At 50.4% G+C, this 288,358-nt stretch overlaps 1 protein-coding gene across 1 annotated transcript; it reads right to left on the bottom strand.

Annotated features, from left to right (window-relative positions):
- Positions 1 to 121,037: 121,037 nt before the first annotated feature.
- On the bottom strand, positions 121,038 to 228,753 carry LOC140386562 (urokinase plasminogen activator surface receptor-like). Its single transcript, XM_072468985.1, has 10 exons — positions 228,313 to 228,753; positions 200,750 to 200,866; positions 190,123 to 190,260; positions 179,490 to 179,633; positions 173,916 to 174,083; positions 171,392 to 171,454; positions 141,558 to 141,674; positions 133,344 to 133,481; positions 123,460 to 123,594; positions 121,038 to 123,339 (listed from the first exon to the last, which is right to left on the bottom strand). Exons 1-10 carry the CDS (start codon positions 228,359 to 228,361, stop codon positions 123,086 to 123,088), a joined length of 1,323 nt encoding a protein of 440 aa, XP_072325086.1. The 5' UTR covers positions 228,362 to 228,753; the 3' UTR covers positions 121,038 to 123,085.
- Positions 228,754 to 288,358: the final 59,605 nt, after the last annotated feature.

Here is a 288,358-nt window from a genome sequence, read left to right as displayed (position 1 = left end):
GGTAGGCATCTGGATGAAAATTACTCCATTGGGCAGACACAGCATGGGTTCATAAAGGGCAGGTCGTGCCTAACTAATTTAGTGGAATCTTTTGAGGACATTACCAGTGCGGTAGATAACGGGGTGCCAATGGATGTGGTATATCTGGATTTCCAGAAAGCCTTTGACAAGGTGCCACACAAAAGGTTTCTGCATAAGATAAAGATGCATGGCATTAAGGGTAAAGTAGTAGCATGGATAGAGGATTGGTTAATTAATAGAAAGCAAAGAGTGGGGATTAATGGGTGTTTCTCTGGTTGGCAATCAGTAGCTAGTAGTGTCCCTCAGGGATCAGTGTTGGGCCCACAATTGTTCACAATTTACATAGATGATTTGGAGTTGGGGACCAAGGGCAATGTGTCCAAGTTTGCAGACGACACTAAGATGAGTGGTAAAGCAAAAAGTGCAGAGGATACTGGAAGTCTGCAGAGGGATTTGGATAGGCTATGTGAATGGGCTAGGGTCTGGCAGATGGAATACAATGTTGACAAATGTGAGGTTATCCATTTTGGTAGGAATAACAGTAAAAGGAATTATTATTTAAATGATAAAATATTAAAACATGCTGCTGTGCGGAGAGACCTGGGAGTGCAAGTGCATGAGTCGCAAAAAGTTGGTTTCCAAGTGCAACAGGTGATTAAGAAGGTGAATGGAATTTTGTCCTTCATTGCTAGAGGGATGGAGTTGAAGACTAGGGAGGTTATGCTGCAATTGTATAAGGTGTTAGTGAGGTCACACCTGGAGTATTATGTTCAGTTTTGGTCTCCTTACTTGTGAAAGGACGTACTGGCACTGGAGGGTGTGCAGAGGAGATTCACTAGGTTAACCCCAGAGCTGAAGGGTTTGGATTATGAGGAGAGGTTGAGTAGACTGGGACTGTACTCGTTGGAATTTAGAAGGATGAGGGGGGATCTTATACAAACATATAAAATTATGAAGGGAATAGATAGGATAGATGCGGGCAGGTTGTTTCCACTGGTGGGTGAAAGCAGAACAAGGGGGCATAGCCTCAAAATAAGGGGAAGTAGATTTAGGACTGAGTTTAGGAGGAACTCCTTCACCCAAAGGGTTGTGAATGTGTGGAATTCCTTGCCCAGTGAAGCAGCAGAGGCTCCTTCATTAAATGTTTTTAAGATAAAGATAGATAGTTTTTTGAAGAATAAAGGGATTAAGGGTTATGGTGTTTGGGCCGGAAAGCGGAGCTGAGTCCACAAAAGATCAGCCATGATCTCATTGAATGGCGGAGCAGGCTCAAGGGGCCAGATGGCCTACTCCTGCCCCTAGTTCTTATGTTCTTAATACATGTGACAATAATAAATCAAATCAATATGCAGGTGGACTGGGAAAATCAGGTTGATAGTGGATCCCAAGAAATGGAATTGGAAACATTCTAAGGGCAGGACAAGGCATCCATGGCTGACAAGGGAAGTCAAGGACAGCATAAAAGCGAAAGAAAAAGCATACAAAGTGGTGAGGATTAGTGTGAAACCAGGGGACTGGGAAGCCTTTAAAAACAAGCAGAGGACAACTAAAAAAGCAATAAGGGGGGAGAAGATGAAGTATGAGTGCAAACTAGCTAGTAATATAAAGGAAGATAGGAAAATATTTTTTTCAATGTATAAAAGGTAAGAGAGAGGCAAAAATAGACATTGGACCACTAACATATGTGGCTGGAGAAGTAATAATAGGAAACAAAGAAATGGCAGACGAACTGAGTGATTACTTTGCATCAGTCCTCACAGTGGAAGACACCAGGGGGATGCCAGAGCTCCAGGAGAACCAGGGGGCAGAGGTGAGTGCAGTGACCATTACTAAGGAGAAGGTTCTGGGTAAACTGAAAGGTCTGAAGGTGGATAAGTCACGTGGACCGGATGGAATAGACCCCAGGGTCCGAAAAGAGATAGCTGAGGAGATTGTGGAGGCATTAGTGATGATCTTTCAGGGATCACTGGTGGCAGGAAGGGTCCCAGAGGACTGGAAGGTGGCTAATGTAACACCACTGTTTAAGAAGGGAGGGAGGCAGAAGATGGGAAATTATAGGCCGGTTAGCCTGACTTCGGTCATTGGTAAGATTTTAGAGCCTGTTATTAAAGATGAGATTGCGAAGCACTTGGAAGTGCATCGTAAATTAGGACTGAGTCAGCATGGCTTTGTCAAAGGGAGGTCATGTCTGACAAATCTGTTAGAGTTCTTTGAGGAGGTAACAAGGAAGTTAGACAAAGGAGAACCAGTGATTTATTTAGATTTCCAGAAGGCCTTTGACAAGCTGCCGCATAGGAGACTGTCAAATAAGTTGAGAGCTCATGGTGTTCAGGGTAAGATCCTGGCATGGATAGAGGATTGGCTGACTGGCAGAAGGCTGAGAGTGGGGATAAAGGGGTCATTTTCAGGATGGCAGCCAGTGACGTGTGGTGTGCCTCAGGGGTCTGTGCTGGGACCACAACTTTTCACAACATACAGTAATGATCTGGAAGAAGGAACTGAAAGCACTGTTGCTAAGTTTGCAGATGATACAAAGATCTGTAGAGTGACAGGTAGTATTGAGGAAGCAAGGGGGCTGCAGAATGACTTGGACAAGCTAGGAGAGTGGGCAATGAAGTAGCAAATGAAATACAATGTGGAAAAGTGTGAGGTTATGCACTTTTGAAGGAGGAATTTAGGCATAGACTATTTTCTAAATGAGGAAATGCTTCGGAAATCAGAAGCACAAAGGGACTTGGAAGTCCTTGTTCACAATTCTCTTAAGGCTAATGTGCAGGTTCAGGCGGCAGTTAAGAAGGCAAATGCAATGTGAGCATTCATGTCAAAAGGGCTAGAATGCAAGACCAGGGATGTACTTCTGAGGCTGTATAAGGCTCTGGTCAGACCCCGTTTGGAGTATTGTGAGCAGTTTTGGGCTCTGTATCTAAGGAAGGATGTGCTGGCTTTGGAAAGGGTCCAGAGGAGGTTCACAAGAATGATCCCTGGAATGAAGAACTTGTCGTATGAGGAGTCTGGGTCTGTACTCGTTGGAGTTTGGAAGGATGAGAGGGGCTCTTATTGAAACTTACAGGATGCTGCGAGGCCTGGATAGAATGGACATGGAGAGGATGTTTCCACTTGTAGGAAAAACTAGAACCCGAGGACACCATCTCAGACTAAAGGGACGATCCTTTCAAACAGAGATGAGGAGGAATTTCTTCAGCCAGATGGTGGTGAATCTGTGGAACTCTTTGCGCAGAAGTCTGTGGAGGCCAATTCACTGAGTGTCATAGATAGATAGGTTCTTGATTAATAAGGGGATCAGGGATTATGGGGAGAAGGCAGGAGAATGGGGATGAGAAAATATCAGCCATGATTGAATGCGGAGCAGACTCGATGGGCCAAGTGATCTAATTCTGCTCCTATGTCTTATGGTCTTATGGTCCAATTCCCCTTTGCACCCACCTGTCTCCAACCCACTGACTCATGAATGCTTGTGAGAGAAGATCACAAGGATATTAGACAAGCACAATGTGGTGCCAGAACAACATTATGCAAACTGGCTTCTCTGTATTCGTGGCCAAGCATGCCTCAAGCTTGTAAAACATACGTGGCAAAATGTGAGTCCTGCAACTTGACTCATACATCATTACTTACTCGACAGCCACTATTGGCTCCTGTGAAGCTAAAGGAACCAAGGCACAATATTATTTTGATTTCATTAGCCCGCTTCCCCCATCTGTGAGGTTTAAAAAATGTTCTCGTTTGTGTGGATGGATGCACTTCTTTCGGTTGGGTGGTCCCCATATAAAACCCTTTCGAAAAGTGCATGTGTCAACGCTATTACAGCCTTAATTCCTATAGCTGGTTCACCCAAAGTCCTGCGTTGTGATCAACATAGAGCCTTTGACTCCAGGGTCTTGAGGGACAACTGTGAACAGAGGGAGATTGTGTTGAGCACAGTACACCAGGCTATCCCTAATTGGGCGGCACAGTGACACAGTGGTTAGCACTATTGTCTCACGGGATGGGACGGTGGTAAAGTGCCACGCAGTGCCAGGGACCTGGGTTCAATTACGGCCTTGGGTGACTGTCTGTATGGAGTTTGAACTTTCTCCCCATGTCTGTGTGGGTTTCCTCTGGGTGCTTCTCTCCTCCCACAATCCAAAGATGTGGAGGTTAAGTGGATTGGCCATGCTAAATTGCCCCTTAGTGTCCAAAAGGTTGGGTGGGGTTACTGGGTTAAGGGGGATAGGGTAAGGACGTGGGTCTAGGTAGGGTGTTCCTTTAGAGGGTCGGTGCAGACTCGATGGGCTGAATGGCCTCCTTCTGCACTGTAGGGATTCTATGATTCTATGAAGTCATTGGGAAAACTATTGTCAATCAGGGGAAATAAGTTGTCAGCATCATTCTGGAAGTGCAGCTACGACTTAATATGTTCAGGTGCATCAGGAATAGTATATGCTCAAATTATATTTTTCAATGTATGGAATTGAGATGCATTTGCTCCATTCCCATGGTTCTTTTCTCACCTTTCCACATTCTGATTCCTAGACTTGATAGTGGGTTCAGGAATGGCTTAGGGCCAAAGTGGAGGAAACCTGTTCAAATGCATTCAGTTGTTCACGCACCGAACTGTGCAAATATTCACTAATCAGCCGGGTGGCAGGCAATCTCTTAAAACTGTTTCCATGGGTGATCTTAAAAACCAACCCCTTGACATAGCAATAGGGAAAGCACACCCGGGACAAGAACAAAACGCTCAAAAGAGGAAAAGGGAAGATGAGCCCCCGCAATGGTGAGGCTCATCCTCGGCCGATCCAAAAGTTGAAATGTTGTTGCATCGAACAAGTAGGAGGTCATTACTTCATTGACTGTGTCAATGTAGGCACGCTGACTGGGCCATCATTTGTTGCCCAATCCTAATTGCCATTTATTTCAGAGGGTATTTAAGAGAAAACCACATTGCTGTCGATCTGGAGTCACATGCAGACCAGACCAAGTAAGATTTCCTTTTCTAAAGTGCATTGGCGAATCAGGTGGTTTTTTACAATATCCACAGTAGTTTCATGGTCATCATTAGACTTGTAATTCCAGATTCGAACCAGGGGCGTCATTCTCCGACCCCCCGCCGGGTCGGAGAATGGCCGTTGGCCACCGTGAATCCCGCCCCCGCCCCCGCCGAAGTCTCCGAAGGGAGAAAAGTCGGCGGGGCGTTAATGGCGCCGCTGCCGCGGAGAATGTCACGGGTCTGCGCAAGGCAGCCGATTTTCGGCCTGCCGATATTCTCCCTTCCGAATGGGCCGAAGTCCCGTCGACGTGATGACCGTTCACGTCGACGTCAATCAAACCTCCTTTTCATCGGCGTGACCCGGTGCTCCAGGCTCACGCCGACCAGCGAGGAGGTGAGTGACGGCCTGGGGGGTTGGCTCTGGGCAGGAAATGGCGTGGCCGCAGACTGATTGCGTGAGGAGAGGTGTGTCTCGGCTTGTGTGTGTGTGTGTGCGGCGGGGGGGGAGGGGGGGAGGGGGGGCGTGGTTAGAGTAGGCCGGGAGGGGGTCCGTGCCTGGGTGGAGGTTGGGGGTTGGGGTCCGTGCCGGGGTGGAGGTTGGGGGTTGGGGGGGGTCCGTGCCGGGGTGGAGGTTGGGGGGAGGGTCCGTGCTGGGGTGGAGGTTGGGGGTTGGGGGGGGTCCGTGCCGGGGTGGAGGTTGGGGGTTGGGGTCCGTGCCGGGGTGGAGGTTGGGGGTTGGGGGGGGGTCCGTGCCGGGGTGGAGGTTGGGGGTTGGGGAGGGGGTCCGTGCCGGGGTGGAGGTTGGGGAGGGGGTCCGTGCCGGGGTGGAGGTTGGGGAGGGGGTCCGTGCCGGGGTGGAGGTTGGGGGTTGGGGGGGGGGTCCGTGCCGGGGTGGGTGATGGGAGGGCAAATGAGTTGGTCCACCTGGCCAGGTGCCAGCCTCCAACAGTTGGACCCATGCGGTCCATGCCACCTGGCTGGGGGGAGGAGGGGATATGGGCAATGATGACATGTCGTCGTTCCCCTCCCCCCCACCAGGCCGTCATGTTTTCAGACCATCCAGCGATGTTGGCCGCCGTGGTGGCAGCCGCTCATGTCTATGTTGCCCTGGATGAGGAGGAGGAGGAGGAGGAGCGTGCCAGAGAGGAGGCGCATGCTGCCGCAGAGGGGCAGGCGGAAGCCGCCCAGGCTGGAGGGACACCTGACCGACAGGACGAGGAGGGGGAGGAGGACGTCGCGGCCCCACGGCAACGGAGGCACCCGAGGGCGCCCCGTGTGTACCGGCCCCGGCAGTCATACCAGGACCTCACGGACCGGGAATGCAGGAGGAGACTCCGGATGAGCCGGGAAACCGTGGCACACATCTGCCACCTGCTGGCACACCTGTCACCGCGTGGCACTGGCGGGGGACACCCTCTCCCCGTGTCCGTCAAGGTTACGGTGGCCCTGAACTTTTATGCAACGGGGTCATTCCAGGCACCGAGTGGGGACCTGTCCGGCATATCGCAGACATCGGTGCATCCGGGCAGTGACAGATGCCCTTTATGCCATGGCGCACCGCTACATCTGCTTCCCCGTGGACCGGGCCAGCCAAGATGCCCGGGCCGTGGGCTTCTCTGCCGTTGCCGGGTTCCCCATGGTCCAGGGCGCGATCGATGGGATGCACGTCGCCGTGCGGCCACCTGCAGAGAACAGGGCCGTGTTCACTAATAGGAAGGGGACCTATTCAATGAACGTACAGGTGGTCTGCGACCACCGCATGATGATCCTGCACGTCTGCGCCCGTCACCCAGGCAGTGTACACGACTCATTCGTGTTGTCGCGGTCATCCATCCCCGGCATGTACGAGGGACGCCATCCCCGGCTGAGGGGCTGGTTGCTGGGCGACAGGGGCTACCCATTGCGATCGTGGCTGATGACGCCTATACGGAGGCCACGCAATGAGGCGGAGAACCGCTACAATGATGCCCATGTAGCGACAAGGGGAGTGATCGAGAGGTGCTTTGGCGTGCTGAAGATGCGTTTCAGGTGCCTGGACCTCTCTGGGGGCGCCCTCCAGTATCGGTCAGATAGGGTCGGCCGCATCATTGTGGTGTGCTGCGTCCTGCACAACATAGCCCAGCAGAGGGGCGATGTGCCGTAGGCAGAGGAGGGCGGAGTGGAGGAGCAGCAGGAAGAGGCCCAGTCCTCCCCAGATGAGGGGGATGGGGGCAATGGTCAGGGCAGACGGGGTAGACACAGGCAGGTGGCTATCCACCGTTACCGGCTGGCCCAGCGGGCACGGGACAGACTGATAGACGCCCGCTTCACTGACTAGATGGGCGTGGGAATCGGGTAGTATGGCCACAGACCGCACACCATGACAACAGCCGACCACCCACACCCCCCACCCATCCACCCACCCAGCACCCTCACCCCCCTCCCCAACCCCACACACCCCACCCGCATGCACACCACCCCCCCACCCCCAATTGCCGATCCACCGGCGGCACAACAGGCCGGGCTCACCCAGTCACGTCGCTGCTAGGCCATTTCGGGCTGGAGACTTCGCGACGATTTTTGCGAAGTGACGCAAGTCGGATTTGTGCTGTTTTTTGCGCCGATCGGCGGACTTTGCGCCGATAACGGAGAATTTCGCTCCACATTTGTGACCCCAAAGGGAACCCTTAGAAAGTGGTAGAGCCGCCCATCTGTTTCGCATGCAGTGTACTTGCGGTCGTCCGGGCGAATGGGGAGCTGGTGGTAGGCTGATTTAAGGTCTACTGTGGAGAAAAACTTGTATTGCGCTATCTAGTTGACCATTTCAGATATGGGGGGGAGAGGGTACGCGTCGAGCTGCGTATACCTGTCGATGGTCTGACTATAGTCTATGACCATCCTATGTTTCTCCCCGGTCTTTACAACCACCACTTGAGCTCTCCAGGGGCTGTTGCTGGCCTTGATAATGCCTTCCTTTAGTAACCGTTGGACTTCCGACCTAATGAAGGTCCGGTCCTGGGCGCTGTACCGTCTGCTCCTGGTGGCGACAGGTTTGCAATCGGGGGTAAGGTTTGCAAACAGGGAAGGCGGGTCGACCTTAAGGGTTGCGAGGCCGCAGACAGTGAGGCGGGTTATGGGGCCGCCGAATTTGAACGTTAAACTTTGCAGGTTACACTGGAAGTCCAGTCCCAGGAATGTGGCAGCGCAGAGATGGGGAGGACGTAGAGTCGGAAGTTATTGAACTCCACGCCCTGGACCGTGAGGTTGGTTATGCAGTACCCCCGGATCTGCACAGAGTGGGACCCAGAGGCCAGGGAGATCATGTGTTTAATCGGGTGTACAGTGAGGGAGCAGTGTCTTACCGTATTGGAATGGATGAAGCTCTCCGTGTTCCCAGAGTCGATCAAGCAGGATGTTCTGTGCCCATTGATGAGTACCTACGTCGTAGCAGTTGAAAGCGTTCGGGGCCGAGACTGGGCCAGTGTCACTGAGGCAAGTTGTGGCAGAAGCTGAGAGATCTCGTCGGGCGATACACGACCACCCGAGTCGGGGTCCTGAGACGTCATCCAAGATGGCTGCCCACATGAATCGCAAATGGCTGGCTGGGAGATCTCATCAGGCGATACATGGCCAGCCGAGTCGGGGTCCTGAGACATCATCCAAGATGGCTGCCCCCATGAATCGCACATGGCCTGTGAGGAGAGGAATGGCAGCGGGCCCGGTTCGCCTGTGGTGACAACGGCAGCCGACCAGGCCTGGCATACTCCCACAAGGTGCCCCTTCTTCCCGCAGCCCTTGCAGATTGTGGATCGGGCCGGGCAGTGTTGCCGGGGATGGTTTTTTTGCGCGCAAAAATAGCATTGCCCCCCCCCCGTGGTTTCCTGGCTTCCGCACTTCACAAGCTTGTGGGGAATTTAGGGGTGCTTTGGAATCGGCCGCGGGTGGGGTCCATCCTGTCCGTGCTGGTACCGCGCGGTCGGGAACGTAGGCCCGGGCGCGGCGGGAGGCTACATCTAGGGCGTGCGCAAGTTTCTGTGCCTCTTTAAGCCCTAGCGTGTTGTTTTCCAGCAGTCGCTGGCGAATTTTAGAGGACAGCATGCCCGCAACAAAAGTATACCGTATTAAGAGTTTGGTGTGGTCATTGGCCGAGACTTGTGGACAGTTACAGTTTCTACCTAACACTAACACTGTGCGGTAAAAATCGTCCAGTGATTCCCATGGGATCTGCCATCTGGTAGCTAAAAGATGCCGAGCGTATACCTGATTCACAGTGCGGACGTAGTGCTCTGTTAACAAAGTCATTGCGTCCTCGAAACCGTCCGCGTCTTCGATAAGCGTGTAGATTTCTGGGCTCACCCTTGAGTGGAGGACTTTCATTTTCGGTTCCTCCGTGGGGGTACTCGGGGCCGTCCTGATGTACCCGTTGAAACGTGCCAGCCAATGTTTAAAAGCTGCTGCTGCTGCATTTGCCGCCTGGGGGTTGATTTGTAGACACTCTGGCTTGATGCTGAAAGCAGCCATTCTTCAATTCTTGTTCATTAAATTGATGCACGATCAATCACTACTGAAGCGAGATTGTAGTCCAATTGAAGGCTTTAATGAACAAGTAGTTACCCCAGCAGCTCCGGTACAGAATGACTGCTGTGGGTGAAACACAGACTCGTATACTCCGCCTGCTGGGCGGAACCAGCAGGCAGGTTCTACCACTCATACTACAGTATAAGGTACATCCCACCTAGGTACTGCGATACCCCTAATATAGCCTACCACATGCACATAGACACTAAATCCCCTCACTTCATTGGTGGACACTCCAGCCTTTCTGTCTGCAATGGTGATGGTCACCCTGCGGGCCCAGCAGGTCCAGATTTGGGCGAGATTCTCGGTCAGTTGACACCGGAATCGGTAAATGCGATTGGGTGGAGAATCAGTTCCAACACCGACATCGCAGCGGGCACCGATTTCATGTCAAACCACAATTCTCTGTTGCTTCAACAGCGGCGTCAATATGTTCCAGAACGCACATACAGTAAACACCATTGGCATACCATTAGCGGGACTGAACCGGTATTCTCCGGGGCTTCTGCGATTCTCCGCCTCCAATGGGACGAAGTCCCGACTGCGAGGTTCACTCGTGCTTTTAAAAATCGTGAAACCGGCATCGTGACTGATGAGGGAGAGCGACAAGATAGGACACGGAGAGGGGCAACCTTGGGCTGCTGAGCCCGGCGCTGGTCAGGCTGGCTGGATGGGGAGGGGAGGTGTGGTGATTTGGGAATGGGCCGTGTGGGAGGGGTGAGCCCCCCATGGGACTGAGATTTTGCCAAGGCACGGACCGCCATTGCCGCAACCTGCAAGTCAGCCACCTTGCAGCGCACCACGTTAACACACACCTTGGCCCCTGGTTCTGCAGAGTCACACCGGCCGTCTGGCTCCCGCCACCCCAGCATCCCAGACTCCACCCTCCATCATACCACCCTCCCGCCCTGCCGGCTACCACCCACCAGCAGGGCATCACGTGACCCACTTAAGACAACGTCCACAGTAGCCCCTACAGGGGGTACCAGATGGGTGGCATGGAGTGCACCACTGGCAGGGCCAGCACCAGCCAACGGGACCCCTAGCAGCAGTTACAGGCGCCACGGTAACAAGCCCCCACGGTTCTGGCCACAGATAATGCCAAGGGTGCTGGGATGGGAGTGGGTGGGTGGAAACATGCGGAAGCTGGGTCCATAGTGCTTACCGAGGGCACCACAAAGCCCATTGGACCTGGTTGGGCACGGGGGTATGCACCATGCTAACATGTTGGCCTTTCACCCTTGCAGACAATAGATATTGGAATTCAACCAGTAATGGTGGCCTTCCTGCTGGTCGCCACAGCCCTGGGGGATGCCCTGCGGCTGAACGAGCTGGAGCTGCTCGAGCAGGAGGAGGAAGCTGGAGCAGTGGAGCGTGCAGCAGCAGAACGTACCCCTGAGGAACAGGAGGCAGCCACTCAGGGTGGAGAACTGCCTGCCCAACAGGCCGAGAAAGAGGAGGTGCAATGGCGGCAACACATAAGGCCTCTGGTGTACCAATAGTGTCTGCAATTCGAGGACCTGCCGGACTGGGCATGCCGTCGAAGACTCCGGCTGAGCAGGGAGACAGTGCAAAATGTCTGCCGTATCATGGTAAACCTGGCACCGCGAGCGTATGGGGGGTGGGACACCCACTCCCGGTGGCCGTCAAGGTGAAGGTCGCCCTGACCTTTCTCACCACTCTTCCAGGAACTGAATGGGGACCTATCTGGAATCTCACAGAGCTCGGCACACAGGTGCATCCACACCGACACGGAGGCCTCTATGCCCAGTTGCCACAATGCATTAATTTCAGTATGGACTGAGCCCACCAGGCTGCCCGGGGGCGGGGTTCGCCGCCATCGCCGACATGCCCCGGCCCCAGGGGGTGATCGACAGAATGTATGTCCACCTATGAGTACCTGCAGATGACAGGCTGATCTTCAGAAACCAAAAGGGCTCTGAACGTGCAGCTCACATGCAACCATCAGATGTACTCGATTCTGCAGGAGTGTGCACGACGCCTTCATCCTGGCACACTCGATGATTCCTGACATGTTTGAGATGCCTCCTCGGATGGGGGGTTTGTTCCTGTGCGACAGGGGTTATTCACCGCGGTCGTGGCTCATGCCTCTAATCCGGAGACCACAGATGGACGCCGAGACTTGCTAGAATGACGCCCATGCAACGACCAGGGTGTGATCGAACGGTGCTTTGGCATCCTGAGATGCGGTTCAGGTGCCTGGACCACTCTGGAGGGGACCTCCAGTATGACGCTGAGTGTCGCCCGCGTCATGGTGGCCTGCTGCGTCCTCCACAACATAGTGTAGTAGGGGGGCGATGTGCTGGAGGAGGAGGATGAAGGCCAGGTTTCTTTCAGAGAAGAGGGTGTGGGGGAGTGCGAGGATGGGCAGGACATGGAGCCCAGGCAAACACATCATATGTGCCAGGGCCAATGTGCATGGGATGCTCTGATCAGCTCCAGGTTCACCGACTGGGGGGGGAGAGGAACGGGCCATGGGCATGGACACCGCATCCTACCCCCCCCCCCCTCCCCGCCGGCCCCCGGTCACCACCACAATCTGCAAATCGCTCCGTGGCACATACGGAGGTATGGGCCCTGCGATGACAGTTGCAGTGGGTGTAGTCCGCGGGATGGATGATGACTAACCGCTCTGCGATGACCTCTGTTGCTCTGCATCTCTCATCAATGTCTGGCTCCTGCCCACGGTTGCACTTCCACTTCCCACCATCCACCTGAGTGATCCCTGCATGTTAGCTGGCCATTCCATCACAAGGTCCCATGGGGTGGCGGTGGTGGGGACAGTCAGGGTGTGGGGGAGGGTGGGGAGCCAGCCCACGCACAACGTCCACCCTTTCGCTCCACCCCACACCCCTCTCTGGCCAGCCCAGACCAGCCCACCCCTTACACCCATCTGACAGAGCACCGAGGCAGGTTGTAACATTGTGCACAGGTGTTTAATGTGCACAAATATATACATATACGTTCCCTGGCCCCTATAACTAAACTGTGCCCTGTACCCGTGCCAACTTAACTGGTGTCTAACTTTCTGGCCTTACGGGTCCGAACGCTACGTCTCGGTGTTTCCCCAGACGGTACAGCAGGAGTGGAGGCGACCTGCTGTGATTCCTGCCCTGCGACCTGGGTCCCCGTTGCCGGCCATCTTCTGGGGCAACTGGGCCTGGAGGGACCCAGATGCTGCTTGGGTGTCCCAGGTGGCATGGTGCCATTCTGTTCTGACTGCTACCCACCAGATGTGCCAAAGATAGGAGGCAGGGAGTCCGAGGTGCTGCGGTGTTCTAGCACAGCCCCTGCGGGAGTCACCGGCATGGGCTCCATCACCTACTCCTCCCTTGGACATGGAGGTGGTGTGGGAGTGAGGGTGGGGGTGGGTGTGAGGGTGGTGTGGGGGTGGGGTTGACACACCTGGCAAGGGGAACTGCAACTCTGCGGGGTCTCACTTCCTTGTCCGCGGCCGACCTCCACCCCGGCAACTTCCCTTTCCCCTGAGCCGCTGACCATGTCCAGGACTCTCTGCTCAGCCACGGTGAGGGGCCGCAGGTCATGCGCTGGCGGTTCTTCTCCAGTTTTCTCTCATTCCCAACAGATATGGGCAGCTTCTCCAGGGGGTAGAACAGTGTGATGCATACAGCCCAGATGATGGATAGCTGGTGACCTCAGTGGCCAGGGCACCCAGCGGCCGGTATGGGTACCGGCATGTGGTGCTGGGTGAGGATCGGCCACCCTCCTGGTGCAGGGGTGGTAGGGAAACGTGTGTGTGGGACGGGGATTGCTGCCTACTCACCTTGGCCGCCCTGAGGAAGTCGTTCAGTTTCTTCCTGCACTGCAGGCCGGTCCAGATGGTGTTGCTGGTGGTGCTGACCGCCTCTTCCACCTGGGCCCAGGAACAGCGGCGACTGGCAGCCTCCTTACTGGGATAGGTTACAGGGTGGCCTCTCTGTCTTCCACTGTGTCAAGGAGGGTCGTGAGCTCAGCATTTGTGAACCTTGGCATCGCACGTCATGCTGGGATGGTGTGTGTGGGGGGTGCAGTGTCGATAGGCGGCTGCAGCTTGTCAGCCTCCTGAGTATCAATTGCGAAACCGGCACCGTTTCTCATTGGAATTGATTGAATTCCTCGTGGCGCCGGTGCTAGCCCCTCAACAGCCATTTTATTGGTCCAGCTGCGGCGCCAGTTTTGCTGTCGTGGAAGTCCACGAATCCTGTCCCGCCATCAGCGGAGAATCCAGCCGCTTGTCTTTTGCTGGGATCAGCCGTCAGATGTCTAGACTCCCTCCTCTCAACCTTACTCTTTCCTGGGTGCTGTGGGCAGGTTCCTCCTGCGAACAGAAAGAGGGACACTGTTAATCTTTGCATGTGGCCCTTTTTCCAGTGACTGGCCTTCGAACCCCTGATGAGGGATCCCTAATACCTCCTCCGCCTGCCCGCTGACGGTGTGGGGTGAGCTCAGGCTGAAAGCTGCCTGTCCTTGGGAGACTGCTCTAGATCTGACAGGGCTTGTCGCTGCCTCAAACGTTTGCCTTTCACTTTGAGAACAATTTCCTGGTTATGGAATGCGCCCCTCCTGACTGGCCACATGCATATCCCAAAGAAGAGATGGATATGGAGGGGTGGCATGGTGTCACAGTGGTTAGCACTGCCGCCTAACAACGGCAGGGACCCAGATTCAATTCCGGCTTGGGTGAGTTTGTACTTTCTCTCCGTGTCTGTGTGGGTTTCCTCCGGGTGCTCCGGATTTCTCCCACCGTCCAAAGATGTTTAGGTTAGGTGGATTGGCCATGTCAAATTTCCCTTGGGGTCCAAAAGGTTAGGTGGGGTTACGGGGATGGGGTGGGGTCATGGGCTTAAGTAGGGTGCTCTTCCCAAGGTCGGTACAGACCCGATGAGCTGAATGACCTCCTTTTGCAATGTAGGGATTCTATGATTCCCCATGCTCGATCAGAGGACGTCATTGACTCTCACGCATCATTGGACCCACATTTTATAAACTGACTGCATCCCCCTCCCCTATGGTTGCTGACCTCTCCTGAGATCTCCGTCTGAGTCTTCTTGACCAGGTAAGGCAATCCCTTCCTGCCATTCCTTGGGATGAGGACCTCCTGCCTTTCCCTTGCTGTCTGCAGGAGAATCTATTGGGTGACCTTGCTCTACTTTGGGTATTACCCTGTGTTTCTCTGTGGACATGATCCCAACGCTGGGAGCAAGAGGGCGAGGGGATGAACAGGAGTCAGAGAGGTGGGGCAGATGGGGAGTGTCATGATATTCAGGTGAACATCATAGCACATACATACATACATAATGATGGACAGATCAACGGACCAATCAACACACACAACACGACAGCCAATCACAGACAAGAGCATACACAGTACAAAACAGGGAACACGACACTTCCTGAGCACTCGAGCAGGAGACGGCTCAGGGCACAGACCTCATTGCCAGCCACTCAGGCATTCACCATGTGGTGAGTACCAGAGTTTACTATGTTAATAGTTGATTGAAATAAAACTGCGTTGTACCATTCGCAACTGTGTTGGTTCGTCTGTGTATCAGAGTACCCAACACTTCATGATACCAGGAGTGATTTGATACCTACCCACAAATCTGCCATCCTGCGCCATGGACACCGTCAACACACCGCAGCCGTTGCAAGTCGCTGGGAACCTTGGCGTCAATTGGAAGCTGTTCAAACAGCGCTTCCAGCTCTTTCTGGAAGCCAACGAAAAAGAGAGCGCCTCGGACACCAGATAGATCGCCATCCTCCTCACCACGGCAGGTCAACACGCCATCCATATCTACAACTCCCTGGTGTTCGCGGAAGGCGAGGACAAATCCAAATACAAGACGGTCCTTCTCAAGCTCGACCAACACTTCAACGTCGAGGTCAACGAGAGCTTCGAGAGGTATCTCTTCCAGCAGCGCCTGCAGGGTAAGGATGAGCTCTTTCAGTCATTCCTTACGCATCTCCGCATCCTCGCGCAGTCCTGCGGTTACGACACCACCTCGGACTCCATGATTCGGGACCAGACCATTTTTGGGGTCGCCTCTGGCACCCTACGCCTGCAGCTTTTAAAAATAAAAGGCCTCACCTTAGCCTCCGCAATCGAAGCCTGGGTCCTGCACGAAAACCCGACAAGCCGCTATACCCAATTTCAGGCGACCGAATTGGTGCGGCGGGGGTCCTACGTGGCCGGATCGGCGAGCCAGGTGCCCCACGAAGCCGAACGGGTCCAGACGATCGAGTTCCTCCCGGCCCGCGGCCCGGACGAGGGCGGCCATTTTGCGCGCTTTTCGAGGCCTCCCGCGCTTGTGCGCGCCAAAACCTATGGCAACACTGAAGGACGTGATGCGCAGGCGCGCTCAACGCAAGACCGAACTACACATGCGCAGTGGCGCAACGAACGCCATGACGTCATGACGTGCGGAACTGTGGAGCTGCACATTTAAAGCGGCAATGTCCCGCAAGAACCCGACAATGCCTACATTGTGGCAAGGTGGGCCACCACGCTGCTTACTGTCGAGCAGCTCAACCTGTCAATCTTCCACAACTCCGACAACCTCGCAGGGACATGCGGACCATTCAGCCTCCCCATTACGAATCATGCCCAGACGACATCCAGACCGGTGACACAGATGACCGAGACGCCTTCCGTGTTGCGGTCATTGATGGGAACCGAGTTAACACGATCAATCCGGGTGATGAATGGTGTGCCACCCTGACGGTCAACCCGAATCCATCGCCCACCTACTAGACTGGACTTATGAGACTGTTTATACATTGAACTCATGCAACCACTGTGTTAATATGTTTATGTTCTTATCGTTACAGGAATTTGTTTTATCGTTCAACATTTCCCCGTTCTTTGTTTATGGTACAACCTCGTTATTATGTCACACCCGACATCGCCTCTTGTATATAGTTAAGCCCCATGTACATGCTGTAAATATTACACACACACACATTTAGCTACACTCAGTACACATCTCTATTTATAACCACGTAGGCACATAATCTTGTAAAAAAAAGGGGGGATGTCATGATATTCAGGTGGACATCATAGCACATACATACATACATAATGATGGACAGATCAACGGACCAATCAACACACACAACATGACAGCCAATCATAGACAAGAGCATACACAGCACAAAACAGGGAACACGACACTTCCTGGGCACTCGAGCAGGAGACGGCTCAGGGCACAGACCTCATTGCCAGCCACTCAGACATTCACCATTTGCTGAGTACCAGAGTTTACTATGTTAATAGTTGATTGAAATAAAACTGAGTTGTACCATTCGCAACCGTGTTGGTTTGTCTGTGTATCAGAGTACCCAACACACCAGGGAGGATGCAGGAACAACTGATGCAGCATAAGCCAGGGTGAGGGTGGAGGTGGTGGGGTGGTGGAGGTGTGTGGGGTGTACTGAGCAACAGCAGCGACAGGCTGGAAGTCCAGTCACACTCTAGTCCCCAGGAAGAGATAGCAAGCTTTAAAATATGGTGGCAATGCCTGTGTACCCATCAGCTAACAGAGTGATCGACACATTATTTCCTGCCTCCATCCTATGGCTCCACTCATTCACACTAATTGGCCAGCCACGTACTTCTGACATGGTGACCGCACCCATCTTATGGGACAAGAGATGGACTGATAAAAGTGAGCTCACTAAATTCAAGATAACTCCTTGATTTCTTTTTTTTAAATAAATTTAGATTACCCAATTATTTTTTCCAATTAAGGGGTAATTTAGCGTGGCCAATCCACCTCTGCACATTTTTGGTTGTGGGGGCGAAACCCACGCAGACACGGGGAGAATGTGCAAACTCCACACGGACAGTGACCCAGAGCCGGGATCGAACCTGGGACCTCGGCGCCGTGAGGCAGCTGTGCTAACGACTAGGCCACCGTGCTGCCCAACTCCTTGATTTCTTGTTGTACTTTGCGTAGTTTCTGTTCTCTCCAGGACCCTCAGTCTATCATCCTTCAACATGACAACCTCCATTGTACAAACGCACAGACCAAGGAATGATTGAGTGGAAGGGTCAGCTTATCTTTAAACCGGTTACTGCCAAGGGTTTGAGCATTTAATTAAAACAGTATCAGAGACTGTGCAAACATTAGAGATACGAGGTGAGGGCAGAGTTTTTGGCCAGAGCTTCAACTCCACAAGTTCACAGCACTGAAGGAGGCCTTGGTTGCAGCAATCCTCATTGGTCACACACACTCCCGATAGTCCACATCATCTTTCGGTTCATGTCGATGTTACATAGGTCAGGGAGGGGCAAAAATGAACTCTATTATTCTCTTGCCACTTGGCTGCAAGGAGAGGCGTTTTTGTTTTGGTTTAGCGATAGACTGTTGCTTTCATTTCAAAAGCCTTTGATTATGCAGTGTACTTTTTAAAATGTTTTGCAGCAAATTTTCTCAGGATTAATTTGGAAGCTTAGTTTATTCACACATTTAAACCTGGGTTCGGGGCACAATGATTGCAACTTCACATGCACACACATGCATACCCACACATCCACATAAACTCACAAACACACACACATATACACAGTAAAAGTATAGAAAAAGGTATCTTTCAACTATGTTTAACTTAACAGTAAATAAAACACAGAAATGGATATCAGTCCACGTGATTGAGAGTCCAGAAAGTTCAAATCCAGTGGGAATTCCTTAATGGAAAAATTCCAGTTCAGGCAGGCACCTGGATGAAAGCGGATGTTTTCATTAAAGATGATGGTGACAAAAATGAGGTCAGATTCAGGTTCCCTGACTTCCCATTCGAACATTTGACCGGTGGGAGGGAAGGGTTGGTGATGCACCTCCGTCAATCACAGCAGCCCCACAGCCATGTAATGCACCGAGGAGTGTTTATAGACTTGTTTTGGGAGGATACCCTGTTTCAGAAAGCTGCTAACCAGCATGCTTATCCAACAGCATGGGAGCCATGACAGCGGCAGTGCCAGCAGTGGCCTAGACAGAGGCCGCTAGCAGTCCCCAGATTCTAAATCCCGGAGTCAAGGACCAGGGAAGTGTGGGTGGCTGGGGGTTGTTGGGTGTCATACAGATGGGAGGAGTGGTGAGGGGTGGGGGGGGGGGGGGGTGGAGAGTGGGTTAACCCGTGGAGTTGTCCCCTGATGTGGGTAGGCGGAGACACCCCCACCCCACAACATGCCCAAGGCCCAAGCAGAGTGACCTGTCAGGCTTCCACCCTGATCCAAAAACCCTCCTCCTAACTTCAACATTGGCTGAACGAGAAGCAGCCATTAAGTAAGCAATAATTGATCAATTGATGGCCTCAGTTGGTATGGGGGAGAGACCCTTGGCCTCAAGTGACGTGTGGATGATGCCTTTGGCCGAAATTGGGTTGGGGAAGAGGCCCTATTCCTTAATTAGGATGGGGGAGAAGCCCTAGGCCTCAATTCTGGTTTGGATTGAAGCCCTATATCTTAAATGGGGGGTGAGGCCCTGAGCCGAAATTGGGTGGAAGAAAGGCCCACCGCCTCAATTAGAGTGGGGGAGAGGCCTTGGCCTGAATTGAGGTGGGGCTGGAGCCCTAAACATCATTTGGGATGGTGAGAAGCCCTAGGCCTCTATTGGGGTGGGGGGAGGTCCTAGACTTCAATTGCGGTGAGGTAGGCCTTAATTGGATGGGAAAGATGCCCTTAGCCTCAATTTGGGTGGGGGAAGAGGTCTTAAACCTCAACTGGGGATGGAGGTGAGGCCTAGGACTCAATTGGTGATGGGGGTGAGACCCTGGCCTCAGTTTGAGGTCACGCTGAGACTATAGGCCTCAATTTGGGTGGAACTGGTGCCTTCAGCCTCAATTGGGATGGAGAGAGATCCTGTGCCACAGTTAAGGTAGCGGTTGGGCTTCAATTGGATTGAGCCCAAGGCCTCAATTGGGGTGGCAGTTAGGCCTCAGTTGGGATGGGAGAGAGGCTCTGGGCCTCAATTGAGGGGGGGTGTTAAGCCATTGGCCTCAATTGAGGTGGAGCTGAGGCCATCAGCCTCAAGTAGGGTGGGTGGGGGAAGCCCTACCTCAATTGAGGGTGGGAGTGGATGTTGTAATGTTCTTTGATTGGGCTGATGTGGAATTTCAATATTGCTGTGTGAACAAAGAACATTAGACTTTGTTCTATAAACATAGTTATTTATTACAAACACTACACTAACGAATAACTAAAATGTCTAAGATGGAAATAAATGTCTAACACGTACTTACACTAAGATACTACAGAGCAACTCTAATATGCGACTGCTACAACTCCTCACAAAACCCCTTCTGCTGGAACACATGGTGCATCTGAGTCCCGGGACCCCGTACTCGCCCCACATGCTGGTAGGATGCTAGAACTACAACAATAAAAACATATAACTTATAATACACATATGATGATTACTCATATTGTATACAGATGATAGTCTACCTACTATCATATCCTCTTTACTTTCGAAATGATTTTGAATCATAATCACGTACATTCAAACTATACACATATACATTATGTTCGTCATGTAAAACTGCATGCGTGCAACGTGACTGTTCATCAGTTCGATTGATCAAGCTGTTGATGTTCATAGATTGAGTCTATCAGGTTGTCTTTGAATCCTGGTGGATCGTCGCAGTGCTTGAGGTGAAGACGAGGTAAGCTAACTTGCCTATTGGTTGCTTCAATGTTCGGTATTTCTACAGCCATGTGCGTAGTCTCAGGCGTGTGAGGAGGAGGAACTCCATCATCCAGTCTTGATTGTAGAGTAAACGGGTGATTCGCCTTGAGCTTCAACAAAGTTCTGCGATTGCGTCTCAATATTGAGCCTAGATCCATGAGAATGACAAAGGAGTCGGGACCTGCCTGTCTTATGACTTTGGCAGTCATGGACCATCCTTGTGGTGTACCAACCCTGATGGTGTCATCTGGTCCCAAACCGTCCAACATTCTGCTGGAGAGGTTGTAGTCAAGTGCTTGTTTCTACTTTTGAGCAGCGAAGTTTTGCACTATGGGTTTATTGTGGATTTTTTCAGGAATGCTGGGAAGTGTTGTCCGCAGCTTCCTACCCATTAGCAGTTGAGCTAGAGCTAATCCGTAGTGTGGTATGGTAGGCCAACAGGGCTGGATATGGGTCACTGTGTGAAACAATGGCCTCCTTTAGCAGAGTCTGAGTGACGTGGACCTCTTTTTCTGTTTGCCCATTGTATTGAGGGTAGTGCGGATTGGAGGTGATGTGTTTCAAATCATATCTCCGAGCGAAATCTTGTCACTCCCGACTGGGACCGTTATCGCTCATAACAATGTGCGGTATACCATGACGTGCAAAAACATCTTTTGCAACTCGGATCACGCTGGCATTGCTGGAATTTGGTAGTTTCAATACCTCCAGGTAGTTGGAGTAGTAACCAATTAGCAGCATGTATTCAGTGCCATCCAGGTAAAAAAGATCAACCCTGGCCTTCATCCATGGTTAGTTGACAAGCTCACTTTCAGTCATGGATTGCTTGCATTGATGGTTCTGATATAAGACCATAAGACCATGAGACATAGGAGCAGAAATAGGCCACTTGGCCCATTGAGTCTGCTCCACCATTCAATCATGGCTGATATTATTCTCTTCCCCATTCTCCTGTCTTCTCCCCTTAACTCTGATTCCATTATTAATCAAGAACCTATCTGTCTCTGTCTTAAAGGCACTCAGTGATTTGGCCTCCACAGCCTTCTGCGGCAAAGAGTTCCACATATTCACTACCCTCTGGCTGAAGAAATTCCTCCTCATTTCTGTTTTGAAGGGCCATCCCTTGAATTTGAGATTGTGTCCTCTGCGACGAGTTTTTCCGACAAGTGGAAACATCCTCTCCACATCCACTCTTTCCAGGCCTCGCAATATCATGTAAGTTTCAATATGATCCCCCCCTCACCCTTCTAAACTCCAACGAGTACGGACCCAGAGTCCTCAACTGTTCCTCATACGACAAGCTCTTTATTCCAGGGATCATTCTTGTAAACTTCCTCTGGATCCTTTCCAAGGCCAGCACATCCTTCCTTAGATACGGGGCCCAAATCTGCTCACAATACTCCAAATGGTGTCTGACCAGAAGCTTATACAACCTCAGAAGTACATTCCTGGTCTTATATTCTAGCCCTCTCGACATGAATGCTAACATTGCATTTGTCTTCCTAACTGCCGACTGAACCTGGACGTTAACCTTAAGAGAATCGTGAAGAAGAACCCCAAGTCCCTTTGTGCTTCTGATTTCCTGAGCATTTCCCCATTTAGAAGGTAACTTCCTTGTTACCACCTCAAAGAACCTGAACAGGTTTGTCAGACATGGCCTCCATTCCTCCTTCCAAAGTGAATAACCTCACATTTTTCCACATTGTATTCCATCTGCCACTTCTTTGCCCACTCTCCTAGCCTATCCAAGTCCTTCTACAGCATCCCTGCTTCCTCAATACTACCTGTCCCTCTACAGATCTTTGTATCATCTGCAAACTTAACAACAGTGCTTTCAGTTCCTTCCTCCAGATCATTAATGTATATTGTGAAAAGTTGTGGTCCCAGCACCGGCCACTGAGGCACACCACTTTGTAAGCTTTTGCTTTTGCTTTTATGCTGTCCTTGACTTCCCTTGTCAGCATGGATGCCTTGTCCTCCCCTTAGCATGTTTCCTCCTCCTTTGCATGGATTTCTGTTGTGCCTCCCGAATAACCCCAAAAAGCTCCATTGCTGTTCCACTGTCTTCCCTGCTGGACTCCTTTTCCAATCAACTCTGGCCAGCTCCTGCCTCGTGTCTTTGTAGTTAGCCTTATTTAATTGTAATACTGTTACATCTGATTGCAGCTTCTCCCTCTCAAACTGCAGGGTAAATTCTATCATATTGTGGTCCCTGCTCCCTCAGGGTTCCTTCACCTTAAGTTCCCAAATCAAGTCTGCCTCATTACACATCACCAAATCCAGAATTGCCTGTTCCCTAGTAGACTGTGTCACAAGTTGCTAAAAAAAAACATCTCTGAGACATTCCACAAATCCACTACCACTACCAACCTGATTTTCCCAGTCCACCTGCATATTGAAGTGCCCCATGATTATTGTAATATTGCCTTTTTTGCATGTCTTTTCCATCTGCTGATTTATTTTCTGCCCCACATTCTGACTACTGCTAGGGGGCCTGTACATAACTCCCCTCAGGGTCTTTTTACCTTTGCGATTCCTCAACTCTACCCAAAGAGATTCTATGCCTTCTGATCCTATATCAATGTTTGCTATTGATTTAACTTCATTCCGTACTAACAATGCAACCCCGCCCCCTTTGCCCATCTGCCTGTCCTTTCGATAGGACACATATCCTCGTACATTTAGATCTCAGCCCTGATCCCCTTGCAGCCACGTCTCTGTGATGCCCACAATATTGTACCGGCCAATTTCAACGTGCGCAACAAGCAACAACCTTGTTCCATACACTGCGCGTATTTAGGTCCAATACCCTCAGTCCTGCATTGACCATCTCACTTTTTACGCTTGTCATTTTTTTTGCTCTGCCTGAGGGTGATGTTGTTCTCTTATTTTTGTTCTCTATTTCCTCTTCATTTATGACAACTTCTAAGCTAACATTTTGGTTCCTACCCCCCTGCCATACTTGTTTAAATCCTCCCGAGTGACTCTAGCAAACATCCCAGTCAGGATATTGGTGCCCCTCCAGTTTAGGTGCAGCCCGTCCTTCTTGTACAGGTCCCACCTGCCCCGGAAGAGATCCCAATGGTCCATAAATCTGAAACCCTCCCTCCTACACCTCCTACACCACAGATTTAGTTATATGTTTGGCTGCACTATCGTCCTATTTCTAGCCTCACTGGCACGTGGCACAGGGAGTAATCCTGAGATTACAACACTAGAGGTCCTGCTTTTTAACTTACTGCCTAACTCCCTGAACTCCTTCTGCAGGACCTCATCACTCTTCCTGCCTATGTCATTAGTACCTATGTGCACTACGACCTCTGGCTGTTCACCCTCCCCCTTCAGGATGTCCTATGTTCGTTCAGAGACATCCTTGACCCTGGCATCAGGGAGGAAACATACAGGGCGGGATTCTCCGACCCTGCGTCGTCGGGGGGCGGGGGGGGTGGGGGGGGGGCGGCATGAATCCCGCCCCGCCGCTCCAACACCGGCTGCCGAATTCTCCCTCGCCGGTTTTCGGGTGGGGGCGGGGATCACGCCACGCCGGTCTGGGGCCGTTGGCAGCAGCCACCCTGGCAATACTCCAGGCCCCAATGGGCCGAGCGGCCACAGGCTTTTGGCCAGTCCCGCCGGCGTGAAATAGACATGGTCCATCCCGGCGAGACCTGGCTTGGAGGGCGGCTAACGGAGTCCTCGGGGGTGCGCGGAGGGATCCGGCCCTGAGGGGGGCCCCCACAGTGGCCTGGCCCGCGTTCGGGGCCCACCGATCTGTGGGTGGGCCTGTGCCATGGGGACACTCTTTCCCTCCGCGCCGGCCTCTTTAAGGCTCCGCCATGACCGGCGTGGAGAAGAGCCCCCCTACGTGTGCGCAGGCAACACGCCGGCGGTTCTGCACATGCGCCAGAACACGCCGGCGGTTCTAAGCATGCGCCAACTCGCGGCGGCCCACGGCGGCCCTTCGCCGCCGGTTGCCGCGGCATCAACCCCTCCGGCTCCGGCCTAGCCCCCGGAAGTGCGGAGGATTCTGCAACTTCCAGGTGGTCCGAGGGCGGAATGGTTTGCGCCGCTCTTGGCGCCGGCGTCGGGCCATCGCGCCTAGTGTGGGATAATCCCACCCACAATCCTGGAATCTCTTTCACTTCCACAGATACCTTTGGCATATTTTATTGTGTTTCACTCTTTGTTGAATGTCTTGATTGATCACTGGCCTATAAACCGATTCTCTGGCCCGTCTCTTGCACTTCTCGATCCCCAAGTGCCCTTCGTGAATCTGCATGAGGACCATGTGCCATAGTGATTGTGGAATAACTATTCTGTTTTTCCTGAGCACAAAGCCATTGAGGTCGCAGGCATCAGCCGATATCTTTGTGTTCTTTGCTGAGTCAAAGAACGCTAAAACCGGTGTGGTGGTCAATGCATTTTTCAGGTTCGACCACTCTTTCTCACGACTGTCAGTCCATTCAAAGGGAACAGCCTTCTTTATTAAATTCCTGAAGTGCACTGTTTTTGAGACTAAGTTGGGGATAGATTTTCCCACAAAATTCACCATTCTAAGCATACATAGTACCGCTTTCTTGTCATGCGGACGAGACATGCTGACAATAGCTTTTAGCTTCTCAGGATCCGGCTGAACTCCTTGGGCTGATAATCTGTCTCCTCTTTGACCCCAAACTCATACTTGACTTTGTTGAGCTTGAGCCCGTACTGCTCAATCCTGTGCATGACTTGTCGTAGTCTTTCGTTGTGCTCTGCCATGTTTGATGACCAGATGACGATGTCATCGACATAAATGTAAACTCCAGGAAGGTTTTCCATTATCTGTTCCATCGCTCTGTGGAAAATCTCTGCTGCAGAGATGCTGCCAAACGGCATTCTTGAAAAACAGTACCGCCCGAACGGTGTATTAAAGGTGCACAGACGTGTGCTGTCCTTGTCCAGTCTCAGCTGCCAGAATCCCCTGGAAGCATCCAGTTTGCTAAATACTGGAATTTTTCAACTCACAGGTAATCTCCTCTCTTTTGGGGATCTGGTAGTGTTCCCATTTAATATTTTCATTTAGATCCTTTGGATCTATGCAAATGCGCAACTCTCTGTTCTACTTCTTCACAAACACCATCAAGCTAACCCAGTCGGTTGGCTCTTCCACTTTCTCTTTGATGCCTAGCCTCTGCATCTTGTCAACCTCAGTCTTGAAGCATTCTCGCAGTGGCGCAGGCACTCTTCTAGGCGGTGAATTACTGGATGTGCATCATCCTTGAGCTGGATTTTGTATTGGAATGGCAACATTCCAATTCCTTGGAATATGTGGGTAAATCTCTTTATTATTTACTCAATGGTGGACAGTGTGGTTGTTGTACCATGCTGTAGACCCGCTTCACCAGTTGTAACTGCTCGCAGGCATCTGTGCCAAAAAACAATGTTCTTGATGATTGGACTATTCTGAACTTGATTAAATATTTCTTCCCCTTAACTATAAGCACCTAGACTCATGATATTTTTGCCATTATAGTCGCTCAGGACACAATCAGTGTTTTGGATATTCAACTTTGTTAATTAAGTTTGCATGAGCTCCGGTGTCTAACTTAACTTTTCCAATGGTCTCTTTTATTTTGAACGGTGTGGTCCACTCATCGCTGTTTTCACCATCTGAATTTTTAGTGCTTTTTGTCGTCCAGCATTTTAATTAATTATGTTCACAAAGACAGAACTTAAGAGCCAATTGGTTCATCACTTATTTCACGTTGCCTGTTCAAGGCTGCACTTTGTATAATTGATGAATCATTAGTTTTTGCAGCCATGGCTATTACGTTCACACTCTTTGGCTGCTGTCCTTTTCATTGAACAGGCATTGTTGCGCAAAATTATTTTTTTCTTCCACATCCGGCACAGGTTTTGTCAAATGCATTTTCTTGGACCATGTGTCTGCTGTACCTCCGGCACAAATTGGCGTGCTCCGAAACTGTTTTTAAATGGTCGCGGCCTGGGCCACGTTTCGATTTTGCTGAGACACAGCAAAGATGGTGCCAGTCGTATCCTCTTTTTTCCCGCCACTTTCTCGGGTCTGGCTCTCAGTGATCAAGTTTTGTGCTATCTCACTGGCCTTGCAGATTTTAATGGCATCTGCTAATTTTAAATCGCTTTGTTATGGGTCAGGGTTTAGAGAACCACAAAGTGGATCATGGAGTTCACCTGACCCACATCTTTTAATAGATTGTGGTATGGGGAGCACACGGCCCACTCTACAGGTATGGTATAGCAGAAAATGGACCAGTGGTTTTTAAAACAAAACAATGTTTATTCTATGAACTCAAGTTAACCTTTCTAAAACAAACAGTGAACATCTTCGCAACCAGTAAATCAAATACACCCCCCAAAGAATACAACACTAAGTAATCTGTATGCTGTTCTTTTAACATCCAAAAGACTCAACAAACCTCCAAACAGGAGCAGATGAGGGTTTACATTCAAGACTGAAAACATTTATACTTCTTCTGAATTCACCAAATCATCCAGAGATAGTTTTTAGATGGCAGAGATCAACAGCAGTGCAGCTCACAGACACACCCAAGCTTTCTCAAACTGAAACTAAAAAACAGAAGTGGAGCTCAGCTCCACCCATACTCTGACATCACTCCAGTAACATGAGCAGCTCCATTTCTTAAAGCTACATTTCTTAAACACTCATTTCTTAAAGGGTACTCTCACATGACACCTACCCCAAGAAAAAAAATAAACAATCAACTTCAAGATGGTTTCATTTTTCACCTTTGCACTATCCTTTAAGAAATGCACACAGTAAATATACTTGTTCGTTTAAAAAAAAACAACGCAAGCAAACAGGTATAATAATAAAGTCCATTTTTTCTGTTCTTCTTCCTCCAACTGAAATCCTGCATGATTGACAGACTCGTTGAACAGAAAGGTCTCTGGATGATCCGTCCAATTCTCTACGCCTCAGCATTTCTCTTTAAAGTCAGATACTTTAGTTCAATCTGATCATAGAGTCCCTTGTAATTCTCCAACACATGCACATTGGTTATCACAGCTTTCAGACAGTCAAATGCCTGTCAAAAGTCCGCTGTCCATTGAAATTTGTTACACTTCTTGAGCAAGTCCGTCAGTGGAGTGACCACACTGCTAAAATTGGGTGCAAATTTCCGGTAAAATCCACTCATACCAAGAAATCGCATTATTTCCCGTCGTGTCGAGGGCATCGGAAACTCCCCAATAACTTTCATTTTCACATCCCGTGGGACCATTCAACCCTGTCCGATTGTATGGCCAAGGAAAGTCACTTGGGCTTTTCCAAATTCACTTTTGGCTAGGTTTATCACCAAACCCGTCTCCTGAAGTCGATCGAATAACTCCATCAGATGTTTCAAATGTTCTGTCCATGTCTGGCTGAAAATTACCAGATCGTCGATGTATACCGCACAATTGGGTAATCCTGAAACAACTTTGTTAGTTAACCGTTGAAATGTGGCTGGGGCATTTTTCATGACAAATGGCATAACTTTGAATTGGTATATACCATCTGGAGTCACAAAATCTGAAATCTCCTTCACCCTTTCAGATAAAGGTACCTGCCAGTAACCTTTAAGTAAATCCAGTTTGGAAATAAAAGCAGACTGTCCCACTTTCTCAATGCAATCCTCCAAACGTGGGATAGGATAAGAGTCCGTTCTTGTAACTGCATTACCCTTTCTATAGTCCACACACAACCGTTGGGTACCATCCGGTTTTGATACCATCACTATGGGTGAGCTCCATTGGCTGCAACCCACTTCAATTATCCCATTTTTAAGCATAATCTCAATCTCTTCGTTAACCTGTGCCAATTTTAAATGGTTAAGTCTATATGGATGTTGTTTGATTTGAACAGCATTTCCCACCTCTACATCATGTATAGCCATTTGAGTACTTCCCAATTTATCTCCACAAACTTGCCCATGTGATATCAATAACTCTTTCAGGTCAGTTCATTTTTCCTCTGGAAGGTAACTCACCAATTTATCCCAATTTTTAAGAACATCCTCATTTTCCAATTTAATTTGAGGTATGTCAAATTCACAGTCATCTGGATTTGGTTCGTCACTTTGAGTTAAAATCAGTAAAACCTCCTCCTTTTTCTCTCCTTCCCTTTCAAAGTACCTTTTAAGCATATACACATGACACTCGGTGAGTCTTCCTACTATCTTGTGTCTTTACCACATAATTCACCTCACTTAATTTCCTTTCAATCTGATAAGGTCCACAAAACTTTGCTTTTAAAGATTCACCTACCACTGGTAACAACACTAAAACCTTATCCCCACTGGCAAAACTACGAACTTTTGATTTCTTGTCCGTGACCCGTTTCATCACATTTTGGGCAACTTTTAAATGTTGTCTAGCCAATTCACCTGCTCTATATAATCGTTCCCTAAAATTTGACACGTAATCCAATAATGTAAGTTCCGATTTCTCACTCACCAATTTTTCCTTAAACAATTAAAGTGGTCCTCTTACCTCATGACCAAAAATTAGTTCGAAAGGACTAAATTTGGTTGAGTAATTTGGTACATCCCTAATTGCAAACAGTACGAATGGAATTCCTTTATCCCAATCCTCTGGATAATCTTGACAATAAGTCCTCAACATTGTCTTTAATGTTTGATGCCACCTTTCTAACGCTCCCTGCGATTCTGGATAGTACGCAGTTGATTTAAATTGTTTTATTCCTAAGCTGTCCATAACTTCTTTGAATAACCTTGAGGTAAAATTTGATCCTTGATCCGATTATATTTCTGTGGGTAGTCCATATCTAGTAAAGAATTTAAGTGACTCCTCCACAATCCTTTTAGCTGTAATATTACGTACTGGAATGGCCTCTGGAAACCTAGTAGACACATCCATTATAGTCAAAAGATCTTGATTCCCACTTTTTGTTTCAGGAAACGGTCCTACGCAATCAATTAGGACCCTTGTAAAAGGCTCCTCCAATGCTGGAATGGGTATTAATGGCGTGGTTTCATCACTGCTTGAGGTTTCCCTATCAGTTGACATGTGTGACATGATTGACAAAATTTAATTACATCTTTATGTAGACCAGGCCAATAAAAATGTTTCTGCATTTTAGCTTGAATTTTCCTTATTCCCAAATGACCTCCCACTGGTACCTCATGTGCAACTTGCAACACCTCCTTTCTATACCCTACCGGTAATACTACTTGATGAACTTCTGCCCACTTTTCATCCGCCTGCATATGCAAAGGTCTCCATTTTCTCATCAAGACATCACTTTTATGGTAATGACACTCTGGTATACACTCAGATTTCTCTTCCGTGTATGCTTTCTGATACATACGTTTTATTTCTTTTCTTTATCTTTCTGTTGTAACTTTGCCAATTTTCCTGAATAAAAATATCCACCTCATCCTCCACCTGTTCTTGTTCTTTTTTTAGCCATCTGATCAAAAATTGTTTCTGATAATTGCACTTCAACTTCATCTTCACTCTTTGATTTCTCCTCTTGTCTTAACCTGTGACTTTGCGACCTTGTTACCACACAATCCGGAAAAATCCCAGGATGTTCGTCCTTGAACACTTCAGTTGTTTCTTTCCACTGGCTTATCAACCACAGTAGGCATCACTCCCACTTGCGATCCAGCTATATCATTACCCAAGATAAACTGTATTCCTGGACAAGATAGTTTTTCTATTACTGCTACTACCACTTCACCACTCTTACTGGACTTTCCAACATTACCTTATACAATGGAATGCTACTCCACTCACCCTGAATTCCACATATTACCACCTTTTCTGGCAACATTCTTCCCAAACTACATAATTCCTCATCTCTTACCATTAAACATTGACTAGCTCCCGTATCTCTTAAAGTTGTGACTTCTTTACCTGCTCCTCCTGATACACATGAGTAAACTTTACCCACACAAGTAAATTCTTGGTAGAGATCTGGCACCTTCTTATCGACCACCTCTTGATCAGGCTGTACAATCTTTTGCACTTCCTTCGCTTCACTTGGGCTTTCCTTTACCACTTTAACAAACCTCACTGTCTTACTCTGTTTTACCACATCTGCCTTCCCAGTGCTTTTCTTCAACCACCACAGTTCAGTAAGTTTTAAAGTACTGGTGGACAAGGATAAGAGTGGTCCGAGGATGAATGTGCTAAATTGGGGGAAGGCTAATTATAACAATATTAGGCGGGAACTGAAGAACATAGATTGGGGGCGGATGTTTGAGGGTAAATCAACATCTGACATGTGGGAGGCTTTCAAGTGGCAGTTGAAAGGAATACAGGACCGGCATGTTCCTGTGAGGAAGAAAGATAAATACGGCAATTTTCGGGAACCTTGGATGACGAGTTATATTGTAGGCCTCGTCAAAAAGAAAAAGGAGGCATTTGTCAGGGCTAAAAGGCTGGGAACAGACGAAGCCTGCGTGGAATATAAGGAAAGTAGGAAGGAACTGAAGCAAGGAGTCAGGAGGGCTAGAAGGGGTCACGAAAAGTCATTGGCAAATAGGGTTAAGGAACATCCCAAGGCTTTTTACACGTACATAAAAAGCAAGAGGGTAGCCAGGGAAAGGGTTGGCCCACTGAAGGATAGGCAAGGGAATCTATGTGTGGAGCCAGAGGAAATGGGCGAGGTACTAAATGAATACTTTGCATAAGTATTCACCAAAGAGAAGGAATTGGTAGATGTTGAGTCTGGAGAAGGGGGTGTAGATAGCCTGGGTCACATTGTGATCCAAAAAGACGAGGTGTTGGGTGTCTTAAAAAATATTAAGGTAGATAAGTCCCCAGGGCCTGATGGGATCTACCCCAGAATACTGAAGGAGGCTGGAGAGGAAATTGCTGAGGCCTTGACAGAAATCTTTGGATCCTCGGTGTCTTCAGGGGATGTCCCGGAGGACTGGAGAATAGCCAATGTTGTTCCTCTGTTTAAGAAGGGTAGCAAGGATAATCCCGGGAACTACAGGCCGGTGAGCCTTACTTCAGTGGTAGGGAAATTACTGGAGAGAATTCTTCGAGACAGGATCTACTCCCATTTGGAAGCAAATGGACGTATTAGTGAGAGGCAGCACGGTTTTGTGAAGGGGAGGTCGTGTCTCACTAACTTGATAGAGTTTTTCGAGGAGGTCACTAAGATGATTGATGCAGGTAGGGCAGTAGATGTTGTCTATATGGACTTCAGTAAGGCCTTTGACAAGGTCCCTCATGGTAGACTAGTACAAAAGGTGAAGTCACACGGGATCAAGGGTGAGCTGGCAAGGTGGATACAGAACTGGCTAGGCCATAGAAGGCAGAGAGTAGCAATGGAGGGATGCTTTTCTAATTGGAGGGCTGTGGCCAGTGGTGTTCCACAGGGATCAGTGCTGGGACCTTTGCTCTTTGCAGTATATATAAATGATTTGGAGGAAAATGTAACTGGTCTGATTAGTAAGTTTGCAGACGACACAAAGTTTGGTGGAATTGCGGATAGCGATGAAGACTGTCGGAGGATACAGCAGGATTTAGATTGTCTGGAGACTTGGGCGGAGAGCTGGCAGATGGAGTTTAATCCGGGCAAATGTGAGGTAATGCATTTTGGAAGGTCTAATGCAGGTAGGGAATATACAGTGAATGGTAGAACCCTCAAGAGTATTGAAAGTCAAAGAGATCTAGGAGTACAGGTCCACAGGTCATTGAAAGGGGCAACACAGGTGGAGAAGGTAGTCAAGAAGGCATACGGCATGCTTGCCTTCATTGGCTGGGGCATTGAGTATAAGAATTGGCAAGTCATGTTGCAGCTGTATAGAACCTGAGTTAGGCCACACTTGGAGTATAGTTTTCAATCCTGGTCGCCACACTACCAGAAGGATGTGGAGGCTTTAGAGAGGGTGCAGAAGAGATTTACCAGAATGTTGCCTGGTATGGAGGGCATTAGCTATGAGGAGCGATTGAATAAACTTGGTTTGTTCTCACTGGAACGAAGGAGGTTGAGGGGAGACCTGATAGAGGTATACAAAATTATGAGGGGCATAGAGAGAGTGGATAGTCAGAGGCTTTTCCCCAGGGTAGAGGGGTCAATTACTAGGGGGCATAGGTTTAAGGTGAGAGGGGCAAGGTTTAGAGTAGATGTACGAGGCAAGTTTTTTACGCAGAGGGTAGTGGGTGCCTGGAACTCGCTACCGGAGGAGGTAGTGGAAGCAGGGACGATAGGGACATTTAAGGGGCATCTTGACAAATATATGAATAGGATGGGAATAGAAGGATACGGACCCAGAAAGTGTAGAAGATTGTAGTTTAGTCGGGCAGCATGGTCGGCACGGGCTTGGAGGGCCGAAGGGCCTGTTCCTATGCTGTACATTTCTTTGTTCTTTGTTCTTTGTTCACCAGCACTGTGACTTTACATGGCCTAGTTTATTACAGTGAAAGCATTCAAAATTTTTCATTTCTTTTCCACCCTCCTGGATTTATTTTTTAATCTGAGATACACTCTGCTTATTATCTCCCATCAGATCACCTTTACCTTTACCACTTGAGTTTCTCATGTCCCCAGTTTCTATCCCTCACAGGCTGAAACTGATGTGACACAATCTGCCATTTTTGCTGCTAATCTTGCAGTTTTAACCCTCTGCTCTTCCACATGAGTTCTCACTACATCAGGAATTGAATTTTTAAACTCCTCCAAAATTACAATTTCTCTGAGAACTTTATATGTTTGGTCTATTTTCAAAGCCCTTATCCACCTATCAAAATTATTCTGTTTGAGCCTTTCAAACTCCATGTATGTTTGACCAAATTCTTTCCTTAAATTTCTAAACCTTTGTGTGTAGGCGTCAGGCACTAGTTCATATGCACCTAAGATGGATTTTTTCACCTCCTCATACTTTCCAGATACCTCCTCCGGTAGTGATGCAAACACTTCACAAGCTCTACCTACAAGCGTTGTTTGAATCAGTAATACCCACATGTCCTGTGGCCATTTCATTTATTTAGCTACCTTCTCAAATGAAATGAAAAAGGCTTCTACCTCCTTCTCTTCAAACCTTGGCAATGCTTGGACATATTTAAATAGATCCCCACCACGTCTTCGACTATGACGCTTTGTCTCATTATCCTCATCCATCTCCTCCAACTGTACATGTCCCTTTGCGTCTGCCAATTTTAACTGATTTTCATGTTTCAGAGCCATTTTCCAAAGTTCAAACTCTCTTTTTCCCTTTCCTCTCTATCTCTTTCTTTGTTTCTTTCTTCTCTCTCCTTTTCTTTTTCCTCTCTATCTCTATCTCTTTCTTTTTCTTTCATTGAACATTCAAGCCGCTTTAATTCTTTTTCATGTTAAAGTTGCTTTAATTCTTTTTCATGTTCAAATTGCTTAATCTGCAACTGGAGCTTTGCCATATCTAATGAGTCAGAATGTACCACAGGCAAACGTAAATGCGCAGGTACCGCGTTAAGTACCTCATCTTTTCGTATTTTGCTCGGCAGTGTTAACTGCAATGCTATTGCCAAACCTAACAGTCTGTTTTTACTCTCTGTCCATAAGGTATCACGTGTCATTGTCCACTCCCAAAAACTTCTGAGCCTCCGAAAGAGCCATTGTTCACAACACTCTCCCCACTTAAACTAAAATACCACACCAGAAAAGAAACAATCCTTCACTGTCTTTAAGTTCACAAAAGCCAATCCAATAGATAGACCTTTATCCCGGATGAGCCCCCAATTGTTATGGGAGAGGGATTTTCAGAACCCCAAAATGTATCATGGAGTTCAACCAACCTCCCCCTTTAATGGATTGCTGCTTTTGAAGCACAAGGCTTGTTCTCCAGGGATGGTATTACAATTATGGACACGTGGGTTTTTTAAACACAAAACATTGTTTATTCCATGAACTCGACTTCACCTTTTAAATAAACATTGGATCACTTAACACCCCTTACTTCAAAGATAACCCCGAAAATAATACAACACTAAATAATCCTTCAGCTATTCCTTTCAACATCCAAGAGACTTAACACCTTTAAACAGAAACACATCAGGTTAAAGGCATTACTATTATGAGTTTAAATCACCCAAATGATCCAGAGCTAGTCTTTCATGGCAGAGATCACAGCAGATCCAGCTCACTGCAAACACAGACACACCCAAGCTCTTTTCCTCAAAATTGGCTTTTTCCTTTCAAACATCTCACAGCAAACCAGCCGGGCACTTATCAGCTGCTCTCAGCAATACCAGCCAGGCACCTTTCAGCTGCTCTCAGCAAAACACACAGACACACCCAAGCTGCTCTCTCAAACTGAAACCAAAAGCAGAAGTGAGCTCAGCTCCCCCCAACCTCTGACATCATTTCAGTAATATGATCAGCTCCATTGCTTAAAGGTACATTGCTTAAACATCCATTTCTTAAAGGTACTCTCACATGACACCTTCAACTCCTATCTAATTAACCTGAGACTGCTCTTGCAATCTTTCAACTTTGGTGATACCACTGACTCCATGATCAGAAACCAAATCGCTTTTGGAGTCCACTCTGATCCTTTGCGAGAACAATTGTTGAAAATCAAGCAGATGACCCTGCCAGTCACGGTTGAAATGTGTACTGTGCATGAGCACTCGAAAAATCGCTATTCACAGTACAAAACGGCAGAAAGTGAAAAACAAGCCTCCCACGAGGTGGGGAGTGTTCAGGCCATCTCCCAGATGCAGCGCCTCCACATTGATGAAAGCGGCCATTTCGCGCGCTCTTCCCAGGGCCCAACGCATGCGATCGGGAACACGAAGCTGCCGAAAGCCACACTGTGCAGGTGCAGACATCCGAGAACCGCACCGTGCATGCGCAACGACGCACTGATCGTCATGACGCCGACGTCAGGACGTGTGCGAACTGCGGCACCACCCATTTTTTAAAAAACTGCCCTGCAAGAGGCAAACGCTGTTTAAACTGTGGGAAACCAAACCACTATGCAGCCCTGTGCAGATCTGCACCACCAGTCAGGAGCCAACGCTCCCAATTCCGACAGCGGGCATCAGAAGTGTGCAACACCGAATGCATGACTCTAATCCAGGCAGTGCGATGGATCCAGATGATGAATACCTGGACAACACTTACCGAGTGGGCTTTATTACGAAGTGCGAATACGCCACACCGGACACATCGAGTCCAATCAATCCTGGCCGTGGATTCCGAGGACGAATGGCATGCAGTGATGAAGGTCAACCACTGCCCCATCCAGTTCAAACTGGACACAGGTGCCTCAGCCAACCTGATTTCGCAGGTGGACTTCAAGAGAATCAAGAAGCCCCCCCAATCCTTCCAGCTGCCTGCAAACTCCTGGACTACAATGGAAACGCAATCAAGGCACTGGGGCCCTGCCATCTGCAGGTGTCCAGCCGACACACACAAGCAAGCTTACGCTTCGAGATTGTTAAACCAGACAGGGCGTCCCTGCTAGGTGCGCACGCCTGCAAACAACTGAACCTCATTCAAAGGGTCTACGCCACAACGCCGTCCCATTCGGATCTTCAGGTCAACGACATCCTAACCCAGTACCCAGTGGGATGGGCACGCTGCCGTATGAGTATAAGATTCTATTGCGGCCTGATGCCAAGCCAGTGGTCCACGCACCACGACGTGTCCCTGCTCCACTGAGAGAGCGCCTGAAGGCAGAGCTCACAAGTCTACAACAAAAAGGCATCACCTCCAAGGTCACTGAACCAACCGACTGGGTCAGCTCGATGATGTGCGTAAAGAAACCTTCGGGGGACCTACGCATCTGCATTGACCCCAAGGATCTAAACAAAAACATTAAGCGGGAACATTACTCCATCCCGAAGAGGGAAGAAATCATAAGTGAGGTGGTACACACGCGCTTCTTCACAAAATTGGATGCATCCCAAGGATTTTGGCAAATCCAACTTGAAGAATCCAGCAGAAGGCTCTGCACCTTCAACACTCCTTTTGGCAGATTCTGCTACAACCGAATGCCATTTGGCATCATCTCGGCATCAGAGATTTTCTATCGCATCATGGAACAGATGATGGAGGGAATAGAAGGGGTTCACGTCTACATTGGCGATATCATAATCTGGTCCACAACCCCAGAGGAACATGTGTTGTGACTCAAGAAAGTATTCCGACGCATACATGAACATGGCCTCAAGCTAAACATGTCCAAGTGCTGTTTTGGGACATCTACGCTGAAGTTCCTGGGCGCTTAGATTTTGCGACACGATGTGCGCCCGGACACAGACAAAATTAATGCCATCGAGGCAATGAAAGTCCCCGAGGACAAGAAGGCAGTACTGCGCTTCCTGGGAATGGTCAATTTCCTTGGCAAGTTCATCCCGAATTTGGCCACACACCACGGCCCGGCGCAACCTGGTGAAAAAATCAACCGCCTTTGGGTGGAAGGCGGAGCACCGAACAGAGTGGCTGGAGCTGAAAGCCAAGCTCACCACTGCACCCGTCCTTGCATTCTTTGACCCAGACCGAGAGACCAAGATATTCACAGATGCGAGTCACAATGGCATTGGGCGGTGTTGCTTCAAAGAGACAATGCGTCATCCTGGGTACCAGTAGCATACGCGTCACGCGCAATGACACCCACTGAGACCAGATATGCGCAGATTGAGAAGGAGTGTTTCGGTCTTCTCACCGGCATCCTCAAATTTCATGATTATGTGTACGGCTTGCCAACATTTACTGTTGAGATGGATCATAGGCCTCTGGTCCACATCATCCAAAAGGACCTGAACAACATGACGCCTCGTTTGCAGAGAATTCTGCTCAAACTCCGGAGGTATGATTTCAATTTGGTGTACACGCCTGGCAAGGAGCTCATCATCGCCGATGCATTGTCCCGCTCCGTCAACTTACCCAGTGAACCACTGGAGATCATCCAGCACATTGAATTGCAGGTACAACTGTGTGCAAGCACTCTCCCGGCAACAGATGAGAAGATCGTTCTCATCCGAGAAGAGACGGCCAAAGGCCCCCTGTTTTAGCGAGTCATCCACAACCTCAGCAATGGCTGGCAGAAAGGGCAATGCCCTCAATTCTACAACGTCAAGGACGACCTGACACTGATCGACGGCATCCTGCTCAAGCTGGACAGGATAGTCATCCCACTACGTCTCCAGAGCATGGTGCTGCAGCAGATTCATGAGGGACACCTGGACATAGAAAAGTGCAGACGCAGGGCCCGGCAAGCTGTCTACTGGCCCGGCATCAACCAGGACATCACGGACATGGTCCTGAACTGCGAAACCTGTCAGAGGTTCCAACCAGTGCAGAGCAAGGAGACGCTCCAACCACATGACCTAGAGACCTCTCCGTGGTCCAGGATTGGCATTGACCTATTCCACGCGAATGGTCGCGACTATATCTTAATCATGGATTACTTTTCGAACTATCCTGATGTTCTGAAGCTGCCAAACCTCACCTCACGGACCGTCATCAAAGCGTGTGAAGAGACATTCTCACGGCATGGCATCTCGACACCATCATAAGCAACAATGGCCCGTGCTTCCACAGCCGAGAATGGTCCACGTTTGCGAAGAGCTACAATTTCAGGCATGTCACCTCCAGTCCGCACTATCCGCAGTCCAATGGCAAAGTCGAAAAAGGGGTGCACATCGTTAAGCATCTCACCCGCAAGGCCACGGACTCCGCTTCCGACATACACCTTGCACTACTTGCATACCGGGCGACTCCCTTGTCCACTGGCATGTCGCCAACTCAACTGCTGATGAACAGGGACCTGCGGACCACGCTTCCAGCCATACACCTGCCCAACCTTGATCACCTCCCGGTGCTGCAGAAGATGCAGCAGCTTCGCGACAGCCAGAAGCAGGGCTACGATGCACAAGCCACCGATCTGGACGTGCTATCCCCGGCAGACACGGTCAGGATCAAGATACCGGATGGTGGGTGGTCTGCTCCGGCTGTCGTTGTTCGACAGGCCGCGCCCAGATCCTATGTCATACGTATGGCTGATGGCTCCATTGTGCAAAGGAATCGAAGGAAACTGTGAAAGGTTGCTTGCCAAAACCACTTTCCCCTCCATTTCCACATGTCGAATTGCCATCTCCAGACACCTCGAAACACGAGGCCACAAGTCGTGCCTCCCAAGTCTACATTAGTGAAACCAGAAATGAAGCCGCAAGCTCTACGTAAAGTCTGGCAGCACATTAAAAGCTGTTTGTAAGGGACTCTGTCGGTTTTGGCAGGAAAGGCCAGAGAATGGTGGAACTTGCAGCTTTCTCTGCAGTCAAAATTTTCCATTTGTTGAGAAATGTCAGTAGTGGGGAAAGAATCATCGGTTTAGGGGACACTTTGTCCTGGTGTGTCCCGGCTGGTGACACAGCCCACAGGATCAAGATATCGTCATCCCCTCCACCACCTCTCCGGCGGTCGACGAGGATCAGACGCAAGCCTCAGAGACTGGACTTGTGAGCATTTGTTTTGTTTGTTCTGTTCTGTATTCCTCAGTCAGTCACATTAGACAGACACGTTCACATGTGTATACATCTCCAAAAAAAAAGGGGAGATGTCATGATATGCAAACATGCAACCAATGAACACTCAGAATACGACACAACCAATGGGCAGTCAGGACACACAGAGGTGGCATCACCACAAGGGGGCATGACATAAACATTATAAAAGGGATGAGGCACTCACACCCTGCATCTTTCCACAGACAGACATCTAGAGAGTTAGACAGGGTTGATCAGCAGCATCACACCCCAGCACGTGGCTTTGAGCAAGCTGGTACAGTTAGACTGAGTTACTACAGTTAGATTAGCAGAGAGTCAAATTCATTTGAGAACTGTGTTAATAGTTCAATAAACACGTTGAACTCATTTCAGAGTCTGGAGCATCCTTTAGTTAAGACTGCATCAAATAGCAGCCTGTGTTATCCGAAGCAGCATAACACAACAGGAGCAGAACAAGGCATTCGGCTCTGTTAAACTGATTGGCAATAGAGCTCAGAAGTCCATTGTGTGTGCTTTTCTGCTATCGACATTATCAAGGCAGCAAGTAACAATTATGAAATAAAAACAAAAAATGCTCAAGAAACTCAGCAGGTCAGGTAGCATTTGTGGAGAGGGAAACAAAGTTAATGTTTTGGATCGGAATGATTCTGTCAGAGGGTCATTTGGATCCGACACATTAACTTTGTTTCCCTCTCCACAGATGCTGTCGGACCTGCTGAGTTTATGCAGCATTTTCTGCTTTTATTTCAGATTTCCAGCATTCGCAATATTTTGCTTTTATTTGGATAACAACTGTGGCCTGTCTTTGAAAGTCAATTATCTACACGAGATAAAGCCTCACTGGCTTCTGTCTCAGCAGTGTTGACACCATCAATTATGGATTGAAGGCTTGGAGGCTGTGAATCCAGTGCCTTCTTGAACCTCTGTGGTACACATGCTGTAGGTACATCCATAGTGCTGTTAGGGAGGGAGTTCCAGGATTTTGTTCCAGCGGGAGTGGAGGAACGGCGATATACTTCCAAGCCAGGATGGTGAGTGACTTGGAGGGGAACCCATAAGTGATGGGGTTCCCATGTATCTGCTGCCCTTGTCCTTCTAGATGATAGGGGTCATGGGTTTGGAGAGTGCTGCCGAAGGAGCGTTGGAGAGTTCCTGCAGTGCATCTTGTAGATGGTACACACGGCTGCCACTGTATGTTGGTAGTGGAGGGTTTGAATGTTTGTGGAAGGGGTGCCAATCAAGTGGCTGCTTTCTCCAGAATGGTGTTGTTGGAGCTGCACTCATCCAGGCAAGTGGAGAGTATTCCATTACACTCCTGACTTGTGCCTTGGAGATAGTGGACAGCCTTTGGGGAGTCAGGAGGTGAGTTACTTGCCGCAAGATTCCTGGCCTTTGGGAATTATATGGCTGGTTCAATTCAGTTTGTGATCAACGGTAACCCCCTGGACGTTGATGGTGGAGGATTCAGTGATGGTAATGCCATTGAATATAAAGGGGCAATGGTTAGATTATCTCTTGTTGGAGATGGTCATTGCCTGGCCCTTGTATGGGACCTGTGCTCGTCCAGTCATCTCCATACTGACAGCTGCACAGGAGGAGATGCTGGTGATAAGCAGGATCTCATCTTGCTTGGTCATTGGAGGCGGAGAGACAGGAATCTGTCATTCACTGGGTGACAGGATTAAATATCAGACAGCATCATAGCAGGCAGAAATCACTCATTGTTGATTTGAAGTCAGTGGGCAGTGAAGTTTGGTTCGGTGCACAATGGTTTTGCACATTTTCAGATTGAATTAACAGACATAATTTTCATCTCAGAGGTAGGAATCAGAGGGGTACTGGGCAGGACTAATCCCAGTTTTGTGATCCTGCCTCCGCCTTCCAGGAAGCAGCATTTCCCCAGCGGAAGATCAATTATGGTATAACACCCTGGGCGAGTGCGCGGTCAATTCCAGCCCCACTTGACCCGGAGTCACAACACAGTGAAATTAATAAATATTTCTTCGAAAATACCCGAAGTCTCTGGTCTCTGCCTGCCCAATAGTTACAGTCACAAGGTTGCAAATTTAAATGCAATTGATTTTTTAAAAAAATCTTTTTATTGTCACAAGTAGGCTTACATTAACACTGCAATGAAGTCACTGAGAAAAGCCCCTAGTCGCCACATCCCGGCGCCTGTTCGGGTACACGGAGGGAGAATTCAGATTCTCAGCTTGTACGGGAATTGAACCCGCGCTGCTGGCCTTGTTCGGCATCACAAACCAGTTGTCGCGCCCACTGAGCTAAACCATTAATACCAATAACTATAATCAAATTGTAGCAAATATAACTGGTTAACTATTATCTAGTTCCTAACCCCCACCCTCTACACACAAACAAGACAGACATACTGAGAAAAAGAGAGGTGTGAAGAAAAATAAAAAGGATAAAAGTCTCTGCTTCAGATAGATAGCTTCCAGTACACCCCTCTACAGTCCAGGCCTTCAGTTGGAGGTTTTTGCTTTCAGTCTCTAATGGTGTTCACTGTAGTCTCAAAAACACCTCTGCAGGTTCAGAAAACAGCAGTTAGGCAGTAGTTTTGGAGAAAGAGAGTAGCCGAGTGCACCATTTTGCAACTTTTGAGTGCTCGACTTAAAGGAATATGTTCATGAAATATCCACAGATCAAAATGATGACGTCAAAGTAAAAGGAAACGGAAATAAGGGAATCAACAGGAAGAGCCCTTACACACCTCAATCAGCAGACCCAGGCTGGGTGGAAAACGGCAACATGTCATCTGAAGGGTTTGCCTCAGCCTCCATTTTTAAATCCTGCATAACTTTCACAAGGTTTCCTGTCCTTCGGTTCTGCTCCAGTATGGGTCCCATCTCATCACTTGGCTGAGCAACAGAGGTTTTCTGAAGTCATTCTGTCCCTGGGCTCTTCGATTCAGTCTGTGTATCCCTCATCTGAGTCCCCGAGATTGTTAGATATCTCGACCATTAAGAAATGAAAGGAAGGTTGCGGGGTCCTCTGTCCTTGCAGAAGAGTAGACTCCGGTTGGTCAGCTGGCTTTTGTAGAGCTCCCTTTGAATTTGGCCTGCTCATCTCACAAGGGGTCGTTAGTGGCTCCCCAGAGATAACGATGTGTGAGTTTTCCCCAATATTGCCAGATAGTTTCTTTTGTTCAGGTTTCACAAATAGACGTAGCTTCAGCCATTTTAAAGGTCTTTGCCCGGTTTTAAACATTTTTGAAATGGCAAAGAGCATATCACTATATATTTTATAAAAATATATAGGGTGGGGCCTTAGTCTCTCACATTATGCTCTGCAGGTTCCTGGAAAATTGTGACTTTAAGTATATAGCATTGATATTAGACAATGAAAAGAAACAATATCACTTTCAATTGTTGTTCTTAAAGGCTGGATTAAATACATTAAAATACCAGACATAAAGGTACCCGAGACTAAACAGGTGACAGTGCAATTGAAAAACAAAACAGCCTGGGATAAAATCAGATGAATGTTAGTGACTCGCTGTTCAAGGGAAATGTTAAATCGAGGGATTGTCTCAGGGGAACAATGAATTGGAACATAAATTTATTGATCATTTAATGATTTTGTGCAAATGCTTTAATCCCTTCTTTTCAGATCTTCATGTAGTGATCTGCATATCTGTATGTATAGAAAAAGTTAATATACAGAAGTAACACTAGATAACCACTAGATGGCAGCATTAGAGGTGGGTATAAAAGATACAGAGATACATAGAAGATAGGAGCAGGAGGAGGCCCTTTGGCCCTTCGAGCCTGCTTCACCATTCATCACGATCATGGCTGATCATCCAACTCAATAGCCTAATCCTGCTTTCTCCCCATAGCTTTTGATCCCATTCGCCCTGTTGCTCTTATTAGCCTTAGTTTTATTAGCTCTAATTCTGTCACCTTTGCTCACGAGTCGCCAGTCATGAGGGTACAGATTGTGGTTGAGTACAATTCTGCTGATGCTGATGGCCCACATTGTCTCATGGATGACAAGTCTTGAGTTTCTATTACTGTTCGAAGTCTATCTCTTCTAGCATGGTGGTTGTGCCACACACCACAATGGAGGGTACCCTCAATGTGAATACAGAACTTAATCTCCACAAGGGATGTGCAGCGGTCACTCCTACCAATACTGCTGTGAACAGATGCATCTGCAGCAGGCAGATTGGTGATGATGAGGTCAAGAATGCTTTGCCCTCTTGTGAGTTCCCTTATTTCCTGCCACATTCCCAGTCTAGCAGCTATGTCCTATAGGACCCGGCCAGCTCAGTCAATAGTGGTGCTACCTAGCCACTCTTGCTGATGGACATTGAAGTTTCCCACCCAGAGTACAATCTGTGACCTTGTCACCCTCAGTGCTTCCTCCAAGTGGTGTTCAACATGGATGAATGAGTACTGATTCATCAGCTGAGGGGGGATGGTACGTGGTAATCAGCAGGAAGTTTCCTTGCACATGTTTCACCTGGTACCATGATACTTCAGGGTTCCTGAGTCGATGTTGAGGACTCGCAGGGCAACTCCCTCCTGATTGTATACCACTGTGCTGCTATCTCTGCTGGGTCTGTCCTGCTAGTGGGACAGGACATATCAGGAATGGTGATGATCGTGTCTGCGATATTATTTGTAAGGTGTGACTGTGAGTATGACTGTGTCAGGCTGTTGCTTGACTAGTTTGTGAGACAGCACTCCCAATTTTGGCACAAGCCCCAGATGTTAGTGTTACGATCCTAATTGGTATTATAACTGGACGAGAAGATCCCAGAATGGAGTCCTGGCTCAAAAGACCACAACCTTCACCTTTTTTTTGAAAACGCTATGGAACAGAGTCACAGAAACCACTAATTAGTTTGAACAAGGAGAAAAAAAATTTGTGAACCATGAAAAATGTTATTACGATACGATATTCCTTTACTACTCTCTTAATGTCACAAATATACACAGATGTTAAGGTGAACATGAGTTACAAAGTATATACTATATTATTTTATGCGATGTAGGCTTCGCTGGTTAGGCCAGCATTTAATGCCCATCCCTGTATTCCCTTCAGAAGCTGGTTGTGAGCTGCCCCCTTAAACCGCTGCAGTCCCTGAGGTGTAGGTACACCCACTGTGCTGTTAGGGAGGGAGTTCCAGCATTTTGACCCAGCGAGAGTGGAGGAATGGCGATACATTTATAAGTCGGGATGGTGAGTGACTTGGAGGGGAACCTCCAGGTGGTGGGGTTCCAGGTATCTGCTGGTTTTGTACTTCTAGATGGTAATGGTGGTGGGTTTGGAAGGTGCTGCCGAAGGAACTTTGGTGAGTTACTGTAGTGCATCTTGTAGATGGTGCACACAGCTGCTACTGTTCTTCAGTGGTGGAGGGATTGAATGCTTGTGGAAGGGGGAACAATCAAGCGGGCTGCTTTGTCCTGGATAGTGTCAAGCTTGTTGAGTGTTGTTGGAACTGCATTCATCCAGGCAAGTGGAGAGTATTCCATTACACTCCTGACTTTTAGATGGTGGACAAGCTTTGGTGGATCAGCATGTGAGTTACTCACTGTAGGATTCCTAGTCTTTGACCTGCCTGGTAGCCACAATATTAATATGGCTAGTCAAGTTCAGTTTCTGATGAATGGTAACTGCCAGGATGTGAATTGTGGGGGATTCAGTGATGGTAATGACATTGAATGACAAGGGGCGTGGTTGGATACTCTTTCATAGGAGATGGTCAATGCCTGGCACTTATGTAGCATCAATATAACTTGCCACTTGTCAACTCAAGGCTGGATATTGTTCAGGTCTCACTGCGTTTTAACATGGACTGTTTCATTATTTGAGGAGTGACGAATGATGCTGAACATTGTGCACTCATCTGCAAACAACCCACCTTCTGACCTTATGAAGGAAGGGAGGTCATTGATGAAGTAACTGACGATGGTTTGGCCTCAGACACTACAGCTCGTGCAGTGATATCCTGGAGCTGAGATGATTGACCTCCAACCACCACAACTATCTTCCTTTGTGCCAGTGGTAGTGATTACCATAAATTCATCACTCTCTGGGTGAAGAAATTTCTCCTCACCTCAGTCTTAAAAGGTTTACCCCTCATCCTCAAACTATGACCCCTTGTTCTGGACTCCACCACCATCGGGAACATTCTTTCTGAATCTACCCTGTCCAACCCTGTTAGAATTTTGTAAGTTTCTGTGAGATTCCCTCTCATTCTTCTAAACTCCAATGAATATAATCCTAACTGGCTTTTGTCTCTCCTCATTTCCCACCATCCCAGGAATCAGCCTGGTAAAACTTGCACTCCTTCCATAGCAAGAACATCCTTCCTCAGATAAGGACACCAAAACTGCACACAATACTCCAGATGTGGCCTCACTAATGCCTTATCTAATTTCAGTAAAACATCTCTATTCCTATATTCAAATCTCGCTATGAAGGCCAACATACCATTTGCCTTCTTTACTGCCTGCTGTACCTGCACGTTACTTTCAGCAACTGATACACAAGGACACCAAGGTCTCTCTGAGTATCCACCACTCTCAATTTACACCCATTCTAAAAATAATCTGCCTTTTTATTTTTGCAACCGAAGTGGATAATCTCACATTTATCCACATTATATTGCATCTGCCATACATATGCCCACTCACTCAGCCTGTCCAAATCCCACTGAAACATCTCTGTATCCTCCTCACAGCTCACACTCCCACCCAACTTTGTATCATCTGCAAATTTGGAGATAATGCATTTAGTTCCTTCGTCCAAACCATTCATATAGAATGTGAACAGTTGGGGTCCTAGCACGGATCCCTGCAGTACCCCACTAGTCACTGTCTGCCAATCAGACAAAGACCCAGTTACTACAACATTTTGCTTCCTGTTTGCTAACCAGCTTTCTATCCATCCCAAGACACTACCCGTAATCCATGCACTTTAACTTTACATTGTAATCTGCTATGTGATACCTTGTCGAAAGCCTTCTGAAAGTCTAAATAAACCACATCAACTGGTACTCCCTGGTCAGGTCTACTAGTTACATCTTCAAAGAATTCTTGTAGATTTGTCAAGCATGATTTTCCTTTCGTAGATCCATGCTGACTTTGTCTGACTACACCACTGCTTTCCAAATGCTGTGCTATTAAATCCTTTATAATGGACTCTAGCAACTTCCCGACAACCAACATTGGGCTCACAGGTCTATAGTTCCCTGTGTTCTTTCTACCTCCTTTTTTAATAGTGGGATTATATTAGCTACCCTTCAATTTTAGGAATCATTCCAGAGTCCAAAGAATTTGGGAAAATAACTACCAATGGATCAATTATTTCTCGGGCCACTTCCTACAGTACTCTGGGATGAAGATTATTAGGCCCTGGAGATTTGTCCGATTAATTTCCCCCAAACCATCTTTTTACTAATACTATTTTCCTTCAGCCCCTCACTAAAGCTTGTGTTTCTCAGAACTTCTGGTACGTTATTCATGCCTTCATTTGTGAAGACAAAAGCAAAGCATGAATTTAGTTCCTCAGCCATTTCTTTGTTGCCTGTTATGACTTCCCCCATTTCTGACTGTAAGGGGCCTGCATTCATTTTTATCAATCTTTTTCTCTTTACATACCTATGGAAATGTTTACAGTCCATTTTTATGTTCCCCGCTAGCTTACTGTAAAATTTTATTTCCCCTTCTTACTTGGTCTGCCTTCTCTGAATTTTAAACAGTTCCCAATCCCCAGCTCCATTGCTTTTGCTTGCTAATTTATATGCCTCTTCTTTGAATCTAATACTATCTCTAATTTCCCTTGTAAGCCATGGTTTGGCCACAGTTCCCTTTCTATGCTTGCACCAAATAGGAATAAACAACCTTTGGAGTTCACCAATCATTCCTTGAATGCCTGCTGTCCACTATCCACCCTCTAGTAACGTTTCCCAGTCCGTCATAGCCTGCTCGTGCCTCATACATAAGAACATAAGAACTAGGAACAGGAGTAGGCCATCTGGCCCCTCGAGCCTGCTCCGCCATTCAATGAGATCATGGCTGATCTTTGTGGAATCAGCTCCACTCTCCGGCCTGTACACCATATCCCCGAATCCCTTTATTCTTTAGAAAGGTATCTATCTTTTTCTTAAAAGCGTTTAAAGAAGGAGCCTCAACTGCTTCACTGGGCAAGGAATTCCAGAGATTCACAACCCTTTGGGTGAAGAAGTTCCTCCTAAACTCGGTCCTAAATCTACTTCCCCTTATTTTGAGGCTATGCCCCCTAGATCTGCTTTCCCCGACCAGTGGAAACAACCTGCCCGCATCTATCCTATCTATTCCCTTCATAATTTTATATGTTTCAATAAGATCCCCCCGCATCCTTCTAAACTCCAATGAGTACAGTCCCAGTCTACTCGACCTAGCATCATAATCTAATCCCCTCAACTCTGGGATCAACCTAGTGAATCTCCTCTGCACTCCCTCCAGTGCCAATATGTCCTTTCTCAGGAAAGGAAACCAAAACTGAACACAATACTCCAGATGTGGCCTCAACAACACCTTATACAATTGCAGCATAACCTCACTAGTCTTGAACTTCATCCCTCTAGCAATGAAAGACAAAACTCGATTAGCCATCTTAATCACCTGTAGCACCTGCACACCAACTTTTTGTGACTCGTGCACCAGCACACCCAGGTCCCTCTGCACAGCAGCATGTTTTAACATCTTACCGTTTAAATAATAATCCATTCTACTGTTATTCCTCCCAAAATGGATAGCCTCACACTTGGCAACATTGAATTCCATCTGCCAGACCCTAGCCCATTCACCTAACCTATCCAAATCCTTCTGCAGACTTCCGGTATCCTCTGCCCTTTTTGCTTTACCACTCATCTTAGTGTCATCTGCAAACTTTGCCACATTGCACTTGGTCCCCAACTCCAAATCATCTATGTAAATTGTGAACAACTGCAGGCCCAACACTGATCCTTGAGGGACCCCACTAGTTACAGGTTGCCAACCAGAGAAACACCCATTTATCCCCACTCTCTGCTTTCTGTTAGTTAACCAATCCTCTACCCATGCTACCACTTTACCCTCAATGCCATGCATCTTTAGTTTATGCAGCAACCTTTTGTGTGGCACCTTGTCAAAAGCTTTCTGGAAATCCACATCCATTGGCTCCCCGTTATCTACTGCACTGGTAACGTCCTCAAAAAATTCTACCAAATTAGTTAGACACGACCTACTCTTTATGAACCCATGCTGCGTCTGCCCAATGGGACAATTTCCCTCCAGGTGCCCCGCTATTTCCTCCTTAATGATAGATTCCAGCATTTTCCCTACAACCAAAGTTAAGCTTACCGGCCTATAATTACCCGCTTTCTGCCGACCTCCTTTTTTAAACAGTGGTGTCATGTTTGCTACTTTCCAATCCTCTGGGACCACCCCAGAGTCTAGTGAATTTTGATAAATTATAACTAGTGCGTTAACAATTTCTCTAGCCATCTCTTTTAACACTCTGGGATGCATCCCATCAGGGTCAGGAGACTTGTCTACCTTTAGCCCCATTAGCTTGCCCAATACTGCCTCCTTAGTGATTACAATCATCTCAAGGTCCTCACCTATCATATCTTTATTTCCATCAGTCACTGGCATGTTATTTGTGTCTTCCACTGTGAAGACTAACCCAAAAAACCTGTTCAGCTCCTCAGCCATTTCTCCGTCTCCTATTATTAAATCTCCCTTCTCATCTTCCAAATGACCAATATTTACCTTAGCCACTCTTTTTTGTCTTATATATTTGTAGAAGCTTTTACTATCTGCTTTTATGTTCTGAGCAAGTTTACTTTCATAGTCTACCTTACTCTTCTTTATAGCTTTTTTAGTAGCTTTCTGTTGTCCCCTAAAGACTCCCCAGTCCTCTAGTCTCCCACTAATTTTTGCCACTTTGTATGTTTTTTCCTTCAATTTGATACTCTCCCTCACCTCCTTAGATATGGTCGATTTTTCCCCTTTCTACCGTTTTTCGTTTTTGTCTGTATGAACCTTTCCTGAACACTGTGAAAGATCGCTTGGAAGGTTCTCCACTGTTCCTCAACTGCTTCACCATGAAGTCTTTGCTCCCAGTCTACCTTAGCTAGTTCTTCTCTCATCCCATTGTAATCGCCTTTGTTTAAGCACAAAACACTAGTGTTTGATTTTACCTTGTCATCCTCCAACTGTATTTTAAATTCCACCATATTGTGGTCGCTCCTTCCAAGAGGATCCCGAACTATGAGATCATTAATCAATCCTGCCTCATTACACAGGACCAGATCTAGGACCGCTTGTTCCCTTGTAGGTTCCATTACATAGTGTTCCAGGAAATTATCCCGGACACATTCTATAAACTCCTCCTCAAGGCTGCCTTTACCAACTTGGTTAAACCAATCGACATGCACATTAAAATCTCCCATGATAACCGCTGTACCATTTCTACATGCATCCGTTATTTCTTTGCTTATTGCCTGCCCTACCATCCTGTTACTATTTGGTGGCCTATAGACTACTCCTATCAGTGACCTTTTCGCCTTACTATTCCTGATTTCCACCCAAATTGATTCAACCTTGTCCTCCATAGCACCAATATCATCCCTTACTATTGCCCGGATGCCATCCTTAAACAACAAAGCTACACCACCGCCCTTACCGTCCATTCTATCCTTTTGTATAGTCTGATACCCTTGGATATTTAACTCCCAGTCGTGACCATCTTTTAACCATGTTTCAGTAATGGCCACTAAATAATAGTCATTCACGATAATTTGCGCCATCAACTCATTCACCTTATTTCGTATATTATGAGCATTCAGGTAAAGTACACTTATTCTGTTTTTTATGTCTTTGTTATGAATCCTAACACCTTGATCAGTAACTTTTCGCAAATTATTTTTCCTCTTACCCTTTCTTCTAATTTTCCTTGTCTTTGAACCCATATCTCTACATAATAACCTGTCATGTAACCTGCTGCCTTGCTCTCCATTAACCATTATACTGTCCATAGCTTTACCCTTCCCTTCCCCCCAGCTTGCTAGTGACCAACCTATTTATCCTATTCGCTAGAACACTGGTCCCAGAATGGTTCAGGTGAAGACCGTCCCAACGGTACAGGTCCCTCCTGCCCCAGTACTGATGCCAATGCCCCATGAAATGGAATCCCTCTTTCCCGCACCACTCCTTTAGCCACTTGTTAACTTCACTAATTTTCTCAACCCTATGCCAATTGGCACGTGGCTCGGGTAGTAATCCAGAGATTATAACCCTGGAGGACCTGTTCTTTAATTTAGTCCCTAGTGCTTGATAATCCCCAAACAGGTCCTCTTTCCTCGTCTTACCTATGTTGTTAGTCCCAACGTGGACCACAACAACTGGATCCTCCCCCTCCCTCTCCAAAATACTTTCAAGCCGATCAGAGATATCCCTCACTCTGGCACCGGGCAGGCAACATACCATGCGGGACTCACGAACTGGCTTACAAAGGATGCCATCAATCCCCCTAATTATAGAATCCCCTACAACTACCACTTGTCTTTTTGCTCCCCCCTCTTGAATGGCTTCCTGTACCACGGTGCAGTGGTCAGTCAACGCATCCTCCCTACAGCCCTCTTCCTCATCCACTATAGCCCTCTTCCTCATCCACACAGGGAGCAAGTACCTCATACCTGTTGGACAAGGTCAAGGGCTGAGACTCCTCAACTCCTAAACTCAGGATCCCCCTACCTGCCTCCCTTGCAGTCACACCACTCTGTCCCTGACCACTGACCGAATTAACAGTACTTATACCATCATAGTTACCTTTATTGAAGTTCAGGACCCTGGTCTCAGAATCAACTAACTCACTATCCACCTTGATAAAAAATTCCATCATATTATGGTCGCTGATCCTCAAGGATTCTCTCACAACTAGATTGACAACAAATCCTTTCACATTGCATAACATCAAGTCCAAGATGGTCTGTTCCCTTGTTTGTTCCTCAACATGGGCAGCACGGTAACACTGGCTTCACAGCGTCAGGGTCCCAGGTTTGATTCTCCTCTAGGTCACTGTCTGTGCAGAGTCTGCACGTTCTCCCCGTGTCTGCGTGCGTTTCCTCCGGGTGCTCTGGTTTCCTCCCACAGTCCAAAGGCATGCAGGTTACGTGGATTGGCCATGATAAAATTGCCCATTGTGACCAAAAAGGTTAGATGGGGTTATTGGGTTACAGGGATAGGGTGGAAGTGAGGGCTTACCTGGTCAGTGCAGACTCGATGGGCTGAATGGCCTCCTGCACTGTATGTTCTACGTTCTATGTTATATTGGTCCAGAAAACCATTCCATATACACTCCATAATTCCTCCTCTATTGTACTGTGACTCGTTTGATTTACCCAATCTATATGCAGATTAAAGTCATCCATAATCACAGATGTTCCTTTATCACCTGCATCTTTGATTTCCTGTCTAATGCTATTCCCAAGATTACCGCTGCAGTTTGTTGGTCTGTATACCAATCTCACAAATGTTTTTTGCCCTTTGATGTTTATTAACTCAACCCAGACAGATTCCACATCATCTGTAATTATATCTTTCTTGAATATTGCATCAATATTTCCTTTAATCAACAATGGAACTCCATCACCTTTTCCTTTCTGAGTCTCCTTCTAAAACCTGAATATCCCTCAATGTTTAGTTCCCATCCTTGGTCACCTTGGAGCCATGTCTCCGTAATCCCAACTATATCATATCCCTCTACATCTATCTGCGCAACTAATTCATCCATTTTATTTTGAATGCTCCACATGTTCAGCTACAAAACCTTAAGGCTCGTCCTTTTTACATTACTTGTCCTGTCCCTGCTATTTTCTACAGTGTTATTATGTGATACAGGCCCTTGATTTCTCTGCCTATCACTTTTCTTATTCTCCTTGCTGAATCCTTACGTAGGTTCCCATCCCCCTGTCATATTAGTTTAAACCCTCCCCAACCACTCTAGGAAGTATCCCCCCCCCCCCCCCCCCACCCACCCCCCCCAACCCGCAAGGACATCAGTCACAGTCCTGCCCAGGTGTAACCCATCCAGTTTGCACATATAATAATAATAATCGCTTATTGTCACAAGTAGGCTTCAATGAAGTTACGGTGAAAAGCCCCTAGTCGCCACATTCCGGCGCCTGTTCGGGGAGGCTGGTACGGGAATTGAATTCGCGCTGCTGGCCTTGTTCTGCATTCCAAGCCAGCTATTTAGCCCACTGTGCGAAACCATTGCTGAGTAAGTGCCGCTTGATAGCACTGTTGATGGCTCCTTCCATTACTTTGCTGATGATGGAGAGTAGACTGATAGGGTGGTAATTGGCTGGGTTGGATTTGTCCTGTTTCTTGTGTACAGGACAAACCTGGGTAATTTTCCACATTGCCGGGTAGATGCCAGTGTTGTACCTGTGCTGGAACAGGGGTACGGCAAGTTCTGGAGCACAAGTCTTCAGTACTATTAATAATAATAATCTTTATTAGTGTCACAAGTAGACTTACATTAACACCGCAATGAAGTTACTGTGAAAAGCCCTTAGTCGCCACACTCTGGCACCTGTTCGGGTACACAGAGGAAGAATTCAGAATGGCCAAATTACGTAGCAAGCACGTCTTTCAGGACTCGTGGGAGGAAACCGGAGCAGCCAGAGGAAACCCACGCAGACACGGGGGTGACCCAAGCCGGGAATCAAACCGGAATATTGTCAGGGCCCATAGCCTTTGCAGTCTACATTGCCTTCTGCCATTTCTTGATATCTTGTGGAGTGAATCGTATTGGCTGAAAACTGATATCTGTGATGTTGGGGACCTCCGGAGGAGATCGAGATGGATCATCACCTTCTGGTTAAAGATTGTTGCGAATGCTTCAGCCTTGTCTTTTGCACATATATGCTGGGCTTCTCCATTACTGAAGATGGGGATATTTGTGGAGCCTCCTCCTCCAGGGAGCTGTTGAATATTCACCACCATTCACGGCTGGATGTGGTAGGACTGCAGAGCCTAGATCTGATGCATTGTGGAATCGCTTGGCTCTGTCTATTACTTGCTGCTTATGCTGTCCGGCACACAATAATCCCGTGCTGTAGCTTCGCCAGGTTGACCCCTCATTATTTTAAGGATAGCCTATTGTTGCTCATGCCATCCTCTTCTGCACTCTTTATTGAACCAGGGTTGATCCCCTGGCTTGGTGGTAATGGTGAAGTGGGGGATATGCCGGGCCATGAGTTTGCCGATTGCAGTTGAATACAATTCTACTGCTGCTGATGGTCCACAGCGCCTCATGGAAGACCAGTCTTCAGTTGTTAGACCTGTTCGAAGTCTATCCTACTTAGCACCATGATATTGCAACACAACAAATGGAAGGCATCCTCCATATGAAGATGGGACTTTGCCTTCACAAGGACTGTGCAGTGGCCACTTCTACCGATACTGCCATGGACAGATGCAGATGCAGCAGGCAGGTTGGTGAGGATGAGGTCAAGTATGTTTTTCCCTCTTGTTAGTTCCCTCACCACTTGCTGCAGTCCCAATCTCGCAGCTGTGTCCTTTAGGACCTGGCCAGCTCAGTCTGTGGTGGTGCTACCCAGCCCCGCTTGGTGATGGAGTTTGAAGTCCCCCACCCAGAGCATATTCAGTACCCTTGTCACCCTCAGTCCTTCCTCTAAGTGATATTCAATATGGAGGGATACTGATTAATCAGCTGAAGGTGAATGGTTTCTTTGCCGGTGTTTAACCTGAAACCATGGGACTTCATGGGGTCCAGAGACGATGTTGAGGACTCCCTGGGTAACTCCCTCCCAACTTTATACCACTCTGCTGCCACCTCTGCTGGGTCTGTCCTGTCGATGAGACAGGACATACCCAGGAATGCTGATAGTGGTGCCCGGGACATTGTCTGTAAGGAACGCTTCTGTGAGTGTGACTGTGTCAGGTTGTTGCTTGACTCGTCAGTGAGACAGCTCTCCCAACTTTGGCACAAGCCCCTTGATGTTAGTAAGGAGGACTTTGTTGTTGACAGGGCTGGGTTTGCCATTGTCATTTCCGGTACCTGGGTTCACACCGGTTGGTCCGTCCGGTTTCACTCCTTTTTTATGTTTTTGTAGCGGTTGAATACAACTGAGTGGCTTGCTGGGCCATTTCAGAGGGTATTTAAAAGTTAACCACATTACTGTGGGTCTGGAGTCACATGTAGGCCAGACCAGGTACAGACAGCAGATTTCCTTCCCTAAAAGATATGAGTGAATGGGTTTTTACAACACTCGACAATAATTTCATAGTCATCATTAGACTTTTAATTCAAGGTATTGTATTGAATTAAAATTCCACCACCTGTCATGGTGGGATTCAAACCTGGGTCCCCAGATCATTACCCTGAGTCCCTGGGTTACCAATTCAGTGACAATACCACAAGCCTGGATTTAATGGTCAATAACACACAGTCCCTTTAAGCACACAGGCATGGTTGTGTTCAGTCACACTCCATTCTGAGCTCGTGTGAATTTCTGTGGATATATCCTCAAAATCTCTCCAGATGATTTTTATGCCATGAGCCGCTTTTTTTTACCAAACTCCAGCTTCCATAGAGAGATTTTAAATTCCGTTTTCACACTTTAAAATCTTCTTTTCAGCAAAACCCTCAACTGCTTCCATCAAGGTTCCACATCCAGATTTTACACCTCCCTGTTCAGGATTTTGTTGTCTTGTCTGTTCCACAAACTCTTCACAATTGCATTAACTATCGATTTCCAGACTGTATTAAGATGGCACCAAACTTTTGATTTACCTCTGAAGTCTGCGTTCTCACTTTAACTCTGGTTACAGCACCTGTCTATTTCATTTGCAACACTTTATCTGCTTTTCCCTTTGAATTCTCCTGAGCAGTACTTTGTTCAACTTCTTGGTGTCTCTTCCCTTAACTTCAGTCTTCCCAAGACACTTTTTCTAACCCAATTCCCTGGTTGTCTGGACTTTAACTGTTTTTTTGGTAAGTTAGCCTTTTGCAGCCCCCTTGTCCTGTCGAGCTTTGCTTCTGGCTGAGTTGAGATATGTTCACTCCCTGGTGTCTATCTCAAACTGCAAACAAATTCAGCCAAATTTAAATTCAAAAAGCCTTTCTACATGAAAAGGGCCACCGGTTGCGAAGTAAAAACTCCATGCTTCTCCAACCTCATATTTACTTTTACATTGTAATCCTCTCTAAGCACAACAAAAGCACAGTTGGAACTGAACCAACCCCTACAAACACCTTTGTCCCTCCTGAATTAAATTAAAGGTTTACCCTTCTTTACACAGGAACGGTAAATGAAACCCACTTAAAGGTATTCCTTATTTCTAATATTTACCATTACATATATAACTCCCTTAAGACCACTTTTGTTTCCCTAACAGTTGATGAGGAAGGCTTTTCAGGGTTGATAGGGCTGGGTTTGTCTTTTCTGGCGCCTAGGTCAATGCCGGGTGGCCGGTCCGTCCTGTTTCATTAATTTTTGTAAACTATGTCACAGTTTGATACAACTGAGTGGCTTGCTAGGCCATTTTTGAGGGCATTTGAGAGTCAACCTGACTCTGGACTTACATGTAAGCCAAGCCAGGCAAAGACGGCAGATATCCTTCCCTAAAGGAAGGACATTAGTGAACCAGATGGGTTTTTATTACAATGGCTTCATGGTCACCATTAGACTTTTAATTCCAGATGTTTTATCGAATTTAAATTCCACCATCTGCCATGGTGGGATTTGAACATTTGTCCTCTCAGAGCATTATCCTGGGATCGTGAATTACTAGTCCAGCGACAATACCTCTGTGCCACCACTTCATCCATCCCAGTCACTCCCACAATGAGAACCATCAGTAAATTTGGAGAGGCAGCTAAAATACCATTGACTTCTGGCAGGACTGGAAAATCCAGGTCAATGTTTTGGGGGGAGTGCATGGGAGAGATTCCCTGGAATGGTTCCAGGGGTGAGGGATTTCTGTCACGTACAAAGTCTGGCGACGCTTTGATTGTCATCTTTAATGCAGATGTTAGGATGAGATTTGGCGCGGCATTCTCCGGTTGCCCAGCCGTGTTGTTTCTTGGTGGCGCGCCGTTCGCTGGTAATGGGATTCTCTCTTTCCACTGTTTGTCAATGGGATTTCCCTTTGAAGCCACCCCACGCAGCAAGGTAACCTGCAGGTGGGGGCTGCGCAGCCAGCGGGGAAAGAGAATCCTGATGACTGGAGGATTCTGGCCTTGAGCGAGATGTTCATCGGGTTTCGATAATATGAATGAAGAGAAACGTTCCAATGACTGAAGGGGCGAGAACCAGGGAGTGCGGGTTCAAGGCGATTAGCAGAAGAACCAGACGTGCTGTGAGGAAAACACACTTTTTCTTCAATGTATGGTTCGGATTTGGAACCCACTGCCTGGTAGGATAGTGGGTACAGGTTCAAAAAGGTATTGGGAGAAATCATTGAAAGGAAAAAAATGCAGGGATTTGGGAACAGAACAGGGAGTGTGGTTGAACTGGCCTCCTCTTCAAAAGTGCTGGCACAGGCATGGTAGCCCAAATGGCCTTCTTATGTTCTGTTTCTATGACTGATTCATTTCCCAGATTCATTCGGCTTTGGAGCACCTGAGAGATGGAAGGACATTTAAACACAAACAACGATAGCCGGTAGCCGGTTGCAATACCTCCCTTCTCAAAGAAAGTAGTCAATACTTGTCAAATTATTTGGCAATCGTTTTCACTCACTTCTGTAATTAATTAGAAAAAAACGAAGCACTGGTCGTGTGTCCTTATACAGAGACTCGCTCAGCTGTTCCCGAGCGTTGCTGTGGCCGGGAGTCAGATGAAGGCCAGACCAGCTAAGTTGAAAAGACTATTTCCCTAAAGAGCATGAATAAACTCGGTAGGTTTTAATGATAATTTTGTAGTTTCATGGTCGCCATTATTGAGACACGCTTTATTTTGAAACAAAATTCCAATTAATGGGCAATTTAGCCTGGCCAATCCACCTACCCTGCACATGGGTTGTTGGGGTGAGACCCACGCAGACATGGGGACAGTGTGCAAACTCCACATGGACAGTGACCCGAGGCCAAGATTGAACCTTGGTCCTCAGCGCCGTGAGGCAGCAGTGCTAACCACTGTCACCGTGCCGCCCAGAGACTGGCTTTTTCATCCTGATTCATCACTCAACGCAATTTTAATTCCCCAGTGGGTGGGATTTGATCTCGTATCTCCAGATCACAGGCCTCTGCATTCCTGAACCAGTAACACAACCACTTTGTTACTGTACCACCCCCCAACACCCCCCTCCCCCACCCCACCCACCTAATAAACTAAGCAACTGCTCTCCTGGATAGAGAATTGTAAAGATTCGCAATGCCATTATCGAAGAAATTTCTCCTCGTCTCAGTTCAAAATGGCCGATCCTCTATCTTGTGACTGTGAGTGCGAGTTCTAGACTGAGAACAGCATCTATGCCACCAAGCTTTCAAAGAATTTTGACACGTTTCGATGAAATTACAGATCATCTTTCTAAATCCCAGAGACTACGTGCCCAGCCCGCACAGTCTCTTCTCCTCGGGCAACCCAGGAATGAGCCTGTTGAAACTCACGATGCCGAGTGGTGCGGTGAAGGCCAATTTATTTACGGTCACAAATGGTCTGTCTGCAGCATTGAATATATTTACTGAGTAAGTAAAGTTACCATAGTCCCAGATGACCATAGGTTGCTTTCCCCTTTGACAGGGAGAGATGACTGGTGGTGATTTATCTGTGAATCATCACAGCTCAGGTGAGGGGCAAGGTAGAGATAACCTCAGATGGTACAAGAATTAAACCCGTGTTGTTGTCTTCACTCTGCATCACGAACCAGCTATCCAAGCAACAAGCTAAACTGGCCACCATTACGGTTCCATTGGGGCAATCAACATGCTGGTCCCTGTCTGGGCCAGCCTTTATACTGAGTTCGTATGAGCCCCATCTGGGCAGGCCTCCGCCCATTGGGGAAGCTCATATTCCATGAGAAGATAAATCAAGGTATCCCCATGGGGGATTATAACAGGGCCCATTTCTAAGTTTGTATCCTCAGTGCTCGCAGGAGGAACAAAATGAGAACGATGAAGGAATGCGGATTCTGGCCGGAGGGTTTGCATAGGGAAATGAGTTATGAGCAAACAAAAGGTCATTCAAATTAGGGGTGGTAGTGGGTCATTTGAGACTGTTCTGCCATTTGATAAGATCACGGCCAATACGATTGCGACCTCAATCTCCTGCATTTATTTCTGCTGCCTACACTCTTTGATTTCCTTGTCGAGCAAGAATCAAGTTGATTCATGAAAGCCATTCACTTAAGGTCAAATTATGGCTTTGCTTCTCGATCATAAGAAGATAACCTGTAGAATATGCACAGATTGACCAAAAGGATCGAAGCATAGGATCCAAAAATAAAAGTTTATTAACACGTACATTAAAACTATTACACTACCCGAATGATTCACCCGCCCCGATCTTTACCAAGTCGAGGTTTTGATACTGCACAGGCTCCCCTGTTAAAGAGGAAGAACCACCCTGTTTTCAGAGAAGTCCGTACTCGGTACACGTCACGGGGATCCGAAAGGTCCATACCCCGTGAACTCCGTGGGGGTTGTAAGATTCTTCTCTCCGGAGTAGCGCCCATGTCGGCGGACTTGCGTTGAGGGCCCCTTCGCCCTCTTCGCCCGGAGTTGGTGTTCAGTGGTCGTTAGTGTGGAGTTGGAAGGCATATACCAGACAGGGGATTGAAGTTTTCGCGCGGTGTGCGGTAGTGGGGCCAGGGCGGCCGGCTCTGCGTCAGGCACTGGGTCGTCAGTCTCTGCTGGTGACTGTCTCCATCGTTGAGTCGGAGTCTGAAAGGCCCTCGTCCGCCATCTCGGGATCCTGGAATTCTGTGGCCAATGGGGCTGGGAGCAGCGGTGGCAGCAGATGAGGTGGAGCATGCTTGGTCAGGGCATCCGGGAGCATGTCCGGTAAATCAGGGACACGATTGCGGAAGAGGTCAATGTGTCAGTTTGACTCACGCCCTTCCGCTCACACCTTATACGATACCTGGGTGATCTGGGACAGTATCACACCCGAGACCCAAGTGGTTCTGTCGCTAAAGTTACGGATGTGCACTGAGTTGCCCGGCAAAAAGTTGTGCCGGGGAGTACGCTTGGCTGCGTCTGCCTCGGACCAGTCCTGGCCAATGTCCAGGAACACCAGACTCAACGGAGTAAGGTGTGCGGAGGCGGCACCCATGAGTAACTCGGATGGTCTGACCCCCGTCTTGACATGTGGCATGGCCCGGTAGCAAAAAAAGGAACCAGGGATCCTGTGGTCTGCCTCTTCAACCTCTGCTTGAGAGATTGGATTGCACGCCCGGCCAAACCATACGAAGCTGGGTGACATGGAGCAGTGCGCATGTGGATAATTTAATTTGAGTGCATGAACATGCCAAACTCTGCGCTGGTTTAAGCTAGCCCCTTATCGGAAACCAGCACTTCGGGGTTGCCATGTGTGCTGAACGTCGGGCAAAGCTGCTTTACTGTGGTCATTGTGGTTGTTGCCTGCATCTGGTGCACGTCCATCCATTTGAAGTGGACGGCAACTTTGATGAGGAACATGGAGCCTTGGAACGGTCCCGCAAAGTTAACGTGGAGTCGGGACCAGGGTCAACCCAGCCATTGCCACGGGTGGAGGGGCGCCGCTGGTGGCACCTTCTGGTCTTCCTGACAGTGCACGCACCGCTTGGCCAACCTCTCAATGTCATTGTCTATTCTGGGCCACCAGGCATATCTGCGGGCCAACACCTTCAGTTTGGAAACTCCCGGGTGCCCATTGTGGGGGTCCTGCAGAAGCAGGCCGCATCCTATATCTGGAACCACAACTCACATTTCCCAAAGGATAATGCCAGCCTTGATGCCCAGCTCTGGGAGTTTAGATGTGCAAGCCCTCAGGTCGTCCAGCTATGTTTGGTCCTGTACAATATGATGTACTGGATGTGGGTCACTGTGTCCAAGCCCGATTACGAGATCCTGTGACGGGTAAAGGGTCCATGAAATGTAAGGCAGCGATGACCTCACTGGCCGAAACAGGCATCGGTGGCCAGGTTGGAAGGGTGGAAATGGCTTAACACGTCTGCGAGGGGAAACGTTACCACAGAACCATGCTCCAATACATATTTGTAGGCGGCCAGCAGCGGAGACAGTGTTGGATCCCTGTGAATTGCCCTGTCCTCCTTAAATAGTCCCAGCAAAGGTAAGTGGTCCCTGAGCACCACGAATGCCATAAACGTACTGGTGAAATTCTTTCACCCTGAATACTACCGCCAGACTCTCTTTCTCGATTTGTGCGTAGTTAAGCTCTGCATCAGCGAGTGTTCTGGAGGTGAATGCTATGGGACATTCTGACCTGTCATCCATTCGGTGGGCTAGGATGGCCCGAACCCCGTAGGGTGAGGCATTGTACAACATCAAGAGTGGCTTGGCAGACTCAAAATGGGTAATATAACCATGATGACGATAACTGCTTTTTGACCTCGGAGCAAATCGCACGCTGTGGCTGAGCTCATTTCCATGGCTGGCCCTTTTTTTAATAACCGATGGAAGGGGTCCGCCAGGTTGGGGTGAATTTCCCAGAATAGTTCATGAGCCCCAAGAACGAACAAAGTCCCGTTGGCCGTTCTGGGATGGGGGCCTGCCGGAAGGCTCGTACCTTGTCCTTCATTGGTTGCAGGCCATGGCGGTCCACACAGTATCCCAAATATATTGGGCAGGAGATTCCGTTTCAGAGATGCCAGGACAGAATCGGTGGACTTCTACGACAGCAAAATTGCCGCCGCTTCAGGAGCAGATAGCAGCAAGGAAGAGGACACACACAGCAACGGGAGCCCTCGAACAGCAGCCCAGGAGCATCAGTTGTGGGACAGCACTGATGTACCAACAACAGCTGTCTTCAACACCTTCCACCATCCCAGAGACACACACCTCTGTTGGGCATGTTAGTGAAGAGGCTCCTGGGGCACTCTTGCACCACACATGCACTGTGGTACATCAGATGAAGGTAGGAGCCCACGAGGGGGCGGACAGTAGGATATCAGTCCGACTCCAGGGACAAGCTGCCAGCCAGACGTGATTCGGGCTTCTGGAAAGGGTGGTGCCGTCGATAGTGGAGATAGACTCACAGAGCCAGGGACTGCATGAGGGGGCTTCAGCAACCATCCAGTGCCTGCAGGGGCAGGAGGTGGCACCGAGCATGCTACTTACCCAGGTCAAAACTGCACATGTGGCGTCCACAGTGGAGGCCTTGGGGATGAAAGTATCAGCCATAGGTGAAGATATCTAAAGCCAGACAGCACGGTGGCGCAATGGTTAGCATTGCTGTCTCATGTCGCCGAGATCCCAGCTCTGGGTCACTGTCTGTGTGGAGTTTGCACATTCTCCCCATGTTTGTGTGAGTTTCGCCCCCACAACCCAAAGATGTGCAGGGTAGGTGGATTGGCCACGCTAAATTGCCTCTTAATTGGAAAAAATGAATTGGGTATTCTAAATTTATTTTTAAAAAGATATCCAAGACCTGGGGCGCTCTTACGGGCGGTGGCTGAGGCCCAGGGCGGGGCTGCCCTGTCACAGGCAACCATGTACCTGGGCCACAAGGACATTGCAGCGGCGGTCCAGAACTTGGCCCAGTCACAGCTGGTCATGGCTGTGAGCTTCGGTGGCATTGCCCAGACGCCGGCAGACCTGAGCCAGGCACAGAGTGAGGTGGCACAGTCACTGGCTGATGTGGTGCAGACCCCGAGGGAGGTGGCACAGTCACTGGCTGATGTGGCACAGACCCAGGGAGTGGTGGCACTAACACAGGATGATGCGCACAGTCCCAGAGGGAGTTGGTCCACTCCCTGTGCTCCATAGCGGTGAGCATCGAGACCCTGGCTGAGATGTGCCTCTAGGACTGGCAGCGGCAGGTGACGGGGGAGCTTCAGGGGTTAGCTCGGCCAGCATCCTGTGGTGGTATGTATTAGGGGTAGTACGGTACCTGTGAAGCCGAGAGGCTATTGGCAGACAGGCACCGGGTCCTGGTTGGATCTGCCGCCTGCTGGCTCCGCCCAGCAAGGCGGAGTATAAGAGCCCAGGTTCTCCCAGCAGCCGCATTCTGTAACTGAGCTGCTGGGGAACAAGGCTTGCTTAATAAAGCCTCGATTGACTTCATCACTTCTCGACTTGTGAGTAATTGTTGCGCTACACATCCCCATCCCAAGAATTGTCCAGGGAGCCATCGGGCACTCCGAGGCCCGCGCCAATGACTCCCGAACATCACAGCGCCTCAAATTCCCCGCTTCCTGTCCCTGGTGCAGCTGATTGACAGCGTGAAGAACAGGGCGGCACCATGCCACCTGGGACAGATGGGTCCAGTTCTCCAGAGGACAGTCGCCAAAGGGGCGGGAATCACAGCAGGCCTCCTTCACTCCTGATGTATTGCCTGGGGACCCACCTAGGCACAGGGTTAGGTAGACATCACTTAGGTTAGCATGGGGGCCAGGGCACAAACCTGTGTGTATATGTTCACTTGTTCACATTTCAACCTGCCTCGGTGCTCTGTCAGATGGGTGTGAGGGATGGGCCGGGCTGGCTGCAGAGGGGGCATTGGGGATGGTGGTGGGAGATAGGCGGACGGTAGGGGTGGGCTCGGGCAAGGGAACCCAGTTCAGCCAGCGCTCACCGCTCTGATGCCCCACTCCCATCCCTCTGGACACCATAACCCCCTGCCTCCCCTCACCGCCTCCCCTCACCCATATCATCCCTACCTCTGTCACCCCAAGAGTTTGGTGGGACCGTTGATGGAATGTGCAGCTCGCATGCAGGGATCACCCAGGTGGATGGTGGAAAGTGCAACCTTGGGCAGGAGTCAAATATTGTCAAACGGTGCGAAGCATCAGAAATCATCACAGAGTGAGTCGTTATCATCCTCCATCCCATGGACCAGACCTGCTGTTACTGTCAACCCAGGGTCCACACCACGTAGTGAGGCAGGGAGGAACCATGGAGGGGGTTGCAAGGTCGAAGGGGGGCAGTGAGGGTGTTCATGGGAGGGGGTGGTCGCCGGAGTAGGGGTGGGGTAGGGTGCACCTGGCCAGGCCCTTCGTCAGTGAACCTTGAGGGGATTAAAGCGTTCCATGCATGTTGGTCCTGGCAGAGATGTTGTGCAGCCTCCTGTGCCCATCCAGGCCTCATGTCCTCTCCATTCTCGCTCTCCCCTGCATCCTCCTCATCCGACAAGGCCTGCCATACATCCTCCTCCAGCATGTCGCTCCTCTGCTGCGCAAAGTTGTGGAGAGCGCAGCAGGTCACCACATTGTGGGAGACCCTCCAAGGCTATGCTGGAGGGCACCTCCAGAGCGGTCTACGCAGCTTCACCACATTGAATTGATGTGTACCGAGGTTCTGCGTACAGTCCAAACAGATCGTCCATATATGAAAAAACATAGGACATACATAAATACATAGGCATCGGGTGAAGCATACGGAGTGTAGTACCACTCAGTAGAGAAGATGTGTGACGAGATAAGTTCAGTCCATATGAGGGTCATTCAGGAGTCTGGTAACAGCAGGGAAGAAATTGTTTTTGGACCTGTTAGTGCATGTTCTCAGACTTTAGTATCTGCTGCTGCTGAGCAGTTGCCAAACCAGGCTCTGATGCAGCCAGGTGGGATTCTTTCTATGGTGCATCTGTAAAAATTGGTAAGAGTCAATGTGGACATGCCAAATTCATTAGTTTCCTGAGAAAGTATAGGTGCTGCAGTACTTTCTTGGTTGTAGCGTCGATGTAGGTGGACCAGGACAGATTGTTGGGGATGTGCACCCCTAGGAATTTGCTTCCTGAAGTCAATGACCAGCTCTTCAGTTTTTCTGACGTTGAGGGAGAGATTGTTGTTGTTATACCACGCCACTAGGTTCTCTAGCTCCCTCCTGTACTCTGACTCATCGTCGTTCGAGATCCAACCCACTATGGTTGTGTCCAAGGAGATGGCATCCGCAGTGGTCCGGTTGTGGCGGTATGTGAATATCCTCAGAATTCCGAAGCACCGTTTGATCGCACCCCTGGTCGCGGCATGCGTGCCGTTGTAGCGGGTCTCCGTGTCAGCCTCGGGTCTTCGGTTAGGTGTCATCAGAGACAACCGCACCGGATAACTCCTGTTGCACAGGAGCCAACTCCTCAGCCGTGGGTGCACCTCGAAGAGGTCAGGAACTGTTGAGTGTGTCACGATGAAGGCATCTTGCACATGCCTGGGTATCGGGCACAGTCATGAATGATGTGCAGCTGATGTTTACTCACCATGGCCCGTCATGGACCGGTGCTCGTAGGCCGACATGTATCCCATCGATTACCCCCTGGACGGGACATCACAGCGATGGAGGGAAACCCCTCTGCCCGGGCATCCTGGTGGGCTCTGTCAACATTGAAATTGATGTACTCTGCCAACGCGGATGCGCCTGTGCACCAAGGTCTATGTGATTCTGGACAGGTCTGAACTCGGCACCTGGAAAGACCCCGTGATGTAAAAGATCAGGGCGACCGTCTCCAGGGAACGAGTGACCTCCCCCATATCCCCACGGTGCCAAGTGCACCATGATCTGGCAGATACGTTGCACGGTCCCCTGCTCAACTGCTGTCTTCTGTGGCATGCCCGGTCCGACAGGTGCTCAAATTTCCTTAGTTTCCTGAGAAAGTACAGGTGCTGTTGTGGAATGGACGGTGAGAGCTGGGGTGCAGCAATGGTGGGGTGGGGCACCCATATGGTCTGTGGGGTGCGCAACAAGATGGCTGCCTTGCAGGCTGCGGTAATGGTCGTCCATGCATGGACAGCTCAGTCCCATGGGGGGTCACCCCACATCCCATCCGCTGGTCATCCCCCCCCCCGTCACTCCCGTTGGCCCCCTGGGCCAGACAGAGGCTCCTCCCACCCGGTCACCAGCCACTTCCAATGGCAGGACCGGCAGCCCATGGTCATACCTCTGCAGGTCCTACCTCCTCTCTCTCCCTCATCAGCCATGACACCTGTTTCCCGATTTTTGAAACCATGGGCGAAATTCTCCGTTATCGGTGGAAAGTCCGCCGATCGGCGCAAAAAACGGCGCAAATCCCACTTGCGTCACGTCAGAAAAATGGGTCGATAGTCTCCGGCCCGAAATGGGCTAGCAGCGACGTAACGGGATCCGCGCTTGCGCAGTGGTTCACGCCGTGCAGTGTCATACGCGCTGCACGGCGTGACGGCTCATAAGGCCGCGCTGCTCCCCCCCACCCGACCGGAACACCCGACCGCAACACCCGACTGGATGGCTGGCCGTTGCTCAGCCCCGAGGTTCGAGTCACGCGATGTGGAGGCGCTCCTGGACGCGGTGGAGCAGAGGAGGGATGCCCTGTATCCCGGGCACGGCCGCAGAGTTGCCCCACGCCACAGCCGGCGTCAGTGGAGGGAAGTGGCAGAGACCGTCACCGCTGTGGCCCTGACACCACGGACAGGCACCCAGTGCCACAAGAAGGTGAACGGCCTCGTCAGAGCAGGCAGGGTGAGCCTCCCCATATCCCCCCTCCCCATATCCCCCCCTCCCCCATATCCCCCATCCCCCATAACCCCCCCTCCCCCATATCCCCCCTCCCCCATATCCCCCCCTACCCCATATCCCCCCTCCCCATATCACCCCTCCCCCATATCCCCCATATCCCCCCTCCCCATATCCCCCCTCCCCCATATCCCCCCTCCCCCATACCCCCCTCCCCCATATCCCCCATATCCCCCCTCCCCCATATCCCCCCTCCCCCATATCCCCCTCCCCCATATCCCCCCTCCCCCATATCCCCCCTCCCCCATATCCCCCTCCCCCATATCCCCCATATCCCCCTTTCCCCCATATCCCCCCTCCCCCATATCCCCCCTCCCCCATATCCCCCCTCCCCCATATCCCCCCTCCCCATATCCCCCCCTCCCCCATATCCCCCATATCCCCCTCCCCATATCCCCCCTCCCCCATATCCCCATATCCCCCCTCCCCCATATCCCCCCTCCCCCATATCCCATCTCCCCCATATCCCCCATACCCCCCTCCCCCATATCCCCCCTCCACCATATCCCCCATATCCCTCCCTCCCCCATATCCCCCCTCCCCCATATCCCCCATATCCCCAAGTGAATCCAGCCCTAACCTTAACCTCTGCAATGCACGCGCAACCGATGGCGTGCATTCATATACCTGCCTAACACTGTTGCCTTTTACCCCTGCCACCCCCCCCCCCCCCAACAGGAGAAGCGTGCACTCAACAATAGGGAGCATGTGAGGACTGGAGGAGGGCCCGCTGATGAGAGGCCACTGAAAGGGCCCTGGAACTGGCTAGCGGACCTGAGGACCGGGAGGTTGCTGATGCAGAGGTCGGGGGCCCACCAGCAAGTGAGCCACCGACAGCCCGTCCCCATATTCCCCCTCCCCTATATCCCCCTCCCCGTATCACCTGATCACTGCCTGATGTCTAACCATGCATGCTTCATTGTGTATCGCAGGACCAAACGTCCAGGCACCCATCCCCGCAGATGCACACCGCCCGCAGGATGCCCCTCGGAGACCACAGGAGACGGAGAGACCCGCACCCTCCAGCATGCGACGCCCGCAGGATGCCCCTCGGAGACCACGGAAGACGGAGAGACCCGGACCCTCCAGCATGCGACGCCCGCAGGATGCCCCTCGGAGACCACGGGAGACGGAGAGACCCGGACCCTCCAGCATGCGACGCCCGCAAGATGCCCCTCGGAGACCACGGGAGACGGAGATACCCGGACCCTCCAGCATGCGACGCCCGCAGGATGCCCCTCACACACCACGGGAGACGGAGAGACCCGGACCCTCCAGCATGCGACGCCCGCAGGATGCCACTCGCACACCATGGGAGACGGAGAGACCTGGAGCAACAGGGAGACAACACCCCCGTCACGTGCGGGAGCGACCACCCAGCGATGAGGGGGGCAGCCACAGGCCCCCGTCACATCCGAGCCAGGACACCACTACCCAGGACACCACTACCCAGGACACCACTACCCAGGACACCACTACCCAGGACACCCCTACCCGGGACACCCCTACCCGGGACAGCACTACCCGGGACAGCACTACCCAGGAAGACGAAATACCGGACAGTGACTCAGAGTGGATGGGTGGAGACGAACCCCCACCCCAAAGTGCCATGGACTCAGAGTGGGTCGAGGAGCACGACACAACGCCACTGCTGTCACCAACACCCTCCACCATCGCAGAAACACTCACCACGGTTGGGCACTTTAGTGATGAGGCGTCTGGTACACTCACTGGTGCGCACAACACAGCCGTCCCGGTACAGCAGGTGGAGGTAGGAGCAGCAGAGGGACCGGGCGGTCGGAGGGCAGCCCAGGCCAAGCGAACATCTGCCGCCCAGATGGATCCCGGGTTCCTGCAGTTACCACACCCACACATAGATCCGATGCAACCACCGACCCGGAGACGAGCGAAGAGGGTGACGGGCAGCTTGCGGCGGCTGCGGTCGCAGGTGGAGGAGTCCACCCGCGTCCAGGAGCTGGGAGTGGTCCCGGTCATGCGTGCCACCCAGGCTAACACCGCACGGGTGGCGTCCGCGGTGGAGGCAATGGTTGCGACGGTGTCAGACATGGGGAACGGTTTGCGAGGCCTGGGGCCTTCCGTGCAGGCGGCGTCTGTGGGCCAGGAAATGGCTGCCCTCTCACAGGAGGCCATGAGCCAGTGCCAGCGCCAGATGGCAGAGGCGCTCAACGCCATAGCCCAGTCTCTGCAGGCCATGGCCCACTCTCAGCAGGCCATGGCCCAGTCTCAGCAGGCCATGGCCCAGTCTCTGCAGGCCATGGCCCAGTCACAGCAGGCCATCGCTGAGGGCATCGGCGCCAGTGGCCATGTGCGAGCCAGGGTCGCACTGTCACAGACAGGGTTTGCCAACCCCCTGGGCTCCATGGCTGCAAACCTGCAGACCCCTGTCGATACCAGCACGGGCCTCCAGGACTGGCAGCGCCAGATGTCGGGGGGGCGTCGGATGGCCAGTCCGTTCGCATCCCCCACCCATGTAGAGGCCTGGGGGCCATCGGGCACCCCGAGGGAGGAGGAGGTGGTGTGGTCCGTCCCGGCTCCCTCTGTAGGGGAGGTCCCGGTACACCGCGACACCTCGGACTCCCCCCCTTCCGTCCCAGGTGCATCGGGTGGGCAACGGCAGGACAGGCTGGCAGCTCGCCATCCCAGTCGCCCGGGCCGCAGCCTGGCCCATCTAGGCCAGGACGCTCCAGGAAACGGCCGCCAAAGGGATCCAGTGTCAGAGGGCAGGAATCACAGGAGTCCACCTCCAGTTCTGCTGTACCGTCTGGGGAACCACGTAGACGTAGTCAAAGGGCCCGTAAGGCCAAACAATTAGACACTGAGTAAGTTGGCACGGGTGCAGGGCACAGATGAATTTTAGGGGCTAGGGCACGTGCATGAACTCCTTTGGTTATTAAAGTCAATGTTACACCTACCGAAGCTGCCTTTGTGCTCTGTCCAAAGTGTGCGGGCGTGTCATGTACGTTGAGCGCAAGTGTGTGTGTGAGGGGTGGTCTTACCTCAGCCCCAGGTGAGTCTGCCCCCTTCCCCCTGGGCCGCCATCAACATCCCCCGGGCAGAGGACGGGACCGTGCGCTGCAGTGTCACAGCCGCATGCAGGGATGGTCCGGGTGGATGGTGGTACTGTGGCCATGGGTCAGACATAGTCCAACGATGTAGAGCCAGGAGCTCATCGCAGGGCGGGTTGTCATCATCCTCCATGGCCTGCGATAGACACGCGTCCACCCGCAACTGTGTGAGCCCGGCCCGTTGTGCCGCCGGTGGATCGGCAATGGGGGGGGGGGGGGGGTAGTGTGCATGCGGGTGGGGTGAGTGCGGTTGGGGAGGGGGGTGAGGGTGCTGGGTGGGTGGATGGGTGGGGGGTGTGGGTGGTCGGCTGTTGCCATGGTGTGTGGTCTGTGGCCATACTACCCGATTCCCACGCCCATCTAGTCAGTGAAGCGGGCGTCTATCAGTCTGTCCCGTGCCCGCTGGGCCAGCCGGTAACGGTGGACAGCCACCCGCCTGTGTCTACCCCGTCTGCCCTGACCATTGCCCCCATCCCCCTCATCTGGGGAGGACTGGGCCTCTTCCTGCTGCTCCTCCACTCCGCCCTCCTCTGCCTGCGGCACATCGCCCCTCTGCTGGGCTGTGTTGTGCAGGACGCAGCACACCACAATGATGCGGCCGACCCTATCTGACCGATACTGGAGGGCGCCCCCAGAGAGGTCCAGGCACCTGAAACGCATCTTCAGCACGCCAAAGCACCTCTCGATCACTCCCCTTGTCGCTACATGGGCATCATTGTAGCGGTTCTCCGCCTCATTGCGTGGCCTCCGTATAGGCGTCATCAGCCACGATCGCAATGGGTAGCCCCTGTCGCCCAGCAACCAGCCCCTCAGCCGGGGATGGCGTCCCTCGTACATGCCGGGGATGGATGACCGCGACAACACGAATGAGTCGTGTACACTGCCTGGGTGACGGGCGCAGACGTGCAGGATCATCATGCGGTGGTCGCTGACCACCTGTACGTTCATCGAATAGGTCCCCTTCCTATTAGTGAACACGGCGCTGTTATCTGCAGGTGGCCGCACGGCGACGTGCATCCCATCGATCGCGCCCTGGACCATGGGGAACCCGGCCACGGCAGAGAAGCCCACGGCCCGGGCATCTTGGCTGGCCCGGTCCACGGGGAAGCGGATGTAGCGGTGCGCCATGGCATAAAGGGCATCTGTCACTGCCCGGATGCACCGGTGCACCGATGTCTGAGATATGCCGGCCAGGTCCCCACTCGGTGCCTGGAATGACCCTGTTGCATAAAAGTTCTGGGCCACCGTAACCTTGACGGACACGGGGAGAGGGTGTCCCCCGCCAGTGCCATGCGGTGACAGGTGTGCCAGCAGGTGGCAGATGTGTGCCACGGTTTCCCGGCTCATCCGGAGTCTCCTCCTGCATTCCCGGTCCGTGAGGTACTGGTATGACTGCCGGGGCCGGTACACACGGGGCGCCCTCGGGTGCCTCCGTTGCCGTGGGGCCGCGACGTCCTCCTCCCCCTCCTCGTCCTGCCGGTCAGGTGTCCCTCCAGCCTGGGCGGCTGCCGCCTGTCCCTCTGCGGCAGCCTGCGCCGCCTCTCTGGCACGCTCCTCCTCCTCCTCCTCCTCCTCATCCAGGGCAACATAGACATGAGCGGCTGCCACCACGGCAGCCAACATCGCTGGATGATCTGAAAACATGACGGCCTGGTGGGGGGGAGGGGAACGACGACATGTCATCATTGCCCATATCCCCTCCTCCCCCCAGCCAGGTGGCATGGACCGCATGGGTCCAACTGTTGGAGGCTGGCACCTGGCCAGGTGGACCAACTCACTTGCCCTCCCATCACCCTCCTCGGCACGGACCCCCCCCCAACCTCCACCCCGGCACGGACACCCCCCCAACCTCCACCCCAGCACGGAACCCCCCAACCCCCAACCTCCACCCCAGCACGGACCCCCTCCCCAACCTCCACCCCGGCACGGACCCCCTCCCCAACCTCCACCCCAGCACGGACCCCTCCAACCCCCAACCTCCACCCCAGCACGGACCCCCCAACCCCCAACCTCCACCCCAGCACGGACCCCCCCCAACCCCCAACCTCCACACCAGCATGGACCCCCCCAACCCCCAACCTCCACCCCAGCACGGACCCCCCCCCCAACCCCCAACCTCCACCCCGGCACGGACCCCCCCCCCAACCTCCACCCCGGCACGGACCTCCCCCCATACCTCCACCCCAGCACGGACCCCCCCCAACCCCCAACCTCCACACCAGCACGGACCCCCCCCAACCCCCAACCTCCAGCCCGGCACGGACCCCCTCCCCAACCTCCACCCCGGCACAGACCGCCTCCCCAACCTCCACCCCGGCACGGACCCCCTCCCCAACCTCCACCCCAGCACGGGCCCCCCCAACCCCCAACCTCCACCCCAGCACGGACCCCCCCCAACCCCCAACCTCCACCCTAGCACGGACCCCCCCCCCCAACCCCCAACCTCCACCCCAGCACGGACCCCCCAACCCCCAACCTCCACCCCGGCACGGACCCCCCCCCCAACCTCCAGCCCGGCACGGACCCCCCCCCCAACCTCCACCCCAGCACGGACCCCCCCAACCCCCAACCTCCACCCCAGCACGGACCCCCCCAACCCCCAACCTCCACCCCGGCACGGACCCCCTCCCCAACCTCCACCCCGGCACAGACCCCCTCCCCATACCTCCACCCCGGCACGGACCCCCTCCCCAACCTCCACCCCAGCACGGACCCCCCCCAACCCCCAACCTCCACCCCAGCACGGACCCCCCCCAACCCCCAACCTCCACCCCAGCACGGACCCCCCCCCAACCCCCAACCTCCACCCCAGCACGGACCCCCCAAACCCCCAACCTCCACCCCGGCACGGACCCCCCCCCAACCTCCAGCCCGGCACGGACCCCCCCCCCCAACCTCCACCCCAGCACGGACCCCCCCCAACCCCCAACCTCCACCCCAGCACGGACCCCCCCAACCCCCAACCTCCACCCCGGCACGGACCCCTTCCCCAACCTCCACCCCGGCACGGACCCCCTCCCCAACCTCCACCCCGGCACGGACCCCCTCCCCAACCTCCACCCCAGCACGGACCCCCCCAACCCCCAACCTTCACCCCAGCACGGACCCCCCCCAACCCCCAACCTCCACCCCAGCACGGACCCCCCCCAACCCCCAACCTCCACCCCGGCACGGACCCCCCCCCCCCCCCCAACCTCCACCCCGGCACGGATCCCCTCCCGGCACTCCCCCGGAGCCCAGCCTACTCTAACCACCACCCCCACCCCCCGCCGCACACACACACACACAAGCCGAGACACACCTCTCCTCACGCAATCAGTCTGCGGCCACGCCATTTCCTGGCCAGAGCCAACCCCCCAGGCTGTCACTCACCTCCACGCTGGTCGGCGTGAGCCTGGAGCACCGGGTCACGCCGATGAAAAGGAGGTTTGATTCACGTCGACGTGAACGGTCATCACGTCGACGGGACTTCGGCCCATCCGGAAGGGAGAATATCGGCAGGCCGAAAATCGGCTGCCTTGCGTAGACCCGTGACATTCTCCGCGGCAGCGGCGCCATTAACGCCCCGCCGACTTTTCTCCCTTCGGAGACTTCGGCGGGGGCGGGGGCGGGATTCACAGCGGCCAACGGGCATTCTCCGACCCTCTGGGGGGTCGGAGAATGACGCCCCATAAGTGAAGCATGGTAATTCCTTTCGGTGGAGGATGTATGCAGTGTGCTGGTATGGGCCTGCTTCCTCATCTAAATGATATGTCCGGTCGAGGAGGGGCATCGTGCCTGGCTGGGTGGTGGTGGTACTGCTCTTCATGCGGCCCTCTATCGCCCTGGTCTCACACGGCATCTTGCTGGCCCGTATCTGCGGTCCGGGTCTTACCAGTTGGGGGAGACTGTTTGATTGCTCTCTGGGCCCCTTTGGTGATGGTCTGCCCACTGCGGTGGCAGCCCCAAGGTCGGGGCTTGTTTCTTCAGGCCTTGGAAAGTCTGTGTGGTACCCACCTGGTCATCCCAAGTCCAGGACCTCCATCCCTTGGAGCTGCTGGACCCTATGCCCTGTACTTCCGTAGAAGATAGCAATCTCAATGCCTTTCTGCGAATCCAAATGGGTTTTTGTTAGGAGCTTCCGTTGGGTCGCTGTGTCGTGGATCCCACAAACCAAACGATCTCTCAAGGTTCAGTTCAACGTCATTTCGAACTTGCAGAACTCAGTGCATTTCCATCGATGGGCCAAAATGTCAGTGATGAATTCCCTCTGACTCTGACTGGCTGTGTGAAAACTAAAACAGCGAACAATCATCGCTGGATTGGGGTCAAAATGTTCCCTGACTAAAGCCACTAAGGAGGCGAAAGACTGGGTACCTGGTGCATCGGGGTAGGTAAGGCTTTTAATTATACTGCACATGGCACCTCCACAAGCCGTGGGGCGCAGGATGACCGCCTGCCAGTCATCCCACCGAGTATGGCATTTGTTCCAAAGAAGTGTTGCATCTGCTCAACGTACTGCTCCCAATCATCAGTACCTGCATCAAATTGCTCCAATTTTCCTGAAGAGTGGCCGCTTGAGGCCTATGAGAGGTTGTCCGAGTTCACAGCACTTGGCGCTGACAGCAGGTCCACTTGTACCTGGTAGCTAGTGTAGAATCCGCGCAGAGTGAAGACAGGGACCGCAGGTTAGGATACAAAAATAAAGGTTTATTAACACTTACATTAAACTACTCCACTCCCCAACCTTCACCCGACCGGGGTTTTTATACTGCACTGCTTGCCTCATTACCGGGAAGCTTGTACTCGGGGATCACACCCCATGATCTCTGTGGGGGTTGTAACATAAACAAACTTAAAAGTGCTGTTGAAAATAACCAGGGGTTTTGATGGGGTAAATAAGGAAAAAATGCTTTCAGTCAAAATGTTGGGTAACCAGAGGACACAAATTGAAACGAATCCGTAAAAGACCTAGTTGAAGGAAAAATCTTTTACAGGATATGGGGAGAGAGCATAAGTAGGGTTCAACAAGTTTCTTTCGGAAGTACCTTCCAAATCGACTGCCGCTACCATGTGGGGGGACAAGGGCAGCAGATACCTGGGAACCCCACCACCTGGAGGTTCCCCTCCCAAGTTACTCACCATCCTGACTTGGAAATACATCGCTGTTCCTTCACTGTCACTGGGTCAGAGTCCTGGAACTCCCTCCCTAACAGCACTGTGGGTGTACTTACACCTCAAGGACTGCAGCTGTTGCGGAAGGCAGCTCACCACCACCTTCTGAAGGGCACCTCAAAGAGAAGCGATGACATAGCGGTATTGTCACTGGACTAGTAATCCAGAGGCCCAGGCTAATGTTCTGGGGAACCAGGGTGGGAATCCCACCATGGCCAATATTGAAATTTGAATTCAATTTTTTAAAAATGCAGTTAATAATCTCATGTTGACTGTTGTCGATTATCTTAAAAACCCATTTTGTTCACTAAAGTCCCTTTAAGGAAGGAAATTTGCCTTCTTTACCAGGCCTGGTCGACACGTGACTCCAGACCCACAGCAATGTGGTTGACTTTTAAATGACCTCGCAAACCACTCAGTCCAAAGGCAATTAGGGGTGTATAAGCAAAGCTGGTCCAGTGAGCAATGCCCACATCCCCTGAATGAATAAATAAATGTAGTAAATAATTTTTGAAAAATTTGATTCCCTGAAAAAAGACACAGCACAGGAATGATGGCAAAATCCCCCCCAACCCCTCAGTGGTGGTGAAGTGGTCTTGTCACTAAACTAATAATCCAGGGACTCTGGAAACTGTGGTTCGAGTCCCATCATAGCAGATGGTGGAATTTTAATTCAATACAAATCTGGGGCTAAAAACAAAACAATGACCCTTGGTCACTTGTGGTAAAAAGGCATCGGTTTCGGAAAGGAAATCTGCCATTCTTATCTGGTCTGGTCTACACATGCTGAATATTGCCCTTGCCGTAACAAGGTGGGTCTATTTTGAAATCATGGGCGAAATTCTCCAGTATCGGCGCGATGTCCGCCGACCGGAGCTAATCAGTCCGGTATCGCGCCGCCCAAAGGTGCGGAATTCTCCGCACCTTGGGGGGCCAAGCCCTAGCCTTGAGGTGCTAGGCCTGCGCCGGACTGATTTCCGCCCCGCCAGCTGGCGGAAAAGGCCTTTGGTGCCCCGCCAGCTGGCGCGGAAATGACATTGCCGGGTGGCGTATGTGCGGGAGCGTTAGCGGCCGCTCACGGCATCCCCGCACATGCGCTGTGGAGGGAGTCTCTTCCGCCTCCGCCATGGTGGAGACCGTGGCGAAGGCGGAAGGAAAAGAGTGCCCCCACGGCACAGGCCCGCCCGCGGATCGGTAGGCCCCGATCGCGGGCCAGGCCACCGTGGGGGCACCCCCCGGGGCCAGATCGCCCCACGCCTCTCCCAGGACCCCAGAGCCCGCCCGCACCGCCTTGTCCCGCCGGTAAGAGAGGTGGTTTAATCCACGCCGGCAGGACAGGCATTCGAGCAGCGGGACTTCGGCCCATCCGGGCCGGAGAACCACAGGGGGGGGGGGGGGCGCCAACCGGCGCGGCGCGATTCCTGCCCCCGCCGAATCTCCGGTGCCGGAGAATTCGGCAACCGGCGGGGGCGGGGTTCACGCCAGCCCCCGGTGATTCTCCGACCCGGCGGGGGGTCGGAGAATCTCGCCCCATGTGTGTAAACAAATGCAAATTCAACAACATAGTAATAAACGGCCCAGAAATATTTCACATGATGGGGACATCCAGGAAGTGCACCACCGACAAAAGAAAACGTTTGGGTTTAAAAAGCCTCCAGTTCTTCCCATTTGATGAAATAGATTGGACAATAAGTCCCAAAGAAAATAAAGCAATTCCTCCTTGGGAGATTTTTCTGATGGTTTTTAATGTAAGTGATGACCTTGCGAGCAATGGACTGCCAGGGCTGTTCATCGCAGCTGACCTCTTCACACCATCTCAAGGCAGGGCCAGTCTAGGAGTGTACCTTGCAGCAGCAGGGAGGTGTGAGGTGTGGGGAGGGGTGGAGGGGTGTTTGAGTGAACTGACAGCACGACAACTATTCATTGACATTAAATTGAAAGAGAGACCACAGCGAGAAACAAGACAAGGAAACAGGAGATCTGTTTCCGGCTACACGCACTGATGAATATAGCTGTTGACTGATAGGACACCATCCACAGAATACTGAGGAGAGGTTTGAGTCACTGGTCTGCACGAGGAACATCAAAGCTCAAAGCAAGATGAAGTTGTTCCCTGGTATTTTCATCATTTGAGCTGTCGGTATCGGTAAGATCTTTTATTAAATGGGTCACTTTTATGAAATCTGTTTTAGGGTGGGCATTTTAGTGGAAATGTTAAATAGTTGCACCATTTCATTTGCACAAGTAAAATTTAATTCTCATGTGGGGAGTTTGTTCAAGCAATGAGCTTATACTCGTGGGATGCATATGTTTTTCCAACTTTTTCTTATGAAATGGCAGTTGCTGATAAGCCTGGCATTTATTGGCCGTCCTTAATTGCTCCTTGCGAAGGTGCTGGTGAGCTGGCTTCTTGAACCGCTGCAGATCCTGTGGTGTAGGTACATAGTACATAGTACATAGAAAATACAGCACAGAACAGGCCCTTCGGCCCACGATGTTGTGCCGAACCTTTGTCCTAGATTAATCATAGATTATCATTGAATTTACAGTGCAGAAGGAGGCCATTCGGCCCTTTGAGTCTGCACCGGCTCTTGGAAAGAGCACCCTACCCAAACTCAACACCTCCACCCAACACCAAGGGCAATTTGGACATTAAGGGCAATTTATCATTGGCCAATTCACCTAACCCGCACATCTTTGGACTGTGGGAGGAAACCGGAGCACCCGGAGGAAACCCACGCAGACACGGGGAGGACGTGCAGACTCCGCACAGACAGTGACCCAAGCCGGATTATCCACAATGCTGTTAGGGAGCATCTTCCAGGATTTCCAGCGACAGTGAAGGAACGGCTGATATATTTTCAAGTCCGTTTACAATTCCAAAGATAATTGAAGTGCCTCATATTCACAGACCATAGGGCCGGGACAGATTCCAGGTATGTGCTGATAATTGGCAAGGATCACTCATACCACACAAAGGTCGGTATTTTAAACAATCACGTCCTTTAGCATTCAGTGAAAATATGGCCACTCCACTGAATCCCTATCCATCACCAGAGCCATCCTTGAACAGAGACCTCCTTGGACACCCCTTCGGGATGCTGTGGTTTCGAGAGCTGATTGGAGACTGAGCATTCCGTGACGAGTGGCTCACCTCCTGACACTCCAAAGACTTTTCATTACTTACATATATGTATGTACATACCAATCATCTCTCAACGGTGGCAGTCACTAGTGTAATATAGGGACAGTCAATTGATGTAAGATGACATAAATGTCCAAGTAAAAAATATTATTGAGGGATAAATGTTTGTCCAGGATTCTAGGGAAAGCTCAATTGCTTTTTGAAATAGTGCGAGGATCTTTTAAATCTTTCTTAGAGAGCAGGCACCCTGGGTTTAGTGCATCATGCAGAGCATGATAGCTGTGACAGTGCACTGGGAGTGTCACCCTGGGTTAGTTGCCCAGTCACCTGGACAGGGCTTTTGAAAACACAACCTTTTACTACTGCTGTGCCATGGCTGCCAGCATTAACATCATCGGGAACCACAATTGGTAAGGACCACAACTGGACCAACCAAATAAATATTGTGGCTACAAGAGCAGGTCAGAGGCTGGGAATCCTGCAGCGAGTAACTCATCTCCTGATTCCCTAAAGCCATCCACAAGGAACGAGTGAGCAGTGTGATGGAATATTCTCCACTTGCCCAGATGAGTGCGGCTCCAGCGGCACTCAATAAACTTGATGCCATGCTGGGCAAAGCAGGCCCCTTGACTGCCACCCATTCCAGCACCTTAAGCATTCACTGCCTCCATCACCAGCCACAGCAGCGGCTGTGTGTACCATCTACAAGACGCACTGCAGCAACTCATCTAGTTCCTCCAATAGCACCTTCCAAACCCAAGACCTCTACCATCTAGAAGAAGTGGACAGCGGATACATGGTGAACACCCATCACCTCCAAGCCAATCACCTCCCTGAGTTGGAAATACATCGTCGCTGGGTCAAAATCCTGGAACTCCATCCCTAACAGCACTGTGGGTGGACTTACACCTCAGGGACTGCAGGAGCTCAAGATGTCAGTTCTCCACCATCTTCTCAAGGGCAATTAGGGATGGTAATAAATGCTGGCCTAGCCAGCCAAATTCACATGCTTTGATGAATAAAATAAACATGCAAAAAGCCAGGAGATCAAATCGGGGCGAGGGCAGAGAATGAAGGTGGGGAGGAAATCAACAACATCCTTAACCTCCATTAATATAGATGCCAAAACATTGTAATTTTTCAAAGAGCTTCACATTGACGAGACTTACCAAGCAAAATCTGAAGCACAGCCAAGTAAGGGGATATTAGGCCTATACTCACTGGATTGAGAAGAAGAGCAGAGACCTTGAGGGATATAAGATGCTTTTTTTCAATTTAGAGTACCTATTGTTTTTTTCTCCAATTAAGGGGCAATTTCGCATGGCCTGCACATATTTGGTGTTATATAAGATGTGAAAGGGGATTAACAGGGTAGACGTAGAGCAGATGTTTTCCCTTGTTGGACATTCTAGAACGAGCGGCCATAGTTTTAGGCTAAGGGTTGGCAGGTTTTAAACAGAAATGGGGAGGAAATATTTCACTCCAAGGGTCGTGAATCTATGGAATTATCTACTCAAGATTGCTTTGGATGACGGGACACTAAACACATTTACGGAGAAGATAGATAGGTTTTAAATTAATAGTGGGATGAAGAATTATAAGGAGTGAGCATGAAGGTGGAGATGGGATCGATATTAGATCAGTCATTATCATACTGAATGGCGAAGCGGGCTCGAAGGACTGAATTGCCCACTCCTGCTCCTCGTTGTTATGTTCTTATATTAGGATAGATGGCCACAGTCTTGGTGAAGCTGCGAGGTATTCAAGCATGTTGAAAATGAAGAGTGAGGAGGGAGTGAATTCCAGAGCATAGGGAACAGGCAACTAAAGGCAGTGCAGCCAATGTTTGAGCGATGGAAATCAGAGGGAGGTGTGAAGGCTGGAATAGGAGGGGCACAGAGGCTTGTAGAAGATGGAGGGGATGACAGTGAAAGGAAGGGTTGTCGAGGCTGGAGGACATTACAGAGGTAGGGATGGTTGTGGTGGCTGGAGGTGGTTACAGATATAGGGAGGGTTGTAGATGCAACAGGAGGCTACAGAGATAGGTATCTTGTAGGGGCTGTGGAGGAGGTTTTAGAGATTGGGAGGGTTGTAGGGGCTGTGGATGAAGCTACAGTGATGAGGAGGGTGTAGGGGCTGGAGGAGGTTACAGAGATAAGGAACATTTTAGGGGCTGCAGGAGGCTACAGAGATAGGTATGGTTGTCGGGGCTGGCACAGTTACAGAAGTAGTGAAGGTTGTTGGTGGTTACAGAGATAAGGAGGGTGTAGGGACTGGAGGAGGTTACACCGATAGGGAAGGTTGTAGGAGCTGGAGGAGGTTACAGTGACTGGGAGGGTTGTAGGGTCTGGGGGAGGTTACAGAGATAGGGAGGGTTGTCAAGGTTGGCGGAGGTTGCAGAGAAAAGGAGCGGAAAATACCATGGATGATTTTAAAGCAGTGATGAGGATTATAAAATGATCAAATGACAGAGCTGTACAATCGTGCTGGAGTGGGTTCGAGGTGTTGAATAGCCTCCTTTCCCTGCTCTGTGATTGGCTGATTCTAATGGTGGCCAAGGGTACAGAACAACAGTGCCACTCATGGAAACAATCAGTAACTGCAGCATGATGTCAATCTGGAGAATGAATTGTTCTTATCACACAGTACTTGCAGTGGTACTAAGTGCTAAGAAGGCGTGAAAATAAAATTATCGAAAGTGACTTTGGAAGGATAGAGAATGTGTCCATCCACCAGGGACGTATTCTTCACTCAAGGTGATGTGGGATAGAAGGAAGTTAATCTGAAACAGCAACCTACCATGGGCTGAATGACCTGTTTCTATCAGTTCTGTGTTAGCCATGAAGGCCATCAACATGGGTGAGGTACTTTTGGGCTGCTCTTAACCATGGGAGCAAAATGTCGCCTGAACCAACTACCTTCAGGAGGATAGGGGCAGGAACCAGTCAACATGGTCCTCACAGTCTGTGTCAAAACTTTAACTCAATAAAATTCACGGTTCTATCTCCACAGCTGGACTCCCACAAAAGGTTCCCACAACCTGTGCCAAGCCTGTATTGCTAATCAATCCATGATTAATAGTACACTTTACTTGTTCACGTCCAAGGAATGTTGCTCACCTGCCTTCTGCAAACAAACAGTCACAGGTATGTGCACAGGAAGGTTGAACATTTTATGCAGGGTCGGTGCAGACTCAATGGGCCGAATGGCCTCCTTTTGCACAGTAGGAATTCTATGAACTGTGTCGAATTCTGAGGACCACACATCAGGAAGGATGCAAAGGCATTAGGGAGAAGGTGCAGAAAAGATTAATGGGAATGGTTCCAGGGATGAGGAACGTTAGCGACAAACATAGTTCAGAGAAACTGGGACTGCTCTCCTTGGAGAAGAGAAGGTGGAGAGGAGATTCGATCGAGGTGTTCAAAACCTGGAGGGGGAGGCTGGACAGAGTTGATAAAGAGAAACTGTTCCCATTGATCCCCAAAAGTCAGGGACCAGAGGGGACAGATTTAAGGTAATTGGCAGAAGAAGCAATGGCGAAGCAAGGAAAAATATTTTGGCGCAGCGAGTGGTTGGGATCTGGAACGCACTGCTTGTTGAGGGGTGGCGGGGCAGCAGGGGTGGTGGGGAGGGACCAGGTTCAATCCAGGCTTTCGAAAAGGTAATTGAGTCGTTATCTGAAGAGAAAAGATTTGCAAGGCGAGGGAGGAAAAGGCGATACATGGGTATCAGAGAATTCTTCTTGCAGAGGGCCAGACATGACAGGCGCAAAGGCCTTCTGCTGTACTGCAAACATTCCATGATTCTATCCATCAGCAGAAACGTCACAGAAATTAATACCAAATCAGGTAAGGGGGCATGAGGAGTGGTGATCAAACGTTTGGTCATGTTAGTAACTTTTAAATAGGCTTTTATGAAGGAGAAGGAGGCAGGGAGGAATAGGGAAGGAATTCTATTATCTGGGGCCCTAAAGACATGGCCACCAATGGTAGAATGAAAGATATCAGGGAGGTGCAAGATGCTAAAATTGTAGGAAACCCATGTCTTGGGAGTGCTGGAGGTGGTTCCGGAGATAGGGTGTAGCGGCTGGAGGAGGTTACAGAGATAGGGAGGGTTGTAGAGGCTGGAGGGGGTTACCAAGGTAGCGAGAGTTGTAGGGGCTGGAGGAGGTTACAGAGATAGGGACGGGTGTGAGGGACTGGAGGAGGTTACAGAGATAGGGAGGGTTGTAGGGGCTGGAGGAGGTTACAGAGATAAGGAAGGTTGTAGGGGCTGGAGGGGGTTACATAGATAGGGAGGGTTATCAGTGCTGGAGGGGGTTACAGAGATCGGGAGGATTGTAGGGGCTGGAGGAGGTTACAGAGATATTGAGGGTTGTATGGGCTGGAGGAGGTGACAGAGACAGAGAGGGTTGTCAGTGCTGGAGGAGGTTACAGAGATAGGGGAGGCAGTAGTGGCTGGAGGGGGTTAAAGAGATAGGGAGATAGGGAGGGTTATAGGGGCTGGAGGAGGTTATAGACAGACGGAAGGCTGTGGCAAGTGTTATGGGCGAGGCGTTTTCAGAACCCCAAAATGTATCATGGAGTTCAACCAACCGCTCCCTTTAATGTAATATAGCCATTTTAGTACTTCCCAATTTATCTCTACAAGCTTGCCCATGTGATATCAATAACTCTTTCAGGTCAGTTTGTTTTCCCTCTGGAAGGTAACTTAACAATTCATCCCAATTTTTAAGAACATCCTCATTTTCCAATTTAATTTGAGGAATGTCAAATTCACAGTCATCTGGATTTGGTTCTTCACTTTGAATTAGAATCATTAAAACCTCCTTTTTCTCTCCTTCCCTTTCAAAGTACCTTTTAAGCATATTCACATGACACACTCGGTGAGTCTTCCTTCTATCTAGTGTTTTTACCACATAATTCATCTCACTTAATTTCCTTTCAATCTGATACGGTCCACAAAACCTAGCTTTTAAAGGCTCCCCTACCACTGGTAACAACACTAAAACTTTATCCCCACTGGCAAAACTACGAACTTTGGATTTCTTGTCCGCTACCCGTTTCATCACATTTTGTGCAACTTTCAAATGTTGTCTCACCAATTCACCTGCTCTATTTAATTGTTCCCTAAAATTTGACATGTAATCCAATAGTGTAATTTCCGATTTCTCACCCACCAATTTTTCCTTAATCAATTTAAGTGGTCCTCTTACCTCATGACCAAAAATTAGTTCAAAAGGACTAAATTTGGTAGACTCATTAGGTGCATCCCTAATTGCAAGCAATATGAATGGGATTTCTTTATCTCAATCCTCTGGATAATCTTGACAATACGCCCTCAACATTGTCTTTAATGTCTGATTCCACCTTTCTAATGTTACCTGCGATTCTGGATGGTACGCAGTTGATTTAAATTGTTTTATTCCTAAGCTATCCATAACTTCTTTGAATAACTTTGAACTAAAATTCGTTCCTTGATCCGATTAAATTTCTGTGGGTAGTCCATATCTAATAAAGAATTTAAGTAACTCCTGCACAATCCTTTTAGTTGTAATATTACGTACTGGAATGGCCTCTGAAAACCTAGTAGACACATCCATTACAGTCAAAAGATATTGATTCCCACTTTTTGTTTTAGGAAGCGGTCCTACACAATCGATTAGGACCCTTGTAAAAGGTTCCTCAAATGCTGGAATGGGTATTAAGGGCGCTGGTTTTATCACTGCTAGAGGTTCCCCTATCATTTGACATGTGTGACACGACTGACAAAATTTAACTACATCTTTATGTAGACCAGGCCAATAAAAATGTTTCTGGATTTTAGCTTGAGTATTCCTTATTCCCAAATGACCTCCCACTGGTACCTCATGTGAAACTCGCAACACCTCCTTTCTATACCCTACCGGCAAGACTACTTGATGAACTTCTGCCCACTTTTCATCTGCCTCCATATGTACAGGGCTCCATTTTCTCATCAAGGCATCATTTTTACGGTAATAACACTCTGGTATACTCTCAGATTCCTCTTCCGTATATGCTTTCTGATATATCCTTTTTATTTCTACATCTCTCTGTTGTAACTCCGCCAATTTTCCTGAACTAAAAATATCCACCTCATCCTCCACCTGTTCTTGTTCTTTTTCAACCATCTGATCAAAAATCGTTTCTGATAATTGCACTTCAACTTCATCTTCACTCTTTGATTCCTCCTCTTGCCTTAACCTGTGACTTTGCGACCTTGTTACTACACAATCCGGAAAAATCCCAGGATATTCGTCCTTCAACACTTCTGTTGACTGATTTTCCACTGGCTTATCAACCACAGTAGGCATCACTCTCAACTGCGATCCAGCTATATCATTACCCAAGATAAACTGTATTCCTGGACAAGATCGTTTATCTATTACTCCTACTACCACTTCACCACTCTTCACTGGACTTTCCAACCTTACCTTATATAATGGAACGCTACTCCTCTCACTCTGAATTCCACATATCACCACCTTTTCTGGCAACATTCTTCCCAAACTACATAATTCCTCATCTCTTTGCATTAAAGATTGACTAGCACCTGTATCTCTTAAAATTGTGACTTCTTTACCTGCTCCTCCTGATACACATGAGTAAACTTTACCCGCACAAGTAAATTCTTTAAAGACATCTGGCACCTTCTTAACAATTACTTCTTGAACAGGCTGTACAATCTTTTGCACCTCCTTCGCTTCTCTTGGGCTTTCCTTTACCACTCTAACAAACCCCACTGTCTTATCTTGTTTTACCACATCAGCCTTCCCAGTGCTTTTCTTCAACCACCAACACTGTGACTTTACATGACCTAGTTTATTACAGTGAAAACATCTGAAACTTTTCATTTCTTTTCCACCTTCCTGGATTTCTCTTTTAATCTGAGGTACACTCTCTTTATTGTCTCCCATCAGATCACCTTTATCTTTTCCACTTGAGTATTTCTCATGTCCCCAGTTTCTATCCCTCACCGGCTGAAACTGATGTCGGAAACCAATCTTTGATTTATCAACTAATTCATAATCATCTGCGATTTCCGCTGCTAATCTCACAGTTTTAACCCTCTGTTCTTCCACATGAGTTCTCACTACATCAGGAATTGAATTTTTAAACTCCTCCAAAAGTATAATTTCTCTGAGAGCCTCATACGTTTGGTCTATTTTCAAAGCCCTTATCCACCCATCAAAATTACTCTGTTTGAGCCTTTCAAACTCCATGTATGCTTGACCAAATTATTTCCTTAAATTTCTAAACATTTGTCTGTAAGCTTCAGGCACTAGCTCACATGCACTTAAGCTGGATTTCTTCACCTCCTCATACGTTCCAGATACCTCCTCCGGTAGTGATGCAAACACTTTACTAGCTCTACCTACCAGCTTTGTTTGAATCAGTAACAACTACATGTCCTGTGGCCATTTCATTTGTTTCTCAAATGAAATGAAAAAGGCTTCCACTTCCTTTTCGTCAAACCTTGGCAATGCTTGGACATATTTAAATTGATTCCCACCAAGCCTTCGACTATGACGCTCTTTCTCACTATCCTCATCACCATCATTCAACTGCACGTTTCCCTTTACGTCTGCCAATTTTAACTGATTGCCATGTTTCATGGCCATTTTCTGAACTTCAAACTCACTCTCTTTATCTTTTTCCCTGATCTATATCTCCCTTTCTTTTTCTTTTTGTTCTGCTAGGGCTATTCTTTCTTTTCTCCTTTCTTCTCCTTTTCTTTTTCCTCTCTCTCTCTCTCTTTCTTTTTCCTCTCCCTCTCTTTCTCTTTCTTTTTCCTCTCTTTCTCTTTCTCTTTCTTTTTCCTCTCTCTCACTCTCGTATTCAAGCCGCTTTAATTCTCTCTCATGTTCCATTTGTTTAATTTTACAACTGAATTTTTGCCATTTTCAATGCGTCAAACTCTATCTCAGGCAACTTTAAATGCTTAACCACCGCCATAATTATCTCATCTTTTTGCATTTTGTCAGGTAATGTTAACTGCAATGTTCTTGCCAAATCTAACAGTCTGCTTTTTGTTTCTGTCCGTAAAGTACTACGTGTGACATTCTCCACCCCCAAAAACATCTGAGCCTCTGAAAGAGCCATTGTTCACAACCTTCTCCCCACTTAAACTAAAATACCACACCGGAAAAGCAACAATCCTTCACTGTCTTTCAGTTCACAAAAGCCAATCCAATAGATAGACTTTTATCCCCCTCTAGCCCCCAATTGTTATGGGTGAGGCATTTTCCGAACCCCAAAATGTATCACGGAGTTCAACCAACCTCCCCCCCCTTTAATGTATTTGTTGCTTTTCCTAGCACACGGCTTGTTCCCTAGGTGTGGGATTACAATTATGGACACGTGGGTTTTTAAACACAAAACAATATTTATTCCCTGAACTCAACATAACATCTTAAAAAAATATTGGATCTCTTAACACCCCTTACTTCAAAGATAACTCAGAAAATATTGCAACAGTCAATAATTCCTAAAAATGTTCCTTCAAACTTCCAAGAGACTTAACAGCTTTAAACAGAATCACATCAGGTTAAAGGCGTTACTATTATGAGTTTAAATCACCCAAATGATCCAGAGATAGTCTTTTATGGCAGAGGTCCAGCTCACTGCAAACACAGACACTCTCCAAGCTCTTTTTCTCCAAACTGCAGCTCTCTGGAAACACACAGACACACACAAGCTGCTTTTTAAAACTGCAGCTCTCTGGAAACACCCAGACACACACAAGCTGCTTTTTAAAACTACAGCTCTCTGGAAACACCCAGACACACACAAGCTCATTTTCAAACTGCAAAACTGCAAAATGGCTGATCTAAAGCCCAGCTCCACCCACTCTCTGACATCACTGTTTTCTTAAAGGTACATTGCTTAAACATCCATGTCTTAAAGGTACTCTCACATGACACAAGGATAGCGACACGTGCGAGCTGTGATGAAAGGAATAGAGCCTCAGATCCTCTCAGCCTTTCACCCACATGATCTTGTGCCTCACAATGTATCACGTCTGCCACTGACATCTTCTTATTTGTTGGTCAGAGATGGCCAATGGCCTCATGTGTTACGGATGCACCCCGGATTTGAGCATGAGATCGGAAAAGTCCACGAGAATGTTTGAATGTGTTGGACAGCAGAATTCGTGCTTCCACAGCTCAAGCGGAAGTAAGTTTCGAGATTTGACTCCATCATTGATTTTGTTTATCTAACATGAACGTAACACCGATGTTACTGTTTGCTTTCAGGCAACAGAACGTGGAACGGAACCATTAAAGGCTGCGCTTCCGAGAACCTCTGCAAAAACCACAGCCAGCTGGAAAACTATAGTTTCCAACTAATGGGGGATTTCTACTGCTGCAAAGGAAATGGTTGCAATCGCGGGAATTCAACGAACAGCGCCACACAAACTAACAATGCGCATCTGTCCTTTTTTGTCCTGCCGTTAGTTGCCCTCACTCTGTGTATGGATTAACCAGGCCTCTGAGAGAGAAATATATCTTGAGCTTTATTAGATGTTCAATCTGTCGCAAGAGAGAGATGGGGAGGGCTTTTCTTCACTATTTGAGAGTATTTCTGGTCTTCCATCCCTTCGATTAGAATCCCCTTGGTAATGTTGCATTTTTTCCAACCTGTCACCTCTACAAAACCTGCACAGCCACCCATAGATTTTAAGTCAAAAGCAAATGATTGGGGATCTTGGAATCTGAAACAAAGGCAGAAAATAGTGAACAATCTTAGCAGGGCTGATGGCATCTAAGGAGAGAGAAGGGAGCTAGCGTTCCGAGTCTGGATGACTCTTTGTCAAAGTTGGAGAGAACTGAAAATAGGATCAGGTTTATACTGTCGGTGGGACAGGGTGGGGGAAGGGGAGGGGGGCGGAGGGAGGAGATGTGGAGCGGTGAGGCTGGATAGGCCAGCCATAGGTGGAGATTGACAAAGGTGTTGTGGACAGAAAGTCAAAGGGAATGTAAATTGACAACTGCTCTAAGTCACTGTAATGGCCATGGGTTATTTAGTTTAATGTTCTCATTCTCTTGACCACCCACATCTCCCTCTCCCCCTTAATTCCCAACACTGCTCCTCCTCCCCTGAACCTCCAGCCCTACTCTTTCCCTGAACCCACAATCTCTCTGCTCCTGAGCCCAAATTATTCTGCCTCCTCCTGAAATCACCAATTTGCAGCCTTCTCTGCTCCTCCAAAACCCGACTTTACCCATCCCTGAAACTCCAACTCTCCTCAACTGCGCAACCCCGAGTTTTCCTCTCGCTCTCAAACCCCCAAAACTCCTCCTCTCCCCTGAACCTAAACCACCCAATCTTCCAACTCTCTCCTCGCCCACCTGAAGCCCCAGCTCACTTCCTCCACCTTGGACCCTGAAGCCCTCCCTCGTCCCCTGCGTCCCTGCTCCCTCTTCTGAAGCCCTACTTTTGCAACGCTCTTGGGATCTCTCTCTCTGCCTGTGTATGTTTTACACTCACTGACACCTTAAACTGGACCATTGTTGGAGACATCTTAATGCCTCACGCTGGACATTGAACCAGATGATCAAGAAGTGACATGTGTCTCCTTTCACTTAATGTGAATACTAATAACTCAAAGAAACCTCACCCCTTTAGGGAGGTTCTGTTCTGACCAGTTGTCGCGGGGGGTGATATCTGTGAGGGGAGGGGTGGCGAGAGGGGAGCAGCAGATCCACTGCACAAAACAAACTGCATCAAGTTGCCAGTTTCAGTCTGTGATGATTAACTAAAATCTCTGAGAGGGTTCGGTATTTTCTCTAGAACAGAGCCGTGGTAGAAATGGGTTGCGGTGAGAATATTTGTCTTCACAGCAAAAGCCGGGGCGGGGGCACGTTCTTTGGGATTTTGCTGTGCACACATTGACCACCATGTCACCTGCAGTACACCTGTGTTGATGCTTCAAATAAATGTACCCTCTGGCTGTCAGTTGTCATAAATACTTGTAAATGAATACCTGTACTCACATTAAATAGAGAAAGTTCATATAGGGTTACAATTGACACAGACACAAATTGACAAATGCTGAATCTTCAGGGGGGTTCTTGCTGGCATACTGGGTTAGCATCCTTGCCTCTGAGCTTCTGGGTTCAAGTTCCATTACACGGCTTAATGGCCAACGAAGGTGCATTTGTAACATGGCCAAACATGCTGAGTGTCAACCTGCAGAATCCTTTCAAACACGACAATGGCTGGCAGTAAGAGCGGGAAGAGTCCGTGCTCAGCCACGCTTGATTTGGGGCGGCACCCTTCAAGTGATAAGCCCCTGGCAACAGACTAAATGACTTGATCTGGGCATTACTAGCTATGGAGACAGATAGATGCCTGCCTCAGCGCTCCACGAGGTGTGGGAAGAGAATGGAATTCATCTGGAACCTTTGAACGAAATGATTAGTATCATCAGTAAACAAGAATCAACAATCACTGAGCTTAGCACACAAATAGGTGTTGTTCCATACTTGTCAGGTTTAATTGAATTTTTTGTATCATAGATTTTGAAAGTGTGCTATGCTTTACGTGCCTCACCGAGATAATTGTAGTTTAATCAATAGGTAACCTGCAAAAGGATTGGCAAGTTAAGAATGCTGAGCTAAACTAAGTACACTGTAAGTAGTCATCATGTTGTGCCCACCAATTTTGACCAAAAGATCACAGAATTCTTACAGTGTAGAAGGAAGCCATTCAGCCCATTGAGTCTGCACTGACGCTACCAAGGCCCACTCACTCACCCTATCCCTGCAACCCCACCAAACCTGTACATCTTTGGACACTAAGCGGCATTTAGCATGGCCAATCCACCTAAGCTGCACATCTTTGAACTGTGGGAGGAAACCGGAGCACCCGGAGGAAACCCACACAGACACAGGGAGAACGTGCAAACTTCACACAGTCACCCGAGGCTCGATTGAACCCAGCTCTCTGGCACCATGAGGCAGCAGTGCTAACCACTGTGCCACCCTGCCGCCTATATGCCATGCCTCAAGTGTGTTCACTTAGAAACCTGTGCCTACACCAACAAGCTGAGCATTCTGATAGTGTGGGTGGCAAGAGGAGATAATCCACTGTAAAAGAGGATGGTATGACTTGTGCATGGCCCACCACAGATCAAGCAGGAATACTCTTAGATAAGGAACTGATAGGGAACACGGCTTCTCAACCAGCCAGTGAAGAGTTACATTATAACCAAATGTAATGGAGAACTATCTGAGTTATGGATGTAGAAGACAGATCACCTTGATTTAAAGTACATAAAGCATCGACAGAGGAATGGTGATGAGAACAAACCTATGACAAGGTCACCTGTGCCCGGCAACCTTGGAGACCAAAGACCAAACATTGCTGACTAACCAACTGCCTGTTGCTAAGTAGTGTTTTGTTTACGTAACAATTTGATTTAAAAAATGCTAATTGCCTGTCCTATGATGTAAAGTCGAGACAGAAAACTGGACAAAGCCCTCACCGAGAAGTAGAGAGATGGAGGGATAACAAACCAAAGAGATTTTGAAGAGACCATCCCACAGTTGGCAGGAGTTAGAGGTCAAATGTTCTACCAAGACCCTGCCTCTCTATTCAGGGGCTAGCACGGTGGCACAATGGTTTGCACTGTTACCTCACAGTGCCAGGAACCCTCGATTCAATTCGGGCTTTGGTGACTGTCTGTGTGGGTTTCTTTTGGGTTTCTTTTCCTCCCACAGTTCAAAGATGTGCAGGTTAATTGGATTGGCCATGATCAATGCTGAAGGTTACGGGATAGGGTGGGAGAGTGGGAAAAGATAGGGTACTCTTTCAGAAGGTCGGTGCAGACCCAATGGGCTGAATGGGCTTCCTTATGCACTGTAGGGATTCTATGGATAGCAACAGGAGGGGGACATTTGCTCCCTCGATCCTGTTCCACCATTCAATGAGCTCTTAATTAACCTGCCACCTATCTTAACACATTTGATTTTTAAAAATCTATCATTCTCTGATTTACAATTAACAAATTGATCTAGTATCAGTTGGTATTTAGCCAGTAAGAACATGTTGGAAGCTGGGAACACTGCACTGAGTAGCTCACCTCCCGACTCCCCAAAGCCTGTCCACTATCGACAAAGCACAGGTCCAGGAGTGTGATAGAACACTCTCCAGTTGTCTGGGTGAGTGCAACCCCAACATCACTCTCTCGATCACCCTCTCCCCATCTCCATTCCTCTCTCCATGCAGACAGTGGTTGCTGACAAGGCGAGGTCTATCGAGAATTAGGCAGGTTGGGAACTAAAACGTATAACAGTGAGATACACAGGACAGAGACATATATATCAGAGATACATAAAGTGCCAGGATATCCTGAGACACTTTAGAAGCAGAGGATAGGAGCAATGACACTGAGACACGGCCACAGAGACAAACAGCCCCAAACACACACATACACACTCATATATACTCACACACAGTCGCACACTTACACACACATTTACACACACATGCGCATACACACACTTACATAGTTCCTCACACAGACACACACACCCATGCTTTAACATATACACATTCACACACAGTAACACAGTTACATGCACGCACACACTTCTACATATACACTCAGAAACACACACTCACACTTTACACACACACCCACACACACATTCACTCACACACAAATGCACACATACACACTCTCACACCCACAAACACTCACATTCACACTCACACTCGTGCATACATACACACAGCTGCTCACACTTGTTCACACACACTCACATACACACCACACACATGCACACACAGACATTCACACACACATACTCACACACTCACAAACTCACATGGACATACACAGACACATACAGATATATACTCACTCACTCATACATAAACAGACAAACACGCACATATACAGGCAAATACACACATGCTCATGCACTGACAAACACACACACACAGACAAAAACGCATGCGCACAAACAAGCACAAACACTGACAAACAAACAGAAACAAAGACTACTCACACACACACAGACAAACACAGACACTGTCGGAGGTTCAGTACTGAGGGAGTGCTGCACTGTCAGAGGGTCAGTGCTGAGGGAGTGTTGCACTGTCAGAGGGTCAGTACTGAGGGAGTGCTGCACTGTCAGAGTGTCAGTGCTGAGGGAGTGTTGCACTGTCAGTGCTGAGGGAGAGCTGCACTGTCAGAGTGTCAGTACTGAGGGACTGTTACACTGTCAGAGGGTCAGTGCTGAGGAAGAGCTGCACTGTCAGAGGGTCAGTGCTGAGGGAGTACTGCACTGTCAGATGGTCAGTACTGAGGGAGAGCTGCACTGTCAGAGTGTCAGTACTGAGGGACTGTTGCACTGTCAGAGGGTCAGTGCTGAGGAAGAGCTGCACTGTCAGAGGGTCAGTACTGAGGGACTGTTGCACTGTCAGAGAGAGGGTCAGTTCTGAGGGAGTGCTGCACTGTCAGAGGGTCAGTGCTGAGGGACTGCTGCACTGTCACAGGGTCAGTGCTGAGGGAGTGCTGCACTGTCAGAGGGTCAGTACTGAGGGAGTGCTGCACTGTCAGAGGGTCAGTACTGAGGGAGTGCTGCACTGTCAGAGGGTCAGTGCTAAGGGAGTGCTGCACTGTCAGTGGGTCAGTACTGAGGGAGTGCTGCACTGTCAGAGGGTCAGTACTAAGGGAGTGCTGCACTGTCAGAGGGTCAGTACTGAGGGAGTGCTGCACTGTCAGAGGGTCAGTACTGAGGGAGTGCTGCACTGTCAGAGGGTCAGTGCTGAGGGAGTGCTGCTCTGTCAGTGGGTCAGTACTGAGGGAGTGCTGCACTGTCAGAGGGTCAATGCTGAGGGAGTGCTGCACTGTCGGAGGGTCAGTGTTGAGGGTGTGCTGCACTGTCAGAGGGTCAGTGCTGTGTGAATGCCGCGCTGCGTGGCACACGATCGATTCCAATGAAAACGGTGTCAGATTCGCCAGGATTGGGATTGGCACTCGAGACAAGTTGCAGGCGCATATTAGCACTCCAATCCCCACACACACTAATCCCAGGCAACATTCACCCAGCTAACAAGAAGGCACTGGTTGCACCGGAGTGCATCTATCCCGTTGATTGGTCGGTTGGGTCAGAGGATACTTCGGGGGTGGCCTGGGCGGGTCACCCCTATGACCTATTCACAGTGGGCAGTCAGTGGTATGGCTGCCTTGCAGGTTGTGGTGATGTGTTCCATGCCCGTCCACCCCGACCCCACGGCCCTCCTCCTGGCCAACCCCCGCGATTCCCCTCAGCCCTGGCAGAAGCCCCCTGTCAGCAGCAGAACTGTCAGCACACGAGAGCAATGTTGGACACTTTCTGTACCCCCTCTCCCTCAGCAGCCACAGCACCTGTTTGCCGATTTTTGAAACCACAAGTGAAACTCACCGTCGGTATTTCTTCCTGGTGGAGACGGAGCATCTAGGAGACCCCGGAGAATACCGGGTCAGGCCCGCTAATTATAGACTTATATACTCCACTGTACATGTGGAGTAGAATGCATTGACGCCGTTGTGGGGGCACTGGAGCACGGCATTCTGGCGGGCCCCCTCACACCGGCCATGATTTTGGCCTCACGACTGATTCTCCTCCGCCCAATTGCCATTCCCTATTTTATCATCAGCCAACAGAGAATCCAGCCCTTGATGTGGCAAAGGTTAATGGTAAGATAGAGGATTGGGAAAGCTTTAAAAACCTACAAAAGATGACCAAGACAAAGAGGGAGGAGATAAACAATGAGGGTTAACTTGCCAGTAATATAAAAATGGGCAGGAAGACCTTTAAATAAACAAAAAAAAAAAAGAGGCCAAAGTGAACATAGACCCCTTCGAGAATGACACTGAGGAAATAATAATGGTGAACCAGGAAACGGCAGAGGAGCTAAATAAATACTTTGTGTCAGTCTTTATGGTTGAAGGCATACCATTCCAAAGATACTAAATAATCAAGGTGCAAATGGTGAGGAAGAAAGGAGTATGATAACAATCACTGAAGAAAAATAACTAGGGGAACTAATAGGGCTAAAGGCCGATAAGTCCCCTGGGCCTGACGGATTGCATCCAAGAATATTAAATAAGTAGCTGCAGAGATGGCGGATGTACTGGTAGTAATCTTCCAAGAATCTTTATTGTCTGGAAAAGTCCCAGATGATTTAAAAACTGCCAATATAATATTTTTTTCAAAAAGGGAAGAAAATAAATTAGGTAACTATAGACCAGTTAGTTTGACATCTGTCATTGGCAAGATGTTCGAGTCCATTCTAAAGGATGTTAAAGCAGAGCATTTAGAAATACCAAATATAATCAAGCAGAGTCAGCATGGCTTCATGAAGGGGAAACCATGCCTGACAAATTTATTAGAGTTGGTAATGAATAGGAGAGGTAAAGGGCAATCAGCAGATGTATCACACATGGATTTTCAAAAAGTATTTCATAAGGCACTGCACAAAAGGCTACTTAAAAAGGTAAGAATCCATGGTGTTGGTGGAAGTATATTAGCATTGATAGAGGATTGGCCAAATAATAGAAGACAGAGCGATGGGATAAGAGGACCAGTTTCAAGATGGCAATCTGTAACTAGTGGAGTGCCATAGGGTCAGTGCTGAGAGCCACAATTATAGAATCATAGAATTTCCAGTGCAGAATTATGGTCATTTGGCTCATTGAGTATGCACCGGCTCTTAGAACATAGAACATTACAGCGCAGTATAGGCCCTTCGGCCCTCGATGTTGCGCCGACCTGTGAAACCACTCTAAAGCCCATCTACACTATTCCCTTATCGTCCATATGTCTATCCAATGACCATTTGAATGCCCTTAGTGTTGGCGAGTCCACTCCTGTTGCAGGCAGGGCATTCCACGCCCTTAGTACTCTCTGAGTGAAGAACCTACCTCTGACATTTGTCTTATATCTATCTCCCCTCAATTTAAAGCTATGTCCCTTCGTGCTAGACATCACCATCCGAGGAAGAAGGCTCTCACTGTCCACCCTATCCAATCCTCTGATCATCTTGTATGCCTCAATTAAGTCACCTCTTAACCTTCTTCTCTCTAATGAAAACAGCCTCAAGTCCCTCAGCCTTTCCTCATAAGATCTTCCCTCCATACCAGGCAACATTCTGGTAAATCTCCTCTGCACCCTTTCCAATGCTTCCACAACCTTCCTATAATGCGGCGACCAGAATTGCACACAATACTCCAAATGCGGCCGCACCAGAGTTTTGTACAGCTGCAACATGATCTCATGGCTCCGAAACTCAATCTCTCTACCAATAAAAGCTAACACACCGTACGCCGTCTTAACAACCCTCTCAAACTGGGTGGCAACTTTCAGGGATCTATGTACATGGACACCGAGATCTCTCTGCTCATCCACACTGCCAAGAATCTGACCATTAGCCCAGTACTCTGTCTTCCTGTTATTCCTTCCAAAATGAATCAACTCACACTTTTCTGCATTAAACTCCATTTGCCACCTCTCAGCCCAGCGTTGCAGCTTATCTATGTCCCTCTGTAACTTGTAACATCCGTCCGCACTGTCCACAACTCCACCGACTTTAGTGTCACTGCAAATTTACTCACCCATCCTTCTACGCCCTCCACCAGGTCATTTATAAAAATGACAAACAGCAGTGGCCCCAAAACAGATCCTTGTGGTACAGCACTAGTAACTGGACTCCAGTCTGAACATTTCCCATCAACCACCACCCTTTGTCTTCTTCCAGCTAGCCAATTTCTGATCCAAACTGCTAAATCACCCTGAATCCCATGCCTCCGTATTTTCTGCAGTAGCCTACCGTGGGGAACCTTATCAAACGCTTTACTAAAATCTATATACACCACATCAACTGTTTTACCCTCATCCACCTGTTTGGTCACCTTCTCAAAGAACTTAATAAGGTTTGTGAGGCATGAGCTACCCTTCACCAAACCGTGTTGACTATCTCTAATCAAATTATTCCTTTCCAGACGATTATACATCCTATCTCTTATAAACCTTTCCAAGATTTTACCCACAACAGAAGTAAGGCTCACTGGTCTATAGTTACCGGGGTTGTCTCTACTCCCCTTCTTGAACAAGGGGACAACATTTGCTATCCTCCAGTCTTCTGGCACTATTCCTGTAGACAAAGATGACTTAGAGGTCAAAGCCAAAGGCTCAGCAATCTCCTCCCTAGCTTCCCAGAGAATCCTAGGATAAATCCCATCCGGCCCAGGGGACTTATCTTTTTTCACACTTTCCAGAATTGCTAACACCTCCTCCTTATGAACTTCAAGCCCTTCTAGTCTAGTAGCCCAAATCTCAGTATTCTCCTCGACAACATTGTCTTTTTCCTGTGTGAATATTGATGAAAAATATTCATTTAGCACCTCTCCTATCTCCTCGGACTCCAAGCACAACTTCCCACTACTGTCTTTGACTGGCCCTACTCTTATCCAAGTCATATCCCCTCCTGGCTCTTCTTAGCTCTCTCTTTAGGTCCTTCCTAGCTATCTTGTAACTCTCGAGCGCCCTAACTGAACCTTCATGTCTCATCTTTACATAAGCCTTCTTCTTCCTCTTGACAAGTGTTTCGACTGCTTTAGTAAACCACTGTTCCCTTGCTCGACCACTTCCTCCCTGCCTGACAGGTACATACTTATCAAGGACACGCAGTAGCTGTTCCTTGAACAAGCTCCACATTTCCATTGTGCCCATCCCCTGCAGTTTTCCTCTCCATCCGATGCATCCTAAGTCTTGCCTCATCGCATCATAATTGCCTTTCCCCCAGATATAACTCTTGCCCTGCGGTATATACCTATCCCTTTCCATCACTCAAGTAAACGTAATCGAATTGTGGTCACTATCACCAAAGTGCTCACCTACCTCCAAATCTAACACCTGTCCTGGTTCATTACCCAGTACCAAATCCAATACGGCCTTGCCTCTCATTGGCCTATCTCCATACTGTGTCTTGGAAAGAGCACCCTTCTTAACTCCATGCCGCCACCCTATACCTGTAACCCAGTAACCCTACATAACCTTTTAGAATCTAAGGGGAAATTTAGCATGGCCAACCCACCTATCTTGCACATCTTTGGACTGTGGGAAGAAACCGGAGCACCCAGAGGAAACCCACGCAAACACGGGGAGAACGTGCAGACTCCGCACAGACAGTGACCCAAGCCGGGAATCGAACCTGGGATCCTGGAGCTGTGAAGCAACTGTGCTGACCACTGTGCTAGGATTATATTGGGATCAGACTTAGAAGAGCGAGTGGGGATCTCATAGAAACTCATAAAATTCTAACAGGAATTGACAGGATAGAGTCAGAAGGAATGTTCCCGATGGTGGGAGAGTCCAGAACTAAGGGTCATAGTTTTGAGGAAAGTAGTTGAGGCCAAAAAGGTTTTTCACGCGGCAGGAAGACTTTAAGACATGGGTCATCCAATGGGTTGTCTTTAATCAAAGATGCTCCACGGCCAGCAGCTCAGCCTTTCATTTGGAAATGTTTTATTTTCCAATGAGTCCAGCACGGTTGCCATGTGTTAAGCTGCTGACCGTGGAGCCATGCTGCACCTGTCCTCCAGCTGTGTGACGGTATGCTCATGCTGATCCTTATTGCAACTAATTTTAAAAGGAATTTTGCTGACCTAATTGTGATCTGGCTGGTCGCTCGACTCTGCATTCAATCAGGTCTGCATTCAGTGGAACCTTTTTGAGGCAACCTCAGTCTGTGTCGTCAATTTAACCACTTTTCACAGGTCAGACTGTAGTTCCTTTAATTTTTTCATGCTTTCGGATTTTGGGATCCTTTCCTTGTCTCCTCTCTGTTTTGGGTTCGTCCATCCAATAGTTAGGTGGATTCTAGAATCATAGAATTTAGAATGCAGAAGGAGGCCATTCGGCCCATCGAGTCTGCACTGGCCCTTGGAAAGAGCACCCTACTTAAGGGGTGCACCCTTAAGGAGGGTGGATCTACACCTCCACCCTATTCCCGTAACCCCACCTAACTTTTTGGACACAAAGGGCAATTTAGCATGGCCAATCTACCTAACCTGCACTTCTTTGGACAGTGGAAGGTAACCTGAGCATCCGGAGGAAACCCATGCAGACACGGGGAGAAAGTGCAAACTCCACACAGACAGTAACCCGAAGCTGGAATTGAACCTGGCACCCTGAAGCTGTGAGGCAGTAGTGCCAACCACTGTGCCATGTCTCACTGAGCGGTTTGAGGGCTTGTATACAAACTGCTTATTAACAACTCATAATGGTACACATGTCCATGATATTGGTGCTGTTTCCATGGGTGTTTCTCTGGTTGGCAAACTGTAACTAGTGGGGTCCCTCAAGGATCATTGTTGGGCCCGCAATTGTTCACAATTTACATAGATAAATTGGAGTTGGGGACCAAGTGCAATGTGGCAAAGTTTGCAGAAGACACTAAGATGAGTGGTAAAGCAAAAAGGGCAGAGGATACCGGAAGTCTGCAGAAGGATTTGGATAGGTTGGGTGAATGGGCTAGGGTCTGGCAGATGGAATTCATCCATCTGGGCTAGGGTCTGGCAGATGGAATTCACACTCAAGTGTGAGGCTATCCATTTTGGGAGGATTAACAGCAGAATGGATTATTATTTAAACGGTAAGATGTTAAAACATGCTGCTGTGCAGAGGGACCTGGGTGTGCTGGTACACGAGTCGCAAAAAGTTGGTGTGCAGGTGCAATAGGTGATTAAGAAGGCTAATCGAGTTTTGTCTTTCATTGCTAGAGGGATGGAGTTCAAGACTAGGGAGGTTATGCTGCAATTGCATAAGGTGTTGGTGAGGCCACTTCTGGAGTATTGTGTTCAGTTTTGGTCTCCTTACCTGAGAAAGGAAATATTGGCACTGGAGGGAGTGCAGAGGAGATTCACTAGGTTGATCCCAGAGTTGAGGGGATTAGATTATGATGAGAGGTTGAGTAGACTGGGACTGTACTCATTGGAGTTTAGAAGGATGCGGGGGGTTCTTATTGAAACATATAAAATTATGAATGGAATACATTGGATAGATGCGGGCAGGTTGTTTCTACTGGTCGGGGAAAGCAGAACTAGGGGGCATAGCCTCAAAATAAGGGGAAGTAGATTTAGGACCAAGCTTAGGAGGAACTTCTTCACCCAAAGGGTTGTGAATCTCTGGAATTCCTTGCCCAGTGAAGCAGTTGAGGCTCCTTCTTTAAACATTTTTAAGAAAAAGATAGATGCCTTTCTAAAGAATAAAGGGATTCGGGGATATGGTGTACGGGCCGGAAAGTGGAGCTGAGTCCACAAAGATCAGCTTGATCTCATTGAATGGCGGAGCAGGCTCGAGGGGCCAGATGGCCTACTCCTGTTCCTAGTTCTTTATGTTCTTATGACTGCTTCCAGAATCTTGTACACATGATCTACTATCACGTGAATCTCTCAATCACGATGTGGGCAGTCCCGCATGAACCCTTGTTCTGCATAGATAAGGGGGACAAATTAGGGTTGGTAGAGATAATCTATTTCTGCATGTTGCACAGTCTATGATGAGGGGGCATGGTCTTGACATTAGAACCAGACCTTTGAGGAGTACAATTCGGAAGCATTTCGCTAAACAAAGGCTGATTAAAAATTTAGAACTTGTTTCTGTAAATAGCAATTGATGTTCAATCTGTAGTATATTAAATCAGAGATTGATTTGGGGTACAATGGGTGAATCATTTGAGATCCCCAAATCAGGCTCCGCACTAGGCGCCGGGCTGATCGCGGGTCATCCGACTCGCTCTGACAGGGTGGGCGGGGACAGGACAATTTGTACACTGCCAACCTAGCACCCTGGCTTTGCCACGCTGGCACTGATCTGAGGTGGTGACCCTGACTGAAGTGTCTACTGACCCCTGGTGATGAGGCAGACTGAGTATCCTGCTGACCCCTGGTGGTGACCCTGGGCCTCGACTACCCTCTTGCTCCTTGTATATGTGTAAAAGACCTTGATATTTTCCTTGACCCTGCTTACCAATGACATTCCATGGCCGGTTTTAGCCCTTCTAACTCCCTGTTTGAGTTTAAACGTAAGAACATAAGAATTAGGAGCAGGCGTAGACCATCTGGCCCCTGGAGCCTGCTCTGCCATTCAATGAGATCAGGGCTGATCTTTTCTGGACTCAGCTCCACTTTCCCATCTGAACACCATAACCCTTTATTCCTTTATGCTTCAAAAAAGTATCTATTTTTATCTTGAAAACATTTAATGAAGGAGCCTGAACTGCTTGGCTGGGCAGGGAATTCCATAGTTTGTTCCTACTTTCCCTCCATTCTTCAAAACCTTTGTCTGTTTTTAGTGTTTTGTCTGTTTTTAGTGGCCTAGACCTTATGTGTGCTTCCTATTTCTTTTTGACTAGTCTCACAATTTCCCCTGTCATCCATGGTTCCCTAATCCTGCCATTTCTGTCCTTCATTTTTGCAGAAACGTGCCTGTCCTGCATTCCAATCAACCGGTCTTTGAAAGATTTCCATATATCAAATGTGGATTTACCCTTAAACAGCAATTGCCAATCCACATTCTCCAGCTATTGTTGAATTCTGTAGTAGTTGGCTTTCCCCCAATTTAGCACCCTAACTCGAGGATCACTCTTTTATTTATCCATGAGTATTCAAAAACATACGGAATTATAATCAATATTCCCAAAATGTCCCCCTACTGAAACCTTGGTCACCTGGCCAGGTTCATTTCTCAATACTGGGTCCAGTAAGGCCCCCTCCCTCGTTGAACTATCAACATACTGTTTCAAAAACCCTCTTGTACATAATGAATAAATTGCTCTCTATCCGAACCCCTGGCACTGAGGGAGTCCCAGTCAATATGGGAGAAATTAAAATCACCCATCACAACAACCCTGCTGTTTTCACATCTTTCCAGAATCTGAGTACCTTTCTGTTCCTCTGTATCCTGCTGGCTATTGGGAGGTCTACAGTACAACCCCAACATTGTGATTGCACCCTTTCCTATTTATGAGCTTGATGCGACCATCAACTCACGCGAGACAGAGAGTTGAAGTGAACAGTGGCTTTAATCGACTAGAACAGTGCCTGCCTGCGACTGCTCTGCTGGTGAGAACCGCCTATAGGTCAGCTGCTCTTTAAACCTCCCCTCAAGGGGGCGGAGCCCACAAGGGCACAAACATGATACATTCTGTGTAATATCGTACAATGGTTCATAGGTGGAGCCCACATGGGCAACAGCATGACACAGTGTAAAAATACAGTGGTGAATGATTAGTACAATATGTTCACCACATTCACCCCCTGTTAAAAAAAATGAAGTCCGACGGGGGTGAAGGGTTCACAGGTTCAGTCTGTCCGGTGCCCTGATCGTGCGCTGCGATCGCCGGAGCTCTGGTATCGCAGCTGGCCCGGGTGTCAAACTCATTGGTGCGGGCGTGGGTGGTGAACTCGCTGGTGTGGGCACAGACGTGGACTCCGGGAGCGTGTCTTCTGGAGCTTCATTCCTGTGGGTCGGTGAAGGGGGAAGGGAGTATAGGAGGGGGTGTGGTGGCCATGTAGGGGCAGGGGCGCTGGTCTGCGTAGGTTGGGGGGGGTAGTTTGGGGTGGCAGTGGTGGTGGAACCTGTGGGTGCCAGGTCCTGGAGGGAAACCGTACCTGTCGGCCATCGGGGTGTTCTACGTATGCGTACTGGGGTTGGTGTGAAGGAGCTGGACCCTCTCGACCAGGAGGTCGGACTTATGGCTCCTTACGTGTTTGCGGAGTAGGACGGGCCCCGGTGTCTTCAGCCAGGATGGAAGCGAGACCCCGGAGGTGGATTTCCTGGGGAAAACAAACAGGCGGTCATGAGGGGTCTCGTTCGTGGCCGTGCAAAGGAGGGACCTGATGGAGTGGAGCGCGTCGGGGAGGACCTCCTGCCAGTGGGGATCTGGGAGATTCCTAGACTGTAGGATGAGGAGGACGGCCTTCCAGACCGTCGCGTTCTCCCTCTCCACCTGTCGGTTTCCCCGGGGTTTGTAACTAGTAGTCCTGCTCGAGGCGATGCCCTTACCGAGCAGGTACTGACGCAGTTCGTCGCTCATGAACGAGGAGCCCCGATCACTGTGGACGTAAGTGGGGAAACCGAACAAGGTGAAGACACTCTGTAGGACCTTAATGACGGTGGCCGAGGTCATGTCGGGGCTGGCAATTGCGAAGGGGAAGCGGGAGAACTCGTCAACGACGTTTAGGAAATAGGTGTTGCGGTTGGTAGAGGGGAGGGGCCCTTTGAAGTCGATACTGAGGTGCTCAAAGGGCCGGGATGCCTTCACCAAGTGGGACTTATCCGGTCGATAGAAGTGCTGCTTACACTCCGCACTGATTTGGCAGTCCCTGGTCATGGCCCTGACCTCCTCGGTGGAGTAGAGCAGGTTGCGGGCCTTGATGTAGTTGAGAAGCCGGGAGAGCCCCGGGTGGCAGAGGTCATTGTGGATGGCCCGGAGTCGGTCATCTTGCACGCTGGCGCATGTGCCGCAGGACAGAGCATCTGGGGGCCCCCAGGGCGATACACTATATCGTAATTTTAGGTGGAGAGTTCGATCCTCCACCTCAAGATCTTATCGTTCTTGATCTTGCCCCGCTGTGTATTATCAAACATGAAGGCTACCGACCGTTGGTCAGTGACGAGGGTAAACCTCCTGCCGGCGAGCTAGTGTCTCCAGTGCCACACAGCTTCCACGGTGGCTTGGGCTTCTTTTTTGACTGAGGAGTGTCGAATCTCGGAAGCGTTGAAGTACGGGAAAAAAATGCTACTGGCCTGCCCGCCTGGTTAAGGATGGCGGCGAGAGCGACCTTGACGTGTCGCTCTCCACTTGGAAGGGACAGATTAGTCCACCGCGCGCATCGCGGCTGTGGAAATATCTGCCTTGATGCAGCTGAAGGCCTGGCGGGCCTCAGCCGCCAGTGGAAAGATGGTAGCTTTGATCAGTGGGCGAGCTTTGTCCGCATAGTGTACCCCCGGATCTGCACTGAGTGCGATCCAGAAGCGAGGGAGATTGTTTGAAGTGCGGGGAAGATTTGGAGCGAGCAGCGCCTTACCGTGTCTGGGTCAATGAAGCTCTCCGTGCTCCCGGAGTCAAACAGGCAAGGCGTTTCGTGTCCATTGACCCGTAATGCCTCACTGCAGGATCCCTCCAAGATGTCCTCCCTCATCACAGCTCTTCCACTTCCTCAGGGTCCCCTTCAGCATCACAAATGGGGTCTCCGTCTTTCAAATGGCGATGGACCAAATGGTGGACCAGTACGGTTTGCGGGCGACATTTCCGTACTTGGACAATGTCACCATCTGCGGCCATGACCAGCAGGACCATGATGCTAACCTCGAAAAGTTCCTCCAGACCGACCGAGCCCTTAACCTGACCTATTACGAGGAAAAATGTGTTTTCCACACCACCCGGCTAGCCATCCTCGGCTATGTCGTGGAAGACGGGGTCCTAGGTCCTGACACCGACTGCATGCGCCCCCTTAAGGAACTCCCTCTCCCCCGCAGCCTCAAGGCCCTCAAACGGTGCTTGGGGCTTTTCTCTTATTATGCCCAGTGGGTCCCCAACTATGCGGACAAAGCCCGCCCACTCATAAAGACCACCATTTTTCCCCTCTCGGCTGAGGCTCAATTGGCCTTCAACCGCATCAAGGCTGACAACATCAAGGCCGCAATGCACGCGGTGGACGAAACCATTCCTTTCCAGGTAGAGAGCGATGCATCAGACATCGCCCTGGCTGCTACCCTCAATCAGGCAGGCAGACCAGTAGCGTTCTTCTTCCGAACCCTCACCGCCTCCGAGATTCGACACTCTGCAGTCGAAAAGGAGGCACAAGCCATTGTGGAGGCTGTGCGGCGCTGGAGACACCACCTCGCCGGTAGGAGGTTTACCCTCGCCACCGACCAACGGTCAGTCGCCTATATGTTCGATAACACGCAACAGGGCAAAATAAAAAATGATAAAATTTTGAGGTGGAGGATCGAACTCTCCACCTACACGTACGATATCAAGCATTGTCCAGGGGAGCTCAACGAGCCCCCAGATGCCCTGTCCCGCGGCACATGTGCCAACACGCAGGACGACCGCCTGCAAGCCATCCACAATGACCTCTGCCACCCGGGGGTTACCCGGCTCGTCCATTTTATCAAGTCCCGCAACCTACCTTACTCAACCAAGGAGGTCAAGGCCATCCATGGTCAGGGCCTGCCAGATCTGTGCGGAGTGCAAACCGCACTTCTACTGGCCAGACAAGGTTCGGCTCGTGAAGGCCTCGGGTCCCTTTGAGCGACTGAGCGTGGACTTCAAGGGGCCTCAACTGTCAACCAATCGATATGCGTATTTCCTCACCGTTATCGATGAGTTCTCCCGTTTCCCATTCGCCAGTCCCTGCCCCGACATGACCTCAGCCACTGTGATTAAGGCACTGCACAGCATCTTCACTCTGTTCGGTTTCCCCGCTTATATCCACAGCGACCGGGGTACATCGTTCATGAGTGATGAACTGCGCCAGTATCTGCTCAGCAAAGGCATCGCCTCGAGCAGAACGACCAGTTATAACCCACGGGGAAACGGGCAAGTGGAGAGGGAGAACGCGACAGTGTGGAAGGCTATCCTTCTGGCCCTGCGGTCGAGAAGTCTCCCAACTACCCGCTGGCAGGAGGTCCTACCCGATGCCCTCCACTCCATTAGGTCACTCCTCTGCACGGCCACGAATGAGACCCCTCACAACCGATTGTTTGTCTTCCCCAGGAAGTCTACCTCTGGGGTCTCGCTTCCACCTTGGCTGATGGCTCCGGGACCTGTTCTTCTCCGGAGGCACATGAGGAGCCATAAAACGGACCCCCTGGTCGAGCAGGTCCGATTACTCCACACCAACCCCAGTTACGCCTACGTTGGGTACCCCGACGGCAGGCAAGATACGGATCCCCGCCAGGATCTGGCACCCGCTGGATCCCCCACTACAGATGGCCCTTCCCGCGCCGCTCCCCTGCAGGATCCGCCGCCCCCTACAACACACCCCCTTCCGGCCCTACCCCCCGTTGCTGAGCACCTACCGCGCCCCCCCTTTACACACCATGCCGGCGCCGGCACCGCTGCCCCCGGCCCTGCCTAGTCCCCCTGCCCCGACCCAGACCGAAGCTCCGACCTCTGTGCTTCCGGATGTACCCTCAACCGGGACGTTCGTGCCCGCCGCACCACCGCCCGAACTGAGGAGGTCGATGAGGACGATCCGGCCACCGAGACGGATGGACCTATGATGGCACTTCACCCCCGCCGGACTCTTTTTAAACAGGTGGTGAATGTGATGAACGGTTACTACCTTGTCATCCTGCAAGGTGATGTCCCCTTTAAGACCGGGCTTGGAACCCTGGGGACTCCGCCTCTGGCTCCGCCCATCTGTGAGTCATATATAAGGGGCTGCCTTGTGGGCTGTGCAGCAGCTAGCACACGTCTCAGCTCTAACATAGTTCTTCGTCTATTAAAGCCTTCTTTACCGTTTACACTCTAAGCATCATTATTGTGGGTACCACACAGGCACTGTTCTAGTTGATTAAGACCACAGTTTATTTCTACTCATGTCTCGAGTGAATTGATGGTCGCATCAATTTAATCAACTTAAACGCAACTATGGAATCGGCCCTCAAACCTGACCGACTGGAACCCGATCCGCAGGCCGCGGAGGCAAAATAAATTTTTTCGCACTGGCTCCGCTGTTTCAAGACCTATCTCGCCGCCTCCTCCACGCCTTCCATCACCGACGAACAGAAGCTGAGCCTCCTCCACGCACGGGTGAGCCATCGAATCTCTGTTCAACTCGACGAGGCCGCCTCCTACGCAGATGCCCTCGCGATGCTCGAACGCCTCTATGTACGACCATGAACGAGATATACGTGCGACACTTCCTCACCACTCGCCGCCAGAGTCCCGGGGAATCGCTAGAAGGCTACCTAAGAGACCTCAATATCCTCGCATGCAGCTGCAACTACCAGGCCGTTACGGCCACTCAACATACGGAACTCGCCGTCCGAGACGTCTACGTGGCGGGAGTCCGGTCCAACTACGTGAGACTGGGCCTACTCGAAAAAGGGACCTGGATCAGACGGTAAAATTAGCCTCCTCTCTGGAAGTAGCGTTCCAGAGCCTTAACACGTTCCCGGCTGACCATGCGACCCACTCGTGGACCCCCGACCAAAGACTACCCCAGGCCTGTGCCATGCGGCCGCCCGCCCACCATGGGGGACTGCCCTGCTATTTCTGCGGTCAGTCCCAACACTCTCGGCAGCACTGCCCGGCCCGTAACACAAACTGCAGCAGCTGCGGGAGAAAAGGGCATTTCGCCAAAGTTTGCCTGGCCAGGTCCAAGAACTCTAACTCACAGGTCCGATCCCCAGACTCACAGGCCCGCAGACCCCGCAGCGTGTCTGCCGACTCCGCTCCCTGCAGGCACGTCAGCAGCCGCGTGCTATCCGTGGGGGCAGCCATCTTCCAGCCCACACAGCACGTGCAACTCACGGGGCTGCCATCTTGGCCATCCTCCCCCACGCGGCCGGCCACGCGCGATCCATGGGGGCCGCCATCTCGGACGCCATCTTCCTCACCGCCCGACACGCACGACCAACGGGGGCCGCCATCTTGGCCGCCATCTGCTACGCCGCTCGACACGTGCAATCAACAAGGGCAGCCATCGTGGAACCGCCCCAGCACCTCCGACCACGCCGGCTACCCGCAACCCAGCGCGGTCACCCTGGGCCAGTCGCGACCCAAACACCTCCGGAGTTCCATGGTGACCGTCTGGGTAAATGGACACGAAACGCCTTGCCTCTTCGACTCCGGGAGCATAGAGAGCTTCATTCACACGGACATGGTGTGACGCTGCTCGCTCCCAATTTTCCCGCCGCACCAAACTATCTCCCTCGCCTCTGGGTCGCACTCGGTGCAAATCTGAGGGTGCACTACTGCAACCCTAGCAATACAGGGTGCCGAGTACGCCAATTTTAAATTATATGTGCTCCCAGACCTCTGCGATCCTCTCCTATTGGGACTAGATTTCCAGTGCAACCTCAGGAGCCTAACCCTGAAGTTCGGCGGGCCCCTACCCCCACTCACCGTATGTAGCCTCGCGATCCTAAAGGTCGACCCTCCCCCATTCTTCGCAAACCTCACCACCGACTGCAAACCAGTCGCCACCAGAAGCAAGCGGTATAGCACACAGGACAGGACTTTTATCAGGTCCGAGGTCCAGCGACTCTTGCGGGAGGGAGTCATCGAGGCCAGCAAAAGCCCCTGGAGAGCTCAGGTGGTGGTCGTCAAGACCGGGGAAAAGAACCGGATGGTTGTAGATTACAGCCTGTAGCACCGTCAATATGACGCGAGGCAGGTTGAGGTAATGTCAATTGAAAGCTTTATTAAGCAGAACTTTATCCCCAGCAGCGTGGTTACAGAATGCAGCTGCTGAGGGAAATGGAGGGAAAAACTGGGTTCTTATACCGGTATTTCTGGGTGGAGTCCAGTAGATGGCAGATCCTATCAGGACATGGCATCCCTCCACCAATAGCCTGTCGACACGTGGTGTACCGTATTACCCCTAATACATACCACCACACAGCCAAACTATAAACCGGTACACGTGACGAATGTGATATAAAATAGTTACTTTCGAGATATTAGTTACTGTAATGTAGAGATAGGCCAGTCTCATCCTGGTGAGTTCACAGACAAAGGATTTCAGACCGCATGGCAAAGCAAGGAGGAGGTGTGTCCAGCTACGGAGGGGAAAAGGATGCTGGGTAATAGGGGGCCAGAGGAAGGGATTGGAAGTGAGCCAATTAGGATGTATGGCCAGGTCAGGAGGGGTATAGGATGACCTATGGGAATCGTGTATGTGAAACTTGATGCCATTTGTGTTATTAGTAGAGATCCCTTTGTCCTACAGACTCACTTGATTCCGGAGGTGTACAAAGCAAGATGTGCTTTGTACCGCTGTGAATTGAGAAAGACTTGCAAGTCAAATAAAATAACTAATGCTGTACCTGCAAATCCATCTCGACTTTTATTGAGGCCAGACTGACGGGTAAAGAAATTTGGGATTTGTCATTTGGTGCCGGAAACCCGGGATTTCTCAAGACGGTTCTGACCAACTGCGAAATCAGAATTAGACTGATTATGAACAGGAGGATGGGAAAAAAGGGCCCACAATGTACAGCTGGAAAATGACCGCGCATTGATTTTTCCCCTCTTCTTATCGTCTGATTAGTCTGGTCACGCGCGGTTGGTACGGAAAGATCGTCTCGACGAAATCAAAGGTCAGTCTGGGGATTAGAAATTTAATTGATGGGATTTCATATTGTTGATTCGGCTTGGGTTAGGTTTTGGGTTGATGTAACATCTAAAACGATGATTCAATTCCATGTATAAGTGTTTTTTAAAAAACTGATGTGACTTCCGTAGATGAAGGTTCAGTTAAGTAAGTGTTTTAAAAAAAACTGATGTGACTTCAGCAGATGAAGGTTCAGTTAAGTGAGTGTTTTAAAAAACTGATGGTACTTCAGCAGATGAAGGTTCAGTTCAATGAGTGTTTTTAAATCTGATGATGATTCAATTCCATGTGTGAGTGTTTTAAATCTATAGTTGATTGAGCTAAAATTGTACCCTTGGACTGTGGTGGCGAAAAACGCAGTTCTGAGGACTAGTTGAGATTATGGGGAATTCCTTGGATAGCACAAATGATCTAGGCATGCCACTGCAAATATTATGTGATATGTATCCGGATAAAGCAAAAGATTTCAGGAAAATGTCAGCAACGTTAAGGAGCAAAATGGGTGATGAATGGCCACTTGGGGGCACCAAAGACCTAGAAATCATTAAGAAAATTCAGGGACACACCTGGAAAAAGAGTCAAAGTATGAAAGCAAAAGAATTAATTGGATTATGGAGACAATATTGTCAATAGGAAAGAGATAAGATCATGTTATCAAGTTGGCAGGACAATGTCCTTAAAATGGGAATTCCAATTAGTGAACAGGGTAACCAAAAAACATTACAGGTCTTGAAAAAGGAATGTGCATTCAAAAAACGCGCAAGAAAGACAGGAAAGGCTCGGGTCAAACAAAAGATGGGCTACGTAGTTCAATGGCTGGCCTTGAATTGACAGAAAATGACAAATTTGATGATTTGAAAATGTCAGCAAAGGTTCCGACTGCACCTGTAGCATTGTCTGCACTAATTCCAGGACCACCAGAGTATAATAATTTATATCCAGTCACTGCTCCCCAGATTCCAATCATGCCAGTCACTCCAGCCCTTTTGGTTGATAGCGTGGGTCCCGATTTACCATCTTCACGATCAGTAGGGGAAGAGGAGCTCTGTTCCACAAGCCCAGTTAGCTCTAGGACCTGATCTCGGACAGCGAGGGCTTGATCCTAACCAGAAACAATTAAGCATACCACCTAAATCCCTTCAGACCAAGGGGAAACCGCAAATTTTGAGAACAAAGGGAGATGCCAGGGATGATTCTGAAGAGAAAGAACTCCCTCTAGTGACAGGGAGGGACGTCGAAGTCTTGGAAGAACCAGAGGAAATAGCTAGAGTGCCCCCTGGTGAGACTCGGAGACAGTTGCCGATTAGGAAGATACCAAACCCTGACGCGGTGACCGCCGGGGCCCAGCCCACGATAGGCGTTTATTTCCCATGGACACCCAGTGAGATAATGGCTATTATGGCTACAATCCCAGATAGAAAAAAAATCTCCTGCTGCTTTCGTGGATTCCCTGAGAACTACCATCTCAATTTATCACACTGATTCTAGGGACCTCTGGGCCATAGTCCAGCAGGTTTTAACCCCAGCAGAGTACCGCAATTATCTTAATCACTTGAATTATGCTAGCCACGCCGCACTTCAGCAAACCCATGCGTTAGACGCCGATAGACGGACACAAATCCTGAATGCGTTGAATAGCACATTTCAAAAGCCCATAAATATTTCTGCTATCTTAGACCTAAAACCTAAGAAGATTGAAGAGCCAGAGGAATTTCTGGAACATTTTAATAAAATCTACCGTGGGCAGTCAGGCGACTTGCCACATCAAAATGGTCAGAATTCCCCTCAATATTGTGCTATGTTAATGCATTGCCTACTACCTTCCGTGGCTACTGCTGTGAAATGTAATAACATGAATTGGACAGAGAACGACCCTTCCCAGATGGCAAGGGCAGTCAGATTTTATTGGAAGGAGGGTGTAGGCCAGGAAGGAGGCTCAGTTACAAAGGTTAAGACTGAGTATATAATGAAAAAGGATGATCTGAGACCCCAACAAGCGGCAAAAATGGTAGCTTACCAGCTGGAGCCCCAATATTGTGACTTTGGGTGGGTGGATCAGCGAGGGGGAGGATATCAAACCCACCCAAAGGGACCCTCAGCTCCTTTTTATGGCCCACCGTATGCACCAGCAGCTTTACAACCGCCGCCCCCTCTGAGGGGCCATTGGTCTACTGGGAGAAGAGGACAGGGCTGAAATAGAGGGAGCAATGCATGTTTTAATTGCGGCCGTGCAGCTCACTGGCAACAGGAATGCCCCTTTAAAAGACAGGCAGCAGAAGGAGACTACCCGACCCAAAGGAGGGGGTACCCACCAAGGGGAGGACAGACGAGATACACTGACTTCTCCCAGGCAAACCCTTTCCCAACACAGGATTGACTAGCTAATTTAGTCATAAGGACTCTCCAATCGGACAGGGAACCTATTATCTCTCTGCAGATAGGAGATCAACATCACTCATTTGTAATCGACACTGGAGCAGCCATGTCTTCTGTGCAATCAGAACTTCGACTACCACTATCCGACCACACGCAGCAATTGTCGGGGTTCCAAGGACAGGTGTATGAGTATCATATTTCTGAACCTGTGACAGTCACTTACGAGAATAAGTCTGCAGATCATCAGTTTGTAGTGGCTACTGGATTGGACTGTAACTTGTTGGCCCGAGATTTACTATGTATCTTCCAGCTACAGCTAGAGTGCGGAGACGAGGGGGTAACGGTTAAATCATGGAGGATGAGACAACAGTGCTATATTTCTATCAGCCCCCAGTGGTGGACGTTAGACATTGAACATTCACTGCATCACGTTACCCTGGCCTATGACAGAACTGGACAAAACAGGGAGTTGGAGGACAAATACCAGCCATTAATTGGGACCGAATGGCCAGTCAAGGTTACAGCCACAGTCACGGGAAAAGAAGGTACAGCCGATTTTGTTACAATACCACCACATTTATGGCCACAGTCAGCTTCGGTAAACCCTCATATTACACGTCAGGTCCACGACCAGTACCATGCCAGGGATCTGGGGCCTATGGTAAGGAGGGCAGTGGATCATTCAGATCCAACAGAGTACGCACTTCAAGTCACGCCGGACGGCACTGCCATAAAATATTTTGAGGTCCCTGAAATGATTAACACTCGACTGCAGCATCACTGGGGACATGATGTTTTGGAATATGTCAATCCACAGGTCTGGGCGGAATACCCATCACAAGTGGGAAAGACAAATGTTACACCTATTAAGGTAATGATTAAGGACCATGTAAAGCTGCCTTCCATTCGGCAATACCCCCTGAAATCCCAAGCTGCTCCGTCTATAGACAAATTAATTCAAGAGCTGTTGCAACAGGGTATTTTGGTCCCTTGCCAATCAGAATGTAACACCCCCATACTTGCTGTGCCTAAACCAGCCAAACCAGACCAGTACCGATTGGTGCAGGATTTACGTTCAATCAATGCCATCATACAGCTGTTACATGCTCTCGTCCCTAACCCTGCCCACATACTGGCTCAAATTCCAGCTCAAGCCCGGGTCTTCGCCATAATTGACCTTCAGCATGCCTTCTTTGCCCTCCCACTTGCAACTGAAAGCCAATATTTGTTTGCCTTCACCTACAATGGACAGCAGTATACCTGGACCCGACTGCCACAGGGGTTCGTCAACTCACCTACACTCTTCTCCAGATGTCTGCAGACCCAACTCCAGGCCTTGACATTGGAGCATGGTTCCACTCTAGTGCAGTATGTAGATGACATATTGGTAGCAAGTCCTGACGAGCCCAGTAATAGGGATGATGTGATCCAGTTATTAAACCACCTATCCTCGTTGGGTTATGTTGTCTCACAATCAAAGGTCTTGGTGGCTCAGAGAAAGGTTAAGTTCTTAGGAGTTTTACTTACAGCCACAGAAAGAAGTCTCGAACGCAGTAGGATTGAACCAATATGCCAATTCCCCGCCCCTACAATGGCCAAGGAGGTCCGTCATTGGCTGGGTATGGTGAATTATTGTCGGCAGTGGATACCAAACATCGCTGTCTATACAAAGCTGCTGACGCCTTACACTAGTGAAGGGGGGAACTTTACTCTCACCACCGAGGCACTCGAGGCCTTCCGTTGCCTGAAGCAGGCCTTGTTACAAGCACCGGCCCTCGGGAGGCCCTTGTACGACCGATCATTCCAGATATACTGTACTGTTCTGGAAGGATGTTCAACAGCGGTACTCACCCAGCAACATGGGGACAAGCACCGGCCCGTAGCATATTACTCTTCAAAACTCGACCCAGTGGCATTGGGCCACCCTGTTTGCACCCAGATCTTGGCAGCGATATACAATAGTTTGCAAGCTGCTGCCAATATCACTCTCCAACAGGATATTACGGTATATAGCTCCCACTCAGTAATCGCACTATTGGGGCAACTGCAGACTCAGCATCTTACCGCAGCTCGTCAGAATAGGTATGAGATATACCTTTTGAACAATCCACGTCTGACATTTAAATACTGTACCACTATCAATCCAGACTGTTTTCTTAGCGGTCCCCCTGTCCATGAGGACGCGCCTGGTCACGACTGTTTAGCCTTGATTCAGGAAACTACCACAATAAGGGACGATCTGAGTGATATTCCATTAGAACAACCTGACATGATTATGTATGTTGATGGCAGTGCATTAGTAAGCCCCACTGGCCGGAGATTGTGCGGTTATGCATTTGTAGAACAGGATGGTCTGATTCTAGAAGTGGCAGCTTTCCAGACCCCTTATTCAGCCCAAAAAGCCGAACTTTTTGCCCTCACCCGTGCATGTATACTTGGGGTAGATCGTCGGGTAAATATTTATACTGACTCCCGATACGCTTTCGGGGTAGTTCATGACTTCGGACAACTCTGGAAGAATAGGGGATTCCTTACTTCGGCAGGCACGGAAATATCCTACCGGGGTTTAGTTAATGACCTACTGCAGGCCCTCCTTATGCCTGCGCAGATTTCCGTCATTAAATGCGCTGCCCACACAAATGGTAAGACCCCAGTTGACGTTGGTAATGAACAAGCAGATTGTGCAGCGCGGATTGCCGCGCAAATTCAGCAAGTGATGGTGCCTAAAATGTTAAGCCAGACTAAATGATCTACTATAAATATGTCTGCTTCTGACAAGTCAATGCCAACCATCCAAGACGTCATAAGGTTACAGAAGGACGCTCCTGAGAATGATAAACAAATGTGGAAACAGTTAGGTTGTACATATGATTCTGTTTCCTCTTTATGGACCACGCCAGCACATCAGACTTGTATGTCTGATGTACTGGCTTTATGGGTCATCGAATGTGTACACTTTGCAACTCATTGTGGGGCTCGGGGGACTAGTGATTTGTTGCTGGACACTTGGTGGCACCCTAAAATGCAGGGGTTGGCCCAGAGTATCAGTAATCGGTGTTTGATTTGTCAGCAATATAACACCGGCAAAGGTATCCCTTGTGGGATGGGGCAAACCCCGTTGCCCAGTGGTCCCTTTGAGACGCTCCAAATGGATTACATTGAGTTGGAAAGGTGTCAATGTTATAAATATGTTTTGGTCATTGTGGATGTGTTCTGCAGATGGGTCGAGGGGTATCCGACTATCGATAATAAAGCTGCTACTGTGGTTAAAGTTTTGATGCGGGAAATCATTCCCCGGTACGGTATACCAGCTCAGTTAAGTTCTGATAATGGGCCTCATTTTATTGGACAAATTAACAAAGAGTTTTGCTCCCAGTTGGGCATACGCCAGCAGTTACACTGTGCTTACAGACCGCAGGCGGCCGGGTTGGTTGAGAGACACAATCAGACCCTCAAAACAAAATTGGCTAAATTAAGAGCAGACACGGGACTGACATGGCTTAAGTTGCTCCCCGTTGCCCTCTTCCAGCTGTGGGTTACATCTGCGGGACCGGCCCGGCTCTCTCCTGCCGAGATTCTTTATGGCAGGCCTCTTAGAACTCCCTGGGGCCTGCATGCTTCCAGACTGGTTCAGTTTCACCATATGACTGAAGAGATGACCACCTATGTTCTAGCCCTCACGCAGGTGCTCAAGGAGCTCCATGGCCAGGTCCGCGCGGCTCACCAGTCATCGCCCCCAGTATCTAGCTCACTTTCAGTCCAGCCCGGCAGTTATGTCATGGTCAAAAATTGGACTAGGAAGGGGTCGGAGCCGCGATGGGACGGGCCCTTCCATGTTCTCCTTACCACCCCCACAGCAGTTAAAGTGGAGGGGCGGAGTGCAACCTGCCTCCCTTCTCCAGTGCTATTTTACAGATGTGGAATATGATGGGGTGGCTACACACCATCTGTGTGATCTACAGCCTCACCTCGCTTGGAGTGTTATTGGCGACGGACATAGAAAAGGGGAATATTATCTACATTTGTAACCCCAACCAAACTACAAGGACATTTCATTTATGCAAAGGTGATGTTCTTCGCTGCCCCCATATACGAGGACATGGTATCGACTCATGGAAGGTCATCAAAGTCAAGGACAATGCAGGAGTCATGAAGCAATTGCACCGGTCCCGGCGATGGGAAGGGAACATTATATGGACATTGCCTTGTTTTTGGAGTACATGTAAATTTGATTTTGGATGTGTGAAGATTGGTGCGATAAAGGTAACATCAGACCGTCAGGAGAGCGTAGGAAGTGGCTGTGAGAGAGAGAGAGGGGGACTAGAGAGAGGACGGGGCGTGTGAGAAGGGAAGTACAGCTAGAACGTGGGTTATCAGGAGATACACTTAATTTAGTTAAAGGCCAAACTGAGGAAAACCTGGGTAGTATGAATCTCTTCTACCAGATTTACCACCACTTGTATGGCCACCGACGGGTTGTCTGCTATCCGAACCCCGCAGCGGTGTCTAGGTTATTTTCTGTTTCACCGCTTTGGGGAACTCCCCAAACGGTGGTTCATTGTCAGCGTTCCGAGTCACCGCCCGAGCAAGTCACTCTTCCTTACGATCCGGGTTCAGCACCACCGGCTATTTGCCTTCCCCTTCCTCGGGATAATTCCCACTCACAGTATGATAGGCTGCAACGGTGGAGGGCGTATATACCTAGCCACTTCACTCCCAATAGGGACTCCCGGTCGTACGAGAATTGTTTCAGAAGTGAAGGATACGGCTGTTTGCTGGTAGAGGTGGAAACGAATATAACATGTCTGTTCCCCACCTGTACGGACAGGAGGTGTCATATCACCCAGGCGTCTGGCCAATGCGTTTGTTACAACACCACTTGCATTCCATTGAACGCCGGCCTCCAGCTCCTCTGTGGCTGGGCGAATGTCTCTCATATCACTGTTGGGACTAGGGCTTTCCGCATTGCTAGGCGGCCCGAATGGGCTTTTCGAAGCTGGATAAACTGGGCTACTGGGGGATCCCTACGCAACCGATATACTGATTGTGATGCTAGCCTGCACACGGAGCAAGGATACTACTTTTTATTTAATGGCACAGCAACCAATGTTTTGTCACCCCCATTTCCCCACCAAATTGCTATTGGGACTCTAGTCCCTACCACAGTCCCCTGCCCTTCGGTGTGGATGCTGTATAATCAGTTAGCACGCCGGGCAGTCTCTGCTGAATTTTGCGAGAACTGGAAAAAACCTCAGGTTCTCGCACCCAACCGGGGCCACTCAGCCGGGTGGGGGATTCTGAGCGTCTTGACACTGGGAGGTGTGGGGGTTCCTTAGCTGTCAGCGATAGGAATTATTTTATTTGTGGCCTTACCATCTTGGGAAATGAAACCTTGGGAGCCCTCGGGGCAATAACCAAGGAATTGTCTCAGCTGCGGTTGTTTGCAATGCAGAACCGGTATGCTCTTGACTATCTTCTGGCCCGTGAGGGTGGGGTATGCGCCATAGTACAGGGCAAGTGTATCATGGGAGTTCAGGACTTGACTGCTAACATCACTAAATTTATGGATCACATACGGGATCACCTGGACGGAATGCAGGATCCTGGCTCTTGGGGTAACTGGGGATTTGGAGGTTGGAAGGACTGGTTGATAAATATGGCCATGTATTTAGTGGTGGCTATCGGCTGCATCTTTGTGGGCCTAGCCATCCTTAAATGTGTGATGGGTAGAATGCGGGGTGCACTGGAACAGATCAACGCCCCTAAAATCTTGGCTGTCAAAATCCATGAGGGCGCAGCAGATGAAGGGGGGCTACGCCAGGAATTGGAAATGCAGCGACGGATCTTTTTAGATGAGGGACCGTAGCTATGGATTGGATAGTTCGGTTATCATGGAATGATAAAAGGAGGAAATGACGAATGTGATATAAAATAGTTACTTTAGAGATATTAGTTACTGTAATGTAGAGATAGGCCAGTCTCATCCTGGTGAGTTCACAGACAAAGGATTTCAGACCGCATGGCAAAGCAAGGAGGAGGTGTGTCCAGCTATGGAGGGGAAAAGGATGCTGGGTAATAGGGGGCCAGAGGAAGGGATTGGAAGTGAGCCAATTAGGATGTATGGCCAGGTCAGGAGGGGTATAGGATGACCTATGGGAATCGTGTATGTGAAACCTGATGCCATTTGTGTTATTAGTAGAGATCCCTTTGTCCTACAGACTCACTTGATTCCGGAGGTGTACAAAGCAAGATGTGCTTTGTACCGCTGTGAATTGAGAAAGACTTGCAAGTCAAATAAAATAACTAATGCTGTACCTGCAAATCCATCTCGACTTTTATTGAGGCCAGACTGACGGGTAAAGAAATTTGGGATTTGTCACACGCAATTCGATGCGTACCCCCTTCCCCGGATTGTAGACATGGTTAACCAGATCGCACACTAACGGGTGTTCTCCACGGTGGATCTGAAGTCTGCATACCACCAGCTCCCAATCCGCCCGGAGGACCGCCACTACACGGCTTTTGAGGCAGACGGCCGCCTTTTCCACTACCTCCGGGTCCCCTTTGGCGTCACGAACGGGGTCTCCGTGTTCCAAAGAACAATGGACTGAATGGTGGACCGGTACGGGCTGCGGGCCACATTTCCGTACGTGGACAATATCACCATCTGCAGCCATGATCAGCAGGACCACAATGTCAATCTCCACAGGTTTCTCCGAACCGCCCAAACCCTTAACCTTACGTACAACAAGGAAAAATGCCTTTTCCGCACAACCAGATTAGCCATTCTTGGCTACGTCGTGGAAAACGGAGTTCTAGGACCCAACCCCGACCGTATGCGCCCCCTCCTGCAACTCCCCCTCCCCCACTGCCCCAAGGCCCTGAAGAGGTGCCTCGGGTTCTTTTCATATTATGCCCAGTGGGTCCACAACTATGCAGACAAAGCCCGCCCACTAATCAAGGCTACCATCTTCCCACTGGGAACTGAGGCCCGCCAGGCCTTCGGCTGCATCAAGGAGGACATCGCCAAAGCCGCGATGCGCGCAGTGGACGAGTCCGTCCCCTTCCAGGTGGAGAGCGACGCATCAGAGGTCGCTCTCGCCGCTACCCTCAATCAAGCAGGCAGACCGGTAGCGTTTATTTCTTGCACCCTCACCACCTCCGAAATTCGGCACTCCTCAGTCGAAAAGGAGGCCCAAGCCATCGTAGAAGCCGTACAGCACTACTTGGCTGGTAGGAGGTTTACCCTCGTCACCGACCAACGATCGGTAGCCTTCATGTTCGATAATACACAGCGGGGCAAAATCAAGAACGATAAGATCTTGAGGTGGAGGATCGAACTCTCCACCTATAATTCCGATATAGTATATCGTCCTGGGAAGCTCAACGAGCGCCCAGATGCCCTGTCCTGTGGCACATGCGCCAGCGCGCAAGATGACCAACTACGGGCTATCCACGATGACCTCTGCCACCTAGGGGTCACCCGGCTTATCCACTACATCAAGGCCCGCAACCTGCCCTACTCCACCGAGGAGATCAGAGCTATGGCCAGGGACTGCCAGATCTGTGTGGAGTGTAAACCGCACTTCTATCGACCAGATAAGGCCCACCTGGTGAAGGCTTTCCGGCCCTTTGAGCGCCTCAGTATCGATTTCAAAGGGCCCCTCCCCTCCAATAACCGCAATACATATTTCCTCAACATTGTTGATGAGTTCTCCCGCTTCCCCTTTGCAATCCCTTGCCCCGACATGACCACGTCCACTGTCATTAAAGCCCTACATAATGTCTTCACCCTGTTTGGTTTCCCCAATTATGTCCACAGTGACCGGGACTCGTCGTTCATTAGCGACGAACTGCGTCAGTACCTGCTCAGTAAGGGCATCGCCTCGAGCAAGACTACCAATTATAACCCCAGGGGAAACGGGCAGGTGGAGAGGGAGAACTCGACGGTCTGGAAGACCGTCCTACTGACCCTGCGGTCCAGGAATCTCCCAGTTTCCTACTGGCAGGATGTCCTCCCCGATGCGCTCCACTCTAATGGAAGCTTATTTCTATGATGTTGGAAATTGGGCGCTTGGAATGCATGTCCATGTTAGATGAAGTGATGTTCTTGAAAGCTAGTTATTCTGAAATGGAATGTTCTTCACCCCCTTTTAACGGCCACAAACGAGACCCCTCATGACCGCCTATTTGTTTTCCCCAGGAGATCCACCTCAGGGGCCTCGCTTCCGGACTGGCTGAAGACACCGGGGCCCGTCCTACTCAGTAAACACGTCAGGAGCCATGGGCGAGATTCTCCGACCCCCAGCCCGGTCGGAGAATCACCGGGGGCGGGCTTGAATCCCACCCCCGCCGGTTGCCGAATTCTCCGCCACCGGATATTCGGCGGGGGCGGGAATCGCGCCACGCCGATTGGCGGGCCCCCCCAGCGATTCTCCGGCCCAGATGGGCCGAAGTCCCGCTGCTAGAATGCCTGTCTCGCTGGCGTGGATTAAATCACCTCTCTTACTGGCGGGATAAGGCGGCGCGGGCGGGCTCCGGGGTCATGGGGGGGGGGCGCGGGGCGATCTGGCCCCGGGGGGTGCCCCCACGGTGGCCTGGCCCGCGATCGGGGCCCACCGATCCGCGGGCGGGCCTGTGCCGTGGGGGCACTCTTTTCCTTCCGCCTTCGCCACGGTCTCCACCATGGCAGAGGCGGAAGAGACCCCCTCCACTGCGCATGCGCAGGGATGCCGTGAGCGGCCGCTGACGCTCCCGCGCATGCGTGCCTGGCAATGTCATTTCCGCGCCAGCTGGCGGGGCACCAAAGGCCTTTCCCGCCAGCTGGCGGGGCGGAAATCAGTCCGGCGCAGGCCTAGCCCCTCAAGGTTAGGACTCGGCCCATCAAGATGCGGAGGATTCCGCACCTTTGGGGCGGTGAGATGCCGGACTGATTCGCGCCGTTTTTGGCGCCGGTCGGCGGACATCGCGCCGATTGCGGAGAATTTCGCCCCATAAGTCCGACCCTCTGGTAAAGAGGGTCCAGCTCCTAGACTCCAATCCCCAGTATGCATATATCGAACACCCCGATGGCCGACAGGATACGGTCTCCCTCCGGGACCTGGCGCCCACCGATTCCACCACCACCACTCCACTCTATCCCGCCCAACCTACCATGATTAGTGCCTCCGCTCCCGTATGGTTCCCGCACTCCCTCCCGCCATCCCCCCTTCACCGATCCACATGAATGAAGCTCCAGAAAAGATGCTCCTGGAGTCCACACCTGTACCCGCACCGACGCCCTCACTACCGGTGCCAGCACGGACGAGTTCGACACCCAGGCCAGCAACAACGCCAGAGCTTCGGCGATCCGAGCGCACAATCCGTGCGCCGGACCGGCTGAACCTATGAACCCGTCACCCCCGCCAGACTTCATTTTTTTAACAGGGGGTGAATGTATTATATCAATAATCCACCATTGTATCTGTGCTGTGCTGTTGCCCTTGTGGGCTCCAGCTATGGGCCATTGTATGGCATTATCCATAAGGGAACATGTTGGGGCCTGTGTGGGCTCCGCCCATGGCTCCTCCCCTTGCAAGGAGGTATAAAGAGCAGTCAACCTGTAGGCGGTTCTCAGTGATAGATCAGTCGCAGGCAGGCACTGTTCTAGTTGATTAAAGCCACAGTTTATTTCTACTCTGTCTCGAGTGAATTGATGGTCGCATCAATTCCCCACATTAATCCAGGCTCTCAGTTCATCCGTTTTACCTGTTATGCTTCTTGCATTGAAGGAAACATATTCCCGACTTCCAGACCCGCTGAGTTCAGTGACCTCCCCCTGCCTGCTCTACCTAGTCTCAAGTTCTTCCCCAGTCTCTACACTTGCTGGCCTGCTGCTCCGTTTCCCATCCCCCTGCCAGACTAGTTTAAACCCTCCCGATATATACAGTGATCCTCGTTTGTTTGTGTTTTGTTTTTCTCACTCTTTGGTCGATCTCTCTTTTATAATTCTAATTTCACATTAGTTGCTTTTATTTGATACTATGCGTGGTTCTGACATTTGTAATTTAAGGAACAAACTGAAATGTGGAACAAAATAAAAACATTCATGAAAAATAATTACTACTGAGGCCAATTCTGCAGAAACGTTTCGAAATCCGAGAGATTTCATGAACCACCATTGGATTAAACCGAGAGAGTTTGTGTTGTGGGGCGGGGGGGGGGGAGTGCTTTCCTGCGGCTCGCTCTCTCCTTCCCTTCTCACATATCACCTCGGCTGACAATCCCTCACTCTCTCTCTCTGCGGTTGGAGAACAGCCTGTCAGCAGTGGGCAGAGTTTCTCAGAATTCCGAGTATTTGTTTGACATGAAAGGAGCCACACATCAGTTCTTGACAAACTGGTTTAATATTCCGCGCAAGCAAGGCATTAAGGTGTTTGAACAAGGATTGTGAACACGTAAATACAGGAAGAGAGGGAGAGAATCAGGAGACTGTAAGGCCTGGATAGAGTGGACGTAGAGAGGATGTTTCCACTTGTAGGGAAACTAGAACCAAAGCGCACAAACTCAGACTGAAGGGACGATCATTTAAAATAAGATGAGCAGGACTTTCTTCAACCTCTGGGTGAAAAACATTTTCCCTCATGTCCCCTTGAGTCCTTCTATCAATCACCTTCTATCAATCTGTGGAACTCTTTGCTGCAGCAGGCTGTGAAGGCTGTGAAGGCCAAATCACTGAGTGTCTTTAAGACAGAAATAGATAGGTTGTTGATTAATAAGGGAATCAGGGGTTATGGGGAGAAGGCAGGAGAATGGGGATAAGAAAAATATCAGCCATGATTGAATGGCGGAGCAGACTCGATGGGCCGAGTTGCCTAATTCTGCTCCTATGACTTATGGTTTTATCCGAGACTGGAGAGGTAAGGGGCGGAATTCTCAGACCCCCCGCCGGGTCGGAGAATGGACGGGGCGTGGCGTGAATCCCGCCCCCACCGGTCGCCGAATTCTCAGGCACCAAAAATTCGGCAGGGGCGGGAATCGTGCCGCGCCGGTCGGCGGACCCCCCCCCGGCGATTCTCCGGACCGCGATGGGCCGAAGTCCCGCTGCTGTCATGCCAGTCCCGTCGACGTGAATCAAGCCACCGACCTTACCGGCGGGACTGGCGACGCAGGTGGGCTCCGGGGTCCTGGGGGGGGCGCGGGGCGATCTGGCCCCTGGGGTGTGCCCCCACGTTGGCCTGGCCCGCGATCGGGGCCCACCGATCCGCAGGCGGGCCTGTGCCATGGGGGCACTCTTTTCGTTCCGCCTCGGCCATCGCCTCCGTGGTGGCCGATGCGGAAGTGACCCCCCCCCCCGTGCATGCGCATGCGCGGGGATGACGTCAGCAGCCACTGACGCTCCCGCACATGCGTGGACTTCCACCGGAGAGGCATTCCAGCAGCGGGACTTCGGCCCATCGCAGGCCGGAGAATCGCCGGGGGGGGGGGGGGGGGGGCGCCAACCAGCACGGTGTGATTCCCACCCCCGCCGAATATCCGGTGCTGACAGTGCAATGCTCCCTCAGTACAGACCCTCTCTGACAGTGCAATGCTCCCTCAGCACAGACTCTCTCTGACAGTGCAATGTTCCCTCAGCACAGACCCTCTCTGACAGTGCAATGCTCCTTCACTACAGACTCTCTCTGACAGTGCAATGCTCCTTCAGTGCAGACCCTCTCTGACAGTGCAATGCTCCCTCAGCACAGACTCTCTCTGACAGTGCAATGTTCCCTCAGCACAGACCCTCTCTGACAGTGCAATGCTCCTTCAGTACAGACTCTCTCTGACAGTGCAATGCTCCTTCAGTGCAGACCCTCGCTGACAGTGCAATGCTCCTTCAGTACAGACCCTCTCTGACAGTGCAATGCTTCTTCAGTACAGACCCTCTCTGACAGTGCAATGCTCCCTCAGCACAGACCCTCTCTGACAGTGCAATGCTCCATCAGTACAGACCGTCTCTGACAGTGCAATGCTCCTTCAGCACAGACCCTCTCTGACAGTGCAATGCTCCTTCAGTACAGACCCTCTCTGACAGTGCAATGCTCCTTCAGTACAGACCCTCTCTGACAGTGCAATGCTCCCTCAGCACAGACCCTCTCTGACAGTGCAATGCTCCTTCAGTACAGACCCTCTCTGACAGTGCAATGCTCCCTCAGTACAGACCCTCTCTGACAGTACAATGCTCCTTCAGTACAGACCCTATCTGTCAGTGCAATTCTCTCTCAGCACTGACCCACTCTGACAGTACAATGCTCCCTTCAGTACAGACCCTATCTGACAGTGCAATGCTCCCTCAGCATAGACCCGCTCTGACAGTGCAATGCTCCCTCAGCACAGACCCTATCTGACAGTGCAATGCTCCCTCAGCATAGACCCGCTCTGACAGTGCAATGCTCCTTCAGCACAGACCCTCTCTGACAATGCAATGCTCCCTCAGTACAGACCTTCTCTGACAGTGCAATGCTCCTTCAGTACAGACCTTCTCTGACAGTGCAATGCTCCCTCACTACTGAACCTGCTTCAGTACACCACTGGGAGTATTGTTCTCAAATCTCTGGAGTGGAACTCAACCACACAACCATTTGATTGAGGTGCAAGCTCTCCTACCTGAGCCAGTGCAAAAACAAGGGATTGTCTTATAAAAAAGTGGGAAAGTACAAGGCAAGTTCATCATAGAAGGAGTAAATACAATTTCATCAAAGGATGGCAAGATTATCTTGTGGAAAGAGATTGAGGAATTTGGATTGGTACTCCTTGGTTTTCGATGAATGAGGGGTGACGCAATTGAAACCTCCTCAATTGTGACAGGACAGGGTAGATGTACATACGATGTTTCCCTTGGCTGGTGAGCCTAAAATGGGGAGAGAGGCAGGTCATAATCACAGGATAAGGAGTCGGCCATTTAAGACTGAGATGAGGTGGAACTTCTTCACTCAGAGTGCGGTGAATCTTCGGAATTCTCTATCAGTCATTCAGCATGTTCAAGACAGAAATCAAAAGTTTTCTGGGGATTAATGACATTGAGGGATATGGAGATGGTGCAGGAAAGTGTCATTAAGGTAGATGATCAGCCTAATTGACAGAGCACGCTCGATGGGTTGAATGACTTACTCCTGTTCCTATGTTTCTGTGTGGAATCCAATCAACTGAATGGTGGACATCCAAAAATGTGATGGTATGTCACTCATCAAATCCTCTCAAATCAAAACATCTTTCGGTACACAGGAGAATATTCAGCCCATCTCCTCTGTGCCGGCCCTTTGAAAGAGCAATTAATTTAATCCCACAACTCCACTTCCCGTGGACCGTAAGGTTTTTAAATGTCAACGTATTTATCCAGTCCGCTATTTTGAATGATAATATTGAACTCGCTCCCACCGCCCATTCAGGCAGTGCATACCTGATCACAATAAATGGCTGCCTGAAGTAAAGTTTGTCTCATCTCACGTAGGACAGATTGAAAAGTCTAGCGTAGCACAGATTACATTTTGCATAGCCCTGGTTAAAACATACATGGTATCAGAGTAATTAATGGCAGGGCAATGAGAGAACGAACAGCAGGGCTATCATTGTACACAGTCACATTGTTGGTGAATATCGCTGTTTGTGCTGTGCTGCCTGGGCTACCATTACACCCACTCCGGTTGCAGCAGTCGATGTCTTGATTTAGTTGGATATTCGGAATTGTTATGGTGTTTGCATTTTTGCAGAAGCTCTCGGAAACACAGCCTTTAATGGTGTAGTTGCGTGACAGGTCTAAAAAAAAAGTAATGTTACTGTTACAATGGTGTTATATTGGGGTTATGTTGGAATTCTGCTGGAGCGATTGTGGTGTTACATTGGGAGATAACTGACAGAGTGAAAGCTAAGACTCACACATGACTGAGGAATGGAGACACCGTGTCTGCTTCCCGACACATTTCACCATTTCCTTGGCATCTTGACACATACCGCCCGAAAGTGTTGCACATGTATTGCACTCGAGACCGTTCAAGGTGGCGTTTGCCTCTTCTGACCGACACACAAAAGAAGAGAACATGTCAGATTGTTCTGTCAGCCCAACACATTTCAAACATCCTGGGGAGGAAATTGGCCACTGGAGTGTCCAGTAGCGAGAATTCTCTGGTCGGTGCAATTCACTTTTCCCGTCGGCAGCGCACCTACGTCTGCGAGGTTCAGGTGGTTAGATTGGGAAATCCCATTGACAAGAGGCAGGAAGATAGAATCTCGCCTCCAGCGTACTGTGCACCACCGAATAACAGGCAGCTGGGGAACTAAAGATTTCCGCCCTGTTTCACATGGTAGAACACCTCCGCACCCAGGAGCGAATTTACAATGAACACACCATGCTCTGACACAGAGCCCCAAAATGACTCTGGCGAGAGCCCAAAATGGATGAGTCTAAAAACATTCTCCCCTGTTAATTCTCGGAGCCAAACAGAAAGGGACGTGAGGGCTGGGATTCTTCAATCCAAGCTTGCCCCACCACTGCTACCAGCGAGGAGGGAGAATTTGGCGCTCAGCCGAAGCTTCATTAACTGCAGCGGGACCGGAGAATCCCGTCGGCAGGAACGGACGGAGAATTCCGACTGAACCGACATTCCAGGCTTTTCCCGTACCCTGACGACTGATTGCTTTGCCGCTTGAAAATGCAATGGAGCCATTCAGCCAATCACAAACTGGCTTTTTCCAGCATTTGCTGCTGATAGGCTCTCAAAGGAGGCACCAATCTACGATTGGCTGAATAGCTCCACTCACATTTACCTGGCTTGTTGGAAAGTGAAACAGCTCTCTCGTGGAAATTGTGGCGGAAATCACTGGGAGCAGTTTGGCGGGGATCATACTGAGCGAGTAGGTTTGAGAGAATCATATTCTGGAAACAAACCAAAGAAAAGGCACATCCTGAACTGTGTTGGTTAATTGCAAACAGTAAAAGCAAGTTCCAGATTTCTCACAATATTTTCCCTCTTTACCATCATTCAGACAAGAGGTAAGCTTGGATTTCAAAAAGGCAAGTCATTATTCACACAGCCAAGTTTTCAGAAGGGAAGAAGCACTGATCAGTTTATGAATTTTCTTGGCTTTGGCCTGAAGATTTTGCAGGGAATGGAGGCGATGGGCAGGATATAGAGATCATTTGAACTGGTTTATATTTATTTCTGTGGGTATTAGAAATAAGATATTGCTTTAAATAGGCTTTATGTTATGTTTCTGTGTTTGTATGTTAAGAAAGGGTGAATAACTCCAGTTCGATTCAGATCCCTGCACTGTAATGAGGGTTTTAACAATGGTAAAGCAAATAAAGTGTCCCGACTTTTGCTTAGCAACCAGGGGCCACACTGAAATGCCAAGAGCTTTTGGGTTAATTGTAAGTGAGGAGAAACTGGACACAGGAGAGGCAGCTTAAGAGAGCATATTTCCCCCAAAGAACAAAACAAAGTCCCAGAAAACAAGGGGTGGGGGAGAAAAAACTTCTCAGAAAGACTGTTAAGTCAAAGGAGCAAAGAACAGGAATTGAACAAGATCCTTTTCAGGGGGATTCATGTAAAGAGGTTTCCTCCGGGTGCTCCGGTTTCCTCCAACTTTCCCGAAAACATGCTTGTTAGGTGAATTGGTCATTCTGAATTCTCCCTCTGTGTACCTGAACAGGCGCCGGAATGTGGCGACTTGGGGATTTTCACTGTCACTTCATTACAGTGTTAATGTAAGCCTACTTGTGACAATAAAGATTATTATTATTATTAACGAGCAGAGGAAGTGCTCTAAATTAAAGTCAGCTGTATGAAGCAGATGAAAAGTTGATTCGGTGAGAAGCCAGATATCTGAAGTGATCAGAAGGTTGGTGAAGGGTTAAAGCAGCCCGTGAAGGAGCAGTTCTGTTGCTGTGACTGGGTGTCTGAGAGAGTCTGTGGAAGATGAAGCTTGAATGCACGTGGTGACCGTGAGGGCTACCGAAGGAGAGGTGGATCCTTGGTGAAGCCACCCGAGAGGAAGTATGGCAGAGGGATGATTCCAAAACATGTTCTTTGAGAGTGGAGTTTGGAAACCCTCATACAGAAGGCAGGGGGCTGGATTTTCCGCCCCACCACATTTCAGGTTCACCCCGCCGGCGGGATGCTCGGTTACTCCCGCCGGTCAATGGGATTTCCAATTGTGGGGCAGCCCCACGTCGTTGGTAAACCCCCGGGCTGCCGGCAAAATGGAGCATCCCGCCGGTTGAGAATCCAGCCCAGGGTTCCAGTGAGACCAGGTGGTTCGCTATGTGAGAGGCATCTGTGAGAGGGGCGGAGGGGGAATTGATGAGAAACCAACGGAAGATATGGGCCGAGATTCCCCGAAACCCCGGCCAAGTGTTGACGCCGGCGTAAACACCGGAGTGGTGCTCGCCGGCATCAACGGGCCTCCTGGCTCAGTAATTCACCGGTCTTTAGGGGGCTAGCATGGCGCCGGAGCGCTGCGCGCTGCTCCAGCGCCGAAAGGTGGGCCTGCACGGCTGGCGCAAGTCCGTGCATGCGCACAACGGCCGTCCCCATGCTAGTGCATGCGCGTGGTTGCCGTCTCCGTGCCGGCAGAGAGCAGCATGTCGGAGACCTTACAGCAGGCCGCGCGGAAGGAGGTAGGTCCCCTTCAGATCGCGGCCGCCCGCCGATCGGAAGCCCGCGGGCCTAGACCCCGTGGAGGCCACCCCCTGGAATCAGATCCCCCGTCCCCCACCAGGACGTTTACCGCGACTGCGGGTCCGAGTTCCCGCCGGGTGGTACCAGGTTGGAACCACGTCGGCGGGACTCGGCGGAACTTGGTGGGAATTCGGCCTTTCGTCCATGGAGAATCACCGTGGGGGCCTATTTCAGCGGCCCCCGACCGGCGCCGCGGCGACCGCACAGGCGCGATTGGTGCCGATTCTCAGGTCTCCGGAGAATCGCGTCCCGGCACCGGAGCAGCATGGCGGAAATTTCCCACGCCCCGGCGATTCTCCGACCCGGCGCGGGCTTGGAGAATCCCGCCCCATGGTAGGTGGCATCTGTCACTTGGTTTCAGAGTGGGGTGTGTTCTGACCATATTTCGCCAATTGGTTTACATGGATTGTGTGCTTCCTGAGAACATTAGATTTTGAGCTAGATTTTGTAACTTGTGTTATCCTTTTAAATCTGTAAATGTGTAGCTGAGGGCCGGTTTAGCTCAGTTGGCTGACAGCTGGGGCGTCATTCTCCGCCGGCGGGAGTCTCCGTTTTGCCGGCGCCCAGGGGTTTCCCGACGGCGTGGGGCTGCCCCACAATGGGAAACCCCATTGACCGGCCGGTGTTACGGAGACTCCCGCCGGCCGGTCGGGGCAGAAATGTGGCGGGGCGGGTAGGAGAATTTCGCCCCTGGTTTGTGATGCAGAGCAATGCCAACAGCGCGGATTATCCATGAAGGCTCTGCCTTCTCAAACCTGTCCCTTGCCTGAGGTGTGGTGATCCTCAGGTTAAATCACCACCAGTCAGCTCTCCCCCCTCAAATGGTAAAGCAGCCGATGGTCATCTGGGACTATGGTGACTCAAAATAGTTGGAGTGAAGAAGTAGTGTATTACAGTTCATGTTTTCTTGCTTAATAAATATTCTGTTCTTTTGTTGAAAGTTAATTGCAGACCTGTGAATCTGTTCATCCAGGAATCTAAACCAAAAGATATAAATAAGGATCTCTCAAGCCGGATTCCATCTGGGATATGACATGCCCAGTCGTAACATCAGCTGGGATCGTAACAAGTAGGGTGGGGCAAAGGTGAAGTTGAGCACAGGGCCCTCATAACAGTAAGATTGCCACTGCCCCCACCAGACATTCAGGCCCATTTTCCTCAATTGGGCTTGTTATTGCAGACTCCTACAAATCCCCATGAAGACTTGGCTCTTCAGCCTAATTGTTCTAGATTTTTAAATTTCATTCTTGCCCCTCCCATGTAGATTCAGGTTGGTGCAAAGTTTACATGGTTTGATGGGCAATGGACACAATTGTGTGGGCAATTCTGGATGGACAAGGGGCCATTTCCCACTTCAATACTGCCCCTTTGTGCTTTCTCCCACTCTGAGGCCCCATCCCTTCCTATCTCTGTGACCTCTTACAGTTCTGCCCTGCTGCAATTCTGGCCCCACCAGCACAGCTTCGGATTTCTGTGCCCCTGGCGCTTTGTCTTCCTCTGCCTGGGGCCCGATATTCTGAAACTCACTCCCTGAACCCCTCCACCCGTCTTTCCTTCTTAAAAGGCTCTTAAACCCAAACTCTTTGACTGAGGTTTTAGGTATCTCTCCTCCTGTCTCCTCACGTGATACGGTATCAATTTTAGTGAAGTCTCTTTTTTTGTTTATAGAATTTACAGTGCAGAAGGAGGCCATTCGGCCCATCGAGTCTGCACCGAATCTTGGAAAGAGCACCCTACCCAAGGTCAACACCGCCACCCTATCCCCATAACCCAATGACCCCACCCAACACTAAGGGCAATTTTGGACACTAAGGGCAATTTATCATGGCCAATCCACCTAACCTGCACATCTTTTGGATTGTGGGAGGAAACCGGAGCACCCGGAGGAAACCCACGCACACACGGGGAGGATGTGCAGACTCCGCACAGACAGTGACCCAAGCTGGAATCGAACCTGGGACTCTGGAGCTGTGAAGCAATTGTGCTATCCACAATGCTACCGTGCTGCCCTTAAAATCTTGTTATTGGCATTTCTCATATTTATAAACAGTTCTATATATACACATCACATTTTTCTCGCCTGCGCTAATTTCCTTTATTATTCAGAGGTTTAGCTTGTCCTTCGTTTAACTGACCCTACGTGCCTTTCGGCTGTGCTTTTCCCCGGGTTGCGCAGTCTTTTCCCTACGTGTCTTTCGGCTGTGCTTTTCCCCCGGGTTGCGCAGTCTTTTGGTAACTCATCTATCTTGGTGTTTTAAAAAAAAATTCTTATTAGGCTACTCCTCGTTGCTGACCTCGAACAGGATTTGGAACAGACCGACAAACTGCCCCCAAGTATCCAGGAAGCCTTCCTCTGACCCTCGGGTGGCGTACTTAATCTTCTTAAGGTGGAGAAATTCCGAGAGGTCAGCGAGCCAGTCTGCAGCTGTGGGTGGTGCTGCCGATCGCCAGCCGAGCAGGATTCTCCGGCGTGCGATTAGGGAAGCGAAAGCTAGGGCATTGGCCCCCCTCCTCATGTGTAACTCTGGCTGCTTCGATACCCTGAAGATTGCCACTCTCAGGCATGGCTTCACCGTCACCCCCACAACGTTGGACATTGCCTCGGAGAAGGCTGTCCAGAAACCAGCAAGTTTGGGACAAGCCCAAAACATGTGGGTGTGGTTGGCCGGGCCCCTCTGGATCCGCTCACATTTGTCCTCCACCTCCAGGAAGAACCAACTCATTCGGGTTCTGGTCAAGTGGGCTCTGTGCACCACTTTGAGCTGCATTAGGCTTAGCCTTGTGCAGGAGGAGGTGGAGTTAGCCCTGCTCAGTGCTTCGCTCCAGAGTCCCCATCCTACCTCTGTTCCCAGTTCGTCCTCCCATTTTTGTCTGACCTCGTCCAGTGGAGTCCGGGCTCTGTCCAGTAGCTGTCCATATATTTTCCCACATAGCCCCCCTTTCTCGTTGCTTGTGCCTATCAGGTCCTCTAGTGGTGTGCTTTTTGGGGCCCCGGGGTACCCCACTGTCTCTTTGCAGGTGTATTGGAGGTGTATCATTTCCTGTCCTTTTGCTAGCCTCCACTTCCTCGTCAGTTTGTCCAGTGTCGCCAGTCTGTGCCCTACGTAGAAGTCCCCAACCGTCATTGTGCCCCCGTCCTGCCTCCATCTTTTGAAGGTGGTATCTAGCATGGCTGGGGGGAATCTGTGATTGCCGCAGATGGGGGCCTTGTGGGACATTTTAGATATCCCAAAGTGTTGTCTGAGCTGGGTCCACGTTCTCAGCGTGGCCGCTACCACTGGGCTCATTGTGCATCTTGTTGAGGGGGATGGGAGTGCTGCTGTAGCTAGGGCCCGGAGGGTCGTTCCTTTACAGTATGCCTCCTCCATTTGTACCCAATCTGTGTCAGGTTCTTGTACCCATCCCCTCACTCTTTCTGCCGTTGCAGCCCAGTGGTAGTATTGTAGGTTCGGTAAAGCCAGGCCCCCTTTGATTTTCCTCCTTTGCAGTGTCTGTTTGGGGATTCCCACCCCCCGCCCACACACACACACACCATGATTAGACTGTCTACGTTTTGGAAAAAGGCCTTGGAGATAAAGATCGGAATGGATCTAAACAGGAAGAGGAACCTTGGCAGTACGTTCACCTTGATCGTCTGCTCTCTCCCCGCCAGGGAGAGTGGGGGTGAGCCTCATCTTTGAAGGTCTCTTCTTACTTCCTCCACCAGGCTGGTCAGGTTCCACTTGTGGATCTGTGTCCAGTCTCTGGCTATCTGGATCCCCAGGTAGCGGAATCTGTTCTGGGCTGTTTGAACGGGAGCCCCTCGAGCTCTCTCCCTCCCCCGTTTGGGTTCACTGGGAATGCCTCGCTTTTGCCCAGGTTAAGTTTGTAGCCCGAGAAGGTTCCAAACTCTTTCAGCATTTGCAGTATTGCCTTCAGTCCCTCCTCTGGCTTTCAGACATAGAGGAGCAGGTCGTCTGCATAGAGTGAGACTCTGTGCTCTCTGTCTCCTCTCCGGATTCCCTTCCAGCTTTTTGCGTCCCGCAGGGCTGTCGCCAGGGGTTCGATTGCTAGCACGAACAAGAGTGGGGACAGAGGGCAGCCCTATCTTGTTCCTCTCTGTAGCTGGAAGTATTTAGAGCTGCTGGTGTTAGTTTGGACGCTCGCTTTGGGAGCGTTGTACAAGAGCATCACCCAGGCTTGAACCCCGCTCCTAGCCCAAACCGTTCCAGTACCTTGAGGAGGTATTTCCATTTGACTCTGTCGAAGGCCTTTTCTGCATCCAGGGAGACGATCACCTCTGGTGTTCTCTCCCAGAGGGGGAGGGTGTCATTATTACGTTCAGCAGTCGCGTTATGTTCGCAGTGAGCTGCCTACCCTTGACAAAGCCGGTTTGGTCCTCTGTGACCACCTCTGGTACACAGCCCTCCAGCCTTTTGGCCAGGACCTTTGCGAGTATTTTCGCATCCACATTCAGCAGTGAAATGGGTCTGTATGATCCACATTCCGTCAGGTCTTTATCATTTTTGGGTATCAGTGAGATTGTGGCCTGCGCTAGCGTGGGGGCAGGGTGCCCCTTGCCAGTGAATCCGCGAACATGTCCCTTAGGTGTGGGGCCAGGACTGGTGCAAATTCTTTGTAGAAGTCCGCCGGGAACCCATCGGGTCCCGGTGCCTTCCCCACCTGCATGGAGCTGATGCTCTCCATGATTTCTCCCAGGTCTATTGGTGCTTCCAGCTCCGCCCATCTGTCTTCCCCCACAACTGGTAGTTCCAGTCCGTCTAGGAACAGTTCCATCCCCGCGTCCTTGTTGGGGGGCTCGGAGGTGTACAGTCCCCGGTAGAAGGTCTCAAATGCCCGATTGACCTCCTTTGGTTCTGTTACCAATCTGCCTCTGCTATCCTTTACCTGCGCTATTTCCCCTGTGGCTGCCTGCTTTCTCAGCTGGTGAGCCAATAGGCGGCCAGCCTTGTCTCCGTGTTCGTAGAAGGTCCCCCGAGTCTGACGGAGTTGGTACACTGCTTTCCTAGTGGATAGCAGGTTAAAGTCCATGTGCAGCTCTTTCCTCTCCGCCAGCAGCCCTACGGTCGGGGCCTCGGAGTATTTTCTGTCGACTTCCAGGATGGAGTCCACCAGTTGTTGCCTGGCCACCCTCTCTTCCCTATCTCTGCTTGCCTTGTAGGCTATGATCTCTCCTCTAATCATGGCCTTCAGTGCCTCCCAGAACGTGGAGGGTGAGACGTCCCCGTTTTGGTTGTTTCTCACGTAGTCGCCTATGGAATGCGATGTTTTCTGACAGAAGGCCTTGTCGGCCAGGAGGTCTGTGTCCAGCCTCCATGTGGGGCGCTGGGCACGGCCTGTCTCCAACCTCACATCCATATAGTGTGGAGCATGGTCAGAGATAACGATCGCGGAGTAGTCCGTTCCCGTGATCCCTGGAAGCACCGATTTCCCCACTGCAAAGAAGTCGATATGGGTGTATACCTTGTGTACTTGTGAGAAGTATGAAAATTCCTTCTCTACCGGGTGCAGGAACCTCCATGGGTCCACCGCCCCCATCTGCTCCATAAATGCTCCTAGTTCCCTAGCCATGCCAGTCTTTTTCCCTGCTCTGGGGTTTGATCGGTCAGTCAGTGGGTCCAGTACACAGTTGAAGTCGCCCCCCCATGATCAGTCGCTGTGTGTCAAGGTCGGGGATTTCTGCCATGGTCTTCTTTATGGATTCTGTGTCGTCCCAGTCGGGAGCATACACATTTACCAGTACGACCGGTGCCCCTTCCAGGACACCGCTGACCATGACGTACCATCCCCCTGCATGCGTAACTGTCTTGGTTTCCGTAAACCTCGTCCTCTTACTAATTAATATTGCTACTCCCCTAGCCCTCGTCCCATAGCATGAGTGGTATGTCTGTCCCACCCAGCCCTTCCTTACCAGCTGTCGGTCCTTCTCCCTCAGGTGTGTCTCTTGTAGGTAGCTTATGTCAGCTTTCAGGCTTCTTAGGTGGGTGAAGACTCTGGATCTTTTGACCGGGCCGTTGAGTCCCCTTACGTTCCAGGTAACAATCCTGGTGGGGGGGTTTTGCGCCCCCCCCCCCGGTCCTGCGGGGTCACCCATACTTACCTGGTGGATGCGCCCCTGCCCTCCGGGGTTTCCCTTCATTCGGGGCTGTACAAAATGGCCACGGTCACCGCTCTCACCATGAGGTCGGGCCCCAGGGCTCCGGGGTTTCCTTTTGTCCAGGGGGCACCCACCATGGCCGCCAGCTGTGTGTATGCCACGTGGCTGCGCCCCTGCACTCCAGGGTCTCCATTCATCCTGAAGCCCTCCCGAGTGGCTGTTTGTGGCACCATCTTGGTTCCTCGCCCTGCTCCATGCCTGCCGAGGCCTGTGTTCATGCTGCTTATCTACCTCACCCTTCCCTTTGCTTCTCTTTTGTTCTGCGCTCTCCCCCCGACTCCTCTCCCCCCCTTAGTCCCTGTTCCTCTGTCCCCCCCCCTGTGTTCTTCTCTCCCTTCTGCCCTGCCCCCCCCTTCTCTTTGTGCCAGGCGCTCCCTCTCCCCTGGGATGCGCGCCGCGGCCCTCCTTTCTTCCTGCCCTTCCGTGTTAGCCCTCCTCACTAGCACGGTGGCCCCCCTCCTAGCACTTGCCCTGCTCTGGTCCTGTTTTACCTTCCTTTTGCTAGCCCTTGTCTCGCCCTCCTGTCCGCCTTTTTCACCCTCATTCACCTTGCTTCACTCCCCTCCCCATTGCATTGAGAGATGGAACGAGCCTGGGAACGAGTCAGCACAGTCCCGCACAGTGCACCAAATACGTGTGTACAGTTCGTGATCGTATTGTCTCTGTTTGCGGTCTGCCCGCTGCGCTTTGTTCCGTTTCTTCCTTTCTTTTCAGTGAGGTCACTTGCGAAGTGTAACCTCTCTCCTTGGCCTCCAGGTTACTTGTCCATTCTTCCGCTACTTCCTCATAAAGACTCTAACGGCCATTTTGGGGTCCTTTAAGTGCCATAATGTTGTTATGACTACAACTATACACCTTGTTACATTTGCACTTTTCCTTTTGCATATCAAGTTGAAACTTCCCAAAAGTATAGGTTCGTGCCATACCTGTGATGGTTTGGTTGTTGCAGAGATCAGATTGGCAGCATCGCTCAGTCACAGCCGCTGACAATCTACCGCCATTAAAGGACAGATTTCCAGTACAGTTCCCGCACCCGTAAATGACACTTTCTTGTGATGTTCCAGCTGTGGAGATAGAACCGTGAATTTTATTGACTTAAAGTTCTCACACAGACTGTGAGGACCATTGCTGACAGATTCCTTAGATTTTAGATTTAGTTTAGATTTAGATTTATTTTCACGTGTACCGAGGAACTGTGAAAAGTATTGTTCTGTGTACCCTCCAGGCAGATCGTTCGATACATGAAAAACATAGGACATGAGGGGCGAGATTCTCCCCTACCTACCGGGTGGGGGGTTCCCAGCGGGATGGAGTGGCGGGAACCACTCCGGCGTCGGGTCGCCCCAAAGGTGCGGATTTCTCTGCACTTTTAGTGGCCAAGCCCTCACCTTGAGGGGCTAGCCCCGTGCCGGAGTGGTTGGCGCGCTGCCAGCTGGCAGGAAAGGCCTTTGGCGCCACGCCAGTCGGGGCTGAAAGGACTTCACCGGTCGTCAGAAGTCCACACATGCGCGGGAGTGTCAGCGGCTGCTGACATCATCCCCGTGCATGCGCCGGGGGGGGGGGTCACTTATGCGTCAGCCATCGCAGAGACCTACACAGCCGATGCGGAATAAAGAGTGCCCCCATGGCACAGGCCCGCCCGCGGATCGGTGGGCCTCGATCGCGGGCCAGGCCACTGTGGGAGCACCCCATGGGGCCAGATCGCCCTGGCCCCCCCCCAGGACCCCGGAGCCTGCACGCGCCGCCAGTCCCGCCGATAAGGTAGGTGGTTTGATTCACGTCAGCGGGACGGGCATGACAGCAGCGGGACTTCGGCCCATCATGGGCCGGAGAATTGCCGGGGGGGTGCCAGCCGACCGGCGTGCCGTGATTCCCGCCCCCGCCGAATTTTCGGTGCCGGAGAATTCGGCGGCCGGCGGGGGCGGGATTCACGCCGCTCCCCGGCGATTCTCCGACCCGGTGGGGGGTTGGAGAATCCCGCCCGTGATAAATACACAATGTAAATGTATAGACATAGACATTGGGTGAAGCATACAAAGTATAATGTTATGGGCCAGGGTTTAGAGAACCCCAAAGTGTATCATGGAGTTCACCTGACCCACAACTTTTACTAGATTGTGGTACGGGGAGCACACGGCCCACTCTTCAGGTGTGGTACAGCAGAAATGGAAAAGTATTTTTTAAAGCATAACAATGTTTATTCTATGAACTCAAGTTAACCTTTTTAAAACATACAGTGAACATCTTAGCAACCATTAATTCAAATACAAACCCCAAAGACTACAACACTAAGTAAACCTTTAAGCTTTCCTTTTTAACATCCATACGATTTAAAAACAAAACCTTTACCAGAAGCACATCAGGTTAAAGTCACTGCTGAAAACATTTATAATTCTGAATTCACCAAATGATCAAGAGATAGTCTTTTGATGGCAGAGAGAACAGCAGTCCACCTGCTTGGTCTGGCTTCAGCTCCAACACTGAAAACAAAACTAAAACACACCCTGCAGCCTGCTCAAAAACGAAAGTAAAAAGCTGTCAGACTTCCCAGCTCCACCCACTCTCTGACATCACTGCAGTGGTAAACACCCATTTCTTAAAGGTACTCTCACTACAGATATTTATATACACACCCATTTATAAACACCCATTTCTTAAAGGTACTCTCACATGACAATAGTGGTAACAACAGTAGAGAGGATGCTAGAGAGACCAGTTCAGTCCATAAGAGGATCATTCAGGAGTCTGGTAACAGCAGAGATGAAGCTTTTTAAATCTATTTGTGTGTGTTCTCAGGCTTTTGTATGTGCTGTCTGATAGAAGAGGTTGGAAGAGAGAATACCCCAGGTGGGAGAGGTCTTTGATTATGCTGCCCGCTTTCCCAAAGCAGCAGGAGGTGTAGACAGAGTCACTGGATGGGAGGCGGGTCTGTGTGATGGACTGGGCTGTGTTCACAACTCTCTGTAGTTTCTTACGGTCTTGGGCTGAGCAGTTGCCATACCAAGCTGTGATGCAGTCAGATAGGACTATGGTGCTGGTGCATGATCAATTACACTAAGATGAGAGTAGGATGTAATCGAGGCTTTACTACACTGAGATGTGGCCTCCTACAGCAGCTGACTAAATGGCTGCTGTACTGGGAGCACACATATTTATACTCCGCCTACTGGGTGGAACCAGCAGGCAGGGATCTACCCCCGTACCTGTAGTACAGGGGCCTTACCGTAAAGCACCTATATCAACATCCTATATATACAATATATACATCAGTGGTGACTACCACAGTCACCCCCTGTTAAAAAATGAGTCCGGCGGGGGTGGTGGAGAACTATATACAGAAAGTTGTGTTTTAAAAGTACAGATAATATTACAAATTCAGGCGGTCCGGTGCCTTGATCTGTCGTTGAGAGCGCCGCAGTGCTGGTGGTGACTCCGGCGGCGGCTTGGCCTTCGGTGACTCTGGGAGCGTGTCGAAATCCTCTTCATCCCCGGGTGTGAGCAAGGGGAGGACGGATTGTCCCGGAGCGGGGGCTGCGGTGGGGTGCGCCGGGGGAAGGGAGGGTGGCACCGGGGCAGGGGGGTGGGGGGGGGTGTGTGGAACCAGCTGGTGCCAGGTCCCTGAGGGAGACACTGACTTGGCGGCTGTCGGGGTACGCTACGTAGGTGTACTATGGGTTAGCATGAAGTAGCTGTACCCTCTCAACCAACGGGTCCGCCTTGTGGAGTCAGAGGTGTCTACGGAGGAGAGCGGGTCCTGGAGCTGCCAACCATGCCGGGAACAAAACCCCGGAGGTGGACTTTCTAGGGAAGGCAAAGAGACGTTCATGGGGCTTTCATTAGTCGCGGTGCACAGGAGCGATTGAATGGGGTGAAGTGCGTCGGGGAGGACCTCCTGCCAGCGGGAGGCCGGGAGATGTCTGGACCGTAGGGCCAGCTGGACGGACCTCCAGACCGTCCCATTCTCCCTCTCCACCTGCCCGTTTCCCCTGGGTTTGTAGCTGGTCGTCCTGCTCGAGGCAATGCCCCTGATGAGCAGGTACTGGCGCAGCTCCTCGCTCATGAATGAGGATCACCGGTCGCTGTGGACGTAGGCGGGGAAACCGAACAGAGCGAAGATGGTGTTGAGGGCTTTGATGACGGTGGCAGACGTCATGTCGGGGCATGGGACGGCAAAGGGGAATCGGGAATATTCATCGACCATGCTGAGAAAGTATGTGTTGCGGTCGGTGGAGGGGAGGGGCCCACGCTGAGGCGTTCAAATGGGCGGGAGGCCTTCACCAGGCGCGCACAGTCTGGCCGGTAGAAATGCGGTTTGCATCTGCGCAGACCGGGCAGTCTCTGGTGATAGCCCTGACTTCCTCGATAGAGTAGGGCAGATTGCGGGCCTTAATGAAGTGATAAAAGCGGGTGACTCCCGGGTGACAGAGATCGTTGTGTAGGGTCCGGAATCGGTCCACTTGTGCGCTGGCACATGTACCTCGGGATACGGCATCGGGGGGCTTGTTGAGCTTACCGGGGCGATACAAAATCTCGGAATTGTACGTGGAGAGCTCGATCCTCCACCTCAAGATTTTATAGCTTTTGATCTTGCCCCACTGTGTGTTCTTAAGCATGAAGGCAACCAACCATTGGTCAGTGAGGAGAGTGAATCTCCTGCCGGCCAAGTAATGCCTCCAATACCGCACAGCTTCAACGATGGCTTGGGCCTCTTTTTCGACTGAGGACTGTCGAATTTCAGAGGCATGAAGGGTGCGGGAAAAGAATTCCACAGGCCTGCCTGCCTGGTTGAGGGTGGCGGCCAGAGCGGCGTCTGATGCATCGCTCTCGACTTGGAAGGGAAGCGTCTCATCGACCGCATGCATCGCGGCCTTGGCGATGTCGGCCTTGATACGGTTAAAGGCCTGGTGAGCCTTGGCCGTCAGAGGAAAAACAGTGGATTGAATGAGTGGGCGGGCCTTGTCCGCATAGTTTGGTACCCACTGGGCGTAATACGAAAAGAACCCCAGGCAACGTTTGAGGGCCTTGGGGCAGTGGGGGAGGGGGAGTTCAATGAGGAGGCGCATGCGATCGGGGTCGGGCCCCAGAACTCCATTCTGGACCACATAGCCGAGGATGGCTAAGCGGTTCGTGCTGAACACGCACTTCTCTTTGTTATACGTGAGGTTGAGGAGAGTGGCGGTTTGGAGAAATTTGGCAAGGTTGGTGTCATGGTCCTGCTGATCGTGGCCGCAGATGGTGACATTGTCCAGGTACGAGAAAGTGGTCCGCAGCCCGTACCGGTCAACCATTCGGTCCATCTCCCGTTGGAAGACCAAGACCCCGTTGGTGACGCCGAAGGGAACCCTAAGAAAGTGGTAAAGGCGGCCGTCTGTCTCGAAGGCACTGTATGGGTGGTCCGCCTTATGGATGGGGAGCTGGTGGTAGGCAGATTTCAGGTCTACTGTCGAGAAGACCCGGTACTGTGCAATCTGATTGATCATATCAGATATGCGTGGGAGGGGGTACGCGTCGAGCTGCATGTACCTTATGATGGTCTGACTGTAGTCAACGACCAACCTGTTTTTCTACCCAGTTTTGACCACTACCACTTGGGCTCTCCAGGGGCTGTTGCTGGCCTCGATCATACCTTCCCGAAGCAGCTGCTGGACTTCAGACCTGATGAAGGTCCTGTCCTGGGCGCTGTACCGTCTGCTCCTGGTGGTGACAGGTTTGCAATCCGGGGTTAGGTTTGCAAAAAGGGAAGGCGGGTCGACCTTAAGGGTTGCGAGGCCACAAACAGTCAGGGGTGGTCGGGGCCCGCCGAATTTCAGGGTTAGGCTCTGGAGGTTGCATTGGAAGTCCAGGCCAAGTAGCAAGGCATCGCAGAGAGTGGGGAGGACGTAGAGGTGGAAGCCGCTGAACTCCACGCCCTGGACAGTGAGAGTGGCGATGCAGTACCCCCGGATCGCCACAGAGTGGGACCCGGAGGCCAGGGAGATTCTCTGGTTAGCGGGGTGTACCGCGAGGGAGCAGCGCCCTACCGTATCGGGGTGAATGAAGCTCTCAGTGCTCCCGGAGTCAGGAGATCTCATGCCCGTTGACCTTCACTTTAGTTGAAGCAGTCGCGAGGTTGTGTGGTCGAGACTGGACAATCGTGTCCGAGGCGAGGCGCGGCTGGTCGTTGGTTGCAGGCGATGAGCGGCCAGATGAGGTGCCCGACGGGCATGGGTCCTGAGTAGAGTATGATGGTGGCGCCAACGGGCCGCACGTGTCGTGGGGGAAGCAAGATGACGGCGCCCGTTGGTCCTGGGAGGAACAAGATGGCGGTGCCCACAGGCCGCACGGGTTGTGAGTTGGGCAAGATGGCGGCGTCCACTGGCCGCTCGTGGTCTCCATCTCTGTCACCTCCTCCAGCCCCTACAACCCTCGCTATCTCCGGGTAAGCGTTCTCCAAGGCGGCCTTCAGGACGCGCGACAACGCAGAATCGCCGAGCAGAAGCTTATAGCCAAGTTCCGCACACATGAACTCAACCGGGACCTGGGATTCATGTCGCATTACATTCATCCCCCACCATCTGGCCTGCAAAATCCTACCAACTGTCCTGGCTTGACACAATTCACACCTCTTTAACCTGGGGTTACCCCATCTCTGGATCTGTAAAGATTTAATCACCTGCTAATGGTCGCATTCCAAGCATTGTCTGGCATCTTTGAATTTGTCTCTAAATATGTTTCTGGAACATACCTCTTCATTCAACTGAGGAAGGAGCAGTGCTCCGAAAGCTAGTGACATCGAAACAAACCTGTTGGACTTTAACCTGGTGTTGTAAGACTTCGTACTGTACACAAAGGCAGTTAGTTGATGCGCCATTTGGCTCACACTGATAAAGGCAGCCTTTGAGAATCTTACCCAGCGTCCTGGTGCTCCACACGGTTCCCTTTTTACTTCACCCAACTGATGCACAGGCATATTTTCCATCCTTGAAAAGCCGCTTTGGTGATTGTGTTTTTGTGTTTGCGAAGCTGTCACACACCATTGAAAGGCAGCAATAAGAATTATTCTCTGCAGGAACAAGTCCCAATGACGCTGACTGTTTCCATTGGTGGCACTGTCACTCTCTTGTGCCTTGGACCACGATTGGAACCAGTTAATCACAGAGCTGGAAGAAGACCATTCAGCCCCTCATACCCATTCCACATCAATCATACAACTCTATCACGTGGTCATTTAAAAATTCTCATCATTGTATTAATATCCTCCATGGCCTTTTCCCCTCCTTCTCTCTATCACCTCCTCCAGCCCCTACAGCCTCCCTATCTCTGTAACGTCCTCCAGCCAATAGAACCGTCACTATGTCGGCTACCTCCTCCAGCCCCTATAACCCTCCATAATCTTTGCAACCTGCTCCATCCCCGATAACACTCCCTATCTCTACCAGCCCCTAGAACGCTCCCTATCTCTGTAACATCCTCCAACTCCTACAGCCCTCCCTATCTCTGTAACAATCTCCAGCCGCTGCAACCTTCCCTATCTCTGTAACTTCCTTGAGCTCATACAACCCTCCCTATCTCTGTAATCTTCTCCAGCCCCTATAACACTCCGTATCTCTGTAACCTCCTCCAGCACATGCAACCCTCCATATCTCTGTAAGCTCCTCCAGCCCATACAACCCTCCCTCTCTCTGTAACCTCTCCAGCCCCTACAAGCATCCATATCTCTGCAACCTCCTCCGTCCCCTACAACACCCCCTATCTCTGTAACGTCCTCCAGCTCCTACAACGCTTCCTACCTCTGTAACCTCCTCCAGTCTCTACAATCCTCCCTCGCTCTATGACCTCCTCCAGCCTTAAACCGTCCCTGTCTCTGTAACCTCCTTCAGTATCTACAATCCTCCCTATCCCGGCTTGGGTCACTGTCTGTGCGGAGTCTGCACCTTCTTCCCGTGTGTGCGTGGGTTTCCTCCGGGTGCTCCGGTTTCCTCCCACAGTCCAAAGATGTGCAGGTTAGGTGGATTGGTCATGATAAATTGCCCTTGGTGTTGGGTGGGATTACTGGGTTATGGGGATAGGGTGGAGGTGTGGGCTTGGGTAGGTTGCTCTTTCAAAGAGCTGGTGCAGACTCGATGGGCCGAATGGCCTCCTTCTGTACTGTAAATTCTATGGTCCTATCTGTGACCTCCTCTAATCCCTACAATCCTCCCCATCTCTGTGTTCTCCTCCAGCCCCTAGAATCCTCCCTGTCTCTGTAACCTCCCCCCAGCCTCCACAACCCTCCCTATCTCTGGAACATCCTCCAGTCCCTCCAACTCTCTCTATCTCTGTCACCTCCTCCAGCCGCTACAACCCTCCCTATCTCTGGAACTACCTCCAGCCCCTACAACCCTCTCGATCTATGTAACCTTCTCCAGCCTCTACAACCCTCCCTATTTCTGTAACCTCCTCCAGCCCATACAACCCACCCTATCTCTGGAACCTCCTCCAGCCCATGCAACCCTCCCTATCTCTGGAACCTCCTCCAGCCCATACAACCCTCCCTATCTCTGTAACGCTTTCCAGCCCCTCCACAATAAGCAACATTTTTATAGGAAATGAGAAGGAGTTGATTGTGCGGCCAGATAATCCTGTGCTACCATTCAAACAGATCATGGCTGATTAAGTTATGATCTGCACGAGCGCTTTTGCCTAAGCGCTTTTTAGAACTCGAGGCAACCCCCCTTTTTATTTATTCTTTCATGGGTTGTGGGTATCATCGGCAAAAGTCAGCACCTTGTTGCCCATCCCTAATTGCCCTTGAAATGAGTGGGTTGCTAGGCCATTTCAGAGGGCAGTTCAGAGTCAACTTTAATACGGTGGAAGTAGAGTCACGAGTCAGCCAAACCAGGTAAGGATGGCTGATTTCCTTCCCTAAAAGAACATTGGTGAACCAGATAGGTTTTTATGACAATCAATGATAGTTTCATCGTCAACATTAATACATTAGTGCAGATCTCCGCCAATTCCGGATTGAGAACACCAACAACTTTCAACTCTCAATCCATCCATAATTCATCCATCCATCTCCCTATCAGTCCCTTTATCTGCCTGCCCTTCTGTGTCTCCGTCTGTTCAGCATTATACATTTCAATCTTACAATGAATTGAAGTTATTTGGAGAATTCTCACCCACTGTCAGTGTGGCTAAGATAGTTCTGCAGTTCAGGTTCAGAGCCGGATCACATACTTCCTGCTGTGTACACTTTTCTGTTGGACGTTCACAACTGAAACACTTCAGAGGCGAGGCTGGAACAAAGCAAACAGGGAAAAACCGTCAGTCACCGTTTCAGTCATGTGGAACGAAGATAGTGTACAAATCTCATAATCGGGCACAATGTTCCTGAGCATTTCAAATACAATGTTGTCGGTCTGAGGTGGAGCCACTGTTGTGATAAATGGAAATCCAACTAACACACAGCAAGATCCCACTAAGATCACTGAGATAAATGACCAAATATGTGATATTCCTGAGAGATAACCATTGGCCAGGACACCAGGGAGAACTCACCTTCTCTTCTGGTGGCAGCACGATCTCTTATCTATAGAATCCTTAGAGTGCAGAAGGAGGTCATTCAGCCCATTGAGTTGTACTGAGCCTCTGAAAGAGCACCGTACCCAGGCCCACTCACCTGTCCTATTCCCATAACCCCACCTAACCTTTGGGCATCAAGGGCCAATTTAGCGTGACTAATCCACCTAACCTGCACATCTTTGGACTGTGGGAGGAAACCGGAGCACCCGGAGGAAACCCGCACAGACACGGGGAGAACGTGCAGACTCCGCACAGACAGTGACCCAAGGCGGGAATTTAACTCGGGTATCTGGCGCCGTGAGGCAGTGGTGCTAACCACTATGTCTCCATTCTGTCCCTGACGGAGCACACAGGACTTCAGTTTAACATCACATTCAACACATGGCACCTCCGACAGTGCTGCACATGCTTGGAGTGTCACCTCCGATTGTGTGCTCACTTGTCAGGGGAACTAAAGATGCGTCCTTCCGAATTGGAGGTGAGACAGTTGCAGGCTGTGAAGCAGTGGGAGGTGTAGACAGAATCAATGGGAGGGTGGCACGCTTATGGGGTGCGTTGGGCTGAGTTCACCACACTCTGCAGTTTTTTGCGATCTTAGGCCAAGCAGCTGCCATACCAAGCTGTGATGCAGCTGGATAGAATGCTCTCTATGGCACATCTGTATGTGAGAGTCGATGCAGACATGCCAAATTTCTATAGCTTCCATAGGAAGGAGAGATTTTTGCATCAACGTGAGTGGACCTGGTCAGACTGTTGGTGATGGTGACACCCAGGAACTTAAAGCTATCGACCATCTCCACTTCAGAGCCATTGATCTAGACACGGGTGTGTGTTGTGCTACGCTTCCTGAAGTCGATGATTAGTTCCTTGGTTTTGCTGACATTTAGAGAGGTTGTTTCCGGTACATCATGCAACCAAGTGATCTATCTCCCTTCTGTAGTCTTGCAGAGTTTGGTTATTAGTCTTGTCGGGACAATGGTGTTGAAGGTGGAGCTTTATTTGATGAACAGCAGTCTGACATAGGTGTCCTTGTTGTTGAGGTGTTCGAGTGTTGATTATAGAGTCAGGGAGATAGCATCTGCTGTGGACCAGTTGCGGTGATAGACAAACTGCAGTGGATCGAGACAGTCTGGGAGGCTGACGATTATCCATCTCATGACTAGCTGTTCGAATCATTTCATGATAACAGGTGTCAGGGCCACCGGTCGGTAGTCGTTGAGGCACGCTACCTTGTTCTTCATTGGTACTGGTATTATGGTGGTCTTCTTGAAGGAGGTGGGGACCTCGGAGCGGAGAAGTGAGGTGTTGAAGATGTCTGCGAATACACTCGCCAGCTGGTCTGCGCAGGATCTGAGTGCTCGCCCAGGGACTCCGTTCTTATCGGCAACTGTTCCAGAAGCACAGCAGCGGAGGGGAGGAATGGCACGTGGAGTAGGTGGGGTTGGGGGGGGGGGGGGGGGGGGGGCGGGGAGATTCCCATTTCAAGTATTTATCCAGTTCTCCTTTTGATCGGTAGAATCTGCTTCCATTCCTCTCAGGAGCAGGTTATAGCTTACAACAACTCACTTTGGAAAAACATTCTCTTAATTTCTCCCCGTGATCCCTTGGCAATGACCTTGTTGTCAACAATACTGACACCGTCCTCATCCTAGCACCTCTTGTAATTTGGGGGAAAGATTCTGGAATCTCCCTGCATGATGATTATCTCTGAAATTCACCCTCCACTCTGTACTTCTGCAAGAGAAATATAGTCCTCTGACCAAGTGACTGGTGAAAGAGAGAGAGAGGGAGAGATAGAGAGAGATATGTAGATATAGACAGAGAGAGAGAGAGAAATAGATTAAGAGAAAGAGAGATAGAGAGTGGCAGAGATAGAGATAGGGCGACAGAGAGGCAGAGCACCAACATTCATAGAACCATAGCATTCCTTTGGTACAGATGGAGGCCATTCAGCCCATTGAGCCTGCACTGACCCTCTGAAACAGCACACCACCCAGGTCCACTCCCCCCACCCTATCCCCGTAACCACGTTTAACCTGCAAATCTTTGGACACTAACGGGCAATTGATCATGGCCAATCCACCTAACCTGGAGGAAACTGGAGCACCTGATGGAAAACCAGTCAAACACGGGTAGAACGTGCCAACTCCACACAGACAGTCACCCGAAGCCAGAATCAAACTCGGATCCCTCGCGCTGTGAGGCAGAAGTGCGAACCATTGTGTCACGTGCCGACCCCAACTTGAACTGAAAGCGAGAAAAAGTAACCAAGTGATGGAGGCAGAGAGAGAGAGAAAGGGCCCGGGGATATGTATGTTGAGACAGATGAAAGAAAGAAATGAGAGAGACAGAGACAGACACATATAGAGAGCATGAGTGTGTATGAGAGAGCGACAGAGATAAATGGAGAGGGTATGAGCATGTGTGGTGGAGAGACAGAGAGAGAGAGAGAGAAAGATAATTATAGAGAGGCAAAAGGAAAGGGTTTGTGATTCAGAGTCACCGGGGAAAAGGATTGGCGCACCATTTTAGAAATTGTGGGAAATCTTCATGCCTCATTTACTTTGAACGGATTGATCAAGTAGTGGTGCTGACCTCCTTCCATTTAATACAGATAATCATATTTCCAAACATTTCCTGCCCTTGTGTGCAGACTGTGGTCTGAAGCGCATGGAGGAGGATTGCCAGCTGTCGGATTGGTGACTCTCACGTGGAAGAGAGAGAGAGAGATCGAACGAGGAAGCAAGACCTACCTACAGGACAAACTGCGTCACACGTTGTCAGGGGTAAGACTGAGGGACCTTACTGTGCCGGAATCGGTTGCTCTGTTCTCTACATCACAATGGTGCTAACGCTTCAAACCATGCACTTCATTGGCAGTGAAACACTCTGAAATGTCCTGAGGTCGTATAAGATGCCACATAAATACAATGACTACAATTCCTATTGGAGTAACAGGGAAAGTTGAAAGTAAGTAAACAACGGACTGATGAGCGCTGAGCTGTCCATTCTGCAAGGCTGAACACATGTCAGGATTCATTCTAGGCCACGACTTGCGGTCTCAGCAGTCAGCCCACCCTTTTGTGGTCTGTTGCACAGGAACAGGAGGCCATTCAGCCCTTCGAGCCTGTTACGTAGGAACAGGAGGAGGCCTGTTAAAGTATTGATTTGGTGATTGTCTTTAGGTACTGATTGAGCTAGAGAATGGAATTATTCAAATGGCCATGACTGAAAAGATAGCAATTGTTTCAGATAATGAATAAACTATTGAACTTGAGGGTCATGTCTGCAGAAATTCAGACATTTGTTTCAACTAATGTTTCATATAATGAATAGACCATTGTATTCCAGTGCATTTAGTGATAAGAATGTATCAAATAAGTAGTTGCAACAAGGTTGATGGCTAGCTGTGGCATGAGGGGCGGCATGGTGGCACAGTGGTTAGCACTGCTGCCTCACCGCTCCAGGGTCCCAGGTTCAATTCCAGCCTCGGGTGACTGCCTGTGTGGTGTTTGCACTTTCTCCCTGTGTCTGCGTGGGTTTCTTCCAGGTGCTCCGGTTTCCTCCCACAGTCCAAAGATGTGCAAGTTTGGTGGATTGGCCATGCTAAATTGCCCCTTAGTGTCCAAAAGGTTAGGTTGGGCTACTGGGTTATGGGGATAGAGTGGAAGCCTGGACTTAAGTAGGATGCTCTTTCCAAGGGCTGGTGCAGCCACAATGGGCTGAATGGCCACCATTTGCACTGTAAATTCTATGATTCTATGATTGTATGAGAATCCCATTCTCGTAAGGCGGCGCATGTGGACACTAAATTATTCCTGACAGAGACCAATCTTAAGTGAGCGCCAATCTTTAATTAATAAATTGCCCTCTAAGTAACAAACATCTATTTGAATGAACCAGGAGATCTCAGCTGAGAATTAGAAGCCAATTAGAGCAAAGGAGGGACTAGACCATAGATAAGGATTCCCTTAAAAGTAAGACCTCATGGTCATGATTCGTTCCTGAGTTCCTGCCTTCCTGTCTTCCCAAATTCTTGAATCATTCCATTTGTTTATTTTAATGTGATTTCTTTATGTTTTATGATTAATGAACACTTTGCCATGTACTTGAACATTTCATTTTAAGTTTTGATTTAGTCCTTATGTAAGTGTGTTGAAGTGAATAATTAGCAATAAAGTTCTATTTTGAACACCTCCAATCAACAATTGATTCTTATTAGAAGGTAGAATAAGAGATCCTACAATTTGGCGAGCCAGCCAGGAGGGCAACGGAGAAGAGACTGAACACCACACCGAGGCATCGGCAGGGGATCGGAAGAACCGAGGTAAGAGACCCTCACATCTTGGCCATGTAGAGTCGGGTGAATACTGCGGTCCCAGCGCTCGCAGTATTGACCCGCCGGCCTGGGCCCCGACCACCGCTGTCCCCGGCGAGGGAGCTCCGCGCGGTCCTAGCGCCAGCGGCCTGGGCGCTCGCAATGCAGGAACTCCGCGCGGTCCTAGCGCCCCCCAGACCCCCCTGCACACCATGTGCGACCCGCAGACGCCGCCATTTTGGGTCTCGACCACCACAAGGGGAGGAGGGGCCCCGCCATCTTGGACCACCCCCGACCTGTACGACGCATGGGGGGCGGCCATTTTGTCCACCCCCGAGACCATCTTGTGACTCCTCAGCCACGGGCGATGTATGGGGGTGGCCATTTTGTCCATCCCCGACGCCATCTTGGACGGCAACAACGGACCCCACCCCACTAATACAACCACGGCTCGCTTCGGTTACACTCGATCAGGCTCGACCCCGAACTCTCCAGACGACGACGACAACGGTCCTAATTAACGGCCACGAGACGCCATGCCTAGTCGACTCCGGGAGCACGGAAAGTTTTATACATCCCGACACGGTAAGACGCTGTTCCTTAACTACCTTCCCCAGCGCACAAAAGATTTGCCTAGCTGCAGGATCCCACTCCGTACAGATCCAGGGATTCTGCATAGTTACCCTAACGGTACAGGGGAGGGAATTCAAAAACGACAAACTTAACGTCCTTCCCCAACTCTGTGCCCCCACCTTGCTGGGCTTAGATTTTCAATGTAACCTACAGAGCCTTACGTTTAAATTCGGCGGCCCCATACCCCCACTCACTATCTGCGACCTCGCCACCCTCAAGGTGCAACCCCCGTCCTTGTTTGCGAACCTCACCCCGGATTGCAAACCCGTCGCCACTAGGAGCAGACGGTACAGCGCCCAGGAACGGACCTTCATTCGCTCCGAAGTCCAGCGGCTACTAAAGGAGGGCATAATCCAGGCCAGCAATAGTCCCTGGAGAGCACAGGTGGTAGTAGTGAAGACAGGGGAGAAACAAAGGATGGTCATTGACTATAGCCAGACCATCAACAGGTACACACAACTAGACGCGTACCCTCTCCCCCGCATATCCGACATGGTCAATCGGATTGCCCAGGTTAAAGTCTTCTCCACCGTGGACCTCAAGTCCGCCTACCATCAGCTCCCCATACGCCCAAGTGACCGCAAGTACACAGCCTTCGAGGCAGACGGGCGGTTATACCATTTCCTACGGGTCCCTTTTGGCGTCACAAACGGCGTCTCGGTCTTCCAACGGGAAATGGACCGAATGGTTGATCAACATGGGTTACGGGCCACGTTCCCGTACCTCGACAATGTAACCATCTGCGGCCACGATCAGCAGGACCACGACGCCAACCTCCAAAAATTCCTCCAGACTGCCAAAGCCTTGAACCTCACGTACAACGAGGACAAGTGCGTTTTTAGCACCGATCGGCTAGCCATTCTGGGCTACATAGTGCACAATGGGATAATAGGCCCCGACCCCGAACGTATGCGCGCACTCATGGAATTTCCCCTCCCGCACTGCCCAAAAGCCCTGAAACGCTGCCTGGGGTTCTTTTCATACTACGCCCAGTGGGTCCCCCAGTACGCAGACAAGGCCCGCCCCCTAATACAGACCACGACTTTCCCGCTGTCGACAGAGGCTTGCCAGGCTTTCAGCCGCATCAAAGCGGACATCGCAAAGGCCACGATGCGCGCCATCGACGAGTCCCTCCCCTTCCAGGTCGAGAGCGACGCCTCTGACGTAGCTCTAGCGGCTACCCTTAACCAAGCGGGCAGACCCGTGGCCTTCTTCTCCCGAACCCTCCACGCCTCAGAAATCCGCCACTCGTCAGTGGAAAAGGAAGCCCAAGCCATAGTGGAAGCTGTGCGACATTGGAGGCATTACCTAGCCGGCAGGAGATTCACTCTCCTCACTGACCAACGGTCGGTAGCCTTCATGTTCGATAATGCACAGCGGGGCAAGATCAAGAACGACAAGATCTTGCGGTGGAGGATCGAACTCTCCACCTTCATCTGTGAGATCTTGTACCGGCCCGGAAAGCTGAACGAGCCGTCCGATGCCCTCTCCCGCGGGACATGTGCCAACGCACAAATTGACCGCCTCCAAGCCCTCCACGAGGACCTCTGCCACCCGGGGGTCACTCGGTTTTACCACTTCATCAAGTCCCGCAATCTCCCATACTCCTTAGAGGAGGTCCGTACAGTCACAAGAGACTGCCACATCTGCGCAGAATGCAAACCGCATTTTTTCAGGCCAGGGAGCGCACCTGATTAAGGCTTCCCGCCCCTTTGAACGCCTCAGTCTCGATTTCAAAGGGCCCCTCCCCTCCACCGACCGCAACACGTATTTCCTTAATGTAGTGGACGAATACTCCCGCTTCCCTTTTGCCATCCCCTGCTCCGACATGACCGCGGCCACAGTCATTAAAGCCCTGAACAGCATCTTCACGCTGTTCGGTTACCCCGCATACGTCCACAGCGACAGGGGGTCCTCTTTCATGAGTGACAAGCTGCGCCAGTTCCTGCTCAGCAAGGGCATAGCTTCAAGCAGGACGACCAGCTACAACCCCCGGGGGAACGGGCAAGTAGAAAGGGAGAACAGCACGGTCTGGAAGGCCGTCCTACTGGCCCTACGGTCCAGGGATCTCCCAGTTTCACGGTGGCAGGAGGTCCTCCCGGACGCTCTCCATTCCATCCGGTCGTTATTATGTACGAGCACTAATCAAACGCCTCACGAGCGTCTCCTTGTCTTCCCTAGGAGGTCCTCCTCTGGAACGTCGCTGCCGACCTGGCTGGCGGCCCCAGGACCCATCCTGCTCCGAAAGCACGTGCGGGCACATAAGGCGGACCCGTTGGTCGAAAGGGTTCACCTCCTCCACGCAAACCCCCAGTACGCCTACGTGGAGTACCCCGACGGCCGACAGGACACGGTCTCCCTGCGGGATCTGGCGCCCGCCGGCACCACACACACACCCCCGACACCATCAACCCAACCGCCCCCCTTCCTGCCGCCGCCGCACCCCGCGACCGCCCCCTTCCCAGGAGGATCAGTCCCCCTCCCCTTTGCACCGACAGCTGAAACCGTGCGGCTCCCGGAGGCGACAACGCTGGTACAAGCACCACCACCACCGCCGGGGCCGAGGCGATCGACACGGACGACCAGACCGCCCGACCGACTCGTGGCGTCGATGTAAAACAAAGATGGACTGTCCAATGAACATGGTTTTCCTCTGTAAATAGTTGTAACAGGACGATACTGTCCAATACTGTACTACCATGTAACTGTTCTATCCTCCCAGGACCAGCCCTGTAAACCCTTACCACCATACGAAGCATCACCCCGCCGGGTTCATTTTTGACAAGGGGTGAATGTGGTAGTATGTATTGGGGGTCATGTGGGACTGGAAGCCCTAATGTCATTGGCTGACAGATCCCGGGTCCTGGTTGGCCGTTGACCTCATACTCCGCCCTGAAGGCGAAGTATAAGAAGCCGTGCCTTCCCCCGCAGGCCAGTTTACTATCGGGCTGCTGGGGAACAGACACGCTTAATAAAGCCTCATCGACTTCACTCTATTCGTCTCACGGAGTCTTTGTGCGCCACACAATGGCATATGGTTAGCCCCTTTAAAGTCAAAACAGAAGTCTGAGATGGTAAGAACAGTCTCTTCAGACAGGGATAGAAGAGATACTCGAGCCAAGTATGCCCAACGGTCGGTCCACGAACCAGCTGATCTGGAAAAAATTGAGAAATGGTTTAAAGAATTACCTAACCCCAAGAAGGGAGGAATGGGAAGATGGGAAGGGCACGAGAGATTACGACATATTTACAATCTCCACCCCTTGGATGGAGCTCAAGTTTTGCCGGTAGTAATTCCTAGACAAGAAAGCGAACAGCTATCGAGAGATATTAAAGAAGCACTAGGGGCCGACAAACAACAGCTAGAAGAGAGGTGGACTGTAATTATGCAATGGCTGTTAAAATATAACCCGCCAAAAACTGATTGGACAAAGATTACTGCTTGTATTCAGAAGAAGACAGAGGAAGTATCAAAACAGAAAGAAAGGTTTGGGAAAGTATGGAAGGAGCACTCAGAAATGGAATTGTCGGAGGGGCAGGAGCCTTGGGACACAAGTACTCTTGAGCTGTTGAAGGTTGCCTTTATTGCTGGTTTGAGATCAGGGGCGGGATTCTCCGAAAACTGACGCGATGTCCGGGACCCGGCGCCAAAAACGGCACGGATCACTCCGGCGTCGGGCACCCCCAAACAACGCAAATTCTCCGGCCCCGAATGGGCTACCAGCGGTGTGACGCCTTTTGCGATGGCGTTACCCAACGTGAACGGTGACGATGCATGGCGTGACAGCTCAAAAGACGCGCCCCCCCATCTTGTAAGACCCGACAAGATGGCCGCCCGCCACGCAGCCCCGAGGTTCCAGGACCGCGACATCGAGGCGCTCCTGGACACAGTGGAGGAGAGAAGGGAGTCCCTATACCCCGGACACGGCCGCAGGGTCGCCCCACGCCTCAGCCGGCGTCTGTAGAGGGAGGTGGCAGAGGCCGTCACGCTGTGGCTCTGACACCACGGCAGGCACCCAGTGCCACAAGAAGGTGCACGACCTTGGCAGGGCAGCCAGGGTGAGTCCCCCCCCTCCCTCCCTGCCCGATGTGCGGCACACCCCCAGGTGAAACCAACCCTAACCTCTGTGCTATAGGCGCAACCGATGGCGTGCATTCATATACCTGTCTAACACTGTTGCCCTTTACCCCTGCCACCCACCCGCCCCCCACAGGAGAAGCGCGCACACAACAATAGGGAGCATGTGAGGACTGGAGGGGGCCCAGCTGATGAGAGGCCACTCACCGTACATGAGGAAAGGGCCCTGGAACTGGCTGGCGGACCTGAGGACCGGGAGGTTGCCAATGCAGAGGTTGGGGGCCCACCAGCAACTGAGCCACCGACAGTCCGTCCCCATATCCCCCCTCCCCCATATTCCCCCTCCCCATATCCCCCTCCCCCATATCCCCCATATCCCCCCTCCCCCATATCATCTGATCACCGCCTGCATGTCTAACCATGCATGCTTCATTGTGTATCGCAGGAGCAAACGTCAAGGCACCCATCCCCGCAGATGCCAACCGCCCACAGGATGCCCCAGGGCGACCACGGGATACGGAGATACCCGGACCCTGTGGCACGCGACGCCCGCAAGATGCCCCAGGGCGACAACGGGATACGGAGAGACCCGGACCCTCTGGCACGCAACGCCCGCAGGATGCCCCAGGGCGACCACGTGATACGGAGAGACCCGGACCCTCTGGCACGCGACGCCCGCAGGATGCCCCAGGGCGACCACGGGATACGGAGAGACCCGAACCCTCTGGCACGCGACACCTGCAGGATGCCCCACGGCGACCATGGGAGACGGAGAGACCTGGAGCAATAGGGAGACGACGCCCCCATCTCGTGCGGGAGGGGCGACGCAGGCGTGTGCCACCCAGCGACGAGGGGGGCAGCCACAGGCCCCCGTCGCAGCCGAGCCACAAAACCACTACCCAGGACAGCCCTACCCAGGACACCCCTACCCAGGACACCCCTACCCAGGAGACCCCTACCCAGGAAACCAAAATACAGGACAGTGACACAGAGTGGATGGGTGGAGACGAACCGCCACCCCAAAGTGCCATGGACTCAGAGTCGGACGATGCGCACGACACAACGCCACTGCTGTCTCCAACCCCCTCCACCATCGCAGAGGCACTCACCTCGGTTGGGCACTTTAGTGATGAGGTGTCTGGTACACTCACTGGTGCGCACAACACAGCCGTCCCTGTACAGCAGGTGGAGGTAGGAGCAGCAGAGGGGCCGGGCGGTTGGAGGGCAGCCCAGCCCAAACGAACATCTGCCGCCCAGATGGATCCCGGGTTCCTGGAGTTACCACACCTGCCCATAGCCCCGATGCAACCACCGACCCGGAGACGAGCGAAGAGGGTGACGGCCGGCTTGCAGCGGCTGCAGTCGCAGGTGGAGGAGTCCACCTGCGTCCAGGAGCTGGGAGTGGTGCCGGTCATGCGTGCCACCCAGGCCGACACCGCACGGGTGGTGTCCGCCGTGGAGGCAATGGGTGCGATGGTGTCAGACAAGGGGAGCAGTATGCGAGGCCTGGGGCTTTCCGTGCAGGCGCCCTCTGTGGCCCAGGACATGGCTGCCCTCTCACAGGAGGCCATGAGCCAGTGCCAGCGGCAGATGGCAGAGGCGCTCAACAACGTGGTCCTGTCTCAGCAGGCCATCGCTGAGGGCATCGGCGCCATTGCCCATGTGCTAGCCAGCGTCGCACAGTCAGACAGGGATGGCCAACTCCCTGAGCTCCATGGCTGCAAACCTGCAGACCCTTGTCGATACCAGCACGGGCCTCCAGGACTGGCAGCGCCAGGTGTCGGAGGGGCGTCGGATGACCGGTCCGTTCGCACCACCGACCCATGTAGAGGCCTGGGGGCCATTGTGCACCCCGAGGGAGGAGGAGTTACTGGCGCCCGTCCCTGGTCCCCCTGTAGGGGAGGTCCAGGAACACTGCAGCACCTCGGACTCCCCCCCCCCCCCCTCCCCCTTCCGTCCCAGGTGCATCAGGTGGGCAACGGGCAGGACAGGCTGGCAACTTGCCATCCCAGTCGCCCGGGCCGCAGCCTGGCCCATCTCGGCCAGGACGCCCCAGGAAACGGCCGCCAAAGGGATCCCGAGTCAGAGAGCAGGAATCGCAGGAGTCCACCTCCAGTTCTGCTGTACCATCTGGGGAACCACCTCGGCATAGTCAAAGGGCCTGTAAGGCCAAACAATTAGACACTGAGTAAGTTGGCACGGGTGCAGGGCACAGATGGGTTTTAGGGGCTCGGGCACGTGTATGCACTGTTTGTTATTAAAATCACTTTAACACCTACAGAAGCTGCCTTTGTGCTCTGTCCGAAGCGTGCGGAGGTGTCATGTACGTTGAGCGCCAGTGTGTGTGTGAGGGGTGATCTTATGTCGGCCTCAGGTGAGTCTGCTCCCTTCCCTCTGGGCCGCCCTCACCATCCCCCCGGGCAGAGGACGGGACCGTGCGCTGCAGTGTCACAGCCGCATTCAGGGATGGTCCGGGTGGATGGTGGTACTGTGGCCATGGGTCAGACATCGTCCAACGATGTAGAGCCAGGAGCTCATTGCAGAGCGGGTTGTCATCATCCTCCATCGCCTGCAATAGACTCACTTCCACCGGTGCCCGTGAGAGCCCGACCGTCGTGCCGCAGGTGGATCTGCAATGGAGGGGTGGTGTGCATGCGGGTGGGGTGGGTGTGGTTGGGGGTGGGGGGTGGTGAGGGTGCTGAGTGTGTGGCTGGGTGGGGGGGTGAGGGTGTTGCAATGGTGTGTGGTCTGTGGCCATACTACCCGATTCCCACGCCCATCTAGTCAGTGAAGCGGGCGTCTATCAGTCTGTCCCGTGCCCGCTGGGCCAGCCGGTAACGGTGTACAGCCACCCGCCTGTGTCTACCCCGTCTGCCCTGACCATTGCCCCCATCCCCCTCATCTGGGGAGGACTGCGCCTCTTCCTGCTGCTCCTCCACTCCGCCCTCCTCTGCCTGCGGAACATCACCCCTCTGCTGGGCTATGTTGTGCAGGACGCAGTACACCACAATGATGCGGCCGACCCTATCTGACGGACTCTGGTAAACCACTGTGTTCCTGTATTAAGGGTTGTACGGTAGAACCTGCACTACAGGTTCACCTGGGTCCCTGCGTGCTAGCTCCGCCCAGGAGCCGGGTTATAAATATGCATGGCCTTCAACTCGCAGCCATTTCGTCAGCTGCTGTGGGAGGCCACACATCAGGTACTAATAAAGCCTCAGTTTGAATTCAACTTCGTCTCCAGCCAAATTGATCGTGCCTCAATTTATTAGTATCTGATTCAGAAGATGGACCTCCGGATTAAACCAGATCGACTGCAGTTGGATCCAAACGCAAGCGACGCCAGAAAGGACTTTCAGCACTGGCTAGCTTGTTTTGAAGCGTATATCAACGCGGCGCCGACCCCTGTTCCAGAGGCTCAGAAGATTCAAATCTTGTACTCGACTCAACTCTAAAATCTTCCCGCTGATCCAGGATGTGCCCAATTACGCTGACGCTATGACTCGACTCAAAGAGAGTTATGAGCAGAAGACGAACACGCTCTTCGCCAGACACGAGCTCGCAAAGCGTACTCAACTACCTGGTGAGTCAATCGAGGACTTCTGGAGGGCCCTGATCCCACTAGTTTGGGATTGTGACTGCCAGGACGTTACAGCTAAGGAGCACTCAGATCTCCTTATGAGGGACGCTTTTGTAACTGGGATTGGGTCCGATGTTATCAGGCAGCGGCTCCTAGAAGGGGCCACGCGCGACCTCGCAGAGAATAAAACTCTAGCGTTTTCCATGACGGTCGCCCTGCGCAATGTCCAGTCCTATGCCCCCAACCGCGCGGCCCACTCCTCCTACGCTTCATGGGCGCCACAGGCAGCCGCCCCAGCGGGGGCGCTACCCACCCAGTACGCCTGCGCTACGCGCCAGCCGCTGATCTCCGGGGGGGGTCCCGATGCTATTTTTGTGGCCAACAAAGACACCCCCGCCAACGCTGCCCGGCCCGCGCTGCCCTTTGTAAGGCCTGCGGGAAGAAGGGCCACTATGCAGCGGTGTGCCAGGCCCGCTCAGTGGCAGCGGTCGCCCCCCCCCCACCCCCCCCCCGGTCACGGACAATGGGCGCCGCCATCCTCCCCTCCTCCCCAGGCCACATGCGAGCATTGAGCGCCGCCATCTTCACGCTCGCTCCAGGCCCACTCAGCGACAGCGGTTGCCTTCACCCCCCCCGGCCACGGACAATGGGCGCCACTATCCTCCCCTCCTCCCAGGCCACGTGCGGGCAATGGGCGCCGCCATCTTCTCCCCCGCACAACACATGCGTTTCATGGGTGCCGCCATCTTGCTCCACCCTCGCAACGTGCGTTCCATGGGCGCCGCCATTTTGTGACCCCCAGGATCGAGGCACCGGCATCTTGTCCACCCCGCAGCACACGGAGACCAACGGCGTTTCAGGACCCCGATGCAGCGGCCACCTAACTACCCGACGATCAACCATGACTTGCATCCATGGTAATCAACCAGTCCAGACCACGCACTCTGACCAATGCATCCACCAGCGTGAAAGTCAACGGCCACGTGACCTCCTGCCTACTGGACCCCGGGAGCACCAAGAGCTTTGTACATCCAAATACGGGAAGGCGCTGCCCCCTTAAGGTACACCCTACCAATCAAAGTATCTCCCTGACCTCCGGATCCCATCGCGTAGCGATCCGGGGGTACTGCACGGTCACGCTCACAGTCCAAGGCGTAGAGTTCCACGGTTTTCGCCTCTATGTCCTCCCTAACCTCTGCGCTGCACTTATCCTTGGCCTGGATTTTCAGTGCAACCTCCAGAGCCTGGCCCTTAAATTCGGTAGACCCTTACCACCCCTCACTGTGTGCGGCCTCGCAACCCTAAAGGTCGATCCTCCTTCCCTCTTTGCCAATCTAACTCCAGATTGCAACCCCGTTGCCACCAGGAGCAGACGGTACAGCACCCAGGATAAGGCCTTCATCAGGTCCGAGGTCCAGTGGTTGCTTCAGGAGGGAGTCAACGAGGCCAGCAACAGGCCCTGGAGAGCTCAAGTGGTAGTGGATAAGTCTGGGTAGAAACATCGAATGGTCGTGGACTACAGCCAGACCATCAACAGGTACACGTAGCTCGACGCGTACCCCCTCCCACGCATATCTGACATGGTTAACCAGATTGCACAGTACCGGGTCTTCTCAACGATGGACCTGAAATCCACTTACCACCAGCTCCCCATCCGTAAATCGGACCTGCCATACACCGCCTTCGAGGCAGACGGCCGGCTATATCACTTCCTTAGGGTCCCCTTTGGCGTCACCAATGGGGTTTCGGTCTTCCAAAGGGAGATGGACCGAATGGTCGACCGGTACGGCTTGCGGTCCATGTTTCCATACCTAGACAATGTGACAATCTGCGGCCATGGTCAGCAGGACCACGACGCCAACCTCGCTAAATTTCTCCGCACCGCCACTCTCCTCAACCTCGCGTATAACAAGGAGAAGCATGTGTTCCGTACAAACCGCTTAGCCATCCTCGGCTACGTGGTCCAGAACGGAGTTCTGGGGCCCGATCCCGACCGCATGCGCCCCCTCATGGAGCTTCCCCTCCCCCACTGCCCCAAGGCCCTCAAACGCTGCCTGGGGCTCTTCTCGTATTACGCTCAGTGGGTCTCAAACTATGCGGACAAGGCGCACCCACTCATACAGTCCACTCATTTCCCCCTGACGGCCGAGGCCCAACAGGCTTTCGCCCAGATCAGAGCTGATATTGCCAAGGCCACAATGCACGCTGTAGACGAAACTCTTCCTTTCCAAGTAGAAAGCGATGCACCGGACGTCGCCCTTGCCGCCACCCTCAACCAGGCAGGCAGGCCCGTGGCATTCTTTTCCCGCACCCTCCATGTCTCCAAAATTCGGCACTCATCCATCGAAAAGGAGGCCCAGGCTATCGTTGAGGCTGTGTGACATTGGAGGCATTACCTGGCCGGCAGGAGATTCACTCTCTTCACTGACCAACGGTCGGTAGCCTTCATGTTCAACAACACACAGCAGGGCAAGATCAAAAATGACAAAATCTTGCGGTGGAAAATTGAGCTCTCCACCTATAACCACGAGATTAAATATCGCCCTGGCAAACTCATCGAGCCCCCAGATGCCCTATCCCGAGGTACATGTGCCAGCGCACAGGTAGACCGACTCCGGACCTGCACGACAGCCTTTGTCTCCCTGGGGTGACTCGGTTGTACCACTTCATTAAGGCACAAAATTTGCCCTAGTCCGTCGAGGAAGTGAGGACGATCACCAAGGACTGCCAGGTCTGTGCGGAGTGCAAACCGCACTTCTACCGGCCGGACCACGCGCATCTGGTGAAGGCCTCCCGCCCCATTGAACGCCTCAGCGTGGATTTCAAAGGCCCCCTCCCCTCCTCCGACCGACACACGTATTTCCTCAGTGTGATCGATGAATACTCCAGTTTTCCCTTCGCCATCCCAGACCCCGACATGACGTCTGCCACCGTCATTAAAGCCCTTAATTCTATTTTCACTCTGTTCGGCTTCCCCGCCTACATCCACAGTGACAGGGGATCCTCATTCATGAATGATGAGCTGCGTCAGTTCCTGCTCAGCAGGGGTAACGCCTCCAGCAGAACGATGAGCTACAACCCCCGGGGAAACGGACGGGTAGAAAGGGAGAATGGGACGGTATGGAGGGCCGTCCAGCTGGCCCTACGGTCCAGAAATCTCCCGGCACGCTGCTGGCAAGAGGTCCTCCCTGGTGCACTACATTCCATTCGCTCATTACTTTGCACTGCTACTAACAGTACACCGAATGAACGCCTTTTTGCCTTCCCCAGGAAGTCCACATCCAGGGTATCACTCCCAACTTGGCTCACAGCTCCGGGAACCGTGCTTCTCCGTAAACATGTGCGGCTCCACAAGGCGGACCCGTTGGTGGAAAGGGTGCACCTGCTCCACGCTAACCCACAGTATGCGTACGTGGCTTTCCCCGACGGCCGCCAGGATACCGTCTCCCTCCGGTCCCTGGCACCAGCAGGTTCCACCCCCGCAACGCCCCCGTGAAACCCTCCCCTCCCCCGCCGCCCCCATCACCCCCGCTAGGACTGTCCGTCCTCCCCCTGCCCACCCCCATTGATGAAGAGGATTTCGGCACGCTCCCAGAGTCAACTTCGACCACGACAGCACCAACATCGCCGACTCCACTTCGTCGATCCCAGAGGACGATCAAGGCGCCGGACCGGCTGAACCTCTGACCGGCCCACCGGATGACCAGAGACATTTTCTTTTTCACTGTTCTGTAAATATTAAAGATTGCGAATTGTATATAGTTCTCCACCACCCCCGCCGGACTCAATTTTAACAGGGGGCGAATGTGGTAACCACTGTGTTCCTATATTAAGGGTTGTACGGTAGAACCTGCACTACAGGTTCATCTGGGCCTCTGCATGCTAGCTCCGTTCAGGAGCCGGGTTATAAATATGCGTGGCCTTCAGCTCGCAGCCATTTTGTCAGCTGCTGTACAAGGCCACACATCAGATACTAATAAAGCCTCAGTTTGAATTCAACTTCGTCTCCAGCCAAATTGATCGTGCCTCACGGACACTGGAGGGCGCCCACAGAGAGGTCCAGACACCTGAAATGCATTTTGAGCACGCCAAAGCACCTCTCTATCACACCCCGTGTCGCTGCATGGGCATCATTGTAGCTGTTCTCCGCGTCATTCTGTGGCCTCCGTATAGGCGTCATCAGCCACGACCGCAACGGGTAGCCCCTGTCGCCCAGCAACCAGCCCCTCAGCCGGGAGTGCGTCCCTCGTACATGCTGGGGATGTAAGACCGCGACAACACGTATGAGTCATGTACACTTCCCGGGTACCGGGCGCAGACGTGCACGATAATCATGCGGTGATCGCAGGCCACCTGGATGTTCATGGAATAGGTCCCCTTCCTATTGGTGAACACGGCCCTGTTATCTGCAGCTTGCCGCACGGCGAAGTGCATCCCATCGATCACGCCCTGGACCATGGGAAACCCGGCCACGGCAGAGAAGCCCACGGCCCGGGCATCTTGGCTGGCCCAGTCCACAGGGAAGCGGATGTAGTGGTCCGCAATGGCATATAGGGCGTCTGTCACTGCCCGGATGCACCGGTGCACCGATGTCTGCGAGATGCTGGGCAGTTCCCCACCTGGCGTCTGGAATGACCCCGTGGCATAAAAGTTCAGGGCCACCGTTACCTTGACGGACATGGGGAGAGTGTCCCCCCCACCCCCCAGTGCCACGCGGTGCCAGGTGTGCCAACAGGTGGCAGATGTGTGCCACGGTTTCCCGGCTCATCCGGAGTCTCCTCCTGCATTCCCGGTCTGTGAGGTCCTGGTACGACAACCGGGGCCGGTACACACGGGGCCTCCTCAGGTGCCTCCGTTGCCGTGGCGCCGTGACATCCTCCTCCCCCTCCTCGTGTTCCTCCTCCACTACGTGCTCCCCCTGCTCCTCCACCTCGTCCTGTCGGGCGGGTGTCCCTCCAGCCTGGGCGGCTGCCGCCTGCCCCTCTGCGGCAGCCTGCGCCGCCTCTCTGGCATGCTCGTCCTCCTCCTCCTCCAGGGCAACATGGAGAATAGTGGCTGCCGCCACGGCGGCCAACATCGCTGGCTGATCAGAAAACATGACGGCCTGCGGGGAGGGAACGGCGACATTACATAATTGCCCGTACCCCCCCTCCCCCCAGCCAGGTGGCATGGGCTGCATGGGCGCGACTGTTGGAGGATGGCACCTGGCCAGGCGTACATATGGAACTGGCACCATTCACTGGTGTTGCCCCACCATGTCCCAAACAATTTCCCATCAACCTCCTCAATTGAAGGGATACTGCCTATAGTGAAGCAATTGCAGGGAAGGGGGTTTTGGTTAAAGCGCACTGCTCATTGAACAGCCCAGTTTGGCCTGTAAAAAAGCAAATGGTACATGACCATTGACTACAGGAAGACAAATTTGTGTATTGATAAGAAAGCCCCTTTAGTGACTGACCCTTGCACTATTTTAATGCCTTAACACCAGAACTTGAATGGTTTTCAGTTATACAATGGCCAATGGCTTTAGGTCGGTATCACTAGCACAGGAGGTACAACCATGGTTTGCTTTTGCTATTCAACAACAACAGTACAGCTGGACAAGACTACCACAGGGTTTTCATAATAACCCTACTGTGTTACAGAACCATTTCAGGGAATTGCCTGAGTTGCCCTTCAACATTATCCAGTATGTAGATGATAATCTGTTCGCCATCAATAAAGAAGAAGACCATGAGAAAGATTTATGTGTTCTTCTGGATCATTTCAGTCAGAGGGGACATAAAGCCAGCATGGCCAAAGCACAAATTGCTCAACATGAAGTTATCTACTTAGGTCAGAAGATTTCAAAGGGCAAAGAAGAACTTACCCAAGATAGAACAGAGACAATTTGGGCTGCCAAAGAGCCCACCATTGTCCAAAAACTTAGGTCTTTTTTGGGTTTGTGTAATTTTAATAGAAGTTGGATTGATTCATACTTACAGATGGCACAATTATTGAATTAGCTCTTAAAGGGAAATTGGAAATCAAAAGAGGAAATCATCCTTGCAACAGAACAGAAAAAGGCCTTTGTGAATATAAAACAGGTCTTGTGCTCAGCACCAGCTCTTAGGAATTTCAAATAGCGGGAAACCATTTACCCTATTTGTTCATGAGAAAGAAAGACAGATGACAACAATTCTAACCCAGGAACATGGAGATCAATTGGGTACTATCCAGGAAAACTGGACACTAGCCCTCGAATGATGAAGTTACCTGAGAGCCATGCAGCCCACGTGTCGGGCCGTAACGGCTACTGCAAGCATTGTCCTAGACCAAAAATTGACTATTAAATGCCCTCATACAGTTCATGCATTACTCTCAATGAATAGAGTCACACAAGTCACCACAGCCAGATTGACCAGGTCGGCAGCAGTTTTGGAAGCCCCTAACCTGCATTTCCAAAAGGCAAGCCTGGTAAACCCATCATTTATGCTCCCGCTTCCCAAGGAGCAAAAGGGAGGAGGAGGAGAATGACTGTGTTGAGATCACAGAGGAAATGGAGGAGGTGTGCCTGTCAGAAGAAGCTCCATTACAAAACTTAGACTTAGTTTTGTTTACAGACGAGTCCTCTTTTGTTGAAAATGGCATTCGGAAAGCAGAATGGGCACTCACAAGCCCGTACACCATTATGGCAAAGGGAAGTTTCCCCTCGGGTCAGCAGCCCAATCAGCTGAATAAAGGATCCTAGCCGAAGCATGTTGTGTGGCAAAAGACCAAACAGCTAATATCTATACAGACTCGAGGTGTGGAATATCTCATGACTTTGGTCAAGTATGGAAGAAAAGAAGATTCCTCACCCCACAGGAACATCTATTCAAAATGGCAACGAGGTACGCGATCTACTAGAATATTTAAAATTACCAAAAGAAGTGGCCATTCTGAAATGTTAGGCCCACGCTAAAGAGCACACCACAGAAGCACAAGGAAACACCTTTTTAGACCAGGCAGCGAAAGAAGCCATCTCACAATGCAATTCTCCAGAGGAACCGAAGCAATTCTATCGACTCAGAGCACGCAGGCTGCTACAAGGTCTACGTAAAATGCAGAGTGAGTTTTCATGAGAAGTAAAATGGACATGGATGGAAGCAGGTATAAAACTCTGTGAGGATGGCATTGGGAGACAAGTAGAGACCAACAGACCAGTGACACCACAGTCACTGATGCCCTATTTGGCCCAACAGATCCATTCTGTTGAGGGCAGCACGGTAGCATGGTGGTTAGCACAATTGCTTCACAGCTCCAGGGTCCCAGGTTCGATTCCCGGCTTGGTCCACTGTCTGCGCGGAGTCTGCACGTTCTCCCCATGTGTGCGTGGGTTTCCTCCGGGTGCTCCGGTTTCCTCCCACAGTCCAAAGATGTGCAGGTTAGATGGATTGGCCATGCTAAATTGCCCTTAAGTGTTCAAAATTGCCCTTAGTGTTGGGTGGGGTTACTGGGTTATGGGGATAGGGTGGAGGTGTGGGCTTGGGTAGGGTGCTCTTTCCAAGAGCCGGTGCAGACTCGATGGGCCGAATGGCCTCCTTCTGCACTGTAAATTCTATGATTCATGGAGGCACCTGGCCCCTCACAGATGTTGGCTCCATTCTAGACAAACTGGTGGGGTCAAGGATTCAAGAAACATGTCCAGGCAGTAGCAGATCATTGCATCACCTGTCAGAAGATCAATTCAGGACCTATACCATCCGTGCCTCAGTTTTGAGCTCCTGCCCTGCAGGACTATTCCAGCATTCACAGGTCGATTGCATTATCCTTCATCCATGTCAGGGATACACTGATATCTTGGTAATAGTGGACAGGTTTTCCAGATGAGTAGAGGGCATCCCGGCCAGAAGAGCGACAGCTAGCCACACAGATAAGGTTCTCTGCAAAGACCTGAATTCTCCATTCTGGAGACTAAGTGTTGACACCATCGTGAAAACGGTGGAGTTTCAAGACGGCGTGATCGGGTCCACAGCTGCAGCGATTCAACCGCTCCCAAGGGGCTAGCACGGGCGCATCGTGAAACTCAACACACTGGGTTTTTTAATATAAATTTCGAGTACCCAATTATTTTTCCAATTAAGGGGCAATTTAGTGTGGCCAATCCACCTAATCTGCACATTTTTGGGTTGTGGGGGCGAAACCCGCGTAGACGCGGGGAGAATGTGCAAACTCCACACGGCCAGTAAACGAGGGCCAGGATTTGAACCCGAGCCCTCACCGCCATAGTACCAGTGCTAACCATGTGCCACATGCCGCCCCTCTCAACACACTGTTAACGGACTGGTGGTTCTTTGATTGACCAGACCAAGCGGCTGCACATACTCCATTCTCCCCCTCCCACACACAAGCGTGCAGCCAACATGGCCCCAAGGAGTGCAGCGCCACACTTCCGGGACGCCGAACTGCGAACCCTCTGGTGCTGTACCCCGGGATGGGCTGGAAGTCATCAGGCGCCATTGTTCACCGTGCCTGGGTGGAGGCGGGAACCGACGTCAGCGACGTCAGGGGGGTGGCCCGGACTGGAGGCCAGTGCAGGAAGAAACTGCACGACCTCCTCAGGGTGCCCAGGGTGAGTACCCAGCGCTGTGCCCCTGGCACAAACCCCCCTAGCCCCTCACACACATTAGACCTGGACCCCCCCCCCCCCCCCCCCAAGTGGGATGTCCGGACCCTCACCCTGCCCCACATGGCTACACCCATGCCAGCTGCAATGGCCGGGTGCCCTGGCCACTGATGCCAACAGATACCCAACCCCTGGGCTGCAAGCGCAGGACCGTCCAACACTGTTGCTGTTTGCCCCCCACCTCCTGCAGGACAAGGCCGCGCATAACTGCTGGGAGCGGGAGAAGACCGGTGGGCGACCACCAAACCTGCGTCCCCTCACCGTGCCCGAGCAGAGGGCACTAGACACTGCTGGCGGACCGGAGGAGAGGGAGGACATCGACGCAGAGGTCGGAGGCGCGCCACGAAATGAGACCCCTGCCTGGTAGCGGATCCCCACAACAAATGTGTGCCCACCCCAACCCCCCTCATCCAGACTACAATCCCCCTCACCCCACACTCAAACCGCCTCACACCAGCCCTCACCACCTCACCCCCGTCCCGCTGTCGAACCATACATGCCGTCTTGTGTCTTACAGGACCAGCCGGGAATGGTCCCGGCTCACCCGGGGTCCCCCGCCCACAGCCAGTGGCAGAACCGGTGCCCCCAAGACAGCCGAGCACCGACGGGGAGAGCAGCCCAGGACACCACAGAGTTTGGGTCAGAGGAGGACACTGACTTTTCGTCACAGCTATCTCCAACACTATCCACCATCTCAGAGACTATCACCTCGGTTGGGCAAATAAGTGAAGATGCTCCTGGGATACTCACTGTTTGCACCACACAGTCGGTCCGGTACAGCAGATGGAGGTACTAGCAGCCGAGGGGTCGGACGGTCAGGGGGGCAGTCCGGCCCCAGCAACAGCTGTCGCCCAGACGGGTCGCAGGCTCCTGGAAGATCCAGTCCCACCCATAGTTCCGGTGCACTCAGAGACCCAGGGACAAGAGCAGGGATGCACCTGCAGGGGCAGGTGGAGGAATCCATCCACTTGCAGGAGCACGAAGTGGTGCCGGTTATGCGTGCCACCCAGGCTGAAACCGAACGGGTGGAGTCCGCAGTGGAGGTAATGGGGGCGACGGTTTTGGACATGGGTCAGCATGTGTAGGCAGGGGCTGTGGCCCAGGACAGCGCTGTCCTCTCACAGGCAACCAGCTGGAGATTGCAGCAGCGCTCCTCAAAGTGGCCGAGTCAAAGCTGGCCGAGTCAAAGCTGGCCATGGCTGAGAGCATTGGCGGCATTGCCCAGGCGTTGGACGGCATCGCACAGACACAAAGGGGGGTACCAGTTAGTTCAGACTCAGACAACAGGGGCGTCATTCTCCGACCCCCCGCCGGGTCGGAGAATCGCCGGGGGCTGGCGTGAATCCCGCCCCCGCCGGTTGCCGAAGTCTCCGGCACCGGATATTCGGCGGGGGCGGGAATCGGGCCGCGCCGGTTGGCGGGCCCCCCCGCTGGATTCTCCAGCCGGATGGGCCGAAGTCCCGCCAATAAATTGCCTGTCCCGCCGGCGTGGATTAAACCACCTTTTGAACGGCGGGACAAGGCGGCGTGGGCGGGCTCCGGGGTCCTGGGGGGGGGGTGCGGGGCGATCTGGCCCCGGGGGGTGCCCCCACGGTGGCCTGGCCCGCGATCGGGGCCCACAGATTCGCGGGCGGGCCTGTGCCGTGGGGGCACTCTTTCCCTTCCGCCTCCGCCACGGTCTCCACCATGGCGGAGGCGGAAGAGACTCCCTCCACTGCGCATGCGCGGGAAACTGTCAGCGGCCGCTGACGCTCCCGCGCATGTGCCGCCCGGAGATGTCATTTCCGCGCCAGCTGGCGGGGCAACAAAGGCCGTTTCCGCCAGCTGGCGGGGCGGAAATTCCTCTGGCGCCAGCCTAGCCCCTCAATGTTGAGGCTCCGCCCCCAAAAGATGCGGAGCATTCCGCACCTTTGGGACGGCGCGATGCCCGTCTGATTGGCGCCGTTTTGGGCGCCAGTCGGCGGACATCGCGCCTTTTCGGGAGAATTTCGCCCCAGAACCCACTTTACAGGCGCTATTTGCAGAGAAGTCTGTAGACTATTGAATATCCAGTGGGAATTATATTGCCCTTACCATCCTCAATCTTCAGGACAAGTGGAACGCACAAACCCGACCTTGAAAAAGCGATTATCAAACTATCAGCAAGGAGGAATGCCTGGCCTCAAGCCTTACCTTTGGTCTTGTGCAGTATCAGAGCAACACCAAACAGAACCACGGACTTGAGTCCATTTGAAGAAATTACAGGCAGGCCCATGTCCTTACCAGGGACTGTTGACTTACGAAAAGCTAATTGTCATTTGATGAGTGATGCATTACTCAAATATTGTCAGGATCTAACAAATGAGGCCTGTTCTGCTTCCTTAGAGGTATCGGCAGAGTGGGGTGACCCTCCTGAAGGTGGGCAAGACCTCATGCCAGAAGTTAAAGTCTACGTTAAGACATTTCAGAAGGGACATTGGGGTCCAGGTGGGAGGGACCCTATCAGGTGCAGCTCACAACCCCAGCGGGTGTGAAGGTCCAAGGAAAGAAGTCCTGGATCCATGCCTCACATGTTAAAGGCGCTCTTTATGATTAAGATTAATTCCTGTAAAATGTTTGCCACTTTTTTGAATTTTGGTCGTCTTTTTAGCTTAACAGACCACGGCCAACCCACAAAGGCTCACAAGGAGTTAAATGATAACACTTTTCTTTATATGTCCAAGGTGTATGCCAAAGATTTTAATGTTTCTAAATGTTGTGTAAGTATCATGATCCCCACCCACTCAGGGGAAGGTATTCCCTTTTTGTCTATTCCTTTTAAAACTTCGGAAACTGCAGAATGGTATATTTTTCAAAGTATTGCCAGTTCTTCCCAAGCTCATGAGGGAGCTAATACATGCAGGGGGATCAAAACTCGGGTTTACATGAGAAAGAGGGTTCAGTTATGGAGGTCTGCAGGTTACCAGCTCACCTTTTCAGGGTGGTGTCAACCCAATTACGACAGGGACTAGAATCCTCCCTATATAAACCTCTCAACAACCTTCATTCAGGAGGGATCAGTTTGTTTGACAAGTTATCACCCTAAGGGATTGGAAATGGGATATAGTAATTGCACCCACGGCTTTTTATTTTAACAAACATTTTTTGAGGTATTTTTGGTGTAAAAGCAACAGCAAAACAGACAATGTACATGAAACCATAAACAGTGCAAAAACCTTTTACCTTTCGTACAGGTCCCACCCTTATTACCCCCTGACTCTAACCTAAAGTGAACCTCTCAAGGCGAACTTAATTTTCTCCATACAGAGAAAGCTCGCCATGTCCGATAGTCAGGTCTCCGACTTCGGGGACTTTGGCTCCCTCCGTGCCAAAAGTATCCATCTCCGGGCTACCAGGGAAGCAAAGGCCAAAACATCTGCCTCTTTCTCCTCCTGGATTCCCGGATCTTCCGACACCCCAAAAATCGCCACCTCTGAACCCAGCGCAACTCTTGTTTTTAAAACCTTGGACATGACGTCCGCAAACCCCTGCCAAAATCCCCAAAGCTTTGGACATGTCCAAAACATGTGGACATGGGGCGGGATTCTTCAGAAACCGGCGGGGCGGGCAACTCCGGCGCGAAGGAGTGGCGTGAACCACTCCGGCGTCGGTCCGCCCCAAAGGTGCGGAATCCTCCGCACCTTCAGAGGCTATGCCAGCGCCGGACTGGCCAGCCGGCGCGGAACGGGCTTGGCTCCACGCCAACTGGTGCCAAAGGGCCTCCACCAGCGGCGCGAGTTGGCACATGCGTGGGAGCACCAGCGTGTGCTGGCGTCATCCCAGCGCATGCGCAGGGGGGTTCATCTCCGCGGCGGCCATCACAGACCGGTACACCAGCTGTTGCGGAGGAATAGAGTGTCCCCATGGCACAGGCCCGCCCGTGGATCGATGAACTCCGATCACGGGCCAGCTGGGCTCCGATCACGGGCCAGGCCACCATGGGGGCACCCCCTGGGGCCAAATCCCCCCGCGCCCCCCCCCCCCCCCCCCCCCCCCCCCGAGGACCCTCGAGGCCGCCCGCGGAGCCAGGTCCGACCGGTACATATCTGTCGTAACATAGGCTGGCGGGACCCGCCAAAACGGGCGGCCCCCATTCGCCAGCCAGTGGGAGCGGGATTCATGTTGCCCCCCGGCGATTCTCCGACCTGGTGGGGGGGGGGGGTCGGAGAATCCCGCCCATGGTTCGCTGGTCCTCCCGCGCATTTTGTGCACTTGTCCTCCACCCCAAAGAATCTGCTCATCCGGGCCACTGTCATGTGTGCCCGGTGCACTGCTATTTTAATATAAGCAGGGCTTATTAATGTACTCCCACATTAATGGAGGCCGCCCTCGGTTCCTCCCTATTGACAGGCCTGCACAATTGGTGGGAATTTTTCAGACCTTTAGTACCCAGAGGATGTTGCTCATTTCACCTTTTATCAGGGCATTTATTTTGTTTGTAACCACAGAGCCTACCCTTGGCTTCCACGTTTTTGGTCAGGACCATGTTAGAGTCATAGAATTTACACTGCAGAAGGAGGCCATTCAGCCCATCGACTCTACACCAGCCCTTGATAAAGCACCCTACTTAAGCCCACACCTTCACCCAATCCCCATATGCCCAACTAGCCTTTGGACACTAAGGGGCAATTTAGCATGGCCAATCCACCTAACCTGCACATTTTTGGACTGTGGGAAGAAACCGGAGGACCCGGAGGAAACCCACACAGACACGGGGAGAAAGTACAAACTCCACACAGACAGTCACCCGAGGCCAGAATTGAACCCGAGTCACTTGAGCTGTGAGGCTAGCTACTGTGTCACCATGCCACCTTTATCTGGAGTATGTGATACTCGCTATTCGTCATTTCCCTTCTCTGCCAGAGTTAACAGGGGTAAGAAGTAAACCTGCCATTACTGCACGAGATAGATTTCTTGCTCACTTCATTCCTTTGTTATTGGGATGCCAAGGTAGCCAGAGAGTTTAATAAGATGACAGTCATCATAGAAAAGGTAGCCAATGACACCTCCATAGCCCTGTTCAAGATTTCCGCTGAAGTGCTAGCTATCCATACTGTGGCCTTGCAAAATCGAATGGCTATTGCTTATATTCTTGTCGAGAAAGGTGGGACATGTGGTTGATTGGATCAGTATGTTGTACTAATATTCCAGATAACTCCAAATAGATTACTGATTTGGCAAAACACATTCAGAATGAGGTTGAAAAACTCAAGCAACCCGTGTCCAACTCCCTTTGGGGGTTGGGCTATTGGGTGACTAGGGTTCTTGCAAGCCTCAGTGGTGCAAGGTTTGATCATGTTCTTTGTAGTTATTTTTGCTATGTATGTTATCTTTTGTACAACTAAGTGTAGCTGAAAAAAAATGTCAAGAAGTCCTGAAACAGTACATATATGTTAATTTAGACAAATACCTTTGCAAGATATAGATGGTTCTTACTACTAGCTTACGACTAACATTAAATGCTTGTAGAATTGTCATTCCAGTGTTGAAGGCTGTTCCTAAACAAAGGGGCCATCAAAGACAACTGTGAATGTGTTTCTTTTAGCTTTTATTTCTTTATTGTATTTTCCTTTTCACTTTACTTTTCACTTTACTCTTTCCTCTATTTTAATTGATTTGTTCTATTGGGTTTAGAATAATCAAAAGGGGGGGAATAATAGGTTATTGATTTGTTGATTCATTGGTCTATTCATGTCTTTAGGTCCTGATTGAGTGCCATGACTGTGAAAATATAGTCATTGTTGCAGAAAATGAATAAACTATTGAACCAGGGTCATGTCAGTAGAAATTCAGACATGTGTTTCAACGAATGTTTCATACAATGAATAGACCATTGTATTCCAGTGCATTTAGTAATAAGAATGTATCAAATAAGTAGTTACAGCAAGCTTAATGGCTAGCCGCGGCATGAGAGTCCCATTCCCGTAAGGCGGCGCACATAGACACTGAATTATTTCTGACGGAGACCAGTCAATCTTAAGTAGTAGCCAATATGTAATTAATAAATTGCCCTCGAAGTAACAGACATCTATTTGAACGGACCAGGAGGTCTCAGCTGAGAATTAGAAACCAATGAGAGCAATGAGGACTAGACCATAAATGAGGATTCCCTTAAGAGTAAAACTTTGTGGTCAAAGTTCATTCCTGAGTTCCTGCCTTCCTGAATTCTTGAACCATTCCATTTGTTTATTTTAAAGTGATTTATTTATGTTTTATGATTAATGAACTCTTTGCCATGTATTTGACATTTTATTTTAAGTTTTGATTTAGTTCTTATGGAAGTGTGTTGAAGTGAATAATTAGCAATAAAGTAGTATTTTGGACAACTCCAATCAACCGGACAATCGACTCCTATTAGAAGATAGAATAAGAGATCCTACAAGGCCCATTTAACCCCTTGTGCCTGTTGTACAAGAACAGGAAGAGGCCCATTCAGCCCTTCGAGCCTAATGTACAGGAACAGGAGGAGGCCCATTCAGCTCCCTCGAGCTGTTACACAGGAACAGGAGGAAGCCCATTCAGCCCTCTCGAGCCTGTTACACAAGAACAGGAGGAAGCCTATTGATCCCTCTCAAGGCTGATACACAAGAACAGGAAGAGGCCCATAACCTCCCTTGGGCCTGTTACACAGAAACAGGAGCAAGCCCATTCAGCACCCTCAAGGCTGTTACACAGGAACAGGAGGAGGCCCATTCAGCGCCCTTGAGCCTGTTACACAGGAACAGGAGGAGGCCCATTCAGCCCCCTCAAGGCTGATGCACAGGAACAGGAGAAGGCTCATTCAACCCCTCAGGGCTGTTACACAGATACAGGAGGAGGCCCAAGGCTGTTACACAGAAACAGGAGCAGGCCCAGTCAGCCCCTCAAGTCTGTTACACAGGAAGAGGAGGAGCCCATTCAGCCCCCTCGAGTGTATTACACAGGAACAGGAGGAGGCTCATTTAGCCTCTTGTTTCTGTTGCACAGGAAGAGGCCCATTCATCCCCACAAGCCTCTTGCACAGGAAAAAGAGGCGGCTCATTCAAAGCCTCAAGTGTATTACAAAAGAACAGGAGGAGGGTCACTCAACCCCTCGACGCCTGTTACACAGGAGGCCATTAAACCCCTCAGGGCTGTTACAGTGGAAGAAGAAGAGATCCATTTAACCCCATGAAGCCTGTTACACAGGGACAGGGAGTGCGAATTCAACCTATTGAGCCTGCTACACAGGAACAGGAGGAGGCCCATTCAGCCCCCTCAAGCTAGTTACACAGGAACAGGAGAAGGCCAATTCAACCCCATCAAGCTAGTTACACAGGAACAGGATGAGGCCAATTCAACCCCATCAAGCTAGTTACACAGGAACAGGAAGAGGCCAATTCAACCCCACCAAGCTAGTTACACAGGAACAGGAAGAGGCCAATTCAACCCCACCAAGCTAGTTACACAGGAACAGGAAGAGGCCAATTCAACCCCACCAAGCTAGTTACACAGGAACAGGAAGAGGCCAATTCAACCCCATCAAGCTAGTTACACAGGAACAGGAGAAGGCCAATTCAACCCCACCAGGCGAGTTACACAGGAACAGGAGAAGGCCAATTCAACCCCACCAAGCTAGTTACACAGGAACAGGAGAAGGCCAATTCAACCCCACCAGGCGAGTTACACAGGAACAGGAGAAGGCCAATTCAACCCCACCAAGCTAGTTACACAGGAACAGGAAGAGGCCAATTCAACCCCATCAAGCTAGTTACACAGGAACAGGATGAGGCCAATTCAACCCCACCAAGCTAGTTACACAGGAACAGGAAGAGGCCAATTCAACCCCATCAAGCTAGTTACACAGGAACAGGAAGAGGCCAATTCAACCCCATCAAGCTAGTTACACAGGAACAGGAGAAGGCCACTCTGTCATTCGGGACGATTACACAGGGTGAAGTGGAGACCATTCAACCCCTCGGGACTATTACACAGGAAGAAGAGGAGGCCATTCAGCACCTCCCGACTGTTACACAGGGTGAAGGAGAGACCATTCAGCCCCTCCGGGCTGTTACCCAGGACGAAGAGGAGGCCATTCAGCCCCTCGGGACTGTTACGCAGGTTGATGAGAAGGTCTGTAACTTGGACAGTCCCTGTGAATTTTGAATTTTTATTCTTAGAGTAAGAGGTTATTCTTACCTTTGCTACTGGTCGTCCTTCTGCTGCTGGACTCTGATGTCACCGGGCTACTCATTGTGATTCCTTATCAACCAATCAAGGAAGGGGGAAGAAATAACATGCTCATTAAACATAAAATGAGAGGTTGATCACCCCAGATTCATTCTAAGACACATTGAATTGGATACAGGACGTATCCAATCACAGGATCAGGGTTTGTGAATCTATAGGTGCTGTTCGAATCAGAGAGGCTTACAGCACATAAGGAGGCCTATGTGAAGATGAGGTGTGAAGTTTCAGTTGGGGCGATGGATAGTTACAAGGTAGTGAGGAAGGATCTAAAGAGAGAGCTAAGACGAGCAAGGAGGGGACAGGAGAAGTATTTGGCAGGTAGGATCAAGGAGGAGAATGCTGAGACCCAGGCTATTAGAATAGATGGCATTGAGGTACGTAGGGAAGAGGTGTTGGCAATTCTGGACAGGCTGAAAATAGATAAGTCCCCGGGGCCTGATGGGATTTATCTGGACCTTTGGCTTTGATTTTTATGTCATCATTGGCTACGGGAATAGTGCCAGAGGACTGGAGGATAGCAAATGTGGTCCCTTTGTTCAAGAAGGGGAGCAGAGACAACCCCGGCAACTATAGACCGGTGAGCCTCACGTCTGTAGTGGACAAAGTCTTGGAGGGGATTATAAGAGACAGGATTTATAATCATCTAGATAGGAATAATATGATCAGGGATAGTCAGCATGGCTTTGTGAAGGGTAGGTCATGCCTCACAAACCTTATCGAGTTCTTTGAGAAGGTGACTGAACAGGTAGACGAGGGTAGAGCAGTTGATGTGGTGTATATGGATTTCAGTAAAGCGTTTGATAAGGTTCCCCACGGTAGGCTATTGCAGAAAATACGGAGGCTGGGTATTGAGGGTGATTTAGAGATGTGGATCAGGAATTGCCTCGCTGAAAGAAGACAGAGGGTGGTGGTTGATGGGAAATGTTCAGAATGGAGTTCAGTTACAAGTGGCGTACCACAAGGATCTGTTCTGGGGCCGTTGCTGTTTGTCATTTTTATCAATGACCTAGAGAAAGGCGCAGAAGGGTGGGCGAGTAAATTTGCAGACGACACTAAAGTCGGTGGTGTTGTCGACAGTGTGGAAGGATGTAGCAGGTTACAGAGGGATATAGATAAGCTGCAGAGCTGGGCTGAGAGGTGGCAAATGGAGTTTAATGTAAAGAAGTGTGAGGTGATTCACTTTGGCAGGAATAACAGGAATGCGGAATATTTGGCTAATGGTAAAGTTCTTGGAAGTGTGATGAGCAGAGGGATCTAGGTGTCCATGTACATAGATCCCTGAAAGTTGCCACCCAGGTTGATAGGGTTGTGAAGAAGGCCTATGGAGTGTTGGCCTTTATTGGTAGAGGGATTGAGTTCTGGAGTCAGGAGGTCATGTTGCAGCTGTACAAAACTCTGGTGCGGCCGCATTTGGAGTATTGCGTACAGTTCTGGTCACCGCATTATAGGAAGGACGTGGAGGCTTTGGAGCGGGTGCAGAGGAGATTTACCAGGATGTTGCCTGGTATGGAGAGAAAATCTTATGAGGAAAGGCTGATGGACGTGAGGTTGTTTTTGTTGGAGAGAAGAAGGTTAAGAGGAGACTTAATAGAGGCATACAAAATGATCAGGGGGTTAGATAGGGTGGACAGTGAGAGCCTTCTCCTGCGGATGGAAATGGCTGGCACGAGGGGACATAGCTTTAAACTGAGGGGTAATAGATATAGGACAGAGGTCAGAGGTAGGTTCTTTACGCAAAGAGTAGTGAGGCCGTGGAATGCCCTACCTGCAACAGTAGTGAACTCGCCAACATTTAAAAGTTTATTGGATAAACATATGGATGATAATGGCATATTGTAGGTTAGATGGCTTTTGTTTCGGTGCAACATCGTGGGCCGAAGGGCCTGTACTGCGCTGTATCGTTCTATGTTCTATGAGACAATTCTGTCCAACATCCCGGTGCTAGCACTTTGTGAGAGTTATCTTATTGATCCTCCTGCTACACCCAATATGCTACTGTTTCCCCATTGTCCTGCTAATTGTTCCACTTCAAATATTTGACAAGCTCTGCCTTTTGGAAAGTTCCTACCTGTTTCCACCGCCCTTTCAGGGAGCGCCTTCCAGATCACAACAACTTGCTGTGTAAAATAATCATCTCATCTCCTCCCCTCCGCTTCTTTTACCGGCTCTCTTCAATCTGTGTCCCCCTCTGGTTACCCACCCTCCTGCCAACTGGAAAGGGATGCGGTGCTGAGTTTAATTTTAAATGTGGTCAAAAAAAGCTTCCACTTTCCCTATTTGGAACTCTCAGTGTCATGTCCCTTTCACCCTGTTTCTGTCATTTATTCTTTTTGTCTTCCTCTCTTTCATGCTTCCCTTCCCTTTCTCTCTGGCTTTCTCTCTCATGCTCTCCCTTCCCCTTTCTCTCACTCTCGATCTTTCAAGTTATGGTGTTGATCAATTGCCCTCCACTCTGGGCCTGTGCCACAGTTACCTGGCTCCGGTGTGGAGGTGCGTCTCTCGGGGTCACCGTTGCAGAAGTCCCCCATGCAACATGTGGGAAGATCGTTAAACAGGATTCTGAATTCAATCATGCTGTCGACTGCCTGGCATATTTGCTCAGAGACACAGCCCTTGGCGAAAAAACGATTCTCTCCCGAAACTAGAAACAGACAGGGTGGAGGTTGGTTAAAAATAAAATACTGCAGATGCTGGAAATCTGAAATAAAACAGAAAATGCTGGATAAACTCAGCAGGTCTGGCAGCATCGGTGGGAAGAGAACACCACTGACCTTTCTACAGTACAGAAGAGTGGTATAAATGTGATTAATTACTTACTGGGGGGTGGGGGCGGGCACAGAATAGAACTTTCCCCTCCATCTTGACTCCCCCCTTTTGTTTCCTGTGTGTGGTAGTCACCACTAGTGGTATATTATATGTATTACGGCACTGCCCGTATATTAGAGGTACAAGGGTAAATCCCTGCCTGCTGGCTCCGGCCAGCAGGCGGCGTATAAATTTGTGTGCTTGCCTGCGCTGCAGTCATTCTGGTTCCAGCTATGGCCAGCAGCACGGTTCAGTTCCCGTAACAGCCTCCCCGAACAGGCGCCGGAATGTGGCGACTAGGGACTTTTCACAGTAACTTCATTTGAAGCCTACTTGTGACAATAAGCGATTTTCATTTCATTTCATTTCATACAGGAGGCACAACATCTCGTTCAATAAAGCCTCGATTGTTCCACCATTCTCGTCTTGTGGTAATTGATGGTGCGTCAATTTATTGAACTAATTTTTTTAAACAATGGATCTCTATAACAAGCCTGATCGCCTGCAGCTGAGCCCTCGAGCAGTCCACGCTACGTCCACATTTGACCACTGGCTAGCCTGCTTCGAAAGCTACCTCCGAACAGCCGCTGAAGAACCCTCGGATTCGCAGAAGATCCAAGTCCTCTATTCACGGATGAGCCCTGACATTTTTCCCCTCATTCGGGATGCGCCCACCTACTCCGAAGCGACGGCGCTCCTGAAGGGACATTACGTTCGACCGGTGAATCAAGTATACCCCAGGCACCTCTTGGACACGAGACAGCAACACCCCGGGGAGTCTCTGGATGATTTCTGGCGTGCCCTGCACATCCTATGTAGGAACTGTGACTGCCAGGCAGTTTCGGCTGTCCAGCACACCGAACTTTTAATTAGAGACGCTTATGTCACGGGCATGAAGTCTGCGTACGTCCGCCAGCGGCTACTGGAAGGGGGTACGCTCGGCCTTACGGGGACTAGGCAGCTCGCTAATTCGTTAGAAGTGGCCTCCCGTAACATTCAGTCCTATGCCCCCGACTGCACGTCACCCTTGTGGGCATCGTGGGCCCCACCAGCTGCCGACTCTAGCTCCCCACAAGCCTGCGCCGCGCGGCAGCCAGCCAACTCTGGGGAGCACAAGTGTTATTTTTGCAGACAAAACAAACGCCCCAGGCAGCTTTGCCCGGCACGGAGCGCGACCTGCAATGGGTGTGGGAAGAAAGGACACTTTGTTTCTGTTTGCCAGGCCAGGTCGGTCGCCGCTGTTTCCAGACCCGGCATTTCTACACCAACCACGTGCGACCCAGGGCGCCACCATCTTCCCAACCGCAAGCCGCTTGCGGCCTGTGGGCGCCGCCATCTTCGGCGCCATTTTGAACAGCGCCTCAGGACCTCTGCTCGTCTGGCCGTTCATCGCCTACCGCTACCTCCGCCACCGCTGAGCAGCCCGAGACCCCCCAGCATCTTCCGCAGCTCGCCTCGATCACCCTGGATCAGTCCCGGCCCTGCAACCTCGCGACCGCGACGACAAGTTAAATGAGCACGAGACGACCTGCCTTTTTGACTCCGGGAGCACAGAGAGCTTCATCCACCCTACTACGGTAAGGCGCTGCTCCCTCCTGGTACACCCCGTCACCCAGAAAATCTCCCTGGCAACCGGATCCCATTCCGTTGAAATCCAGGGGTACTGTATCGCGACCCTCACCATCCAGGGCGTAGAGTTCAGCAACTTCCGGCTCTACGTCCTCCCCCACCTCTGCACTGCCCTGTTACTCGGCCTGGATTTTCAGTGCCATCTCCAAAGCCTGACTTTAAAATTCTGCGGTCCTGCCGCCCATCACCGTCTGCAGCCTCACAACCCTTAAGATCGAACCACCTTCCCTGTTTGCAAACCTCACCCCGGATTGCAAACCCATCGCCACTAGGAGCAAACGGTACAGTGCCCAGGACAGGACCTTCATCAGGTCGGAGGTCCAACGGCTTCTGCGGGAGGGGGTCATTGAGGCCAGCAACAGCCCCTGGAGAGCTCAAGTAGTGGTAGTGAAGACTGGGGAGAAGCACAAGATGGTCATTGACTACAGTCAGACCATCAATCGGTACACGCAGCTCAACGTGTACCCACTCCCACGCATATCTGATATGGTCAATCAGATTGCGCAGTATCGAGTCTTTTCCACAGTAGACTTGAAGTCCGCCTTCCACCAGCTCCCTATCCGCCCGGAGGACCACCAATACATTGCGTTCGAAGCAGATGGCCGCCTCTATCACTTCCTTAGGGTTCCTTTCGGCGTCACCAATGGGGTCTCGGTCTTCCAGCGAGAGATAGACCGAATGGTTGACTGGTACGCACTGCTGGCCACCTTCCCGTACCTAGATAACGTCACCATCACCAGCCACGATCAGCAGGACCACGCTGCTAACCTCCAAAAATTCCTCCATCCCGCCATAATCCTTAACCTCACATACAACAAGGAGAAATGCGTGTTCCGCACCAACCGCTTAGCCATCCTTGGCTACGTCGTGCAAAATGGAGTCCTAGGGCCCGGCCCCAACCGCATGCGCCCCCTCATGGAACTCCCTCCCCCATACTGCCCCAAGGCCCTGAAACGATGCCTGAGGGTTTTCTCCTATTACGCCCAGTGGGTCCTTAATTATGCGGACAAGGCCCGCCCACTCATTCAGTCCACAGTTTTTCCCCTGATGGCTGAGGCCCCCCAGGCCTTCAACCACATCAAGGCAGACATCGCCAAGGCGACAATGCACGCGGTCGACGAGTCCCTCCCCTTTCAGGTGGAGAGCGATGCATTGGACGTAGCGCTGGCCGCCACCCTCAACTAGGGGGGCAGGCCCATGGCCATCTTTTCCCGCACCCTCCATGCCTCCGAAATTCGGCACTCCTCTGTCGAAATGGAGGCCCAAGCCATTGTGGAAGCTGTGTGACATTGGAGGCATTACCTGGCCGGCAGGAGATTCACTCTCTTCACTGACCAACGGTCGGTTGACTTTATGTTTAATAATACACAGCGGGGCAAGATCAAAAATGACAAGATCTTGAGGTGGAGGATCGAGCTCTACACCTATAATTATGAGATCTTCTATCGCCCGGGGAAGCTCAACGAGCCCCCTGATGCCCGATCCTGCGGTACATGTGCCAGCGCACAAGTGGACCGACTCCAGGCTCTCCACTATGACCTCTGCCACCCGGGGGTCATCCGGTTCTTCCATTTTATCAAGGCCCGCAACCTGCCCTACTCCATTGAGGAGGTCAGGACCGTCACCAGAGACTGCCAAGTCTGCGCAGAGTGCAAGCCGCACTTCTATCGGCCAGATAGAGCGCATCTGGTGAAGGCCTCCCGCCCCTTTGAGCGCCTCAGCATGGACTTTAAAGGGCCCCTCCCCTCCACCGACCGCAACACGTACTTCCTGAACGTGATTGACGAGTACTCCCGATTCCCTTTCGCCATCCCATGCCCCGATATGACTTCTGCCACGGTAATCAAAGCCCTGCCCAGCATCTTCACGCTGTTCAGTTTCCCCACCTACATCCACAGCGATCGGGGATCCTCTTTCATGAGCGATGAGCTGCGTCAGTTCCTGCTTAGGAAGGGCATCGCCTCGAGCAGGACGACCAGCTACAACCGCCGGGGAAACGGGCAGGTGGAGAGGGAGAGCGGGACGGTCTGGAAGGCCATCCTGCTGGCCCTGCAGTCTAAAAATCTCCCGGTCTCCCCCGGTCTCCCGCTGGCATGAAGTCCTCCCCGATGCGCTCTACTCCATCCGATCACTCCTCTGAACCGCAACTAATGAGACCCCTCACGGACGTGTGTTTGCATTCCGCAGGAATTCCACCTCCTTGCTCCCAACATGGCTGACAGTTCCTGGACCCGTCCTCCTCAGGAAGCATGTGCGGACCCATAAGTCGGACCCCTTGCTCGAAAAAGTCCATCTCTTACATGCTAACCGCAGTACGCCTACGTGGCACACCCCGACGGGCGCCAAGACACAGACTCCCTCCGGGACCTCGCACCCGCTGGATCCACCCCTCCCCACCCCCCGGTTGCCTCATTCACCCCTGCGCCACTCATTCTGTAGAAGGGTCATATAGATTTTCTGCTTTTACAGCAGAGGTTGGAGAGTTGAGGGGATTACACAGCAGCTGCTGCTCTTTCTAAGGAGCACATTCGTGATAAGGGTGCTGGCCTGTTAAATAAATAATGGAGCTATGCAATGGAGCAGATAGAATCATAGAATTTACAGTGCAGAAGGAGGTCATTCAGCCACTCGAGTCTGCACCGGCTCTTGGGAAGAGCTCCCTACCCAACCCCACACCTCCACCCTATCCCCATAACCCAGTACCCCACCCAACACTAAGGGCAATTTGGGACACACAGGGCAATTTAGCATGGCCAATCCACCTAACCTGCACATCTTTGGACTGTGGGAGGAAACTGGAGCACCCGGAGGAAACCCACACAGACACGGGGAGGATGTGTATACTCCGCACAGACAGTGACCCAAGCCGGGAATCAAACCTGGGTCCCTGGAGCTGTGAAGCAATTGTGCTAACCACTATGCTACCGGGAGTAGCACGGTGGCACAGTGGTTAGCATTGCTGCCTCACGGCACCGAGGTCCCAGGTTCGATTCCAGCTCTGGGTCACTGTCTGTGTGGAGTTTGCACATTCTCCCCTTGTTTGCGTGGGTTTCGCCCCCACAACCCAAAGATGTGCAGGATAGGTGGACTGGCCACTCTAAATTGTCCCTTAATTGGAAAAAATTAATCGGATACTCTAAATTTAAAAAAAAAACACGATGCTACCGTGCTGCCCTAGATGACAGCGTTTTGCGAGTGGACATATCTTTGGATCACCCAGGGTGCATGAGGTGAAGTGACATTTGAATTCTTGTGTTGGATTTGGAGTATTTTTGATGGAAGACACCAGGGAACAATTCCCTTCCTCGTCATTAAAGGTGGCCAGGGAATATTTGACATTCACCAGAAAGGACAGTTCTCAGGTAAAGAAGGTGTGGCACACTCGCAGTGTAGGCACTATAGTGTACCAGCCTGGATTACTGAGCGTGCATCCCAGGGGCCTGGGGCTCAAACCCACCACATCCTGATTCAGCGATGAGATGCACCCTGAAATGCACCGAATCATTCTCAGGCCTGGGAATCAGGCTCAGAGACAAGGATCAAACTCAGAAATAAATGGTTTGAAAAGAAATGTATTGAAAGCCTCACGACACTGGCAGGAGATTGTACGCACTCAGGGCCTCAATGCCTGAGACATTCATGCAGCGGTTCTCTGCCCCAACGCAGTCCACTGTCTGTTCAGAGGCGCTGCAGTAATCAGACGAGCTGTTAAAACACCCTCGACATTGCAGTCCATTCACTGTGTTGTTCCGAGGCGCTGAAATACAAACCAGAACGATAATTGTTTACAGATCACAAACAAACATCAGCTCTGGATTTCTCAACTGGTCGACTGTTTCCAATGTAAAGATGTCTTCAAGTCATGATCTTTTGTTGTATTGCATGGCAAAGGGTGGAGGCCAATCAGTCCCTTGGTGCTGTGCCAGCGTTCACTCCTTTCATTCCTGGTCGGCATCTTAGATACCAACATAACTCCATGTCCTGTCATAACCTTAACCTCCAGTTACCTCAATCCTCGTTCCAGCAGCACAGAGAATACTGGAGGCAGAGATTAACTCTGTACCTGTTCTGCGAGTGCTTGATAGGGACAGGGTAGAGGGAGTTTACTCTGCATCTAACCCTTTGCTGTACCTGTCCTGGGAGTGTTTGATGGGGACAGTGTAGAGGGAGCTTTACTCTGTATCTAACCCCGTGCTGTACCTGTCCTGGGAGTGTTTGATGAGGACAGTGTAGAAGGAGCTTTACTCTGTACCTAACCCTGTGCTGTATCTGTCCTGGGAGAGTTTGATGGGGTCAATGTCGAGGGAGCTTAACTCTGTATCTAACCCCATGCTGTACCTTTTGATGGGGTCAATATCGAGGGAGATTTACTCTGAAACTAACTCTATGCTGTATCTGTCCTGGGAGTGTTTGATGGGGACAGTGTAGAGAGAGCTTTACTCTATATCTAACCCCGTGCTGTACCTGTCCTGGGAGTGTTACATGGGGACAGTGTAGAGGGAGCTTTACTCTGAAACCAACTCTGTGCTGTATCTGTTCTGGGAGTATTTGATGGGGACAGTGTAGAGAGAGCTTTACTCTGTATTTAACCCTGTGCTGTACCTGTCCTGGGAGTGTTTGGTGGGGACAGAGAAGAGAGAGCTTTACTCTGTATCTAACTCCCTGCTGCAACTGTCCTGCGAGTGTTTGATGAGGACAGTGTAGAAGGAGCTTTACTCTGTACCTAACCCTGTGCTGTATCTGTCCTGGGAGTGTTTGATGGGGTCAATGTCGAGGGAGCTTAACTCTGTATCTAACCCCATGCTGTCCCTTTTGATGGGGTCAATATCGAGGGAGCTTTACTCTGAAACTAACTCTATGCTGTATCTGTCCTGGGAGGCGTTTGATGGGGTCAATGTCGAGGGAGCTTAACTCTGTATCTAACCCCATGCTGTACCTTTTGATGGGGTCAATATCGAGGGAGATTTACTCTGAAACTAACTCTATGCTGTATCTGTCCTGGGAGTGTTTGATGGGGACAGTGTAGAGAGAGCTTTACTCTGTATCTAACCCCGTGTTGTATCTGTCCTGTAGTGATCTGCATATCTGTATGTACACAGGGGTTAATTTATAGATGTAACAACCAAGTAATCATGAGAGGGCAACACTAGAGACAGGTATAAATAGACAGACTCAAGCCAAGATTCGCCTCTTTATAAGGACAGTGGCTCGTGACCAGAGGTAGACAAAGACAGCTCAGCGCAGGTGTAGCTAAACATAAGTATTTCTTATTTAATCTTGTTCATGAAACATCTAGTTTAAGCATTGGTGAGAGAACAAACTCACAGTTAATTTGTCAACGTTACTCAATAAAGTATTTGATCTAATTGGAAGACTACGAATGTTAATCAACATTGAGTTAAAGATCATCCTGGCAAGAAGCAAAAGAGTAACATATTTTTCACAAAGCAATCTCACATTACTATCAGAAGTAGTAATGTAATATGTTCTGGGAATGTTTGATGGGGACAGTGTAGAGGGTGCTTTACTCTGTATCTAACCCCGTGCTGTACCTGTCCTGGAAGTGTTTGATGGGGACAGTGTGGAGGGAGCTTTACTCTGTATCTAACCCTGTGCTGTACCTGTCCTGGGAGTGTTTGATGGGGACAGTGTAGAGAGAGCTTTACTCTGTATCTAACCCCGTGCTGTACCTGTCCTGGGACTGTTTGATGGGGACAGTGTAGAGGGAGCTTTACTCTGTATCTAACCTTGTGCTGTACCTGTCTTGGGAGTGTTTGATGGGGACAATGTTGAGCGAGCTTTACTCTGTATCTAACCCCATGCTGTATCTGTCCTGGGAGTGTCTGATGGGGACAATATAGAGGGAGCTTTACACTGTATCTAACCCTGTGCTGTACCTGTCTTCAGAGTATCTGATGGGGTCCGTGTAGAGGGATGTTTACTCTCTGTCTATTCCCAAGCTGTACCTGTCCTGGGATTGTTTGATGGAGACATTGTTGAGCGTGTTTTACTCTGCATTTAATACCATGCTTTTACTGTCATGAGATTGTTTCATGGGGATAGTGCTGAGGGAGTTTTACTCTTTATCTCACACCGTGCTTAACCTGTCTATGGAGTGTTAGACGGGGACAGTGCGGAGGGGGCTTTTCTCTGTATCTAACTCATGTTGTACCTGTCCTGGAAATGTTTTATGGGGACAGAATACAGGAATCATAGAATCATAACATTTACAGTGCAGAAGGAGGCCATTTGGCCCATCGTGTCTGCACCAGCCCTTGGAAAGAGCACCATTCTTAAGCCCACGCCTCCACCCTATCCCCGTAAGCCAGTAACCCCACCTCACCTTTTTGGACACTAAGGAGCAATTTAGCATGGCCAATCCACATAACCTGCACATCTTTGGACTGTGGGAGGAAACTGCAGCACCCGGAGGAAACCCACGCTGACACGGGGAGAAAGTGCAAAATCCACACAGTCACCCAAGGCCGGAATTGAACCCGGGTCCCTGGAGTTGTGAGACAGCAGTGCTAACCACTATGCCACCGTGCTGCCCTGGAACCCGGGAAGTTTTACTCTGTATCTCTGTGTCTAAACCCATGCTGTACCTGTTCCAGGAATGAGTGTATGTTCAGGACAGTGCAGAGAAAGCCTTCCTCTGCATTTAGTCCCGTGCTATACCTGTCTTTGGATATATGATGGAGATAGTGAAGAGAGGGCTTTATTCTGTATCTATTATCTGTGCTGTCCCTGCCCTGGGAGTTTTTGTTGGGGACAGTGTAGAAGGAGTTTTACTGTCTATCTAACCCCAAGATGTACCTCTCCTGGGAGTGTTTGATGGGGACAGTGAAGAGGGAGCTTTACTCTGTATCTAACCCTGTGCTGCACCTGTCCTGGGAGTGTTTGATGGGGACAGTGTAGAGGGAGCTTTACTCTGTATCTAACCCCATGCTGTACCTGTCCTGGAAGTGTTACATGGGGACAGTGTAGAGGGAGCATTACTCTGTATCTAACCCTGTGCTGTACCTATCCTGGGAGTGTTTGATGGGGACAGTGCAGAGGGAGCTTTACTCAGTATCTAACCCCGTGCTGTACCTGTCCTGGGAGTGTTTGATGGAGACAGTGTGGAGGGAGATTTACTCTGTATCTAACCCTGTGCTGTACCTGTCCTGGGAGTGTTTGATGGGGACAGTGCAGAGAGAGCTTTACTCTGTATCTAACCGTGTGCTGTACCTGTCCTGGGAGTGTTTGATGGGGACAGTGTAGAGGGAGCTTTACTCTGTATCTAACCCCGTGCTGTACCTGTCCTGGGAGTGTTGGTGGGGACAGTGTGGAGGGAGATTTACTCTGTATCTAACACCGTGCTGTACCTGCCCTGGGAGTGTTTGATGGGAACAGTGTAGAGAGAGCTTTACTTTGTATCTAACCCCGTGCTGTACCTGTCCTGGGAGTGTTTGATGGGGACAGTGTGGAGGGAGCTTTACTCTGTATCTAACCCCGTGCTGTACCTGTCCTGGGAGTGTTTGATGGGAACAGTGTAGAGAGAGCTTTACTCTGTATCTAACCCCGTGCTGTACCTGTCCTGGGAGTGTTTGATGGGGTCAATGGCGAGGGAGCTTAACTCTCTATCTAACACCGTGCTGTACCGTTTGATGGGGTCAATATCGAGGGAGATTTACTCTGAAACTAACTCTTTGCTGTATCTGTCCTGGGAGTGTTTGATGGGGACAGTGTAGAGAGAGCTTTTCACTGTATCTTACCCCGTGCTGTACCTGTCCTGGGAGTGTTTGGTGGGGACAGAGAAGAGAGAGCTTTACTCTGTATCTAACTCCGTGTTGCAACTGTCCTGGGAGTGTTTGATGAGGACAGTGTAGAAGGAGCTTTACTCTGTACCTAACCCTGTGCTGTATCTGCCCTGGGAGTGTTTGATGGGGTCAATATCGAGGGAGCTTAACTCTGTATCTAACCCCATTCTGTACCTTTTGATGGGTCAATATCGAGACAGATTTACTCTGTATAGCGCACAAAGACTCCGAGAGACGAATAGAGTGAAGTCGATGAGGCTTTATTAAGCGTGACTGTTCCCCCGCAGTTCAGTAGTAGACTGGCCTGCGGGGGAGGACTCCTGGTTCTTATACTCCGCCTTCAGGGCGGAGCTAGAGGTCAATGGCCAACCAGGACCCGGGATCTGTCAGCCAATGACATCACGGCTTCACAGTCGCACATGACCCCTAATGCATACTACCACATTCACCCCTTATTAAAAATGAACCCGGCGGGGTGATGCTTCGCATGGTGGTAAGGGTTTACAAGGCTGGTCCTGGGAGGAAAACTTTCGCATGTTATTACAGTATGTACAAGGTTTTTTTTTTGTTTCGAACTATTTACAGTAATCGTCAGGATAAAAAGACAAAATGTTTTCGTTAAAAGTCCACATATTGTAGTGTTAGATCGACGCCACGAGTCGGTCGGGCGGTCTGGTCGTCCGTGTCGATCGCCTCGGCCCCGGTGGTGGTGGTGGTGCTTGTTCCGGTGTTGTCGTCTCCGGGAGCCTTACGGTTTCAGCTTGGGCTTCACTCCTGGTCGGGCCTGGGAGGAGGACCGATCCTCCTGGGAAGGGGGCGGTCGCGGGGTGCGGCGGTGGCAGGGAGGGGGTGATTGGTGTCGGGGGGGGGGTGTGTGTTGCCGGCGGGCGCCAGATCTCGCAGGGAGACCGTGTCCTGTCGGCTGTCGGGGTACTCCACGTAAGCGTACTGCGGGTTCGCGTGAAGGAGGTGAACCCTTTCGACCAACGGGTCCGACTTGTGCGCCCGCACATGTTTTCGGAGCAAGATGGGTCCTGGGGCCGCCAGCCAGGTCGGCAGCGACGTTCCAGAGGAGGACTTCCTGGGGAAGACAAGGAGTCGCTCATGAGGCGTTTGGTTAGTGCTAGTACACAGTAGTGACCGGATGGAGTGGAGGGCGTCCGGGAGGACCTCCTGCCACCGTGAAACTGGGAGGTCCCTGGACCGTAGGGCCAGTAGGACGGTCTTCCAGACTGTGCCATTCTCCTTCTCTACTTGCCCGTTCCCCTGGGGTTGTAGCTGGTCGTCCTGCTCGAGGCTATACCGTTGCTGAGCAGGAACTGGCGCAGCTCGTCACTCATGAAGGAGGACCCCCTGTCGCTGTGGACGTATGCGGGGCAACCGAACAGTGTGAATATGGTGTTCAGGGCTTTAATGACTGTGGCCGCGGTCATGTCAGGGCAGGGGATGGCGAATGGGAAGCGGGAGTACTCGTCCACCACATTAAGGAAGTATGTGTTGCGGTCGGTGGAGGGGTGGGGTCCTTTGAAATCCAGACTAAGGTGTTCAAAGGGGCGGGAAGCCTTAATCAGGTGCGCACCATCCAGCCTGAAAAAATGCGGTTTGCACTCTGCGCAGATGTGGCAGTTCCTGCTGACTGTACGGACCTCCTCCAAAGAGTATGGGAGGTTGCGGGACTTAATAAAGTGGTAGAACCGAGTGACCCCCGGGTGGCAGAGGTCCTCGTGGAGGGTTTGGAGGCGGTTAATTTGTGCGTTGGCACATGTGCCGCGTGATTGGGCATCGGACGGCTCGTTCAGCTTTCCGGGACGATACAAGATCTCGTAGTTGAAGGTGGAGAGCTCGATCCTCCACCTTAAGCTCTTGTCGTTTTTGATTTTGCCCCGCTGTGCATTATCGAACATGAAGGCTACCGACCTTTGGTCCGTGAGGAGAGTGAATCTCCTGCCGGCCAGGTAATGCCTCCAATGTCGCACCGCTTCCACTATGGCTTGGGCTTCCTTTTCCACTGAGGAGTGGCGGATTTCTGAAGCGTGGAGGGTTCGGGAGAAAAAGGCCACGGGTCTGCCCGCTTGGTTAAGGGTGGCCGCTAGAGCTACATCGGAGGCGTCGCTCTCGACCTGGAAGGGGAGGGACTCGTCGATGGCGCGCATCGTGGCCTTTGCGATATCCGCTTTGATGCGGCTGAAGGCCTGGCAAGCCTCTGTCGACAGAGGGAAGGTCGTGGTCTGTATTAGGGGGCGGGCCTTGTCTGCATACTGGGGGACCCACTGGGCGTAGTATGAAAAAAACCCCAGGCAGCGTTTTAGGGCTTTTGAGCAGTGCGGGAGGGGAAATTCCATGAGGGGGCGCATACGTTCGGGGTCGGGGCCTATTATCCCATTGCGCACTACGTAGCCCAGGATGGCTAGCCGGTTGGTGCTAAAAACGCACTTGTCCTCGTTGTACGTGAGGTTCAAGGCTTTAGCGGTCTGGAGGAATTTTTGGAGGTTGGCGTCGTGGTCCTGCTGATCGTGGCCGCAGATGGTTACATTGTCGAGATACGGGAACGTGGCCCGTAACCCGTGTTGATCAACCATTCGGTCCATCTCTCGTTGGAAGACCGAAACCCCGTTTGTGACGCGAAACGGGACCCTTAGGAAATGGTATAATCGCCCGTCTGCCTCGAAGGCTGTGTACTTGCGGTCACTTGGGCGGATGGGGAGCTGATGGTAGGCGGACTTGAGGTCCACGGTGGAGAAGACCTTATATTGGGCAATCCGATTGACCATGTCGGATATGCGGGGGAGAGGGTACGCGTCTAGTTGTGTGTACCTGTTGATGGTCTGGCTATAGTCTATGACCATCCTTTGCTTCTCCCCTGTCTTTACTAGTACCACCTGTGCTCTCCAGGGACTATTGCTGGCCTGGATTATGCCTTCCTTCAGTAGCTGCTGGACTTCGGACCGAATGAAGGTCCGGTCCTGGGCGCTGTACCGTCTGCTCCTAGTGGCGACGGGTTTGCAATCCGGGGTGAGGTTTGCAAACAAGGATGGGGGTTGAACCTTGAGGGTTGCGAGGCTGCAGATAGTGAGTGGCGGTATTGGGCCGCCGAATTTGAAGGTTAGGCTCTGTAGATTGCACTGGAAGTCTAATCCCAGTAATGTGGGGGCGCAGAGTTGGGGAAGGACGTAGAGCCTGTAGTTTTTGAACTCCCTCCCTTGCACCGTTAGGGTAACTATGCAGAAGCCTTTGATCTGTACGGAGTGGGATCCTGCAGCTAGGGAAATCTTTTGTGCGCTGGGACGGATGGTCAAAGAACAGCGTCTTACCGTGTCGGGGTGGATAAAGCTCTCCGTGCTCCCGGAGTCGACCAGGCATGGTGTCTCGTGCCCGTTTATCAGCACCGTTGTCGTCGTCGTCTGGAGCATCCGGGGCCGTGCTTGGTCCAGCGTCATTGAAGCCAGACGTGGTTGTAATGGTTGAGCGTCTTCTTCGAACCCCGTGGAGCCGTCGACACTGGGGTCCGTTGTTGCCGTCCAAGGTGGCGTCGGGGGTGAACAAGATGGCTGCCCCCATGCATCGCACATGGCTAGGGGGTCACAAGATGGCGGCGGGGGTGGACAAAATGGCCACCCCCATGCGTCGCACAGGTCTGGGGTGGTCCAAGATGGCGGCGCCCCTCCTCCCCTCGTGGTGGCTGGGACCCAACATGGCGGCGCCTGCGGGTCGCACATGGGGCGCTGGGGGGGTTGGGGAGCGTTAGGAACACGCAGGACACCCTCTTCTCAAGGGACAGCGGTGGCCGGGACCCAAAGTGGTAGCGCCGGCGGGTCATACATGGGGCGCGGGGGGGGTGGCGGGCTGGGGAGCGTAAAAGGCGTGCAGGGCTCCCTGTTCTCCGGGGAGAGCGGTGGTCGGGACCCAAAGTGGTTGCGCCTGCGGGTCGTACATGGGGCGCTGGGGGGGGTTGGGGAACGTAAAAGGCGTGCAGGGCTCCCTGTTCTCCTGGGACAGTGGCGACCTCCCGGGACTGGCACACAGCCGCGAAATGGCCCTTTTTCCCGCAGCTCTTACAGATCGCTGCGCGGGCCGGGCAGCGCTGCCGGGGGTGTTTCGCCTGGCCGCAGAAATAGCAGCGGGCTCCCCCGGTGCGACTTGGCGTTTGAACCGCGCAAGCCTGTGAGGTGTCCGGGGGGGGGTGGCTTTGTCGCGACGGGTGCGTACGGAGCCCAATGGGCTGCGGCGCGGTCGGGGCCGTAGGGGCGGATGTTTCGCGCGGACACGTCTAGGGAGGCTGCTAGGGCCCGTGCCTCTGAGAGTCCTAGCGACTCTTTTTCTAAAAGTCTTTGGCGGATTTGGGAGGAGTTCATACCTGCCACAAAAGCATCGCGCATTAACATGTCCGTGTGTTCAATCGCGTTTACCGGCGGGCAGCTGCAGGCCCGTCCCAAAATTAGTAGCGCGGCGTAGAATTCATCTATCGATTCTCCGGGACTTTGCCGTCTCGTTGCGAGTTGATAGCGAGCGTAGATCTGGTTTACTGGGCGAACATAGAGACTTTTTAGTGCTGCGAACGCTGTCTGGATATCCTCTGCGTCTTCGATGAGAGAGAAAATCTCCGTGCTTAACCTCGAGTGCATGACCTGTAGTTTTTGGTCTTCTGTGACCCGGCCGGGGGCCATTCTGAGGTAGGCCTCGAAACAAGTCTGCCTGTGCTTGAAATCTGCTGCTGCGTTCACTGCGTGGGGGCTGATCCTCAGGCATTCCGGGATGATCCTGAGCTCCATAGTCCTTTAGTCACGTTTAATAAATTGTAGCGCACAAAGACTCCGAGACACGAATAGAGTGAAGTCGATGAGGCTTTATTAAGCGTGATTGTTCCCCCGCAGTTCAGTAGTAGACTGGCCTGTGGGGGAGGACTCCTGGTTCTTATACTCCGCCTTCAGGGCGGAGCTAGAGGTCAATGGCCAACCAGGACCCGGGATCTGTCAGCCAATGACATCACGGCTTCACAGTCCCACATGACCCCTAATGCATACTACCACACTCTGAAACTAACTCTATGCTGTATCTGTCCTGGGAGTGTTTGATGGGGACAGTGTAGAGAGAGCTTTACTCTGTATCTAACCCCGTGCTGTATCTGTCCTGTCATGATCTGCATATCTGTATGTACACAGGTGTTAATTTATAGATGTAACAACCAAGTAATCATGAGAGGGCAACACTAGAGACAGGTATAAATAGACAGACTCAAGCCAAGATTCGCCTCTTTATAAGGACAGTGGCTCGTTACCAGAGGTAGACAAAGACAGCTCAGCGCAGGTGTAGCTAAACATAAGTATTTCTTATTTAATCTTGTTCATGTAACATCTAGTTTAAGCATTGGTGAGAGAACAAACTCACAGTTAATTTGTCAACGTTACTCAATAAAGTATTTGATCTAATTGGAAGACTACGAATGTTAATCAACATTGAGTTAAAAATCATCCTGGCAAGAAGCAAAAGAGTAACATATTTTTCACAAAGCAATATAACATTACTATCAGAAGTAGTAATGTGATATGTTCTGGGAATGTTTGATGGGGAAAGTGTAGAGGGTGCTTTACTCTGTATCTATCCCTCGGCTGTATCTGTCCTGGGAGTGTCTGATGGGGACAATGTAGAGGGAGCTTTACTCTGTATCTATCCCTGTGCTGTACCTGTCTTGGGAGTGTTTGATGGGGACAATGTTGAGCGAGCTTTACTCTGTATCTAACACCATGCTGTATCTGTCCTGGGAGTGTCTGATGGGGACAATATAGAGGGAGCTTTACACTGTATCTAACCCTGTGCTGTACCTGTCTTCAGAGTATCTGATGGGGTCCGTGTAGAGGGATGTTTACTCTCTGTCTATTCCCAAGCTGTACCTGTCCTGGGATTGTTTGATGGAGACATTGTTGAGCGTGTTTTACTCTGCATTTAATACCATGCTTTTACTGTCATGAGATTGTTTGATGGGGACAGTGCTGAGGGAGTTTTACTCTTTATCTCACACCGTGCTGTACCTGTCCTGGGAGTGTTTGATGGGGACAGTGTAGAGGGAGATTTACTCTATATTTAACCCTGTGCTGCACATGTCCTGGTATTGTTTGATGAGGGCAGTGTAGAGATAGCTTTACTCTGTATCTAACCCAATGTTGTACCTGCCCTGGGAGTGTTTGATGGGGACAGCGTAGAGGGAGCTTTACACTGTATCTAACCCTGTGCTGTAACTGTCCTGGGAGTGTTTGATGAGAGCAGTGTAGAGATAGCTTTACTCTGTATCTAACCCAATTTTGTACCTGTCCTGGGAGTGTTGGGGACAGTGTGGAGGGAACTTGGAAGTGTTGGTTTTGTTCAATTGCAGTATAACTCAGTAGGCAATCTCATTATCAGATTAATCTATCAGAATATGAATTGAATTGTGATGCAATGGAACCTTACCTGTATCTATCCGTGTATTACAGCGATCAGTGTCACAACAACTGCTGCTCTGGGAGACGACCACACTCCCACAGTTAAAGGATACAGGATCAGAGCACGGACCACAGGAATTACTAATCTGCTTTTTGGTCATTCCCCCTGAAAACAAGCAAAGGTTTTAGCTACAATTTCTCACATTCCCTTCATCTCTGAAGAAAGGAATGAGAGAAAGATGGTGTTGGATAAAGGGTCAAAGAGCGAGAAAGAGTAAGAATGCAAGAGAGAGAATGAGCAAAAGGAAGAAAGAGAGTGAAAACTAGAAAGTGATAAAATGGGAAAGAAAGAGAATGAGAGGAAAACGTTGGAAAGAGTGAGGGAAAAAATAGAAAGAGAAAGTGTGGCGAAAAAAAGAGAGAATTTATGGTCCCCACAGAGACTGATATTTTTATAAAATCTGGTCTTCAAGTTAATCGCGAAATGAATGACAAATCAAGATTTCACCTTTCCAGACTTTACTGAGAAAAACAAACTTAAAACACTTTTGATTAAACACTATTTTTGCAGACAACCTGGGCTGGATTCTCTGCAGCTCCGCGCTGAAATCGCGAAACGCGATCAGCCGGAGAATAGCCTCTGATGCTGAAATCGGCTATGACCCCCCAACACGATGAAATCGCGACTCCAGCCGCGCGGCCCAGAGAATCGCATTAAGTGCGCCGACGACCGATTCTCCGGGGCCTGAGCGATTCTGCGGCCCGAATGGGCCGAAGTCCTGACGGTGTGGTTCTCACCACCTATAAAACATCGTGATGCCGCGTGCTGGCTGAGGCATCTTCGGGAGTAGGCAGGAGCTGGCATGGGGGGCTACGGGCTCCCATAATGGACACAGGCTGTGCTTTCTGCAGTGGGGGGGGGACTGCCAGGGTAGGTGGCGGGGAGGCGAAGGGGGATGGGGAGACAGGCCGAGCAGTCGGAGCCCCCAACATGATAGGGCAGTGCCCACGCAGCGAGCGCCATCACGGCGGCCATCATGTTGGACACCCACCCCGGCCCCTGGTTGAACGAAGGGTTAACGGCTATATGGGTGGGTGCCGCTCCCCTGCCTGGCCACACCACTCAACCAGCGACACCCACCGGGGGAGAAGACCCAAGGCCACATTGACGGCAGCCCCCAGTGAGGGCAGTGCCATCAAACGGTGGCCAGGAGCGGGGGCACCAACGGGGCCTGGGTGGGTAACATGTGTGGCTGGGGTGCGCGGTGACAACCGGGGTGACCATGTAGCCCATGGTACCTGGTTCTGCACGGGTGTATGTGCCACGATAACATTTTCTCCCCTCACCCCCTGCAGATCATAATGTTTGGGAATTAACCAGCGATGTTGGCTGCCGTGGCGGGGGGCCGCTTCTCTGCATGCAGCCCTGTGACAGTGTCAGCGCAGTCGGCTCAGAGAGGAAGAGGAGGCTGCAGCAGAGGAGCGGGCTGCAGAGGGGCAGGTGGCAGCCACTCAGGCTGGAGGGCCGGCCGGCCGACGGAACAAGGAGGAGGAGGAATAGGACGAGGGGGATGAGGAGGAGGAGGAGGAGGAGGAACAAGACAAGGAGGAGGTGGAGGAGGTGGTGGTAGTGCCGAGGAGGCGCCCGATGAGGCCCCTAATGTACCGGCGCCGCATGTCCTTTGAGGAATTACCGGACCGGGCATGCAGGAGGACACTGAGGATGAGCCAGACACATCTGCCACATGATGGCACACCTGGCACCGCGTGGCAGTGGTGGGGGGACACGCTCTCCCGGTGGCCATCAAGGTTACGGTCGCCCTGAACTTCTACGCCACGGGGTAGTTCCAGTCGCCGATTGGGGACCTGTCCGGCATCTCCCAGGCATCTGTGCACAGGTGCATCCGTGCCGTTACCGACGCCCTATATGCCATTGCAGACAGGTGCATACAGTTCCCTGTGGACCGTGCCCACCAAGATGCACAGGCAGCGGGCTTCGCTGCCGTCGCCAGGATGCCCCAGGTCCAGGGGGTCATCGATGGGATGTGTGACACCCTGAGGCCACCAGCGGATGACAGGCCGATGTTCACGAACAGGAAGGGTACCACTCCATAAACGTTCAGGTGGTCTGTGACCACCAGATGAGGATTCTGCACATCTGCGCCCGGTACCCGGGCAGTGTGCATGACTCGTTCATGCTGGCGCAATCATTCATCCCCGGCATATTCGAGGGATACCCCCGCCCCGGCCCCCCTGGCTGCAGGGCTGGTTGTTGGGTGACAGGGGTTTACCCATTGCGGTCGTGGCTGAAGGCGCTTATACGGAGGCCACAGACTGACGAGGAGCACCGCTACAATGATGCCCATTGTGCGACCAGGGGTGTGGTCGAGAGGTGCTTCGGGGTGCTGAAGATGCGCTTCAGGTGCCTGGACCGCTCTGAAGGCGCCCTCCAGTATGAATCAAGGAGAGTCGGCCGCATCGTTGTGGTCTGCTGCATCCCCCACAATATAGCCCAGCAGAGGGGCCATGTGCTGGAGGAGGATTGGGGGCAAGGGCATGCCTCATCAGATGAGGAGAATGAGGGTGAGGGGAACAATGGGCGGGACATGGGAGCTGGCCATGCAAGGGAGGCCGCACTCTGCCGTCGGCAGGGACAGCGAGCATGGGACGCTTTAGTCGCCGCACGTTTCACCAATGGGTGCGTGGGAGGGTTGCTCGGCAGGGGCACGGACATCACAATACCACACACCCTCACCACCAGACACACTCACCTCCCACACACAGAGCACTCTCACCTCCTACACCCCCGAACTACCAGCATGTATAGCCCCCTCCATTATATGTACCTGCGGCACAATGAGCTGGGGGCACTGGTTGCCAGTAACAGCGGGTCAGGTCTATGGGATGGAGGATGACGACAGCTTGCTTTGCGATGAGCTCTGTGCTCCACATCTTTTGACAATGTCTGACTCATGCCCACAGTGACATCTTGCACCTGGGTGATCCCTGCATGCAAGCTGGCCAGTCCATCACATGGGCCTGTCGAATAGCTGGGGTCGGGGTGATGGGGACGGCTGGGGGGTGGTGGGGGGGGGGGAGTTACACGGTGCACCCACTGGGCCTCACCTGGCTACTGGTCCCCACTCCCAGTGGCCAGCACTGACCGCTCTACCCCCACACCCATCAGACAGAGCACGGAGGCAGCTTTCATCTGTGTTAACAGGTGTTTATTGTGAACAGATATATGCAGCCTGTGCCCTCACCCCTATAACTAAACACTGCCCTGCAGCCATGCCAACTTAACTGGTGTCTAGCTTTCTGGCCTTACGGTCCCTAACACTACACCTAGGTGGTTCTCCAGATGGTACAGCAGCAGTGGTGGTAGCCTGCTGAGACTCCTGCCCTGCGACGAGGGTCCCTGTTGGCGCACGTCTCTTGGGGCAGCCCGGCCTGGATGGGCACGGCTGCTCCTCGGACGTCCCGGGTGGCGTGGTACCGACCTGTTCTGCCCGCTGCCCACCAGATGCATCAGGGATAGGAGGGGTGAGACCGAGGTGCTGCGGTTGATGTGTTGGGTAGGCTGGGTCGATGTGGACTGCACTTGATGCAGTGTAGCGAGAGACAGACCTCCAACACTTGATAAGATGCAACACGATTTTATTTAACATCTAAACTATTATACATGTTCAATTGTGGGTTGACACTATGCTGACTTGACTGGAGACCTGATACTAGCCTAACCAGACTTACTAGCTTACATGGTGTTTGCACTGGCCAGCTCACTAACTCTGACTGTCTCAGAGGCTGGGTCCCGAGAGAGAGGGAAAACTGGTGCCCTCTGGCTTTATAGTGGTCGTGTCCTGTCTGGTGATTGGCTGCTCTGTTCTGTGTGCTTACTGGTCAGCCTGTGTGTCAATCACTGCCTGTCTGCACTCCATTATATACATCGATGTATATTATGACAGCGGTGTTCCAGCACCTCCCCTGCAGGAGTCACCGGCACGGGCCCCAGCAGCCCCTCTTCCCTCAGGGTGCCCAATGGCCACTGGGCTTCCCCATGGGACGGGGATGCGAACTGAGCCATCCCCCGGGGCCCCCACACCACCTCCCGCTGGCAGCGGATGCCCATTCTGGTATCGACCAGAGTCTGAATGTTAGCGGCCATGCAGCACATGGAGTGGGCCACCCCTGTCTGGGACTGTACCATCTCCCTCTGGGACTGTGCCATCTCCCTCTGGGTCTGTGCGACTCCGGCCAGCACCTGGGCAATGGCACCGAGGCTCTCAGCCATGGCCTGCTGGGACTGGACCATCACCTGAGTAATGCCGCTGATGCTCTCAGCCATGGCCTGCTGTGACTGAGCCACGCTGAGTAGTGCCGGTGCGGTCTGCAGCTGGCTCTGGCCAATGGCTGCCTGTGAGAGGGCAGCCATGTCCTGGGCCCGGGCTCCCGCCTACATGGAATGCCCCAGGCCTTGCAAAACCTGACCCATGTCTGACACCGTCACTCCCTTTGCCTCAACCACGGACGCCACCCGTGCGGTTTCGGCCTGGTGGCACTCATGACCGGCACCACTCTCTGCTCCTGCAGGTGGTTGGCTCCTCCACCTGTGCCTGCAGATGCTGGGAGCCGGCTGTCATCCCCTCCTCTGCTTCTTGGGTCTCTGGCTGCACCAGAACTATGTGTGGGACTGGATCTTCCAGGAACCTGGGACCAGTCTGGGCGGCAGCTGGTTCCTGGGGCCGGGCTGCCCTCTAGCCGTCTGACCCTCGGCTGCTCCTACCTCCACCTGCTGTATCGGAACGGCTGTGTGGCCCAGGAGCCTCCTCACTAAATTGCCCAACCGAGGTGATAGTCTCTGAGATGCTGGTGGTTGTTGGAGATAGCAGTGCCGGAAAGTCAATGTCATCATCGGACCCGGGGTATTGGATCTCCTGGGTCGTGTTGTGCTGCGCATCTGTTCCCTGTGTGTCCGTCCCCTGGGTCGTGGTATGCTGTGTGTCTGTCCCCTGTGTGTCCCTCCCCTGGTCGGGATGTCCGGCGTGTCTGCCCCCTGGGTCGTGGTGTCCTGGCTCGCCTCGGGCAGAGGGCTGGTGTTACAGCTGCCCTCCCCACCGGTGTTTGAATTCCTGTGGTCACCGGCCCTGACACTGGCCGGGGGCGGGGGGCCCCGGATGGTCCGGGCCCATCGCCGGCTGGTCCTGTAAGACATCAGACGGCATGTATGATTAGGCAGCCGGACGGGGGTGAGGCGGGAGGTGGTGAAGGGGGTGTATGGTGAGGGGGATGTGCGGTGAGGGGGATGTGGGGTGAAGGGGGTGAGGGAGGTGTGGGGTGAGGTGGGTTGGGGTGTGGGTTGATGGGGGTGTGGGGTGGGGGGGGGGGGGTTGGGGTGTGGAGTGAGGGGGGGCTGGGGTGAGGGGGGTGAGGGAAGTGTTGGGTGAGGGAGGTTGGGGTGTGGGTTGACGGGGGTGTGGGGTGAGGGGGGTTGGGGTGTTTAGTGAGTGGGGGGGTGAGGGGTGGTTGGGGTGTGGGTTGCGGGGATGTGGGGTGAGGGAGGTTGGGGTGTGGGTTGACGGGGGGGGGGGGTGTGAGGGGGGGTGGGGTGTGGGTTGCGGGGGTGTGGAGTGAGAGAGGTTGGGTGTGGAGTGAGGGGGGTGAGGGAAGTGTGGGGTGAGGGAGATTGGGGTGTGGGTTGACGGGGGTGTGGGGTGAGGGGGATGTGGGGTGAGGGGGATGTGGGGTGAGGGGGGTGAGGGAGGTCTGGGGTGAGGGAGTTGGGGTGTGGGTTGCGGGGGGTGGGGTGAGTGAGGTTGGGGTGTGGAGTGACGGGGTTGTGGGTGAGGGGGGTTGGGGTGTGGGTTGATGGGGGGGTGGGGTGAGTGAGGTTGGGGTGTGGAGTGACGGGGTTGTGGGTGAGGGAGGTTGGGGTGTGGGTTGATGGGGGGGTGGGGTGAGGGGGGTTGGGGTGTGGGTTGACGGGGGTGTGGGGTGAGGGGGGTTGGGGTGTTTAGTGAGTGGGGGGGTGAGGGGTGGTTGGGGTGTGGGTTGCGGGGATGTGGGGTGAGGGAGGTTGGGGTGTGGGTTGACGGGGGGGGTGGTGTGAGGGGGGGTGGGGTGTGGGTTGCGGGGGTGTGGAGTGAGAGAGGTTGGGTGTGGAGTGAGGGGGGTGAGGGAAGTGAGGGTGAGGGAGATTGGGGTGTGGGTTGACGGGGGTGTGGGGTGAGGGGGATGTGGGGTGAGGGGGATGTGGGGTGAGGGGGGTGAGGGAGGTCTGGGGTGAGGGAGTTGGGGTGTGGGTTGCGGGGGGGTGGGGTGAGTGAGGTTGGGGTGTGGAGTGACGGGGTTGTGGGTGAGGGGGGTTGGGGTGTGGGTTGATGGGGGGGTGGGGTGAGTGAGGTTGGGGTGTGGAGTGACGGGGTTGTGGGTGAGGGTGGTTGGGGTGTGGGTTGATGGGGGGGTGGGGTGAGGGGGGTTGGGGTGTGGGTTGACGGGGGGTGGGGTGAGGGGGGTTGGGGTGTGAGTGAGGGAGGTGTGTGCGGTTGGGCTGGGCATACATGTGTCGTAAGGAGCCGTAACCAGGCAGGGGAGGTCTCACTTGGTGGTGTGCCTCCGACCTCCGTGACGGCGATCTCCCTCTCCTCCGGCCCACCAACAATGTCCATTGCCCTCTGCTCGGGCACTGTGAGGAGACGCAGTTCTGGTGGTCCACGTCCGGTCTACTCCCGCTCCCGGTGGTTATGCGTGGATTTTCCCTGGGGCGAGGCGGCGAACGCAAACAGCACCAGTGTCAGACGGTCCGCGCATGCTGCCCAGGGATTGGGTCTCTGATGGCATTGGTGCACAGGGCACCAATGGTGGCTGGCATGGGTGGATGCAGCCATGTGCGTCAGTGTGGGGGTGGGACCGTCCCCCTGGGGTGAGTGGGGGGGGGGGCGGTCACATGTGTGTGTCGGGTAGAGTGTTTGGTGACCGGGGCACACTGCTGGGTACTCACCCTGGCTGCCCTGAGGAGGTCGTGCAGCTTCTTTCGGCACTGGTCTGCAGTCCGGGCCACCGCCCCGACGGCACTAACGGCGGCTGCCACCTCCACCCAGGCACGCCGAACAATGGTGCCTGCCAACCTCCGACCCGGGATACAGTATCAGCCTCCTGACCTCCACGACATCCAGGAGGGCTCCAACTTGCCATCCCTAAATCGTCGAGCTGCTCTTCTGGCGGCCATCTTGCCTGCGACGCTGTGAGTGCGGGGTGTAGGAGAGTGCGGTGTCGTGTCAATGACGGATCTGGCGAATCGGCGGCCGCACTCTCTGACGCTTCTCGTTCCGCCCGTGCTGGCCCCTTGTTGGCCGTTGAGTAGCTCCCGCTGGGGGCCCGATGACACCGTCGTGAAACTCCAGGGTTTTCATGACGGCGTCAACACCTAGCCTCATTTTCGGCGAATCCAGCCCCCTATATTTGAACTGCGAACAGAACGTGAAACACAATTGAAAAACATCCACCATTGACTTCCGTTTGCGACATGTAGGTGGAGGCTGCACACATCACGGTAGAGAAGATGGCTGAAGTGATGGCTAGCGTGCTTGAGCAGTTGTTTTCGAAGCCTTTTGAAAAGCATCGTACGGAAATGATGACTTTGTTTAAGGAGTGCGTAGGTGAGACACTTGCCCCAATAAGAGAGGCGTTGGTGAGAATTTTGACAGTGGTGCAGGAGCAGGGGGAGAAAGAGAAGCGGGGTGGAGGAGACATTGTTGTGGCACAGTGGCCAGTTCACCTCGATGAGTGAGGAGCTGCGGAGAGTGGCAGAGATCAACAGGAGGCTGACAGCCAAGGAAGAAGGCTTGGTGAACAGGTCACAAAACATAATCTGAGGATCATGGGTTTGCCTGAGGGGGTGGAGGGCTGGAGGCCTACAGAATAGTTTGCCGATGTGCTCGCGAAGTTGACGGGGTTAGGATCCCTCCCAGTATGAATTGTACAGGGCCCACTGGTCGCTACAGCCGAAACTGAGAAGGAATGAACCACCGAGAGCTGTGATCATCTGTTTTCCCAATTTTCAAGTGATGGAGAAGATGTCGGGGTGGGACTGGAACGTTTGCCATTTCGGGTAACGACAACTCACTTTCGGTATTTGGGGGTGCAGGTGGCACAGGACTGGGCACGGCCCCGTAAGATAAATTTCACGAGCCTGGTGGAGAGGGTGAAGGAAGATTTGGGGAGATGGTACAGTTCCCTTTCGTCATTGGATGGCTGGGTGCAGGCAGTAAAAATGAATATTTTGCCACGGTTATTGTTTTTGTTCCAGTGTCTGCCGGACTTTTTGCCAAAGTCATTCTTTCGAGGGGTGGACAGGCTGGTCGCATCATTTGTGTGGGCAGGAAAGGTAGCATGGACAAGGAAGGTGGTGCTCCAAAAGGGGCAGCAGTCGGGGGGCTTGGCCCTCCCAAACATGTTGCGCTATTACTGGGCGGCAAATGCGGAGAAGGTAGGGAGACGGAAGCTTTGTGAGTGCGGATGGAGGCAGGTTCTTGTAAAGGGTCGGGATTGCGGTGCTCGCAACGACGCTGCTAGTTTTCGCCCCGGGCAAGTATTCGGGTGACCCTGTAGTGGTAGCCATGCTGAATATTTGGGGGTAATTTCAGCAGCACTTCATGTTGAGGGCAGGGTTCAGGGTGATGCTGGCAAGAGCGAATCATGGGTTCGAGCCAGGGAGGATAGATGCGAGGTTCCGGGGATGGGAGTAGAAAGGGGTAAAAGAGATGAAAGATCTGTTTCTGGAGGGGTGACTCGCAAGTTTGGAGGAGTTGGGGGTGAAGAATGGGCTCCAGCGTGAGGAGGCATTAAGTATGTGCAGGTGTGGAATCTGGCAAGAAAGGTTTTGCCAAGCTTCCTGGTGGCACCATCCTCCTTGTGGTTGGAGAAGGCGCTGTCGGTGGGGGCTTGGGGGGGGGCGGGGGGGGGGGGGGGGGGGGGTTGGAGAGTGGGGTCATTTCAGTGATCTACAGCAGGACTATGGAGGAGGATAAGGAGTCCATGGAAAGATTAAGGCCAAATGGGAGGAAGAGTTGGGGATGGTTCTGGAAGAAGGATTATGGTGCGAAGCGCTGTGAAAGGGTCAATACTTCAACCTCATGTACGAGACTGGGGTTAATTCAGCTAAAAGTGGTGTCTCGGGCGCACTTCACAAAAGGAAGGAAGAGCCAGCTGTTTGAGGAGGTGGCGGATAGTTGCGAGTAGTGTGGGAAGAGCCCAGCCAATCATGTTCATATGTTGTGGTCCTGCCTGAAACTGAAGAAATATTGGGGGTCATTTTTCAGCACCATGTCTGAGATTCTCCGTGTAGAATTGGAGCCGGGTCCCCTGACAGACCTGCTGGAACGGGGGCAGATGTTTGAGCCTTCGCCTCATTGATAACTTACAGGCGGGTTCTGTTGGAGCGGAGGTCAGCTCCTTCCCCACCCCCCGTTCCTCGGTGTAACTGGGGGTTCTAATGGAGTTTCTGTATTTGGAGAAAGTGAAATTTGCTCTGAGGGGCAAGTGAGGGGTTCCACCAGAGATGGGACTTGTTTGTGTTACATTTTGGAGATCTGACTGCTATCCGGTGGGGAGCTTCCTCTCACATTGCTTTGCAGTGAATCTCCGGTCTTGTTGGATGTAGCTTCACTCCCTCAACCCTGATCCTAGCAGACAAACTGTGTCTGCCAATTTTCAGGGATATCATAGAAACTCATCCCGGGTCACTGCCTGTGTGGAGTTTGCACATTCTCCCCGTGTCTGCGTGGGTTTCACCTCCACAACCCAAAGATGTGCAGGTTAGGTGGGATTTGCCACACTACAGTGCCACTTAATTGGAAAAAACTAATTGGGTACTCTAAATTTAATTTAAAAAATCTTAGAAACCCACCACCTCTCAAAGCAATGTGAATCACATGGGCCTTGTATCCAGATAGAAATGCAGATTAGCTATTTTTCTTTATTCATTTTAGGGGGGGTGGGCATCGCTAGCTCGGCCAGCATTTATTGCCAATCCCTAGTTGCTCTTTAGAAGGAACAATGGAGGTAAAAAGAGGAAAGAGAAAGGGAAGAGAGAAATATGAAAAGAAGAAAAAACAAGGGAAAGGAGGCAAAAAGAGAGACTCCATGTTCCCCATTGAGACAGATAATCTTTTTAAAAGCTGTACTTCTAGTTAATAGATGAATGCATGACAAAACAAGATTTCTCCTTTCCTGACATTTCCTGTAAAAGATCAAACTTAAAACACTTTTCAGTAAATACTGTTTTTGCAGACAACCTATATTTGAACTGCATATCAGAACTTTTAACATTTTTGAGAGCTCAACTCTCATCTTGGAACTAAATGGATAATTTAAATCATAAACTGACATTTGAAACACATTTCTGGGGCTTTGGAGATTGCAGTCTAACCACTGTAAGCACACAGGCTTCTGTAATTGTCTCCAAGTGCCCCTTCTTCCCAGTAAAACAATCTGGGTGCCACAATCAAACCAACTTGCTTGCTGCTGCTCAAACTTAAATTAAAAACACACTCCCAAGAACGCAAAAACTGAAAAGAGGAGGAAAAGTGAGAGAAAGTGCAAGAAGGAGTGATAGAGAGGGAAAGAACATTTTGACACAATATAAGGGCAGAGATTACCGTAGATTTGTGTGGTCGAACTGGTGCTGCAGCTGGTGGTTCCCGACGCACATGTTGTTGGTGTGAATGTGCAGGTCCCAGATATCCCTGAACATTGGTTGCAATTGAAAGATCGCGCTGAGGGGAGAGAAAGAATGGACCAGAATGAGTGACATTAACAATTCACAGCTAAATTCAGTAAGTCAGTGTAGCCCCTCTGCCCAATCAGCATGGGCCATATACAGAGAACCTTCAAGCCCTTGTGCTGATTCGCCACTTAATGCAGCAATGGGATAGGCTCCTTCAGCAAAACGGATAAGCCTATTCAACCCCTCGAGCCTTTTACACCTTAAGAGGAGGAGCCCACATAGCCCCCTCAAGGCTGTAACACAGGAAGAGGAGAAGCTCATTCAATTCCCTCGAGGCTGTTACACAGGAACGATGGGAGGCCCATTCAACCCCTCATGTCTGTTGCACAGGAACAGGAGGAGGCCCAATCATCCCCCTCGAGGCTTCTACACAAGAACAGGAGGAGGCCCATTCAACCCCTTGAGACTATTACACAGGAAGAAGAAGAGGCCATTCAGCCCCTCTGGCCTCAGGGTTTGTGAATCTATAGGTTTTGTTAGAATCAGAGCATGTTACAGCACATGCAGCACATTCTGTCCAACTTCCCAGTGCTGGCTCTTTGCTAGAGATATCTTATTGATCCTACTGCTGCACCCCATACGCTACTGTCTCCCATTGATCTGCTAATTGTTCCACTTCAAGTATTTAACCAGCTCTACCTTTTGAAAGTTCCTACCCAATCTGCTTCCACCGCCCTTTCAGCCAGCACCTAACAGATCTCAACAAATCGATGTGTAAAAAACATTCTCCTCATTTCCCCGCCTCTGGATCTTTTACCGATTTTCTTCAATCTCTGTCCTCTCTGGTTACCCAACCTCTTCTCCCACGGCAGCACATGCCCTGCCATGGATACCCGGTGGCATCAGGCGGCTTCAATGGGAAATCCCATTGACAAACGGCAGGAAGAGAGAATCCCGCCTCCAGCGAATGGCGCGACAGAGAAATATGCGGCTAGGAGATCGGAGAATCCCACCCCTGGTACCCAGGAATTCAAATGCATCCAACGGAGGCACTGTTCCAGAGAAGAGTCAGAGGCACATAACAGAGATTCAAAGGGTAGTCGGGCTGGAAGAATTTTGGCATTTGACAAGGTGCAAGTTGACATCTGGCGAGGGAACTTTCAGTGTTGGGTAAACGCCCCCCACCTGTTGCAGATTGTTCTCAGGAAAAGTGTTAAAAGCCAAGTCTGTGCAATGTGGTAAGGAGATCTGCCAAGTTCTGCCTGAATGGGATGTGGCATATTGAACCTTTAAAGGAAGACCTGTGTTTTTTTAGAAGAAATTCAAGCAAAGTCCTTAGCTACAAACATAAAGTGGCCATTTTCTGGGTAATCATAATGGGAGCGAAAAAACATGGAATGTCCCATCTGAAAAGGTGTCAAGGCCGACTTCAAATGAGAGACACACGAAAGGAAGGTACAAAAAATGGCGCAGGAGCGTGGCGACTCTGCGAGCTTTCTTCCACAGATCCTCTTGCGACATCTTTTACTACCATTCGAACCTTTTAAAACCTAATTCTAACACTTATATAATTAGTAACCATGGGCATCATTCTCCGCCGGCGGGAGTCAGATGCATTCTATAAACTCCTCCTCAAGACTGCCTTGACCGACCTGGTTAAACCAATCAACATGTAGATTAAAATCCCCCATGATAACTGCTGTACCATTTCTACATGCATCAGTTATTTCTTTGTTTATTGCCTGCCCCACCATAATGTTACTACTATGGTGGCCTATAGACTACTCTTATCAGTGACTTTTTCGCCTTACTATTCCTGATTTCCACCCAAATGGATTCAACCTTATCCTCCATAGCACCGATGTCATCCCGTACTGTTGCCCGGATGTCATCCTTAAATAACAGAGTTACACCACCTCCCTTACCATCCACTCTGTCCTTCCGAATAGTTTGATACCCTCGGATATTTAACTCCCAGTCGTGACCATCGTTTAACAAAGTTTTGTCTATGCCCATGTCTGCATCAATGGTGCCGAGGTAAAGATGGTGAATAACTTCAAATTCCTCGGTGTAAACATCACCAACAATCTGTCCTGATCCACCCACGTCGACACCATGACCAAGAAAGCACAATCTATACTTCCTCAGGAGATTAAGGAAATTTGACATGTCCACAACGACTCTCAGCAATTTCTATAGGTGCACCATAGAAATCATCCTATCGGGCTGCATCACAGCCTGGCATGGCAACTGCTCGGCCCAAGACCATAAGAAACTACAGAGAGTCGTGAACACCGCCCAGTCCATCATGTGAGTCCGCATCCCATCCAGTGACTCTCTCTCCAACTCCCGCTGCCTTGGAAAAGCGGGCAGTATGATCAAAGACCCCTCCCACCTGGGTTATTCTCTCTGCCAACCTCTTCTATCGGGTAGAACAAAAGAACAAAGAACAAAGAAAAGTACAGCACAGGAACAGGCCCTTCAGCCCTCCAAGCCTGCGCCAATCATGCTGCCCGTCTAAACTAAAATCTTCCATACTTCCGGGGTCTGTATCCCTCTATTCCCATCCTATTCATGTATTTGCCAAGATGCCCTTAAACGTCACTATCGTCCCTGCTTCCACCACCTCCTCCGGCAGCGTGTTCCAGGCACCCACTACCCTCTGTGTAAAAATCTTACCTTGTACATCTCCTCTAAACCTTGCCCCTCGCACCTTAAACCTGTGCCCCCTAATAATTGACCCCTCTACCCCGGGGAAAAGCCTCTGACTATGCACTCTGTCCATGCCCCTCATAATTTTGTAGACCTCTATCAGGTCACCCCTCAACCTCCTTCATTCCAGTGAGAACAAACCGAGTTTATTCAACCACTCCTCATAGCTAATGCCCTCCATACCAGGCAACATCCTGGTAGATCTCTTCTGCACCCTCTCTAAAGCCTCCACATCCTTCTGGTAGTGTGGGGACCAGAATTGAACACTATACAAACGTTGGAGAACGCGCACCAATAGATTCAAAAACAGCTTCTTCCCCGCTGTTACCTGACTCCTGAATGGCCCTCTTCAGTGAACTGAACTGATCTTATGGAGTGAAGTGGGGCAGGATTCTCCGACTCCCCCGCCGGGTCAGAGAATCTCAGGGGGACGGAGTGAATCCCACCCCCGCCAGCCGTCAAATTCTCCGGCGCCTGAGAAATGGCGGGGGCGGGAATCGCGGCGGTCGGCTACCACTCGCAGCACCCCCCCCCCCCCCCCCCCCCCCCCCCCCCCCCGGTGATTCTCCAACCCACGATAGGCCGAAGTCCCGCTCGTTCTATGCAGGTCCCGCCGGCGTAAATTGGACTGGGTCCCTTACCGGCGGGACCTGGCGACGCGAGCGGACTCCGGGGTCATGGGAGGGGCGCGGGGCGATCTGGCCCCAGGGGGTGCCCCTACGGTGGCGTGGCCCGCGATCGGGGCCCACCGATCCGCGGGCGGGCCTGTGCCGTGGGGGCATCTTTTCCTATGCGCCGGCTGTGTAAGCCTCCGCGATGGCCGCGCGTAGGTGAACACCCCTTGCGCATGCGCGGGAATGACGTCAGCGGCCGCTGACACTCCCGCGCCGGCCGGTGGGGTCCCTTCGGCCCCGGCTGGTGCGGCGCCAAAGGCCTTCCACGCCGGCCGGCGGGGCGCCAACCACTCCGGGGCGGGCCTGGCCCCTAAAGGTGCAGAGGATTCCACACCATTGGGGAGGCCCGATGCCGGAGTGGTTCGTGCCCTTCCGTCCCGCCGGGACCCCCTGCGCCACCGGGTACGGGAGAATCCCGCCCGTGATCTTTCTGTGCATCTTCTCTACAGTTGTAGCAGTATATACTGAAGACTTAACCCACTTTCTATATTTATGTATTTTCATTATCTTCGTGCATTTGTCGTTTTCATGAATGGCGCGATCTGCCTGGCTTTATGCAGAACAATACTTTCCACTGTACCTCGGTACACATGACAATAACTATAAAATACAAAATTCAAAAGACTTAATTTTAATCTCCTGTGGTTGCAAGGACATTGGAGATTGTTTTATGCCTTGTAGATTTTGACTGAGTATGGCATCAAGGAGCCCTAGCAAAATTGGAGTCAATGGGAATCAGTTGAAAACCCACAGCTGGTCGGAGACATACCTGACAGAAATGAAGATGGTTGTGGTTGTTGGAGCTCAGTTATCTCAGCTCCAGGTCATCACTGCAGCAGTTCCTCAGGCTTGTGTCCTGGGCCCAGCCATCTTCAGCTGCTTCACCACTGCCGTTCCTGCCATCATCTGAGGTCAGAAGTGGGAATGTTCCCTGATGACTGCACAATGTTCAGACCATTTGTGACTCCTCAGACAGTGAAGCAGTCCGTGTCCAACTGCAACAAGACCTGGACAATATCCAGGCTTGGGCTGGCAAGTGACAAGTTACATTCACGCCACACAAATTCCAGGCAGTGGCCATCTCCTACAAGAGAGGATCTAACCACCGCCCCTTGACATTCCATGGCATTACCATCGCACAATCAACATCCTGGGGGTTACCATTGATCAGCAACTGAACTGGACTAGCCATATAAATACTGTGACTACCAGAGTAGGTCAGAGGCTAGGAATTCTGTGACAAGTAACTCACCTCCTGACTTCCCAAAGACTGTCCCCACATGCAAGGCACAAGCCAGGAGTTTGGTGGAAGATTCTCCAATTGCTTGGATGAATGTAGCTCCACAAATTCAAGGGGTTTGACAGCATCCAGGACAAAGCAGCCCATTTAATTGTTACCCCTTCCACAAACATTCATTCCCTGCACCACCGACACACAGTGTCAGTCATGTGAACCATCTACAAGATGAACTGCAGGAACTCACCAAGGCTCCTTAGGCAGCACCTTCCAAACCTACAACTGCTACCATCTAGAAGGACAAGGGCAGTAGATACCTGGGAATTCCACCGCCTGGCGGCTCCATTCAAAGTTATTCAGCACACTGACTCAGAAATATATCATGATGTGGAGATGCCCGTGTTGGACTGGGGTGAGCACAGTAAGAAGTCTCACGACACCAGGTTAAAGTCCAACAGGTTTGTTTCGAATCACCAGCTTTTGGAGCACTGCTCCTTCTTCAGGTGACAGGAGGCTGAGGAAGGAGCTGTGCTCCGAAAGCTAGTGATTCGAAACAAACCTGTTGGACTTTAACCTGCTGTTGTAAGACTTCTTACTGGAAATATATCGGCATTTCTTCACTGTGATTGGGTCAACATCCTGGGCACCCTCCCTATCAGCACTACGGGTGCACCTAAACCACGTAGAATGCAGCGGTTCAAGAAGACAGTTCACCGCCACCTTCTGAACACCCACATTGCATGAATGAATTTTATAAAAACCTCAGATCACACATCCAGAAATCCATTTCCAGTCGATTTATATCCCAGAATGTGGAAATGATCTGAGATGAGAGTAAACTGACTCTGCAAAAGACATGCTTGTTTTTACAGAATGCACAAGGTTAAGAAGCTGGTGGCAGACTGCTTGCGATGCGTTGCATGCTTTATGAGTGACACAAAAACAAGCAGAAAAAAATGAAAAGCAGTCATCCCTGCCGTTAGCAGACAAAGTCTCTTTTTCTCTCTCTCGCTCTCTCTCCCCCTTCCTGTTGCTGGAGCCAAGGCTCAGCAGAAGTCACAATCTGAAGAAAACAGGGCAGCCTCTTCCAGCGCCTTGGGAATCTAGTGTTCCCAAACAACTGCAAAACAATCAAAGTCAATTTGACCAGAATCACCCAATGTAATGGCTGCAACGTACCACGAGCTGCGCCTCACAGGCAAGACAAGGACATATCTTCAAACTTGTATTTGGACTCTTAACTTCTCATTTGCTACTTATGCATATGAGTGTTGCATTTTTCATTATTTCTCTCGAGTTTAATAACTGATAAACTTGCTCACTCTTTTACTCAAGAAAGTCTGCTAAAATTGGCTTTTTCTAAAAAAATTAATACATTTGTACTGGGAAATATAGACACAGGTAAATGGATTCCTCTTAAGTTAACCTTGTTCTCACCAACGAAGGGTGTCAATTTAAAAATAAATTTAGAGTACCCAATTCATTTTTTCAAATAAGGGGCAATTTAGCGTGGCCAATCCACCTACCTGCACATATTTGGGTTGTGGGGGCGAAACCCACGCAAACATGGGGAGAATATGCAAACTCCACATGGACAGTGACCTAGAACCGTGATCGAACCTGGGACCTCGGTGCCGTGAGACAGCAGTGCTAACCACTGCACCACCGTGCTGCCCTCCAAGGGTGTTAATTAAGAAGAGAAGACAGCTAATTCCTGTTCACCCGGGTTCATAACAAAATTAGGGTCCTGTTTGGGAATTTAACAAGTTAGGGGTCTCGTCCAGTGCTACCGTGAGCGGCATGGTTGCACAGTGGTGAGCACTGTTGCTTCACAGCTCCAGGATCCCAGGTTCGATTCCCGGCTTGGGTCACTGTCTGTGCGGAGTCTGCACATTCTCCCCGTGCTGCCTGGGTTTCCTCTGGGTGCTCCGGTTTCCTCCCATGGTTCAAAGTTGTGCAGGTTAGGTGGATTGGCCATGCTAAATTACCCTTAGTATGCAAAACGTTTAGCTGGGGTTACGGGGATAAGGTGGAGATGTGGGTTTAAGTGGGGCTGCTGTTTCCGAGGGCCAGTGCAGGCTCAATGGGCCGAATGGCCTCCTTCTGGACTGTAAATTCTATAATTTTATGATTCCAGGTACTTGTCATAACATATGGGACAAGTGTGAAGGGTGAAATGTCCTTCTCCTCTGGTCCCACAGCTTTACTAATATCAGATACAGAAATAAGAATGTTAAAATGGTAATTTCTATCAAATGAAATTGAATTAAATGAAAATAGTTTCTCCTTTAAAATGACCGAGCCTACTTCACAATATTGTTCATGTGATTTCAGTTGATGCAATCGTTTGCTGTCGATGAATCTCACTGAAAATAAAGTAAATGGTATTTGCATCCCATGCTGGTTGAAACGCCTACTGATTGGCCCTAAGGATTAAAACTAAAGAGCATTTCTAGTGGTGCTGGGTCCTGTTCATAGTTTAGATTGACCTAATTTTGTAAATCTCTGTGTGGATTTTTCTCTCTTACTCTGTCAGAGTATGTGCCTGTGTGTATATTTCTGTGTGTGCATGTTAATCTGGACATAACTGTGTTTCTTAGCTTTGCATTTGGTGTCTGTGTGACACTTTGAGTGTGTGTCTCTCCCCCTCTTATTCTGTATTTTTTGGGCATGGTTCTCCAGAAAGATTTTTTGGGGGATAAATTTAAGAGTAGCCAATTATTTTTTTCCAATTAAGGGGTAATTTAACTTGGCCAATTCACCTACCCTGCACACTTTTAACAGTAATAATAATCTTTCTTGCCACAAGTAGGCTTACATTAACACTGCAATGAAGTTACTGTGAAAAGCCCCTAGTCGCCACATTCCGGCGCCTGTTCGGGTACACAGAGGGGGAATTCAGAATGTCCAAATTACCTAAGAGCACGTCTTTCGGGACTTGTGGGAGGAAACCAGAGCACCCGGAGAAAACCCACACAAACACGGGGAGAACGTGCAAACTCCACACAGACAGTGACCTGGGGCCAGGATCGAAACTGGGTCCTCAGCGCCAGGAGGCAGCAGTGCTAACCACTACACCACCATGCTGCCCCTCCAGAAATATTTCTAAGTGTCGCAGTGAGCAGGAGCGGCCGTGAGCTTCCCTGCACATGGCCCAGCAAGGCCGGCAACGATATTCAATGTTTTTCTTTTCATTTAATGTACCCAATTTTTTTTTTCCAATGAAGGGGAAATTTAGCGTGGCCAATCCACCTAGCTTTCACATCTTTGGGTTGAGGGGGTGAGACCCACACAAATTTGGAGAGAATGTGACCAGGGCCGGTATTGAATACGGGTCCTCAGCGGCGGAGGTAACAGTACTAACCACTGCGCCAGCCTGCCGCCCCCCCACTGTTCAAACTTAATTGGTCCACTTAATGAGGCCTCACGGGCTTCTCGCAGCAAATTAAGTCTCACCAGCTGATTTGCTGGCACCGCAGTTGCCAGCCCCTGCCGCTCACAAGGTTGAGCCACATTTAAGCTGCACTCGCCCAGCCAGCCCCAGCCGGCTCGCAACAATGGCGCCCAAGAGATCGGGCCAAAGATTCAGGGACGCAGAGGTTGGGAGGCTGCTAGACGCTATGGTGGCCAGGAGGGATGTCCTGTTCCCCGGATGGTCCAGGAGGGTCAGCCATAGGGCAGCCAGTGCTGCCTGGGACGAGGTGGCGGCAGCTGTGAGCGCCGGGAGTGTGGCCAGGAGGAATGGCCTCCAGTGCAGGAAAAACTTCAACGATCTACACTGGGCAGCACGAGTCAGTAGACACCACTTCATTCCCCCCCCCCTCCCCCCCAGTCCTTTCCGCCCCCACAGGAGCATCCACCCTCCCCAACTCTCCAGGTGACCCCAAACCCTCCCTCCACCCCCTCCCCCTTCAAAATGCGTCTTTACATCTGTTGGCAAGAAAATATTATCATGACACTGCCTCTGGCCCGACACACCTGTGAGTATCCTGTTTTATTGGAAGACTAAAGACTCACCAGAGTGCCTCTTTTTTGAGTGAATTGACCCATTTGAGATATTGATAGACACTGAGTAATGTAGAATCATAAGGTGCTTGGCAGAGCAAGAGTCAATGTGGGACTGGAGAGTGACATAGCCAACAGAGTGATGTGTGTAGTCACATGGTCAGGGAACAGACTAGGACAGAATTCAGTAAGCAGCAAGCCTGCAGCGAACAGCGCCACGCAAGACCACATTTGGAACTGTACATAGTTAAAGCTTCCCAATAAAAGTGTTTATGTTTCAACACACAAACCCAAAGATCTTATCAATGAGCCATTAACACTGTAATGTAAAAAACTACTGACACAAAATTTTGTTGTGGATCAAATTGAATGCCTGGATTTATTGTCTCTAAGATTGGATCCCTGTTGTGCTAACTGGACCTGGAGGCACGGACCATTCATAAACATGTGGATAACTGAAGGAGTAGCGAGATGCGCCAGCAGTCAGTGTTGCCATCAAGAAATGTTTTCAAACCCGTAAACGCCAAAGTAACTGATTGACCTACTATGTATGTATCTGACGTCTCTGTGGAAGCAAGTCATAATGAACTGCCTGTGCCAGAAAGGTACCCATTATTGAAGTTCCTGTTAATGTCGATCCTGTGGACGCATCGCAGACCAGAGGTGGATTAACAATGAAACACCCAGTGCTCGGCACAGAGCCCCAACCAATGTAGGGGCAATGCCTGTGGACACCGATCAGAGCCTGGTAACGTTGCATTAGCTGATCGACTCATTGAGTCTTTCAGCAGGGGTATCAGGCCTCCTTAAAGCAGGAAAGCAGGCTGGTCTGATCTAGGTAAGGGTGAAGAGAGCCAGAGACAGACGATCCTGTGTTTTACTTCTGCGAGAAAAGGCTCAGCCAGCACGCTTCTTGACCCAGGGCCGAGGGCAGGCCTGCCAGCAATAGCGAGGTGAGGCATTGGGCAGAAGCCATAAGCCAGGTGAGCCAGCCAGTCAGCAGCTGTCGATAAGTGAGGGGAGCAGACGAGGGGCGAATTGAGAGGGGAGAGGGGGGCTAGCTGGTAACAGCGAAGCGCGAGGCATTGAATCAAGCTTGACCAGCATAAGGAGGTGACGAGAGAGGCAGGAGACTGCCTTGAAGACCCTGGGCCAGCGAGGTGGGTGAGAATGGGAGAATGTCAAGGGAGACTGTGAGGGGATGGGTATTGGGGGGGGGGGGGGGGGGGGGGGGGGAGAGTGAGGATGAGGGGAACTGGGGGGAGGAGAGTCTGTGCAGGTGGGGATGGGGCCAGCCAATGTTGCCAACTTTCGGCGAGTGACTGTGTCATGGCCAGATTGCATTTTGGAGGGAGGGAGGGTTTGTGCGGGGGGAAGTTGCAGCAAGGGGAACGCGCAAGGGGTGACTCGAACCAGCCAGGGCAGATGAGAGCAGGCCTCAGAAGAGTGGAGTGAGTGTTGTTAGAAATCCAGAGTCACAGCTTCATAGGTTACTCCAATTTTTTCAGACCTTGAACTAACATGGGATTAACTGTGCAAAAGCTTACTCTGTCATAAAATTCGTTCAAATCAATATGTGTTTCTCTAGCAATATGAAGCAACACTATCAATCTGGGTGTCAAAATGAACAAAATTGAAGGCAGGGCAAGAGGACAAAGCTAGGCAAAAAGATAGGTTATCATTTTACTTTCGAAAGTTCAAAGTATTGAGCAGCGCACAAACTGCATATTCACCCTCATCCACCAAAAGGTGACTTGTCCGATGACTTAGACTTGTCGATTAAGTCGAATAAGATGTGGACTCTGAAATAGCAATGGAACTACAATAGATTGTTGATTCTCCTGTTGAATTGAGAGAGGAAGCCTTCCCTGAAGACATTGCCTGATCGGCAAAATCTGTTCCACTGGAAGTGATAGAATATTTCATTCTAAATAAACCTCTAAATAAGGTAAAATTGAAAATTTGAGAAAAGAGTTTGAGGTTGGAGGTTGAAGGAAGATTAGTAGTATTCGTAAGCATCATTTTCTGACGGTGAATTTACAAGAATAATTTATTTGATTTTGTGAGTGGAAGTAAGGCTCTTTATTTAATTATTTTGAAACTGAATGAGACCCTGTGAGATTTACTAAATAGCAGCATAACCATCTTGTTGATGGGGTATTTTCTCCTGCACTGGACTGATTCATTCTGTCCTGCACTGGCCTGTGTTGCAGTAATGTAATTGGCTGATTTTTCCATCTCATTGTTCATCAGCAAGTTCCATGTTTGCTCGCCTCAAGGCTCCTACATCGCAATGATGGCTATCTTTATTGCCTTTCTGACAAGTGGGCGAAATTCTCCAGAAACGGCACGATGTCCGCCGACTGGCGCCCAAAACGGCGCAAATCAGGGGCGTCATTCTCCAACCCCCCGCCGGGTCGGAGAATCGCCGGGGGCTGGCGTGAATCCCACCCCCGCCGTTGCTGAAGTCTCCGGCACCGGAGATTCGGCGGGGGGCGGGAATCGCGCCGCGCCGGTTGGCGGGCCCCCCCCCCCCGCTCGATTCTCCGGCCCGGATGGGCCGAAGTCACGCCGATAAATTGCCTGTCCCGCCGGCGTGGATTAAACCACCTTTTGAACGGCGGGACAAGGCGGCGTGGGCGGGCTCCGGGGTCCTGGGGGGACGCGGGGTGATCTGGCCCCGGGGGGTGCCCCCACGGTGGCCTGGCCCGCGATCGAGGCCCACCGATCCGCGGGCGGGCCTGTGCCTTGGGGGTACTCTTTCCCTTCCGCCTCCGCCACGGTCTCCACCATGGCGGAGGCGGAAGAGACTCCCTCCACTGCGCATGCGTGGGAAACTGTCAGCGGCCGCTGACGCTCCCGCGCATGCGCCGCCCCAAGATGTCATTTCCGCGCCAGCTGGCGGGGCAACAAATGCCGTTTCCGCCAGCTGGCAGAGCGGAAATTCCTCCGGCGTCGGCCTAGCCCCTCAATGTTGGGGCTCGGCCCCCAAAGATGCGGAGCATTCCGGACCTTTGGGGCGGCGCGATGCCCATCTGATTGGCGCCGTTTTGGCGCCAGTCGCCGGACATCGCGCCATTTCGGGAGAATTTCGCCCCAGACGGGCATCGCGCCGCCCCAAAGGTGTGGATGCTCCGCATCTTTGGGGGTCGAGCCCCAACATTGAGGGGCTAGGCCGGCGCCGGACGAATTTCCGCCCCGCCAGCTGGCCGAAAAGGCCTTTGGTGCCCTGCCAGCTGGCGCGGAAATGACATCACCGGGCAGCGCATGCGCAGGAGCGTCAGCGGCCGCTGACAACATTCCCGCGCATGCGCAGTGGAGGGAGTCTCTTCCGCCTCTGCCATGGTGGAGACCGTGGCGGAGGCGGAAGGGAAAGAGTGCCCCCACGGCACAGGCCCGCCCGAGGATCGGTGGGCCCCGATCGCGGGCCAGGCCACCGCGGGGGCACCCCCCGGGGCAAGATTGCCCTGCGACCCCCCCAGGATCCCGGAGCCCGCCCGCGTCGCCTTGTCCCGCCGGTAAGGTAGGTGATTTAATTTACGCCGGCGGGACAGGCATTTTAGCGGCGAGACTTCGGCCCATCGGCGGGAATCGTGCCCGCCAACCGGCGCGGCGCGATTCCCGCCCCCGGCAAATATCTGGTGCCGGAGACTTCGGCAACCAGCGGGGGCGGGATTCACGCCAGCCCCCGGCGATTCTCCGACCCGGCGGGGGTCGGAGAATTTCGCCAAGAGGTAAACCTGGATTTTAATTCAACAGTTATTCATACAGGTACGTTTTCACAAGTTAAAAAGCACTAAAGCTGTGATAAATTTATGTATTTTTGTGGTTTGTCCCTTTGCGTTCTATTGCGGTGAAGGTGGGTGATCCGGGAGGGGCGTGATGTCATCTGGGGAGGGGCCAGAAATGAAAGTGAGCATAGGGTCTCACAAAGTGTAAATCCGTTGCAGTCTCAGACTACAGAATTACGCCGCTCGACAAGAAACAGAAAAACTCCTCAAAGACTCGATTTATAATTCTCGAACTCATCTAAATAATGTTGAGTTAGAATTTAGGATCGAGCAACTTAGTTATTGAAGATTGTATGAAGGAGTTAAAGGGGGATGTGGTAATTGTTTCTTTCAGGGCAACACAGCAGATTAAGAGTCACCTGGCCTGGGGACTGGCTGGGATTTAGAGCAAAGAATCACCCCTGGGGGTGCAGTCCTTTTTAGGCAGGAGACATGTTTGGGGGTCCTCTTAGACTTGTAGGCAGATTGCTGCAACATTGTTGTTGTTGAACAATTCTTATTATTAATTGTTTTTGTGTTCATTAAAGAAGTTTGTGAAAGTGCATCTTTACAGTGGGGCCAATTTATAAGAAGACATGGGGTTAATGTACGCCAAGGACATCCCATAATTTGTGCCTGTGACCTAAGGAGTTGGGAGGTTATTGTCCTCTGGGTGATGCCAGAGGATTAACAACAGTGTCTGCCATCTATTAGTCGCACTTGCAGAGATAATCAACCAGTATCCATCAGTCAACCACCAATCAGCGTTGAGGAAGGTGGCAGGTGATGTGTTGGGTAGGCTGGGTCGATGTGGACTGCACTTGATGCAGTGTAGCGAGAGACAGACTTCCAACACTTGATAAGATGCGACACGAATTTATTTAACATCTAAACTATTATACATGTTCAACTGTGGGTTGACACTATGCTGACTTGACTGGAGACCAGGGGCGCGATTGTCCGACCCCCCACCGGGTCGGAGAATCACCGGGGGCTGGCGTGAATCCCGCCGGGGGCGGGAATCGCGCCGCGCCGGTAAGCGGGAATTGTGCCGGTTGGCGGGCCCACCCCCGGCGATTCTCCGGCCACGATGGGCCGAAGTCCTGCCGCTGTCAACCCTCGCCCGCCGGCATGGAATGAACCTCCTTTTGAACGGCGGGACAAGGCGGCGCGGGCAGACTCCACGGTCCTGGGGGGGCGGGGTGCGGGGCGATCTGGCCCCGGGCGATGCCCCCACAGTGGCCTGGCCCGTGATCGGGGCCCACCGATCCGCGGGCGGGCCTGTGCCGTGGGGGCACACTTTTTCTTCCGCCTTCGCCATGGTCTTCATTATGGCGGAGGCGGAAGATACCCCCTCCCCTGCGCATGTGCGGGGATGCCAAAGGCCTTTCCCGCCAGCCGGCGGAACGGAAACTACTCCGGCGCGGGCCTAGCCCCTCAAGGTGAGGGCTTGGCCCCTTCTCCGCACCTTTGGGGCAGCCCGACGCCAGAGTGGTTCCCGCCACTCCATTACGCCGGAACCCCCCCGCCCCGCTGGGTAGGGGAGAATCCCACCCCTGATACTGGCCTAACCAGACTTACGAGCTACCACATGGTGTTTGCACTGGCCAGCTCAATAACCCTGACTGTCTCAGAGGTTGGGTCCCGAGAGAGCAGGAAAACTGGTGCCCTCTGGCTTTATAGTGGTCGTGTCCTGTCTGGTGATTGGCTGCTCTGTTCTGTGTGCTTACTGGTCATCCTGTGTGTCAATCACTGCCTGTCCGCACTCCATTGCATGCATAGATGTATATTATGACATCGCCCCCCTTTTTTTTTGTTCTGTATTGTGTGTGTTGAGATAATAAATATTAAGGTGCATGTGCGTGTGGATGTGTATATGTGCGTGACTATATACAGAATGTGCTAAAATGACCTTATGTACACAGGAAGGTGTTGCTAGTGCAGATATAGGGCAGATGAAACGGTAACAACAATATTTACAGAGGTCAAAACGACAAGGTAACACAGTTGTGCAAAAGTTCAGTCTATAAGCTTAATCTCTGCGGCGGCCGATGAATTCTGGTTGACCGCGTCAAGGGTGGATCAGGGGCCATCTGCACTTGGATAGGCGGGACCCCTGCCAATGCGGTGGTCGCAGAGGTCGGCAGGATTTCTGGTAGATCGGTGAAAGAATGCCTGGTCTGACACGGATGGTGTCGAAATCGGATTTGGAGATGAGGTTCGCCAATGCGCCGGTGTCCAGTTTGAACCGGATGCAAGCCTTGTTGACTGTGAGGACAGCACACCACTCATCGTTGGGATCCACGCTGAGAATCAGGAGGTGCTTCGCTGTCTTGGAGAAAGGCAGCGCATGCTTCGAAATGATGCCCACCCGGTATGGAGATTTGAGGCATGCAGCATCAGGATCTGTTGGGCTGTCAGGGTCGGAGTCTGGCATGGCCTGCTGTATTGAACGGACGCTTCTGCGTCGTGGCTGGGATCGTTGAATGCTGGGCAGTGGAGCAGATCTGCAAAGGGCTGCGTGGTGGCCAAGCTTGCCACACTGTAGACACCTTCGTGATTTTGCCGGGTATTGCCGCTTTAAATAGGCAGAGCCACAATTCGGACATGTCATGACACCAACGTCAGCGCGTTCCGTACGCCATTGCGCATGCGCAGTGCGGTCGAACGACGTACGCACCTGCGCAGTCTGGTCGTCGGTCTCGACGTCCCTCGGTCCGGGAAAAGCATGCGGATTGGCCACTCTCGTCGATACTTAGGCCCTGCATTTGTGCGATGTCCTGCACCCATTCCGCCTCGTGGGAGGTTAGCTTTGCCGTTTCTGCCGCCCTGATGTGGGAGTACCGATTGTTGGCATGTTCGTGGAGAATGCACGTTTCGATGGCGATGGTGAGGGTGAGCTGCTTGACTTTCAGGAGCTGCTGGCAAAGGGAATCGGAGTGGCCCCCGAAAACGATCTGATCCCGGAGCATGGAATCAGTGGTCGAGTCATAGTTACATGACTGTGCGAGGATGTGGAGATGGGTCAGATAAGATTGAAAAGGTTCATCCTTACCCTGAAGCCTCTGCTGGAAAACGTACCGTTCAAAGCTCTCATTCACCTCAATGTCGCAGTGGCTGTCGAACTTCAGTCGGTCTGTTTTAAATTTCGTCTTGTCTTCGCCTTCAGCGAATGTAAGGAAGTTGTAGATGTGGATGGCGTGGTCCCCGGCTGTGGAGAGGAATAGTGCGATCTTCCTGGTGTCTGGTGCGGCCTCGAGGTCGGTGGCTTCTAGATAGAGCTGGAACTTTTGTTTGAAGATCTTCCAATTTGCACTGAGGTTGCCGGCGATGCGGAGCTGTGGCGGAGGGCGGACGTTTTCGATGTCACCCGATGGCTGTTTGCTGGTCAATGCTGATTCACTCAAGGTAGTTCCGTCATTTATCAGCATCACTCACTGGTACCATGATGTGTTGGGTAGGCTGGGTCGATGTGGACTGCACTTGATGCAGTGTAGCGAGAGACAGACCTCCAACACTTGATAAGATGCAACACGATTTTATTTAACATCTAAACTATTATACATGTTCAACTGTGGGTTGACACTATGCTGACTTGACTGGTGAACTGATACTAGCCTAACCAGACTTACTAGCTACCACATGGTATTTGCACTGGCCAGCTCACTAACTCTGACTGTCTCAGAGGCTGGGTCCCGAGAGAGCGGGAAAACTGGTGCCCTCTGGCTTTATAGTGGTCGTGTCCTGTCTGGTGATTGGCTGCTCTGTTCTGTGTGCTTACTGGTCATCCTGTGTGTCAATCACTGCCTGTCTGCACTCTATTGTATACATAGGTGTACATTATGACAACAGGCAAGGTGCATTGAGGAGTGGCACATTCAATAAAACTTCTCGTTGAAAGGCCGTATGCTCTGGCAAACATTTGGGGAATCTGCTAGTTTATCTGCAAGTTTAAAACCTAGCTTCCAGCTGAAAACAGCTACAGTTAAAACTCAGCATGCAAATGAAAATAAACAAGGCATTTAATGGGTGATTGTTTTACCCATCAGGCATTGCACAGGGAAGTATTGAGGATTCTGAGATCTGTGACAAGCAGAACCTTGATACTGTTTTTTTCAGAAAATGAGTCATAAATGTTGTCAGGAAACAGGTTATAGGTGGAGAAGCCAAGGGCAAAATCCAAACAGGGCAAAAGAGAAGAATATTGGAAGCAACACAGACAATGTGAAGAAGACAAATATAAAGGCTCTGTGCCTTAATGCACGGAGCATTTGCAATAAAGTGGATGAACTAATCGTGCAGACTGATATAAATGAGTACGATATAATTGGGATTACAGTGAGATGGCTGCAGGGTGACCAGGGATGGAAACTGAATGTCACAGGGTATTCAGTATTTAGGAAGGACAGGCATAAAAGGTGGTGGTGTGGCACTGCTGGTTAAAGAGGAAATTAACATATGAGTGAGAAAGGATATTAGCTCTGACAATGTGGAGTCTGTATGGGTAGAGTTGGAAATACCAAGGGGCAAAAAACATTAGTGGGTGTCGTATGTAGGCCCCCAAACTGCAGTGGTGATGTTGAGAATGGCATTAAACACAAAATTAGAGATGCTTGTAACAAGGGAATATCGGTGATCATGGGTGATTTTAATCTTCACATAGATTGGGCAAATCAAATTAGCCACAATGCCGTAGAGGAGGAATTCCTGGAGTATATAAAGAATGGTTTTCTTGACCAATATGTGGAGGAACCAACTGGAGAGCAGGCCATCTTAGACTGGGCACTGTGTAATGGGAAGGGAATCATTGCCAATCTGATTGTGCAAGATCCCTTGGGATGAGTGACCATAACATTGTAGCGCACAAAGACTCCGAGAGACGAATAGAGTGAAGTCGATGAGGCTTTATTAAGCGTGACTGTTTCCCCCGCAGTTCAGTAGTAGACTGCCTGCGGGGGAGGACTCCAGGTACTTATACTCCGCCTTCAGGGCGGAGCTAGAGGTCAACGTCCAACCAGGACCCGGGATCTGTCAGCCAATGACATCATGGCTTCACAGTCCCACATGACCCCTAATGCATACTACCACATTCACCCCTTGTCAAAAATGAACCCGGCGGGGTGATGCTTCGCATGGTGGTAAGGGTTTACAAGGCTGGTCCTGGGAGGAAAACTTTCACATGTTATAACAGTATGTACAAGGTTTTTTTTGTTTCAAACTATTTACAGTAATCGTCAGGAATAGACTAAATGTTCTCGTTAAAAGTCCACATTGTACTGTTAGATCGACGCCACGAGTCGGTCGGGCGGTCTGGTCGTCCGTGTCGATCGCCTCGGCCACGGTGGTGGTGGTGGTGCTTGTTCCGGTGTTGTCTTCTCCGGGAGCCTTACGGTTTCAGCACGGGCTTCATTCCTGGTCGGGCATGGGAGGAGGACTGATCCTCCTGGGAAGGGGGCGGTTGCGGGGTGCGGCGGTGGCAGGAAGGAGGGGGTTGGGTGATTGGTGTCGGGGGGGGGGTGTGTGTTGCCGGCGGGCGCCAGATCTCGCAGGGAGACCGTGTCCTGACGGCTGTCGGGGTACTCCACGTAAGCGTACTGCGGGTTCGCGTGAAGGAGGTGAACCCTTTCGACCAACGGGTCCGACTTGTGCGCCCGCACGTGCTTTCGGAGCAAGATGGGTCCTGGGGCTGCCAGCCAGGTCGGCAGCGACGTTCCAGAGGAGGACTTCCTGGGGAAGACAAGGAGGCGCTCATGAGGCGTTTGGTTAGTGCTAGTACACAGTAGTGACCGGATGGAGTGGAGGGCGTCCGGAAGGACCTCCTGCCACCGTGAAACTGGGAGGTCCCTGGACCGTAGGGCCAGTAGGACGGTCTTCCAGACCGTGCCGTTCTCCCTCTCTACTTGCCCGTTCCCCCGGGGGTTGTAGCTGTTCATCCTGCTCGAGGCTATCCCGTTGCTGAGCAGGAACTGGCGCAGCTCGTCACTCATGAAGGAGGACCCCCTGTCGCTGTGGACGTATGCGGGGCAACCGAACAGTGTGAATATGGTGTTCAGGGCTTTAATGACTGTGGCTGCGGTCATGTCAGAACAGGGGATGGCGAATGGGAAGCGGGAGTACTCGTCCACCACATTAAGGAAGTATATGTTGCGGTCGGTGGAGGGGAGGGGTCCTTTGAAATCCAGACTAAGGCGTTCAAAGGGGCGGGAAGCCTTAATCAGGTGCGCACCATCCGGCCTGAAAAAATGCAGTTTGCACTCTGCGCAGATGTGGCAGTTCCTTGTGACTGTACGGACCTCCTCTAAGGAGTATGGGAGGTTGCGGGACTTGATAAAGTGGTAAAACCGAGTGACCCCCGGGTGGCAGAGGTCCTCGTGGAGGGTTTGGAGGCGGTTAATTTGTGCGTTGGCACATGTGCCGCGGGATAGGGCATCGGACGGCTCGTTCGGCTTTCCGGGACGATACAAGATCTCGTAGTTGAAGGTGGAGAGCTCGATCCTCCACCTTAAGATCTTGTCGTTTTTGATTTTGCCCCGCTGTGCATTATCGAACATGAAGGCTACCGACCGTTGGTCCGTGAGGAGAGTGAATCTCCTGCCGGCCAGGTAATGCCTCCAATGTCGCACAGCTTCCACTATGGCTTGGGCTTCCTTTTCCACTGAGGAGTGGCGGATTTCTGAAGCGTGGAGGGTTCGGGTGAAAAAGGCCATGGGTCTGCCCGCTTGGTTAAGAATGGCCGCTAGAGCTACGTCGAAGGCGTCGCTCTCGACCTGGAAGGGGAGGGACTCGTCGATGGCGCGCATCGTGGCCTTTGCGATATCCGCTTTGATGCGGCTGAAAGCCTGGCAAGTCTTTGTCGACAGAGGGAAGGTCGTGGTCTGTATTAGGGGGCGGGCCTTGTCTGCGTACTGGGGGACCCACTGGGCGTAGTATGAAAAGAACCCCAGGCAGCGTTTTAGGACTTTTGAGCAGTGCGGGAGGGGAAATTCCATGAGGGCGTGCATACGTTCGGGGTCGGGGCCTATTATCCCATTGCGCACTACGTAGCCCAGGATGGCTAGCCGATTGGTGCTAAAAACGCACTTGTCCTCGTTGTACGTGAGATTCAAGGCTTTAGCGGTCTGGAGGAATTTTTGGAGGTTGGCGTCGTGGTCCTGCTGATCGTGGCCGCAGATGGTTACATTGTCGAGATACGGGAACGTGGCCCGCAACCCGTGTTGATCAACCATTCGGTCTATCTCTCGTTGGAAGACCGAGACCCCGTTTGTGACGCCAAATGGGACCCTTAGGAAATGGTATAATCGCCCGTCTGCCTCGAAGGCTGTGTACTTGCGGTCACTTGGGTGGATGGGGAGCTGATGGTAGGCGGACTTGAGGTCCACGGTGGAGAAGACTTTATATTGGGCAATCCGATTGACCATGTCAGATATGCGGGGGAGAGGGTACGCGTCTAGTTGTGTGTACCTGTTGATGGTCTGGCTATAGTCTATGACCATCCTTTGCTTCTCCCCTGTCTTTACTACTACCACCTGTGCTCTCCAGGGACTATTGCTGGCCTGGATTATGCCTTCCTTTAGTAGCCGCTGGACTTCGGACCGAATGAAGGTCCGGTCCTGTGCGCTGTACCGTCTGCTCCTAGTGGCGACGGGTTTGCAATCCGGGGTGAGGTTTGCAAACAAGGACGGGGGTTGCACCTTGAGGGTTGCGAGGCCGCAGATAGTGAGTGGGGGTATTGGGCCGCCGAATTTGAAGGTAAGGCTCTGTAGGTTGCACTGGAAGTCTAATCCCAGTAATGTGGGGGCGCAGAGTTGGGGAAGGACGTAGAGCCTGTAGTTTTTGAACTCCCTCCCCTGCACCGTTAGGGTAACTATGCAGAAGCCTTTGATCTGTACGGAGTGGGATCCTGCAGCTAGGGAAATCTTTTGTGCGCTGGAATGGGTGGTCAAAGAACAGCGTCTTACCGTGTCGGGGTGGATAAAGTGTCCGGGGCCGAGTTTGGTCCAGCGTTATTGAAGCGAGACGTGGTTGTAGTAGTTGAGCGTCTTCTTCGAACCCCGTGGAGCCGGCGACACTGGGGTCCGTTGTTGCCGTCCAAGATGGCGTCGGGGGTGAACAAAATGGCTGCCCCCATGCATCGCACATGGCTGGGGGGTCACAAGATGGCGGCGGGGTGGACAAAATGGCCGCCCCCATGCGTCGTACAGGTCTGGGGTGGTCCAAGATGGCGACGCCCTTCCTCCCCTCGTGGTGGCCGGGACCCAAAATGGCTGCGCCTGCGGGTCGCACATGGGGCGCTGGGGGGGTTGGGGAGCGTTAGGAACGCGCGGGGCTCCCTCCTCTCTAGGGACAGCGGTGGTCGGGACCCAAATTGGTAGCGCCGGCGGGTCATACGTGGGGCGCGGGGGGGGGGTTGGGAGGGCATTAGAGCCGCGCAGAACTCCCTCTTCTCCGGGGAGAGCGGTGGTCGGGACCCAAAGTGGTAGCGCCGGCGGGTCATACGTTGGGCGCGGGGAGGGGTTGGGGAGCGTAAGCGGCGTGCAGGGCTCCCTTTTCTCCCGGGACCGCGGTGGTCGGGACCCAGAGTGGCTGCGTGTGCGGGTCGTACATGGGGCGCAGCGGGGGTTGGGGAGCGTAAGTGGCGTGCAGGGCTCCCTGTTCTCCCGGGACAGCGGCGACCTCGCGGGACCGGCACACAACCGCGAAATGGCCCTTTTCCCCGCAGCTCTTGCAGATCGCTGCGCGGGCCGGGCAGCGCTGCCGGGGGTGTTTCGCCTGGCCGCAGAAATAGCAGCGGGCGCCCCCGGTGCGACTTGGCGTTTGGACCGCACAAACCTGTGAGGTGTCCGGGGGAGGGGGTGGGTTTGTCGCGACGGGTACGTACGGAGCCCAATGGGCTGCCGCGCGGTTGGGGCCGTAGGCGCGGGTATTTTGCGTGGCCACGTCTAGGGAGGCTGCTAGGGCTCATGCCTCTGAGAGTCCTAGCGACTCTTTTTCTAGAAGTCTTTGGCGGATTTGGGAGGAGTTCATACCTGCCACAAAAGCATCACGCATTAACATGTCCGTGTGTTCATTTGCGTTCACCGACGGGCAGCTGCAGGCTCGTCCCAAAATTAGTAGCGCGGCGTAGAATTCATCTATCGATTCTCCGGGACTTTGCCGTCTCGTTGCGAGTTGATAGCGAGTGTAGATCTGGTTTACTGGGCGGACATAGAGACTTTTTAGTGCTGCAAACGCCGTCTGGAAATCCTCTGCGTCTTCGATGAAAGAGAAAATCTCCGTGCTTAACCTCGAGTGCAGGACCTGTAGTTTTTGGTCTTCTGTGACCCGGCCGGTGGCCGTTCTGAGGTAGGCCTCAAAACAAGTCTGCCAGTGCTTGAAAGCTGCTGCCGCGTTCACTGCGTGGGGGCTGATCCTCAGGCATTCCGGGATGATCCTGAGCTCCATAGTCCTTTTTAGTCACGCTTAATAAATTGTAGCGCACAAAGACTCCGAGAGACGAATAGAGTGAATTCGATGAGGCTTTATTAAGCGTGACTGTTTCCCCCGCAGTTCAGTAGTAGACTGCCTGCGGGGGAGGACTCCAGGTACTTATACTCCGCCTTCAGGGCGGAGCTAGAGGTCAACGTCCAACCAGGACCCGGGATCTGTCAGCCAATGACATCATGGCTTCACAGTCCCACATGACCCCTAATGCATACTACCACAAACATGATGGAATTTTTTATCGAGGTAGAGTAAAGTAGTTGATTTGGAGACTAGTGCTGAATCTTAATTAAGGAAACTATGAAGATATGAGGCATGAGTTGGCCTTGATAGATTGGGGAGAGTTACTTCATGGGATGACAGTGGATAGACAATGGCAAATATTCAAGGAACGCATGGGGGAACTGGAGCAACTGTTCATTACTGTCTTGCACAAAAGCAAAATGTGTAAGAGGGCAAATTCATGGCTTACAAAGGAAATTAGAAATAGTATCCGATCCAAGGACACAGCATATATATTGGCCAAGAAAAATAATAGGTCGATGATTGGGAGCAGTTTAGAATTCAGCAAAGAAGGACTGAGGGATTGATTAAGAAGGGGAAAATACAGTATGGAAGTAAGCTTGCAGGGAACATAAAAACGGGCACTAGGTGTTTCTATAGATATGTGAAGAGAAAGTAGGCACCCTATAGACAGAAACAGGGGAATGCATAATAAGGGACAAAGAACTGGCTGAGCAATTGAATATATATTTTGGTTCTGCCTTCACAAATGAGGACACAAATAAGATACCAGAATTGTTGGAGAATGAAAGGTTTAGTGAGAGGGAAGAACTGAGGGAGATCAATATTCGTAGAGAAATGGTGCTGGCAAAATTGATGGGATTGAAGATGGATAAATCCCCAGGGCCTGAGAAGATGCATCCCAGAGTTCTTAAGGAGGTAGCTCTGGAAATAGTGGATGCATTGATGGTCATCTTCCAGGATTCTATAGACACTGGAACAGTCCCTGCAGATTGGTAGGTAGCTAATGTCACTCCAATATTCAAAAAGGGGAGTAGGGAGAAAACAGGGAATTAAGCCTAACATCGGTAGTGGGGAAAATTCTTCAATCCATTATCAAGGACGTTATAGCAGAACATTCAGAAAGCAGTGGCATGATCAGTCAGAATAAGCATGGATTTATGAAGGACAAATCATGCTTGACAAATCTGCTGGAATTTTTTGAAGATGTAACCAATACAGGGGGAGCCAGTCGATGTGGTATACTTGGACTTTCAGAAGGCGTTTGACGAAGTCCTGCGTAAGAGATTATTATGTAAAATTAAAGCTCATGTGATTGGGGGAAGTGTATTGAGGTGGATAGAAAACGGGTTGGCAGAGAGGAAACAAAGAGTAGGAATTAATGGGTCCTTTTCAAATTGGCAGGCAGTAACAAGGGGGGTGCCACAGGGATCGGTGCTGGGACCCCAGCTCTTCACAATAAATATAAATGATTTGGATGAGGGAACAAAATGTAACATCGCAAAGTTTGCAAATGATACTAAGTTGGGTGGGAGGGTGAATTGTGACGAGGATGCCGGGATCCTACATCATGATCTGGACAGGTTGAGCGAGTGGGCAAATCAATGGCAGATGCAGTATAATTTGGATAAGTGTGAGGTTATTCATTTTGGAAGCAAAAATAGGAAGGCAGATTACTATCTGAATGGTTGTAAATTGGGAGAGGGGACTGTGCAGAGGGACCTGGATGTACTTGTGCACCAGTTGCTGAAGGTAAGCATGCAGGTACAGCAGGCGGTAAAGAAGGCTAATGGTATGTTGGTCTTCATTGCAAGAGGTTTTGAGTACAGAAGCAGGAATGTGTTGCTGCAATTATACAGGGCCTTGGTGAGGCCACACCTGGAATATTGTGTGCAGTTTTGGTCTCCTTCTCTGAGGAAGGATGTTCTTGCTCTCGAGGAAGTGGAGCGAAGGATTACCAGACTGATTCCAGGGATGGGCGGGTCTGTCATATGACGAGAGATTGATTAGGTTAGGATTGTTCTCGCTGGAGTTCAGAAGTATGAGGGGGGGTCTCATAGAGACTTATAAAATTCTAACAGGACTAGACAGGGTAGGTGCAGGGAAAATGTTCCCAATGGTGGCTGTGTCCAGAACCAGGGGTCACAGTCTGAGAATTCAGGGTAAACCATTTCAGTCAGAGATAAGGGAACACTTCTGCACACAAAGAGTGGTGAGCCTGTGGAATTCATTACCACAGGAAGTAGTTGATGCTAAAATATTGAATATATTCAAGAGGCAGCTAGATATAGCAGTTTGGGTGACTGGGATCAAAGGCTATGGGGAGAAAGCAGGATTAGGCTATTGAGTTGGATGATCAGCCAAGATCGTGATAAATGACAGAGCAGGCTCGAAGGGCAAAAGACCTCTTCCTGCGCCTATCTTCTATGTATGTATCTATGTATGTTGCCGACTTGATCTGGACATACTCCATGAGTAGTACTGTGGTTAGCACTGTTGCTGCACAGCTCCAGGGGCCCAGATTCGATTCCCGGCTTGGGTCACTGACTGTGCGGAGTCTGAACGTTCACCCCGTGTCTGCGTGGGTTTCCTCCGGGTGCTCCGGTTTCCTCCCACGGTCAAAAGATGTGCAGGTTAGGTGGATTGGCCATGCTCAATTGCCCAAATAGGTTAGGTTGCGTTACGGAGATAGGGTAGAGGTGTGGTCTCAAATGGGGTACTCTTTCCAAGGGCCGGTGCAACTCGATGCTGAGTGACCTCCTTCTGTACTGTAAATTCTATGATTCTATGACTGAATTCCTAACTTGAACCACCCCTCCTCCAGAGTCCTACCATGGCTTGTCCAATATGTTACCCGTCTTGCCAAGACACTTCCATTTGCCCTGGTTCCGACATTGAAAATCATTTTTGGTGCTGGGGTAGGGAACCAGATACAGTGTGGGGTATGGTTGCAGCTGGAGGGCGGAGCAAGTAAAGGTTCGGGGCAATGGCTGTTGGGTACAGCGCCACTCCCGTTGGTCCCGTTGGTGCTGCGGAAATATTTGAAGAGTCTGATTGTGGTGTCAACACTGAGATATGGAAGCAGTTTCACAAACATTTTAAGTTAGGGGCAGGGTCGATACTGATGCCAGTGCGAGAAAATCATGTGTTTAAACTTGCAAGAATAGACGCTGGGTTTCAAGAATGGGAGAAAAATGGTGTGGTCATGTTGAAAGACTTGTTTCTGGAAGGTCGTTTTGCAACATTTGAAGAATTGAGGGAGAAATATGAGCTCCCAAGGAGGGAGGTCTTTAGATATACACAGATACTGGCTTTCGTAAAGTAGACCTTCCCTCCATTCCCAATGTTACCCCCTTCTTCTTTGCTGGAGGAGGTGTTGATGGTGTTGGGGATAGAAGGCGGAGTTACCTAAGCTATTTATAGAAACCTTGTGGAAGCAGGATCACAATCTCTGGATAGGGCTAAGGTCAAATGGGAGAAGGAATTGGGGGAGACATTGGAGGAAGGGTTTTGGTGCAAAATTTTACGGAAGATAAATGCATCGACCTTGTGCACGAGATTGGCACTAATACAATTGAAGGTAGTTCACAGAACACATTTGACTGAGAATGAGGTGCCTGTTTGAAGGAGTTGAGGACGTTTGTGGCAGATGTGGGGGGCGGGAGCAATCATGTGCACATGTTTTGGATGTGCCTAAAATTGAGGAAGTGCTGGAACACCTTCTTTAGCACCATGTCAACAGTGGAATGGTTGGACCTAGAATTAAGTCCCCCAGGAGCAATATTCGGGGTGTTGGATTTGCCGGAACTCCAGACAAGGGTGGGAGCAGATTTGCCTCGCTGGTGACGAAGAGGTGGATCCTATTGGATTGAATGTCAGTTTCTCCACCCTGTGCCCCAATATGGCTGGGATTTATTGGAGTTTCTAAGCCTAGAGAAGGTTACATTTAGCTTCAGAGGGAATGAGGAGGGGTTTCATTGATGGCTCCGTTCATATCTCACTTTGAGGAATTAACCTCGAGGGCGGGGTTTAGAGTACCCAATTATTTTTTTCCAATTAAGGAGCAATTTAGCGTAGCCAATCCACCTACCCTGCACACTTTTGGGTTATGGGGGTGAGACCCACACAGACATGGGGAGAATGTACAAACTCCACACAGACAGTGATTCAGGGCCGGGATCGAACCAGGGTCCACGGCCCCATGATGCAGCAGTGCTAACCATTGTGCCACTGTGCTGCCCCTGGTAGTTAGTTAGTTGATTAACTGTTTTCAGGTTGAGGAAAAGATTGTTAAATGTGAGTTAAATATGTGTAATGCAAATTATGTAACAATAGTTTTTGAAAAAGCTAATAAAAATATTTGTTGAAAAAAAGAAAATCTGATGATCTTAACTCAGACCCAAACTCTCCACATCCATATCAAACAGTTGTATTTTGACATTTGACCGAGGCTTGTAAATACCTCAGGCTTTGTATATTTTCCCCTTCCCTTGTTCCTTCACCTGTCTGAAGAATTTGAAATTTGTCAGACATTTGTTAAATATTTCATTTTCTTTACATGCCATGAGTCTTCAATTAGCAAAACACTGAGCCTTTGTTCACCCATCTCTGAAAAAGATCCACACATATTTCCGCAATGCAGGAATGTCCAATTGGAACTGCTTCTGACCCTTTTCCCAATTGATCACGTTTGACTCCAGAAAGAACATCACCTTGATGAACACTGAGCTTCAAGTTGAAGTTGAATCTTTACATTAAGAAAAGACTGCCACAGAAATATGACTTTTTTTAAACAATGAGACTGAGCTAGTTTAAGCTGCAGTTCAATATTCGACAGAAATCAGGATAGCGATTGAGAGAGAGCATATATATATATTTATACATATATATAAAGAAAGAGAGAGAGTCAATGTCAGCTCCTGTACAACACCTGGTGGCTAATACTCTCTTTTTCTCTTTTCCTGCCTCCATCTTAACATGGGGCCATTTTAGTTATTAGACTGCCCCGCCTCGGTTTTCCTTCACTCTGAATGCATCGCTTCTCAGCATTGAAGTTATGCTTCCATGTGTATATCCATGTCACCAAACTGACTGAGTCCTAAGTCCTCCTGAAGTCCACTGCCATTCTCCCCTCGCCTGCTACTTTGGAGTCATACCCTGTATCACAAATAGTAGCCTGCTTTAAAATAAATTGCTAATCTCATTGTCTATCTTGTAACCTGTGTTTGCATTGTCTCACAAACACTCTGACTAATTTTCAGACACACACTCACAGATGCACAGTAACACACAGACACACACACAAACACTGGACACACTGATGCACACACAGAGACACACACACGCACACAGTTACTGAGAGCGATACATGGAGTCACATACACTGGGAGATACACATACAGAGACAGAGAACAACACAGAGTTAATCCCAGAGACACACAATTGCATGCAAAGATAGAGAGCAACACAGAATCACACACACAGAAGGCACACGGAATCACATATACACAGAGTGACAGACACACAAAGAGACCCAGAGATACACATGGATACAGAGACACTCACATAGACAGAGGCAAATGAAAACTCTCACCTTCAGTAACCAGAGCACAAATGATGAAAATGCCAGAGAACAACTTCATCTTGTTTTGATCCTTGATATTCCTTGTGCAGGCCAGTAACACAAACCTCTTCTCCTCAGTATTCTGTGATGTCTCATTAGTTGCATGGCATATTAATAAGGATATGTGCGTAGTTTAAAATTCTCTAAACTTCCTTGTCTCGTTGCCAAAATCATCAAATAATCGAGTTGTTGTATTATATACATCACACGCCCAGAGCCAGGGCTGGCTCATGTAGATGACATATCAGTCAAAAAATGTGTGGGTTAAATGGATTGGCCATGATAAATTGCCCATTCCAGTCCAGAGCTGTGCAAGTTCAGTCATGGGGATAGGGTGGGGTGAACGTGGGAGGGGACATGATCAGAGTGGTCATTCAAAGAGTTGGTGCAGTCTCAATGGGCTGAATAACCTCCTTCTGCACTGTAGGGATTCTGTGATTCTATCTCACTCTTGCTGGTCCTGTCTTGAGCTGGTGTGAGAGGGGCATTTAGGATAAAATCAACCAGACTGACTATTGCTCACAAAACATCGCTCACATTCAAAGCAACCGAGAAACAATTGGTTGTGGGTAGAATTACATCATTTTGTTCAGGGTTTGTGGTTCAACCAGTTTAAAGATAAAGAGGAAAACACATTCCTCCTGTCATGATATGCACTCATGCACACAATGAGATACAGACAAGGCAGTGACAGACACCCAGTACAGCCAATCAACACACAAGACAGAACACAACCAATCACCAGACAGAACACTAGAGGGGGGTTTCCCACTATAAAACACACAAAGCATCAGCACTCTGCCTCTTTCCACTGGTGACAACTGTAGTGACAGTCAGGGTGTATCTATCAGTTAGCACCTTCTACACGTGGCTCAGAGCTAGTTTGGTCTAGATAGTTATAGTTAGCACACTTAGATAAGTAGAGTGTCAATCCACAGCAAGCTGTGTGCACTGCTACAGAAGTTCAATAAAACGTATTGAACCAACGTCTAAGTTCGGTGTCTACTTTCCAGTACAACTGCATCCAGCTGCAGTCCCTGTTACCCCAGGGTGAATAACACGACACCTCCTTTGGGGTTGGGATGTCTCTTGATCAGGGAAAAGCGACTCTGCTTCTTGCTGATTTCCAGCCACTTCGTCAACTGGTTGCGGAATATAAATCTCATCTGGGATTTTCAAGTCTTTATACAAGGCAGAGGATTTCCGAAGATGGTGGAAGAACCAAAACTGTGCCCTGAGATTCACCTTGTGAGATTGAGAATATTTCAGGACAGGTTTCGTAGAATCATGTAATGATATTGTGCAGAAGGCAGGCATTCAGCCTCTGATAAATGTAGGAATCACAGATATAATGGGCTGGATACTCCGCCGTTGGGATGCTCCATTTTGCCGGCAGCCCGGGGATTCCCGATGGCATGGAGCTGGCCCACGATGGGAAACCCATTGACCAGCCGGCGAAACGGAACATCCCGCCTGCGTGCTGAACCAGAAATCTGGCATGGTGGGACGGAAAATCCAGTCCATTGTATTATATGCACTTGGTGCAGTAATGTTTAAAAGTCTGTACTTGTGTACTTATGACTGCTGCAGTAGTGTTTTTAACAACCCTGGTTTGAAAGACACCCATGCTTTTTGGAAGCCAGGGATGTAATTAAGGCACCATACAAGCTTGGACTAATGGATTTTTGTTTGGATTAAGGGGGTTCCCTGTGCAGTATAGAATTGGAGACAAAAAATAACAAAGAACAAGACAGCACAGGAACAGGCCCTTCAGCCCTCCAAGCCTGCGCCGATCACGTGTCCTAACTAGACCAACCGCCTGTATCCCTCTATATCTCGTCTGTTCATGTGCCTATCCAGATAAGTCTTAAAGGTCACTAACATATCTGCCTCAACCACCTCACTGGGCAGGGCATTCCACGCCACCACCACCCTCTGTGTAAAAAACTTTCCCCGCACATCACCACTGAACCTATCCCCCCTCACCTTGAACTTGTGCCCCCTTGTAATTTTCAATTCCGCCCTGGGAGAAAGCCTCCAACTGTTCATCCGATCTATACCCCTAAGAATTTTATAAACTTCTATCAGGTCGCCCCTCAGACTCATTCTCTCAAGGGAGAACAATCCTAGTTTATTCAATCTCTCCTCATAGCTAATACCCTCCAAACCAGGCAACATCCTAGTAAACCTTTTCTATACTCTCTCCTAAACTTCCACGTTCTTCTGGTAGTACTGTGACCAGAATGGGACACAGTATTCCAAATGTAGCCTAACCAACGTTCTATACAACTGTAACATAATTTTAGAGCTTTTATACTGAATACCCCGCCCAATGAAGGTAAGCATGGCTGCTGGATTCAACAATTATAGAGGGGGGGTCTTTAAAATATTAGCTAAAATATACTGGAAAATAAAATGCTTCTTGAAAATTATTGAATTTGTAGAAATATGGGTAAGTTATAAAATTGGCTGAACTTTTGATTACTGTCCATGACTGCCTCAAATATTGTGAACAATGTACTGCAAGTAAGCGATATGAGGGTACATTCAACGAGTTTGAAACAATCTCGTAACTGAGACCAGGCGTGACATAGGGAGTTTGAACGTGGGACAAGAGTCGTGGAAAAGTAATTTGGAGTAATTGATTAATGTATAATTAACCATTCGCCTGTTAAGTAACTGACACTTTCCTGAACGAATCAAGGGGGGTCTCAGCTGAGAATTAGGACCAATAAAACTAAGTAAGGGGATAAACCCAGATAAGGATTCTCTTAAGAAAGTGATCTGTTTGACAGGTTAGAGAGAAGAATTTTAGCCGTCGGAGGTCCTCGAAGCATTCGTGAAAATTACATTTAAAAAGGCCTTTTGTTGAAATAATTTTAATTTGCAAATCTGGAGTTACTATTATTTTGAAGATTTTGCTTTCATTCTTTAGTGTCTCAAGGACACAGAAAAGCTTTTCGATTTAATTTTGTGCAAATGTACCAAATGAGTTCTTAAAGAAATAAACAGTGCTTCGTATATCTATTCAACTGGACTGAGACCTTGGACGGGATTCTCCGACCCCCCGTCGGGTCGGAGAATCGCCGGGAGCTGGCGTGAATCCCGCCCCCGCCGGTTGCCGAATTCTCCGGCACCGGATATTCGGCGGGGGCGGGATTCGCGCCAGCTGGCGGGGCACCAAAGGCCTTTCCCGCCAGCTGGCAGGGCAGAAATCAGTCCGGCGCATGCCTAGCCCCTCAAGGTTAGGGCTCGGCCCCTCAAGATGTGGAGGATTCCGCACATTTGGGGCGGCGCGATGCCAGACTGATTTGCGCCGTTTTTGGCGCCGGTCGGCGGACATCGCGCCGATTGCGGAGAATCCCGCCCCTGATCTTTGAGTGAGAGATAAGGGGAATCTTACTGTTGAGCCAGGCGAGGAAAAATAAAGGAAAAGATACTGAATACCTTTCCGGTGTACCGGACACGTAAAAACCGAGGCGAGGTAAGATATCTGCAAATCCGTGACTCCTTAAGTTTTCTTTACGAACCAAATGTTTCCGGAGTGAATTGGCTCAAGTCTTAGAGATACAGTGCTTGTTTGGACTCGGTGATTGATAGACTTGGAAGCTGGGAGAACTCTGTGTGATTGAAAATGGGGAACTCTGGTGGCACGCAGCACCCAACAGAGATTTCCAAAGAAGAAATATTTGATTTGGGAAGCAATTTTGTAGACCAGCAAATTCAGTTCATCAGATCAGTACAGAAATTGAACAAAGGTTTATAAAGCACGATGCTTCAAAGTGCCAATGATGATCTAAGAAAGATTTGGAAAAAATTACCAATATGTCATTGGAAAATGCAAAGCTTAAAATCAGCATAGCAGGCCTTAGTCAAAATTGGGAAGTACAAAATAGACCAGTGGAATTCATGACCTGGGAGGGAACATCTTTTCAATGGGTCCCCGAGACACCCATACAACAAAAACCCGTCCCTTGCACAGCAGACTCGACTAGAGAAGCCCCGCCTCTACCAGCCAGTGAGGTAGCAGGGTCCACCCCCAATGTAAGACGTGCTGTCTCGAAAGGAGGAAAGCCAGTTACAGCCACAAGCAGTCAGGTGGCAGTCTCACCACATTTAACAATGAAAATAATTAGATCTAAAGAATTCAAAAGGAAAAAAACTCTGAAGGGAATCTTAGATTCCGAATTGGTAACTGAGCCAGAGACTTCAGAACTTTCGGAATCATCGAAGTCTGATGATGATTCTCAAGCAGAATTCAGGAGGGAAATGCTTGAGAGACACAAAACAAAAAAAATAGAAGGTAATTGGCTAGCTCCCTTAAAGTCAAAACGGTATAAAACTGGGATAATAGAAACAATTGCTGGGGAGGGGGTCAGGAGGGTCACTCAGGCCCAATATGGTCAACATATAGCCCATAAACCTGCTGACCGACCCAGATAGAATTGACCAGTGGTCCAAAGAATTGCCTAATCCAAAGAAAGGAGGAATGGCAACATGGGAGGGGCTCGAGAGACTGAGACAGATTTACAATCTCCACCCACTAGATGGAGTTCAAGTTTTGGCCGTAATAACCTCTAAACAAGAGGGCCACCAACTTTTCAGAGAAGTCAAAAGAGCATTAGGGGAGGGGGAGCAGCAAATAGAGGATAGCTGGCTTGTAATTAAACAATGGTTATTAAGATATAATCCGCCAAGAACTAGTTGGACTAAAATTACTGCTTGTCTGCAAAAAATATCAGAAGATGTATTAGATTATGGACAAAGATTTATGAAAATGTGGGCAGAACACTCAGTAATGAAGTTGCCTGCGGAACCGGAGTCGTGGGATGACAGTACTCTTGAACAGTTAAAGTCTGTATTCCTCGCTGGTTTAAAAGTAAGTGTGTCTAATGCATTAAAACTAATGCTTGCTGGTTGGGATCAAGGGGTAACAAAGTACACAGCAATAGTAACTCGATGTGCTCAACTTGATAGAGATTTCGATTCTAAAATCCGTGTTTTTCAAACAGAGACGGAACCCAAAGGATAATAATAATAATCGCGTATTGTCACAAGTAGGCTTCAATGAAATTACTGTGAAAAGCCCCTAGTCGCCACATTCCGGCACCTGTTCAGGGAGGCTCGTACGGGAATTGAACCCGCGCTGCTGGCATTGTTCTGCATTACAAGCCAGCTGTTTAGCCCACTGTGCTAAACCAGCCCCTAGAGTAGAGTAGGAGTAGCAGTTCAATCAGTACAAAATGCCATATACAATTCAAATGCTTCTCAAGGATCAAAAATTGCTCGACAAAAATGTTGATTTTGCGGAAAGGATGGACACTGGGCTAGGTCATGCCAAGCTAGATTACAAGAACAGCAAGGACAGTATGTGCCTTTAAATTTTGTCCCCATTCCCAATTCCCCACTGACATATTATCCACAATTTCCACCATCCCAACCTAATTCATCCTCGTCTGATTGGGAGGAATTTAAGACATTATCACCAAATACACTTTTGGAGTTAAAAAAATGTAAAGGAAAATAAATTGGAGCACAGCGTAAACTATTTCAGCAGGTAATTAATTGATTTTTAAATTGCCCAGCAAATTGTGTGTAAAATTATTCGATATAAGGTTTATGTGTTGATTTATAGGAACTCAATGACGGCAGTTAAACGCAGGAATGATTGACTGTTTGAACTTTGCGAGCAAATGAATACGTGGATGTTGTAGTCCTGTTATTGTTAAGATTTATATGCATGTGTGTGAATGATGTTCATGTGTGTCTTTTCAAGTGTTGGATTGATCTTGAATTAAAACTTCTTGTCAGGTTCAAAAAATAGAATTATTCGTAACACAACTGATACAAGAAGGAAGGTAGGAAAATTCTGACTTCGGAGTGTAAAGTCACGATTGTTAAAATAAACGGGTCCCCTGAGAGGTGGTGACACAATGACATCCAGTTGAAAACTTTTACTCCGACCTTTTTTCAAATGAGCAGAGAATTAAGACTTACTTGTTAACAGCTGAAGATGTATTTATATTTTTACAGGAATTGGGAGTTACAAATTTTAAGCTTCAATTGTCAGATATGTTCGGAATAATTAACCCATTTTGCCCCAAGCAGAATGGATTTTTGTGTTTTACTTTACAGGGAATTGCAAATTGAATTTAAAGGCGTGTAACTCTTTTAAATGAGTGTAACCCATTTCAATGTTGAAGAACAGGGTCCATCAAAGACACTTGTGAATGCGGTTTGTTGAGCTTATATTCCTTTCGCTTTACTATTATTTTATTATTATTAATTTATTAATTGATTTATTTTATTAAGTTTAAAATAATAAAAGGGGGGAGATGTTGGATTTAGCAATTATAGAGGGGGGTCCTTTAAAATATTAGCTAAAATATACTGGAAAATAAAATGATTCTTGAAAATTATTGAATTTGTAGAAATATGAGTAAGTTATAAAATTGGCTAAACTTTTGAATACTGTCCCTGACTGCCTCAAATATTGTGAATAATGTACTGCAAGTAAGCGATATGAAGGCACATTCAACGAGTATGAAAAAACCTTGGGCAAAATTCTCCCCCAACGGCGCGATGTCCGCCGACTGGCGCCAAAAACGGCGCCAATCAGACGGGCATCGCGCCGGCCCAAAGGTGCGGAATGCTCCGCATCTTTGGGGGCCGAGCCCCAACATTGAGGGGCTAGGCAGACGCCGGAGGGATTTCCGCCCCGCCAGCTGGCGGAAATGGCATTTGTTGCCCCGCCAGCTGGCGGAAATGGCGTTTGGTGCCCCGCCAGCTGGCGCGGAAATGCGGCGCATGCGCGGGAGCGTCAGCGGCCGCCGACAGTTTCCCGCGCATGCGTACTGGGGAGAGTCACTTCCTCCTCCGCCATGGTGGAGACCGTGGCGGAGGCGGAAGGGAAAGAGTGCCCCCATGGCACAGGCCCGCCCGCGGATCGGTGGGCCCCGATCGCGGGCCAGGCCACCGTGGGGGCACCCGCCGGGGTCAGATCGCCCCGCGCCCCCCCCAGGACCCCGGAGCCCGCCCACGCCGCCTGATCCCGCCGGTAAATACCAGCTTTGATTTACGCTGGCGGGACAGGCAATTTCTGGGCGGGACTTCGGCCCATCCGGGCCGGAGAATTGAGCGGGGGGTCCCGCCAACCGGCGCGGCCCGATTCCCGCCCCCGCCCAATCTCCGGTACCGGAGACTTCGGCGGGGGCGGGGGAGGGATTCACGGCGGCCAACGGCCATTCTCCGACCCGGTGGGGGGTCGGAGAATGACGCCCCTTGTAACTGAGACCCGATGTGACGTAGGAGTTTGAACGTGGGACAGCTGTCTTGGGATAGTTAATTAATTTGGAGTAATTGATTCATGTCTAATTAACCAATCACCTGTCAAGTGACTGACACTTTCCTGAACGAATCAAGGGGGGATCTCAGTTGAGAATTATGGTCAATAAAACTAAGGAAGGAGCTAAACCCAGATAAGGATTCCCTTAAGATTGTGATCGGAGGGTCGGTATGTGGCACAGTGGTTAGCACTGGGACTGCGGCGCCGAGGACCCGGGTTCGAATGCCGGCCCTGGGTCACTGTCCGTGTGGAGTTTTCACATTCTCCCCATGCGTGCGTGGGTTTCACCCCCACAACCCAAAGATGTGCTGGTTAGGTGGATTGGCCATGCTAGATTGCTCCTTAATTGGAAAAGAAAAATAATTGGCTACTCTAAATTTAAAAAACAGATTGTGATCCATTTGACTGATTAGAGAGAAGAATTTTAGCTGTTGGAGTTCCTTGAAGCATTCATGAAAATTAATTTTAAAAAGATCTTTTGTTGAAATTACTTTTAATTTGTATATCTGGAGTCATTATTATTTTGAAGTTTTTATTTTCACCCTTCAGTGTAATTCAGAAAGACTTTTCAATTTGATTTTGTGCAAATGTACCATACAAGTTCTTAAAGAAATAAACAATGCTTCGTCTATCTATTCAACCTTATCTATGAGCGCGAGATAAGGGGTATCTCACCCAATGAAGGCAAGCACCTTTTCCACCTGTGCACCCACTTTTAAGGATCTGTGGACCTGTACGCCCAGATCTCTCTGTGTCTCTATGCTCCTGATGGTCCTGCCATTTATTTTATGGTTCCCACCTGAATTGGATCTACCAAAATGCATCACCTCGCATTTGTCCGGGTTAAATTCTATCTGCCATTTGTCCGCCCAATTTTGCAGCCTATCTATATCCTGTTGTATTCTCTGACAAACATCATTACTATCCGCAACTTCTGCAATCTTAGTAGCATCCCCAAACTTGCTAATCAGACCTACTACGTTTTCTTCCAAGTCATTTATATATATTGCAAACAGCAGAGGTCCCAGAACCGATCCTTGTGGAACACCACTAGTTACGGACCTCCATTTGGTAAAACACCCTTCCACTGCTACCCTCTGTCTTCTATGGCCAAGCCAGCTTATTCACCCCTGACCCCATGTGATTTAATCTTTTGCACCAGCCTGCCATGAGAGACCTTATCAAATGCTTTATTAAAGTCCATGTAGACAACATCCACAGCCCTTCCTATGTCAATCATTTTTGTCACCTCCTCAAAAAACTGAATTAAATTAGTGAGGCATGACCTCCCTTGTACAAAACCATGCTGTCTGTCGCTAATAAGACCAATCACTTCTAAATGTGCACAGATCCTTTCTCTGAGAATCTTTTCCAACAATTTCACTATCACTGACGTCAAGCTCACTGGCCTATAATTACCCAGATTATCCTTGCAACCCTTTTTAAATAACAGTACAACATTGGCTATCCTTCAATACTCCGGGATCCCAACTGTGGCCAACGAGGACACAAAGATTTCTGTTAGAGGCCCAGCAATTTAATCTCTCGTCTCCCTCATTAATCTGGGATAGGTGCCACCTGACCCTGGGGATTTGTCTACCTTAATGCTTTTTAACACACCTAACACTTCCTCCCTCGTAATAACAACCTGTTCTAAAGTGTTTAAACATCCCTCTGAGACACCACCAATCAACATGTCCTCTCCTTTGTGAATAACGAAGCAAAATATTCATTGAAGATTTCACCTACTTCCTTTGGTTCTATACATAATTTCTCTCCTTTGTCTTTGAGTGGACCAACTCTTTCTCTAGCTACCCTCTTGTTCCTAATATGTGTATAAAATGCCTTGGGATTCTCTTTAATCTTGTCTGCCAAGGACATTTTGTGACCCCTTTTTCCCCTCCTAACCCTTCTTGAGTTCTTTTCTACTTTCCTTGTATTCTTCAAGTGCTTCATCTGCTTTTAGTTGCCTGTACTTCACATATGCATCTTTTTTCTTTTGACAAGCTCAAAATTTCCCTGGTCATCAATGGTCCCTGAATCCTGCCTTTCCTGTCCTTTCTTTTTACTGGCTCATCCCTGTCCTGCACTCCCACCAACTGCTCCTTAAAAGACTCCCACATGCTAAATGTGGATTTACCCTCAAGCAGCCTCTCCCAAACAACAGTTTCCAAATCCTGCCTAATCTGGTTGTAGTTAGCCTTCCCCCAATTTAGCACCTTCACCCTTGGACAACACCTGTCCTTTTCCATGAGTATCCGAAAGCTTACGGAATTGTGGTCACTGTTCGCCACATGTTCCCCCACTGCAACTTTGATGACCTCACCGGGTTTGTTCCCTAGTACTAGGTCTAGTATAGCCCCCTCTCTCATTGGACTATCCACATATTGTTCCAAAAAACCTTCTTGGACACAAGTAACAAATTCCTCATCATCCAGACCCCTAGCCCTAAGGGATTTCCTGTCAATATGAGGAAAATTAAAGTCGCCCACTACAACAACCCTATTATTTCTACATTTATCCAGAATCTGCTTTCATATCTGTTCTTCAACTTCCAGTGGGTTGTTGGAAGGCCTGTAGTACACACCCATCATAGTGACTGCCCCTTTCCTGTTTCTGAGTTCTACCCAGAGTGCCTCATTACTTATTCTTCCATGGTGTCCCCCCTCTGTACAGCTGTAATATGTTCTCTAACCAGTATTGCAACTCCCCTATCTTTTACCTTCCTCCCTGTCTCGCCTAAAACACCTATATCCTGCAATATTTAGCTGCTAGTCCTGTCCCTTTTTTAACTAAGTCTCCGTTACAGCAACCACATTCACGTTTTGCGCATGAATCAAGGCTTTAAGTTTATCCGTCTTACCTGTAATACTCCGTGCATTGGGACAGATACACTCCAGACCTCCAGTCCCACTTAGTTTGACTTCCCCCAGCTTGCCCTTCCTCTTAGCCAGCCTGGTCCTGGTACCATGCTCATCCCCAGTCTCTACACTTGCTGGCTTACTGTTCTGATTCCCACCCACCCCTGCCGCATTAGTTTAAACTCACCCGAACCATACTAGCAAACCTCCCAGCCATGATATTGGTGCCCCTCAAGTTCAGGTGTAACCCGTCCTTCTTGTACAGGCCCCACCTTCCCTGGAAGACATCCCAGAGATCACAAAAACTGAAGCCCTCCCTCCTGCACCAGTTCTTTAGCCACGTGTTCAATTGCACTACATCCCTGTTGTTAGCCTCACTAGCACATGGCACGGGGAGTAATCTGGAGATTAGTATCCTAGAGGCCTGCTTTTTAATATTCTACCTAACTCTCTAAATTACGTTGCAGGACCTCACTACTCTTTTTACCTATGTCATTTGTGCCAATGTGGACAATGACCTCTGTCTGATTTCCCTCCCATTTTAGGATGCTTTGTACCCGCTCAGAGACATCCAGGACCCTGGCACCAGGGAGGCAAACTACCATCCTGGAGTCCTTTTCGGAGCCACAGAAGCGCCTATCTCTACCCCTGACTATTGAATCCCCTACCACTATTGCTTTTCTATGCTTTGTCTGTGCAGCAGGGCTAATCGTGGTGCCTTTGTTCTGGCCACTGCTGCTGTTGTCCCCTGATGGACCTTCCCCCTCATCAGTATCCAAAATGGCATACTTGTTAGATAGGGGGACAGCCATAAGGGACCCCTGCACTCTCTGCCTATCCTGTCTGGTGGTCACCCACCTACCTTCCTGGACCTTGGATGTGACCACATCTTTGTAGCTATTATCTATAACAATTTCAGCTAATTATGTGTTCCTCGGTGCTTCCAGCTGCTCCTCCTACCGATCCATGCATTCAGTGAGCTTTTGCATCTGAATGCACTTTCCACAGATGTAGTCCTCAGGAGCACTTGAAGTGTCCATGGTGCCCCACATTGTGCAGGAGTAGCACACGACCATGTCAATTGACATCTCTCTCCCTCTTTTGGTTGTTCGATTGAAAACAAACTAGCTAGGCCCATAATAAACATTTACTGCTGCTGTTTTCACGAATAGGCCCCCCAAAATGTAATGTGTCTTCGGGTTACTACACGTTTGTATTTAATATTAAATCTAGCTAGCTACCCTCAAGTAAGTGTGAGAAGAAAAAAAAACTCTTACCTTACAAAATGTAACTCAAAATCTACTCCGATGAGCCTAGGAATGAAAGGGTTAAGGACACGAGTCACCTGATTTATTGTGAACCAATCAGGAGCTGCTCTCCCTTTTGCAAGTCTGACGTCTGCAGAAGGTTCACCTGGCGCTCAGTTTAAAGACCTACCGGACACTGCTCCCTCGATTCCCGCCTGCTCCTGGGGTTCCTGTGAAGGTACGTTCCTTCACCTTTGTGTTCAGTTAGATAATTTGGACATTCTGAATTCTCTCTCTCTGTACCTGAACAGGCACCAGAATGTGGCGACGAGGGGCTTTTCACAGTAACTTCATTGCAGTGTTAATGTAAACCTACTTGTGACAATAAAGATTTATTATTATAGTTAATAAGATAATAATAATCTTTATTGTCACAAGTAGGCTTACATGAAGATACTGTGAAAAGTCCGTAGTTCCCACATTCCGGTGCCTATTCAGGTACATGGAGAGAGAATTCAGAATGTCCACTAATGGGAGGAGTTGGAATACAAGGCATTTTGAGCAGAGAAGCAGAGATTCTTCAGTTGGTTCCTGGAATCAAACCATGAAGGCAGTTTCTGAAGACTTCAGTTGATCTCCTGCATTGTTCTGACAGGATTTAGGTCTATCTCTTGAAACATTCTCAGAGAACATCTCTTAAACAAGTATGTCTGGGTCCTGCTAACTGTATTTAAAAATGGCTGTTGAGATCTTAGATGGTTCTGTTGTTTGATGGGAGTAAAGAAATCTGTTAAGGGTTATTGAGTCACTATGTTGACTAGCATTGCTTAAGGGATAATTTGAGCTGTTTTCTTGTGTGATGTTAAATATATATTAATACTATTAAATTACTATTAATGATATTAAATATATTAATACTATGCCAGCAATAAAGATTGTTTCAATATACCATATCCCTATTCTTTGTGTGAAATCTGTACAGGAGTGCAGTACGGAGGCTGGGAATCCTGCAGCAAGTAACTTACCTCCTGACTTCCCAAAGCCTGTCCACCATCTACAAGGCACAATTCAGTGTTGCTGCTAAAGTGAGGATTCTTTTGCAGCCAGTCCGGATGAAATGATCAGTCGAACACCTTGTTACTTTAACATATGTTTATTTCTCGGCTGGGGCTAAAACCACTGTATCTCTTGAGAGTTACACCAGCAAGCCAAAGTCAATACATCTAACAGCAGTTCTTATACAGTTTCTGGCTCATTTCTGAGGGCAGCTCCCTCGCATTCCTATCTGTGCCTTTTAGCTAATTTATGATTATTTTCAAGCCTAGCGCAACCCTTCCCAAGGCCGTTACTGCAATTTGTCTGGTACTAAAACAACCTTGTTATCAGAAGCCTTTGACATTTCTCAGCTTGCTATCAGAAGCTGTGAAAGCCGGTCTTGACATTTCTTCACACAAAGCTTTATCTAACATTTTGTTTTTCCCATAAAGTTCCAATCCATCTTGAGCCAAACTCTCATTCCCCCTTTTATCATTTCATGATAACTTCTAATCCATAGTCAATCGTCTCAGTCTTTCCCATTCTATTTGCATTTCGATCACTTCCTCATATTCCTCTGCATTTTCTTTCACATCCATTAACTCTTCAAGGCGCACTTCATGTTGCTGCATTAACTGTTGAGAAATTACTGCTGTACTGACACTTTTACACAAGCATTTCATTGGGAAGCTAAGCATAATTATTACAAGTATTACAACTACCAGGATTATCAATCCATGCACTAGGTAAGACCCCCATGATCTGCCAAACAACCAATCTAACCACCCATCTCTTGATATTTCATGCATTTTCTTAACGTCTTTGCGGATATGATCCACGAGGTGGGTGATGTTCTCCGAACTATCGGGGATGTAGTTGCAACATTCCGAACCGATCACGGCACAAGTCCCACCTTTGTTTGCAAGGAGGTAATCGAGGGCCATTCGGTTTTGTAGGGCTACGGTTCTTATTGCCACCATTTCATTATTTATCTCAGTCAATGCTTCAGTGGTGTTGTTTGCTACCTCTTCCAGGATTTTTGCTATCTTCTTTATTTCCTTCATTGCAAGAGCTACCCCGACAGGGGGAAGCAGGATCCCAAAGAATCGCTGCGTTTCGGTTATTGCTTTCTTTTGCCGCTTCAGGTGAGGGTGATTCCTTAAACTAGTGAGATGGTGCACGGCGGGAACAACGTATCCCAAATAACAGGATCCCAACCAACTCTCTGGTAACCAGGGGTAAGCCTTGTGGCCACAAATAAAATACGTCCCATTGTAAGGGGTCATGGTTTTGATACTAGGTGAATGCCTGACTCGCCATGGTCGGTTACATTGGCTGTTGCCTACAAAGGTCCCCGCTTTCAAGTTTCTGTATATGCAAAAAGTTCCCTCGGGCCTACCTGTCGAGGAATTAGTGAGGGTCAGAAATGGGGGTGAATGGGATCGGTCATAACTTGGTTGATACCAACCCACAAAGGATCTCAAGTGGGCAGCATTTATTAAGTTAGGGGCGTTATGAGAAAGGTTTTGATAGATCCACCACTCCATTGTTTCGTTCAGATTAAAAGGGATTGGTCGGAGGGGGATTCCCCCTTATGCATGTGTCGGAATATGGGTACAAACCCAGCAGCCAGAAACATTCATATCCTTTGCGTACACATATGACATATACAAATAAGTGTTCACATGCAGTTCTCATTTAGCCCGGGATAGTTGCTTCTGCAAGTCACATTGTAGCGGCATTGTTCTGTTTTTGTGCCTGCATCCATAATCCCAATTGCAGGCATGTTGGTCGCAGGATAGGCGATGCCGGTGTGTCGTATCCAAGGGCCGGTTTTGACCCTTCCGCAGGAACTGAGCTGCACACCGGTCAACGGGCATCATGGTCCATGATCTCCTTTGCGGGCTTCGGTTAGCGCAATGCAGGGTGTTCCCTTGGCAAAGATGGTGAGGGCTCCTTCGCTGGGGCTGACAGACCTTTCGTACAGTTTTTCCTTCCAGGATTATGAGACCGACCAAGATCAGAGCGACAAGAACGATATTCATGACTACAATTCAACTTTATCGTCCCCCTAGAACTTAAGAAAAAGAGTTTGTTTCTATTGCATTGCTACACTCTTACAATGGTGAATGTGAATCCAAGCATTTCAGCCTTCCACTTTCACGGCTGTGGGGGTAGTTAGGAGAACCTGAAACGGTCCTTCCCATCGTGGCTCCAGCCCTTTCCGAACCCAGTTCCGGATCATAACGTATTCGCCTGGCTTAATGGTGACAGTACTGGATAAGGGGGGTACTTCCCCATGGGCTGCTCGGACCCGCGAGTGGAGGCCTTTTAAAACCTTTGTGAGAGCTATAACGTAATTGGCCATTTCCGTGGTCATGTGGTGAAAGTTGACATCTTTTGGCTTGTCCTGATCCCATGGAGTGTGAAAAGGCCTTCCGTACAATATCTCAGCAGGGCTTAATCTAGTTTTTCCTGCGGGTGTAGCGCGAATTTGAAAAAGGACAATGGGTAATAATTTGAGCCAGGTAGTGCCTGTCTGTAGAAGCCAGGTATTTTGAATACAACTAGTATAGGTAAACGATAGCTGTTTAAGCATAAATATTAGGCCCCAGTTTTAAATACCCATTTATACAGCATGATTCACTTTTACTGAAGTCCGTTGTTCTGGCAAATGCATAAAATTCCATTATAGATTATAACAGCACAGTTGCAAGACAATTTGACACTGCTTGTGCTAATTGTCAAGGACAAGGACTGAGTACCATAGCAACATGAAGGCACCATTGTCCACAATGCAGATAACAGCTAAGCTCGCTTAAAAACCAGTCTATTGCTGGTAAAGATTAGCAGAATATCACATTCCATAACATGTAGACATGAAACAATTAAAAGCTAATGTTGCACATTGAAGATGGACGGCTTGCCATCAAATCAAATGTGTTTGAGTCTAACCCAAACCAATTAGGATTATATTGGGGTGTGATTAGATGACTTAAGACAGATATGAAAGTGTATAACAGAAAAGTATCCGCCCGCCATTTTAGTGTTGTCTTTTAGTGTTGTCTGTCCTTAATTTCTGTCTTTGTGTTGTGTTGTCTTTCTGTTAGTTTAGTCAGTTTTGTCCTTAATAGTCTTTCTGTTAGTTTAAGAGATGTCTTTTGGGGGTTCTGTCAGCCTGTCAGTCTGTTAGTCTGTGTCAGTGATGTAATGCACTTTTGACTTTGAGTTTGAGTTTAGCTGAAGATTAGCTCTCTCTCTCTCTTCATGTTTCATTGCCAGACTTTGACCGTTTAAAAGTTACTTTCGAGCTGTCTGCCTAAGCAAAAAAGATAATGTCTGTAATTCTCTGAAAGCTTCGAATTGTCTACGAATTGCCTTTTAAATGACTTTCAAATTGTAATCAAGCAACTACAAATAAAATAATTCTGTTTGGCACCTGAGAAGTTTTAACTGCAAATTTCTGCTGAGTCCCAGTATTCGCAAAGTGCTACTAGTAACCGTATAGTGGAAATTATATAAATTCCTTCAACTTTACACAGTCGAATAATACAAGGAATCGAACAACTTGGCATAGTCCAGAAATATTACAAATCTTACAACTTGTCGTATTGCGCCAGGACTTTGATTCATCAACTAAGCTTCCCCCAAACTTGGTGTAGTTTGACAGGTTAAGATCCCTTCAAATTAAAGATTCCTACATTTGCCGGTCTCAGCCTGTAATTTGGCTAGTTTGGTTTTCAGTGTCTGGTTGGCGCGCTCCACCATTCCTGCTGCTTGTGGCCTATATGCACAGTGCAACTGTTGTTTTATGCCCAGCTGAGCACAAAATTCTTTGTTAATCTGTCCCACAAAATGAGGTCCATTATCAGAGCTTAATCAATATGGAATCCCAAATCTAGGAACAATTTCTCGCATCAAAACTTTTACTACGTGGAAGCTTTGTTATCTACAGTGGGGTAAGCTTCTATCCATTTACTAAATACATCAACAATAACTAATACATGTTTATAACATTGGCATCTTTCCAACTCAATGTAATCCATCTGGAGTGTCTCAAAAGCACCTTCCGGTAGCGGGGTTTTACCCATTTCACAGGGTATTGCTTTACCAGGATTATACTGCTGACATACTAGGCAACGACTGCTAATGTTTTGCGCTATATCTTGCAGTCTTGAATGCCACCATGTTTTGAGCAATACATCACCCGTAGCTCGTGCACCACAATGAGTTGCAAAGTGAACACATTCGGTAACCCAGGCTGCCAGTGCATCGGGCATAAAGTCTGCCCTGCTGGGGTGACCCACAATTTGTTTACAGGATCATAACAACATCCCAATTCTTCCCATAGTCCTTTTACACAGCAGGAGCGTCCTCCTGCAACTGAATGACATCAGTGATGGTCGGCATTGGCTTTTCAAAGGGAGACTTGCTATTTAAGTTTTTAGTCTGGCTCATCATTTTGGGGACCACCATGTCTTTTAAGCGAGAAGCCTCTTTGGCCTGATGGTCCGCCTGCCTATTGCCCACATCCACCAAAGTTTTTCCATTTGTATGTGCTGCACATTTTATAACCGCAATCTGTTTTGGAAGCATTAGAGCTTGTAATAATTGTGTAACGAATTGTTTATGAGATATCTGAGTACCTGCTGACGTCTGAAATCCCCTGTTTTTCCATAATTGGCCAAAATCGTGTGTGACCCCAAAGGCATATCGGGAATCAGTGTAGATATTTACAATTTTATCTTTCCTTAATACACAGGCTCGAATAAGTGCAAAACGTTCAGCCTGTTGGGCGGAAAAGGGAGTTTTGAATGCTGCTGCTTCAAGTGTTTCTCCTTGTTGGTTAACAATTGCATACCCTGATAATCTATCCCCCCTTTCACCGATGGATGAACTACCATCGGTGAATAGGTTCAGATCAGCATTTGGTATTGGAGAATCAGTGAGATCATCGCGTAATGACGCATCGTCTTGTCAGAGAGAAAGACAGTCATGAGTCGGGGACTCAGTGGCGTTAGGCGGGTCGGAAGGGAAACTAGCGGGGTTAATAGTAGTGCAGTGCCGGAACTGAAGTTTCGGGTTATTGAGGAGATAAATCTTATATTTATTTTGACGCGCCACAGTTAGGTGCTGAGTCTGAAGTTGACCGAGCAGGGCCGTGACTGAATGTGAACTATAAATAACAATATCCTGCTGAAGAGTGAGATTAGCCGCTGACTGGAGATTGTTGTAAATAGAGGCTAAAATCTGAGTACATCCAGGATAGCCGAGTGCAACTGGATCAAGTTTAGACGAGTAATAAGCTATAGGACGGTGGCGATCCCCATGTTTCTGGGTAAGTACCGCGGTGGCACAACCGGCTAAAACAGTACAATAAAGTTGGAAAGGTCGATCATAAAGGGGGCGTCCTAGTGCTGGCGCCCTCATTAAGGTGTCTTTTAGCCGATGGAAGGCCTCTTGGGCTTCCGTACTTAACTGGAACTCTCCAGCGTTATTGGTGTATGGGGTCAATAGCCGGGTATCTAGGGCGATATTCGGAATCCATTGCCGACAATAATTAACCATCCCGAGCTATTTACGGACATCCTTAGCCGTTGTGGGTTCAGGGTACTGACAAATGGGCTGAACTCGACTTGGTGATAGCGCCCGTGCATCGGCGGATAAAAGGATACCCAGAAACCGGACTGTTGGTTGGGCTACTACTACTTTGGCGGGTGACACAACGTATCCTAAAATTGAAAGGTAATTTAATAATTGAGCCGTATCTTCTTTACAACTTTGTTCTGACGGGCTTGCGATCAGTAAATCGTCAACATACTGTACGAGGGTGGATCCCCTTTTAATTCCAGGGGCTGTAATTGTTGTTGGAGACAGCGGGAGAAAAGAGTAGGCGAATGTATAAATCCTTGAGGCAACCTAGTCCATGTGTATTGTTGATTTTGATATGTAAAGGCAAAGAGATACTGTGAATCCGGGTGCAAGGGGAGGGTGAAAAAGGCATGCTGGAGATCCACCAGGGAAAATGTTGTAGCGTCCGCTGGGACTTGGGCTAAAATGTGGGCTGGATTTGGGACCAATGTGTGAAGGGGTTGCACCATGGCATTAATTGAGCGCCGATCTTGGACGAGGCGACATTGATCTGGCTTGCCGGGCTTCGGGACTGCTAGTATTGGAGTATTACAAGGAGAGTGACACGGAACCAAAACTTGTTGCCGAATAAGATTCTGTATAAGTGCCTCTAGTGAAGTCACTGCTTGAGGTTTAAGAGGATATTGGCGAATAGAGGGCAACTGGACACCTGGTCGCAACATAACTCGTATTGGCTCAATGTTCACGGATCCAACTTGGTATTGATCCTCAGCCCACAATCGTAAACTTGTAGTGTCTAATGGTCGGGAATAATGGTGGCGAAGTGTGGTACCTTTAATACAAGGAACTGAATAAAATTGCAGTTGGAGGTGTCCTGGTAGGACCTGTACGTCTGTAATCTCGGGGTCCGCAGAGTCTAGGGCTAGGCGGACCATGGGTCCTAGGTCTTTAGCATGATAGGGGAAATTGACTCGGCGCGTTACATGTGGGGCCGTATAACCAGTCTGTTGCCAGAGATGCTCTGGTACTTCTGCAGCTTCTGCTTCGCCCTTGGGTCCTGTAACTAAAGCTGTCAGTCTAATCACAAAAGTGGCTCCCACTAGTGGCTCATAAAAATCCTCCAACCATTTATCATGTCCAGTTCGATCGTAGGCGAGAGTCACATGCATAAGTCGTTCCTCCTCCAGATGTAGTGCCCACCACTGGGGGCTAGTTGTAGTATAGTATTGGCATCTAGACTTGGGTGGCCGAATAATTAACCCATTGTCACCACATTCAATCTGTAGTCCGAATGCACAAAGGAGATCCCTGGCCATTAGATTACATTCAAGCGCTGTGGTGACAACAAATTGGTGTTGTACCTCCTCCCCTTTTAGGACTACTGAAACGGGTTGTGAAATTGGGTACTGGCATTCTTGGCCCTGGAATCCCGATAGTGTTTGTGTTTTCTCTGAGAGTGGTAATAGGAGTGAGGCTTGTACTGAGGACATTGTTGCTCCTGTATCCACTAAAAAGGGCACTGTTGTGCCGTGAACTGTTAGAGTAAAGGCTCCTTCTCTGAAACTTGTTCACGGCACACCAACATCTTGGGTCAGTATTGGAAGGGGTTGTTTTGGGTAAAGTTAGTATACCCCCTTCCTCGCCCTCTTCCCCTTCCCCTCCCCGGAATCACATTTGTCCGTATCCTCCTTGGCTATTCCTTGGGTTCTGAAAACAATCACGAGCCCAATGTCCTTGACGCCCACAAATAAAGCAGGAATTACCACCTGTTTGGCCAGGCTGTTGTCCCCCTTGCTGTGGATAGCTCATCAGCTGTTGATTTTGCTGGTCAGGGAATGGGGCATAGGGGGGTCCATAAGATGGGGTCGTTGGTCCATTAGGGTGTGTCACATATCCTTCCCCTATTGCTGTCACCCACCCTGGTACACAAAACGGTGGTTCCATCTGATATCCCACACCTACTGGATCTGGCGGTGGCTGTGGCGGTCCATATGCACCGGTGATGGCGCACGGGGGTTATGGAACTGGCGCTAGAAGTCTCATGGGATATTGCCCCCATGGCTGCACATAGGGTTGTGTTGTGGAAACAGGTGGCGCTGCTGTCGGTGGGTCAGGCGTTTTTTGTGTTACGTACTCAGTTTTTATTTTCGATGGTTTGGGCGCATCTGGGGCTGACCCATCCTGCCAATAACATTTTACTGCCTGGGCCATTTGGGTCGGGGTATTGTCTGACCAATCCATATTATTTGTCTTTATTGCATCCGAGACCTGTGTTGGCAGGCAACTAAGGAGCATGGCACAATATTGGGGAGAATTGGCTCCCGCTTGGTAATTTTGGTCCCCTCCCTGGTTTCTATAAACCTCTCTGAGTCGTTCCAAAAATTCTTCTGCCCCTTCACCCTTCTTGGGCTTGGTATCCATAACCTTGGAAAAGTCAATGGGTTTTTGCTATGTTGCAGCGAGAGCATTAAAAACTGCCGTCTGTTGATCCTGATCCTGATTATGGACTAACGCCAGTGCTTTCCAAGTGGGGGCTTGCGCTCCCGTCTGTAGTACCATGTGGTTGAGGAATCGGGTGTGTTCCTCCGGATGTAGTATCTGTCGCACTAATGCCCATAAATCTCTAGTCTCCGCGCTGTAAACTTGCACGGTTGTTCGAAGGAAATCAACAAAGGCAGTTGGTGACTATTTACGATCGGGGACTCTTGTTAAAATTGCCATTATCTCATTAGGTTTCCAAGGTTGGCATATACCCATTTGTGGCTGATTACCAGCGGCGACTGGATTGTTCGGGTTATAAGTGGGGTTAGGGACTTGTCGGACTGGATATTGTCTTAAAGGGTGCTTGCGGGGTTTCGGCCACTCCCAGTCCCAGTCCGTCTGTTCCTCTTCCTCTTCCTCATCAAAATCCGGATATTCCAGCTCTACAGGTCCTTTATTCCATGGCCCTTTCTGTTGGGCTTGCTGGGGATATGGATATTGAGTCCTTGTCGTTCGGGACCTAGTGCGAGAGGCTAGCCCTCCATCTACCGGTGGGGGAGGCGGGGGAAAGGGTGCTTCCACTACTTCAGGGGCCAGTACCTGTGGAGGGGGAGGGGGTGGTGGCAGTGAGGTTGGAGGGGCCAGTACCTGTGGAGGGGGAGGGGGTGGTGGCGGTGAGGTTGGCGCCATCACGGAAGCTGCAGTTGGTGCTGAGGGCAGCGGTGATACAGGTGCAACAGGATCAATAGGAGCAGGTGTAGGTGGAAGTTCCATTGGAGCAGCAGCTAGCGGTATGGGAGCAGGCACAAGTACAACAGGAATCGGGTTAGCTGGGGTCGGAACCGGTCCCATGGCTACAGGGGCATAATAAAGTGGAGGTGGTGGATGTGGGGGAGGCGCAGTTGGCTGCCTCCTTCCAATTAGACAATCTTCTAAGTCATTCTCATCGTCTCCCTCGGTCAAGGCAAGGCCGGCCATTTGTCCGTCCGGACTAGGTTGCGGTTGCGGCGGCTTGGACCTAGGAGATCGTGCCCGTTTTTTATGGGCGCACTCCTTTTTTAGGACTTCCGCAGTTTTAACAATTTCGCCCACGGTTAATTCTATCCCCAATTTTAAAGCATTTGCCTGCCAACTGGCTAATAGAGATGCATCTTTTAGTTTTTGGCAATATTCACGCCATAGGACAATCAGCTTTTTTGCCGTCGAACTTCGATTATGTTGCCAAATAAGTTGCTGTGCCCCTAGATCAGTAGGCAGATCTTTCGGTCCTCCTAGAGGCCACTGTCCTTTCCCTAGGTTTTTATGCAATTCTCCCGACAGCTGTCGCAATTGTTTAGAATGTTCCGGATACTGTTCACAAAGAGTTTGAAGCGCGCTTCCACTATCAGAGGTGCTATCTAAAGTATTACCCATTGTCTCCTATCCCCGGATGATCCTTGTGGTTTCCTATTTAATTTTGGTAGCGATCCTAAATCGCCTATTCAATCAAGAATTTGAACGGGGTTATCCTGCCCCATTGCCCAATCTAAAAGGCTAAATCAAATTGTTCGAAAGTGACTTTTAGAGGTTCAAAGTCTGGAAATGAAACATGAAAAGAGAGAGAGAGGACTGATTTAAACAGTCTGACAGACTCAGGGAATCAGAGACAGAACAGGTTTAAGAAATTGTTCGAGTGTTCCGACAGGGCACGCAATGGTCAAGCCCTGTTTATTATGTTTCCTTTAGGTGTTATCCGCACCACCATTTAAATTTTATAATATATAATTTGGACAGAGTTATCCGTTCTCCGTAATATTCAATCTGATCAACCCGAAGTGTCGAACAAGTCTAGACACCGGTTGATATACTTATTTATCGAAAACCACCTTTTATCGCGAAGGTATTAGGCAACCCTAAGGATCATCATCACTCATTTACCCGGAGATTTAAGGAGGACTCTAACCTCCCAAGGTTCCCAACACGGGACTTTAGGAAGGATTTTAACCTCCCAGGGACTCCAACCCGGACTGTTTAGGGAGGACTCTAACCTCCTGTATCTCTTGAGAGTTACACCAGCAAGCCAAAGCCAATACATCTAACAGCAGTTCTTATACAGTTTCTGGCTCATTTCTGAGGGCAGCTCCCTCGCATTCCTATCTGTGCCTTTTAGCTAATTTATGATTATTTTCAAGCCTAGCGCAACCCTTCCCAAGGCCGTTACTGCAATTTGTCTGGTACTAAAACAACCTTGTTATCAGAAGCCTGTCTTGACATTTCTCAGCTTGCTATCAGAAGCTGTGAAAGCCGGTCTTGACATCTCTTCACACAAAGCTTTATCTAACATTTTGTTTTTCCCATAAAGTTCCAATCCATCTTGAGCCAAACTCTCAAAAGTTCCAAACAGTAAAGTAGAAATAGATGGGAAAACCTGATGGCAAATTTCAAAGTCATGTGACAAAATTGGAGCAGTAATATTTGAAGAGTCTAATTCCGCAAATATAGACCAGGAAAAACATACAGGTAAAGGTGAAGGTAAGTTTCAGATATTTACAGGAGAATTTTCTCAACCAGTGTGTCTCCAGTCCAGCAAAGAAGGAAGCAGAGCTGTATCTGACAAGTCGAGTGCCTTACTGCATGGGAGCAGCTAGCTAAGAGTGACCACAGCATAACTTGGTCGATAGCAATTCTGGAATAAGACGAGAAAATACCAAAGGTAAACATGCTGAACCGGAGAATAGCTAATTTCAGTAATTTCCAAAATACATTAACAGTCTGGTTAATATTGAGGCTCGTGGAATAGGAGGGTCAGTTACAGCCCTTGTGTCCCAATTCGGGTTCACGCACCAAGGAGTGAGAGGACATATCGAGAGAGCAGATAAGAAATCATATAGGATCTAGGACTTTGCACATAAAGCAGGGAAGCCACACTGAACCTTCATAAGTTCTAGGTAGGACACAACTAGAGTGTTGCATACAGTTCTGGTTCACATTCTTTAGGAAGGAGGTGAGGTTCCTTGAGAGGGTGCGGAGGTGGATTTACCAGAATTGGTCCAAGGATGAGGGGATTTTGGTGACAAGGTTGGTGTTTCAGAAGCTGACTGGAGGGGTTTGTTTTCCTTGGAGTCAAGGAGACTGAGGAGAGGTCGAATAGAGGCGGACAAGATGATGACAGGTTAAGATCAGCCAGATAAAGAAAAGCTGTTCACGTTAGCTGATGATACAAAGATGGAGAGGCACAGATGTCAGGCTTTTGCCAAGAGATAAAGAGGGGAGGGGGCAATGGAAGAAGGTGAGAAAGAAATGTCTTCAGCGCAACGGGTAGTAATGACCTGGGCACTTGCTGACCACGTGAGTGGTGGAAATAGGAACAATCAACGATTTCAAATGGAAATTGCATGGGTACCAGCTAGAAATGGATTCTCAAGGAAACAAAGGATACGGCAGGGTATTGACCTAATCACCCAGCAGAGAGCGGGCACAGGTGCAATGGGTTGAATGGTTTCTGCTGAAGGAGTCAACGCCGCCCCCCACCCCCCGCCCAAGGCTACGTGAATTGGAGAATCGGCTCACATGCTTTGAGGGTTTCAACGTGTGGCATGTGAGGAAGGGCAAGAACTAACAAGTTGGATCTGGTTGCAATATTCAATTGAGGCCAGCACAGTGTTGCCAAACAGCTCTTCCATGCTGCATATTTTCTGTTTTTCCAATGTTATTCCGTGAGACTCAGAATCGCTTTTAGAAATTTTGTAAATTCTTGGAAACATTATGAGTGCAATACTTTTTTTGATAATCCAGTGTGCAGGGTTAGACATTGAGAATTTATTCGGAGAATTTCGTTACAAGGAACAGCATAGTTTACCTAATGCCATTCTGAGTGTGATTGTCATCGGATAAATTCACACGCTGGGAGCTGAACCACAATCTCCAGCTTTCAGAACTTCACAATAAGTACATTTGGGCTATTGTTATAATATCACAAATGGCAAGGTCCAAGCAATCAAAATGAGATAATGACCAGAAAATGGTTTTTGAAATGCTGGTCGAGTGCTCGATGTTGACCAGGACGAAGGTGAGAGTTCCCATGCTCAACATTGAAATGGGGGCTGCAGAATCTTTTAATGCCAACCTGAGAGGTCAGTCAGGCCCCCCCGGTTTAGTGGCATATCTGATAGATATGTTTCTGACAATGCAGCACTCCCTCAGTACTGACCCTCTGACAGTGCATCGCTCCCTCAGTACTGACCCTCTGACAGTGCAGCACTCCCTCAGCACTGCCCCTCTGACAGTGCTGCACTCCCTCAGTACTGACCCTCTGACAGAGTAACACTCCCTCAGTTCTTCACTGGGAGCGTTGTGCTCAGGTTACTGGTGTAGATTTCAGATTCAACCATCTGACACAAAGGCAGGAGCGTTACCAACTGAGCCATGGCAAATGCAAATGACTGACTGTAAAAAGTGTCAGGAGAGTATTGGCTGGGATAAGGACAAGACAGCAGGCTCGTGTATGGCTGAGTTTCCCGAAGGTCTGTACGGTGCCTTGTTATCGAGGGAGCCAGTCAACAGGAAGGTGAAGGTCCAGAATGAGATGTAATTTGGAATTCATGAGTATAGTCACACCATTGTATCTAACAAATCCCCATGAGTAAATCAAAACATCTTGCAGAACAAATGAGGCCATTCAGCCCCCCATGCCTGTGCTGGGTCTTATTGAAAGCTATCCATTTTCCCCCTGCACTCCCCTTCTTTTACGCTGCAAAATGTTCCCTGCAAGTATTTATCCAATAGCCCGCCCCCCACTTATGGAAAGCTCCCATTGAATCTTCTTCCACCATCCTTCCAGATCACATCAACTGGCTGTGTGAGGAAATACGCACTTCATTGCTGACATTGCTGAATTCTTTGAAGATGTAACTAGTACAGTTGACAAGGGGGAGCCAGTCGATGTGGTATATTTGTACTTTCAGAAGGTATTTGTACTTTCAGAAGGTATTTGACAAAGTCCCGCATAAAAGATTTCAAAGAGTGTAAGATTAAAGTGCTTGGGATTGGGGGAAGTGTATTGAGGTGGATAGAAAACTGGTTGGCAGCGAGGAAAACAAATAATAGAAATTAATGGGTCCGTGCTATCCACAATGCACGGTAGCATTGTGGATAGCACAATTGCTTCACAGCTCCAGGGTCCCAGGTTCGATTCCGGCTTGGGTCACTGTCTGTGCGGAGTCTGCACATCCTCCCTGTGTGTGCATGGGTTTCCTCCGGTTTCCTCCCACAGTCCAAAGATGTGCAGGTTAGGTGGATTGGCCATGATAAATTGCCCTTCGTGTCCAATATTGCCCTGAGTGTTGGGTGGGGATACTGGGTTATGGGGATAGGGTGGAGGTGTTGACCTTGGGTAGGGTGCTCTTTCCAAAAGCCGGTGCAGACTCGATGGGCTGAATGGCCTCCTTCTGCACTGTAAATTCTATGATATGATGATTTTCAAATTGGCAGGCAGTAACTAGTGGGGTGTCACAGGCATCGGTGCTGGGATCCCAACTGTTCACAATATATATTAATGATTTGGATGAGGGAACAAAATGTAACATCTCAAAGTTTGCAGATGATACAAAGTTGGGTGGGAGGGTCAACTGTGATGAGGATGCAGAAATCCTACAGCATGATCCTGACAGGTTGGGTGAGTGGGCAAATCAATGGCAGATGCAGTATAATTTGGATAAGTGTGAGGTTATTCACTTTGGAAGCAAAAACGGGAAGGCAGATTACTACTGTCGCTTGTAAATTGGGAGAGGAGGAGTGTGCCGCAGGACCTAGGTGTTCTTGTGCACCAGTCGCTGAAGGTAAGCATGCAGGTGCAGCAGGCAGTAAAGAAGGCAAATGGTATGTTGGCCTTCATTGCGAAAAGTTTCACGTTCAGGAGAAGGGATGTGTGTTGCAATTATACAGGGCCTTGGTGAGGCCACACCTAGAACATTGTGTGCAGTTTTGGTCTCCTTTCCTGAGAAGGATGTTCTTGCTCTCAAGGGAATGCAGCGAAGGTTTACCAGACTGATTCCAGGGATGGTAGGACTGTCATATGAGGAGAGTTGACTAGGTTAGGATTGTTCTCGCTGGAGTTCAGTGTAATGATATGTATAATTGACTGGGATGTAAAGAATACACAATACTTCTTACATAGATACATGGAACATACAGTGCAGAAGGAGGCCATTCGGCCCATTGAGTCTGCACTGACCCACTTAAGGCCTCACTTCCACCCTATCCCCTTAACCCTATAACCCCTCCTAATCTTTTTTTTTTGGACACTCAGGCAATTTAGCGCTGCCAATCCACCTAACCTGCACGTCTTTGGACTGTGGGAGGAAACTGGAGACCCGGAGGAAACCCACGCACACACGGGGAGGATGTGCAGACTCCGCACAGATAGTGACCCAGCGGGGAATCTAACCTGGGACCCTGGTGCTGTGAAGCCACAGAGCTAGCCAAGTGTGCTACCGTGCTGCCCTTACTATACACATATTTGTAGAAATCTCCAAACATCTTTGGAAAAAAGGGGGATGTAATGATATGTATTTTGACTGGGATGTAAAGAGTTAACAAGTTAATGATAATACTTCCTACCATTAGCGGGAACGACAGAACAGTCATATTATATATCATGTAACTTGGGCATTATGGGAGTGATAAGATACTGAGGAATGAGAGAGAGAGCTTGAGAGTTTTGCTAGTTAGAGATAGCATAGTTTAATAGAGAAACCTTCTACTTCAGGAATGTGATTGAATCTTAGTTAGTAGTGTAATAAATTTATAGTTTTGTTCGTTAACAAAGCTTTGTGTTCTTTATTCAACACCACGCAGCCGAGCCATCCAGGAAAAGCAGAATAGAAAACAAAATGCTACCAGAAGTGGACAACTTTAAATAGTAAAGAACACAACATTCAGAAGAATGAGGGGGAATCTCAGAGAGACTTATAAAATTATAACAAGACCAAACAGGGTAGATGCAGGGAAGATGTTCTCGATGGTGGGTGTGTCCAGAACTAGGGGTCACAGTCTGAGTATTCAGGGAGGTAAACCATTTCGGACAGAGATGAGGAGACATTTCTTCACCCAAAGAGTGGTGAGCTTGTGGAATTCATTACCACAGGAAGAAGTTGATGCAAAATCATTGAATATATTCAAGAGACGGCTAGATATAGCACTTGGGGCAAATAGGATCAAAGGTTATGGGGAGAAAGCAAGATTAGGCTATTGAGTTGGATGATCAGCCATGATCGTGATAAATGGTGGAGCAGGCTCGAAGGGCTAAAAAGCCTCCTTCTGCTCCTATCTTCTATGTATGTATCTATGACAGGACAAAATGAAAATTTACCTCAGCCCAGATATTTCACAGTGCCCTCGTTAAAACAGACATGGAATCAGAGTAATTAATGGCAGTGCAAGGAGGGAGTGAACAGCAGGGCTGTCGTTATTCACAGTCACAGTGTTGGCGGATGTCACAGGGAATGTCTGTGCTGATGAGCTGCCGTTAGTCACAGTGTTGGCGGATGTCACAGGGAATGTCTGTGCTGATGAGCTGCCGTTAGTCACAGCCACAGTGTTGGCGGGTGCCGTTGTCTGGACCCTGCTGACTGAATTCCCCCGATTACACCCTCTCTCTTTGCAACAGTAGAAGTCTTGCTTTAGTTGGATGTTGTGGACAGCTAAGGCGTTCGGGTTTTCGCAGAGACTCTCGGACACACAGCCTTTAATGATGAGGTTCTGCGCCAGATCTGAAAGAAAGTAATGTTATTGTTAACAATAGCATTATGGCAACATTCCTTTCAAGCCTGTAGAGGTAATTGACGGAGACTCACACGTGACTGAGGAGTGGAGACACTTTGTCTGCATCCCGACACATTGCACCATTTCCTTAAGGTCTTGACAAGTGCTGCTGAGCTCTGGGCATGTGTAACACGCAATGCCGTTCAAAGTGGTGTTTGCTTCTTCTGTCCAACAAACAAGAATATACATGTTGGATTCTTCAGCACTCCATACACCGTGGGGTAGAAATTCACCGTAGATAGCCCACGCAGAGTTGGCAGTAACACATTGGGTTGGATTCTCGACCGGCGGGATGCTCCATTTTGCCGGCAGCCTGGGGGTTTCCCGACAGTGAGGGGCTGCCCCACTATGGGAAACCCCTTTGACCAGTCAGCATAACGGAGCATCCCTCCAGCGTGTTAAACAGATTTGTGACGCGGCGGGGGGGAGGAGAATCCAGCCCATGGACTCTGTGTTAGAACATGGGGACCACCGGAAATTCAGTGTTAGTGATCTCAACTGAACTAATAGTTAGGCTGTACAATGGACTCCTACCATAATGCCCCAGATGTGGCAATTCAACCTAATTGTCTCACAAATCTGACCTTCATAAAATCTATAGAATCCCTATAGTGCAGAAGGAGGCCAGAGGGTCTATCGAGTCTGCATTGAACCTTTGAAAGAGCACCCTACCGAGGCCCACTCCCTTGCCCTGTACCCATAACTCTACCTAACCTGCACGTTTTTGGACACTGAGAGGCAACTTAGCATGGCCATCCACCTAATCTGTGCATCTTTGCACTGTGGGAGGAAACCGGAGAACCCAGAGGAAACCCAGAGCAGACACGGGGAGAACGTGTAAACACCACATAGACTGGGTGACCCAAGACCAGAATTGAACCCGGGTCCTTGGCACTGTGAGGCGGCAGTGCTAACCACTGTGATACCGTGCCGACCTCACTTCTCCCAGGAGATCACATGTTTTGGCTCTGGTGCAGTGTTTGTTTTGATAGAGTTGGGGCACAGTTATGTGGGATCAGGTGGGTAGATAATCAACCCTTTTTCCCTTCAAATTCCTAGTTTCCATCCCTCCACCACTGCCGTTCTTTCAAAGATATAGGACCCGAAACACAGGTATTCCTTCCCTAAACATTTCCACCTCTCCCTTTCATCCTTAATAGGCTCTGAAAAGGTAGCTCTTTGAACAAACCATTGGTTATCTCCCGAATGTTTGCTGTTGTGACTCGGTGTTAATTTGCATGACAATGAGAGAATTTCTAGGACAATTGTCGGGATCGGACGTGAAAGTGAAGTTGAGCCATAATCTTATTGAAGGGCGAAGTGGGCTCAAGTAGCCGAATGACCTATTCTCACTCCCATTTCTTTTGCCTGTAAAGATGCCACACAATGGCAAGAAAATGTTGTCTATTTTGAATTCTATCTGGATGTGGTCTAAAGTTGATCCCGTACAATTATTGTTCAGAATATTAATCCGGGTTGTGTCTTGCGGATCGGGGGAGGGACGGGGGCGAGTTCTACTCTATCTGTAAACTGGAGAATTAACCTTTGAAGAGACACGAAGAAGCAAGATAATGTTTTGTCACTCCCTACCTCGTGCAACATTTGATAGGTCAATTTTGATGCAGTGGTGGACATTTAAGGGGATATTTCAGTATACACAGAATAGATACCTTCCAACGAGAAAGTATAATAGGCTAGGCCAGGCTCGCTAAGGAGAGCAGATTTCTTTCCTGAAAGGACAGCAGTGAAACAGATGGGTTTTTCATGGCAATCGATGATAGTTCCACATAATCATCATGTCCAGAGGAGGTTCACAAGAATGATCCCTGGAATGAAGAACTTGTCGTGTGAGGAACGGTTGCGGACTCTTGGTCTGTACTCGTTGGAGTTTAGAAGAATGAGGGGGATCTTATTGAAAATTACAGGATGCTGCGAGGCCTGGATAGAGTGGACGTGGAGAGGATGTTTCCACTTGTAGGAAAAACTAGAACCAGAGGACACTATCTCAGACTAAAAAGACAATCCTTTGGTACAGAGATGAGGAGGAATTTCTTCAGCCAGAGGGTGGTGAATCTGTGGAACTCTTTGCCGCAGAAGGCTGAGGAGGCCAAATCACTGAGTGTCTTTAAGACAGAGATAGATAGGTTCTTGATTAATAAGGGGATCGGGGGTTATGGGGAGAATGGGGATGAGAAAATATCAGCCATGATTGAATGGCGGAGCAGACTCGCTGGGCCGGGTGGCCTAATTCAGCTCCTATGTCTTATGGTCTTATCATTCCGAAGACTAGCTTTCAATGTCAGATTTTATTCATTAATTGAATTTAAATTCTACCAGTTTGGACTGTATTTTTTTATTCTTTCATGGGATATGGGTGTCGCTGGCTAGGCCAACATTCATTGCCAGAGGCATTTAAGAGTCAACCACATTGCTGTGGCTCTGGAGTCACATGTAAGCCAGACCAGGTAAGGACAACAGATTTCCTTCCTTAAAGAACATTTGTGAACTAGTTGGGTTTTTACAACAATTGACAATGGTTTAATGGTTGTTATTCTACTTTTAATTACAGATTTTTATTGAATTCAAATTTTACCATTTGCTGTGGTGGGATTAAAACCTGGGTCCCCAGAGCATTAATCTGTGTCCCTGGACGACTAGCCCAGTGACAATACCACTGCACCATTGCCTCCTTATGACATCATGACTATCACTCGGATCCTGGATGAAAACCCAACTATTTGCAATTTGTAAAACTGTGACGAAAAGTTATTGCATCACAGGAGTTATAACACTGACCAATAGGTATTTTTAATGTTAAAACAAACTTTAATTTAAACACATAATTAACCACACAGGCAACAAAGACATTACAGTTAACAGTTCTTAAGTAAAAGGAGATACTTTAACTTACTTCCTAAACCTGCCACTATATACCAATTAAGCAAACCAATATAGTTAAAATACCAACCATGAATAAAGTTTTTAGAAAAATTTAGAGTACCCAATTCATTTTTTCCAATTAAGGGGCAATTGAGCGTCGTCAATCCATCTAACGTGCACATCTTTGGGTTGTGGGGGTGAAACCCACGCAAACACGGGGAGAATGTGCAAACTCCACATGGTCACTGACTCGAGCCGGGATCGAACCTGGGACCTCGGCGCAGTGAGGCAGCAATGCTAACCATTGTGCCACCGTGCTGCCCGAACCATGAATAAAGTTAAAAATAGTTTTTTACCTGCTTTTCTCTGTGCAGTATTATGAGAGAGAGTCTTTCTGGATCAAACTGAAACACCTTTGTTTAAATTAAAGTAACCTTTTTTCAGACAATCCTGGCTCCTCCCATTATCTACAGGAGCAGTAAGGCATTCTTATGTCTCCTCCCACAAGATGTCCCATGACCTGCTTTGCCAGGATGAAAAACAATACCCCTCGGTAAGTAATTTACACCCGCAAATCCGTCAAATGTAAACAATTTTCCATTAGCCAGCTAGCCATAAAATGGTAAATGGTTCTCAAATCTATTAGCAATCACTGCAAAATCAATTACAACAATTTTATGACCCTTTAATCACAGATTTAGCAGACATACCGTCTGCATGCAACTAAACCCAAGTTCTAATAACATTACTGCAAAAATATAAAGTATAACAATTTCTTCTATTTATCACAGTACACCTTGTTATACTGTAACTTAGTTTTGCATTGTAAGATTTAACCATCCCATGTGTGTAGTTGTGTCATACCTGTGATACTGTTGTTGCAGAGATCAGATTGGCAGCACTGTTCAGTCATGGCTGCTGACAATGTACCGCCATTAAAGGACAGATTTTCAGTACAGTTCCCGCATCTGTTAATGACCGACACTTGGGAAAATAAACCTGCGCAAATACAGTCATGTACTTTATTGAGTTAAACGTCTGACACAGACTGTGAGAACCATATCAACAGGTCTCTGTCCCTATCCTCCTGAAGGCAGTTAATTCATACAACAACCCAGCGTTAAGGACAGGCCTAAAGTATCTCACTATATTGGTGTCCTTTGCGATGAATACAGAATTGACAGAAACAGGCCATTTGGCCCATCATGGTGTTAGTGCTGCACTTGAGCCCTATCCCACCTTACTTAATTGAGCACCTCTGTGGGCAAGTCCTTCAAAAGTAACTTTCATCATTTAATTTTGCATGCTTTCTATGCGGTTAGTATTGAAAGTGCTATGTAATCAGACCAGTGAATTTACCATTTGTCACAGGAAAGATGTTAGAAGCCATTATTAAAGCTGCCATAGCAGGATACTTCGAAAAAACTCCGGATAATCAATCAATAAGGTTTTGTGAAAGGTAAATCGTGTTTTAAAAATTTATTGGAGTTCTTTTGAAGAAGTGACATGTACTGTGCATGCAGGGAAACAGGTGTGTTGTGTTTGGTCTTCTATACCTTGCAAAGAAATCCACCAAACACCTTGACTTGGCCAAACCAGAATCTTTATTGGATCTCACGTGGTAAGATAGCAATCTGTTATCATGGAGTTTCTTTGTACTCCTCTGGAACTATACCTAGCACAACTGTTCACCTGTATGTCTTACTATCATTACCTGCAACCATCTGCTGATTTCTGGATATGTCTCCCTTGATATGGAAGTCCCTGGTCACATGATCACGGTCTTGAGGCCACATGGTGTGTCTGCTGGTTGGAGGTCACACATCATCCGCCTATTTTGATTTACCAAAAGCATTAAATAACGTGCCACATCAAAGTGTATTGTGGGAAATAAATGTTTATGGTGTAGTAGGTAACTTAATGGTATGGATAGAAGATTGGCTAGCTGTGGATTGGCGGTACTCCATGGCCCCATCTGTGGAACTGCTGGCGGAGAGGAAAAAGCTGCCGATGGAATTTGATCTGCTCTCCACAAGGAAGTCAGTCCACCAGCCCCACCAACATGGGGGGCCTTCTATGAACACAGAGACAAGACCGGCAGCATGCTGGCACACCAGCTAAGAAAGCAAGCAGCCACAAAAGTTCAGGACAGAAATGGTCGTATGGCATCAGACCCAAAAGAGGTTAACGAGGCCTTTGCAAACTTTCAATGAGGTCTATATACCTCTGAACCTCAGAAGGGGACTCGGTGATGGAGCAGTTCCTTGAAAGACTGGACATACCGGTGGTGAGAAGGACAGGAAACTAGGGCTGGAAGCACCTGTAGAGCTGGGAGAAATCGTGAAATGAATTAATTCCATGCAGTTAGGTAAGTGCCGGGAACAGATAGGTTCCAGGTAGACTTTTACTAAAGATTTGCAGCAGTATCTGCCCCGCACATACGGGAATTCAATGACTCACTGCCAAAGGGGGCCTTGCTGCCCTCTCAGGCCCAGGCCTCGATCTCATTGGTCCCCCAAAACGACAAAGACAGGACAGAGTGTGGGATATACAGACCCATCTCTCTCTTCAACACTGATACAAAAGTCCTTGTGAAAGTGCTGGCCAGGTGCTGGCAGAAGATCAGGCCAATTTCGTCCAGGGCAGACAACTAACAGCGAACTGCTAAATGCGATAATGAGCCCATCCAAGGAGAGGACACCAGAGTTGATCATCTCCCTGGACGCTGAGAAAGCCTTTGATCGAGTCGAATGGAGATACCTCATGGAGGTGCTTAAATGGTTTGGGTTTGGAGCAGGGTTCACCTGTGGGTGAAGCTCCTGTACAGCGCACCTACTGCGAGCGTAAGGACGAATGTCACCAGATCCAAATACTTTCGGCTGCACAGGGGAACGAGGCAGGGTCGCCCACTATCCCCGCTCCTGTTTGCACTGGCAATTGAACCTTCGGCCATCGTCCTTAGATCGGTGGAGTGGTGGACGGGCATTCGGAGAGGTGGCAGCGAGCATAGAGCCTCGCTCTATGCAGATGACCTGCTCCTGTACGTGTCAAACCCTCTAGCCTGCATGGGTAAGATAACAGGACTTCATAGGGTGTTTGGCGCCTTCTCTAGTTACAAACTCAACCTGGGAAAGAGCAAAATCTTCCTGGTGAACCCCCGAGAGGAGCGGAACTGGAAAAACTACTGTTTAAAGTGACCCAAACCAAGTTTAGGTACCTGGGGATACAAATGGCCCAGACCTGGAAGAGGCTCCACAAGTGGAACCTCTGGTAGAGTAGGAAGATGGGCCTGCAAAGATGGGACTTGCTCTCTCGTTTGCCAGCGGGAAGGGTATAGATGGTCAAAATGATCATGCTGCCTATATTCCTCTTCATATTCAGATCACTCCCAAACTTCATTACCAAACCCTTCTTCACCAGGATCGACAAGTTAATCATGGCCTCCATCTGGGTGGGGGTGAGGTACCGAGGATACACAAGACCATCTTACAGCAGAGGTGACACGTGGGAGCCATGGCCCTACCGAATCTCCTATTGTACCACTGGGCAGCAAACGCGGAGAGGGTGAGGGGTTGGATAAGGCAGCCAGAGGCAGACTCGGTCCAAATGGAGAGGCCTGCTGCACAGGGATGACTCTCCAAGCGGTTCCACGTCCCCCTTCACACACTCCAGGAGCTCGGGGGTAGTGGCCACACGAAGAACATGGGACCACTTTCATTTGCTATTTGAAACTGGTGAGATGTCCATAGAGACCTCCATCTACAACAACCAGGTTCACACCGGCGAGGATAGACACCACATTTGGGACATGGAGGGTGGACAGAGGGACACTTAGAGTGAAGGACATATATGTGGACAATAGACTGGTGACACTGGGGGAACTTTTAGAGAGGCTCCAACTCCTGAAAGGGAACAAGCTCAGGTACTGCAGTTGCACGATTTTCTCCACAAAGAGACAAAAACATTCCCCCAGAGACATGGACACACATTTCTGGACACAATGGTGTGGCTGGACTGGTTAGGGGATGACAAATGTGGCCACATCTATGGACGACTCATCAAAAAGATCAGGACGGGACCAAACAGAAATGGGAGGAGGAGCTTGTCATGGAGAGAGGGGGAGGACTCTGGATCGAGGTGCTTCACAGGATCAACTCCACCTCCTCCTGATGCAGCTCAAGGTGGTGCACAAAGTGCATCTTACTAAGACACGTATGAGCAGGTTCTTCCCGAAGGTGGAGGAGAGGTGCAAGCGGTGTCATGGGGGCCCGGCCAATCACACCCACACGTTCTGGTCCAGCGCCAGACTCGGGGGGGGTTCTGGGTGACTTTTTGTGAGGCCATGTCCAGGGTTGTGGTGGTCAAGATGGAGCCGTGCCCATCTGCGGCAGTCTTCGGCGTTTCAGAGCACCCAGAGCTCTGGACAGGGAAGGGGGCGGCACCCTGACCTTCATCTCACTGATCGCCAGGCGGAGACGTTCGCTCGGCTGGAAGTCGGCAGCGCCACCCAGGGTCACGGAGTGGCTCTCAGACCTGGCCGGGTTCCTGAAACTGGAAAAAATAAAATTCTTAATAAGAGGATCCGAGGAGAGATTCCACGACACGGGGAAGAAGTTCACTAACCTCTTCGCAGACCTGTTCACAACCAGCAACTAACTAGGCAGTGGGAGCAGATCAGAAGGGGAGGGCGGGAGGGATAGTAAGTGGGGGAGGGGGGGGTAGAAAAGCGGTGCTGGATGAAAAGGACCTTGTATATAGAGGAGAATAAATGGGGAGGAAGGCCACTCACAGGAGGGGACACAGATCCCTCCCACATGTGTCAAACTGGCGAGGTGACCATCCTAACCTCCCCAGAGAACTCAAGGGGGGAAATAGATCCTCCCCCCCACCCACCAGCAAAACAAATGTAATCATAAATAATGTAAAGAATCCTGGCAGTGACTATAACTATGTCATAAAGTTGTGTACAATTCTCATTAATAAATGTTAAAACTCCCAGTAAGAACACATTTTTAGAAAAAGCTGTATAATGTACACAAATGTAAATAAGGTAGAGAATGATAGCACTGGGACTATTGCCACAGACGCAGTGACAGCTTGTGATACCGGTGTTGATGTTGTTATCGTTTTGGTTATTATTATTGTTTTTGTGTTGTTGTGCAAAGTTTTGATATTAGATGCAAAACCCCAAACAAAAGATTGTGTTAAGAAAAAGAACATTGCTAGCTAACAGGAAACTGAGAGTATGCCTAAACAGTTTTTTTACTGGTTCGCAGGATGTAATGAGTGGTGTGTCACAGGGATTAATGTTGGGTCTCAACTTTTTATGATTTATATCAATGATTTGGATGAAGAGAGCGGTGGTATGGTTGCCAAATTTGCCAACAACACAAAGATCGGTAGAATATTAAGATATGAAGCAGGAACAAGGAGATTACAAAATGGATATAGATAGGTTAAGTGAGTGAGCAAAGTTCTGACAAGTGGAGCATAATGTGGGAACATGTGCAATTGTCTATATTGGCAGGAAAAATATGAAAGCAGCATATTATCTGGATGGTGAGAGACCGCTGTGTTCAGAGGTGCAGAAGGATCGAGGTGTCTAAGCAGGAACTGCAAAATTCTAGTGTGCAGGTATAGGAAGCAATTAGAAAAGCTGTTGTTTATTGCGAAAACACATTTGGAGTATTGTGTACAGTATTGGTTTCCTTATCGAAAGAAGGATGTAAATGTGTTGGAAGCAGTTCAGAGAAGGGTAACTAGATGAATTACCCAGAATGGGTAGAAAGATAGAAACATAGAAAATAAGAGCAGGAGAAGCTCATTCGGTCTTTGAACATGCTCTGCCATTTATTATGACCATGGCTGACCATCCACATCAAGCATATTCTCACCCTCTTCCTATATCCTTTGATCCCCTTCACCTCATGTGCTGTATCTAACTCCTTCTTGAAAACATACAATGTTTTGGCCTCAACTACTTTCTGTGGGAGCATATCCCACAGGCCACCACTCTCTGGGTGAAGAAATTTCTGCTCATCTCAATTCTAAATGGTTTACCCTGTATCCTCAGACTGTGATTCCTTGTTCTGGACACCCCACCATTGGGAACATCCTTCCTCTATCTACCCTGTCTAGTCCTGGTAGAAATTTTTAGGTTTCTCTGAGATCCCCCCTCACTCTTCTGAACTCAAGCGAATATAATCCAAACCGACTCAACCTCCCCTCATATGTCTGTCCCGCCATCCCAGGACCTGTCTGGTAAACCTTCTTTGCACTCCCTCTGTATCAAGAACCTCCTCCCTCAGATAAGGAGACCAAAACTGTACACAATATTCCAAGTATGGACTCACCAAGGCCCTATATAATTACAGCAAGACATCCCTGCTCCAGTACTCGAATCCTCTCACTATGAAGGCCAACATGCCATTAGCCTTCCTTACCGCCTGCTGCACCTGCAAGCTTACCTTCAGCAACTGGTGTACAAGGGTACCCAGGTCTCGTTGCATATTCCCCTCTCCTAATTTATGGACATTCAGATATTAATCTGCCTTCCTGTTTTTGCTACCAAAGTGGATAACCTCACAATAATCCGCATTATACTGCATCTGTTATGCATTTGCCCATTCACTCAGCTTTTACAAATCATACTGAAGCATCTCAGCATCCTCCTCACAGCTCACCCTCCCACCCAGCATTGTGTCATCTGCAAATATGGAGATATTACGTTTAGTTTTTTAAAATTAATTCTTGCGGGATGTGGGCTTCGCTGGCTAAGCCAGCATTTGTTGCTAATCCCTAATTGCCATCAGGAAGGTGCAGGTGAGCTACAGTCCATGTTGTGTAGGTATACCCACTGTGCTGTTAGGGAGGGAGTTCCAGGGTTGTGACCCAGCGACAGTAAAGGAACAATGATATATTTCCAAGTCAGGTTGGTAAGAGACTTGAAGGGGAATTTCCAGGTGGTGGTGTTCCAATGCATCTACTGCCATTGTCCTTCGAGGTTGTGGTGGTCGTGGATTTGGAAGGTGTTGCCCATGGAACCTTGGTGAGTTCCTGCAGTGCATCTTGTAGATGATACACACTGCTTCTACTGTGGGTCAGTGGTGGAGGGAGTAAATGTTTGTGGAAGGAATGCGAATCAAGCAGGCTGCTTTGTCCTGGGTGGTGTTGAGCTTCCAGCGTATGGTTGGACCTGCACTCATCCAGGCAAGTGGGACACATTCCTTCATACCCCTGATTTGTGCCTTGTCGGTGGTGGGCAGGCATTGGGGAGTCAGGAGGTGAGTTACTCGTCTTAGGATTCATAGCCTCTGACCTGCTCACTGACTTTCTGGTCAATGGTAATCCCCAGGATGTTGATCGTGGGGGATTCAGTGAAGGTAATGCCAGTGAAGGGGTGATAGTTCCCTCATCTAAATCAGTAATATATATTGTGAATAGAATTGATCCCTACGGTACCCCACTAGTCATTCCCTGACATTCAGAAAAAGACCCATTTATTCATACTCCTTGTTTCCTCTCAATTTTCTATTCATTTCAATACACTACCCCCAGTCCTATGTACTTTAATTTTAAATGCTAATCTCTTCAGTGGGACTTTGTCGAAAGCCTTCTGAAAGTCCAAATCAACCACATCCACTTGTTCCCCCTCATCAACTCCATTTGTTATATCCGTGAACAATTTCCGTAGATTTGTCAAGCATTATTTCCCTTTCGTAGATCCAAGCTCACTATGTCCAATTCTGCCATTGTTTTCTAGGTGTACTGCTACTAAATCTTTTATATTGGTCTCTACAATTTCCCCACAACTGACGTCAGGCTGGCTGGACTATAATCCCCATTTTCCACACAATCCCTTTAGCTACCCTCCAATCTGTAGGAACTGTTTCATAGTCTATAGAGTCTTGGAAGATGATCACCAATGCATCCATTATTTCTAGGGCCACTTCCTGAAGTTTTGTGGAATGTAGATTATCAGGCCCTGGGGATTTATCGGCCTTCAATCCCATCAATTTCCCCAACACAATCTCCCTACTAATACTGATTTCTTTCATTCCTCCGTCTCACTAAGCCCTGTGTTCCCCAACATTTCTGGTATGTTATTTATATCCACCTTTGTTAAGGCAGGACCAAAGTATGCATCTAGATGGTCACCCATTTCTTTGTTCCACATTATTAATTCCCCTGTTTCTGACTGTAAGGGCTTTTGTCTTCATCAATCTTTTTCTCTTCACGTACCTATAGAACCTTTTAGTCAGTTTTTATGTTCCCTGCAAGCTTACTCTCATACTTTATTTTCCCCTTCTTAATCAATTTTAAGGTCTTCCTTTGCTGAATTCTATACTGATCTCAATCCTCAGGTCTGTTGGTTTTTCTGGCCAATTTGTATGCTTCTTCCTGGGATCGAATATTATCTCTAGTTTCCCTTGTAAGCCATGGTTTGGTCAGCTTTCCCGTTTTACTTTTTGCGCCAGATAGGAATAAACAATTGTTTCAGTTCACCCATGCACTCTTTGAATGTTTGTCATTGTCTAGCCACCGTCATCCCTTTAAGTAATGTTTTCTGATCCATCATAGCCAACTCGCGTCTCATATTGTCAAATCCCAAATTTCTTTACCCGTCAGTCTGGCCTCAATAAAAGTCGAGATGGATTTGCAGGTACAGCATTAGTTATTTTATTTAGCTTGCAAGCTTGATTCATTTCACAGAGGCATAAGACACATCCAGTCTCCTACACCCCGGAAAGCGAATGAACAAAGAGACAAAGGGATTTCTGCAAATAAATTCAAATGGTATCAAGTTTCACATACACGATTCCCATAGGTCATCCTAAACCCCTCCTGACCTAGTCTGACATTCTGATTGGCTCACTTCCAATCCCTTCCTCTGGCCCCTATTACCCAGCATCCTTTTCTCCTCCTTTGGTTGACACACCTCCTCCTTGCTTTGCCATGCGGTCTGAAATCCTTTGTCTGTGAACTCACCAGAATGAGACTGGCCTATCTCTACATTACAGTAACTAATATCTCTAAAGTAACTATTTTATATCACATTCGTCATTCCCTCCTTTTATCATTCCATGATAACCGAACTATCCAATCCATAGCTACGGTCCCTCATCTAAAAAGATCTGTCACTGCATTTCCAATTCCTGGCGTAGCCCCCCTTCATCTGCTGCACCCTCATGGATTTTGACAGCTAAGATTTTAGGGGCGTTGATCTGTTCCAGTGTAACCCACATTCTACCCATCACACATTTAAGGATGGCTGGGCCCACAAAGATGCAGCCGATAGCCACCACGAAATACATGACCATATTTATCAACCAGTCCTTCCAACCTCCAAATCCCCAGTTACCCCAAGCGCCAGGATCCTGCATTCCGTCCAGGTGATCCCGTATGTGATCCATAAATTTAGTGATGTTAGCGGTCAAGTCCTGAACTCCCATGATACACTTGCCCTGCACTATGGCGCATACCCCACCCTCACGGGCCAGAAGATAGTCAAGAGCATACCGGTTCTGCATTGCAAACAACCGTAGCTGAGACAATTCCTTGGTTATTGCCCCGAGGGCTCCCAAGGTTTCATTTCCCAAGATGGTAAGGCCACAAATAAAATAATTCCTATTGCTGACAGCCAAGGAACTCCCCAGTTGCCCAGTTTATCTAGCTTCGAAACGCCCATTCGGGCCGCCTAGCAACGCGGAAAGCCCTCGTCCCAACAGTGATATGAGAGACATTCCCCCTGCCACAAAGGAGCTGGAGGCCGGTGTTCAATGGAACGCAAGTGGTGTTGTAACAAACGCATTGGCCAGACGCCTGGGTGATATGGCACCTCCTGTCCGTACAGGTGGGGAATAGACATGTTATATTCGTTTCCACCTCTACCAGCAAACAGCCGTATCCTTCACTGCTGAAACAATTCTCGTACGACCGGGAATCCCTATTGGGAGTGAAGTGGCTAGGTATATATGCCCTCCACCGTTGCAGCCTATCATACTGTGAATGGGAATTATCCCGAGGAAGGGGAAGGCAAATAGCCGGTGGTGCTGAACCCAGATCGTAAGGAAGAGTGACTTGCTCGGGCGGTGGCTCGGGACGCTGACAATGAACCACCGTTTGGGGAGTGCCCCAAAGCGGTGAAACAGAAAATAACCTAGACACCGCTGCAGGGTTCGGGTCGCAGACAACCCGTCCGTGGCCATACAAGCGGTGGTAAATCTGGTAGAAGTGATTCATACTACCCAGGTTTTCCTCAGTTTGGCCTTTAACTAAATTAAGTGTATCTCCCGATAACCTACGTTCTAGCTGTACTTCCCTTCTCACACGCCCCGTCCTTTCTCTCGTCCCTCTCTCTCTCTCACAATCTCTTCCTAAGCTCTCCTGACGGTCTGATGTTACCTTTATCGCACCAATCTTAACACATCCAAAATCAAATTTACATGTACTCCAAAAACAAGGCAATGTCCACATAATGTTCCCTTCCCATCGCCGGGACCGGTGCAATTGCTTCATGACTCCTGCATTCTCCTTAATTTTGACGACCTTCCATGAGTCGATACCATGTCTTCGTATATGGGGGCAGCGAAGAACATCACCTTTGCATAACTGAACTGTCCTTGTAGCTTGGTTGGGGTTGCAAATGTAGATAATATTCCCCTTTTCTATGTCCGTCGCCAGTAACACTCCAAACAAGGTGAGGCCAAATATCACACAGACGGTGCGTAGCCACCCCATCATGCTCCACACCTGTAAAATAGCACTGGAGAAGGGAGGCAGGTTAATCTGTCCAAGAAAATGAGGCCCGTTATCAGAACTCAACTGAGCTGGTCTACTGTACCGGGGAATGATTTCCCGCATCAGAACTTTAACCACAGTAGCAGCTTTATTATCGGTAGCCGGATACGCCTCAACCCATCTGCTGAACCCATCCACAATGACCAAAACATATTTATAACATTGACACTTTTCCAACTCAATGTAATCCATTTGGAGCATCTCAAAGGGACCACTGGGCAACGGGGTTTGCCCCATCCCACAAGGGATACCTTTGCCGGTGTTATATTGCTGACAAATCAAACACCGATTACTGATACTCTGGGCCAACCCCTGCATTTTAGGGTGCCACCAAGTGTCCAGCAACAAATCACTAGTCCCCCGAGCCCCACAATGAGTTGCAAAGTGTACACATTCGATGACCCATAAAGCCAGTACATCAGACATACAAGTCTGATGTGCTGGCGTGGTCCATAAAGAGGAAACAGAATCATATGTACAACCTAACCGTTTCCACATTTGTTTATCACTCTCAGGAGCGCCCTCCTGTAACCTTATAACGTCTTGGATGGTTGGCATTGACTTGTCAGAAGCAGACATATTTATAGTAGATCGTTTAGTCTGAGTTAACATTTTAAGCACCATCACTTGCTGAATTTGCGCGGCTATCCGCACTGCACAATCTGCTTATTCATTACCAATGTCAACTGGGGTCTTACCATTTGTGTGGGCAGCGCATTTAATAACGGAAATCTGCGCGGGCATAAGAAGGGCCTGCAGTAAGTTATTAACTAAACCCCGGTGGGATATTTGACCACACATAATCATGTCAGGTTGTTCTGACGAAATGTCACTCAAGTCGTCCCTTATTGTGGTAGTTTCCTGAATCAAGGCTAAACAGTCGTGGCCAGATGCGTCTTCATGGACAGGGGGACCACTAAGAAAACAGGCTGGATTGATAGTGGTACAGTGTTTAAATGTCAGACGTGGATTGTTCAAAAGGTATATCTCATACCTATTCTGACGAGCTGCGGTAAGATGCTGAGTCTGCAGTTGCCTCAGTAGTGCGATGACCAAGTGGGAGCTATACACCGTAATATCCTGTTGGAGGGTGAGAGCATGTAACGGCTATGCGATGGCATTGATTGAACGTAAATCCTGTACTAATCGGTACTGGTCTGGTTTGGCTGGTTTAGGCACAGCAAGTATGGGGGTGTTACATTCTGATTGGCAAGGGACCAAAATACCCTGTTGCAACAGCTCTTGAATTAATTTGTCTATCGACGGAGCAGCTTGGGATTTCAGGGGGTATTGCCGAATGGAAGGTAGCTTTACATGATCCTTAATCGTTACCTTTATAGGTGTAACATTTGTCTTTCCCACTTGTGATGGGTATTTCGCCCAGACCTGTGGATTGACATATTCCAAAACATCATGTCCCCAGTGATGCTGCAGTCGAGTGTTAATTGTTTCAGGCACCTCAAAATATTTTATGGCAGTGCCGTCCGGCATGACTTGAAGTGCGTACTCTGTTGGATCCGAATGATCCACTGCCCTCCTTACCATTTGCCCAGATCCCTGGCATGGTACTGGTCGTGGACCTGACGTGTAATATGAGGGCTTACCGAAGCTGACTGTGGCCATAAATGTGGTGGTATTGTAACAAAATCGGCTGTACCTTCTTTTCCCGTGACTGTGGCTGTATCTTTGACTGGCCATTCGGTCCCAATTAATGGCCGGTATTTGTCCTCCAACTCCCTGTTTTGTCCGGTTCTGTCATAGGCCAGGGTAACGTGATGCAGTGAATGTTCAATGTCTAACGTCCACCACTGGGGGTGATAGAAATATAGCACTGTTGTCTCATCCTCCATGATTGGACCGTTACCCCCTCGTCTCCGCACTCTAGCTGTAGCTGGAAGATACACAGTAAATCTCGGACCAACAAATTACAGTCCAATCCAGTAGTCACTACAAACTGATGATCTGCAGACTTATTCTCGTAAGTGACTGTCACAGGTTCAGAAATAGGATACTCACACACCTGTCCTTGGAACCCTGACAATTGCTGGGTGTGGTCGGATAATGGTAGTCGAAGTTCTGATTGCACAGAAGACATGGCTGCTCCAGTGTCGATTACAAATGGGTGATGTTCATCTCCTATCTGTAGAGAGATAATAGGTTCCCTGTCCAATTGGAGAGTCCTTATGACTAAATTAGCTAGTCAATCCTGTGTTGGGAAAGGGTTTGCCTGGGAGAAGTCAGTGTATCTCGTCTGTCCTCCCCTTGGTGGGTACCCCCTCCTTTGAGTCGGATAATCTCCTTCTGCTGCCTGTCTTTTAAAGGGGCATTCCTGTTGCCAGTGATCTGCACGGCCACAATTAAAACATGCATTGCTCCCTCTATATCTGCCCCGTCCTCTTCTCCCAGTAGACCAATGGCCCCTCAGAGGGGGCGGCGGTTGTAAAGCTGTTGGTGCATACGGTGGGCCATAAAAAGGAGCTGAGGGTCCCTTTGGGTGGGTTTGATATCCTCCCCCTCGCTGATCCACCCACCCAAAGTCACAATATTGGGGCTCCTGCTGGTAAACTACCATTTCTGCTGCTTGTTGGGGTCGCAGATCATCCTTTTTCATTACATACTCAGTCTTAACCTTTGTAACTGAGCCTCCTTCCTGGCCTACACCCTCCTTCCAATAAAATCTGACTGCCCTTGCCATCTGGGATGGGTCGTTCTCTGTCCAATTCATGTTATTACATTTCACAGCAGTAGCCACAGAAGGTGGTAGGCAATGCATTAACATAGCACAATATTGAGGGGAATTCTAACCATTTTGGTATGGCAAGTCGCCTGACTGCCCACGGTAGATTTCATTAAAATGCTCCAGAAATTCCTCTGGCTCTTCAATCTTCTTAGGTTTTAGGTCTAAGATAGCAGAAATATTTATGGGCTTTTGAAATGTGCTATTCAACGCATTCAGGATCTGTGTCCGTCTATCGTCGTCTAACGCATGGGCTTGCTGAAGTGCGGCGTGGCTAGCATAATTCAGGTGATTGGTATCTTCCTAATCGGCAACTGTCTCCGAGTCTCACCAGGGGGCACTCTAGCTATTTCCTCTGGTTCTTCCAAGACTTCGACTTCCCTCCCTGTCACTAGAGGGAGTTCTTTCTCTTCAAAATCATCTGTTGCAGCTCCCTTTGTTCTGAAATTTGCGGTTTCCCCTTGGTTTGGAGGGATTTAGGTGGTATGCTTAATTGTTTCTGGTTAGGATCAAGCCCTTCTCTTGCTGGCCGAGATCTGGTCCTAGAGCTAACTGGGCTTGCGGAACAGAGCTCCTCTTTCTCTACTGATCGTGAAGATGGTAAATCGGAACCCGCACTATCAACCAAAAAGGGCTGGAGTTACTGGCATGATTGGAATCTGGGGAGCAGTGACTGGATACAAATTATTATACTCTGGTGGTTCTGGAATTAGTGCAGACAATGCTACAGGTGCAGTCAAAACTTTTACTGACATTTTTAAATTATTGAATTAATCATTTTCTGTCAATTCAAGGCCAGCCATTGAACTACGTAGCTCATCTTTTGTTTGACCCGAGACTTTCCTGTCTCTACTTGCGCGTTTTTTGTTTTTTTTTTCTTGGCAAAACGATTGAAAAGGTTCTAACAGTGTTCTTTTAAGACTTAAAAATGTTTGAAAATTCAAATTGAATTAGTGCAACTAGCAAGCTTCGCTCTGATCTCAACTCAGAACTAAATTTACGATTTGCTTAACACAACTTGTATAAGATTTACAACTTAATTAATTCTTTATCTTAACAATTTTTCTTTTAACAAGTTTTTCTCACATTCACAAAAATGTTGGCAAAGTCAACTATCATCTCCAGATTTACACTTTTTAAAATGGTGTCAGTGATCTTCTTTAAGTTTCTATTAATTCACAAATAAAATGAGATGAACATTATTTCAAGTAAGTAAAACTTAAGATTCTGGCAATTTCAATCAATTGCTTTCGAAAATAATAACTTTTATCAAAGAGGTGGAGAAACCCACTGGTTTCCTTTAATTAATTCAAAACATAACTTTGCTGGAGTTCACTGACTCAAAGGAAAGTATCCGATTACACTACAGGCTGCTGCTGTTATCTCAAGGCCTGAGTGAGAAGCACTGTCTGTCGTCTTTAACTTTGGCTGCTGCTGTTAATCCTTTGAGAGACTTCTGCTTCAACCAATATGCAGCATCCAGTTGTATGGATGTTCTTGTCTTGAAATTTATCCAAGCAATTCCCCACAATCTCAACTAGTCCTCAGAACTGCGTTTTTCGCCACTACAGTCCAAGGGTACAATTTTGTTTTAGCTTCATCAACTATAGATTTAAAACACTCACACATGGAATTGAATCATCTTCAGATTTAAAAACACTCATTGAACTGAACCCTCATCCTGAGGTCACATCAGCCATAAAAACACTTATACTTGACTGAACCTCCATCTACTGAAGTCACATCAGCCATAAAAACACTTATACTTGACTGAACCTCCATCTACTGAAGTCACATCAGCCATAAAAACACTTATACTTGGAATTGAATCATCTTTTAGATGTCCCATCAACCCAAAACCTAACCCAAGCCGAATCAACAATATGAAATCCCATCAATTAAATTTCTAATCCCCAGACTGACCTTTGATTTCGTCGAGACGATCTTTCCGTACCAACCGCGAGTGACCAGACTAATCAGACGATAAGACGAGGGGAAAAATCAATGCGGGGTCATTTTCCAGCTGTACATTGTGGGCCCTTTTTCCCCATCCTCCTGTTCATAATCAGTCTAATTCTGATTTAGCAGTTGGTCAGAACCGTCTTGAGAAATCCCGGGTTTTCGGCACCAATTGTCAAATCCCAAATTTCTTTACCCGTCAGTCTGGCTTCAATAAAAGTCGAGATGGATTTGCAGGTACAGCATTAGTTATTTTATTTAGCTTGCAAGCTTGATTCATTTCACAGAGGCATAAGACACATCCAGTCTCCTACACCCCGGAAAGCGAATGAACAAAGAGACAAAGGGATCTCTGCAAATAAATTCAAATGGTATCAAGTTTCACATACACGATTCCCATAGGTCATCCTATACCCCTCCTGACCTAGTCAGACATTCTGATTGGCTCACTTCCAATCCCTTCCTCTGGCCCCTATTACCCAGCATCCTTTTCTCCTCCTTTGGTGGACACACCTCCTCCTTGCTTTGCCATGCGGTCTGAAATCCTTTGTCTGTGAACTCACCAGAATGAGACTGGCCTATCTCTACATTACAGTAACTAATACCTCTAAAGTAACTATTTTATATCACATTCGTCAATATCATCGTACTTTCCTTTATTAAGATTCAGGACCCTAGTCTCAGAATCAGCTGCGTCACTCTCTATCCTGAGGGAAAATTTTATCTAATTATGATCGCTCATTCCCAAAGGGCCTCACAAAACTAGATTGCCAATTATTCCTTTCTCATTACACAGTACCCAGTCTAAGATGGCCTGTTCTCCTGTTGGTTCATAACTGTATTTGCCCAGAAAACCATCCCATATACAACCCAGGAATTCCTCATCTATGGTATTGTTACTAATTTGATTTGCCCAATCTATGTGCAGATTAAAGTAACCCACAATTACAGATGCTACTTTATGGCACGTGTCTCTAATTTCCTGTTTAATGCCACTGCCAACGTCACCACTATAGTTTGGGGGTCTATATGCAACCTCCACTAATGTTTTTTGTCCCTTAGTATTTCTCAGCTCTACCAGGGCGGCTTGGTAGCACAGTGGTTAGCACTGTTGCTTCACAGCGCCAGGGTCCGAGGTTCGATTCCTGCTTGGGTCACTGCCTGTGTGGATTCTGCACACTCTCCCCGTGCCTGCGTGGGTTTCCTCCGGGTGCTCCGGATTCCTCCCACAAAGCCTTGAAAGACGTGCTTGTTAGGTGAATTGGACATACTGAATTCTCCCCCTGTGTACCCAAACAGGCGCTGGAGTATGGCGACCAAGCGATTTTCACAGTAACTTCATTGCGGTGGTAATGTAAGCCTACTTGTGATGATAGTAAAGTTTATTATTATTATCCATACAGATTCCACATCATCGGAACCGATATCCTTCCTCATTACAGTGTTAATTTCCTCTTTAACCAGCAGTGCAACCCTTTTCCTTTTTGTCTGTCTTTCCTAAATCCTGAATCCCCCTGGTGCTCAGTTCCCATCCATGGTCACCCTCCAGTCATGTCTCTGTACTCCGGACTATATCATACCCATTTACATCTATTTGAGTGATTAATTCATCCACTATATTACGAATGCTCTGCGCATTCAGGGACAAAGCCTTTGGCTTATCTTTTTAACATTCCTTGGACTGTTCCCACAATTTAACACAGGCCCTGTTTGCTTCTGGCCCTTGATTTCTCTGCCTGTCACTTTTCTACTATCTTTTGCTTTTGCCTTTGATAGCACAGTGGTTTAGCATTGTTACTTCACAGCGCCAGGGACCCGGGTTCAATTCCCAGCTTGTGTTACACTCTGTGCGGAGTCGGCACGTTCTCCTCGTGTCTGCGTGGGTTTCCTCCGGGTGCTCCGGTGTAGCACAATCAATCACTCACGAGGCGAGAAGAGATGAAGTCAATGTGGTGGTATGTATTAGGGGTAATACGGTACACCAGGATCCTCCACCTACTGGGCTCCACCCAGATAGGAGGGGTATAAGAACCTGGGTTTAATCCCCGCAGCTGCATTCTGTGACTGAGCTGCTGGGGGAATGTGTCTGAACAAGTCTGCTCAATAAAGCCTCGATTTAAGTTCTTTACGTCTCGCCTCGTGTGTGATCGATGGTGCTACAATTTATTGAGCAGACTTAAAAAGGAATATGGAGCTCCGGATCACCCCGGAGTGCCTGCGAATCAGCCCCCATGCAGCAAACGCAACATCCGCGTTTAAACACTGGCTGGCGTGCTTTGAGGGATACCTCCGAACGGCCCCCGGCAGACCAACAGAAGACCAGAAGATGCAGGTCCTGCATTCCAGGGTGAGTCCCGAAATCTACTCATCGAGGGCGCGGAAGAATTCCCAGAGGCGATCAACTTGCTGAAGGAGATCTACATTAAACCCCTCAACCAGGTCTACGCACGCTACCAGCTTGCGACGAGACGACAAATCCCCGGGGAATCGCTAGACGATTTCTTCAACGCCCTAACGATCCTGGGACGAAACTGCAACTGCCCAGCGGTTACGGCAAACGAACATACGGACCTCCTGATCAGAGATGCTTACGTAGCAGGTTTGGCATCGCCGCAAATTCGCCAGAGACTTTTAGAGAAAGACTCTCTTGGACTCACAGAGGTACGGGCCCTTGCAGCCTCCTTCGAAGTGGCCTCCCAAAACGCCCGCGCCTATGCCCCCGGCCGCGCTGCAGCCCCTTGGGCTCCGTGGACCCCCGCCGTGACTGACCCCCCGACAACCCCAACCCCTCAGCAAGCGTGCGCAGCCAGAATCCCAGACCACCCGGGGGGCCCCCGCTGCTACTTTTGCGGGCAGCCAAAACACCCCCGCCAGCGCTGCCCCGCCCCCTCGGCCACCTGCAAAAGCTGCGGTAAAAAAGGGCACTACGCAGCGGTATGCCAGTCCCGTGGGGTCGCCGCTATCTCTGGGGAACAAATGGGACCACGGGCTCAACCCCCCCAGCGACCCACGGGCGGCCAACGGGCGTTGCCATTTTGGACCCTGGACACCACGAGGAGGGGACGGGCGCTGCCATCTTCCTACCCACAGGCCGCGTGCGATCCATGGGAGCGGCCATTTTGTCTACCCCCGACCGCGTGCGATCCATGGACGCCGCCATCTTGGCTGACAGGCAAGGACCCCGGCGTGGACGGCTCCACACTGCCTGAAGACAACGATCTGATACGCCAACCACGTTTGGCATCGGTGACCCTCGACCAGTCGCGGCCCCGGACGCTCCAGACGACAACGACAAAGGTGCTGGTGAACGGCCACGAGACACCGTGTTTGATCGACTCGGGGAGCACGGAGAGTTTTATTCACCCGGACACAGTAAGACGCTGTTCCCTTGTAATTCGGCCAAGCACCCAAAACGTTTTCCTGGCGGCGGGGTCCCACTCCGTTGAAATCAAAGGGTTCTGCATCGCAAACCTAACGGTGCAGGGGAGAGAGTTAAAAAATTACCGGCTGTATGTCCTCCCCCACCTCTGCGCTCCCACCCTCCTGGGGTTGGATTTCCAATGCAACCTCCAGAGCTTAACATTAAATTTGGCGGCCCTATACCCCCACTGACTATCTGCGGCCTCGCGACACTCAAGGTCGAACCGCCCTCCCTGTTTGCGAACCTCACCCCGGATTGCAAACCCGTCGCCACTAGGAGCAGATGGTACAGCACCCAGGACCGGACGTTTATCAGGTCCGAAGTCCAGCGGCTGCTGAAGGAAGGCATAATCCAGGCCAGCAATAGTCCCTGGAGAGCCCAGGTGGTAGTAGTGAAGACAGGGGAGAAGCAAAGGATGGTCATAGACTACAGTCAGACCATCAACAGGTACACGCAGCTAGATGCGTACCCTCTTCCCCGCATATCCGACATGGTCAATCGGATTGCACAGTACAAGGTCTTCTCCACCGTGGACCTTAAGTCCGCCTACCACCAGCTCCCCATTCGCCCCGGTGACCGCAAGTACACTGCCTTCGAAGCAGACGGGCGGCTATACCACTTCTTGAGGGTTCCATTCGGCGTCACGAACGGAGTCTCGGTCTTCCAACGAGAGATGGACCGAATGGTCGACCAGCACGGTTTACGGGCCACGTTCCCGTACCTCGACAACGTCACCATCTGCGGCCACGATCAGCAGGACCACGACGCCAACCTCCGCAAATTCCTCCAGACCGCTAACGCCCTCAACCTCACCTACAACGAGGAAAAATGCGTGCTCAGCACCGACCGTCTAGCCATCCTTGGCTACGTAGTGCGTAATGGAGTGATAGGCCCCGACCCCGAACGCATGCGCCCCCTCATGGTGTTCCCTCTCTCCCACTGTACCAAAGCCCTGAAACGCTGCCTGGGCTTCTTTTCTTATTATGCCCAGTGGGTCCCCCAGTACGCAGACAAGGCCCGCCCACTAATCCAGTCCACTACTTTTCCCCTGTCGACAGCGGCCCGCCAGGCCTTCAGCCGCATCAAAACGGATATCGCAAAGGCCACTATGCGCGCCATCGACGAGTCCCTCCCCTTCCGAGCTGAGAGCGACGCGTCCGACGTAGCTCTGGCGGCCACGCTTAACCAAGCAGGCAGACCCGTGGCCTTTTTCTCCCGGACCCTACACGCTTCGGAAATTCGCCACTCCTCAGTAGAAAAGGAGGCCCAAGCCATAGTGGAAGCTGTGCGACATTGGAGGCATTGCCTAGCCGATAGGAGATTCACCCTCCTCACTGACCAACGGTCAGTAGCCTTCATGTTCGATAATGCACAGCGGGGCAAGATAAAAAACGACAAGATCCTGCGGTGGAGGATCGAACTCTCCACCTACAACTACGAGATCTTGTACCGTCCCGGAAAGCTGAATGAGTCGTCCGATGCCCTATCTCGCGGCACTTGTGCCAACGCACAAGTGGACCGTCTCCAAGCCCTCCACGAGGACTTCTGCCACCCGGGAGTCACTCGTTTCTACCACTTCATAAAGGCTCGCAACCTCCCTTACTCCGTTGAGGACGTCCGAACAGTCACCAGGAACTGCCAAATCTGCGCAGAATGCAAACCGCATTTTTCAGGCCAGATAGAGCGCACCTGATAAAGGCTTCCCGTCCCTTTGAACGCCTCAGTTTGGATTTCAAAGGCCACCTCCCCTCCACCGATCGCAACACGTACTTTCTTAACGTTGTTGACGAATACTCCCGCTTCCCCTTCGCCATCCCTTGCCCCGACATGACCGCGGCCACGGTCATTAAAGGCCTCAGCACCATCTTTACCCTGTTCGGTTTCCCCGCCTACATCCATAGCGACAGGGGTCCTCCTTCATGAGTGACGAGCTGCGTCAATTCCTGCTCAGCAAGGGCATAGCCTCGAGCAGGACGACCAGCTACAACCCCCGGGGGAACGGGCAGGTAGAGAGGGAGAACGGAACAGTCTGGAAGACCGTCCTACTGGCCCTACGGTCTAGGAGTCTCCCAACTTCCCGCTGGCAGGAAGTCCTCCCGGATGCCCATCATTCTATCCGGTCCCTGCTGTGTACCGCCACTAACCAAACGCCTCACGAGCGCCTCCTTGTCTTCTCTAGGAGGTCCGCTTCTGGAACGTCACTTCCGACCTGGCTGGCAGCCCCGGGACCCATCCTGCTCTGGAAACATGTGCGGGCGCACAAATCAGACCCACTGGTGGAAAAGGTACATCTACTCCACGCAAACCCGCAGTACGCCTACATGGCGTACCCAGACGGCCGACAGGACACGGTCTCTCTGCGGGACCTGGCGCCCGCCGGAGCTCCCCACCCCCCCCCCAACACAAATCACCTCCCCCTCACTCCCGCCGGTGCACCCCACAGCTACCCCCTTCCCGGGGGGATCGGTTCTCCTCCCAAGCCCGTCCAGGAGTAAGGAAACAGAAGGGGACAGCGCGATGCTCCCAGAGTCGACCGGACCCGAGCCAGCACCACCACCACCACCCGGGCTGAGACGATCAGAAAGGGCGACCAGAGCACCATCTCGACTCATCGAATCGACTTAAGATGTGAATAATTCAGTGGCCCAGTAAAGCGGCATAGTTGTAAATAGTTAACGCTGCAAATCGGGTAAAATGTGAATAATTCAGTGGCCCAGTAAAAGCGGCATGATTGTCTATAGTTCAATGGTTAAGGCACCGACCCTGTAAACCCCGGCCACCCACCACCCCGCCGGGTTCTTTTTTAACAAGGGGAGAATGTGGTGGTATGTATTAGGGGTAATACGGTACTCCAGGAATGCCGAGGAGCTATTGGAGGACAGATGCTGGATCCCGATTGGATCCTCCACCTACTGGGCTCCACCCAGATAGGAGGGGTATAAGAACCTGGGTTTAATCCCCGCAGCTGCATTCTGTGACTGAGCTGCTGGGGGAATGTGTCTGAACAAGTCTGCTCAATAAAGCCTCGATTGAAGTTCTTTACGTCTCGCCTCGTGTGTGATCGATGGTGCTACAATCAATCAATGGCTTTATTACGCAGACTTGTTCCCCTCGGTTACAGAATACGGCTGCTGGGAGAACCCGGGTTCTTATACTCCACCTTACTGGGTGGAGCCATCAAGTGGCAGATCCAATCAGGACCCAGTGTCTGTCCACCAATAGCCTCTCGGCATCACTGGGTACTGTATTACCCCTAATAAATACATACCATCACATTCACCCCTTGTTAAAAAAGAACCCGGCAGGGTGGTGGGTTGCATGATGGTAGGGGTTTACAAGGTCGGTACTGGGATTCCATTAGCACAGTGGCTATGCATCGATATCAATGGTTAACTATTTACAATGCCGTTTTTACTGGGCTACTGAATTATTTACAGGTCTTGCTTTGTCACGCAGATTCAATGAGTTGAGTGGGTGCTCTGGTCGTCCTTGCTGATCGTCTCAGCTCCGGTGGTGGTGCAGGCGCTGGCTTGGGCATTCTCGTCTCTGGGAGCGTTGCGATGTTTGTTCCTGTTTCACTACTGCTGGGCGGGCACGGGAGGAGGACAGATCCACCCGGGAAGGGGGCAGCTGTGGGGTGCGCCGGTGGGAGGGAGGGGGTGATTGGTGTTGGGGGGGTGTGGGGAGCTCCGGCGGGTGCCAGATCCCTCAGGGAGACTGTGTCCTGTCGGCCGTCGGGGTATGCCACGTAGGCGTATTGAGGGTTTGCATGGAGAAGCTGAACCCACTCGACCAACGGGTCCGATTTGTGCGCCCGCACATGCTTTTGGAGCAAGCTGGGTCCTGGGGCTGCCAGCCAGGTCGGAAGTGACGTTCCGGAGGAGGACTTCCTAGGGAAGACATAGAGGCGCTAGTGAGGCATTTGATTAGTCGTGGTACACAGCAGCGACCGGATGGAGTGGAGGGCATCCGGGAGGACTTCCTGCCAATGGGAAACTGGGAGACCTCTGGACCATAGGGCCAGTAGGACGGTCTTCCAGACCGTACCGTTCTCCTTCTCTACCTGACCATTCCCCCGGGGGTTGTAACTGGTCGTCCTGCTCGAGGCGATGCCCTTGCTGAGCAGGAATTGCCGCAGTTCGTCGCTCATGAAGGGGCACCCCCTATCGCTGTAGATGTAGGCGGGGAAACCGAACAGTGTAAAGATGGTGCAAAGGGCTTTAATGACTGTGGCCGCGGTCATGTCGGGGCAGGGGATGGCGAAAGGGAATCGGGAGTATTCGTCAACCACGTTGAGGAAGTGCGTGTTGCGATCGGTGGAGGGGAGGGTGCCTTTGAAGTCCAGGCTGAGGCGTTCAAAGGGACGGGAAACCTTTATCAGGTGCGCTCTATCTGGCCTGAAAAAATGCGGCTTGCACTCTGCGCAGATTTGGCAGTTCCTGGTGGCTGTTCGGACCTCCTCGACGGAGTAGGGGAGGTTGCGGGTCTTCACGAAGTGGTAGAACCGAGTGACCCCCGGGTGGCAGAGGTCCTAGGGAGGGCTTGGAGACAGTCCACTTGTGCGTTGGCACATGTGCCGCAGGATAGGGCATCGGACGGCTCGTTCAGCTTTCCGGGACGATACAAGATCTCATAATTATATGTGGAGAGTTCGATCCTCCACCGCAAGACCTTGTCGTTCTTGATCTTGCCCCGCTGCGCATTATCGAACATGAAGGCTACCGACCGTTGGTCAGTGAGGGGAGTGCATCTCCTACCGGCCAGGTAATGCCTCCAATGCCGCACAGCTTCTACTATGGCTTGGGCTTCCTTTTCCACTGAGGGGTGGCGGATTTCTGAAGCGTGGAGGGTTCGTGAAAAGAAGGCCACGGTCTGCCCGCTTGGTTGAGAGTGGCCGTCGGAGCTACGTCAGATGCGTCGCTCTCGACTTGGAAGGGGAGGGACTCGTCAATTGCGCGCATCGTGGCCTTTGCGATATCCGCTTTGATGCGGCTGAAGGCCTGGCGGGCCTCTGTCGACAGGGGAAAGACAGTGGACTGAATTAGCGGGCGGGCCTTGTCCGCGTAGTTGGGGGCCCACTGGGCGTAATAAGAGAAAAAGCCCAGGCAGCGTTTCAGGGCTTTGGAACAGTGAGGGAGGGGGAACTCCATAAGGGAGCGCTTGCGTTCAGGGTCGGACCCTATCACTCCATTACGCACTACGTAGCCAAGGATGGCTAGACTGTCGGTGCCAAACACGCATTTTTCCCTGTTGTCGGTGAGGTTTAGGGCGTTAGCGGTCTGGAGGAATTTGCGGAGGTTGGCGTCGTGGTCCTGCTGGTCATGGCCGAGATGGTGATGTTGTCGAGGTACGGGAACGTGGCCCGTAAACCGTGCTGGTCAACCATTCGGTCCATCTCCCATTGGAAGACCGAGACTCCGTTAGTGACGCCGAATGGAAACCTTAAAAAGTGGTAGAGCCGCCCGTCTGCTTCGAAGGTAGTGTACTTGCGGTCGCTCGGGTGGATGGGGAGCTGGTGATAGGCGGACTTAAGGTCCACGGTAGAAAAGGTCTTGTACTGTGCAATCCGATTGACCATGTCAGATATGCGGGCGAGAGTACGCATCTAGTTGCGTGTACCTATTGATGGTTTGACTATAGTCTATGACCATCCTCTGCTTCTCCCCGGTCTTTACAACTACCACCTGAGCTCTCCAGGGACTATTGCTGGCCTGGATTATACCTTCCCTCAACAGCCGCTGGACTTCTGACCGGATAAATGTTTGGTCCTGGGCGCTGTACCGTCTGCTCCTCGTGGCAACGGGTTTGCAATCCGGGGTGAGGTTCGCAAACAAGGAAGGCGGTTCAACCTTGAGGGTCGCGAGGCTGCAGCAAGTAAGTGGGGGTATAGGGCCGCCGAATTGGAACGTTAATCTCTGAAGGTTACATTGAAAATCTAACCCTAGGAGAGTGGGAGCGCAGAGGTGGGGGAGGACATAAAGTCGGTAATTCTTAAACTCCCTCACCTGCACCGTGATGTTCGCGATGCAGAACCTTTTGATTTCTATGGATTGGGATCCCGTTGCAAGAAAAATATTTTGGGTACTCGGGTGGATTGAAAGAAAACAGCGTCTTACCGTATCCGGATGGATAAAACTTTCCGTGCTCCCAGAGTCGATCAGACATGGCGTTTCGTACCTGTTCACCAGCACCGTCGTCGTTGCCGTTTGGAGTGTCCGGGGCCGCGACTGGTCCAGGGTCACCGAAGCCAGTCGCGGTTGCTGCATCGGGGCGTTTTCTTCAGGCCCCGTGGAGCCATCCATGCTGGGGTCCTTGGCTGTTGGATGTTGCTGATTTCCCCTGAGAGGCCATTCCCCTCTACAGTATCCAATATGGTGTATCTGTTTTGCAGGGCAACAGCCACAGGACAGTCCTGCACAATTGCCTTGTCCTCTTGCTTTGCCTAGTGGTCACCCTTCCCTTCCTGCTTGTAAATATTTAGCCTTAGAGGTGTGACCACCTCTCTATATGTGCTATCTATGATCCCCTTTGCCTCATGGGTACTCCCCAGTGTCCCAGCCGCCGATCGTGCATTGAAACCAGGGTTCCAGGAGCTGCAGCTGGGGAAAGCTCCTGCACACATGCTGGCCCTAGGCACTGGAAATGTTCCAGGCTTCCCACATAGAGCAAGAAGGGCACATCGCGACTTTGAACTCTCTTGCCATGACTTTTACCCTTCAATTAAATCAAGCCTCATGGAAGATGCTTAATATCTAATAATATCAGTTACTCGGGGCCCTTCTACCCACTCCTCATTGTTGCAGAATATAGCCTTTGCAAACGATGAACCACAAATAAGACCTTAAAAGCTATAAATGGCAAAAGTAGTAAATACTTACCTGACCATACTCGTCCAATCAGCTCCACAGCTTCCAGCTCCTATTTGCCAAGGCTGCCGCTCGCCTTTGAGTAAAGGAAAAGAGCACCTAGCTCCCTCCTCACCGAACTCCCTTACTCACCAAATTTTAACTTAAGCATTCTACTGCAGCCCAAAGCAGCACTCCCTCAGTCACCAAACTCCAACTTAAGCACAAGCAGAACTCCAGTGCAGACAAAGTCAGCAATGTAAGATGGCCTGCCTTAATACTCTCTGAATATAGCATCTAACAGCCTGTTTAAGTCACCTGGGGCAGCCCGGTGGCATAGTGGTCAGCACTGCTGCCTCACGGCACTGAGGTCCCAGGTTCGAACCCAGCCCTGGGTGACTGTCCGTGTGGAGTTTGAACATTCTCCCCCTGTTTGCATGTGTTTCGTCCCCACAATCCAAGGATGTGCAGGGTAAGTGGATTGGTCACGCTCAAAATTGCCCCTTAATTGGAAAAAATGAATTTGGTACTCTAAATTTAAAAAAGACAATTATCTAATTAACCAGTTGCAGCTGCAAGAAGAGGGCATATGAACAACTTTAAAGCTGTCCTAAAACTCACTTTTTTCTCACCCAAACAGCAATTTTAGTAAATTACTAAATTAAAGAAAGGCTAGACTTTAGATAGAAATTAACCCTTAAATTTAGGTTGTCTTATAAGGAGAGGTGGGGGAGGTGAGGCTTGTATCTGCTCGAGGTCAGAAGAGTAAGAAGCAATTTGATTGAAACATATGAGATCCCAAGAGGTGGTGACAGGGCCATATGGAGAGGATGTTTCCGATTACGGAGAATGTAGGGCTAGGGGTCAATGTTTAAAAATAAGGGGCGTCAGTCTCCGGCCCCCCCCCCCCAGCGGGTCGGAGAATGGCCGTTGGCCGCCGTGAATCCCACCCCCGCCCCCGCCGAAGTCTCCGAAGGGAGAAAAGTCGGCGGGGCGTTAATGGCGCCGCTGACGTCGGAGAATGTCACGGGTCTGCGCAAGGCAGCCGATTTTCGGCCTGCCGATACTCTCCCTTCCGGATGGGCCGAAGTCCTGTCGACGTGATGACCATTCACGTCGACGTAAATTAAACCTCCTTTTCATCGGCGTGACCCTGTGCTCCAGGTTCACGCCGACCAGCGAGGAGGTGAGTGACGGCCTGGGGGGTTGGCTCTGGGCAGGCGATGGCGTGGCCGCAATCTGAATGCGTGAGGAGAGGTGTGTCTCGGGTTGTGTGTGTGTGTGTGCGGCGGGGGCGGGGGGGGGGGGGTGGTTAGAGTAGGCTGGGCTCCGGGGGAGTGCCGGGAGGGGGTCCGTGCCGGGGAGGGGGATGGGGGGGGGGGTCCGTGCCGGGGTGGAGGTTGGGGGGGGTCCGTGCCGGGGAGGGGGATGGGGGGTCCGTGCCGGGGTGGAGGTTGGGGGGGGTCCGTGCCGGGGAGGGGGATGGGGGGTCCGTGCCGGGGTGGAGGTTGGGGGAAGATCCGTGCTGGGGAGGGGGATGGGGGGTCCGTGCCGGGGTGGAGGTTGGGGGGGGGGTCCGTGCCGGGGAGGGGGATGGGGGGTCCGTGCCGGGGTGGAGGTTGGGGGTGGTCCGTGCCGGGGTGGGGGATGGGGGTTACGTGCCGGGGTGGAGGTTGGGGGGGGGGGGTCCGTGCCGGGGAGGGGGATGGGGGGTCCATGCCGGGGTGGAGGTTGGGCGGTCCGTGCCGGGGAGGGGGATGGGGGGTCCGTGCCGGGGTGGAGGTTGAGGGGGGGATCCGTGCCGGGGAGGGGGATGGGGGGTCCGTGCCGGGGTGGAGGTTGGGGGGGTCCGTGCCGGGGAGGGGGATGGGGGGTCCGTGCCGGGGTGGAGGTTGAGGGGGGTCCGTGCCGGGGAGGGGGATGGGGGGTCCGTGCCGGGGTGGAGGTTGGGGGGGGGGTCCGTGCCGGGGAGGGGGATGCGAGGGCAAGTGAGTTGGTCCACCTGGCCAGGTGCCAGCCTCCAACAGTTGGACCCATGCGGTCCATGCCACCTGGCTGGGGGGAGGAGGGGATATGGGCAATGATGACATGTCGTCGTTCCCCTCCCCCCCACCAGGCCGTCATGTTTTCCGATCATCCAGCGATGTTGGCCGCCGTGGCGGCAGCCGCTCATGTCTATGTTGCCCTGGATGAGGAGGAGGAGGAGCGTGCCAGAGAGGCGGCGCAGGCTGCCGCAGAGGGACAGGCGGCAGCCGCCCAGGCTGGAGGGACACCTGACCGACAGGACGAGGAGGGGGAGGAGGACGTCGCGGCCCCACGGCAACGGAGGCACCCGAGGGCGCCCCGTGTGTACCGGCCCCGGCAGTCATACCAGGACCTCACGGACCGGAAATGCAAGAGGAGACTCCGGATGAGGCGGGAAACCGTGGCACACATCTGCCACCTGCTGGCACACCTGTCACCGCGTGGCACTGGCGGGGGACACCCTCTCCCCGTGTCCGTCAAGGTTACGGTGGCCCTGAACTTTTATGCAACGGGGTCATTCCAGGCACCGAGTGGGGGCCTGTCCGGCATATCGCAGACATCGGTGCACCGGTGCATCCGGGCAGTGACAGATGCCCTATATGCCATGGCGCACCACTACATCCGCTTCCCTGTGGACCGGGCCAGCCAAGATGCCCGGGCCGTGGGCTTCTCTGCCGTGGCCGGGTTCCCCATTGTCCAGGGCGCGATCGATGGGATGCACGTCGCCGTGCGGCCACCTGCAGATAACCTGCAGTTCACCAATAGGAAGGGGACCTATTCGATGAACATACAGGTGGTCTGCGACCACCGCATGATGGTCCTGCACGTCTGCGCCCGTTACCCAGGCAGTGTACACGACTCACACGTGTTGTCGCGGTCATCCATCCCCGGCATGTACGAGGGACGCCATCCCCGGCTGAGGGGCTGGTTGCTGGGCGACAGGGGCTACCCATTGCGATCGTGGCTGATGACGCCTATACGGAGGCCA

This window comes from Scyliorhinus torazame, chromosome 12, assembly GCF_047496885.1.
Source record: "Scyliorhinus torazame isolate Kashiwa2021f chromosome 12, sScyTor2.1, whole genome shotgun sequence".
Taxonomy (NCBI): domain Eukaryota; kingdom Metazoa; phylum Chordata; class Chondrichthyes; order Carcharhiniformes; family Scyliorhinidae; genus Scyliorhinus; species Scyliorhinus torazame.
This window is presented reverse-complemented; position numbering and strand designations above follow the sequence as displayed.

Excerpts from the sequence above, each read along its gene's own strand:
- LOC140386562 (XM_072468985.1), bottom strand. The coding sequence starts at position 228,361 with ATGAAGTTGTTCTCTGGCATTTTCATCATTTGTGCTCTGGTTACTGAA. Across the intron at positions 171,455-173,915 it reads CACCTCCACACCGGAGCCAG|GAATCACAATGAGTAGCCCG; the intron begins GTAACTGTGGCA and ends TTGGTTGATAAG. Across the intron at positions 123,595-133,343 it reads CAACAACCAAACCATCACAG|AAGAGGCAAACGCCACCTTG; the intron begins GTATGGCACGAA and ends TGTGTCGGTCAG.